We start from the raw sequence: 251,431 nt of genomic DNA, 5'->3' as shown, positions 1-251,431 counted from the left end.
TATATTAGATTCGATAAACCACAGATCCTCGCAAAAGAACACCGATTCCAACCAAGGATGATCCGTGAGGCTATTGAAATTAAAAAACATCCAAATTTCAATAGAGAAGATGGCTGGCAATTACCACCTGCTTGGGACCCCATTATTAATATAATTAAATCAAAAACCAAGCATAATTCACCACAGATTAAAGACTCAATTAGCACATTCTGCGTAGATAGGACTATATAAGATATTGATGTATGTCGGGTAGTTTCGAATAACTTTGTAACGTTGGGACGTCTGACACCTCAGTCCTCCCGTGACCATGGTTGCTGTAAAGTATCCGAAACGTCGGGAATCAAAAGTTAACAATAAACCGCGATAAAATCCGAAAAAAGTGTTTTATTAAATAAGAAAATAATCTTACTTAAATCGTTTTTGCTAGAACACTTTTAATAAAACCAAAGTGTAAATTAGATTTGTAAGAAAATATTCTAAATAAAAAAGAAATCATATCGGTCTCGAGATACCATGTTTGATGAACTTTTTGTCTATATTTTATATATTCAAATTCAACTTGTTTTCAATAAGTCTTGTTTTTGTTAAATTTAGGCCATTGGGTATTTTTAACATAAAAACGTTATGATTGTTATCATTTTCTAAAAAACATTTTCTGTACAATTTTCTGTCCATGAGAAAAAAAAACTGGGTGTCCTAAGAGGTGACTAGGGTTAACACAGTTCCACTAATATTTTGGAACTTAAAAAGCCGACCGATGGCGGGATAACAATCCAACTGCTGGCTTTGAAATACACAGGCCAAAAACAGGCAGCAGCGTCTTCGGTGTGACAAAGCCAGCCCTGCGGTCAACAACCCGCCTGCCCAGCGTGGTGACTATGGGCAAAGCATATGAGTTCACGCGATTTTTGGCGTGAACTTGTGGAGGCCTATATGTCCAGTAGTGGACTGCGAAAGGCTGCTGTGATGATGAAGATAATGATGATGATGTGATAAGAACAAAAACAGGCGTGGTAGATTAATTAGGTTTCGTTCCAATATTTTTGCAGGAGTAGAGGTATTGCTTAGCATAATACTTTCTAAAATCATGCTCTCACTTAAACTTAAAACAGTTCTAATTAACAAAACGCAAAGGACTTCAATGCTATTCCAATAGTTCTTCTTCTAAATTAGTTACCGATTAGCGTCACGTACGAGTTCATGTCACGTTCAGTTTCGCGACGCCAAAAACAGATGGCTCGTTACCGAAACTGGTCTGCGGAAGGTCAAATGCTTGCCCCGCTATTATTGTATTCGTGTTTTGAATTCTCGTCTCCCTTTCAAAGTTTACAAAAAAAATTACCTTAATATAATAACATAAATAATATTCCTTATTGCACACCATTAAAATATACAAACAAAAGTAGTATAAATAGAGGAAGATGTACAAATGCGGTCTTATAGCTAAAAGAGCGATTTCTTCCAGATAACCTTTGGGTATAGGACAGGGCATAGAAAAGCAGTTAGGAAGTGTACGAATAATTGTTATATACATTAAAATAAATTACAATAAAATATAAAATTATACATATACACATACATATATGTACACACATACACATATACACATACACACAAACATATATGTATATGTAAATGAAGCTGTTGCACTCAACATATTATAAAACAACATATTACATATATACATACATACACTCACATATACACATATACATATATATAAATCATAAACAAACAATCATATACCACTTTGGGTTGTTTGAATTTGACGTTTTCAGCTTCACTTGCTTTTCTGGAAGGTTCTTTTATATCTACAATAATGTAATATGGCTGACTAACATCATAGTCGAACTCAGGAATTCTTCAAAGTACTGATCGAGTCGAAAAAGAGTTCTATAGCCCATCTATCAAAAAAGGTTATGGACTATATAACATCACGCTATGTCCAATAAAAGCAGGCCTTCAATGACAAAATTCCCCATTACAGACATAAAGCCACGTGTGGGAAATTAAATTATATGCTAATTTATTAAACGAAGTGTTCTTTATGTTTTTCCTTTTTTCCTCGTAGGATGTACCATCTCGTCATTATTTCTTGTAACATCTGATACATTGACTGCACATTTTTATTAAAATAATATTGAATAAAATACATTTGGTCAATTATAGATCTAAAATATTTCGATAATATTTCCATTACGTAATATAAAAATTCCATAATTTCTTAAGACATATATTTATTTTATTTGTCAATATTTTTTAACGTATTATAAATATTATGTTTCCCCCGTGGTATTATCGCTATGAATATAAAAGACAAACCGGTATAGTGGAATTTGTGAACGAGTTATGCGACGTGTTCAATCATATGAATCATATGTTTTTGTAAGGAAGTATTAAGTAAAAAGAGAGATGTTTATAAAGCGTACTCTGCTTTCGCTTGATAATGACTTGGAATGATGTGCAACAAATCTAGGTTAGCTGACGTGAGATTATCTTTAATGTCAATATTATTGTCGCAAAGTGCTCCAAATGGCCTTAATTAATCTTCATACTTCATATACATTTTTAGGATTTAAGATTCTAAAACTTAATTTAATTTAAACAGGAAGTGAAACATTTTCAAATTGTTAATGTCAACAGGTTGAAGCACTGTTCATAAAAGCTGACTGGTCCGCTAGCGGTCCAGGTTTGTGCAGATGAATGTTTATATAGGCCATATCCATGTTTGTCGAAGTTTGTATTGTGATATCCACGTTTGTCGAATTTTGTATTGTGTCTGTTTTCAGACCCCCGATATAAGTTCTAAGACTGGAGATCGTCTTGAACACCGATTATTGTGAAGCATTTCTTAGATAAATAAAATAATTAAACATTATTTACGTAATAATATATTTTAGCTGTGTAAAGAAACAGTCCGCATCGAAATTATATTAAATACATACCAATGATAAGATCTTTAAACATGTTATTGTGAATTTATTTGTTTCCCAAAAGTCGACCTTCGTTCTACTTCTGTACAATGTTTAAATTATTCAATTTTATATCGTGATAACCTTCACAGTTTGGTAATAATATAAATTGTATCCTACTCGATGTGACCGAAATGGTCGTTTCGCTACAGTTAATAATATATTAATATATGAATTTATTCAATTAGAGTCGAGACCGGTCGTTGGCTCACAAGAACAGTGAGAAAGTATAGATGGATACGGTGGGAGCATTCCCACGGACCTCGGCGAACCGCCGCGACCCGACGATCAGTTTTTGCCTCACGATGATGAAATTAAATGTACCAATACAGATCTAGTTGTAAGTGATTACGTCGTCGTGTTACGCACTTGTTCATTTTGTAATTAAACTCCGTATATAGGAGGGTAGATTAAAATTTCAGTCGACAAGTTTTTGGTCTCAAATTTTGTGCTCTATATTATCTTTGAATTAAATTAGCCATTATACTTAATTGATTTTGCTTTACTGATTTACTGATGAATATTAAATTTGGTTTAGAGACAAATATAATGAATACCATACAAGGAAAAAATTTTTAATACATGTAATGAAAATTATCAAGGAGCATTCGTTAAAGTTTAATTTATCACGAACTATACAAAGAAGTCGCTGCTTTGAAAAGAATCACTGGTTTCGTTTCGGCCTGTAATTGGAGTAAGATTTTCCAGTCAGTTTGTTCCGCACAATGGCACGGGAACTATTTAACATTTAAGACAATCGACACTCACGCAAGCGGAGCACGTGAGAATTCCTCTAGTTAGCGCGTATATTGTCGGTGTGAAATTGTGTCGTAGATTTAGTTAAAATAATTCAAATTGTACGTATCGTCCTTGCGCCATTACCATATTTATCACAACGTAAATAATGTTCAGCTCGTACAAAAACTCGTTCGAGCGATAATAGAACCGGTCCTACTAGGATAGAGCCGTGTACACCGACTAGCTCGGGCGGAGCTACTCGGACCAGCTGTTATTTAACGGCATCCGCGAAGTATGTTGGCGAAATTATACACGAGATACGAAAGCGCGCGAGGTGAGTCTTCGTATTCGTATTCATACAGTTCTAATTATGCAACCCGCGTCGCGGACGAGCAGCGCGTCGCCAGTCGACACGTTCGAGAATCAAATCTAAATGTCAAGGTGAAGGCGGCGCGAAAGGAAACGCTCGTGACGTAAGCGGCCGCCATCTTGGACAACGACAGTTCGCGCGGCCGCGTGTCGTGGCGCACAGATCTCTAGTTTTATTTAGGACGGTAGACAATCAATGCGAATCTTCATTCATTGTTCGAGCGCTAAATATAAATGTTACGTTGCGTTCAGTTTCTCGACGTTCTTGCGGATCTGTGCAAGATGCTACTAGTTGCTTAAAGTAATCCGACTGAAATCAGAGATTTAGATAAACTAGTTCAATTGCTCGTCTTTATTGTACTAGTTGCACTCTTGTGTTATCTACCCTCTAACTAAAATCCTGAACAACTTACACGTCTTATTTATTGTGCTTGCTGTGTTTTATTGAACATTCCGAACACAATGGCACGATCAATACACCTTTCACTTCGATAACAACAGAGTTCGACCTTGGACTTGAATGACCTATACAATCGTTACAAGAAACAAGGAAAATAGTCAACGTGATTTAAAGCCACGATGACTACCCAAATGACTAGCATACCTAGGTTCAATGATGCAAAAAAAATATCACGCTATTGTTAAGAATATTTTGAGGTTTAGCTTTATAAGTGCAGAGTCATTGTTTATATTCAAAGATTCAATTCAAGAGATATTTATTTTCTTAAAATTGTTTTAAATTGCGTTAATAAAACAATAAAGTTAATAAATCTTACGTTATTAAAACAATTAAGATAAGTAAATAAATGTGAAGCAAATTAGTAGTAAATAAAAGTACCTAACCTATTTTAGTTGATTATAAAATATTTCAATAGTAATAAAATATTAGCCAACTCCGAATTGAGACCATTTTTAATTCTATAATAGTCCTAAACGTAGAACATCTCAAGAACGATTTTGAAATATTTTTTATATGTTTCGAAAAAATAGCTCAATAATTTAAATACTCCTCCAAGAAGACACTCAGCACGTATTCACTGAGAGATAGCTGCGAGCGTTTTTAACTCTAACCTCTCTCGGTCACGTTCTTCTTGTCACGTTTAAGATTATGAAGTCATCGTCGTTGTGTAAGTGTTTTCATCACCATTATCATTTATTTACGCTCCTTCGTTACTTGTTTATTTTGTTAATAAGCTTTTATTTCTTATCGTTTGCGTTTTATACGTTTCTAGAGAAAAAATATCTACGTTTGTATTTATTTTTATTATCTTTAGTTTTAGTTCATTTTCATTTAGTTTTGCATTAAAAATTTTATATCTTAATACAATAATAAATGCGACATTAGCATAAATGTTTTTTTCTTAAGCTAGAGCAGCTAAACACATCTGGATTTAATTTGGCGCTGAGATAAATTGTACTCTGGAATGAAAAAAGTACATAGATACTTATTATACATAAAAATAATAGAGTTCTCGGAGGATTTGTTTGCTTTTTTTTCGAACTAAGATAGAATAGAACAGGAAAATGAAGTAGGTATGCTGCTTTTTGTCCCAAAAAAAGCACTGCACCCACAGCAGTGTATAATATATACGGAGAAAGACGCGGAAAACAACTTTGTTCGATTGGATGAAAATTCTTTCATAATATTTTAAGGAAGTTATCAATATCGAATCGTTTCGAAATCAGCGATGGACCTAAATATTCTTCCACGACTGTGGATGATAACGAATATTTGTACCAAATAAAGGTCTCTGACATCGACAAGATCAGATAGCGGCTGATAACATCGCATTGTATGGAGGGATTGACGCAAATGGGGATTATCTTATCGAAATCAATATTTTAGGTGATGGCATTGACTCGTATGTGGATCACGAGTTATTTCTTAACTCCGATATCGATAGTGACAATGACATGGGAAACCTAAATTTCAATAAGATAGAAGCTAGTATTGTACCCGGATTACACGTAAAATGTATTCATTTGTATAAACTAGATGGTGCCAAAATCAACAATCTGTAGACTTGATGGCAAATGATGGATAAACAAACGTAACTCGCTGATTGCTTACAAACAACATTTATTTTGTAACTCATTACCAAACAGTGGATAATGTATTTAAATTAGCATTCAGTACTTAATAAGTGTCTGTAAAATAATTAGATTCAAAAGAAGAAAAATTTAATATGATTTCTATTAAAGAATTTCACTTAATTGTGTGTGTCGATAAGTAAAGTGATAATGGATTGTTTTTCACTCTTACACTCGCTATCGCATCTAAAATGTCGGTGACTATAAATATAATTACACATAATTTAATGATACTTGTAATCGAAGACACGTAAGCGGTACACGTAATCAACGACCTTATAGCGCGACAGTGGCGTCAACAACATCTAATAATTGACTTGATATACATAAAATGATATGCTATTTACTAACTAGAACCGCATTAAAACCAATCGTTGATATCTGTTGCTACCTCGCTGCTTGTTTGGCAACTATGATTCAAGTGTCCTGGATTATGGAGATTTCTGTTTATTACAGTCTTATTAAAATTGGTTTTGTAGTTTTAAATATTTTTGATTAAACATAAATGAATCTTTTTCCTTTGTATAATTCTTATATTTAGAGGACATTGACGGCTTTAAAAAAGAGGTATGAAAACAGGTGGATCACATGATAAAAATTCTAATGATAAAAGTTTACTAATACTTGTTTGAAATTGTAACGTCTTCTCTAGTAGTTACAAAAAAAAAGTTTTCAGAAAATACAACAGGACAAATAAGTACAAAATAATAAACATATTTATATAGTCAAGTCTTTATTTATAGAGGATTGGGTACAGTCACATGTGGAGTGTGAGTGTGTGTGAATGCGTTTGACAGATGTCACTTCTATCTGAGCTGTTATCGCGACCCGTTATCAATTGTTTGTCTAAGGAACACCTATGTGTGTTATGTACATTAGTACATCTACATAATAATGTTGTGACTTTGAAACATTTACAACTAGCAACGCCTTGCATTTTTGCTCGTGCATCTTTTGTCCTCGGGATAAAAAGTAACGTCGCCGCAATTAATTCAGTTGCTTTAATGTAAAGGTGTAATGAAGTTTGATAGGTATTTCATACATTGGCACATTCATGACCCATACACATAGCCTCAAATCTCTCTTTCTCTTTTGCAATAAGTATAAGTTGGGCTACTATATTGTTCTTTGGCAATACGTCGACTTGACATATATAAGACCTCTTTTTCTGTTTGAGATAAGAATAAACATGGATTTTATTACTGTCTAACCTATAATTTAATTTATATGAATAATTTATTTCGACATTTGTTATAATGGTTTCTGCTCTTGAATAGACGTATACCCATTTAGCCTAAATGTAGCCCTCTTAAAAAAAACGCAAAACTATTTCCTGCAAATCAGACCACACCTGAAAAGCATTATAACAAATAAACGCTTCACCTTTACAGTACCAAGAACACATCGTAAACTAGAATACCAAAGCGAAACGAAAAATAAATAAATGCGTAAAGCGTATTTTAAGAATATTTACAATCGAATCTTCGACCGATACATAGTAAGATCACTGTTGTTTATAACATCACATGTTTATATTTAATTCATACGCTGTATCTATAAGTGCTGCATCGTCACGGCACGGCCGGTCTGCGTGCCTGATAACGTATCACTGGTAACTTTCCACAGGCGTATCGATCCGACATAGTAACTTAACTGTGTATTTGCATGATCGGCGTTTCGTGTAACCGGATGTTTATAACGCGATAATTTGATAAAGTGTGATGATATTTTGAATGTTGAGTGTGGGAGTGTACAATGATCCTCGTTAAATCATTTCGGAGCTTAAGTATGTGTGTGTATTACTTGTTTCTTTTTTTTGCAGTACTATTAAATGTACTTGTAAACAGAATCTTATAATTTATAAATGATTCATTTCCCCTTTTCCCACTAAGATTCGTATCGAACTCTAAGTATAATAATTTTTAGATAGATTATCTTTGGTCATTTTGAAAATAATCTGATCTACTCTTCTCACTGTTTTCTAGGTTACTAAATGGTTTTTTATGGCATTTCTATTTTTTCTATTCACTTCTTATATTTTTTTTCTCTAGTTTTGGCAGGTAACTCGATTGCTCCTCAGATACTACTGAGGAGCAATCGAACGAAAAAGAAAATGATGAATTTGATATCTTGCATATCACTAGCTGTTCGTGAATTAGATCACTCATAGGTAAAGTTTTACTTCTACGTCAGCAAGAAGGGGCCGCATTTTGATTCAGTGGGCTGCAAGTGCCCCTTGTCGTTGACGGACACCTTCTCCTTCTTTGAGATTAATGGCTTTCAATAGTTCCAAACGAGCACTGGTGATTTCGTCAATGTCATCTAGAACGGACACCTTGTCTTCGGTTTGTAATTTACAGACCGCTGACTATGGAATGCAAAAACGTTGTCATAAACAAGCATAAATCTCATTCAAACTAAAGAATTCGAGGAAACAAATTATAAAAAATAATTCTAAACCTCTATTAAAGATAACTCAGTCAGTTTAACCTATTGCAGTCCACTGCTGGACATAGGCCACCCCAAGTTCGCACCAGATATCCTGGCTTACCGCAATCCTCATCCAGGCAATCTTTTGTAGATCGTCGTCCATCGGGTAAGATAAATCTAACCGATATTCAGAACCTTAGACTACAACTCGCCATAATGCATCTTGTATGAGTATTATTAACTTATCAATGAGGGGTTGCTTAACAAAAGAACTCACAACCATTTTAAGGGCTCCGTACCCAAAAGAGGCCAATGAAACCAAATTACTCAGAAATCGATACCTATCTGCGTATCTAATAAGTATTTAACCGCTTTTTATACACTATAATTACTAGAATTGAAAGTGATTTTAGAGCTTACGAAGAATGCAAGTTCCCTGTTGATACATTACTTTTTATGAATCTTGAGATATAATTCAGTCACCAAGTCGTAACAATTTTCACACTTAATAAGTCTTCACAGTTATTTAGAGCCTACTGCTTTATTATAGGTCACAGTCATTGACCTGCTCATAAGCGGCGTGCCGTCATTTGTGACCTGCAATGTTCACTAGTATATAACCTACCTAATAGTTTTTTTAAAGACTGATAGATGGATGGATGGACGGAATAGTTTTTTTAACCGATTTCAAAAAAAGAAGGCGGCTCTCAATACAACTGATAGTTAACTTTTTATGGGGTGCACAGATTCTGATGGTTCTCTATTAATTCAAAAGCTTGTTCTTATCATGTGACCCTATTTAAATTTAAAGCGAGATCTGACACTTATTGAGTTTCCCCTGATAATGCGTACTTAATTGACTATTTTTTGCTCATGCGTACTTAATAGATATTTTTGTTTGATAATTTTTAAAGAAGCTTTATAATATAATTAGAAACTCAGACTAATTGGCAAAATTACAAAGTCCAAGTAAAAGATAATTTGCATATGTAAATAATCATTATAAAAGGTGACTATTTGTGCATATAATCATCATTACCTGACTCACGTGGTTCTATATTTACTCACCTCAAGGGCGTCAGAGTGAAGGGCACGGAGGGACACGCCTCACACGCCAAATAACTCGCATTAGATAATATCGTGACATAATGTTTACGCTCCCGTACTTGTCATATTGTTGCGACGAAAATATTTCTAACATTTTAAAACGCTACTTTCTCTACAATTGCGATTAATTATCTAATATATGAAATTCTCGTGTCGTGGTGTTTGTAGTTAAACTCCTCCGAAACGACTTGACCGATTCTCATGAAATTTTGAGTGCAAATTGGGTAGGTCTGAGAATCGAACATCTATTTTTCATCCCCCTAAATGTTAGGGGTGTTAAAGGGTTTTTTTTTAAATTTTTAGATAAATTATTTATTTTTTATTTTATTATGATTTGGCGTTGAAAAATACATACAACCCTAACTTTTCACACTTCTACCACCAACCCTATTTTTAAATAGCGTTTAGCGGCAAGACAACGTTTTCCGAGTCAGCTAGTATTAATATACGTATATTATTTCAGAAGTTTAAGTATATCAGTGTCTCTAAAACATGTTCATTTTGTACAAAGTAAATTTTTTAATGTCTCAGGCAAATAAATAAGCGAATCCTGCATATCGGTTCATACATTCAGAGTTAAAATTCTTGTGTCAATGAAAAACTTTAGATAAATATATATTGAAAATGCTAAAGGTTTCTCAATAAACATAATATCTACCTAACGATAAAATGATTTTTCAAATCGAACCAAATATACCTTAGATTAACAAGTTCATTCAGTTATATAAACGTATGTATATTAAAAAAGATAGACATTAATTAATTAAGTCCGCAGCTGCGTGTAGCGAAAGGTGAATCGTACGGTTCTGAGTTCATCGTCTATTTTCCTTGAGGAAAGCCATTACGTCGTCATTTGCCAAGTTTCCACAACGTTGCTGACCTAATATCACGGCTGACTTCTAATATTAGAAGGCGTTTATTACATTTGAAACTTGTAAAATCATGACCTTTATTAAATTTTTAAGTTATATTAAATTCAGTCGCTTGGTAAATTAACTCGAAAGGAAGTTTGGAAGAATTTTATAATTATGTATGTACATTAGGTTTATTTTAAAATGAAGTTTGGTTAAATTTCAGTTAGTTATTGATGCCAGATCGATTAACAGGTTGACTATGATATCGGGTTGAAATAACCCGAAAATTGACACTCTTCGGGTGCGGCTGTTATCTTCATGTTTTATGAAAAAATCTGAAACGTATCTATATATCTAATGCATAACACATTATGCTTCATTGATTAAACTCCTATCTCTTTCCTTTATGGGCGACAAGGAACTACCCAGAATAAAATACAAACAGAAATGGCTACTGCAGTACAGAAAACCGAGAGAGCTAGTAAAATTACAATCATAAATAAAATGGCGCAAGTAGGCTCTTACCTTAGACCTCGTATCAAAAGTGAAATAGCGCAAGTAGATTATTGAAAGGACTGTATTAATTCTCATACGATTCAGCCTATAACATGCCATTGCTGGGCATAGGCCTCTTCCTCCATGTAGGATCTCCGTCACGCTGCTCTATTGGGGTTGGGGGATTATACCATAATACGAGTAACGATCGCTATCAGCTGTCTATGATAACAACCAGGACCGACAGCTGTTCGTGCTCTCCGAGGCACGATGGGGAGCACAGGGACAGACACCTAGACCGGAAATAAAATTTTATAGAAATACAAATATTCACTCCGAGCGGGAATGGAACCCGCGACCTCCGGTGTGTGGGCGCTAATACGGCCGCGCACTGCTAGACCAGAGCTCTTAATTCTCTCACCTAACCTCAATCTTAACATCCAACTGCCGATCCTTCTGCCTCACCAGAGCAGCTGTGTTAACACCGACTGTAAACAACCGCTATCAGACCATTTGCTGAAGGCACAAAGGATGTGTCTGTTTGCCGGCGGACGAATCCTTATCATTACAGTTAAGTTTTATAAACTGAGAACTTAGAAAATAATGTTAATAATTTGGAAGTTGTGCGGAAGAATAACTTCAATAAAAACTAATTTACTTTAATTAGGTAAACAATAATTTAGTGTCTCTTTTTGTGTACATATTTGAAACCACAGACGCCATACACACGCCATTTTTGGCTCGAACTTGTGGAGGCCTAGGTCCAGTAGTGGACTGCGATAGGCTGATGTGTCTGATAGTCTTAAAATATGGTTCATTCAGTACAAGCCTTTTTACTTTTAACTGTACATCTTGAAAAAAACATAGTAATTATATATATATTTATTATATATATTCAAATATATTTATTTATGTAACGACGCGTTAGCGCAACGGTCACAGCACTGGCCATACAGATGTTTGCGAAAACGATGTAGTCTGGGTGTTTGTGCAGTCCTTGTCGGTCTCCCCACCGTGCCTTGGAGAGCACGTTAAGGCGTCAGTCCCGGTTTTTATCATGTACACCTGATAGCGATCGTTACTCATAGTAGGGAATATATCCGCCAACCTGCACCGGAGCAGCGCGGTGGATTAAACTCTGATCCTTCTCCTACATGGGGAAAGAGGCCTATGCCCAGCCGTGGGATATTACAAGTAATGTATATACCGATGTCTACTAAATTTGAACTGAATCAGTTACATATATTCTAAGTAAATAGTCTTTGACAGACGATAATACCTATTACTTGTATATGCGTTTTTAATTTACTATATAAAGGTTCCTTAAAAAGTAGCCCAAAAATGAACCTTACTTCACAGTCTGATTTATTATACTACATTAATCACATCTTATATTATTTCTAGTTTATCTTGATTCGTGATTTATGATCGTTCCTAACTTGCAGAACGTAGTACGCAAAAGTACGAGGCCCCATTCTGTCTGAGGTGCCTTAAAACTGCGGTCCTCAAACTCGATGTACTATCGTAAGCAAATGAATGGTATATTTATCAGCGATAAAATTTAGTTAAGGAATTGAGGGTGCTATTATTATTATCCAAGTTGAAAATTATGCCAAAAACTTTCCCTATTTCGACGTATTCTATAGTATTTATTTCACATCTAGTGCCATGCAACGTAATAATTAATAAATGCCATCCTTCGATGGACCCCAGTATCATGAGATTTTTTTCGGGTTTCCGAACAACTCAACTCAATCACAAACGGCCAGACTACAGGCCATGAAAAACAAAAACCAGTTGTTGTAGATGTTCTTACCGACCTAAAATGTGTAAACGCACAAAAAAAAATCATGAAAAATCAAGTAACTGTACAAGGAATAAGTATACCCTAATCACAGGATGACTACTGGTATTATATTTATTTATTTAACAATTGATTATAACTACAGTAAAAAATATTAGTCACTGAGACTCACGTATAGCTAAATAAAAAAACGCTTCACACTACATTGACCCTCCGTAGGGTATTTTCCTATGTCGGGGGTCCGGAAACACACACATTACACAAGCACAAACGCCCTGACCACAACAGACATCGCCAATACAAATGTCAGTCATGAGCAGGGATAGAACCCACTCAGTGCTGTGACCGCTGCGCTAACGTGTCGTCAAAGTAAGCAAGCTAATGGGTGTGCTTATCCCTAGAAGAGATTTCTTCCAGCACATCCAAAATTATTTAAAGGCTTTAAAAAACCATCTGCCGTCGACTCACAGATTGAGAACCACTGCCTAAAATATTGTCAAGTTTGTTAAGTTTTGTCTAGTTTGTTCAGTCGCGTTCCTTTAACGGCAATATGAATACCGAGAACATTGTAGCGATGTTTGTTAAGAAGCTTCGGTCTGATAACTGTGTTTGCGCATAACTTCCTCTACTTGTATATTGATAGTGATTCTTTAGAATTTATTAAACATATACATATAAGTAGTTATTTTAATATAGCAATGTGATAAAAAGAACATACCACATTTAACTAGTGTGGGGTACGGCAGGAAATATCCTGCTTAAAATCTGGAGCAACCCGACTGGGGCACTACCTCGTACCTACCTACCTTACAGAACAGCTAAATAAAACTGCTTTCAAGCAGTGTTGTGTTCCTGTGGAGAGTAAAGTGACCAGAGCTCCTGAGGGGATTGGGGTTCGGTAACGCGCTTGAGATGCTTCTGGTGTTGCAGACGTCTATAAGCTACGGTACGGTACGCTTGTTTGCCGACCTAGTTATATATAAAATAATATAAACATTTTTTTAATATCATATCAAAAATCGACCGTTCCAGCGGGCATCGAACCTGCATCTCCGTTGTTTAGAATCATCGTCAATTGTTTAGAATTTCCTAATGTGTACAAAAAATAAATCGTAAGAAATAAAATAATATGTTAGTTCCTAAGACAAGTCAGTTATAATTTTATCACATGTGGGTAGATTAGCACAAGGCCCCATTCAGTCTGGGAGTTACAGTCGCCATACGTTCAGATAACATTCGATTCAAACAATCGACTCGTTCAACGCTTATCGTATTACCAGGAACCCTGTACAGTATTGCAACGAGTTTTTGGAATTCGTGTAGCACGACATGTTTCAAATAAATGTCTTAATTACAATATGGCAGCTAGTAAGTTATCAGTTTGTTAAAAAATTTATGTTGGTACCTTATATGGGTCTTAATTAATTAATTTTGATTTGATTGATTAATTATATGAATAAATAAAGTTTTCTATTCGGCCGACAATAACAAACGCATAAAAATAAAAAGAAGAATTATCCAATTCGAAAGTCATGCGCGTTCATTCAGTTCTGTAAATCATTTTTAAATGTAGAATAGTGTAATTTTGTACCGCCAAGTTTTTTATAATTAAATATATCTAATCCTTATGCGAACCTCACTCATTATAATGAAACAACAGGAGGACAGTCCTCCCGTGACAATTGTTCCTGTAAAGTATCCGAAACGTCGGGCATCGAAAAAACTTAATAAACCGCGATAAAATCCGAAAAAGTTGTTTCATTATAATTAAAAATATCTTTGAAAACATCTTCTTCAACTACATCGACAAGTAATACAACGTAGGTAGACGAAAAAATAGTTAAGTAAATACGCATTATCAAAGAATACTCCAAAAGTTGTAATCAGATCTCGATGCTATTTGTGACCACATGATAAACATCGGCTTTCGATTACATTAAAAATCGGTACACCCAGTAAAAAGTTATGCGGATTTTCGTGAGTTACTTCGATTTTTCTTGGATCCCATCATCAGATCCTGGTTTCCTTATAATGGTACCACATTTAGGATATCTCCTTTCCAACAAAAAAAGAATTATCAAAATCGGTTCATAAACGACGAAGTCATACCCGAACATACATTTAAAAAAATATATATATATATACGGTCGAATTGAGTAACCTTCTCCATTTTTGAAGTCGGTTAAAAATTCCTTTTCTTCAAACATTGTTTTAATAATACTGAAAACAAAGACAAATGTCTAATTTTTAAGCAGTCGTTCAAAAGATATACGTTTAGGAAATTCATTTTTATAGGCGACCGAGACCCCTGGCCTAAAGTTGTTGCGGCTGGCGTTAGCGGGTTCGATCCCCGCACTCGGCATACATCTATTATCATTGATTGTATTGATCATGCAGATGTTTGTCGTGGTCTGGGCGTTTGTGCTTGTGTATTGTGTTTCCGAATCCCCTACACGTGAGTAAATCTTAGAGGGGGCCGTTGAATATGAGGCACTTATTAAAATATTAATTATTTTGTTATATCTTCTTAATATATATATATATATATATATATTACGCGTCACATTATTTGTATGCGATGGACTCCTAAACTACTTAACCGATTTTAATCAAATTCGCACACCTTGTGCAGTTTGATCCAACTTGAAAGATATGCTATATTTTATTTCGATATATATGAATATTAAATAAGAAAAAAAAAATAAGTTGGTGTAAAGTTCGCCGGGTTGCTAGTACATATATAGATTTAGAATGAAATCGAACCACAACACAATCACAAACATTCAGACCGAGACAAAGTGTGTATGTTCGACCTATACACAGTATAAACAAACTGCGACCGCTGCATCAATCACTCATCGTAGAAATAATTTTTCATCATCATCATCATCATTTCAGCCTAATACAGCCCACTACTTGACATAGGCCTCCATAAGTTCGCGCCAAAAATGGCGTGAACTTATGTGTTTTGGCTTTTTAAGTTCCAAGGTGGTAATGGAACTGTGTTATCCCTTAGTCGCCTCTTACGACACCCACGGGAAGAGAGGGGGTGGCTATATTCTTACTGCCGTAACCACACAGCTGATGAAATTATTTTTGCAATATGTAAATTTGCAAATTTCGACATAATTGTGTCTATGAAGCAACGATTATAGCCAAAAGGCAATTATCGAGTATATTTGCAAAGGAACAATAATGTGATTTTGTTGTTCGCATCGATATCACACGTTGGTGATAACGAACTAAAATTATATTTACAATCTTGACACAGAAAGATACAAGATATTACGCAAAAATATATCTGACCAAATCGATATGTCTATCTCTGATAACTTATTCTTCTTTGCCTGGCTCTTTCCCATTTTATTATATGATGCCTCCAGACAACACGGTCCTGGGTCGTCTCTTTGTTGACTTGGGTTTCTTTGAGATTCTTATTTACTACAGACATCCATGTGATTCGGGGTCTTCCTCGTCCTCGGGGTTCCATATATCCAGCACTTTTTTGGTCATATGGTCGGATGGTCGCCTCATAATGTGTTCGTACTACCGCAGGCGGCTCTCCTATAGTTTTTCTGGGATAGGTCTTACTTTGAAGGTTCCTCTTATGTGTGTGTTTCTGTCATGGTCCAGCCTAGTCACACCACCTGCCCATCTTCATCTCTGCGCAGTGCAATTGGTTTTCATACTGCTTTTTGAGAGGCCAGCATTCGCCTCCGTATGTCATGGCCATCATGGGTATCTCTGATAATTGTTTTAACTTACTTAAATCTCTAAATAACAACATCTTTAAAATAACAAAGTCAGATTAACTTAGTTTTAGTATTTATTAGTAGTAAACGCCGCTCACTTTGTAACTCTTAGGGCCAATTTCACCGGCTTTGAAGTAAGTTTATCCTTTTCCTAAGTTACGAATAGACTTTAACAGCAGGAAGTAGAATAGGTCGTTGGAACCTGTTTATCCTCAATTAATAAACTACAAGTTTTAGATTCATATTTGCTAATAGAAATATCTCATAATTAGAATGGAATTCGATGGTTAAAAAGAATAATACATCAAAAACCGTTATTTGTTGGATATTATCATCCGTCGAATAGCGTTTTCCACAAATGGTGAAACAGGCCCTTGTTCTTTTACTTAAGGTTCGACCTGAATAGTTTTTCGGGGGCCAGAAGCATACATAACACACAAGCACAAACGCCCAGAGCACGACAAACTTGCTTGGTATAGCCATTACTTATAGGTTTCACGTATGAATATCGAATCCACAACCGCGAGCGTATTAGCTTGTTACTACGCTTTTAACGTGTCATCAATTTGTTTTAACTGGAAATACTGGACGGTACCAAGAAGTACTAAAAAAGACTGGACGGTACCAAGAAGTTTTAGATACTTCAAACAGTTGTGAAATTATTAACCTCTCACAATAAACAATTTTTGGTCTTTAAGAATTTTCATCCTAAAACTACACTTCTTTATCATTTATTTCTTAAGGTTCAGAATTACAGAATATTGTGCGAGATGGATACTACGAAAAGTTATAGAATATATTTATTTCTTTTCACACGACTAAAGTAAAACTTACGATGCCTAACTCTCTCTCTTTCTATCTTCACTAACTTACATCTCCCTCTCAACTTCCGTTTGCCTCGCCTGGTCACATTCACTAACTTACTCCCCAAGTCAAGCATGCGTAAAGAAGTTTTATTTCAAAAATTTAGTATCAAAAAGTCATTATTTTGTCGTCTATCTATATTGTATTACTTGTCGATGTCAATTAAAGTCAGATCTGTTTCGTTTGCGAGCATTTCGTTTGCGACAATTATTACCTGATTTGAAATAAAAACAAAAATATTCTAAGCGTAGGTATCTCACTGTCACCTACAAGTCGGTAGTACTAGGAACCGGGCCAAGGATCCGCTGACCCGGTCGCCCGGCTATTGATCCTGCCTCCCGGGTACAGATGACAGCTCGCGACCTCTCGCCTTGCGGTTAAGATGAGCGTACGTTAACATGTACATAACATGCCTGACTCACACTAAGATTTTAATTGTCTGTACACACGGTTTGACATATGTCTGTGTCTGTGCGTGTGTTAAAAAATTAACTTCGGTTTGAATAGCACTCATAGATATGTTAATACATTTACATTTTTGTATTGTTAAAATTATTTCGTAAGAAAGGGAACGATAGATTTCCTTGATCAAGCAAATGCAATTTAATCAAAATCTATATTATGCTAACTTAATTAATGCTAATTTCTTCAATTGTTAGGGAGAGAGGACACAGCGGAACAGCACAGTTGTTTTATCAAAATCAAGTCATTAGTTTTTAGTGAAATTACTAAAAAATTTGAATTCAAATTTTGCAACACGTAAACACAAACTTTAGTCGATTATACGATTATTTATTTCAAAATTAAATAAAATAGTGAATGAAACTTAAGCATATAATAACGAATGAGTCAAAACTATTTAACATTTACAACGATTGTTATTCTTGGTGAAAATTAATGATTTTTCCCTGGTGTCAAGATAGCACATGATGATGTCACATGGAAAGAAGACACGAAGATTGATCGACTTTTACAACTATATCATTACTCAGTCAGATTCTGTCAGTCATTGTCAGGCAAGTGATGACGCAGATAGGTCGGTGAACTAATAAAGACAAAACTATATTAACTGATGTTAACGTATGTAGCGTTATGTTTTATAGCCTAAGTTGTGACCAGCGATGTAAACAATAATTGTGGTAAGCTTTATCAAAATCGATTCAGTACTTGATAATCAAGCAATATAAAAAATGGTGAAATAGAAAAAAAGTACCAAATAGAGTTTAAAATCAATGAATTGTCTAACAAAAATCTTTAAAATACCAACTCATACTTTATTGAATCAATTATATGAGGGTATATAGTTATTTATTCATTTCTTAAATTAGGTACTTACACGAGCACGCCAGTCGCATAACATAGGTATATAGTTAAATTGCAGGTTATATAATAACTTATTTATAATTTTTAAAAAACATTTCTGGAAGTTAATCTCTTAAATTTTAATATAAATTGTGACTAATTTTACACATACAAGCGTATTACGCGACGATGACGCTATACCTATTTCATGCAAGATTATTAATTTTGTAAACTAAACCGACTTACTAATTTTGTTACTAAAACTAAAACTTACTAATTTTGTAAAAAGATAACTAAAACACAGTTTATATATTATTTTTCAAAAGAGCAACTACGTAGTTTCTTGCCGATTCTTCTCTGCAGAATCTACATTCCGAATCGGTGGTAGCTTCACTTTTAAAAGTAATAATAAATTTTAATTTTAATTCAAATATTTAAACACAAGATTAAATGTAACAAATTAATATAAAGCTAATGAATAGTATTTATGTTAACTCGTCAAGCTTTCAGTTCAATGTAAGAAGATCGAGTTCGTTGAAAGAAGCCTCTCAATGTAGGCCAAGGGTGACCTCACCTGAACTCAGTACGAGAGTACTTACCTCTTCCGCACGTGAGACTTTCTTTTCAAAGGAGCTCCTTGAATCTTTCATTTAAAATTCTCGTGTCACGATGTTAGTTATCATACTCTTCCGAAACGGCTGGACCGATTTTTATGAAATTTTGTGTGCACATCGGGTAGATCTGAGAATCGGCCAACATATATTTTTCATACCCCTAACTTATAGGGGGGGGGGGGTGTTAAGGGGGTTAATAATATATATGGCAAAACAACGTTTGCTGGGTCAGCTAGTAATTTATAAATTTACAAAGGTTTATGTACTAAAGAATTCAAATACCTTAGAAATTATGATATTTCATTTTGGAATAAATTATTTTTTGTTACTAAAGTAAGTTACCTAAACACTATAAATGACAAAGCATCAAATTTTAATATTATCGTTCGTAAAATACAGACAATACATTATAATGAGTGGGAAATAATTTCCTATGAAAAAAAAAGTTAATTTCGGTGTCTTTGATTATTTATGGGACATTTTTTTAGATTGTTACCTTTTTCTAGGAATACTAAGCCTAATCCCGTGTCAAAAACTCCGCTCTTCCATAATAATAAAAGTATTACGAACGTAATAAAACGTATTGAGAATCAAAACCAAAGAAAAAACAAAAACTAGAAAGAAAAAGAAAGTATTAAATTATTGAAGAAGATTAATATAATCGACGAATAAGACTTCTCATAATGATATTCAAGAATACAATCGGAAAAACAAAATCTCAAAAAGCAATCATCCCAAAGTTATAACAATATAATCGCTTGTCTATACAAAGAAATAAAATTGGAGTTTCTGTTTGTAATATTAAAATAACCGCTTTTTACTAAATGGGTGTATATATATGGTACATATACCAAAATAACATTTGTTACAATTTTTGTCTGTCTGTCTGTCTGTCTGTTTTTTCCGGCTAATCTCTGAAACGGCTGGACCGATTTTGACAGGACTTTCACTGGCAGATACCTGATGTAATAAGGAGTATCTTAGGCTACTTTTTATTTTTATAACTGCGAACTAAACTATTCTGTTAAATTCCACGCGGACGAAGTCGCGGGCAGAGCTAGTTAAATAATAAGTAGCAACAATAGATGCACATACCAAAGTGCATATAAAAAATTTATAGTTCAGATCGTTACATAACCTCTACGTGTACCGGGAGACGGGCGTCGGGTATAAGGACCGGGTCACATTGGGAATCGGGCCAAGGATTCTGCAGCAGATGATATTGATCCGTTAAAGGGAACCGGTGACATCGCCTAAACGATTTTAAATCTTATCCTCAGCCACACAAGAGCCACCCTGATTTCCTGTTTTAAACTGCGTACGCCTTACAGCATCGCAGCGGAGATCATTTTTTTACGTACTCTCATTGTTAATACATTGGCCCTATGTATCATCGGATCTGATATTGTTAATCTTATATCTTAAGCTATAAGAGTTAAAATTGATCGTAAGGAAATTAGAAAGTTCCTGTTTGTATTATAAAGTAACAATAATATGAGCTTGAGTATTTATGAATTTCCAAAATATATTGTGTTCAATCTCAGCACCTTGCATCGATTTGAAAAAAAGCGAAGTATGATAACGTGACTGTTTTTATCATTAGAGAAATAACTTCTTTTGATTCTTCTTCTTTCGTTGACGAATATTATTTATTAATTTTTTAATTTCCTATAATTTCCAATGTCATACGATGATGCTTTAGTTAAAATAAAGTACCGAAAAAGGTTTTTCCACTTGCCAATATTAACATTTGGTTAGTAATTTTTCCTCTATTACATCTATCCTGAACTGAATCACGTATGGCTTTTCATTGTTTACAAACGTTGCAAGTAAATAGTGTAGTAAAACTAAAAATAATACTCAAGTTAGTCAGTAATTCATTATGTTAAATTTGTTATTATAAACAATGATTACCTTTACAACGCAGAAGGTATTTAGTACTATAAACATCTAGAGCGTGTACACCAAGTTTAAATATTATCGAAAAAGAGTGTAGCCGAATCTCGGCAAAAATATAAAATCAAATATTTATTTGCGCAAGTAGACTTTAAAATCTTTTTTGAATAATCAATAGTTACCCTTTTACAACCGTCAACCATAAAGTCAGTAATATATCCTGCGTTAAATACTGCGCCATTAAACCTAAACATATTTTTTTAAGAATATAATCTTCTACTGAAAAATATACTTTGGCTATTATATATTTTTACTTGATTAACATAGTTAAATGAAACATCTTATTATCAACAACGTAAATCAATTTAGTTCCTCGTTTTCTTTATTAAAACTATCAAACGTCTCATCATCAACTAATCTCTTATCAAGTGTGCTCGTGATATCATCGACCGCAGCAGCTCTGCTCTCCGAATCGATGTTCCCCACGCATGCTCAGTCCGACACCATCTCCGCTCGATACCGGGGAGTCACGTCACCCCCTATTGCATCGTCTGAGGTAACTCACAAACATTACGATAGGTCTAGAGCGGAACATATACCGCAAAAATTTGTTCTTCATACTTCTAAATCTATAAGGTCAATGTCATATTATTATGCCTCTCGATGCATATCATAGAATTGTTACTGACTAATGTACATGGGAGATATTTTGGAAAAACGATTTTTACGGAATTTCGTTAGACTAGTGGTGCCAAAATTTTTTAGCAATTCGCAAAATTTATTGCACGAAATAGGACACAATCACAGACATGATCTGAAAATCTAACTTAAAATTTGGTCTAGGTTTCATTTTTATTCTACCTCTAGAAGTGAAGTTGTATAAATAATTGTTAATTATTCTTGTCTGTTATTAACTTTAAAACAAATTCAACTATTATACAACATTGTAGTACAAATGTTGATACTGTTATCGTAGATTCCACGTCACCTGATCTATTTAGCGTGTTTAGAAAACTGGAACATTCGCTTAGTACATCGAAATATATGTTATCGTTATCGTATTTTTCATGTCCTAATGAAAGTCGCTTCTCGGCAAAATCAATAATTAGATAACGGAACGTGTTTTCATTTAGCTAATTACAATTGATAAACTCAGATACATAGCTAATTCTTGCCTTTTTACGGTTTTCGATAATTTATTAACCGGCTATAGATCAAATAACTAAAGTTGTCTGTCCATTAGTGGATTATTGTTATAAAGATTCCAAATTATTATTTCCGAAACTAGGTACTCCCCAATGGAACCTTTTCACTAAGATTTTTTTGTCCATGCGTATTTCCGTTCATTTGTCTATTTAGGGGACTTATTCCTTGATACAGGTAGTCATTTGAAATGCTTACAGTATATGTAGTATAGGAGTACTAGTACAACAAATTTTGAAAACAAAATCAAATTGAAGAGGAGTTTTATCGGTACTAAAGTCGGAAAACTAGTGTCATCGTGACGTTCGAGTTCTGTGTAAACGACAACTCGTAAAAAAACGACGATAAAAGAAATTTAAAAAATAAATTAAAATACTTTTAGAAGTAGATACTTTACGTATACTTTCAGAAGTAGATAGTACTGAAAAAGGTCACACTAAACCTTTCCCATTATGATGAAGTTTTGTCCAGCCAAATACTGCAAAACAAATATTATACAAATGCAAGTGACGTAGCGTAGTAAGCAGCGGCAGGGGCGGTTCGCCCCGGGTGGCATTTTTTAGGGGGCGGCAAAATTTAACAATTCTTAAATAATAAAAATATTTTGTAAATATTTGAACCATGTTATATTATTTTTATCGCAACTACAAATTCAGACCGATTGAAAGTAGCACGGAATTTTTAATTACTTATTTTGTGGCGAAGTCGGGGAATCCCTTTCCTTTGAATGATATTTTGTACAAATAGTCTAGTCAACAAGTTCTAAAACGTGTTAAATAGAAATAAAGCTCCTTAAAATATGTGATAGCTCTTTAGATTCGGAATGACGTCTAGAAAAATGTTTTTTAAGGGTTTACTGGCACATAAAAAATTGCAATGTTATTAAGAGTTTAGCCTATTGCAGTCCACTGCTGGACATAGGTCCTCCCAAGTTCGCGCCCGACATTCCGGTTTTCCGCAATCCTCATAGTATGGCCTAGGTAAATATAATCCTGAACAACTTCGAGAAGGGTACCATCGACCGATACTCATCTAGGTATGACTCGGTTGTTAAACATAACTTTCGTTTTGTCCAAGTTCATACAGAGACCGACACGTCGGGAAGACTCGGTTAAGCCGACCAGCATTTGGTCTAACTCATCCAACGTCTCCGCAAAGATGACGATATCGTCGGCGAAACAAAGGTGAGAGATGCATTCGCCGTTGACGTTGATGCCTCGTTTCCCGCAATCCAAGGTCTTAAAATCAAACTTCAGCGCAGTGGAAAACAGTTTCGGTGATATTACATCTCCCTGTCTGACCCCGCGCTGGAGGGAAATAGGGTCTTGTTCTCTGATCCTGGATATGAACGGTCACCGTCGCCGCATCGTACATACATCTCAGTACCTCAATATATCGCTAGTCGATATGACATCTCCGCAGAGTCCAGGACAGCCTCAGAACAGGTCTCGACAGAGTCGAAGGCTTTCTCGTGGTCCACAAATGCCATACACAGCGTCAGATTATATTTTTCTGTCTTTTGAATAATCTGGTAAAATAAATTAAAATAATAAAATAAAAGCTATTTAGTTTTTCGTTAATAATTTCAAAAATAATGATATTTAAGGAATTTTGAAAAAAGATCTTGAAAGAGGAGGAAATTTCGAATAAAAAAATTTCGCCTACCTGAACTCTATCACTATTGTTTATCTTTTTTTTACTCTGAAAATAGTGTTCCGCGAGGTCGTTACGGCATAGGCGCGCCGTGTAAAAAGCCGGTATATCACCTAATATATTTTTTGACATGACAACGTCTAATAAATCGATGAACGCTGGTGGCATGCACGAAAAAGAATGACTTATTTTAACGTTACGCTCATTGTACGCTTGCGCCGCTTCTATCTCTCTTCCACTCGATTGGCCCATGCGTTCGAGAAGAATTCTTTTTACATAAAACCAGCTGTGCCCGCGATTACATCCGCGTGGAATTCAACAAAAAAGGTTTTATTTAGTTCAGTTATAAAATTAAATGTCTAAAATAAAAGTAGCCTAAGTTACTCCTTATCACATCAGCTATCTGCCAGTGAAAGTCCGTCAAAATCGGTCTAGCCGTTTCAGAGATTAGCGGGAACAAACAGACAGACAGACAGAGAGACAGACACACAAAAATTGGAAAAAATGATATTTTGGTATATGTACCATGTATTGTATCAATCCATATGCATTTAGTAAAAATTGGTTATTTGAATATTACAAACAGACAGTCCAATTTTATTTATTTTTTATTTATATAGATATAACCTGTACAATGCAAAATAATGATGACTGTTCTTACCGAAACTTCTCCATAATAATGTATGTAATGTATAGTATACATTAAATTGAAATACCTAAATAAAAGGGCGGCAAAACTTTCTTCCGCCCCGGGCAGCCGACAACCACGCTACGCCACTGACAAACGCCCAAACTCCAACCAATATCATTTTGTCCTAATTTGGGATTACCACCAAGAGTCAGTTACTGTGACCAGTGTGCCAATCCGTCGTAAATATATAAAAAGTCAAGTAGTTTTAAATTTTGAATCTTTTGTTGCGAAAAAGTGCTTAGACTCGCTCTACTCAAAGCATTAAAACAGCCGACTGAGCACTCTATGTGAGCTTTTTGTTCCTGAGGAAGTGCCTTCTGCGTGTGTGCGTTTTAAGAATAGTTAACCGATAATCTCCGATCTGTGCGAACGAACCCTACATATGCGGCCTTTTTTGTTAGCCTCAAACCAATAGGTTGGACCGTTTCGGCAATTCCCGGGAATATGACGTCACAAATCAATACTTGGGTTGGTTTGGGGTCTCGAGTAATGAGTACATTTCAAGGGTGACTTAGTATGTAATTGTAAATAAATTAAATTTTTATGTTTTTTATTAAAAGTATTATAGATCACAAAAAATAGCATAGGTATCATTTTTTGTATCTAGTTCTGAAGTAATAAACTGTGTAACCTACAGTACATATAGAAAGACGTCACAAAAATCCATTTTTTTTTTCGCTAAAAAGTCTGTTAATTGATTAAGGTTGTAGGCTTTAAATTTTACACAAAGACTCGAAGAAGGAATGTAGAACATCGTTTACCTAAGCTTATGGTTAGTGTACCTACGTCACAATATTATAACCACATAAATGCCAAACCTAGAACAGTTATTACATAACAAATACCTAAAAATCTAAAGTTCACTCGTAACTTGTTCGTCGCAATAGGCAAGGTAAATAAACATTGACACGTGCTAGGGAGTGGACTCACGCATGCGCCCTGCGGCACTTCCATCGATCCGTTGAGCTAGTATCTGTCCTATAGCTAGGGTAGCTAGACCGCGCTAGCTACGAAAGAACAAAAGAAATTCTCTTCGAGACCTAATCGAGACGAAACCGTAGCTTGTTAAAATATACAACTATTTCAATATTACATCAATGATAGATATGATGAAATGCTTTGTCTATTGTTTTTTTTTTTTTTTAATTGATATTTTTTAGGTTTTATATTTTTAACTGTGATACAGAACAATACGATAAAGAAACACTAAATACGAACATCGTTTTTATTTTTTAATTAATTTATTTATTGTACACGGATTAAACGCAGTTGTTTACGTTATCGATAAAAAGTTTCTTAACTCATAGGTCAGTCAATTTAGATAAAAAATGGTATAAATAAAAATTAAAAACAAATAAAAAATAAACAATTATAATTCGTTATAATCGGAACTGTAGGTATACGTTCGTCGTATAAAAATTATTACATAACACTAAATAATTTCAGTTACAGCATCGTTATGTAACTTCATTACTGAACACACAGATCGTCGGCTCGCGAAAATCAATATCAGAAATGGAAGGGCGTACCGGCTGTAACGATTACCTCTTCCAACTAACTTTATTCTCTTTTTAATTTTATTGACAAGAAAAAAATTAAATAACGTATTACAATTAATCATCATTATTGCTAGAAGTTCCACGTGGCTTCACTCGAAATTACCTACCTTACGCCTCGGCATGATTAAATCTAGTAATTATTTCTTCAAAATAATATGACTATTTATTAGTAAAAGAAAATCTTAGAAGTTGCAGAAAATTAAGGTAATTTTATCAAAAACAATACCATATACCTTATAAGGTAATTTTATCAAAAACACACATTTTTTTTATCTGTAAATAAATTTTTAGAAAACGAAAAAGGTATAAACGTCAAAATGTCCGCTGTACTTAGGGTTGCCAACCATACTTTATAATAAAGTATTCTACTTTATTTTTGGTAAATATACTTTATACTTTTGCATACAAATAAAGTATATGAAAATACTTTATTTTCAATCTTTACTGTGATGCGTGAAACAAAATACTCATTATGGTTACTTAACTATTTAACGGTAGGTACACATAAGGTAAAACGGATGATGGAAAGGATTTAAAATTACTGAACGAAATGTTAGATGTCAGATGTGGTGTTTTGAATGTGACAGGACAGGTGACAATCTGACATTTGTCACAGATGTCAGTACTCACTATCAACGATATTGTAGAAAAATTGACCGTTGACTTTGTTTATATGTAGTTAAGGAATCAATGGTTGGAAAAATGGTTTGACTTTAGCGAAGATGAACTGGCTGGATAGAACTGGCTTTCAATACTTCCTAACGTGTTCTTAAAAAATGCGGTTAAAATTGAACATTTTGAAATGATAATTATAAAAACTAAATTACAAGACGGATTAAATATTATGATGCAGGATATATATTCCGAATGTATAAGACAAAAAAATCACTAATGATGATAAAGCATTTTCAGTGAAAAGTACAGTTGAAAAATGGCAATATATACTTAAAAATGCACCTGATAGCTTACCAAATATAAAAAAAAAATTCTTACTCTCTGTTCCCACTACTTAAGCTTTCACTGAAAGGGTTTTTTTAGTAATGGATCTAAAGTAGCGAGAAGAGAGAAATATAGCGTCAATAAATTTAATTAGAAATGAATTTTTATTTATATAAATTTAAATAGTGATTGTTAAACAAGTTTGAAACATTTAAACATAACAAAAATTTGTTAGCATGTGCTAAAGGCACACAAAAATACGTTTTTAAAGCAATAAAAATATAAAATTTGAAAAATACTTTTTTTTTTCTTCCAAATACTTTATTTTTTCCTATCCAAACCATTTTATACGTTTTTTTTTTGTCAAAAAAAGTTGGCAACCCTAGCTGTACTAAATCGATGGCATATCAGATCATTGTTAAAAATCAATAAATAGCTTCAATCAACAGATATATATGGCCGTGTGATAAATATGTATAATAAGCGGTTTACTAATCTGCTTGTGTCTATGGCCTCAGAATAGATGTAAATAAACATAGCTGGCACGTGCTGGTTTTTAGAACGACAGACGAGCTCCGCGCATGCGTGCTGCCACTGGTTCATTGCACCGATAAATATGATGATTTAGGTTTAACACTCTTTAAAAATATTCTAATAAGATCTTCACAAAATCGTAGTAATACTTTTTGATGCATTGCCTCTATAATTTCAAATCAATAAATAGGTACAAATAAAATCTATCAAAACCGTGCATCGGATACTGCAGCATTGGCAGTTTGCGGGGTTGTATTTTAAGATAGTCTGTCCCCTACTGCTAACATTGTAGGATGCAGAGACCTATGTCCAGTAGTAGACGGACGCCATTTTCGAAATATCAATGGAACTACTATTGAATTATCTATCTTCTTAAATATCTGTAAAACTACAGCCTGAAACGTCACTTCCCTTAACAAGATAGCTATTAAAAATATGAAATGGGATTTCATTATCTACTGTTCCTCATACCTTTTCTATGACCATGCTATTATTCCATAAATTATGAGTATTATTTAATTACTTTTACTATTCAATAAGCATATCTGGGTTACGAATTGTCTGTTGTGCAAAAAAGGTAACTGATAAGTGACGCACTTCGAGTTTACCTTTCAAACACATTTTTAACCGACTTCCAAAAAAGGAGGAGGTTCTCAATTCGACTGTATTTTTTTTTTTTTTTTTTTTTTTTTTTTTTTTTTTTTTTTTTTTTATGTATGTTACATCAGAACTTTTGACTGGGTAGACCGATTTCGACAAATTTTATTTTAATCGAAAGGTGGTGTGTGCCAATTGGTCCCATTTAAATTTATTTGAGATCTAACAACTACTTTTCGAGTTATATCTAATAATGCGTTTTTACTTGACGCTTTTTTCGTCGACCTACGTTGTATTATACCGCATAACTTTCTACTGGATGTACCGATTTTGATAATTCTTTTTTTGTTGGAAAGGGGATATCCCTAGTTTGGTACCGTGATAAAGAAACCAGGATCTGATGATGGTATCTTAGAGAAATCGAGGGAAACTCTCGAAAATCCGTAATAACTTTTTACTGAGTGTACCGATTTTGATAATTTTTAATTTAATCTAAAGCTGATGTTTATCATGTGGTCACATATAAATTTTATCGAGATCTGATTACTACTTTTTGAGTAATCTTTGATAACGCGCTTGCTTGACTATTTTTTCGTCGATCTACGTTGTATTACTTGTCGATGTAATTGAAGTCGGTTTTTTTTTTCGTTTGCGAGCAAACACAATTATTATGAAAAACAATTAACGATTAGATACGGCGCGTCTATTTTAGCGATAAACATTCAACTTGTACTTCGAATTCCCTTACATTTTGATAATTTTATAACATATTTTGTTTGATATTAAAAGATTTTAATATAGGTAATAATGCACAATTAAAATTAACTAATATAACTAATATTAAGGTGACTCCTTATTTACCCTAGCTCTAAAGTCTTTTTACTATAAACGAAGTCGCAATCAAGTAATCAGATTCAACTGAAAGCTTTATTTGATTACGAACGGGAACGTAACCAAATTTGTCTAAAAGTGTGTCTAGGAACTGGAATTCTAGGTTTTAGATTTACTTACAACGTAGCCAACGTAGGTAAATAAACTTTACTTTTTTTTTTAACTTACCAAAGGAAGTAAGTCACATTAACAATTATATTAATAAATAATAGTGTCCATTTTATTATCAGTATGTATGGATCTATAATAATTGTGTTTGCTCGCAAGCGAAAAAAAAACCGACTTCAATTACATCGACGAGTAATACAACGTAGATCGACGAAAAAATAGTCAAGTAACAACGCATTATCAAAGATTACTCAAAAAGTTGTTATCAGATCTCGATGAAATTGAAAACATGATAAACTTCGGCTTTAGATTAAATTAAAAATCATTAAAATCGGTAAACCTAATAAAAAGTTATTGCGGATTTTCAAGAAGTTCCCTCGATTTCTCTGGGATCCCATCATCAGATCCTGGTTTCCCTATCATGGTACTAAACTAGGGATATCTTCTTTCCAACAAAAAAAGAATTATCAAAATCGGTACAACTAGTAAAAAGTTATTGCGGATTTTCAAGAGTTTCCCTCGATTTCTCTAGGATCCCATCATCAGATCCTGGTTTCCTTATCATGGTACTAAATTTGGGATATCTCCTTTCCAACAAAAAAAGAATTATCAAAATCCGTACATCCAGTAGAAAGTTATGCGGTATAATACAACGTAGGTCGACGAAAAAAGCATCAAGTAAAAACGCATTATTAGATATAGCTCGAAAAGTAGTTGTTAGATCTCAAATAAATTTAAATGGGACCAATTGGCACACACCACCTTTCGATTAAAAGCAAATTTGTCGAAATCGCTCCACCGAGTCAAAAGTTCTGATGTAACATACATAAAAAAAAAAAAAAAAAATACAGTCGAATTGAGAACCTCCTCCTTTTTTGGAAGTCGGTTAAAAAACCCAATGTAAGTTAAGTAGCTTTGTTATCCTTTCAAATAATTTAGTCTATTTTTTCTAGTTAAAACAACAAACAATAATTTGTATTCGTATACATAAAAATTCAAATATCGTTTTTATAAACTAACTTGTATTCTCAAAGAGTAATAATAATAATAATAATAATAATAATAAATAAATATTTACACAATACACACACGGTCGTCTGTTCCTAAAGTAAGCAACTTAATGCTTGTGTTATAGGTAACAGCCGACTGGTATACTATAGCTACATATTTTTTTTTTTTTTTTTTTTTTTTCGAGAAACATACTTATAAATAATACATATATAAATATATAAATAAATATTTATATTACACCCAGACTCGGGGTGGGAATCGAACCCACAACCCTCGGAGCAGAAAGCAGGGTCACTACAAACTGCGCCAACGGGCTAGTCAAAGTACACACCGTAGTAAAAAAAAAAAGGTTTTCTTAGAAATAATTGCTACTATAATCCCGTGAAAGAAATGTATTGTTTGAATATTCGTCAAGATGGACCGTAGTTCGAACATTTTTTGTTCCATAATCGTATAGTATCCAAAGACACCGTGGTAGTCACTGCTTGACCGCATAACTGTTTTCCCCGATCTTACGCATACAAAAAACGATGCCTTTATTATTATTAAAACATAACATAAATGAGCGGCAACGCGGTTGTTATGCGACGTTGCCGCTCGGCACGCTCGGCTGAATCGTCACGTGACGTCACGTCTCAAGATGGCCGCCACGCCGCGCCGGTCGCGTTACCCCGCTCCTGTCTTCCAGCCGGATCCATTCGTACTGCTTGACTTCGATAATAATAATAATTTAAAACTCAGCCTCCTTGAAGGAAACCGAGTGAGAATGATTGAAATTTACTGCATCGGACACGACGGCTACGCGTTAGCACTAATTGTTATTCTACGTCGGCAGCTGTTTACTTTCGTTGAATAATATCGGTTAACTTATCTATGGATTAGCGAATGAATTATCGTCTGAAATAGGCTATAATGAATATTTTTGCGTAGTCTTATTTAACTTACACATTTTAGATTTACATAAACATAGACTAGTCTTTATGATTCGTTATTTTCTAACCGTTACCTCGTTTTTGTTTCTATTTTTATAAAGTACCTAACTGTTAACTGTATGACTCACTCTTGTTTGTAAATCGATATAAGTAGGTAGCGCTGATTAACGTAACTTTATCACATTCATAATTGATTATATGTATTTGTCAGACTAAAGTTTTGGTAGTCAGATGAACCAACTACCTATCTATGTTGTATTAAAAATAAGAATGACGCCTTTAACTTTTACGTTCCTAATGAAAAAAGTAACCCAGTAATGTTCTTCTTTTGCGGGTTTGTTGTGCATGCATCGGGTTCGTTATCGCGCGATAGGTACTACAGGGCTGGAGGGCGCGAGGCGGGGCGGGACGCATCCGCGTCGGGCTAACGGCTCGTCCTCGGCGCGTCGCGGTGCGCGCGCTGACGTCACCGCTCGATAATGGCCGCCGCCCGACCCCCCTACCGCGCCTGTCGCGCGCCGCTCAGCTCAGTCTCTCTTCGACCCGCTAGAGAAGCTAGTGCCTCGTAGCCGATCGGCCCCGCGTTACATGTGATACCAGTGCCCGTGTACCATGGTGACAGTGTTTATCGTTACGAGAATTATAAATCAGTGACAATTTTCAAGGGAAGCGACGAAGGCCGAACTCTCGCACACCGTACTATACCCGGCGGCGAGATGTCGGTGATGCAGAAGCGCCAGCACTGCTACCTGTGCGACTTGCCCCGTATGCCGTGGGCGATGTTGCACGATTTTTCGGAGGCGGTTTGTCGTGGATGTGTTAACTACGAGGGAGCAGATAGGATAGAGGTGGTCCTGGAGACTGCGAGACAGTTGAAGCGCGCACACGGATTCCAAGAGGGCCGCGGGCCGACTCACGCCAAAGGAGCTCATCGGGCCCCTTTAGAAGCACACCAGAATGGAACAGAAACAACGGCCCGGGGCCAGCCGGCCCCACCGGCTCACCACGCACCTGCCACTGGATTTACGTTACATCACTCAAGACCCGCCGCTAATGCGGGCCTCTTAGCGGAATACGGCGGAAGGAGAGAGGAGCATGAGGGTAGGCGACTGGCTCATTTGCCATTGGCCCATCTTCCAACTCACGGAGGCGCCCGACTCGCTCCCGGGCTGACGCTCAAACGACCCCTGGACGACGATGACCATCAAACTCATCACGAGCCCACAAAGAGGCTCCTGGAAGAGCACTCTCGGCCGCCACTAACTCGCGGGGAATCCTTGCCCGCCGTATCTCTGGCTGCTCCTTTTGCGCCCGACAGGGTTTTCAAACAAGAGAAACATCCAATGCGAACGCCATCGTTCGACGCATCTTCTTTTAAAACTAACGGTAAGTTTTTAAGTGCTACAATTATTTCATTCATTTATATATAATATATGTTATGTTAAAAGCGTTTCAAAAGTCGTTACATAAAATAATTTCTTAGCTCCCCAGTAAATTAATATTTTGAATTTAGGCAATAAATAAAGGTTCTCTATTGTTTTTATGTTTGATATTTTACAAATGTAACAGTTCGTAGGGCGTAGACAATTTCGTAATAAGAACAAAGGTATTTATTTTCATAAGAATTTACACAATTCACATAAAGAAGAATACGTTGATAAAAAGATAAACATGTTTCCAAAATTACCTATTAATATAATAACTTTGTGTAGAAATACATTGTCAAGAAGTCAAAAAAATAATAATATATATAATTTCTTAATTTGTTTTAAATTATGAAATCGTTAACTCAAATAGTATTAGTTCAAAACGGCATTTTTTTATATCAGATTTCACTCTGATGTAACGTAGTAAAAATCCTGTTGTTTATCAATAAGAGAGCGGGTTAACAAAATGGAAAAGGCACGCTCGGCGCGATAAGAGCGGCGATATTTATGTGTACAGCGTTCGGTGTACGTGGAACGATGCTGGGCGTTTTGCGCAAGCGACGAACATTCGCCAAGGGATTCATATCTAGGTAGGTGCATTAACTCGGTCCATAAATACGAAACCGGTCGGACCGGTTGAGCGTTCTCGAAAGCGAGCCCGCGCTGCGATCGCGGCCTCTCGCACACAGCTACGTCCGCCCGCCCACGTAATGTGAGTGCATGTACGACAGCGCGGCGCGGCAACGCCGCGTGACGACATTTTCGCTCGTGTACGTATGTAGGTAGGCCGTCGAGCGAAAAAATATAGTGGCTGCCCGCCTGCCTACGCTTGGCAGAGTCGCTCGACCACATTCCGTTGGCGTGTGTGTAGGGAGCGGCGCGCCACGAGCCACCGGCCAAAAAGGTCACCGCGTGACGTCACCACCGCCATATGGACTGCGACCGCCGCTCGCGCCCTTTCGCACGTTACTCTAATAAATTATCTGTTTACGTTCCATTTCATTGTGACATTTGAGATGTTTTATCTGATGTGGCGTTTTGCAATAAACACATGCCAATTGTTGTTTGTTGATAAAACTTTCACGAGTCTACTCTATACGTACACGAAGTAGGTCGAATATTTAAACTTCAAATTTCAATGCCAAAGTTTGCAAACGGTACTTTTGCGATGTAATTTTGTGATACCAAATTGCAGTGTTTTTCTTAGAAATTTCAAAATAGACTTTTCTGTTGTTCAACGAGAGTTAGATTTTACGAGGCACAAAAAATATTGCTCTAGTGGCAAATGCACACGTAAGGAAACTGCCCTGGGAATGCGATGTTTGGCAACGCCGCACTTGCGATATGACCCGTTGCATATTCGAGTGCCATACTGGCGAGCAACTATCATTACTTACCTACCCGTCTACTAGCTCGGTTGGCCTAAAAGATCCAGCGCCACGCTGAGACCAAGCAATGACACATCGGCACGCTACGTAAGCGCGTAATAACACACAATGCTATTTATAAGACGTAAGTGCGTGTGTGAACGTGTGTTTACTATCCGCCGGTCCACCGCAAACGATGTGTCATCCAACATTGAATGTGAGGTTATTCGGACAAATCGAAATGATGTCGTTCGAGCGCGACAACGTATTGAAAGTGGCACTCGGTATACATTATCGACACCTGCTGCGTGCCAAAAATTATTCAAAACGTTGCCAAAATAAACTAACAGAATGACGTTTTAATAGAAAATGTTAAAAAAAAGAACTGATTTCATTAACGAAGATTATAGCTATAAGTAAGACAAAGAGCTTGTAGGCATGATGCAATAAATCGCATTGACTCGATAAATGATTTAATTGTTGCTACAAAATACATTTTATGTATTATTTTCCTTGACATATCACATTGTTAGCGCTGTAATCACATGTTTCAGCAACTGGTAACGACTTTTGAAATGAGTTAAACGGAAATTAATAAGCTTTGTCATACTTATTTCATTTCTTTGTCCAGTAACGTAGGTGGCAGCTTCCGTTGAGATTTGAATTCTTAGATTGCTCGTTTGCTCCATATTGCTGTATAAAAAAGAAATAGTGTTTTGATGACACGTTAGTGCAACGGACACAGAATTGGCGTATGGCTGTTGCGCTGGCGGTTGCGGGTTCGATCCCCGCACTCGGCATTCATTTGTATTGACCATTAAGATGTATTGTGTGTTTCCGGACCCCCCGATACAGCACTAAATCCGAGTGTGTTGAGTGTGAGACGTTTAAGATTTACCATTCAACCAACAAGATTTTTCATGTAGGAGACGGATCGAAGCTAAATCCGTGAGACGTTAATTTTTGTTATTTATTAGTTTTAATGTACGATTTTCCTCAGGATACGCTAACAGCGCTCCACTAACGAATGGTTCGGCGGGGTCGCCGCTGGGGCGCGCGGCGGGCTCGCCCCCGGTGTCGGGGGCGGGCGCAGGGCCGGGCGCGGGCCCGTCCCCCATGGCGGCGCTCATGTCCGTGACTGACACGCTGCCGCCCGGCTCGCCGCGCTCCGCCGGGGGCTCCCCGCCCCAGCCGCCCCAGCGCTCCGCCAGCCGGTCCAGCCAACATTCGCCCAACTCCTCAGGTACCGCCCTCACGCTCTACTTGAAGGGACTCTTGACTCGTCACTCTACCGTGCCACCGCCGGGTTCCGAATGTGGACGATGAGTGTCGGGGAGGGATTCAGTAGTCGTTCAATCTGTTTCATCTTCATTCAATTGAACCAAACACCTGAGTCGCGAGAGAGGCGATCTTTTCGGCCGTCCAATGTAGAGGTCCGTTTGGCGAGTTCCCGTCACACGAATGTTAAAAGAAAACGTGTCGATCAGTGTCGCTAGTCGTTACGGCTACCGTTTCGCCGCAAGGTCGGACTCGGGCGGGCGTCCGGCGGCCCGACGACCGCTCGCCGGAGCGACCCGATTGAACGCACCTCTACGTCGGCGCCGCTAGGCCAGCGGAGGCTAACGAGTCCGGTTGTCCGACAGGGTCGAACGGCGGTCGGCGGTCGTCGGGCTCGCGACACGTGTCGTCCACCACGTCGGTCTCGTCCAGCGAGGCGGGCGAGGGCGAGGCGGCCGCGCCGCTGCTTAAGTGCACTCTGTGCCAGGAGCGCCTCGAAGACACTCACTTCGTCCAGTGCCCAAGCCAACCCCACCACAAGTTCTGCTTCCCCTGCTCAAGGGACTCCATCAAGCGGCAACAGGGCTCCGAGGTGAGTGACGTGTGTTGACTCTAAGTTGAGCTTGCAGTTCAGTTAATATTTATTTAAGCAAGTTGTATAGAATACGTTACGTATTAAAATACTCGATATAATATTTGATAAATTGTTATAAAATTAATTGACATCATTCTAATGTCTTTTTGTATTTAGATTCGTATTAAGGCTCAACTTTCGTCAATCGAACCGTTATTTATTCGATGGGAACATTCTCCAACCTCAGTAAACTAACCTATAATTTTTATTTTCAGGTGTATTGCCCAAGCGGGGAGAAGTGCCCCCTTGCGAACTCGACAGTCCCCTGGGCGTTTATGCAGGGTGAGATAGCTACCATCCTCGGTGAGGAATTCAAGCCGAAGAAGGAGAGGGAGACCTAGGGCAGCGCTCTGCAGCCGCGACTGTTCCTCTTGTCCCTCCCGCCGTAGGGAGGGCCACTCGTCCTCCAGGAGGAGGCTTCGCCCTCGCGGGGCTGCCGCTGCGCCGCACACTGTACATATTAGCGGCGCTCGACCGGCGGCCGGCCCTGGCGTCCGGGGCGCGGTGCGATGCGATATCGATATTCTGTAGTACATATCCGTTTTCGAAGATTTTATGGTTACTGTCGACTGTGTTGTCGTGTTGGGATTTCTTCGGATGCCATTTTCTTAGTTACCTTTAGGTCCCAAACCATAGTTGACTTGGCATTTATTTATATGTGATTTCTATACGCTATACGAGTATTACGCTATGTACGATCATGACATATTTTATGTATTCGATGCCGACTGTAAAGATGTAGTTTCTCGGTTATCGGAAGCGCGACGCGCTCTGTACAGATTATATTAGCTCGGTGTATATTTGTATTTATCACGTTCGACGCATAAAAATAGTCTTATTTTATATTACGACGCGATTTATTCAGAGTGGCTCGAGTTCCGTTATCGTTTCGTTCGGTGAGATTCGGCCCGGAGGACTGTTTCTTTTGTCGTCGCTCGAGATCGGGAGTTCGAAGTCGTAGTAGCGCGTGCGTGGGCGACGGGCAGTATTAGCGGGGTCGCTTGTACCTAGTCATTTTGTGAAATGTCAAATTGTCAGATCCGCGGGAACGCGGCCGTTATAGGAACTCTTAAAACTCGCTGCTATATTTGTATAAAGTGAAGTAATTATCATTATATTATTATTATTATATATGTCATAATGTTATACGGTTAGTGTGTCAATTTCGAAGACTATCAGACGCGCTCGAGTCCGGCCCTCGCCCGGGGCGAGGGGCGGTCCGGGGTCGCCCCGGGGCGCTTCGTCTTTGAGCATCGCGTATTTCAGAGCATTCAATTAAATTGAGATGTCCATAATTTATTTTAGTGTTTCTTGTACATATACGTACGTTGTATATACTTTGTCTACTTGTAAATATTTTAGATATTGTTACGGTCCGGTCAGTATTATTAAGTACCGTGAACATGTAGTTGTTTATGTACATCACATTTGTTTGCTCCACGGTGAACTCACTCTGTATAGTTTTTGTGCGGCAGTCGTATCGCGTGTATTGTTTCGTGGGTCAAACGCACCTTTGCTATGTTTAAGGAGATACATATATTTACTCTTTCTTTTGTACTCTTTTAATATTTTGGTGTTCTTAATATTGCTTTAAAATTGTAATAACATTAATTAACATGCATACAACCATATTTTCTTTCGATAATAATTATATAATTGATTTTTGAAATGAAACTTCTTAGGCACATGAGGGTTAAAATTTTTTCGGATCAAACGCGTCACGGCGTCACGAGTTACAGATTTTTTAATGGCCATACCACGTTGAATGTGTACGGTCAGTACTTGGATGGGTGACCGCCTGGGAACGCCCCCGTGACGTTGGCTTTTTGCTTACTTCAATTCGTTTTTTTTTTAAATTATTACAAAAAAGTTATCTTGCCAAAGAAGTTTCACTTCTGAAAATGTACTTTGTACGCACGCAATTTTTTTTTCTCTTTCTGATAGATTTCGAAATTGATCGTAATCAAGAGATTTCGCCCGAAGTCGGGCTTGTCGTAATAAAGTTCGCCAATGAGTGGCCAATATTAAATGAATTGTAAGCACAAAGTGTGCATCTTATTTTTTATGCCTTTGAAATGTTAAATGTAAGATTTCTTGTCTACTTCAGTAGGTATGGTTTGGTCCGTTTGTGTTTTTGTAATGAAATGTACGAGTCACTATTATTTTGAACATTTTTTCATTCGTCTACATTTTTCAAACCGTCAAATTGTGAAAATGTGTGACTATCATCTTGTTATATTAAATTATTTAGAAGTTCAACAATAACCGAAACATTTAGGTTGTTGTTAACCAATTAGCTATGACCAAAAAGTTGACGATTTGCAACTGATATCAATAATTGTCGTGTAAAAATGTTCAAAATATAATATGTGACTCTTGTCAATGAAGGTACAATACTGAAGTTTTCTATTTCTACGACTTCCATCTAACATTTCAAAGAGTAATAATCCGCCTGTACGAATAGGCTTGTTTGTAGATGGCGATTGTCGCCACAATAATACGAAGACTTGTATCTTTCTTACTGTAAGCAGCAAATGAAATGCTTCGATTAAGACGTTACATACTTGTACATGTTGGTGAAATACAATTGATGTGATTTTATAACATCGACCTTTTATTTGTGATCCCCTCCTCACCGGTATCCCTTTTATTACCGATGTGCGATAAATCAATTTTATTAACCGACTTCAAAAAAAAGGAAGAGGTTACTCAATTCGACCGTGAATATATATATATATATATATATGTGTGTTCGGGGATAACACAATGGTTTATGAACCGATTTTGATAATTCTTTTTTTGTTAGAAAGGAGATATCCCTAGTTTGGTACCATGATAAGGAAACTAGGATCTGATGATGGAATCCCAGAGAAATCGAGGGAAATCCTCAAAAATCCGCATAACTTTTTACTGGGTGTACCGATTTTGATGATTTTGAATTTAATCGAAAGCCGATGTTTATCACGTGGTCACATTTAAATTTCATCGAGATCTGATTAACAACATTTGGAGTAATCTTTGATAATGCGTATTTACTTGACAATTTTTTTGTCTACCTATGTTGTATTACTTGTCGATCTAATTGAAGTCGGTTTTTCTTTGTTTGCCTGCAAACACAATTATGAATTATCTGAGCATTGGTAACAAGATATATTTTTGGATATACTGGATTAAGCTTTGACCCGTCTTCAAGAAGAAAGGGACATATGTTAAACACATACAAGGGATGTTTCAAACTGAATATATAAAAAAGCGATATTAACCATGGCTAAACAATTTACATTGCCAGTACGGCAATTTAAAAAATCGTGGTATTCAGGATACCTGTATGATAGCTTCAGATTCAAGATTTTGCGAACGCAGTACGGACAATTGACAGTTGCGGCTCATCTTTAACGTTTAAATTTCACTGTTGAAAAAAAAGTACATTTACGTTTTAGGAGCCATGAACCAAAATGGGCAGTCTAAAATAAGGAGTAATTAATAAGTAAACATGTAACATGATAGAACATGTGCTGGTCTGGTGCATGGTGCGTTTTGAAACAAACTTTATTATTATGGTTGCCCTCTGAAACTGGGTTCAGGCATGTTGACTGTTGTTTCTTGTAAATTTTTATACTTCATTGAATTTTTCTGGAAGAAATCGCTCTTTTAGCGATAAGACCGCCTTTGTACATCTTCCTCTATTATACTACTGTTGTTTGTATCTTTTAATGGTGTGCAATAAAGAATATTATTATTATTATTTATTTTAATTTTTCTAAGTACTCTTAAACTGTGAATTAAGTATACAAAGTAAATACATAATCAGGTTCTAGGCTTTTCTTAGTTTCATAATTAAATCAATATATAATATATGCCTTACAATGGTTTGTGGTTAAAAAAAAAATGTTTTCATTAGGAAGCATTTTCAGTTAGGAAGGTCAGTCAACTGACCGACGTTACTACTGCTTAGTAGCTATATTTTAGTAGTTCTGTAGTCACGTCTAACGTTTTTTTACTAGGGCTTTTGTTTCAAATTCTGACAGTTAATTTATTAAAAAAAAAAAAAAAAATCGAGGCATTTATGATCTTGGAGCTTGAGTTTCCCTTCGGGATGTTTTTTTTTTTTATAAGTTTACAGCTGCGTTACAATATCTTTGTAATATTATGTATATCCACAAAAATATCTTTTACATACGTTGATAAAATATGGTAAACACTTTTAGACTTCGCAAAGTTACCATCGCATCTTTAACACTAATCAGGTAATAATTGTGTGTGCTCGCAAACGAAACAGAACCGACTTTAATTGACATCGACAAGACAGTAATACAATGTAGATAGACGAAAAATAATCACTTTTTGTAAAACTTCTTTACGCACGCCTGACTTAGGGAATGCGTTATGTACGTTAGCGAGTAGTTACGAATGGTGTGACCAGGCGAGGTAAACGGAAGTTCAGAGGGAGATATAAGTTATTGAAGATAGACAGAGTTACGTTTCGTAAGTCTTACTTCAGTCGTGTGCTCTAAAGCACACTCGTTTTTTTATTCGGTTTTATATTTAAAAAAAAAAACGTACCTCCGCATTTCTAGAGACAATTCAAAGAGTATGCACTCATGAGATCTCGATTGAATTTAATGGGACCACATGACATTCACCAGCTTTCGATTAAAAAAATGAATCATCGAAGTCGGAATACTCAGTCACACTACAAAAGTTATGACGTAAACAACATACAAAAAAAAAACCAGTCGAATAAGGATCCTCATTTTTTGAAATCGATTAAAAATAAATGACGTAACTACTCACCGACTCGGCGGATTCGAATATTCAGAGTTCGGCCGAATATTGCATTCTCGTCTAAACAACTAAAAATTGCATAATATAAATATGCAGTATTACATCACGTATTATAACGTAATTAAAAATAAAAATGATAAAAAATTAACACTTAAATTTCTTGGTCAAAAACACCTAAGTATAGTTATCAAACGTTGTCTTTTTTAGTAAAAAGATACCTTCTTCTGAAAATATCTTCTCATAAAAGTCACACAACATACTCTAAAACACCAAAGTAGAATATAATATAATAATAATACTTATATAACGTACATATAAGCTACACTTCGTCCGATCGGTACTCGTCAAATCAGAAGCATCAAGCACTGTTCCTGGCCTCTTGCGTGTATGGTGGCGTTTTGCAAGTCATTTTCGTATCTAATTTTTTACCATTTAAAAGAAATATGAAGATCAAAACAACTCATAACTTTAATATCAAAATTATATAAAAATGGATTAGTTTACTATCATAAACTAATCCTCTTTTATGTTTCCATGACATAACAATAAACAAATCAGATATATTTGATTGTACAATGAAAATATTATAATTTAAATTAAATCCAAGGCTAAAATGTGACTTCCTTGTCAACAGAGCGCACGGGAGCAGAGAGAATGCCGGAGCCGCTGTGTCTGACCAACAGATGAGATCCGCAGAAACTCGTTACCCAGTCGATCGATATTTGGTAAGCATTAATAGATCACTAATTATGTTATTTTTTTTGAATACTGACATATTTAACATACAAACAGTCGTGGTAGTTTACTAAGTGCAATTATATGTTTTAAAAAAAATTAAGTGCAACTTTTTTGTTTTCAGGTTGAGAGCAGCAAAAAATTTGACATGGTTAACATTATAGATGACGATATTTGGAATTCGGAGCCGGCGTTAAGGCCAGAAGATGAAATTATACTAAGAAAACTACACGATATGTTACAATCGACCGCGGACGAACTAAAGCTACTCTCCGGAGAATTGTCGAAATATTACGAATCAAATATTCAAAAGAAAATTTTGCCAACGCCTTTAGATCATGAGTTTAATGAAAAAGTTTATATTGAAGAAGTAGTCAATGCTAGATTTCATGGGCACAAGACAATTGAAACGGAATCTACTCCACGTAAGATTCAAAAGGATTTGGTCGATGGAATTGTACAATCTATAGCCAGTAAGTGTAATAATAAACAGTTTGTGAGTCACGGTGTGCAAGTTAATCAGGTGCCAATTCTCAAAAAGTCTTCTACAAAAAAAAATTTAGGGGTATCACGTACAAATGTTATACAAATTTCAAAACCGACTGAAAATAGAGTTATTGATAATAATAACGAAATAACTAAAAAGAGTAATAAAAGTGTGACTTACAATGAGTTTTCTTACAAACACGCTGAAACAAAACCAACTTTTGTCAAAAAACCTTTACAAATACAAACAATGCCAAGTATCAATATAAGAAGCGAACTGAAAGAGCAAAAAGTCTTACAAATAGATATACACCCTAATAGCAAAGAAATACATGAAAGCGAAACTGCTAAAAGTAACGCTTTAGTTATAGAAATGAAACACGAAGATACACCTATACGCGCTGCCAATAAACCAAATACATTTGATCATATTTCGTATATTCCTCCAGTGTCATTTGAAAAACCAACAACTCGCAAGATATCTAAAATGTCCGCATACGAAAGTGAATCAACAAACAGCTCCGAATCACAAAATAGTTTGAGGAAAAACATAAAAAAATCATTTACATTTCGTTCGTTGCAAAGACCGAGTCACGCAGTTAGTCAAAAAGCTAAAAAGAACGTAATTAGCAAAAAAGAAGAAGGTAAAAGAAATTTAGATGAATGGCACAAAAAACTTAATGCGGTATATGGTGGAACGTCCAAGCGTAGGATTTCTGGAGTTAAAAAAACGAAAGTATCCCCTAAAAAATTGGATAAAGAAAAAATTAATACGAGTAAGGCAACTACGTCTCAGGTCTTAAATAATGCTGAATATATTCCATACTCGAAATTAACAATAGGTGGTGTTAATGTGAGTGATATTGAGAGAGAAATTTCTAATATACCTAATAAAGGTGAAATAGTATTGAGTCCTATTTTAGATAAAATTTTAAGTAGCCGGGAAAATTCTTTTCACAATGATAGCCCAAGAAAAACTAATAAAAACAAAATCCTTACTACGTCGGATGAAGATTTATTGCAAGAGGTTTTAGACATTGAAAAAGAAATATCAAAATCGACTTCAACGAAAAATGAAAATGACAGTAATAATTTAACTAAAGATCAAATTAATAAAGAAAGCCATTTTAAGGATAGTAACAGCTATGATGATGACTTTGAAGATGAAAAATCAAATGATTCTGGACAAGCTAACCAAAGTCAAATAAGTAAATCAGAATCGTCAGTTAGTATACCGCCTAATAATTGTAATAAAGACAACAATTATGAGCATAATCAAAGCCAGAAAAATGAAAAAGATGTTGAAAATATTCATAACAGAACGTACACAAAAATTTCAAATTTGTCCTTTAAAAACACAGTTGATATATTTGAATTTGTACACTCTGTTGACACTCAAGACATTGCTACCCAAAGTAATACATCTAATAAAGTAACGCATCAAGAACATCAAAACTCTTCTAGCGATGATAAATCTAACGTTCAACCCATTCACAATGACTTGTGGCCGTCAATAGATCCACGTGGAGAAGTTGAAAAAATGTTTAAACTTGAAAAAGAATTTATTAAAAAGCTTATAATTGACGAATACGGTGATCTACTTGAAAAACAATTCAATAAACCTTCAACTTCAAAACACGTAGATGATAGTAGTGAAAAAAACGTGTCATCTTCCCAAAAGAATACCCAAACATCTCCTGCCCATGTTAAAAGTGTGATGACGTCACCGACGAAAACAAAAACTAGAACAACTTCTCCTTTTGCCTTTTCTCAGTCTGTAAACCAGCAGACTAGTCCAATAGTCACTGTTTCAAAGGAGGAAGAACTTAAAATTGAGATAGAAAAGGATGAAAACCTTAGCATATCTGTTAACATGTCATCGCCTCGATTCAGTTTGCGTCTCCCTCAAACCACTCGTGAAGTACTTTCTAACATTAAATATGATAATTCTTATAACAGAGATAATTCTAAAACAAAAATATTACCAAGAAATCTTGTAAGTAGCTCAAGTTCTGGCGCAGAAGATTATTCTTCGTCCGATATAAGCAGCTTAGGACAAATTCACAAAATATTTAAAAGAAGACTTAGAAAGAGTAGAATTTCATCAATTTCAGAAATTAGTTCTTCTTCATCTTCATTGTCTAGATATAGCTCAAATCGATCCGGTGTTTTACCTTTAAAAAGTGAAGGCGAAGCTAGTATAGGGAAAATAAATAATAAAATATCCAGTAAACACAGTAGAAGTGAAGGAGAGGTGAGCCTTGGACAACTAAATTAGTTATTTTTGTTATACTTTTAACTCGAGGTTGTTATTGTTGGCAATATTAGGAATGTTGCATTTTCTTTGTGCCTTAAATAAGTTCAAATGTAATTGAGCGATTGAGTGTGGCCCGTCATTTTGTTTACTCACCTAAAGTACAAATCGATTATCGCATATTTATTTGTGATATTTTTATTTTATTAGGCATAAGAATACTTATACGGATAAATATATTTTAATACGCCATTTAGTTGTAATGTAATAAGATTTTTTTTTAAAATATGGTCAATAAAGCTTTTTTTACTACTTTTTGTATTTTTTCGTCACTCTTTTTTATCGTCAATCGATTTTTTAATTAAATTTTTTTCTAAATAAAAGTAGTTACAACAAACGATGTATGTGTAGTCAAGAAAAATAAAACCTAAAGCCACAAAATACGTAATGCAGAATTAAATAGACATCACTTGATAAATTCTTTCAGTACCGACCATGTACATAGTTTCACTGAATAAAATTTACCCCGATTAGTCTGGTAAATATATTTTTAAGGTTTTATACAAATAAAAAATATTTGTGTCAGTTATATGATGTTTTATTTACTAGATTAGAATTACGAATTTTAATCGAGTATTCGACGAATCCTCTTGGCAGTGTTCCATTATTCCACGCAAAATTTATTACACATGCAAGGCAAATTTGATTGACACAATGTAATAATTGGTTTTTAAGTTTTCAATTATAAACAAATACTATGATAATAAAGATTTAAGCAAGTCGAGTTTTTACAAATTTGGTAATCGAATAATTCTCAAATCGATAGCTGTAACTGTCAAGTAACGACTGCTCGATTGTAAAATGACGTTACTACTTTGATTTGTTATGACTTCTATAAATTGACCACAATAATGATAATCGCAGTATTTCTTTGTTGTGTTTGAATATCAGGCGCCTATTTTTGCATAAAACTAAAAGTATAGTTCTTTTCTTGCGAGAGTATTGATTGTAAAATCATATTAAACCTCATTTATGCAATAGTTCAAATGTATTAAAAAAATTTGTACAAATATTTTTTTTATAGTAATAGTATTAAAAAGCTGTGAAACTAAAAATAATGAAATCGTTTATATTTATTTTATTATTTAAGTTAGCGTTAGGAAAAATAGCAGAGCGCGTTGGCCCAGGATATGACTGCGAATTCTGCCAGCCAGAGCAAATACATATTTCCTTTGGATGTAAGTAATCATTTATCAGAGTTATTATACATTGGAATTTTTTTGTGCTAGCATTTTTTTATAATTTAATAATTCTTTATCATTTTAAAAAATCAGACTAAAGGTAATAGAAAGAATAACTATATGTATCAATCATAATAATATCTAGCTATACAAATAATTTGAAGTTTTTCAGATTTAATTGACTATTTTTTTCTTTGTTGTGACAAGAAACTTACAAAGGTCGCATATTTTCTTGTGGTTCCTATATTATAAAACTTGCGATTCATACTACACATGCAATGAAAAAAAAAAATACTATAGCACCAAAAGTATGTAATGTGTTATAATATTTTATTTTATTCATAATTTTGTGCAGAAATTTTATTTGGTATTCATATTGACCATTTTCTCTGTTTCACCAGTTGTGGTTAAATTTTATCCTGCAAATAAGTCACTGATAGGCTTTAACCACAGATGGTGAAATAGGCTATTTTGGCCTGTTTCACCATAATTGATAAACTACAAGTGCCGTGTATGTAATAGATTTACTATTGCAAATAGAAATATCCCATAAATATATTTGGAATTTAATGGAGAAAGAGAAAAATAGATTAAACACTTTTATTGCTTATAATTCATCACATCAGCCTTTCGCAGTCTACTACTGAACATAGGCCTCCACAAGTTCATGCCAAAAATGGTACAAACTCATGTGTTTTGCCCATAGTCACCACGCTGGGCAGGCGGCTTGGTGGCGGTTGGTGATAATTAGATAGCATTATATGTCAAATAGATTTAATAATAAGCAGTGGAACAAGCCCTTCACTTCAAATGTGAATCTGTGTTCATCCATGTCAACCTAGAGTGGATAAACATTTTGACTTAAGCGCCAATCGTCAATCTTTGTGGAGCTCACCTTCACGTGTGATATTTTACGTGCTTAAAATCATTTTGTAATAAAGGATTAATTATAATTATTCACGATATTGACCTTGCAGTATTTATTTTTTGCGTGATATTATTATAATTTGATAACATAAAAGGTAATTAATGACTTATTAAACATTTATTAACTGTGACATGATTTTGAATGGTTGATTAGATGTGGTCATAATACGTACCAATTTATTTAGTATGGTATTGTTGTGTCTGAAGGATTTATCTAAGGAGTATTTTATTATTTGCATAGATTTTTTGCTAAGGGCCAGTTTAACCTGCTGTGATTATACATATTGCAAATAAGTTAAAATTGACTTGAACAGTACATAAAATAGGCCATGAAGACCTGCTTCTCCTTAACTAATAAAAACCACAACATTGATTTATCAAATAGGCACTTTGTACAAGGTGATGATGTAATGAGTTTCATTAAAACTGGCATTTCATACAAAGCATCTATATTAGTTTTACTAATGTCTACAAGTGACAAATGCTATTGTTATAGTACATTCTGAGTACAGAATTGATTTCGCTACAATTTCACGTCAATTCCTCATAAATTAATAAGATAATATTGTTTTAAAATTTTATTTATAATATAAATGTCTAAACTCCTTTTTAGGGGCAAAATCTTATAGGGTAATAATCCTACTCTGTTTTGTTGTTTAGATATCATTTGATTGGCTGTTTTCTGCTGCTCTCACAAGACATAATTATGAAACAGGATGACTAAAAATTAAATTTACACTACTTAGATTACGCGTCACCTTGTTTGTCCGCGATAGACTCCTAAACTACTTAACCGATTTTAATCAAATTTGCACACTGTGTGGAGTTTCATCCAACTTAAAAGATAGGCTATATTTTATTTCGATATATATAATTATTATATCCAAGAAAAAAAAGCGATACTAGGTTCGCCAGGTCGGCTAGTTATATATATATAATTTTTACTGATTGAAATTTTTAATTAAGAGTGGATACCCAACCTGATAGTTCAATGATTTATGTATTTTGTGTTTTCTCCAAAATTACATTAAAATGACACAACTAAAAATCGTTAAATAAAAATGTATTAGATAAACGTTTTGTTCTATGATAAAAATTTAAATTCACAAAGTCTCGCAAGTCTGACTTATTTGATTTATAACCACCCGTCGCAATATAAATCGCCTGCTGTGTGGCTACGGCAGTACAGTAACCCTTCTCATCCTGTGGGTATCGAAAGAGGCGACTAAGGGATAACACAGTTCCACTAACACATTGGAACTTAAAAAGCCGACTAATGGCGGGATAACCAACTGCTGGCTTTAAAATACACAGGCCGAAGACGGGCAGCAGCGTCTTCGGTGCGACAAAGCCAGGCCTGCGGTCACCAACCCGTCGGCCCAGCGTGGTGACTATGGGCAAAACACATGAATTCTCGCCACTTTTGGCGCGAACTTGTGTTCCTATGTCCAGCTGTGGACTGCAATAGTCTGAAGTGATGATGATGATGCAATAACGGGGGGTGTTTTAAATTCGACGCCAATACCTATATGTGGCATCGTAATTCTCGAAGGGATGTACCGATTTCGATGTGATTTTTTTACGTGCAAGTGTTACGGGTTTTTCTTTCATTTTTATTTTAACAGATTTTGGGCTTTATAGTGGACAGAAGAGCGCAGATAATTTCGCCAACCTCTCGCAGGGTTGAGGCAATATTGATATCTCAACCTCCTTGATAGCACTTAATGTATGAAAAATAGGTGTCTTCATGTATGATTGAGTGAATGGTCGACATTATTTATTAATTTCGACTATATAAGAAATAGTAGTCGTTTAATTAGTATGTATTTTCCATGAAAAACGCAAAACATTGCAGTTACAAATTTGTATTTATCAAAGGGTGATGATGGCTTAATCTTTATGAATTCTAGGTTGTGATTTTAAAAAGGTTTTTAATCAGCCTGTAAAATTTAATTGAGTTGACTACCCAGTCAGGTAGATCACACAAATTTGTCTACGTGCATGAAATATAGTAAATATATTATTATATTATTGGTGCGATATAATTTTTTTAAACTTAACTTCTATATTTATGTACTGATGAATGCGAAGCACTCCGAAATCATCTGTGCTTGTTTGGTTCCATTAACACATTGAAATATAATTGTGTTTGCTCGCAAACGAAAAAAAAAACCGACTTCAATTACATCGACAAGTAATACAACGTAGATCGACGAAAAAATAGTCAAGCAACTACGCGTTATCAAAGATTATTCTTAAAGTAGTTATCAGATCTCGATAAAACTTATATGTGACCACATGATAAACATCAGCTTTCGATTAAATTAAAAATTATCAAAATCGGTACACCCAGTAAAAAGTTATTACGGATTTTCGAGAGTTTCCCTCGATTTCTCTGGGATCCCACCATCAGATCCTGGTTTCCTTATCACGGTATCAAACTAGGGATATCCCCTTTCCAACAAAAATTATCAAAATCGGTATATCCAGTAGAAATTTATGCGGTATAATACAACGTAGGTCGACGAAAAAAGCATCAAGTACCTAAAAAAGCATTATTAGATATAACTCGAAAAGTAGTTGTTAGATCTCAAATAAATTTAAATGGGACCAATTAGCACACACCACCTTTCGATTAAAACAAAATTTGTCGAAATCGGTCTACCCGGTCAAAAGTTCTGATGTAACATACATAAAAAAAAAATACAGTCGAATTGAGAACCGCCTCCTTTTTTGGAAGTCGGTTAAAAAGACTGACTGAGTTAATCTAAGTTATATATATATACTCTCCTCTATTGTATGGACATTTAATATCTATTTGTAATTGTAATGATGCTAATAATTACGTATGACCGGATTACTGAACGATAACCTCGGTATCAGCGACCACAACTTTTAAATAACAATTGATAACACTGTCATTTTAACTTGTTTACAACAATTATAAGTAGAAAATGATATGCACATCTATTATTTTACTTAAACATTTGACAATTTGTAATGTAACAAAAGTAACGATATTGAATTGAATACTGGTATCTATACATATAATAAAATGGTAGGAAATTCAAAACTGTACCTACATTGAATATTTTTTTTAAAAGAACACTTTGGGTGTGATCTACAATCGATACCGAAGCCAAAAATATAGTTTTTAAAATTTTTGTCTGTTTGTCTGTATGTATGTCCGGGATAAACTCAAAAAGTACTGCATGGATTTACTTCAAATTTGGCACGAATATTATTAACAAGTCGATTCAACATATAGGCTACATATTATCACGCTATCACCTACGGGGAATGAGCAGTGAACCTTTATTTCCTCAACGCATTCTGTAACAACGTGTAATCTAACGACGCATATTTGAATGTTGTTATGCTTTAAGCTAGCTTCACATTATAAATAAAGACAATCTGTAGTATATTTAGTATCAGCATTGCACCCGTGCGAAGCCGGGGCGGGTCGCTAGTACCATTATAAATTTCGAAGTATTATTGTTATCCAATTAGTCTAGAAATTTCATCTCCAGCTTATAAGAGAATATACAGATATGTTTTATTTTGTTTTTGTTACATCACATTTTAAAGGGAATAAAAAACGTTTATTTATTATTTATTTATTCATAAGTCAACACCAACAAGTAGTACAACAACAAATACAAAATTAATAAAGTAAACATAAGTATCTAGATAATTGCCTACTTTTTTACAGGTGTTCCTAAGTTACTAAGAATATCGTCAAAATCGAAATAAGTCAAATTAAAAATTGTCCATTTAGTATACAGTAATAAATATTCGAGATTAAATTCAATAGGTATAAATATACAAACGCTTGTAGAATATTCGTCTGAATATTTTAAAAATACCTAGGTATCAAATAAATTATAAGGTTTTTTTTACTAATTTTTATTTCTAAGACAGTAGATAATAAAAATATCCGAAAGCCGATATATCAAAATAAAAAAGTCCTAAGTAAAGATCTTATACCGTGGCAAAACATTAATGTAGATAATTTCGCAATATTGTTGTAGAACTATGAAGAGAAGTTTTTTAAAAATTTTGATCGCTCTATTTTTCAATTCTTTGTCTCAAAGAAATTACACGATTTAAAAACACTCATATTTCTTCCCAGCAAAAAGCAATGACATCATGGTAACATGGACGACACTCAACAACACTGGCGAGACCAGGGTTCAATATGGGGAGGGCATTATGGATAAGGAGGCAGTCGGCTCCCGAAAACTCTTCATAGACGGAGGGCCGCTTCGAAGGAAGATGTGGATACACAGAACTCTACTACCCGATCTGAAATATGACACGAAATATGGTAACTCTTGAGCATTTGTAAAGTATGTGAAAATTTGTGATGTCTTTTTACATTTGATAAGTATGCCTAAAGCCCTATTATAGGGAGAAGATCATGCAAATGACCCACTGTTTCATATAAATGATAGAGTAAAACAATGGTTAGTTTGTTTTCGTGGTTATTTTTTTATGATTTCTTTTAAAGGTTACTGAGATTTGCATGTAGGGGGTTTAAGAAATATAGGGATTTCACGGGGAGGTAAAAATAACTTCGTCGATATTAATGTTAGCAGTGCTAGAATTGCAGGGGCGGATTTAGGGGAGGGATACAGCCCCGGGACCTCCATAAAAGAGACCTCGGATTTTTTTTTTAAACCCCGATGACTTGTAACCATCTTTTCCTTTAACATTTTTTTCGCTGTTTTATCTTTATCTATAGTACTTTGTGCAAATATGATGAGATTGTTCTATAATATTAAAAAAAAACAACAGATTTATCTATCATTGAAAAACTCCAGTGAAAAAATACTTGGAAGGGGGCTCCGCTTCTTTGTTGCTCCATAGCCACTGGATCTCTAAATCCGGCCCTGTAGGACTGTATTAATTATTTTGTATTCACCGTCAGTAAATTTAGCATACCTTAAAGCGCCTTACAAAATATTATGGCAATTTTGTTTAATACTGAATATTATGATTGGTGCTAAACAAATTACTTAATTTAAAATTAATCATCAATTCAATTAATCATTCTAATTTGCTATATCATGAGTGTTTAAATTTTTTTTAAATCGATAGTATGATTTTGAAAAATAGAAAGAGACGATTTAGAGTATTTTAGAGGATGCTCAGAATGGAAATGTGCAAATAGAGTGCCATATCTAATGTCAAAATAAATGTAATGATTTAGTTTTAAGTTGATATAATATTGGTCTAAATATGGCAGTGTATCACGTGGGGTCGGTGTTCGGCTGGTCAGAGCAGTTCTCGTTCAAGACTCCTCCGAAGGGAGAGGACTGGGTTGTTCGAGCTGCTATTTACGGTGACATGGGAAATAAGAATGCTCATGTAAGACATACTTCATGATTTTTTTTATTTAACAATAAGCAATTTCTTCCATAGCCTTCTTGACTTTCTCTTAGGCCTATTTAAATTTTTGTATGTGCAATGTATGTACAAATTACAAAGAGATGTGTCACAAATGACGAACATACTTTTTTTCTATTGCAATGTTTTACATATTCCCTATGGAACTCTTTGAATGTTTTTTGCTCCGGGGGTTGTGGGTTCGACTCCCACCTGAATTTGGGTGTAACATATGTATTTATTTACATAATTATGTATTATTTGTTTTTATCAATAATAATTATATAGCTATGTCAGTCAGCTGTTACCTATAACATAAGCATTAAGTTGCTTACCTTAAAATCAGACGACCGTGTGTGAATGTTATAAGATATGTATTTATTCATATCATTGGTCCAGTCGCTTTCATACCTGCAAGACGAGGCACAACGTGGACATTTCGATGTGATTCTCCACGTGGGGGACTTCGCCTACGACATGGACACAAATAACGCCCTAGTGGGGGACGAGTTCATGAGGCAGATCCAGCCACTAGCCGCCCTATTGCCCTACATGACCTGCCCTGGGAACCACGAGTCCAAGTAGTATGTATTTGTCGAGCAATTTTTGGAAGAAATAGGTTGCGACACAATAATGTTAATGCTGATTCTTCAAATAAACTTTTAAACCGACTTTAAAACCTTCTCAAATTTTTAGATTTTCATAAAAGTCTTGGTCCCAAATTGTTCAGTAAAAATTTCGAGTATCTAAAGCATATTTTCTACTTTTAAATAAATTGGTACCATGTGTCATTATCATAGAATTAGAAAACAGATACACAAAAGCATTTCAAATCAACGATTGTCACGCTTAAACTCCCGATATTTCGGAGACATTGCAAACGCTATGGTCAATAGCAATCGTCAAATCACTATAGCAATATGTATCCGATGTGTGTATATGTGTCCGTATAAGTAGAAGAAACCGTAGAGCTCCCGGGTAGGGTCGGCAACGCGCTTGCGATGCTTTCAGTGTTGTAGGTGTCTATAGGCTTCGCTAACCACTTACCATCAGGTGGGCCGTACGCTTGTTAGCCGACCTTGCTGTATAAAAATAAAATTCGACTTTTACAAATAACATACATTTGTATGAATTGTAGATTATCTATAATTAAATATCCCGTTACACAATATTATTGTCATGATTCTAAACAAAAAAAACAAGGAAATAGAAAATCACCTCAACCTCGTACCTAAAAAGGTATAAGCTTGATGTAATTTTGATTAGGCTTTTTCCTTGCTTTATATACATTTATAAAACTGATTTTAGTAAAAATGAAAACAGTAACTATGATACTACCTATTTCACTAGTAACTTCAGCAACTACCGCAACCGGTTCTCCATGCCTGGTCCTTACGAGAGTATGTTCTATTCCTTCGACCTCGGCCCCGTACATTTCGTCTCCATCTCCACGGAGTTCTACTACTTCCTAGAGTACGGGACCAAGATGCTCGCCAACCAGTTTAACTGGCTGCGTGAGGATCTCAAGGAAGCGAACAGACCGGAGAACAGGTAAGGAATCTTATAAATATTCTATTGAGGTACGCAGTAGGTGAGGCACAAAAGGAAATATCGTCCTTGTTGTTTTAAATCTAATTACACACTCGTTTCAGACTCCTTACTAGTTATTTATTCGAATTTGAAAACATAATTGTTTATTTGAATGTTCGTTCGTAGTACTTTAGTCACAAAAATATCAGAACAATCAGATATCATGTTATCAATAGTAAAGACATAATTATTAAAGTTTAGTCAGTTATCCTACAGACTACTAATAAATCGATATCTCCTACACATAAACTCAGCACTTATTTTTTCAGTAACAGTATTTTTGTCATTAGAACTTCGTTACTTACGTTAGTTTTTTTAACTACGCGTAGTTAGTAGTCTGTAAACTGTTGGCTCAAAATTAAAGTAGCAAATAAAGTTTTAACTGAGGTAGGGCACAGCAGGAATTTCCTGCTCAAAATATGGAGCAGCCCGACTGGGGTAGTACCTCGACCTTACAGAAGATCACAGCTAAATAATACTGTTTTCAAGCAGTATTGTGTTCCTGTTGGTGAGTAAGGTGACCAGAGCTCCTGGGGGGATTGGGGATTGGGTCGGCAACGCGCTTGCGATGCTTCTGGTGTTGCAGGCGTCTATAAGCTACGGTAATCGCTTACCATCAGGTGAGCCGTACGCTTGTTTGCCGAACTAGTGATTTAAAAAAAAAAGTTCGCTTTTAAATTGATTACCCTCCATTTTAGGGCTAAACGACCTTGGATCATTCTGTACGGCCACCGGCCCATGTACTGTAGTAACTCAGACGACATCGACTGCAGTTTTGAATACACTAGGAAGGGATTGCCTTTCATCGGGCTGTATGGTGAGTATTTTATTATAATGACGATGTCTTTGTAACCAATAATTTGAAACAGATTTGACGAAGGCTTTTGATATAGTCAATCGTAATTTTTGGTTGTGAATAGTTTACATAACCTCCGAAGATCTTTACATGTAAAGTTGTTTTTATCTCTTATTATATGTATATTAGGTGCGTCACTGGAGCACACAACTGGAGCTAACTCCTTGAGAAAGGTTACCGTGATATTTAAAAATACGTTTATCTCATTCTCGCGTGCTGCGCGTTACTTTTTTGTGGTAAAACATCACTTCCAGAGCAGACCCCGTCACTCTTTACTGGCGTTATATCGTTTATTAAGGATTAAATTCCGAAAACTGGGCTATATCTTTGGTTCCCCACCCTCCCCCCAGGCCTGGAGCCTCTGCTACAGGAGTTCGCCGTGGACGTGGTGGTGTGGGCGCACGAGCACAGCTACGAGCGCACGTGGCCACTTTATGACTCCAAGGTCTACAACGGGTCACGTCTCGAGCCCTACCGGAACCCCGGGTAAGACACAACCCCCAATATTCCCTCAATATCGTCTGCACCTAAGATAAAAAACTTAATGTTTATGTTATAGGTTAGCTGATTTAACTATTTTTGTTCGATAAATACATACAAAATATTTCTTATAAATAATAAAAACATATATCAAGCATAGACTCGACGCGGGAGCAGAAACCGCGTTTCCGACTACAATACATTTTACTAACTTTTTTATGTATCTTCTATTCGGTGTGATGTTTACCTGCGCGAAGATTCGCGGAAGTCGGAATAAAAATCTTTGAGTTGCGTTCAAGTGATTTAAAATAACGTTTTTTCCAAATATTAACCTCACAAAGGTGTCCCACAGGGCCCAAGTTTAGATCCTGTATTATTTGTTCTTTGTGCTATTATGAAATGTTTATATTCTGCTTATAACATATATTCGGTGAGTCGACATTCTTATATATTGGCATATTTATTTCACATATCAATTTCACGCATGTAAACAAAACGCTAGATCAGTTTGAATCAAAAATTGCTTCAGTAGAATAAGTTATTTTATTTTATTTTTTGGAAAAAATTCGTGCTATGCATTTCAGATATTGATTGGAATCAATTAATGTAAACATATTTTCTATGTACATAATACAGTTATTTACTTTAAATAATCAACTTCAAGTCTTCATATTGTATAGAAGATAATAATAATAATATAAATGTGATAAAACCATCGAAATACCTTACCCAATACTGGTGGTATTTATAACACTAAAAACTGTTACTGACTCCTATATTTCAAATGTTATATCTGATACTGGAATCTTTTGGTAATAGTTCAGTAATAATAATTTTAATGTTATTGTAGAAACACAGTGCACTATTAAAATGTTCATTTTTATTGTGCCACTGCTTATCACAACAAATGTATTTTAAAATATCGCTGTGATCAAGAATTTAGTTAAAATGTAATATCCCAGAATTGCACGTGATCCATGAAATCACTAACGTAATATAATACTACGTATGTATTTAAGTATATATGTATTTTATATCACTAATTTTGAATGTATATATAGCAAAATGGCTTTTTTTTATTATTTTTAAATTTTTGTTCAGTTTTTTTTTCACTTTATCACAAATGCGCTTATGAGTCCCGCGATAACATCTCTCACCACCATGGGTAGACTGGTAGAGATCTCTTACAGAGATAAGCTCGCCCTTGCCAACATTTTTTGTAAAAATGACTTGTAATTATGATTTTTTTAAAGTGCAATAAAGAATATATATACATAATAGACTAAAGGGTTATCATTGGTACGTGGTGATGATAAGTGTCGTATTGGCCGCAGAGCGAATATAATAGACTAAAGGGTTAACATTGGTACAAATGTCGTATTGGCCGCAGAGCGCCAGTCCACCTCGTGACGGGCTCGGCCGGCTGCCAGGAACGCACGGACAAGTTCAGACGTGAGTCGTCTTTTTGTTATTGTTACTGCTGTTGGGAGGTAGTCTGTTGAGGTAGACTTTGCTACAGGAGAATTTCAATAAAAATATATTTAAGTAGTATAATAAATACATCATCATGCAGCGTCTTCGGTGCGACAAAGCCAGTACTGCGGTCACCAATCCGCCTGCCCAGCGTGGTGACTATGGGCAAAACACATGAGTTCACGTTATTTTTGGCGTAAACTTGTGGAAGCCTATGTCCAGCAGTGGACTGCTTGTAGGCTGTAATGATGATAATGATGATAATAAATACGCTCATATTTGACGACCTCGAGAATATGCTTGAAGGATGTAGTTATTACTGAAGGTCTCACAATCTATGGAACCTATTAGAATTAAAGTCCTTTGTAGAGTCTAGAATCATATCCAGTCCAAAAAATCGACCATAACCATGACACGACGCCACTATATTTATAAGCAACATAAATATTCTTTATAAAACAAAATTAATCGCATCGTGTTGCTAGGCTCGAACCTTGAAAACGACTGGACATATTTGGCAATTTTTTGGTTATAATGATTGTGCAGGTTTTATAGTATGGAAAACTAAGAAAATTGCGTAGTATAAAGAAAATTTTCAGAAAACGTTTCACAGTTCTTAAGATGACGAAGTCTGTCGAGTCAGCTGGTGTCTGACTAGCTGGGTCTAAATAAATAAAGTTATAGATATTGACGCTATACCGAACTTAACTGAGGTAGGTCACAGTAGGAAATATCCTGCTCGATTTTGGAGCAGCTTGACTGAGGTAGGCCTTCGACCCCTTACAGAAGGTCAAAACTAAATAATACTGCTTTCAAGCAGTGTTGTGTTCCTGTGATGAGGGAAGTGACCAGAGCTCCTGGGGGGAATTAGGGATAGAGTCGGCAACACGTTGCGATGCTTGTTGTATTGCAGGCGTCTATAAGCTACGGTAATCGCTTACCATAAGGTTTGCCGACTTAGTTGTATTACAATAAATAATTGTGTGCACAGCGCACAGCCCTGCCTGGTCCGCCTTCCGCTCCAGTGACTACGGCTACACGCGCTTGAAGGCTTACAACCACACGCACGTACATTTCGAACAGGTGGGTCATCTCTAACCATTATTATACAGCTGAAGACTTTGTTCTTTTCATTGTGAAACAATTTTTCCGAGTTTAATGAACCGCGATAAAATCCAAAAAAAATTGTTTCATTATAATGAGTGAAATTCACGTAAACATTAAAAAAACAATATTTCCTTACTTTGTCTGAACACTACTCTCAGAAACTACGGGTTCCAATTGAAAAATTCTTTTTCTGTTAGATAGTCCGGATGAAACCGCGGGTCACAACTAGTATATACATATATACTCGTAATATAATGAGGCCATGACGAGAGCTGGTGACCAGCGCTGGTCCTCTAATCGTAACAACCGAGTGAGTGGCGCAACGGTCACAGCCATGGATTGTATCTGTCGCGCTGGCGGTTGCGGGTTCGATCCCCGCACATGACAAACATTTGTATTGGCCATACAGGTGTTTGCCGTGGTCTGGGTGTTTGTGCAGTCCTTGTGGGTCTCCCCACCGTGCCTCGGAGAGCACGTTAAGCCGTCGGTCCCGGTTGTTATCATGTACACCTGATAGCGATCGATATTCATAGTAGGGAATATATCCGCCAACCAGCATTGGAGCAGCGTGGTGGATTAAGCTCTGATCCTTCTCCTACATGGGGAAAGAGGCCTATGCCCAGTAGTGGGATATTACAGGCTGAAGCGATTGCTATGCAATTATTTGCGATAATACTGTTAGCGATGATCAAGCGGTGAATCAAAATGTTTTAATTTATCGCTATTCATTTATCTCGCCACAAGAGCTTAACAAAAATTCACCTCCCTACAGATTTTGTAAATATAAAAATAACAACAATTTCAGGTGGATGTGGATCTCAAAGGCCAGGTCATAGACTCGATATGGATCATCAAGGACCATCACCGCCCTTACGACATCCCAGACCTTGAGAAATCACAACAATGACGTCACATAACACTATATTAACGACCAAACTTCAAAGATCTGACTCAAAGACTGTTCGGAAACAGTGTCAATTCATAAAAATTTATTTGTAATGACTTAAAATTAAATATGTGTTCTAAATTCATAGCATGTAATAAATATAAGTGTGTAATAGCTGTTTGTTTTATTTCTTTCTTCACATCCAACCGATGAGTTAAACCGTCGTACCTTACTACCTCATTTAACATTTCATAGAGTACACGTGTAAAGATTTCTTAGACAAAGCCAATGGTAAGAAGAGTTATCGGTAAGTAATGTACGAATAAGATATATAATATATATCTTACCCAAAAAGTCTGAGACTATCGTTACAGCGTCACTTGTTGGATCTATATAGTTCGCATCATGTAAAAAGAACGCTGAAAGAAACTGGAGGGGGTGCGTTTGCGCATGGGTATACTCGCGCACAAGTACTACTGTTTTATTTTTTAATTAGGCTTTCACTCGCGGCTTCGTATAATGGTTATTGGTAGGTACATTAAAAAATACTAGAAATACAAGTGCGAATAATTCGGACTAAATAAGTATAATAATTATCACTTTACAAAATCACAATTTTTTTTTAAACAAAAGCAATAACAAATTTTTTAGTTATTGAAATGTCGTATTCAAAAATAATAATTATCTGTACTCTCGATATTCGTATCTTAATAGTTTTTATGTGTTTAAAATGATAAATTGATAATTGTTTTTTAGTGAAATAAATAGTAAATGGAGAATTTTGTAATTTAAAACTTTTGTGCGCGATAATAATTTGAGTCGACGTCGAACTGTCAACCGCTGTCAACCAATAGCACACCGGCAAGCATGCGACAGTGATAAACACTCCCGTCCCCCTACCCCGTACCACCAAATAGACCGATAAATCGCTTCTGCGCAGCTTCAAGGCCAGCGTTCTTTTTACATGACGCGAACTATAGCACGGACGCGGAGCGAAGAATTTCGTACAATGACCTTTTTGCCTACTGCCAGTGGTTCTCAAAATTTTATATAAAGTACGAAGCTTTAAAAAATCGGTAGAGTTTAGAATTTGGTATGTCTTAGAACTCGTTGTTAGCACACTACACTAAATCTACGCTGTCTGTCCGTGGATCGGTCTAGTCATAGAATAAAATATTTTTTGTTTAATCATAGAAAATAAGTTATATATAAGCTATAAGTATATATACATATGTATAAATAAAACTTAGTGAATATATTACTATGTGTACAATTTGGTGGCTATACTTTGTATATGCAAAAAAATCTTAGATTTATTGCTGAGTGAAAAAAGACACCAATAAACACACATTCGCATTTAATATAAGTATTGTTAACTTTTGACTTAAATTAAAAATGAAAAACGTTGAATCTTGTGACTTAAATTTGGTAAAAAAAAAGTAAAAAGGTTGACAAACTGTGAATACGGCTATCACTACACCTGTGTGAGCGCAACGGCAATATGTTTATACGCGAGCGACAAAGGCCAAAGATGAAGGATCAATGTACGAAATTCTTCGTGCTCCGCGTCCGTGCTATAATTGAGAATCTAATATCGTATATACATGAAAAAAAAATCATGTTAAATCAAATGAATTTAAGATTACATAATAATCACATATAATAATATACATAATATTTAATTTTGTTTTTTATGACTACGTCGTAATAAGCGTAAGGTTCTCCTAATGGTGCCTACCATGTTACTGTAGCTTACAGACGGCTACAACACCAGAAGCTTTACAAGCCTGTCGCCGACCTATCCCGAGCCTCCCTCGTAGCTCTGGCCTTGCACCTCACTCACCACAGGGACACTGCACGGGAGGCACAGGAGGTTCCCCCCCCACTACCGCGGTAAGTCTGCTCAGCGCAGTAACTCAGTGAGCCGGCGTGTTGCCCGCAGGGCGCCCGTGCACGTCGTGACCGGCTCCGCTGGCTGCCAGGAAGGCCGCGACCACTTCCGACGTGAGTGACGGTTACCTATCGCTGTCTTTAACTCTTAAAGGCCTTCTACACGGTCGGGATCGACCGCCGACCATCGTGTCCTTGGTCGCGGGTTGATATAAAAATGGACAGTGTGGAAAACGGTTGACCCGACCAATATTTGTTTGATGTCAACGGCCTTGGTTGGTGATTTGCAATGTCTTTGGGACATTGGATCCGATTTATACAAAGAAAAGAACTTCACTTTATCATAAAAATGTTATTGCCAAACCCACCTTATGTCGCTTTAAAAGACATAGAGCTATCGCTTCAAATACCAGAAAAGAACTAACAAGTTGAGTCAACCACCGACCGTGTAGAATGAATACAAAAATTGCTTGACCCGACCAAGAACACGACGGTCGGCGGTCGATCCCGACCGTGTAGAAGGCCTTTTATGTCGCTTAATGAACGGAATAGTTAAATACTCTCATCGGGTACAATAACAATACTTCTTTTAACTTCATTACTTAATATTAAAGGGACAAAAATGAACGTCATTTGTTTAACTATTGTAATAATTATGATAAGTAAAAATAATTTTATTATTTGTGATTAAAAAATATCATTATATATTGTTCTTTACTCTATAGATATGTGTATATAGATAACCATGTAGAAAAAATATCATAAATGTTATAAGAATTAAGAACATGGACAAATGCAGTCCACACACAGACCGAGTTACGCGAGGCTATGCGATCTATAAGAATTAGGTCTGCATTTGTCTATGTTGTTATGAGGTTTATGAGATTTATTCATAGGGTAGTTTGTTTTTAAAAAAAAATATTAAATGAAAAAGCTTTATCGTATAATTTCAGGTAACGGTTTCAAGTGGTCAGCGTTCCGATCGCAAGACTTCGGTTACACGCGGTTCAAAGCTTATAACAAGACTCACATTAATATTGAACAAGTTAGTGCATGAATTTTAGTTTCTATAAGTTCAAATAAAGCTGTACTAATATGGTTAGACAGGCTAGTTCGCTGTCCATTCATGAGGAATGACCATATTTTCTAAGATGGTTTCTGGGTTTTTTTGTTTAGTTTTTGGACCCCCAAAAAATTATATCTGAAATTATATTGTAAAACTTTTTTCAACCATATTATATACGATTTTGTCGCCACTAGTTGGATTTTAAACTGACGCAAAATACTCAGAAGACGTAGTTACACATATCTACATACGCTTCAGCCTGAAATATCCCACTACTGGGCATAGGTCTCTTTCCCCATGTAGGAGAAGGATCAAATCTTAATCCACCACGCTGCTCCAATGCGGGTTGGCGGATATATTCCCTACTATGAGTAACGATCGCTATCAGGTGTACATGATAACAACCGGGTCCGACGGCTAAACGTGCTCTCCGAGGCAGGTGGGGAGACCCACTAGGACTGCACAAACACCCAGACCACGGCACATACCTGTATGGCCAATACAAATGTTTGTCAAGTGCGGGATCGAACCCGCAACCGCCAGCGCAATAGATACAATCTATGGCTGTGACCGTTGCGCCAACGCGGCATCATATCTACATACAAAACATTAATTCATAACTCTTGTTAGAATTTCGTTATGTGAATACAAAAATTTGTTCGTTTTCAAACTTTCTCTTAAAAGTTTTACTTTATTTTTTCAGATATCAGTGGATCTCGACGGGCAGGTCATAGACTCGTTTTGGCTCGTTAAGAATAGAACAAGTCATTTTTGACGTAAATTTAAAATAACGTAGAAATGTTTTAGTTTTTAATTTTTATCGAAATAAAGTTAAGTTCGTAGTAATATGATTATTAATTTATTCTAATCTTCACGCAAAAAAAAACTAAGTTTTCATCGTCTGCGCAAGTATTACGTCACATATCGGTATTTATTGTCATATATAGGTATTTGTATTTATTAATGTGTTTGATTTTGTTTAGACTGGTGATTGGACGTTGGTCTCTCAACGCCATGAAAAACACTTGAAAGCCATCAGTCCTGGTTGTAATTGTGAACATAATTATCGTTACTGTTAGGAATTTATTCAAAAACCGACGTAAAGGAACGTGACAGTGTTATGTTCAATTATTTCCTTTATGTAAATAGACCTTTGTCTATTAGTGGAATGTTTTTATCATTTCAAGTATTACTTTTGCTCGGCTGTCCAACTCATTGCCGATAAAATGTTTGTTGACCACTGAACATAAAAGGGTAGAAAGAAAAGAAAAACAATTTCAGAACTTTTTCATTCTTATTAAGGAATCATGTCCGTAGTTAACTAAATAAGGCAATATTACAATGCTTTTTCATGGCATCAGTCTAATTTTATAACACACATATAATTATTTCAGTTGAAATGTTAAAAAAATATTAAACAATATTACACTTTAAAAATATTGGTAGCAACGATAGCTAGAGATAAAATTAATAAACATATATGATAAGTTTTTAGTCTTTTTCACGTCAAAATTCCAATCAATCAAAGAGAAATATAGTACCTACGTTGCCTTTATAAAATTTAAACATAAATGATTTATATATAAAACTTTGATACTTAACAAATTGCAAAAAAATTCTACTTGTACAAAAACATGCCGTGATTTCAAAACTAAATTGAGAAAATAATAAAAAAAATACACAAAAGGTATAGATTAGGTCATATAGAACCAGCTCGGAAGCTCTACGTAGCAATCAATATCACTTATCCAGTGACTATTGAGCCAAAGCCGTGAACTTTGCACCCTGAAATTATAAAAACCAAGTAACAACGTTGAGGGCCTGTTTCACATGAAATAATAAATACAACTTTTTGGACCACAGGTTACGAATAGAAGTATCTGACATAAATTAATATATGCACTTTTATCTGTCATACGTCAGATACTTTCCAGCTTTAGCTTTTCTTCTGTTAGCAACTGGTCAATCTGGCAGATCTACAACTAACCCAAATCTTCTCATAAATAATTCCAAATTAAGCCTCATTTCAAAGACATATTCAAATATAGTTAACAACAAAAGTAACAAGTTTTTCGTCAAAGAACAATCATCAATCATTCTCTCCTCTCATTTTTAGCTTTGAAATATTTTTGTGCAATGAATTTGACATTTTGTTGTATGTTCAAATTTTGTTTGTATTTCTTTTTGACTCCGTTGACCACTGGTTTCTTAGGTTTCCTATTTCTCGGCTTATTTGAACCTATTTTTATTAATAATTGTCTTAGAAAACTTTTCTCATCCATACTATCAAATACCTCTGACGCTTTGCGCAAATGAGATATGATATCCTGAGCTAGTTTTGGATGTACGGAAACGGCACAGTTTCTGTTGTGCTCGAAGGGATCTTGAACACACATACATGTGTCCAATCTTATAGGTTTGCATTCACTATTACTACTACTAACATATTTCTTATAAAGTTGAAATTCCAATGGAACTGATTCAACGTTCGAAAACATATCCCTCTCAACTGGTTTTCCAACATATGGAGATATAATAAGCTTTTCAAAATTAAACGTACTGTAGTATTTAAAAAATCCTCCCAGTAACTGGTATAGTGTTTCATTAATTTGACTAAATTGATACTCCTTACAGAAAGCTGAGTTCCAACAATCTACAAAGTGTTCATCTACCTTTTCTTGCAAGTCCATCACCGACGGCAGAATATTCTTTTGTTGTAAATAAAATACAACAAATAGCGTTAGACAGTAGTTTGACATCATATTTACACCAGTTAAATTATGAATTTTCGCCCAGTACTTGACTAAAATAGCTAAATATAGTATCTTTTGGTCTGAGTTTAGGAAATAATTGATTAATGCACTGTTGCACACACCAGCCATACTAGTAAAGTTAACATCGCAAAATCTCCTTGTTGGTTTGTGGTAAAATTTAACTATGGGTATTTTTGCATTTGTAAGTGAAAATAATTCCTGGTAAATCTGTGGTCTCTGTCTCAAAATATTCCTAGCTTGAATAACAAACGGCCGATCCGGTGGATAGAACCAGCTCGGAAGCTCTACGTAGCAATCAATATCACTTGTCTTTATCCCTAATCCAGTGACTATCGAACCAAATCCATGAACTTTGCAACCTGAAATTATAAAAACCAAGTATGTAATAAAAGAGAATAAACATAAATATATATACGAAAAAATAATGGCTACAAGAAGTCTGCAAGGTTAGCTAGTTTATATTAAAAAAAAACTTAAATGTAATATTTTCTCTGTATTACACAGCAACAGTAATAACAATTACTTCTCAAAAATTATTTTTGCTGTCTCATACCAGACGACAACATTATTTAAAAGTTTGAAATTTTAACCCTTTCCAAGACAAAGTCTGTGTGGTCAGCTCTTCCCAATAAAATTCATTCATGTTACTCTTACCTGGCCACACAATACTGAGAGATTGGTGCAAATTATCAAATAACAACTGCAAAGTCTCCACCTCTTGCCTCGTGAGTCGAATATATTGCATTATTTCCTCCACTTGCTTTTGGAAATCACCGGCAAAAGTTAGTCTTGATATGTCACATATGTCACCTATAAGTTTTATAATAATAAAAATCAATCCTAGTTTATATAGAGAATGATTTAACTTTGTACATTTTTGTGGACAGTACCTAACTAATATTATGACATGAAATAAATTCTGAGGTTAAATTTAATTAGTTTTAATAATTCGGAGTTTTCTGTCAAGTACTGAGTGTATCTACATGATAATAATAATCGAAACATTACACAAACATCCGAAAATTTAAATAATTAATAACAAGTATGATAAAGTAAAGGGAAGATTTATTATTTTTTTCATAATAAAATTACACTATCAAGCTGTTACTAAGATTTAACTAAGAATTGAATATATTCTATTGATATAATGACCACTTTATAAATCAATTTAAAACTTGGTCTTGTTGCTTAATTCCTAAATAATCATACATTTTATTTGAAAATTATTACCGTTTGAATCCATCGCCTTGCTTTTAGGGTATGAGATATTATATCGAACTTAAAACATACGTAAGTGCTTTCAAACGTTTTAATTTAATTAAATATGTACACGGAAACACTTAAAATACTATAATTTTGTACTTCATATCTCAGACTGAGAGCAGTATGTTAATAATTTTATAATCATATTGTTATTAAGCTAATATTGTTTATATTAATTTTGACAATTGATTTTCGTGTTTCTTTTTTTTTAAGATTCACATTGTAGAAAATAAAATTAAACAATAAACGTAAAAGTTCAATATAAAACCACCAAAGAAAACCACAACATCACACAACACGAACACGGGAACGGGTCAACGGGAACATGACATGAGTTTGATTGACAATTTGACAGCAACACAATGCTGCCATCGTGAACAGTGTTGCCAACTTTATTTTTACCAAATGAAGCCGTGTAAACCACCAGAAACCACTTAAACTTATTGGCCTCCTAAACCACCAGAATTCCACTAAAAAAATCAAAGACAACGGCTACCTACCTAAATATAATTTGAAAATACAACAACAACAACGTAATTATTATCATGAAATAAAAAAAATAATTATTTAAGTTACGTACTACAGGAAACAATAATTAATGAAACTACAGAAAAAAAGGAAACAATTAGGTAAGTACATAACTACTAAAGAAGATCGTCTTCTGATGAATCAGCTTCATCTGCAATTTGTAATGTAATTACTTTCTGCTTTAGTAACAAAATGGTAACAAAAAAGTAATATAAACAGATAAAAAAGTAATTTTAATTACATGTTCCGATTCATGCTTATATAACTTTTGTTAAATTGAATCCAGAAATAAAATTGTTAGAAATAAATTATAGAGAATTTAATTATTAATAACATTGCTCTCTTTAACAATCTTGATAAAGTTAATAATTTTTAAGATAAATTATAAATAATGATTCAGGACACAGAGAGGCTGGTGCAGCAAATACTTGTGAGAGCGCGAAATTAACAATTAAAAAACAAGTATACACAATGAAATTTTTTAAAATCTCTATTAAAAATATCATGATTTATTGTATAAAGAATTTTTAAAAGTTTTTTTAGTTTTTTCTTTAATATATTTTTCATCACCAAATTCAACGCCACCCAAACCGTGCCCGAAAGCTAGTTAGTATTAAACATTCGAAAACAAAATTTTCGTTCGTTAATTAATATCCGCTCGCACAGGTCTTGCCTCTGACACACAGGTTCGTACAAGAATTCATGGCTATGATGTAGGTACATCACAGGTAGACTAATTTATGGGAGGTTAAATTTTTGTTATTTCTGACTCTACCTTAATTCTGGTGCTGCGGGAAGTGTATTTATGCTCCGTTCTGCGACTTTCACGCGTTATTTTCGAACAAATTTACGTAAAAATGATCTTTACTGCAAGATCAAAATACGATACGAACTGACTTTTAACGACTGACAAATAGACACTTTTAAACAAAATAACGCGTCAGACATAATATTCTAATAAAATTAGTAACATTGTGTGCTAGAATATAGGTATAGAAATTCGAAAAATAGCCAAAACCGAATAGGAGCACCCCGCTGTCCAAGTGGTCTTGGTCTGCCTTACCCCTAGAGTATTTTTTAAAGCCGGAGGTGCGGAGGGAGGGCAGCCCTTGGAAGGGCTGCACTTCCCGCAGCGCCGGAGCCAAGCGTTCTAACTTCAAAGGTGGTAGGTTAATTTTTTTCGATTTAAAAATTGAACCTCAAAATTTCAACCACGATATCTCTGTAACAACGGGGTTTACACCAAAATAGTTGTCCGGGGGGGTGAAAAACCTACACTCCCTCCCACCCCCCACTCCCAATTTCCCCCCCAACCACATCAATTTCTTGCCGGCGATGTACACCATAACCTGATTCCTTAATAACGTACCACACATCATGCAGTTAGCTACTGGACCACCAGTGCTTTCCACAACTTGCAACCAATCCTTTAATCCTGGGTCACGTAACCAACAGTCCCGAAACTTTTGGGTGTACTGTGGCTTGGGCATTATCAAATACTATTTAAAACTATTTCAAAAATAATTTTACAGCCCTAAACAGTTTAAAAACAAATTAAAGCAAGATTGAGAAGTAAGTATCATTTACAGATTAGAGAACGATAGCGAACCAATAGCGAACTGTACTGTTCACTGAACTGACTGACGAGTGAGTAAATAAATAACAACTTGTTCTTTCGAATCAAATCAAACTTAACCCAATAGTTGAACATATAAAGTTTATGTTCATTCAAGAAATTCATAAATTATTTTCGGGGAATTCCCAACAGCCGACAGGCTTGAATTCGTTTGGTGTTGCCTACACAACAGAAATAAACCATTCTTTCCTGTTGTGTGTGCCTGTAAAAAAAATCCTAGAAAAATACTAGATCATTCTTTAGTGGTAAGCTATGAAGCTTACCACTAACTGGAACAAACCTAAACCACTAAAAAATCCACTAGCCACTAAAACAAAATTTTTCCCGCCAAAAGGGGTGTCTAAACCACCAGATCTAGTGGAAAATCCACTAAGTTGGCAACACTGATCGTGAAAGAAGTTCCTTTTTACCCGACTGCCAAGGAAGGGTTATGTTTTTCGCGCGTATCTTTTATGTATGTATGTATGTAATATTCTTTACTACCTCATATTTCCAGAACCACTGAACGGATTTACATAATTGAGGTATCGTTAGGTTCGTCTTAGCTGCCCAAGTATTCTTAGATAGGTGACATTAAAAAAAAAATCAAACACAGCGGCTGCGCGAAGCCATTGTAGTTAATGAAAAAAAAAATTTTTTTTCGAATACTACAATATGGGTATCAAATTGAAGGGCACAATACAAGGATTTTAAAAAGGTATATCATGATTATTATTACCGTAATACTAATAAAGAAATACAATATTAAAGTTTAAAAAATGTGGACTTTGCTCTTTCCCACGCCTGTGCCATGCCAAACTCGCCTCCTAGGCGACGATTAACTTCGGGGTGTAGCCTTTCTAATAAAATACAATGGTTAAAAAAAAACATACAATTAAAATTACAAATAAAAATTAATAAATGTCACACCAATTTACAATTACATTAATAAAATCAATAACAAATACATAATACCAAATACAAACAAATAATTTTAATAATAATTTCATTATATTAAAACTAATAGGTAGTTGTTGACTTAAGCAGTCACCTATTTCTAAAGGTCAGGCTTACGTTGCTTTGAGCAGAGTGAGATCTTTCTCCGGACTTGCTATCAGTTCTCTTGACCCTAAAAAATTGTTTTAATGAATTGAATCGATTACGTAATTTGTCTGACTAAAAAGACATAAATAAAATAATAATTAAAAAAAAAACAAATAACCCGCCTGCGTGAAGAACAACTAATAGAAAATCAACTGAAAAAGCTGGAACAAGATAAAAATTCAATATGCACACAAAGTCAGCGAAATAAATAGAAACAATAATAAACATTTTGTGCTGTACATTTAAAATATATTAATACGGTAGTCCTTGTTCCAGCTTTTTCAGTTGATTTTCTATTAGCTGTTCTTCACGCAGGCGGGTTTTTTGTTTTTTTTTTAATTATAATTTTTTTTTATAATTAGATAGGCTTGCGTTTGACCACTATTTCACCTGATGTTAAGTGAGAATGTGGTCTAGGATGGAGCACGCTTACCTACGAGTAGCCTATTCACTCGCGACTTAAAGATCCCCAGATTGTAGCTATCCGGAAACAAAGACGCTGGTAGAGAGTTCCATTCTTTAGCCGTACGCATCAAGAATGTACTTGCGAATCGCTTACCGCTTAGTGCGTATGTCAACCATATAAGGGTGGCGTAACGCAGGGCGACTGGTTGTTCGAAGGAGGAAGGGGCAGGGAGGAATCAGGTCGTGGAGTTCCTACGCACACTCTCCGAAGTGAACCCGATAAAAAACCGACACCTAAGCTGATGATCCAAGCTTTACAGCTTTGCAGCGACCAGAGGTTCATCAACAATGAGCCTCTTGGCTCGCCTCTCGATTGACTCGAGAAACTCCAGCTGGTACTTGGCAGAATCATCCTAAAGATGAGAGTAGTACTCCATGCATGAGCGAACTTGAGCTGGTATAAATTTAAAAGCTGTTCCGGAGTGAAGTACTGTCTCACCTTCGAGAGGACGCCCATTAGTTTTTTGGCAGCTATTCGAGCCTTTGCTTCTATGTATGTACGAGCTAAAATTGAGGGTAGATAATACAGTATCGCCAAGAAGCTCCATGTGATCAGCTATGGGCACGGGCACACCACGGAAAGAGGGACTCAGGTGAAAAGGACTCCGCTTTGCCGAAAAGAGACACGTCTGGGTCTTAGAGGCATTGAACTTGACCTTACCTACTTACATAATTACATAATACAAAGTATTATTAATAAGATTTAAATAACGAGATATATTTAATAGATTGCTGATAATATATTGGAATACATTAAATATAGATATATACTTAATGTGTCTTATGTATTATACAATATTAAATAAAATTATTAATCCGCTAGACTATGAACCGAACCGACAGCTGTGTAGATTTTTTTTTCTGGTAACCTCTTGAAAATAAAAGGCTATAGACTTGATTCTCAGATAATTAACAAATAAGTTATCGATTTGTATTTAGCATAAATAAATAAACGAAAATCTAAATAAGACAGTGCTTAGAACGCATTGCATTAATAAGTTCTGTGCTATAATACGCATGTGAAGTGCGGCAGACAAGCAAACACTGTTTTCAATAGTCGAGTAACCTCATTGGGGGCATCCATTAATTATGTGAGCTATTTTTCGTTCAGTTTAGACTCCTCCCCCCCCCTAGGTCAGATTTAGTGAGATCTGCCTGGACCCCCTTACTTGAGATTGACGCTAAAAATATTTTAAAATAAATTTATTTTTATTATTCGGGAAAACAATAAACCTTTCAGGTACACTATAGGTAGTTTATTTAAATTAAATAAAATTCAAAGCAAAAACGATAAATCAAACACATTTTTAAATTTTTACTCAAACCATAGAGATTCGTGTGTTTTTTTGTGTAATATTTTATATTTTTTGACGACGCGTTGGCGCAACAGTTTGTGGCTGTAGCGCTGACGGTTGCGGGTTCGATCCCCGCACATGCGAAACATTTGTATTGGCCATACGTCTCAATTTTGTAGAAATAATTTTTATCTGATCCGAATGTGGAAACACCTTACATTTTATTTGATATAGTTGCCAGTTACTCACATAGATATGCTATATCATTTGAACTTCATTATTATAATATTAATTATTAAAAGAAAGCGAATGTTCTAAAATCGCATTCAAAAGACTAGTTCCTATGATTGACTAACTTGATGATGGACAAAAATGCTATATGAAAGGCTTTCTAATTTAAGATTAAAGGCTCCCGGATAAAATATACCGGTTAATATAGGAATATACCGGAAACAGGCTAAACTGTTAAAGGATACCGGCTCTTTCTCCATACAAACGTAGTCGACTGTTTTCTCCCTGGATAATAATGATAGATCAAATATTTTTTTAACAAAAACCTTTAACTGCCATGACCACGCCTCTATGCCTTGGTTTTTTCATTCTTATTATCACAGAGAGTAGAAGTCTCCAAAATCTAGTAATATAGTCTAATTTTTTATACATTTTCAGACACTCATTAAAGAAAAATTACGCATATTTTCAAAAAATCGAGAACATAGCTGAAGGTTTTTTTTAGTTACATAAAAATATTAAAAAAAAATTGGCAATTTTTGGGGAGAAAATAGTCGACTACGAAATACTGTTTTGGTCAATAATTATCTACCTAAAACGGTCTGAGCTGCAGTTGTCCCTTTGTTGCCTCGGGGCGCGGCAGCATACAGCAAGACAGGATCATTTTATTCAAATACCTATTTTTCAGGTCTCTCAGGTACCCTTTCCTCTTAATACGATCTAATTGTTAGAGGCCTTGGAAAATTGAGTGGCAACGATGACCCACTATTTTATTAATACGAAAACACTATAGAAAAATGCAATAAAGAAAAATAAAAGAAAACTCAAAGATAACGCTTCAAACTGATATATTTTATACAAAAATAACTACAAAGGTCAAATGATCATTTAGCTTATTAAAATAAAATTGATTGACAATAAAACATATACCAATTGTTATCTAATATGTACTCCCTTAATTTCTAACATTATGGCTAGGGGCCCATTGCATCATTCATTAATTTCATTAGATAAAGTTTGTCTAGCACATTAGTTCACACATAGCCGTGGCTTTGTCAGTCGGAAGTTTAATCGGCTACTAGGACCTGTGTAAGCTAAACTAATTAATTAAAAAATATAGATTTGTAAATATGTGAGTTTGGTGTAAAAGAAACATAAAATCACAAACTTCCTGATCAGAAAGCAGTTTATCAACAACCGGAACAATGGGCCCTAAGGCGTCTAACAATAGTTTCCTGTTAGTCTATAGTATTGCTTTCAGTTGCCTGAGCGTCGTCTTTAACATTAGCGTTACAGTCATCTGTTTCAGATACACTGGCACTGACGTCACGGTCGACCTTAGGTTCAGTTTCATTATTGACAGGAGAGATATAACTGACGTCGTGATCGACCTTAGGTTCAGTTTCATTATTGACAGGAGAGATGTAACTGACGTCATGATCGACCTTAGGTTCAGCTTCATTATTGACAGGAGAGATGTAACTGACGTCATGATCGACCTTAGGTTCAGCTTCATTATTGACAGGAGAGATGTAATTGACCTTAGGTTCAGTTTCATTATTGACAGGAGAGATGTAACTGACGTCATTATCGGCCTTAGGTTCAGCTTCATTATTGACAGGAGAGATGTAACTGACGTCATGATCGACCTTAGATTCAGCTTCATTATTGACAGGAGAGATGTAACTGACGTCATGATCGACCTTAGGTTCAGTTTCATTACTGACAGTAGAGATAGAAACTTCATCAGATCGCGAATAATCTTTCAATAAAACAAAATACCAGTTCAGTATGACTGATCCAAAGAATTTTCCGAATTCTCTGAAGACTACAGGGTCCCCCTCAATAAGCTTTATGACAATAGTCGTGTGCCTCGTTTCCGCTTTGAAAGTCAGCATCAATCGAAACTGTATGTCGTAAATCTGCTTCTCGACATTGAGTATCTCTTCCGTTATACGAGTTTGCTTGTCTAGGAAGTTGAGTTTCATCATATTGTAGAGCTTCGAAAACTGTTTCCTCTTCCATATTGCTTTTGTCAGAACGCACATATACTTATCTTTAAGTTTCTTCGAACCTTCGATTGGACTTTCATCAATTTTTTCCAACTTTATCTTGCATATCTGTTTGAAAATCTTTACCGTAACTTCACGGACCACTGACATCCAGTCTGGATTCTCTACTTTTCGCATGATGTGAGGGACGATGACCGACCTGAATTCCAGGTGAAGCTTCTCGCGTAGTATTTTAGGTTTCTCCAGTAAAATTGTCCGCAATAGTTTATTGCAACCGTTCAATTTCTCTCTGTCGTAAGCGGCCGCTGCAAATTTAAAGAACGCTATAATTTCTGTGTACATTCTACTCGTAATCATCGATGAGACGTTGTGGGAGTGCTCGAAGGGGTCCTGGACGCATATCGGCGTAGTAACCCTCAGCGGAGTCGACTCTTGGTCTCTAACGTTATCTGCGTAGCGGTTGAACTCGGAGGGTAGAAGGCTGAGGTCCTTGAACAGCTCCTTCTTGACCGGTACCCCCAAGAATGGACAGACGATATCTCCGGCGAAATTAAACGTCGAGTAGTACTGGAAGAATCCTCCGAGCAGTTCCGATATAGATGAAGTGTTCGTGGACTCGGGCAGTCGATCGTAGTCATCCGAGAAGCCAGCGTTCCATCCGTCTACTATGATCTCGGTCTCTGGGTCTCTCTGCAACAGCTCAACCGGAGGCAATATGGACACGGGCGCCTGTTGCAGGTAAAAGATCACGAGCATCGTCAACGCATAGTTGGTTAACTTCCCCGTTCCTGAGAACCCATTCACTCGCGCCCAGTACTTGATGACCACCGCCATGGGGGTCAGGCGAGGGTCTGACTGTAGTAGAAACGCGATCAACCTGCTGTTCTGCGTTCCGAGGGGGGTCTTGAAGGTTATATCGCAGTGGAAACCGGTGGGCACGTGTACGAACTTCACTATGGGCGTGTTGGCTCGTGGGATGGAAAAGACATCAGCGAAAGTCCTCGGCTGTTGCTGTAGTATTCTCTTTGCTCGGTTTACTAAACTACCGTGGTTTTGACGTTGCTCGGGAGGAATGTGAATGAAACAGTCTGCGTCGCTGCCCTTCACGCCCAGTCCTGTTGTTATCGATCCGAACGGGATCGCCATGCAACCTGGAATTAATTCACATGTAATGATACATTTTTTCAAATACGCTAAGTGTATAGGATATTATCGGAAGTCCTTAAATTATTTATTTATTTTGAAACACAAACAGAAAGGACTGTAAAATACTGTTATTTGTGTACACAGAGATTACAGCTTTGTACCTTACTTGCACGACTTGGAAAGTAAAAATGTACATAATATAAATACAGTGAATAGTGCACGGCTAAGAGCACACACGGACCCCCCCCCGGGTCACCTGGCCAGCGCCACCGCGCCCTGCGACAGCCGCACGGCCGCACGCACAAGCAGGGGGTCGCCCCCCCCACCCCCCCGGCAGTGGGTCACCTGGCCAGTGCGCCTGCAGCGCGGCGGCGAGGTCCTGGTACAGCGCGCCGAGCCGCGCCACCGCGCCCTGCGACAGCCGCACGGCCGCACGCACAAGCAGGCGGTCGCCCCCCCCCCCCCCGGCAGTGGGTCACCTGGCCAGTGCGCCTGCAGCGCGGCGGCGAGGTCCTGGTACAGCGCGCCGAGCCGCGCCACCGCGCCCTGCGACAGCCGCACGGCCGCACGCACAAGCAGGCGGTCGCCCCCCCCCCCCCCGGCAGTGGGTCACCTGGCCAGTGCGCCTGCAGCGCGGCGGCGAGGTCCTGGTACAGCGCGCCGAGCCGCGCCACCGCGCCCTGCGACAGCCGCACGGCCGCACGCACAAGCAGGCGGTCGCCCCCCCACCCCCCGGCAGTGGGTCACCTGGCCAGTGCGCCTGCAGCGCGGCGGCGAGGTCCTGGTACAGCGCGCCGAGCCGCGCCACCGCGCCCTGCGACAGCCGCACGGCCGCCAGCAGCGCCGCCAGCTGCGCGTGGAAGTCTCCCGACAGCTCCAGCTGGAACGGCTCCACCAAGGGGCCTGGAACATGTCGTTCGTTGTTGTCGAGTGAGTCTAGAACCTTTTAGATAACTAAATCTCGACGGTCACTTCTGATGACTTTTAAATGAGGACTGTAAACAAATGAAATTATTGCTTATTATGTTTGTCTTCTATAAAGTTATAATTGAGAACGAGCATAAGATCAACTTTAGATTATATAAAGTTAAAATTTCTTCGAAATTTAAATAAACTATAATAAAATTGAACTACCCTAAATTTGATATTTATTAAAACTTTTTGAATGGGTTGAAAACAGCTTACTTCGCTACTATAATGAGAATCCATCTTCAAACAATTAAAGAAAATCAATATTATGTGTTACAAAAGTATCACAAGCATCGTTAAGAAGTACCTTTATCCTTATTCGGAGCCAATTTCTTAGACTTGGCTGGTTCAACTTGACCACCGAGCGCTGTTACAGTCATAAATTCTCCATATACATTGACTTTTCCTGAGTTCCTTATCGCCTCGAGTGCTTCACTTTCGTGTGCAAACATGAGGATTGTATACTTATTGTTGAACTTCTCGATCGTAACGGGCCCGTACTTGGAGAACACTTTTGCTAACTCCATTTGTTGGATGTAATTTGGATATCCTGTGGAAAAATAACTTACATATACTATACATACAACTAAGACATGAACACAAAATCTGCCAAATATAAGCAGTAATATAAATTCTGTTGTGAACCTATCTTGAGCCTAATTAACTACATATTTTTGTGTGCCTTTTACCACAGCTTTTTTATGAATATATCAACTTTTTTTCTTTTTCAGAAAGGTTTTTGAAGTTTTATTCTGTGGAAATTCACTTTTATATATACAGATAGTTTAAATAATAGATCTGCTATTGAAATTAAAATGTATATAAATAAAAATGAATTTTGCTAAGCGCATATTCGAGAATGGCTCGACCAATTCAGCTAATTTATTTTTTTATATGTTCCTCATGGCCTTTGGAAGGTTTACTCCAAAAAAAAAATAGTATTAAATTTTGAAAGAAAGAAGTCTGTCCGGGCAGCTAGTCTTCTATCTTCTATATCTTCTATCTATAATAATATATATAAACGCGAAAGGTCACTCATCACGAAATCTCCAAAACTATAACACCTAAAACTTGAAATTTGGCAGGTAGGCTCCTTATAAGACGTAGGCATCCGCTAAGAACGGATTTTATGAGAAACGACCCCTAAGGGGGTAAAACGGGGGTTGGAAGTTTGTATGAAAGTCCTATGTTTTGGAACTAAGAGACTTGAAATTTCAAATGTAAGCTCTATAGATGGTGAAAAGGTGTCTAAATAATGTATCATTAGGAATCAACCCCTTTTTGGGGTTAAAACGGGGGATAGTAGGTTGGCTCACTGATCACGAAATCTCCGAAACTATAACAGTTACTAACTTGAAATTTGGCAGAAAGGCTCCTTATAGGGCGTAGACACCCGCTAAGAACGAATTTTACGAAATTCGACCCTTAAGGGGGTAAAACTGGGGTTGGAAGTTTGTGTGAAAGTCCCATGTTTTTGAAGTAAGAGACTTGAAATTTAAAATGTAAACCTTATAGATGATGAGAGGGTGTCCAAATAATGAATCTTTAGAAATCAACTCGCTTTTGGGGTTAAAACGGGGGATGGTAGGTTTACTCAGTCATCACGAAATCCCCGAAACTATAACACCTACAAACTTGAAATTTGGCAGATAGGCTCCTTAGAGGGCGTAGACATTCGTTAAGAACGGGTTTTACAAAACTCGACCCCTGAGGGGGTAAAACGGGGGTTGGAAGTTTGTATGAAAGTCCTATGTTTTTGAAGTAAGAGACTTGAAATTTAAAATTTATGCTCTATAGATGGTGAGAAGGTGTCCAAATAATGTATCTTTAGAAAGCAACTCCCTTTTGGGGTTAAAACGGGGGATGGTAGATCGACTCACTCATCACGAAATCTCCGAAACTATAACAGCTACAAACTTGAAATTTGGCAGAAAGGCTCCTTATAGGGCGTAGACATCCGCTAAGAACTAATTTTACGAAACTCAACCCCTAAACCCCTTGGAAGTTTGTATGAAAGTTCTATGTTTTTGAAGTAAGAGACTTGAAATTTAAAATGTATGCTCTATAAATGGTGAGGAGGTGTCCAAATAATGCATCATAATCTATATATATAAAAGAGAAAGGTCACTAACTCACTCATCACGAGAACTCAAAAACCGCTGGATGGTCTATCTATCCAGGTTGGACAAAGATAAAATTTGGCAGGGAGGTAGATTATAGTTAGCAGACGTCCGCTAAGAACGGATTTTACGATATTCCAGGGGTTTAATTGGTGTTGATAGTTTGTATGAAACATATGCAGCCTGAAAATAAAACTAAAAATGTTACAGAGGCCACTGAGAAACCTCTGTAAGGGCATAAAACGGGGGTTGGAAGTTTGTATGAAAAACCTATGTTATTAAGGTAAGAGACTTGAAATTTAAAATGTATGCTCTATAGATGGTGAGGAAGTGTCCAAATAATACATCGTAATCTATATATATAAAAGAGAAAGGTCACTGACTCACTCATCACGAGAACTCAAAAACCACTGGATGGTCCATCCATCCAAGATGGACAAAGATGAAATTTGGCAGGGGGGTAGATTATAGTTAGTAGACGTCTGCTAAGAACGGATTTTGCAAACAGCGGACAAACTGATTCCAACGCGGGCGAAGCCGCGGGCACAGCTAGTATTTTAATAAAAATAAGTAGCATTATTAGACAGACTTTATCCTGTCTCATGAACTGTCGAAGACGTGAAGTTTAATCAATTATTACGTTTTTAGATATTTACAAAATCCATAATTTTTCTTCTCATTTTTCTAATTTTTAACCGACTTCCAAAAAAGGAGGAGGTTCTCAATTCGACTGTATTTTTTTTTTTTATGTATGTTACATCAGAACTTTTGACTTGGTGGAGCGATTTCGACAAATTTTCTTTTAATCGAAAGGTGGTGTGTGCCGATTGGTCCCATTTAAATTTATTTGAGATCTAACAAATACTTTTCGAGCTATATCTAATAATGCGTTTTTACTTGACGCTTTTTTCGTCGACCTACGTTATATTATACCACATAACTTTCTACTGGATGTACCGATTTTGATAATTCTTTTTTTGTTGGAAAGGAGATATCCCAAGTTTAGTACCATGATAAGGAAACCAGGATCTGATGATGGGATCCCAGAGAAATCGAGGGAACTTCTTGAAAATCCGCAATAATTTTTTACTGGGTGTACCGATTTTAATAATTTTTAATTTAATAGAAAGCTGATGTTTGTCATGTGGTCACATATAAATTTTATTGAGATCTGATAACTACTTTTTGAGTAATCGTTGATAACGCGCAGTTACTTGACTATTTTTTCGTCGATCTACGTTGTACTACTCGTCGATGTAATTGAAGTAAGTTTTTTTTTCGTTTGCGAGCAAACACAATTATTTATTTAATATTCCCCTTCACAGAGTATTAGATAATTCCAACTATTAGTTATATCCAAATTGATCCACGCATTCGAGAGATTTGCACTCAGCCACACATTCAAGAATTCACTTTTATTTATATAGATAGACTAGCTGAGCCCGCGATTTCACTCGCGCTAATTTTAGGAAAAACGTATTCAAATTCAATAAGCCGTTCTCAGTAAATGGACTAGCCAACAAAACAGAATTTTTCAATTTGAACCAGCAGTTCCTGAGACTAGCTCAAACAAACAAACTAAGAAACTTTTCAGGTTAGTATAGATGTATAATGACTTACCCGTAACATGCACTTTTTTGGAGCGATCCATGACTTACAACAGTGAAGCACCTGTCAAGAACCAATATTACTTTGTTAAGTAACAGCAAACAACAAAATATTATATTTTAAAAATAATATTTACATTTTATGAATGTGTCTAAAACAATAAAGAATAAAAAATTCACAAATATTTGTGATTGTTCCCTACTTATATTACGTAAATATACATTTCATGGATACAGTTGAGAAAAATGTCATTTAGTACACATGTTATTTTCCACCAAATGTCATTTTGTACATACTGTATTATTTTCCAAAAATGACCCTTTGTACAAATGTCATTTTGTTTCTAATGCCATTGTCTTTACTATTTAGATTAATGTATATAGAGATAAAATACACAATTTAAGAAGGTTTTAGAAGCGAATAATGAAATTAGAGAATAAAAATTAACAAATACGTATACGTATACTCATCGTATACTATACAAAATACCAGTCTAAAGTTTAACTCTTTAACTGGAGTCGCTAGTTTTGGTACCATACTGGAGTCGGGGGTATAGGACTACCCCGTAAGGTTATAAATTATTACATTAAAACAATCATATATTAAAAAAAAAGTTTCATTTATTACTAAACAACAACAATTAAATAGTAATCAACTTTTTTAATTTTTTTTTATTCTAATTAATATGTTTTATTTTATTAAGTATTCATTTTAGGAACCCTGTTTTACTAAAATAAATTAAAAAAAAAAAAACATATTTCTTTAACTATCTCCTGATATAAACTACTAAGGGTAAAACTAAAACTACATTTATGTCAATAAATCTAACATTTGGTACATGTAATATTTTTGGATGTGTGGCCCTTACAAATAAAAAGTAAGCACTTGCTACTCATTTTTGGTACATTTTATATCCTTTTTACGATCCCATAAATAACACCTTTCTCTCTTTCGGTCAATGTTTGGGTGTCATTGGGAGCGAATTCTACATTCAAACCTGACTTCAGGTAAAAATAATAACTTATTTTTCTATTTTCTTTTGCACTACTAATAAAAAGGACCTTTTATATTTTTGCTCTAAATTACTTAAAAGAACTCTCTATACAATGGAGACCATAGAACAAACAGTGGCAAAATTATTCATTATCACTTTAACTATTACTAAAAATATTTAACAATAATGTCTTTTTAATTGTTTAAGACATTTGACTAGCATTAAATTGAAGTTATCGAAAATACTGAATAAATACATAAATAATAATAATAATGATATGAATATAACATACCTGTTCTTCTATCAATAACTTTCCAAAAATATTTAGGCTCTAAGAAACCTATGTTATTTCCTTTTGTTAATATAACTCCATTTTCTGATTCGAAAAACAAAATTCCATCGGCTAATGCCTTCGTCAAATCAATAAATATATATATTTCAACGTCTTGCCGTAGCCCACTTATAACGTTGCGATCATTTAAAGTGCCTTTAGCAAAGTGTATGTGCTTCCTTTTCATACGACTTAAGCCTTCAATCTTAATTTTTGACCAATATTTGTAATATGTGCCATGGACAACAGTTTCGTAATGAGGCTAAAATGAAAACAAAATTAACTATCATCATCATCATCATTTCAGCCTATCAAAGTCCACTGCTGGACATAGGCCTCCACAAGTTCACGCCAAAAATGGTGTGAACTTGTGTGTTTTGCCCATAGTCACCACGCTGGGCAGGCGGGTTGGTGACCGCAGGGCTGGCTTTGTCGCACCGAAGACGCTGCTGCCCGTCTACAGCATGTGTATTTCATTGTCAGTAGTTGGATGCTTACCTCACCATTGGGTGGCTATATAAGTTCCAAGGTGGTAGTGGAACTGTGTTATCCCTTAGTCACCTCTTACGACACCCACGGGGAGAGGGGATGGCTATATTTTTTATTGCCATAACAACACAGCAGAAACATAACATAAAGACAATTAATTTAATTCTTCCTTCTTCTTCTTGTATAATGGCTCCCTTGAGGATTTGCCAATGTCAAAGTGAGTCTACGGTTTTATGTTTAGAGTAAATGCTCTTTTAAGAATATTGGTGTCATGAGAGTACAAGTGTTAAATATTTATACGACATTAATAATGGCAGGCTTTCACTGTTGAATTACCCAAATCAAACACAAACACAAAATTGTTAATTTATTAGATGGATATCACATTACAATTAAATGTTGTGAGTTGATATATACAAACAAAAAATATTAATAAAAGGGATATGAAAACGGGGAATAGATGGGGGAAGTAGGTCACAGAGAGAACAATGATTCCTTGGGCAACAGAATAAGGTATGCTCTAGGGTACCTTCTTCGATCCCACATTCACAAAGAGAGTTGTCCCTGATCTTGATCTTTGCAAGAAATACAGGAGTACATGAGTGTCCAAAGTTTAAGGCGACATATTGTTGAACAGACAAGTTTGCAAGATCGACGGTATTGGAAAAACCAAGGTCTTGGAGGAATAAAATTTATATAAATAATTAAAATTTAGACCAAAATGGGTTTGACAGCTTCAAGAACACTTCTGGAGTCTGACAGTATAATGGACTTATCTAAATGATGTGATTCTATAAAAAAAAATTGCTATTGATTCTCCTACAAAAACTGAAGACATAGCAGGTAATTTAAAGTTAAAATCACATTTACTTTAGGGATCCAGACGGACACACCAACACAGCTATAAACAGAAAATGTTGATGCATCCGTAAAACTAAGTAGCCAGTCCTTAAACTGTTCATTTGTTATTTGATTAAATTGAATGTTAGTAATAGGTGAACCTTTTGCAATAGAGGATAATGTGAGGAGGGAATATAAGATATTCAAAAGGAGTCCCAAAAAGGGGATTAAGTCGGCATTGGAAGAGGACAAGAGAGACTAATCAGTTTTTGGTAGCTAATTAAGAGGCATGAGGGATCTTTGTGCAACCAATAATTAGAGGAAGAGTAGAGTTGGGAAAGAAAATGGAGTTTACTAATAAGTGGGTGACAGCGGGATTGAAAGACTTTAAAAAGGAATCTATGGGATAGGTATTGTCTTCGAAGATGAAGAGGAGGGTTAACACATGCAACTTGAAGAGCATTAACTGGGGAAGATTTCATGGCCCCTATAATGATTTTTAATGATTTGGCCTGGATCTTGTCTAATGACTTTAAAGATAATCTGTTACAGGGTTCTAAGATGGAAGATCCATAGTCTAAATGATTACGGACAAGGTAATTATAGAGTAGCTTCTGGGAGTGAGGATGGGAGTCCCACCATAATCCTGAAAGGGACCGCAGTATATTAATGTTCTTTTCACATTTCTGATTTATGTGATTAATGTACCAAGTGGCTTCTACGGTCCGCCAAGCATTGGAACGAAAAGAATACTGTTCTGCTGTATTCCTCGACGTGAAACAAGCTTTTGACCCTGTGTGGCATAAGGGTCTCGAATGAAAGGTAAAACTTTGCTTCCCCAACACTGCTTATATGCTCTTAAGATCCTACTTACAGGACCGCATGGTCCAAGTAAAAACAGAAGGTTCAATGTCACCTATTTGTGACATTAAAGTTGGGGTTCCCCAGGGATTTGTACTCGTTCCAGTATTGTACACAGTTTTTACTTCCGATTTACCCACTTCCAATAACGTCTTAACTGCTACCTACGCAAATGACACGGCAGTACTATCTTGCCATAGGCATCCCTGCAAAGCATCAGAAAACCTCCAAAGGCACCTAGAAAAGTTGGATCATGGTTGAGGAAATGGAGAATTAAAGCAAGTGTTGCAAAATCTACCCCCTTTACATTAAAAAGAGGTGACTGTCCACCAGTGACACTTGATGGAACTGTCCTACCTCAGAATACTACAGTCAAATCCCTAAGAATGCACCTTGACAGGAGGCTTACCTGGAAGGACCACATAAAGGCCAAAATAGATCAGACAAACCTTAAGCTACAAAACCTGTACTGGCTAACTGGAAGACAGTCCTCACTCAGTTTAGAAAATAAACTGTTGATATATAAATCTATACTAATATTATTAAGAGGTAAAGTTTATAACTTTGTTTGTATGTGGGGGGTAATCTTCGCAAATACTGATCCGATCATGAAAATTCTTTCACTAACAGAAAGCTACACTATTCAGCCGGCCTAGCATGCATACAACGAGATATCTCTTGACGAGAGAGAGAGATAATGTCTACATCGAGTATTTTCTCGATTACCCTAACATGCGCACTACGAGAGACAAAATTCTCCTCCGAAGACTTCGCCTTGTCGAGTAGAGAAACATTATCAACCATAATCACAACTGAATATCATTCTTATTTCTTATGTCGTAAAGTTGAATTTACAAGGTTATTGACCAATCGTGCCAAACCGGGATGAACCAACGTTTGTATAATTTCAAACGAGTGACACATGTTTTATTTAACAATGTTCTCGGCCTTTTGGCTAAGTTAAAAAGTGTATATCTAATTTAAAAATCTAATATGGAAAATAAAACGGCGTAAGTAAATGAATTTAATTATATATGTAAAACAATATGCTCGTGTTGTGCTTTATATCTTGTCGCACATTAGATAATTGTAATTCTATCACGCATTGTTTTTTGTTTTTTTTTTTTTTTAATTTTTAAAATTTTTTAAATTTTTGAATTTTTTTTTTGATTATTGATTTTACTTTTATTCTATTTAATTTTATTTTTACTTATTGATTTTTTTAATATAATTTTGTTTTGTTTTTTATTCTGAATGTTGTCTTGTCTTGTTGTACTAACCCAATATGGACTTATACTTTGGTCTGAAATAAAGTATTATTATTATTATTATTATTTAGAATAAGAAGCAACAGGGCGCAAATACGTTTTTTGTGTCATTATATGGCACACTTCACTCGACTTTTCGCATTTCCCGCTCTTCGTATACCGAAATTATATAATTATAATAGGGAAACGCCATGGTATACAAAAAATAGGCACCCGGTTTTATTTATTTTTTATTTATCGTCTTTCTCGTCGATAATATTGAAAACGAGAAGTTTCTCTTCCTAAAACGACAAAATTCGACAAAATTACGATGTCATGTTAGCTTCCGTAGAGATAAATATCACAGATCACTAAAATTTAATGATTATCTCTTCTATTGACGTAACGAGAAGAGTATCGCGTGCACGCATGTTAGCTACTGTAGACATAGAGAGATAATACGAGAAAAGGGGTAGACAAAATTTTGTCGTGACGCGCATGCTAGGCCTGCAGGAGTGCTATAGGCTATATTTTATTGCAATTGAACAAAAAATTCAATAAATAAGAAAAGGATTAAAATATAATATCAAAATAGTAAATAAACTAGCGCCATCTATCGCTATTAGAAAACAATTTATTAGTCTTTCGACATTATTAATTTAATCTTATTTTAGTCTATCGACGACGTTTTCTCGATTTTTGATAGATGGTGTTTGAGCAACATATTATTTATTTAAGTGCTATAAAATTTGTTCTTTAAAGTATGTTATTTGGTTCTGTAAATTAAAATAATAAATACACGATATTATTACGATTTTATTCATCGCTGTAGGCGCCCGCTACCGTAACTCGTAAGACGCGTTTGCGCGGGGCGACAATTGAACACTGCGCATCATGTACCGCGCAAGGCATGACCGTTTTATTGTTTTTTCATCTATACGATAGGATGCCGCGCGGCTCACTCGCGCGGTCGGCTCCCTACGTAGCAGACGTCGACAAAATTGAAACACAACATAATTACATCACAAAGATAATAATTAACGCCCAACGAAGTGGGCACGGGTCGGCTAGTGTATTATAAAACCAGTATGGATGTATGGAATTGAACTATGGGGATCGGCCAGCAACTCCAATATTGAGATTCTTCAATAGTTTCAAAAAAAAGCCTTAAAAACTCTAAGTAATGCTCCCAGCAGGCCTAGCATGCGTACAACGAGATATCTCTTGACGAGAGAGAGAGAGATAATGTCTACATCGAGTATTTTCTCGATTACCCTAACATGCGCACTACGAGAGACAAAATTCTCTTCTGAAGACTTCGCCTTGTCGAGTAGAGAAAATTGTGCTGCCCTTACAAAAAAATATACCATTTTTTTATAATGAAAAATATAAACACTAACTAAATATTACTAACTAACAACACTAAATAACTATTAAACTAATTTAAAAAACAAGAAATACAAGAATTTTAAAATTTCGCCTATCACTTCCAAAATTCAAAACACTTTGTAATTCGTTCGATTATGAAATTTTAATAAAGAAGGAATTTCAAAAATTAAACATTATCAACCATAATCACAACTGAATATCATTCTTATTTCTTATGTCGTAAAGTTGAATTTACAAGGTTATTGACCAATCGTGCCAAACCGGGATGAACCAACGTTTGGATACACAGTATAATTTCAAACGAGTGACACATGTTTTATTTAACAATGTTCTCGGCCTTTTGGCTAAGATAAATATAAAAGTGTATATCAAATTTAAAAAATCTAATATGGAAAATAAAACGGCGTAAGTAAATGAATTTAATTATATATGTAAAACAATATGCTCGTGTTGTGCTTTATATCTTGCCGCACATTAGATAATTGTAATTCTATCACGCAATGTTTTAGAATAAGAAGCAACAGGGCGCAAATACGTTTTTTGTGCCATTATATGGCACACTTCACTCGACTTTTCGCGCTTCCCGCTCTTCGTATACCGAAATTACATAATTATAATAGGGAAACGCCATGGTATACAAAAAATAGGCACCCGGTTTTATTTATTTTTTATTTATCGTCTTTCTCGTCGATAATATTGAAGACGAGAAGTTTCTCTTCCTAAAACGACAAAATTCGACAAAATTACGATGTTATGTTAGCTTCTGTAGAGATAAATATCACAGATCACTAAAATTTAATGATTATCTCTTCCATTGTCGTAACGAGAAGAGTATCACGTGCACGCATGTTAGCTACTGTAGACATAGAGAGATAATACGAGAAAAGGGGGTAGACAAAATTTTGTCGTGGCGCGCATGCTAGGCCTGCTGGTTTACCCAAAATATAGAAATACACCGATACTTGGAAATACCCACACTCAAGGACGAGATTGATATTTCCTGTTAAGCGTACAAATATAAATTAGACCGGCACGAAAACCAACTGGCTAGAGCACTAATAGATACTGATAATAGTATATTTCGACTTAAAAGATCAAGACTAGCTTCCATTTGAAGTTAAATTAGTGATGGATGTCACATCGTTGGATGTGCTGATTCCGAAAAGTCCTAGAAAAGTTCAACAGATTTAATTAAAGCTAAGAGGCTGATTGTAAATAGAAGAATTTAAAAAAATGCGATTAATGTTATGTATACCCGTTATCTTTGAGTCCAGATAAACACCCAAAAATCTTACACTATCTTTAACCGGGAAAACTTGATGGTTACTAGTTATAATAATATCAGAAACAAGTCTGGAACGAGAGAAAACCACCAGTACTTTTGTCAATATATATAGACAACCCATGATTATCTAACGAATCATTCAAATTGGCAATGGCAGAGTTAAGTCGAATAGTGCATTCATTTATGTCTTTGGAGGCAATATATAGTGATGAATGAATTAACTGAGAGAGAATAAGGAATGCCATCCTCACCAGACAATTAATTTATCAATTAAAACAATAGAAATGTGTCATAAACATATTTATATCTACCTCCAATATCTGTATTAAGTCATCATCACTTATTTGTATGGAGTGCCCTTGATTGGCTTTTATTTCTAATATATTCGTACTATTGTTGAACCTTAGTTTGAATCTCTGTTTACTGTTTGTTGCGACCACTCTTTCTATGTCCTCTTTATTGTATCTACCTCTGAGTGATCTGTGCTGTAATATTTCTCGTACAGATATATAGCCGTCAGAACTAGAAAATACATATTTATCGTATATATTAATACGCCAAGGTTAAGATGTTTACCTCCCTTTTTAGAAAAGAAACCTCACAATAATTCCCCATAAATTATATATCATTTTATAGATAATTGCTTGCTCTACCGGCATCAACAACAAAATAATTTATTATATGTCATATATTAATTAATTATTAAAATTATATAATATATGACAGTTTTAATTTTGAAACAACGTCAAGATGATTGACGGTCGGTACATTTTTTGTTCAATTTCAAATCAACTCACATATTGTAACTTTTTTGTAATTTTGTAAATAGAAAAAAAGATAATTAATATACTTATTTAGTGCAAATTATTGGCAAGGGTATAGCTAGTTTATTATCAATAACAATGTAATAAAGGTATAATTATATTTCCTTAAGACACCTAGCACTATTATATAAATTAATGACATTCAGAGATTTTTGACAATTACTTTGTGTTTTGAGTTTGCCAAAAAGATTTTGATAACAATAGATTTCGTTTAGGAAATGCCATTTATTTATGTTATTTTATAAAAGATCATGGTATTTAAGTTGAAGATGTTATTACTTTTTAACAGTAAGGTACATAAAACTACCACGAAGTTTAACGAACTTTTTGATTTTTCTTATAGTTTTGAGTCACTCATCATCACTTCAGCCTATTGCAATCCACTGCTCGACATAGTCCTCCACATCATAATCATCGTTTCAGCCTATTGCAGTCCACTGCTAGACATAGGCCTCCACAAGTTCGCGCCAAAAATGGCGTGAACTCATATGTTTTGCCCATAGTCATCACGCTGGGCAGGCGAGTTGGTGAACGCAGGGCTGGGTTTGTCGCACCGAAAACGCTGCTGCCCGTCTTCAGGCTGTGTATTTCTAAACCAGCAGTTGGATGGTTATCCTGCCATCTGTCGGCTTTTTAAGTTCCAAGGTGGTAGTGGAACTGTATTATCCCTTAGTCGCCTCTTACGACACCCACGGGAAGAGAGGGGGTGGCTATATTCTTACTGCCGTAACCACACAGCTAGTAGTAGTATAGTTTTAAATAATGTTTGTGAATTTGTTTTATAACAACTTCCAATTTATTTTACCGCCAATAGTCCCGGACAAAGTTTAAAAAAACTGTTTAATGATCCAAATTTTGAATTATGTACCTTATATTAAGGCACTCCTTGGTAGCGCCGTGTCGGAGAAGCCAGGACAGGGTCTTGCTCAGGTGTGTATCTTTGTTACTCCTGTAATTTTCGTCAATGTACAGAAAAAATTTATCCAACGTGTAAAATAATAAGATAAAATATTATAAAATAGAACGGTACTTTTCACCATGAAACATACATTAAAACAAGGGGGCTTTCCTCATTGTGTTGCGATTAAAATGTTATAAATAAAAAAATATTGCACGTCCGTCAAAAATGTCATAAAATCAGTGTTGCCAACTTTATTTTTTAGAAGATCGTATCATCGTACCATATATGTACTAGAAAAGATCTTATTTTTTCAACATTTCAAGGAAAAAATAGTACGTATAGAAATTTCAATAAAACAACGTTAATAATTTTAAAACGGAATGTCATTATATTTTTGAATAAATATTTATCATTTAAGGAACGCATCATATGTATGATAAAACTACAAAAAAAATCACAGATGTCAATTTATTTAAGAAGAGTCGCTGTTCCATAGAGAATATGAAAAGGACAACCGATTAACTTTTGAACTTATGAAAAATAAGTTTGAAAATTTTGATGGTTTTTACTTGTTTTACGAATTACCATTTAACGAAGAATTCTATTGGAATAGGCGAAGCATTACAAGTAATTTAAAAATCAATCATAAAACGTAATTATCATCGTTAAAATAAAATGAGAAATCATAACTACTACTTTTCTTTTTATTTTTTAAGAAATCGTTGATGAACCAAATATACAATTTATTTCTACAAAGAATTTTAATCTATTAGTTTTTTCTTACTTTATTTTAGCAGATTAATAGAATAGACAAACACCGTTTGGTAAGATTCGATGCTTAATTAACCTCTACCATATCTTTGCGGCCGTGCTTATCTCTATGAAAAAAATTATCTTTAAAATTTGCCCATTTATTTTATAGACATAGAACAGATATAGGAGGCTGAATACCAGGCCGTTGTTTTATTGTTAGAATACCGAGAAGTAAGTACATTAAAGGGGAACTAACAAATAATATAAAAATGAATTAAAAAATACATTTTGCAATATTAGTGTTTATAGCTGTGGTTTATAGGTACTTGATGACTAGCGCGTTGGCGCAGTTTATAGTGGTCCTGCTTTCTGTTGCGCGGGTTGCGGGTTCGATTCCCGCCTAAGTCTAGGTGTGATATGTATATTTATATATTTATATGTGTATTATTTCTGTGTATATTTATAAAAAAAAACATCAGTCGTCTGCTGACATAACACAATCATTAACTTGCTTACCATGGTAACAGACGACTGTGTGTATGTATGTGTGTGTTATATTTATTTATTTATTATTTATAATTTCTTTATAATTTATATTTTACTAAATTTCATTCCGAAGTGTTTCTTAAAAAAATTATCAAACGAGACGATTATTTAATATCAATATTAATGCATTTGATGTAATGAAAAATACGAACGTGGGAATGTAATAATTTCATGTTTGTATTTCTTTTTAGACGACTAAGGGCCTGTTTCACAAGTTGTAGATAAAGTTTTTTCTGCCATCAAGTTACGATTAGACTTCCAGCAGGAGGTAGAATAGACCATTAGGACCTGTTTCGACTCAATTAATAACTTCTACTAACTGCAAGTTTTAGGTTATTATTGGGTTTGGGTTAATAATAGGCATTTATATTCTAGATTCTCTATTCTTTATTCTGTACACGCGGACTAAACAATGAAAAAATACAGCACAGCAATTATGAGACATCTTACGTCGCCATCACAGATACGAGAGTAATACCAGAAAAATTAGAGTGGATGGGCACAGATAAACAAATGTTTTTATTGTACTATATCCAATAGCTTACATTTGCGAATATAAATATAAATAAATCATAAACGCAGTGGAATTCGAAGGTGAAAAAGAATAATATATCAAAAACCTTTATGAGTTATTTGTCGTCATCCATCAAATAACGTTATCTACAACTTCTACTAACTACAACTATCTATTACTCTAACTATCTACAACTGAAACAGGTCCTGACTTTTTATGTAATATTATTATTCACCATCGAATTCCACTTTATGCATAGAATATTTTTATATGCAATTGAGAATCTAAAAGTTAGTTTTTTAATTGAACCGATACAAATCCTAATTTCCTGTTCTACCTCATGCTCCTCGTGCAGTCTTTTCGTAACTTATTTGCATAGTAAATTCTACCTACAACCATGGAAAGAAGGCCTTGGTTAAACTGGTCTTTGAACTTATATTTAAGGAATGTATTGTTGTAAGTGTAACTTGTAGAATTATAACTTAAAATTTACTATAATATATCTTAGAGTTTAATTTTTAGTACCTTTTTAGTAAGTAAATGCATTAGACGTAAAAATAGTATATTTATTTAATATATGTATTTTTTTGTATATACTACTACTACTACTACTAACTACCATTAATGTTTTTATCAAACGTGAAAAATCAATGAAATGCAGGTCATAGACGGTAGACAAGAGTCATAGACTCAGGTCAGCTGACACAACTTTTATCATCAGTCTTGTGATAAGTTGTATTACTCCGCCATTCTTCGATCGTCATTTCCATCTTTCTTGTCCCGTGAGTTGATTTTTACAATTTTACATAAATTTCTTAATATATTTTAGTTTTTCTTTATTGTGCTTGTGTTAATATATGTGGAGGTTTATTATTTAAGATTTTTTTTTTCGGTGAGCTTTTGCCTTTTTCTGCCATTTTCAGTTTTTCCATTTAGATCGTTTAATGTCACGTAATTATTATATTTAATAATATATATATCTATTTCTGGCTTAGCAACTTCTTTATAGCATATTTTATTCAAATGTTCATAAATTTATGTGTAATATCTCATACAGTTTGTAAATTAGTACACTTTGTTCCACCCATATATCATGTGACTTACTGGAGTCTTAATTAAAGCTGTAATTACAAAAAGTACGTACTATTTAGCTAATAAACTCTATTTTAACTAAAACATAGTACATATATCTTGTATATAATTTATCTCAAGTCAACCCAGTAGTCACAAAACATTAATTTCATTGTATAAATAAAATTGATTTCCTATTTGATTCTTATTTGAATTTAAAATAACAACTTTTTAAAAGATGATTATTGAAATAGTGTATGAATTTAGGAAGGATTGGCCCAGTAAAATATCCATGCAATAAAGTCATGATATCCTTTTTATATGGTTCTTAAAGTCTTTAATAAACTAACAAAAAAGTTTTTTTGAATATTTTCAACTGCATTAAATTTGTACAAGTAGTATATTTAATAACTTCATACAATGTTGATCAAATAAAATAAAATTGTAGTCAAATATTCGATAAATATATTCTAAAAAACCTTCTTCAATTTCCTTCTAAATGTATTTAGAAATTTGCTCATTCTGTGTTATATGTAGGTATCTATTGTATTTGTAATGTTTCTAGTTTTATATATTAACTATATGTCTATGTATAGATTTTGAAAAATGAGAATTAGACTTGGAAAATGAGCTGAAAAAACTACAACTCAACAAATAAGGATTTTTCCACTAAGGCTTGAATAGTTGAAATATTTTCGAATGCTTTTCAATGTTAAAATAATTAAATGCTTAAAATTAAAACGAACATGTAAGTTTAAAATATACACAAAATTTCTATCAATATCAATATATGTGTAATTACTGATATGTAATCTGTATACTTATACAATAAAAAAATTGTTGTCTAATTAAATTAAATTTTAAAAATTTTATCTGAAATATGTCACATATTTGAGTAAAAAAATTAGAAAATAGAATTTAAAGTAAATTATCCTAGAATACATATATAAAAATATTTGTAATATAACAAAAAAAAAAAAAAAAAAAAAAAATTGCGCAGAAAACTAAAGCCAGTGGATGTACTTTTATTTAATAAAGTACTAAAATTGATTCAGCTACTAAACTAAACATTTTATAAACTGTGATAAGGTTTTGGCAAAAATATTAACATTGTATATCTTTCCTACTTCTAAAATTATACATTTTAAAATGGATAAAATTCTGTAATTTTACCATACTGTAACGTAAAATGAGATGGCGCAAATATTTTTTTTTTCATTGGAAATGTTCAGAATATAAATTGACATTGATTGATGATGTTTATCACTAGGAGATAGATAGTGACTTAGATCAGCTGATCTGTCAGTTAGTCTGTTCCCTAATACCCAGTGTAGTGTACTTTTTATATATAATCGGCAAAGTATGATTTTTTAAAAACATTTTGTTTTGTTAATTTTTAAGTAAAATTTATTTAATACTCTTTTTTATTTTTATTTGTTAATGAATTAAAAAAAGTAGTTATGTTATTGTTAAAGATATTCTTCATAGACAAGAATAAGTTTGTGTTTAATTAATTATAATTATTATGTTATTATAATACATTTTTCTGTATATGTTTTTGATACTTATTAGCAGGAGAGGCTTTTATTAAATGTTGCGTTATGTATATAATTTTGCTATCATTGTTCACAGGCTTAGATAGAAACCTCCAAAATGTCAAAAAGCGGTCTGAAGACGATCGCCAATGAGGAGAATGAGGAAAGATTCGGATATGTGTTCGCCGTATCCGGACCTGGTTAGTATTTCTTTTTTATACCACTAGTGTAGCAAACAAGCGTGTGGTGTACGTGATGGTAAGCAGTTGCCATAACCTATAGATGCAATATATGCCCATTACTAACAACCCCCCTACTGTTAATAGTGAGTATCCCAACAGGATTTCCTGCTGAGAGGCTACTAAATCTTTAGTGATATTTTAAGGAACTTAAAATACATTTTAATGCTCTGGTCTGGAACCACCATATACCATATCATAGGAATTCTTGTTGCATTAAAAAGACTTTGTCAAGGAAAGTAAGAGAACATACCCACAGTATGTAGCTCGTTCAGAGGGGGGAGGGGTCTTTAAAAATACCATGTTCAGTCACAAGAACAGGGCGGGGTGGTCTTAGGTTTTCGTTACGTAATAAAAAATCTCACGCCTTTTCGAGCTATATTCAAATATGGCGCTTTTTAAACTCACAACTGGCAACATTGACGCATTGTTGCCAGTTGCAGCTGATTAAAAACTGACAGTATACCGAGCAGTGTAGTATGGTTTAAAGAATTATTTAACCCATACTTCTGAATTAATATGTTGGTAAATATTATGGCAATATCCAGCCGTGTATTCCTATCAAGCCATGGTTTTTTAAATACTCCGACCTAGGTAAAATACCTGTATTCTTGGCTAAATTGCACATTCATGGCAGTTCCTAATGTGAATGTGGCTTGGAGGTAGGATCTCTTAATCATTTGTTTTTTCGTAGCATGGGTACGTTCCCTAAGCCATGAAGTATCGTGTGATATGTCATGAGAGTCCGAAAGCAAAGGATTAGACTGCTTGGTTATATGGTTCTTAAGCTATTTAGAAATTTAAATGACAAGTTTTACGTGTTAAATAATTATTAAATGTACAAAAAATAAAAAATGTTATCTAATTACATACATATTAATAGAAGAATTATAAAATAGTTGTAAAGCTTAGTTATTATGTGTCTGAATAATTTAATTAAAATAAATATATTATATTATGCAAATTAACTAAAACAATAATAAAAAAGCAAAAAGAGTCCTAAGCTCAGCAATGGGACGTTACAAATTAAATTGATACTTAATAAAAAAAAGCTTTGTTCTATATTGACAAATGTATGTTATTGATCAGTCGTCACGGCGGAGAAGATGTCTGGATCCGCTATGTACGAGTTGGTGCGTGTCGGGTACAATGAGCTGGTAGGAGAAATCATCCGTCTTGAGGGTGAAATGGCTACCATCCAGGTGAGTAGTGACTTTTGTGCATTTAGTGTCATCAATATATTGGAATTATCTTCCAAATTTATAAAGTTTGTCTCAAATGCCCCAATCAAGCCCTTTTCTGTATTCTTCGTCATTTGTGTGTGTGTAGCAGTAGTGTCTGGAGTTTTGTATCTATTGTAAAAATAGGAGTGTTGGATTTGTTCTGTACATAATACTATTAAAATTTTATATATAAATTGATTTGTGTCATTACTCACTAAGCTATTTTTTAACTAGGTATACGAAGAAACATCTGGTGTGACAGTCGGTGACCCAGTACTCCGTACCGGAAAACCCTTGTCCGTGGAGCTCGGACCCGGTATCTTGGGCTCTATCTTTGACGGTATCCAGAGACCTCTGAAGGACATTAACGAACTCACACAGTCCATTTACATCCCAAAGGGTGTCAACGTACCATGCCTGGCCAGAGAGACAGACTGGGAATTCAATCCCCTCAATGTTAAGGTTAATTGTCTACATATTTACAATTATTCGTAATTTTGTCTTAATTATATTCATTTATGAAATATTCTCTAAATTTCATTTGTAATAACTTTTTTATTGTTGCTTCGTATTTTTACTTTACTACATGATACTAGATTATAGAGTATTCAAATGAATGTAAAAAGTTCACAAAAACAAAAAAAAAACTTAATCTTAGAAGCAAAACAATAGTGAGCCAAGTTACAAAGAATGAGCCAAGTTACAAAAAATGAACCAAAATATTTTAATATCGTCAGGTTGGCTCACACATCACCGGTGGAGACTTGTACGGTATCGTGCATGAGAATACTCTCGTTAAACACAAGATGCTGGTGCCTCCTCGGGCTAAGGGAACAGTCACCTATATCGCCCCCGCCGGCAACTACAAAGTTACCGTGAGTATAAAATAAATAAAAATCTGACATTCACACACGGTCGCCTGTGTTTTAGGTAACAGTCGAATGCAGTTGCATTTTTTTTTCTCGATAATTAGACGTAATAAATACATATATAAATAATATAAATATAACACCCAGACTCGGAGTGGGAATGTAACCCGCAACCCTCAAAGCAGAAAACAGGAACAAATGGGCTAGTCAAGAAATTAAAGAAATTGATGATTATGTAAGATTTATAAAATGTAACCGAGGTAGGGTACAGCAGGAAATTTCCTGCTCAACCTCGACTTTACAGAAGATCACAGCTAAATAATACAGTTTTCAAGCAGTTTGTATTCCTGTTGGTGAGTAAGGTGACCAGAGCTCCTGGGAGGAATTAGGGATAGGATCGGCAACGCGCTTGCGATGCTTCCGGTGTTGCAAATGTCAATAAGAAACGGTAATCGCTTACCATCAGGTGGGCTGTATGCTTGTTTGCCAACTTATTTATATATTTAAAAAAAATGTGATCAATAAGATAAATGTAATTCAATATCAATCGATATTGATATATCAATTATATCTAAATATAATATCTCTAATAGTTAGGTTTATTTATTTTATAATATTAGTTATTTTTTTTATCATTAACTTATACATAAATCCCAATGTTATATAACAGGGTAGGGTTTTATTCATATTTGTGATAATTTTTTTTTATTTGTATAATGAAAGTAGTAAGGTTAATTGAAATTGTTACAAAACACTTATTGTATGGGAAACTGCTAATAAAATGTATTTGTCAGAATTATCATTCCACCCATATTAAAAATGAGCTGACTTGCACTTTAATAGCTTGTATAAATATGTATAATAAAAGTTCTGCTGAGGCAAGGCATTGTCAACAAGTATATGTAATGGTTAAGATAGTTTAAAAGAGGCTTTTGGCTAGCCGTGGGACATACGGCAGCAACATTGCTGCTACAGAGGTTAAATAGTTCTTATGGTTTATTGTATGTGTGTGTTATAGGATATTGTGCTAGAGACGGAATTCGATGGTGAAAAGGCGCAATACAGTATGTTGCAAGTGTGGCCGGTGCGTCAACCCCGTCCCGTCACTGAGAAGTTGCCCGCTAACCATCCGCTGCTTACCGGACAACGTGTGCTAGATTCACTCTTCCCGTGAGTACACTACCACTACCTCCACTACATAGACGACTACCACTATGATCACATGTGTTACGATCACTACCACCACAGCCACTACCATGCTACTTAAAAAAACGAATAAACAGCGATTCCTACCATCTTCTGATTATTACTATGCCAACGCCACCCTAATTGTCATCACTTTGCATTACATTACACCACAACTGCCTCTGGCGTAGTAATAATTTATTTCTAGAACTACTTCTATTACTAAAACTGGCGACTTCTTCACACACTTTTATCAAAGTTATTAAATGCTAAGACTAGTCGATAACGTTTTCATTTCACTTAAGATTTTTTTGGTACTTGTGTGGTTCTATTCAATGACATTTTTTTTTACTACGACTTGTTATGTACTGAAACACTAGCGTCACACACAGAAAGCAAATTACTCCCAAAGTACACCATAGTTGCCATTTGTACTAATTATACATATTATGTTAACAATGTCTACCCTTCGCAGTTGCGTCCAGGGTGGTACCACTGCCATCCCCGGTGCCTTCGGTTGTGGCAAGACCGTAATTTCCCAAGCTCTTTCAAAGTACTCCAACTCTGATGTCATCATCTACGTCGGATGCGGTGAACGTGGTTCGTATATTTAATAATACATTAACGACTACTGTATACAGTCATCATCATATATGATGATTTTGTTTACATAATAAATTTAAATTTTTTCAACATTTTCTAGGGCTTTCTGATAGGGCTTGTCTGAACTAGAACTTTTTTTAAAGTTTAAATATTGTTATTTTCCTATATGTAATTAAATTAGCAATAATAATAAAGTAAATACTTATCTGAAAGCATTTTGTTTAAAAGAGTGTCAATATCTATACGAATTTGATTCACTGGACACGTTCAAATCAAGAATTCTTATAGTGTTGGATAGGCTGGTTACCGAGAAAGGCTATTCCTTATACAAATCTAATATCAATTTAATATTAATATGCTTTGTCCCCAAGGTAACGAGATGTCAGAAGTATTGCGTGACTTCCCCGAGCTGACGGTGGAAATCGATGGTGTGACCGAGTCCATCATGAAGCGTACTGCTCTAGTGGCGAACACATCCAACATGCCCGTAGCCGCCCGTGAGGCTTCTATCTATACCGGTAAGCTATTTTTGTAAATCTAACTAAAATTTATCAAACACAAATATACATATGGATATCGTTAATCAATAATTTATTGTGTATTATAACAACTGCTCTTGTATAGAGGTGCGTGTTTTTCCCTCAAATACCAAGGGTATGCAGGTTCGATTCTCGCTCGGGATGGATATTTGTATTCATATAAATATTTCTTTCTGGTTTCGGTGTCTGTTCTTGTCGGTCTCGTCGGTCACCGTGTCTCAGAAATCACTTTAATCCATCGATTCCGATTGTTATCATAAATATTTTTGCATTTTTGATTATATGTTTAAATGAGACATATAAAATTCTTTGTTAGTTTGATCTTCATCGGTATGTAATTCTGTAAAAATGTTATTGTGCATAATAAATAACTAGCTCATTAGTTTATTTTCAGTGACCGTATGAAATAGTACCAGTGAAAATAGCGATATAAGTTAAATGTTAGAAGGACGACCGTGTTTGTTAAAGACGTTTATTTATTATTTTTTTCCCAGGTATCACTCTGTCTGAGTACTTCCGTGACATGGGTTACAACGTGTCCATGATGGCTGACTCCACATCCCGTTGGGCCGAGGCCCTTCGTGAAATTTCGGGTCGTTTGGCTGAGATGCCTGCAGACTCCGGCTACCCAGCCTACCTTGGAGCCCGACTTGCCTCTTTCTATGAACGTGCTGGAAGAGTCAAGTGTCTCGGCAACCCTGACAGAGAAGGTAAGCCAGGGTTTTGACTAAAAATATAATAAGTATTATATTATACAGTAGATAAGGTATTAATGTTATACTGCTTTATAATTTTCTCTTGAAAATGTTCTTTGAAGAAATTTATAAATATAAAAAATATGACGTTACGACCAAAGAGTTGGCAAAATAAATGTTTACCCATCCTGTAAATATTGTAAAAGTTAAAGTATGTGCAAATGGATTTTTATGAAACTATTAATGACATACTAAGTAATACGCGATTAATCGTGGTATTTAGTAAAACTTAATATACAATAAAACAACATGAAAACATAATTTTGTAACCCTTTCGTAAAAAAATATAAAGTGGAGTAATGATGGTATGGAAAAGTATTTTTTTTATAATTACTCTTCACGCCTTTAATATCTGCAATGAATGTACCTATCGAAAAGCAAATATAGCAAGTATATTGTATAAATAAACGAGTGTGCCACGACCAGACGACTGAAGTAAAACTTATGAAACGTAACTCTCTTTCTATCTTCACTAATTTATATCTCCCTCTCGACTTCCATTCGCCTCTCCCAATCACACTTTTCGTAAAGCTCTCGTCACGCAATCACCAGCTTGCTTCCGCACGCTTGGTGCGGGAATAAAACACTAGTTTTGATGCATTTATTTTCTTCCCAAAGGTTCCGTATCCATCGTCGGTGCCGTATCACCACCCGGAGGTGACTTCTCAGACCCTGTGACTGCCGCTACCCTGGGTATTGTCCAGGTGTTCTGGGGTCTCGACAAGAAACTCGCGCAAAGAAAGCACTTCCCCTCCATCAACTGGCTCATCTCATACAGGTTTGTTCATTATGGCATCCCTTTATCCCTGATTTATAAGTGTGTTTAATATTAGCTACAGGTATTCTGGCTCACATTGATTGGCTCATTATGATATTTAGTGATCCCTGATTTATTAATGCGTTTAATATTAGCTACAGATATTCTGGCTCACATTATGTAGAATGGCTCATTATGATATTTCGTGATCCCTGATTTATTAGTGCGTTTAATATAAGCTATAGGTATTCTGGCTCACATTATGTAGATTGGCTCATTATGATATTTCGTGATCCGTGATTTATTAGTGTGTTTAATATTACCTACAGGTATTCTGGCTCACATTATGTAGATTGGCTCATTATGTTATTTCAGAATCCCTGATTTATTAGTGCATTTAATATTAGCTACAGGTATTCTGGCTCACATTATGTAGATTGGCTCATTATGATATTTCGTGATCCCTGATTTATTAGTGCGTTTAATATTAGCTACAGGTATTCTGGCTCACATTGTGTAGATTGGCTTATTATATTTCGTGATCCCTGCTTTATTAGTGCGTTTAATATTAGTTACAGGTATTCTGGCTCACATTATGTAGATTGGCTCATTATGATATTTCGTGATCCCTGATTTATTAGTGCGTTTAATATTAGCTACAGGTATTCTGGCTCACATTGTGTAGATTGGCTCATTATATTTCGTGATCCCTGATTTATTAGTGCGTTTAATATTAGCTACAGGTATTCTGGCTCACATTGTGTAGATTGGCTCATTATATTTCGTGATCCCTGCTTTATTAGTGCGTTTAATATTAGTTACAGGTATTCTGGCTCACATTATGTAGATTGGCTCATTATGATATTTCGTGATCCCTGATTTATTAGTGCGTTTAATATTAGCTACAGGTATTCTGGCTCACATTGTGTAGATTGGCTCATTATATTTCGTGATCCCTGATTTATTAGTGCGTTTAATATTAGCTACAGGTAACCTGGCTCACATTATGTAGATTGGCTCATTATGATATTTCGTGATCCCTGATTTATTAGTGCGTTTCATATTAGCTACAGGTATTCTGGCTCACATTATGTAGGTTTGCTCATACGTTACATTTGTGACTCATACTGCTTACAGACAGACAGAATTAATCTAATATAATATGACATTAACAAAAAGTTTAATCAAGAAAAGATAATTAAACAAATAACAAAATACAGCATATCATTATCAATATTGTTTTAGTAATAGTCTGATGATATGTCTTGCAAGTGATATTTTTTCATACTTAGTTTATTAGTATTTAACATGAGCTTAATGTAGCCCAGATTATCTGGCTCATGTTATGTAATTTGGCTCATATTATGTAATTTGGCTCACTTTTAACTTTTGGTTAGTGGCTCTTCTCGATTTTAGTGGTCCATATTATACACTTGGCGCATTATGATTATTATTTATGAGTAATAGTGTGTTATTCTTGATTATTTCAGGGTATTGATAACTTAGAATATTGCATATATTTTTATATTTAAAACATATATTTTCAAATGTTTTACTTTGTTGTCTACAGCAAGTACATGCGTGCTTTGGATGACTTCTATGAAAAGAACTACCCCGAATTCGTGCCCCTTAGGACTAAGGTAATTTCTATGAACCATTAATGGTGAATGTATTAAATAGCAACAATTTATGTTTTAGAATTATTATTAATATTAGAAATATAGTTTTCTTTTTTATACAATACAATACATTACAATACAAATACTCTTTATTGTACACTATCAGAGAATTTTTTTTTTTTAATGTAATTATAATATAAATTAATATTTCTAATTTTTCTGTTAGTCTTTTTTGATGTATTAACGTGCGATTAAATTTACTAATCGTATGTCTTGTAACAAAGAAACACCAACTTTGGTTTATCGAAACTAAGTATTACACAGAAGTATGGAATTTAATGTAAATTGCTTCTGAACAATAATAATAAGAACTTCTTATAATTTTAATTCCAAGTTTTACAAGTGATATTGTGCGCAGGTCAAGGAGATCCTCCAAGAAGAAGAAGACTTGTCAGAAATTGTACAGCTGGTCGGTAAGGCGTCTCTGGCTGAGACCGACAAGATCACTCTCGAAGTCGCCAAGCTGCTCAAGGATGACTTCCTACAGCAGAACAGGTAAGTCTATAGCCGCTGTGGTTCGAAGGGTTTGATATCTGTCTGATAGTCATAGATAGATAGACTTAGTTTGATAAAGAAATTATTTAAATATAATAGTTAAAATTAATTCATAGCTGCGACTCCGTTTGTTAGACACCATTTCAGTAAATTATTTTAAAAGTGTGAATAATTTGGAAATAAGGAATAGAATAGAATTAATTTACTTACTGCTTACAAATGTATCAAATTAAAAAGTTAATGTGTATCAGAAAGTTATATCCATTGTTTCAAAAGTTATTTAAATTGACTATTGACTATATTGAATTTAATTGGAAACTGCTGTAATTGTTTTTTCAAAAATGGCTTACCGTTCGAGAGTGAAATATTTAGTGTAGTCTGATATATCATCCAGTTTTGTAATAGACCTTAACCGGCACTCATTCACCCTCTGCCCCCAGCTACTCGGCCTACGACCGCTTCTGCCCGTTCTACAAGACGGTGGGCATGCTGAAGAACATCATCTCGTTCTACGACATGTCGCGCCACGCCGTGGAGTCCACCGCGCAGTCCGACAACAAGGTCACCTGGAACGTCATCCGCGACGCCATGGCCAACGTGCTCTACCAGCTCTCCTCCATGAAGTTCAAGGTACCACCCACCCGTCTACACTGCCCACCCACCTACACTACCCACCCACCTACACTACCCATCCGCCTACACTACCCACCCACCTACACTAACCACCCACCCACCTACATTACCTACCCACCTACACTACCCACCCACCTACACTACCCGCTCAGCTGTACTACCTAGCCACTAGTCATTACCACTAGAAGATCAATACCTAAATTACCACTAGTATAGGTAGTACTGGGTGGTCGAGAGTAACCGACCATATTATAAATAAATATTTTATAATATAGTATTATTAACTTACATTCTTGATTAACTGACCTACATTAACTCTTCTGACCTACCATCATTCTATCTTAAAGTTAATTTGTGGTAGTTTCAAGTGATGACAAGTTTATCAACTCAACAAAGCCTCCGTTTGATCTACAGGGTGTTCGACTCCTAACTCCTTCGAATGGGGGGTTCTGTAGGTTCAACAGATTACGTTTCCCATATAAAAAATATTAAAACATTTACCATTTTTAAATTTGACTTTGTCTAAATAGACAAGCTATTTCGATAACTCAGTCTGCATAATGCCTTTCGTGAGCAACAAAAGTACAACTAAAGAACTGCGTATTGGAAAAAATGCTTTTCCTTGTAAAATGTTATTTATTCTAAATTTTAGTCCTGCTTATGCGCTCATTGGACAGTTATGCAGAAGTACCTTGCCAGAGTAGCTCGTATATTAAGACAAAATAAAATTTACAAAAAAGGACTAGATTTTTTTTTCACTCAGAGCGTGGTCTATTATAACCATAGAATCCCCAATTTGAAGGAGAACATAGTTAGGAGTTGAATGTTCTGTATATTTATAATAACTAAAGCACTTGTTTAGTCAATGTTATAATATTATAATAATATTCTTATTTTAGGACCCCGTCAAAGACGGCGAAGCCAAGATCAAGGCAGATTTCGACCAGCTCCTCGAGGACATGTCCGCCGCCTTCCGCAACCTCGAAGATTAAGTCCCCCCCCACCCCCACCAGTTACTACCAGTAGCTACCGGCTACCACCAGTTACGACCACCAGTACCATCAAGCTACGGCCACGACCACAAGTACCGTCGCGTCGAGAGCCGATACCCAGCGGTCGTAGTTTTAAGGAAATTATAAATTCTATAGATTAATTATTATTATTGATCGTATTTAAAAATGTTTTAAGTGTTACAGTTCGAGACGCTGTATATAGTGATGCTGTTATTGTGATGTAGCGAATATATTTATGAACCATGTTATATTATAACCCGTCACGTGACCCCCTGGTGCATTCCACGTTACTTTAGATTTGAAATAACTTTTTTTTTGTTTTTTTTTTTAATTTGTATTCTTGGCATTTTCCATATATTTTTCGATGTTCAGTATTAACTGCTTCTAGCGGGTAGCTAGCGACTACGTCGTACAATAGAGATGAAATATAATATAATATAATATAACTTGCTGTTTGAATTGATACGTGTTGATAGACGAACGTTATTATAAATAAAATATTAATTTAAATATTATTGTATTATTTTTATCCCTTTAAATTTTCTTTAAAACTTCTTAAGCACGCTTGACTTAAAGAGTAAGCTTTTGAATGCGTGAAGAGAGCATTACGAAACTTTAACTGAGGTAGGGCACAGCAGGAATTTCCTGCTCAAAATATGGAGCAGCCCGACTGGGGTAGTACCTCGACCTTAGAAGATCACAGCAAAATAATACTGTTTTCAAGCAGTATTGTGTTCCTGTTGGTGAGTAAGGTGACCAGAGCTCCTGGGGGGGATTGGGGATTGGGTCGGCAACGCGTTTGCGATGCTTCTGGTGTTGCAGGCGTCTATAAGCTACGGTAATTGCTTACCATCAGGTGAGCCGTATGCTTGTTTGCCGACCTGGTGATATAAAAAAAAAAATTACGAAAGGTGTGATCGGGCGAGGAGGGTCGAAGGTGAGAGGGAGATATAAGTTAGTGAAGATAGAAAGAGAGAGAGTTACGTTTCGTATGTTTTACTTCAGTTGTGTGGTCTAAAGCACACACTTTTTTTTTGTATTGATTATGTATTTAATTCTGCAAAAAATATACATGAAAAATTATTTTTGCAGAAATTAAATGTTTTTGGTGAGAAATAATGATAGTGCACGCCATCATAGGATAAATCGAGGAAAAAAAATTGAAAATTGTAATGTCACGTGTAGGCATGGGACCGGGGAAGACTTCACAGAGCAGGGGGTGACTGAATAATTTCATCAACATGATATTATCACATACTACAAATAATTATGATTTACTATGACAACCTCCTTCTGAGTTATGGGTATTCGCATGTATAATAAAATCCCACAAACAATTTTGGAATTGTCTCAACATACATTTAAAGTTTTCATTAAAAAAAATTAATAGATAAAACTTAAGTTGATAAAGATGCGTGGACTTAGGGACGCTGTATTTCATGCAAGAGATTACTAATTTTGCACTAAAGCGTAGTTTATATATTATTTTTCAAAAGAGTAACTGCAGAGTTTCTTGCCGATTCTTTGCAGAATCTACATTCCTATCGGTGGTAGCTTTAGTTCTACAAATATAATAATTTATTTTTAAAGTTTTAATTTGTAAAATGACGATTCGAAAGTGCTCATGGAGCCTATTTGAATAAAGCTGTTTTTTATTTTAATTTTTGATTTTGAACGAAAAAACGTTTAAAACACTAGAAACGTCTTTACTTTCATTATTATTATTAGGTATTATTAAATAAAGTTCGTTAAACTTCTAATAAAAATATAAAATATCAAACTGGCAGTTATAATTCTCATCATCATCAAACCTTAACTTTATGCTTTACTTTGTGACAGAAATTAAAAAGCATTATTATTACTCTGTGGTTAAGAGTACAGAATTTAATAATACAGCGCTGCAAGTTCCATAAGGAAGGATTAATTTAAAATAAATATACAAATAAAATTAAAGCCACAATGCCAGTAGGCTACGATGAACCTAACATGAGCGACGCAACACTGCTTGTCAGCGTTGAGGACCTCATCCACAGAGCACTCGGCTCTCCTGATGTAAGATATTAGTTGCGTTTTTGAAGTTAAACTTCTTTAAGCATATGAGGGTAAAATCTACGGGTGATACGGCAACGTTTTGTATACTTTGTACGCTTAATTTTTTTAGATTTAATGTCACAGGTTCACAGAACTGTTGTTAATAAGGTACTATTGTCTGAAAAGTTCATTTGATTTGAGCACGCAAGGAAATGGGAATAAAATTTTGTTATAAATTGGGCTATGTTAATCTTGCTCATCCTAAGCTGACCTAAATTGTAGTTTTAATAATCATTGTTTTCAAACCACCACCAGTTTTACAAATTGAAAGAGATTTTCACATTTAAGAAATTAGGTGAAAAGTTATAGGCATAAGAACGAATTAGATATAACAAAATTTTTAAAAGTATTTAAAAAATTTGACTAGCCCGTTGTCGCAGTTTTTAGTAGCCCTGCTTTCTGTGCCGCGGGTTCGATTCCCGCCTGAGTCTGGGTGTAATATTTGTATTTATATATGTATTATTTCTATGTATATTTATAAAAAAATATAAAGTATAACAGTCGGCTGTTACACAAGCATTAAGTTGCTTACCATAGTAACAGACGACAGTGTGTGTATGTTATAAGATATTTATTTATTTATTTATATTAAAAAAAATATATTCAAAAAGAGTATTTCCAGGTGAATACGGTAAATTTCAAATTGGTTCAAATGATCCTTCACATCTTAGCGAGACAGCAACGTATGCTAGAACAAAAAGTAGAGATAAGAGGCGCAGATATAAAAGCACCTCAAACAAAAGCTAAAAAGGACCGCCGTCAAGATTCACCGGACAGTTCATCCTCTAAAAGTCCTCGGTCTCCTGTCAAAGGTCGCATGCCTGGAATTAAGGAAGAACGAAACGTTAAGAAAGATAAAAAAGGTATAGAAGATAAAGGAAAAAAACTGCAAAAAGATGAAAAAGGTCAACAAAAAGAAAAAGATAAAATGCAAAAGGAATTAGCAAAAGCTGAAAAGGAAAATGAGAAGTTAGATAAAGCGACAAAGAAGGATAAAGAACGAGACGAAAAACAAAAGAAGCAAGCAGAGATGGACGAAGGGAAGAAAATGCGGGAAAAAGTTGAGTAAATTTTTTGTGACAAGTTCTCATGTCTTTGTTTTTGTCTTGTGTCTCAGTGTTCTTCAAGTATATCATTGTAATTCTGAAACCAGATTGTCTACACTTTTGCCTATGAAAAAATATGTCTTTCTCCAACTATGGGTAGTTATTCACTTTTACTATAATATTTTATGCTTTAATAATAATATATATTATAATAGATTAAGCTGTAGGTACCTCTTAAGCGTTTGTTGTTTATGAAATATACATCCATATATTATTCGGTACACTATCTGCTTTTATTGAAAAAAAAGAAAAAAAATATAGATTTTGGTTAAATGTACTTTTAATATTTTGTTCGCTATTAAACTGGGGTCACTAGCGACTTACCGATCTCCGTTGCAACACGTGAGCTGGCTCGGTCCGGGCAGATCAGCGACTCGGCAGTTCACTAATAGTTCCAATTCATATGGCGAACACCACCATAGGGACACACCAGTTCGGATCTCCAGCGAAAGATATATGTTTTTGTCCTCGATCGAGTTAAACGGTAGGTAACAGTATCGTATGCGCTTGCGGCAACGGTTCTCTCGGGACTGTTCATGCGCCCTTACTAGAGGGCGCGCAACACGGTGCGTTCGGATACAGTAATATATCGCTAAGCAACCCATTAACAATTAAAGAAAAAATAATAATATGAAATTGAAATTGTCCAATTTATGTTATCCTGTAAATGTACGTAAATACGAAGATCTTGTTCCGGTACGGAACATGCCGCTCACCTTAAAAGCACGTAGTGTCTTTTAAAGAAAAGAGTAAAGAGTTGAAGAAAATTCTATGTAATTTTAAAACTAAACTTAACTATGAAATATGCAAATTAAAACTAAACCTAACTATTAAATATTGTTTGTAATAATTTTGACTATTGTAATGGTAGAGGACAAATCTTGACAACAGGACGTTTGAAAAGCGTATTGCCCATTCTTAGTGTTACGACTCGTACGACCTGATCAGAGCCGGGATGAAGCGCGTGAATACGTGCGAGCTTCCATTGGAGAGGTGGAAGATTCTCGTCACATACCACAACAACAGTGCCCTCACGGAGAGTGGAGCCGCGGTCTTGGAACCATTTATTAGTCTGTTGGAGTTCGTGAAGATACTCCTTACTCCAACGTTTCCAAAAATGTTGAACCGACTGTTGAATCCAGCGCCAACGAGTTAGGCGATTAGGATTTTCGTCCACCAAGGAGACATCAGGGACCGCCGTCAAAGGTTCTCCTACTAGGAAGTGAGCTGGGGTCAATGGGAGAGGATCCGAAGCATCCGAGCTCAGTACGCAAAGAGGTCGTGAATTTAAAACAGCTTCTATCTGACACGTTAGTGTGTGCATTTCATCGTACGTTTGAATTCGTGTCCCTACCACGCGGTGAAGATGATGTTTAAAGCTCTTTACGGAGGCTTCAAACAAGCCGCCGAAATGACTAGCGTAAGGAGGTTGAAAATGCCACGTAAGGCCCTGCTTCAAAGTTTGTTTATTTAAAACATTTAGAACTGGATCGCTACGTAAAAACGCGTATAAATCCTTTAAATAATTATTACAACCGACAAAATTCCTTCCACAATCTGAATAAATGTCTGTACAATAGCCACGCCGAGACGTAAAGCGTCGTAGAGCGGCCAGAAAGGCTTCTGTAGACAACTCGGATACGAGCTCGAGATGTACGGCCTTTACCGCCATACATACAAACACTGCAACGTAACACTTTATTACCTTAGCATTCCGAACTTTATTAGCGCGAACGTAAAAAGGACCCGCAAAATCTACAGACGTCTTTTTAAAGGCACGAGTTGGACGTAGTCTAGATTCAGGGAGCTGTCCCATACGCGGTTGCATACGGACGGGGCGCGCGCGGAAGCACCGTACGCAGCGATGTATGCGCTGGCGCACGATATCGCGACTCGACAAAATCCAATATCGCTGTAAAAGTGAGTTACGTACTAATTGAGATCCTGCGTGTAAATTGACCAGGTGAGCGTCATCGATTATAAGATCCGTTAAGGGATGTCGTTTAGGTAAAATCAATTGATGTTTAGAATTAAATGGTAAAAGAGATTTGTCAATGCGTCCTCCCACGCGTAAATATCCGTCACTATCCAGAAATGGCGTAAGACGTCGTAAGCTCATCGAAACTAATTTATTGTTAGAAATATTTTTTATATCCTCACTAAAAACAGACTGCTGAGTCAAAAGTATAAGGCGATTAAGTGAAAAGTTATATTCAGGGACGGTAATGTAATTTGGAAGCGATTGTTTAATATGTTTATTTTTACATTTGTTATAAAAACGAAATATGAAAGCAGTTACACACACAAGTTTATTTAACGACGAATATCGTGAAATAAAACTATCCGTATCGCTAAAAGTATACGTCATAGCTGTGTACGAATGCTTATCAAGATGTTCTTTATTGTTGCGCTTTTCTTCGCTTGTATTTACGATTGTTTTTTGTATAGGCCAAGAGTCGGAACTTTGTTGGAGCCATGCGGGACCATGGTACCACAAGTCACTCTTAACTAATGCTGCCGGCAATAGACCGCGAGAGGCCGCGTCTGCGGGATTGTCAGCAGACGGGACGTGACGCCAGCAGCTTGCGGGTACGCGGGTCAAGATCTCACTGACGCGGTTAGAAACAAGTCTTCCATTCATGCGGAGAAGAACGAAGCCATGCCAATACGACCGAAGAGTCGGACCAAGCTACAATTTGGCCGGAACGGATCCTGTCTCCGTATACGTGGTTTACCTTTTCAATTAATTTTGATAGCAAAAGCGCAGCCATCAGTTCAAGGCGAGGGATAGTAAGACATACACGTAACGGTGCGACACGAGTTTTTGCCATTATTAAATGTGTCTCACAATCACCGCTCTTGCCTACATGGCGTATATAAACACATGCGGCGTAACCGACTTGAGACGCGTCAGCAAAACCATGTATTTGAATAGAGTCTAAGTCGTCAGTATTAAAAATATAACGGGGAAAAGAAATCGATGCTAAAAGCGGTAGCTCTTTAGTAAAATAAGTCCATGAATTTAATATATCAATAGGCGGGGGCTCGTCCCAACCAATGTTCGCTAACCACATCAACTGAATTAAATGCTTAGCAAACAATGTTACCGGCGACAATAACCCGAGAGGGTCGTATATTTTTGCTATTTCAGATAATATAGCACGCTTAGTGTAATCGCGCGAAGTAACATGAACCTTGAAGCTAAATGAGTCTGCTCGGGGGTTCCACTGCAATCCGAGGACATTCACACCTTTGTCACCCTCCATCTCTGAAAAAAGAACACTCTCACACCGCTCACCATGAAACTCTGAGGGCTGGACTGCGGCGAGAACCGCTTGCGAGTTGCTATGCCATTTGCGTAGCTCGAACCCAGCCGTTGCGCAAATAGTAATTAACTCCTGCTGAAGCAGAAGAGCCTGGGCTTCGCTGTCGGCGCCCGTAATGACGTCATCAACAAAGACATTATTTAATAAAACAGCTGCAGCCAATTTCAAACGCTCGCCTTCATCGCAAGCTAGTTGTCGGATGGTACGAAGTGCGAGATAGGGAGAACAATTGACGCCGAAGGTGACTGTACGAAGTCTATAGTCACGTAAAGGTTCCTCTGGTGATCGACGCCAGAGAATACGCTGAAAATCTCTATCACTTTCACGTAACAATATATTACGAAACATCTGTTTTATATCTGAACAGAAAGCAACACGATAAACACGAAATTTTAAAAGAACGTCTACGATATCTAGGTGAAGTTTAGGTCCCGAGAACAGCACATCATTTAATGAGTACCCACTGGTCGTACGACAGCCGGCATCAAAAACAACTCGGGTGCGTGTTGTCTGGCTTGAGGGCTTAATCACACAATGGTGTGGGATATAGTAACTCGCACCAACTGAAGACTTATCATCAACGAGCTCCATATGATTGAGGTCAATGTACTCCTGAAGGCAAGCGTGATAGTCAATCTTCAGCTGGGGATTACGTTCTAACCTATATTCCAATTTATGAAAACGTGCTACTGCGATTTGTCTAGATTCGCCGAGGGGCGGGGCGTTGACCTTGAAGGGCAGAGCGACCACGTATCGCCCTGTGAGGTCTCGATTATGCGTTCTTCGAAAAAAGGATTCGCATAATTCCTCATCGGGAGTGTAACTCCGCTTTTCTGGTACTGACTCCAGCTCCCAAAATCTTTGTAAGCTGTCGTTGTCAAACGAGCTATAACAAACTTGGAGTGGAGTCGAAATGTTTGTATTGAAAGTAAGTTTCCCTAACAGTAAATAACCGAACACACTATTCATAGCGATAGGTGTACCCGGTGGACCCGTGATAGTTTTTTATTTTATTATTATTATTATTACAGCCTATACAGTCCACTGCTGGACACAGGCCTCCACAAATTCGTGCCAAAAATGGCGTAAACTCATGTGTTTTGCCCATTGTCACCACGCTGGGCAGGCGGGTTGGTGACCGCAGTACTGGCTTTGTCGCACCGAAGACGCTGCTGCCCGTCTTCGGCCTGTGTATTTCAAAGCCAGCAGTTGGATGGTTATCCCGCCATCGGTCGGTTTCTTAAGTTCCAAGGTGGTTGTGGAACCTTGTTATCCCTTAGTCGCCTCTTACGACACCCACGGGAAGAGAGGGGGTGGCTAAATTCTTTAGTGCCGTAGCCACACAGCACGTGATAGTGTTATTTAATAAAATGTGGGATAGTATATCCGCTCCTAATAACATTTCAACCGGTTGGGGTGTATGAAAATGAGGATCAGCCAAGGTAAGTCCCTTTAAGTGAGGCCACTTAGTATAAGGCAAAGACAAATTAGGCATTTTTGACATTAACTTAGGCAAGATTAATGCGTCAACCGGAATAACGGGATGATGTTTATTTTTAGGCGTAATCGCGCACGTAACCATACCCCTGGACATCAATGGTTCCGTATCTCCTATGCCTAATACTGGTATGTGAACATTAGTGCGCGGCAAACCAAGACGCTGTACGCATGCTTCACTTATAAACGAAGCCTGACTTCCACTGTCAACTATACACCGAACGGATGAAATCTTATTATTTCCTAAATATAAATCAATTAAAGCCGTAGATAATAATACCGTAACCATGGAATGCGACGAATGCATTTTTGTTGCGTAATTATTATGTATGCGATCGTCCTGTTTATCCTCCGTAAGAGGGAGCGAAACGGCGCTAGCAGTGGCAGTTTTGTTTACAATTGCTAAAGACTGCAGTGAAATTAAATGAATAAGGCTATGATGTTTCTTTTGACACGTACGACACACAAATTTCGATTTACAATTTTTAACATCGTGTCCGACGTTTAAACAATTGTAACAAATATTTTTGTTTTTAATAAAATTGTACCTATCCTGCGGAGAAAGATTTAAAAACTCTGTACATTTAGATATTAAATGCTGACCGGAGCACTTCAAACAAGATCGATCCCTATTACTATTGACATAAGGTCCAGTTTGTTCTGTGATTGAAGCGACACCTGCATTGAATGAGTTTCGATGTATCGCGTTTGACTTCCCACCAATCTTCGTACGGTGATTATTTATATGTTGTGGGTAGTTTTTAGTGGACTGCGTATAAGAAGCTATAGCGATTTCGTCAGCTGATATTTCGCGTTCTAGAAATTCAATTAAAGTATTAACATCTGGTATGTCGGACGGTCTTGACAATGAACGTTCGTAATTTTTTCTTAAACTTATAGGTATTTTACGCAGTAATATGTTAAGTAATATAAAACTCCATTGGTCTATAGGAAAATCCATGACTTCAAGCGCCCTGATGTTTTCTTGGTAGACATTTAATAAATTACGTACACTATGATATGATCGCTCGGAACATGTTTCAAGGTCAAGTATACGATCTAAATGTTTCGATGCAATAATTCGCCTATTTTCATATCTATATTTTAAAATTTTTAACGCAATAATATAATTATCTCCTGTTATAGGGAGTGATTTAATCAAATTATATGGTTCATTTTTAACCGAAAGTAGTAGGTATCGTAATTTTTCCGTCTCCGTGTAGGCTCTGTTGTCGTGTACTAATGAACAAAATAAATCAAAAAACGATTGCCAATCGGTAGGATCACCGTTAAATTCGGGTAAAGGCAAGACGGGTAAATTTCTTTTATGACAAATATCGTCCTGATGAAGTGACCGACGCCGATTGAGATCGTCATTTTTGAAACTATTTACGTACGAAGTAATGGCATAATATACATCGTTAAAGTCATTACGTATTTTAATATGCTCGTCTTTATCAAATAGCTTGTGCTTAATGAGCGTTTTCTCAATTTTAGTTTGAATTTTGTTAAACTTTCTTTGATGTGAATTTAAATCACTAGCTCGCGAACGAAATTGTTGATCATTTATGGTTGCAAGCTGTAAAATGCGTTTAAGCTCGTCGAGAATCAAATCCCTTTCGAAAATATCCTGTTCACATAATATTTCTGACTTTATTTCGTCCGGCATTTTGCGTAACAAAGATGGCGGCGAAAGAAAATACGAAAAGAAATACGTTGGTTGAAAAATGAGTTCGTAGAACTGCAATTGAACAGGATAACATAAGCTGGACAATAATCCGGCTCGAAGGACCAAAAATTTATGTTCGCTATTAAACTGGGGTCACTAGCGACTTACCGATCTCCGTTGCAACACGTGAGCTGGCTCGGTCCGGGCAGATCAGCGACTCGGCAGTTCACTAATAGTTCCAATTCATATGGCGAACACCACCATAGGGACACACCAGTTCGGATCTCCAGCGAAAGATATATGTTTTTGTCCTCGATCGAGTTAAACGGTAGGTAACAGTATCGTATGCGCTTGCGGCAACGGTTCTCTCGGGACTGTTCATGCGCCCTTACTAGAGGGCGCGCAACACGGTGCGTTCGGATACAGTAATATATCGCTAAGCAACCCATTAACAATTAAAGAAAAAATAATAATATGAAATTGAAATTGTCCAATTTATGTTATCCTGTAAATGTACGTAAATACGAAGATCTTGTTCCGGTACGGAACATATTTTTATCTTTCAAAGTTGTCATTTAAATGTAATCTTCATTTCAGAAAGAAGGTAAAAAGGCGAGAGTAACGTCAGCTACTAGTATTGCGATTTCAGGTTCTTTTTATTTTATTTTTACTTGTTATTATTTTATATCGAATTTATTAAGTTTTTTAATATAATTGTTTTTCAGAAGCTCAAAGGGACGATGAAAAGGTTCTCGTAGGTAATTCTTATTTGATACTATTCATCATTCATCATTCATCATGATGATTTTCATACTATTCAGTCAGTCTAAGAGAGGGGGTGACTATATATTCTTTACTGCCGTAGCCATACAACAGGTCACAACCCCTCTCTTCCCGTGGGTGTCGTAAGAGGCGACTAAGGGATAACACAGTTCCACTACCATCTTGGAACTTAAACAGCCGACCGATAGCGGGATAACCATCCAACTGCTGGTTTTGAAATACACAGGCCGAAGACGGCAGCAGCGTCTTCGGTGCGACAAAGCCAGCCCTGCAGTCACCAACCCACCTGTCCAGCGTGGTGACTATGGGAAAAACACATGAGTTCACGCCATTTTTGGTGCGAACTTGTGGAGGGCTATGTCCAGCAGTGGACTGTGACAGGCTGAAATGATGATGATGATGATGAGTCAGTCTAAATTATAATTATTTTATTAAAATCATTAGTAAAATTACTTTTTATATTACAGTGGAAAAAGGACCAACTACACGAGGCGGTAAGTAGTGAAATATGTTCGAATACGAGAAAGTTTTCATTGCTAACCGGGATTTTATATAAAAATAAACATTTAATGTAATTTTACGGCTTATTATTAGTAGTTTTACAATTTATTGATTACCAACTAAAATTTTTTTTTTTATTTATTTTGAAAACATCAATTTACCGTATTTCATTTTCTGTTAGACGGACGTCGCCCAAGTATAGACATTGTGACTCAATCACAGTTTGCCCTGCTGGAGGTGACAGTGAAAGATTTAAAGAAAGTAGCTCTTCCTAAACCGTTGGTGCTCCCTGATAATGAGAAGTTAAAAAGTGATCTAGCGAAAGGATATGCAACGCTACCAGACACTATGCAGGCTATGCAGGTTATATCAAATTAATAATGCATCAGATTTTCTGCACGTAAATCCTTAAAAAATCATTTTTGTGCTAAAATTTGCAAAACATGTTATGTATCGTATGTGTATGAATGTATGGTTTATGGTATTTTTATGCCATGTACAATAAAGTAGAAGTAGTTCGGTGGTTGTCTGAGTTGCTTTTATGTTAACAGTCGAACATCTTTTGCATTTGTTTTTTAAATTTCACTCAAGATTCTCTTCTATATGTGTTCCTATCATCTAAAGCATTTAGTTCAATAATAGTGTAAACATTGCGTATATAATTATGATAATTTATGCAAGAGTTTATTAAAATCACGCTTTTCAAGAGATTACAACTTTGTTCATTTCTGAAGTCTTCAGACAGTTACACATATTCCACAGGTCACAGCTCGTCTAAAAGCAGCAGAAGATGCCATTAATCGTATGGCAGGACTATTGACCCAGCTCGCTGCAGCTGGTGAGCTACCAGGAGATATCGCTGAAAAGGTTGAGGAAGTGAAAATTGAACCACTCAAAGAACCGGAACCTATGGAAGCAGCAAAACCAGTGACGGTTAGAGATTAGATAATCCAGAATTACGTAATAAAATATTTGGAAATATTTCTGAATTTGATGTTAGTAATTTTTATCGTATAGATATTTGTCTGTTTTGTTCAGGAAAATTGTTACCTAATTTTAATTTAGGTTGCTAGTAAGTTCCTATCTTTTTTTTTGGATATATTTCAGCTGTAGAAAATTCTTATGAAAAATTAATAATTATTTTTCATTGTGGTTTTCATTTAACACTTTTACTTTTACTGGAATTACCGCAATTGTCATTTTGAAACTACTGATGATTCTACAACGTTGCAGACGCCGTGCTCACAAGCGACTTATTATCCTATACCAATTTTTATTTATTCTACACCTGTATCAATACCTACCCTTAAAAGGATATTATAGTACCTCTAGGTACTTCCTCACTATTCATCAACAAGGTAGATACTTCGATACGTAAGTGATGATTAAAAAACAGAATATTCACTGTTATTTTTATAATTACCTTGCAGTCAGCGAAGTCAGTAGTTTCAAGAAAGTCAGTTGCTATTGACCCGAAAGCGTCTCAGGCAGACGCGAGGCCAAGATCACACTCTGCTCCAGGAACACCTCGGGCATCACACGCGACCAGCAAACAGTCTATACTTTCAAAATATTCTACTTTGTCCATGTCTGGAGTCACGCACGATGAGCTAAAGTTAGAAAATCTTTATTAGTCAACGATTATGTTTAATGGCGAACTTGATTATTTATATTTGCAAATGACTTCTTTTTTTAGCTTTAGATGAAAATTTATTATATCAAGTTGGTTTAGATTTTAAATATATGTGCTTCGAATAGCATGAAAATTTATCGTTACATGTCATTTAGCATTTAGTAGTGTGTGGTTTTGAAACACGGTTAAAATATTAGTAACCTTTTTGATGGACAATAGAAAAATAATCGGAGCACAGGGTGCTTGGAAAAGAAATAAATTACTAAATAAACGCCTCATGATGGCCTTTCAGTAAGATGAGAATTTTGTATTAAGATTTCGGAAACAACGAACTACAACGAACTTCTTTATTGTCTTCTGCTTGGCTACATTAACCCTAGGTTTTATTGACATGATCTGACTTCTAACTTACGCTTCTTCACTTTGCACGATCTATTGCATCGTTCTGGGTTAGACCATTGTCTTTCATGTCCTGCTTCACGACGACTATTTTTTTATAGCTTTGAATAATATTGTAATCTTGAAAAATACTGACGAATTTCCAATATTAACCAGTAATTAATTTCAAGCGCTGCTTTGAGCGAGCTAAGAGAGGAACTGTTGAAAAACTTAAACAACATGACGACCAGAGCGACAACGGCAGCTGATAATGCTCTACATACAGCTATGACTTTAGGTAACGATTCAATATCAAAGCTTAAGATATTTCGATCGGATTTCGTCGAAGGACATTATAACAACAACGTGGGTAATTATTCCCACTCATAATGATTGCACGGTTGTTTCTTCCTTTACTTTTTCAATTGAATTACAAAAAAATATACAGACTACTATTGAATATAAAAACTTAGGATATAAATAATAGTCTTTTTGGACATAGTATAGGGTAAAACCGGGATAGATGCCTCACTTTTTGAAATAGCCACCTAATTTTAAAAATTTGATTTTTATACGAATAATTTTTATTAATGTAGCTAGCTCAGTCCTTCATGTTGAATTATGACTATTTTTTCAACCTAGCCAATGCAGATTAAGCAGAAATTAGCTTTTCGTGAACCCTTTTTTTTGAGGATAGATGCCTACCTATATGGATAGTTGCCTCACCATGAAAATAGTGAGTAGGATAGATGCCCTTTAAACCGTGTTAACGAAAAACCAAAAACCAAATGTTAGGTTAGGCTACTCCTAAAACATCGATTGTCTCCAAGAAACATGGGCCATAGTAATGAAAATTTTTTTGTGTTTTTTTATATCTTTTAATTGTTATAATTAGAATATAATTTTTATATCACACTATATATATATATATATATATATATATATATATATATATATATATATATATATATATATTTTTTTTTTAAATTAAATTTTACAAGCATTTATTCAACAAAAGTATAAATTCTTAATTGTTGGTCTAAAATATTCATATCATGTGTCAACATGCACATTGCACAATCATACTTTCTCATCGAAAGCTGACTGTAGGTTTTCTATAGTCCAAGAACATACTCGAGCTCGCATTTTTTCCTTTCTTTTATATTTTCGTGGCATAGTTCTGCTAGAATCAGCAAAACATCCAAACATAAATATACCTAAATACATAAAAAATATAACAGACACAAAAAAAATTATACATATAAACTTACTCTGTATATGGTGATGAAGGGATAGATAGTAACGTTCGCTACCAGATGTATATGAAAACAGCCGGGACAGACAGCTTAACGTAATCTACGAGGCACAGTGGGGAGACCCTAAAGAATAGACTTACAAACTGGAAAGAAATATTTGTACAAATGCAAGCACCCCTTCCGAGCGGGAATCGAACTAGCAAACTCTCGATGTTTAGGAGCATACATGGCAGCATGAGCCACTGAGAGGTTGTAATAGAATATACAAACCCCCCCCCCAAAAAAAAACGAATTTAGGAACATAAAATAAAAAATACTCGTACAAATATATAATGAATTTTTTTGTTTATGAAAAGTTAATTTCAGAGCCCTTTCTGTACCTTTCATCACTCTGCGTCAAGTCTAAGGGCACCTATACCTCAAAAAATCAGGGCAACTATCCTTTGTGATTGGGATAGATGCCCACATATTTTTTAAATAAATTATAAACAAAATAGCATCTATTTACAACTATATGCAGACTCAATGACCCAATATACAGGGTTACTTGTAAAACACCAGCAACCTCGCAGGACAAGATAGCTTATATTATGTACAACAACATTTGTTCTACGACTTTTGACATAACTCAATACATTAATTTAAAATGATTTTTTAAGTTTTTATTGTACTGTCCTGAAATTTGTAAGTCTATGTTTCATTGATTCATTCATTGTCGAAAGGACGACGCGACGCTCGCGCGCGCTTGCACTGCTAATAATAATAATAAATAACACTTACTCTGCCCGATAATTCTAGTTAATAAAATAATTCTAGTTAATAATATAAATTGCTTGGTGGGTTTGGAGGCAGTATCACAGTATGTATGTCGCAGTGACTTAGGTAAATGTGTATGTACAAAGAGCAACACGGATGTGTATGTAGATTAGCTATCTGAATTCTGAAAATCCAAAATATGTGAAAATTATTAACGTAGCTAATTATTATTCTTTAACGTTTACTAAGTTTAATTAAACCAATTTAATATTCAATATTGGTAGCTAGGTATAATTCACTTTTCATTGTGTAATGCAGGCGTATTTAAAAAGTGGAATTAGCGTGTTTACAATAATTAAAATATAAAAAATAATTGACAATAAAATAATATTTACAAACTAAATTCCTATTACCTCTACATCGCGTAGATAGCGTTCAAAATAGTCACCATCACAACCAACACACAGACCACACCTAAAAATCAGTTGTTCACTAACACGTGCTAACACTTCCGAATTTGTTTTAATTTGATTGAACGCACAAATTATTTTGTTAATGAGCATGTCACCGCTCGTAATTTCGCGACCACACCATTGTTTTAATGTGTCCCCATAAATAAAAGTCCATTGGTGTAATATCCAATCCATCGACCGGTAACATTGTCTCACGGCTCGGTGTAGGTAAGTTCAGATACCTAGCTACATATTGCCGACAGGCTTCCGATACATTGTCATCACACCTAGCCAGCATCCTCACCATTTCCGTGTATTCGACATTAGAATAGCGGTACGCCATGGTTATAAAATTACTTTAGTACAGATAAATACATCGATCGATACGAGTAAAATAAATTCGAGTGGCACACAAAATCATATGACGCGGGCGCATCAAAGTCGCCGCGCCGACTGCTTCGGCTAGCGAAATAGTTCAAGTTCAAGGGCGCTAGCGCCGCTCCGGCCCTTCCCCCCCACCCTCACATTGACACCCGCAAGTAGTAACTGTTTACCTAATATTTGGGATGCGCGTAGAGTTTATAACATTCAAACGGAAAATTAAATTAATATTTTTTTTTTGTATGAAAATAAAATCTAATAAATTATCAAAAGTCGTAGAACAAATGTTGTTACTTATGATGTTAGCTATCTTGTCCTGCAAGGATGCTGGTGTTTTACAAGTAACCCTGTATAAACGTGATAAAAAATATAACGGAATTTATTACTATTTATAAAATTATACAACCTTAAATACTAACCTTTAAAACTTTGACGTGTTTTTAAATTTCGCCACGGAGAAAATTACACACACGATCCAAACAGGTCCTTGCCACACGAATATCTGTGGATATCCGAGGTACGGGGTGTCTTTGACTCCTACTTATGCGATTAATTTTTATTTGTGAGTTCGGGATGTTAGGTTTTTAGAACATGAGGCATCTATCCCACTGCGGCATCTCTCCCGGTTTTACCATATATAGTTTTCGGTTAGTTTTATTTCCGTATGATTTTATGAAGATAAAACTTAAATAAAACTTTTGTAACCTGCTTAAATGAGTTATAAAATGAAACAGAAGGTTAACTCTTTTCGACCCATTTGTATTTTTGGGATGACGAGGGAAGAACGTAGGTAGAAGCATTTGTAGTTCATCATGTTCTATATCTTCTTTATTCTATGTCTACTGTCATTGTAGTTGTGTTACACAAGCGTCTTAAATGATTGTTTTAGTCTGTATGACTTTCTTCACATCCTTCTTCGATCGAAAAGCAACATTTTAGTTAACGTCTCCACTAAAATTAGTTTGTCATTAAAAGAACCAATAATTATATGTTTACTAGCGGAAAAGTTAGAAATTGCGGTGAAATTGGACACTCGCATATCAGTACTCTACTCCGTGGTAGCAGATTACTCGGAACAGTTGAGCGGGTTTGATTCAGGATTGAGTACTCAGGTAAGGCGTAAGGATCTGATAATTTTATTAGTTCTAACTTTTTAGTACCAATTTGAAAGTAAGTTTAGTTTGTGTCTAAGTTTTTTGCCAAACAACATTTTTTTTTTGTGTAAGAATGGACCGTATAATTTAAGTCTCACTAAACAGGGCACTTTATATATATTGAATCATTTGCTTATATACTTACATGCCTGATTAATGGGGTTGAAAGAATTTGTGGTAAATAACATTCAAATCATTGTTTACGATACGATTTTTGTTACTGTAAATTAGAAAAAAAACCTCAGAAATGATCAAAAAACATCGTTTTATTTATATTTTGTCTCAATATTCCATTTTTTTTAATGAAGATGCAAAGTTTCCAAGACCAAATGAACCAGATACGAGCGGATCTCAAGAGTGGTCTGACGCAATTAGAAAATGTTAATAATAATGCTGAAACTGCGGGTAAGTGGATCTAAAAGACATTAGTTCTTTTTATCATACATACAAAATCCTGTTACGGGTCCGAGGTCTCCCGACAATAAACATCATAACAAACCTCAGTCACGAGACTCGTTTGCAAAAAAATTGGATTTTTAAAGTTTATAGGTATCATAGATATCAGTAGATGTAAAAGTGATTAATAGGTATATATACTATTATATTTTATTATATGTATATATATAAGTATATATACATATAATAAAATGGTAGGAAAGTCAAAACTGTACATTAAATATATTTTTTTAAAGAATACTTGGGGTGTGATCTACAATCGATACCGAAGCCAAGAATATAGTTTTTAGAATTTTTGTCTGTTTGTTTGTTTGTCTGTATGTATATCCGGGATAAACTCAAAAAGTACCGCATGGATTTACTTCAAATTTGGCACGAATATTATTAAGAAGTCGGGTCACCTACGGGGAACGAGCAGTGAAACTTTATTTCTTCAACGCATTCTGTAACAACGTGTAATCTAACGAAGCATGTTTGAATGTTGTTGTTATTATGTTAATAACATTGTCATAAGCTAGCTTCACACTATAAATAAAGACATTCTGTAGTGTATTTAGTATCAGCATTGCACCCGTGCGAAGCCGGGGCGGGTCGCTAGTATAATAATACATGTACATATATGAACAACTTGTTTAATATGTCCGTGATATGTCAGCTGTGATGGAGCTAACGGAGCGCTATCAAGACCTAGTGACGGATCTGGAAGCGACACTTCACGCGCACAAGACTCTCAGCACACAGAACACAAGTTTAGGAGGAGATATGCATGTGAGTTGAAGAGGAAAATATTTTTTTTTTTTAAATATATAGACTAGCGCTTGAGTGCGATCTCACCTGATGGCAAGTGAAGATGCAGCCTAAGGTGGTGCGCGCTTGCCTAGAAGATGCCTATTCACTCTTGATTTAAAGATACCCAAATTATAGTTCGTTGGAAAAACGGAAGCCGGAAGGGCATTCCAAATTTTTGTGGTGCGTATTAGGAACGAGGAAGCAAATCGTTTAGTGCGAGATCGTGGGATTTCAACCACATAGCGGTGTAGATTCATGCGATGCCTTGCGGTTCGGTGGTAGAAGGGTGATGGTGGAACCAAATTGTATAGTTCTAGAGCACACTCTCCGAAATACAACCTGTAAAATACCGACAAACAGGCAACCTTGCACCGATGTTCGAGACTTTGAAGTCTAGCGCAAACCAGCGATTTGTCACCGATGAGTCTTCTGGCGCGTCGATCCACAGAATCCAAAGCAGCGAGCTGGTACTTGGCAGAGCCATCCCATAAGTGGCTGCAGTACTCCATACACGATCGAACTTGGGCTTGGTAGAGAGTAAGAAGCTGTTCCGGTGTGAAGTACTGCCTGACTTTATTGAGGATACCAAGTTTCTTACCAGCAAGTTTTGCCTTGGATTCTATGCATTGTCCGAAGTTCATATTAGACGAAATATTTATGCCTAGAAGATCAATACTATCGGTGATCGGTACAGATACACCCCGGAAAGTCGGAGCCAATAGGAATGGACTCCGTTTAGCGGTGAAAAGATACGCTTGCGTTTTGGAAGCATTAAATTTGACTAGGTTGGCGTCACCCCAATCGGATACCTCTTTTAAAGCCAAATTCATGCGTTCGACCAGAGCCTCTCTATGCTCATGAGTTTCAGCCCCACCAGCTCGGGCTCTCTTTTTTCGTCAACTATTGCGATAAATTGACTAGCCAAATGGTGCAGTTTGTAGTGGCCCTGCTCTCGGCTCCGCGGGTTGCGTGTTCGATTCCCGCGTGAGTCTGAGTGTAATATTTATATTTATATATCTACTAGTTGTGCCCGCGGCTACGCCCGCGTTGAAACCAGTGTGTCACAAAGTTTTCCCAGCAAACTTCCAGTGAAACTCTCATCAAAATCGGCTTAACCGTTCCGTAAACCTTCCTCTTGAAACCTTCTCTCCATTGGTGAAACCGCACGAAAATCCGTTCCGTAGATTTTGAAGGAATGGATCACATACATTTTTGGAGACTTTGTTTTATAATACACTAACTGTTGCCCGCGACTACGTCCGCGTGAAGCGCGCGTCGTGTCGAACAAAATGGTTCGTTGAATTCATCAGAATTATGGTATGAAATAATGTAGTAATAATATAGTATTGTAATGTAAATATGTTTAAAATATACTGCATGCAATTTAGTTTTTAATATGGTTCTACGTAAACATATGCCACGGAATAGCGTAACGCACGCTCCTCCGTGACTCCGTGACGACAGGGGTAAATAAAATATCCTAGCAATAAATTATCCTAGTAACGTAAAGGTTAGATGTTGTATAAAATATATTTTTTTGTACTACTTATAAGTGATCAATATAAATGTTTCTTGGGTTGCAAACCATGCGGCCATTTTCTTTTAAACTGACCCTGCTGTATATGTTTCAAACTATTAACCCCAATTAAACCCCCTTAGCGGTAAAATATCGCAAAATCCGTTCTTAGCGGACATCTACTAACTATAATCTACTTCCCTGCCAAATTTCATCTTTGTCCATCCTGGATGGATGGACCATCCAGCGGTTTTTGAGTTCTCGTGATGAGTGACTTAGTGACATTTCCCTTTTATATTTCTAGATTATGATGCATTATTTGGACACTTCCTCACTATCTATAGATCATACTTTTTAAATTTCAAGTCTCTTACTTCAAAAACATAGGACTTTCATATAAACTTCCAACCCCCGTTTTATCCCCTGAGGGGTCGAGTTTCGTAAAATACGTTCTTAGCAGATGTCTACGCCCTATAAAGAACCTACCTGCCAAATTTCAAGTTTGTAGCTGTTATAGTTTAGAAGAATTCGTGATGAAAGAGTCAACCTACCTAACCCCGTTTTAAGACCAAAAGGGAGTTGATTTATAAAGATACATTATTTTGACACCTTCTAACCATCTATAGAGCATACATTTTAAATTTCAAGTCTCTTACTTCAAAAACATAGGACTTTCATACAAACTTCCAACCCCTGTTTCACCCCCTTAGGGGTCAAGTTTCGTAAAATTCGTTATTATCGGATGTCTACGCTTTATGAGGAACTTACCTGCCAAATTTCAAGTTTGTAGCTATTACAGTTTCGGAGATTTCGTGATGAGTGTGTCAACCTACCGTGCCCCGTTTTAACCCCAAAAGGGAGTTGATTTCTAAAGATACATTATTTGGATACCATCTCACTATCTATAGAGCATACATTTTAAATTTCAAGTCTCTTACTTCAAAAACATAGGACTTTCATACAAGCTTCCAACCTCCGTTTTACCCCCTTAGGAGTCGAGTTTCGTAAAATCCATTCTTAGCGGTAGTTTAAGCCCTATAAGGAGCCTACCTGCTAAATTTCAAGTTTCTAGGTGTAATAGTTTCGGAGATTTCGTGATTAGTGGATCAACCTACGATCCCCATTTTAACCCACAAAAGGAGTTGATTTCTAAAGATACATTATTTGGACACCTTTTCACCATCTATAGAGCTTACATTTTCAAGTCTCTTACTTCAAAAACATAGGACTTTCATACAAACTTCCAACCCCCGTTTTACCCCCTTAGGGGTCGAGTTTCGTGAAATCCGTTTTTAGCGGATGTCTACATCCTATAAGGAGCCTACTTGCCAAATTTCAAGTTTGTAGGTGTTATAGTTTCGGAGATTTCGTGATGAGTGACCTTTCGCTTTTATATATGTACTAGCTGTGCCCGCGGCTTCGCCCGCGTTGAAATTAGTGTGTCACAAAGTTTTCCCGGCAAACTTCCAGTGAAACTCTCATCAAAATCGGCTTAGCCGTTCCGTAAACCTTCTTCTTGCTAATGGTGGAGCCCTCTCTCTAATGCTGAAACCGCATGAAAATCCGTTCAGTAGATTTTGAGCGAATCGATCACATACACTTTTGGGGACTTTGTTTTATAATACACTAACTGTTGCCCGCGACCACGTCCGCGTGGTTATGAAGATATGCGTTACTATTAAGATGTTTAACGCAAATTATTTTTTTATTTCAGCCACTTGAAATGCTTATCAAACTGAGTAACTTTTTGAAAGGCACAATTTAGTATAATTTAATAGTTATTTTTATAAAACCTCTCTATATACCACATTTTTAGTTTTATTTTCAGGCTGTATATGTCTCATACAAACTATCAACCCCCTTAGCGGTGGAATATCGTAAAACCCGTTCTTAGTGGACGTCTGTTAACTATAATCTCCCTGCCAAATTTTATCTTTGTTCAACCTGGATGGATAGACCATCCAGCGGTTTTTGAGTTCTCGTGATGAGTGAGTTAGTTCCTTTCCTTACCTTTCTCTTTTATATACATAGATTACGATGCATTATTTGGACACCTCCTCACCATTTATAGAGCATATATTTTAAATTTCAAGTCTCTTACTTCAAAAACATAAGACTTTCATACAAACTTCCGACCCCCGTTTTATCCCCTTAGGGGTCGATTTTTAACCGACTTCCAAAAAAGGAGGAGGTTCTCAATTCGACTGTATTTTTTAACCGACTTCCAAAAAAGGAGGAGGTTCTCAATTCGACTGTATTTTTTTTTTTTTTTTTTTTTTTTTTTTATGTATGTTACATCAGAACTTTTGACCGGGTAGACCGATTTCGACAAATTTTGTTTTAATCGAAAGGTGGTGTGTGCCAATTGGTCCCATTTAAATTTATTTGAGATCTAACGACTACTTTTCGAGTTATATCTAATAATGCGTTTTTACTTGACGCTTTTTTCGTCGACCTACGTTGTATTATACCGCATAACTTTCTACTGGATGTACCGATTTTGATAATTCTTTTTTTGTTGGAAAGGAGATATCCCGAGTTTAGTACCATGATAAGGAAACCAGGATCTGATGATGGGATCCCAGAGAAATCGAGGGAAACTCTCGAAAATCCGTAATAACTTTTTACTGGGTGTACCGATTTTGATAATTTTTAATTTAATCGAAAGCTGATGTTTATCATGTGGTCAGATTTAAATTTTATCGAGATCTTATAACTACTTTTTGAGTAATCTTTGATAACGCGTAGTTGCTTGACTATTTTTTCGTCGATCTACGTTGTATTACTTGCCGATGTAATTGAAGTCGGTTTTTTTTTTCGTTTGCGAGCAAACACAATTATTTTTTATTTTTTTTTTATGCTGTTACATCAGAACTTTTGACTGGGTGTAGCGATTTCGACAAATTTTCTTTTAATCGAAAGGTGGTGTGTGCCAATTGGTCCCATTTAAATTTATTTGAGATTTAACAACTACTTTTCGAGCTATATCTAATAATGCGTTTTTACTCGACGCTTTTTTCGTCGACCTACGTTGTATTATACCACATAACTTTCTACTGGATGTACCGATTTTGATAATTCTTTCTTTGTTGGAAAAAAGATATCCCAAGTTTAGTACCATGATAAGGAAACCAGGATCTGACGATGGGATCCCAGAGAAATCGAGAGAAACTCTTGAAAATCTGCAATAACTTTTTACTGGGTGTACCGATTTTGATAATTCTTTTTTTTATTGGAAAGAAGATATCCCTAATTTAGTACCATGATAAGAAAATCAGGATTTGATGATGGGATCTCAGAGAAATCGAGGAAAACTCATGAAAATCCGCAATAATTTTTTACTGGGTGTACCGATTTTAATAATTTTTAATTTAATCGAAAACTGACGTTTGTCATGTGGTCACATATAAATTTTATTGAGATCTGATAACTACTTCTTGAGTAATCCTTGATAACGCGCAGTTACTTGACTATTTTTTCGTCGATCTACGTTGTACTACTCGTCGATGTAATTGAAGTCGGTTTTTTTTTCGTTTGCAAGCAAACACAATTATCGTAAAATCAGTTCTTAGCGGATGTCTACGCCCTATAAGGAACCTACCGGCCAAATTTCAAGTTTATAGCTGTTATAGTTTCGGAGATTTTGTGATGAGGGAGTCAACCTACCATCCCCCGTTTTAACCCCAAAAAGGAGTTAATTTCTAAAGATACATTATTTGGACACCTTCTCACCATTTAAGAGCGTACATTTTAAATTTCAAGTATCTTACTTCAAAAATATAGAACTTTCATACAAACTTCCAAGCCCCGTTTTACCCCTTTAGGGGTCGAATTTCGTAAAACCCGCTCTTAGCAAATGTCTACGACCCATAAAGAACCTATATGCCAAATTTCAAGTTTGTAGCTGTTATAGTTCCGGCGATTTCGTGATGAGTGAATCAATCTACCATCCCCCGTTTTAACCCCAAAAGGGAGTTGACTTCTAAAGATACACTATTTGGACACCTTCTCACTATCTTTAAAGTATACATTTTAAATTTCAAGTCTCTTACTTCAAAAATATAGGACTTTCATACAAACTTCCAACCCCCGTTTTAGCCCCTTAGGGGTCGAATTTCGTAAAATTCGTTCTTAGCGGATGTTTACGACCTATAAGAAACCTACCTGCCAAATTTCAAGTTTCTAGGTGTTATAGTTTCGGAGATTTCGTGATGAGTGAGTCAACCTACAATCCCCCGTTTTAACCCAAAAAGGGAGTTGATTTCTAAATATACATTATTTGAACACCTTCTCATTATTTATAGAGCATACATTTTAAATATCAAGCATCTTACTTCAAAAACATAGAACTTTCATACAAACTTCCAACCCCCGTTTTACCCCCCCCCCCCCCTTAGGGGTTGAGTTTCGTAAAATCCGTTCTTAGCGGATCTCTACGCTCTATAAGGAACCTATCTGCCAAATTTCAAGGTTTTAGGTGTTATAGTTTCGGAGATTTCGTGATGAATGACCTTTCGCTTTTATATATATTATAGATAGATAGATTATAGATTATAGATAGATAGATATAGATATATAAGTATTATTTCTCTGTATATTTATCAAAAACAAAAATATTAAGCTATAAAAGTTCGTTGTTACATATAACAAGCATTAAGTTATTTACCTTAGATACAGACGACCGTGTGTTTGTTATATCATAAGATAGTACCCGGGTGACCGAGCTAAGCTCGGTATTTTTAGTAAATCGTGTTTTTTGGAAATCATAAAGTATAAATACGAATTACATATTGATAAAATATGAATAATATTTTTCGATTTTACCGACATAATAATAAAAAATAAGAAGTCTATTTAAATAAAAAAGAACGAGTGCAATTAGAAAAAGAAAAAGAAAAAATAATTGATCAGGGACATGTGGATTTGAACCATGATCTTCTCGATTGATCCCGAGCGGACGATTTCCCACCGAGCTATTTCAACTACATTGACTTACGCGAAATTTACCTTCGTATTCTAACGATATTTTTTTCAATTCCTAAAAACAGGGATAAAACGACATTTCCTGAAAATGAATCCTAGCTATATAGATTTATCTCCCCCGAAACCCCCTAAATACTAAATTTTATGAAAATCGTTGGAGCCGTTTCCGAGATCCAGATTATATATATATATACAAGAATTGCTCGTTTAATAGTATAAGATATATTAAAAAACGTTTGATATTATTATAATCTATACGCTCAACTCTAACTTGTCCAATTCTGTACACTGATATTTATCCCAGATACTAAATCAAAAACTAAGTTTTTCATGTCTGTCGATATTTTGGCATTTTATACGCCGAAATTGAATGGATTTCAATGAAACTTATGATTTGAGTTCATAAGATGGTATAAAAGCTATAACTTAAAACAGGTAGTTGCGGGTACATCTTGTTGATAATATGTTAACCGTTCTATAATGAGTAGATTAAATTGCAGGATTATTAAATAATTGTGATTGGTCGGAAACGAAAAAAAATACTGATACAATAATTGTGTTTGCTCGCAAACGAAAAAAAAACCGACTTCAATTACATCGCAGAGTAATACAACGTAGATCGACGAAAAAATAGTAATACTTTGTTCGTATTCCATATAACGCGACATTATAAAATTGTAGAATTATATAATGTTCTACTGTTATTTCTAACATTTTGTTAGCGATTGAAGGCAAAAATTTCATAAAAGGCCCGTCGTCGATTCGCGCGAAGCGCTGACATCGCTTATTACGGCGGGTTTTTTAGTTGAAGCGGATTTATATTGAATTACGGTTTATGTCTTTTTTATTAAAAATATGTAATGTTCATGTTTTCACACAGCTCCGATGCACGACTGGAGTTTACCCCTTCAGATCAACTGTCTAAATACTAAATAGGCACAAAAAGGCTTACTAGTCTAAGAAATATATTATTACTATATCAAATTGTAAATAAATGAATCAATAACGCCATCTATCGGAACCTAATTGCGTTATTAGAAAACGTCTGAACGCCATCTCTAACAAGGTCATTCGTTCAGTAGATTTTACTGTTCAATTTTTTCATTCCGGGGCCTTAAATGAAAATCGATTCTTAAGAAGAAAACTCCAAAAACAGTCAAGTAAATAGGCCATATCAGATATAGCTCAAAAAGTTCGAGTCAAATCTCAATTATATTTAAATGGAACCACATGAGAAGCACCACCTATCGATTAAAAAAAGAATCATCGATATCGGTCCACCCAGTAAAATAGTAATGAGATTAATATAACGTTGGTCGACGTAAAATAGCCAAGTAAATACCCAGTATTAGCGAAAACTCAAAAATTAAAAGCTCAAATATATTTATAACGAATAAACTGCTACTCTCTACTCTAGTGGAATATTGTAATTTGATCGATAGTGAACGAAGTAATTTCATTAAATTTTGATAGATGGCGTTGTGGCAAAGTATTGAACATGACCACAGTCGTCTTAACATCGTCATGTAAATACGTGTTATCAAAGATTACTCAAAAATTGCTCATTATATCTCAATCATATTTAAAACGGACGACATGACAAGTATTAGCTTTTGATTTATACAAAAAAGATCAAAATCAGTGTACCCAGTAAAAAGATATAACGTATAATACAACGTAGGGTGACGAAAAAACCGTCAAGTAAATACGCAATATTAGATATAACTCACAAACTACTAATCAAATCTCAATTAAATTTGAATGGGACCACGTGACGAATAGTAGCTTTTAATTTATATAAGAAACGTCAAAATCGGTGCACCCAGTAAAAAGTTATGAGGTATAATACAACGCAAGGTGACGAAAATAATGTCAAGTAAATACGCGTTATCAAAGATTAATCAAAAAGTAGTTATCAGATCTCGATAAAATTTATATGTGACCACATGATAAACATCAGCTTTCGATTAAAGTAAAAATTATCAAAATCGATGCACCCAGTAAAAAGTTATTGCGGATTTTCAAGAGTTTCCCTCGATTTCTCTGGGATCCCATCATCAGATCCTGGTTTCCTTATCATGGTACCAAACTAGGGATATCCCCTTACCCAACAATAAAAGAATTATCAAAATCGGTAAACCCAGTAGAAAGTTATGCGGTATAATACAACGTAGGTCGACGAAAAAAGCGTCAAGTAAAAACGCATTATTAGATATAATTCGAAAAGTAGATGTTAGATTTCAAATAAATTTAAATGGGACCAATCGGCACACACGACCTTTCGATTAAAACCAAATTTGTCGAAATCGGTCTACCTGGTCAAAAGTTCTGATGTAACATACATAAAAAAAAAAAAAAATACAGTCGAATTGAGAACCTCCTCCTTTTTTGGAAGTCGGTTAAAAAATCGCAAGATATCGATCAAATTTAAATGAACCACATGATAAGCATAAGATTTCTAGTAAAAAAGCATCATCAAAATCAGTGCACCCAATAATAACACAGTTTTTTGAAGTTGGTTAAAATAAACATAAATATTTATTTTTAGATACAGAAATTACTAATTAGTTACGGAACCACGATCCCACGAATATGCTGACGTACCAAACAGATGGAATGTTCCCAGGCGATCGCCTCATGAGTTTCCTATATTGGCCGTGTTTTCCGTATTAGCATTTCAATGCCCCATTGTTCTAATTTTTAACTTTAATTATTGTATAATTATTTCGATCACTCTTTATTCCCACTTCGAGTAAAGTAGTCGTTAGTTTTAAGAATAATTGTATTAATTTAGTATTAATAAATAATTATAAATTATTCGGTTTTTTTTTCGACCTCGTGACTGCTGCAAACGTAATTAATTACTTAAAATAACTTTTATGTGTTTATAGAGTTTAGTGGAATGCGTGGAGATGTTACGGGAACAGAAGTCTGATCGAGATGAGGTTTTGGACGGACTCAGGGATAAGGTAAGATGTTTAGGTGTAACAATAGCCAACTAGGCTATTTAGGTATCTTCAAGCTAAAATAATACATAATTTTACATTGACTATTAAAATATAATAATATTATCTTATTGTATTTTGCTAGATGCCACTCTAACTGTTTCATATACAATAGATACAGTACCAGGGTGACCGATCTTAGCTCGGTATTTTTAGTAAATCGTGTTTTTTGGAAATCATATTTAAATACGAATTACATATTGATTAAATTTGAATAATATTTTTCGATTTTATCGACATAATAATAAAAAATATGAACGGGCTATTTAAATAAAAAATAACGAGTGCAATTAGAAAAAAAAGGAAAAAAATAATCAATCTGGATATATATATATATATATATATATATATATATATATATATATATAAAATAATACAACACATATACTTACATACATAAATATAAGTGGGTGGAGGACTACGTCCTGGCAGGAACATCAAACGGCCCGGGGTTAGGGCTGTAGGCTGAGAAACCGGCGGAAAATTCTAGCCGAGTCAAGTAGCACCGTCCGCGTTCTGTATCCTGGCCGCTAGGGAACCGTCCTGGATCCCCAGTTGCCTCAGATGGTGGGCGAGGCTAACTGGGGTCAGACCGTTCGCGGATATTACGATAGGGATTGTTTCAGCGGACCTCACATTTTATTATATTTATTACTAGCGACCAGCCCCGGCTCCGCACGGATGCAAAAACTATCAGTGTTCCTCTATTATATTATGCATATATTATACATATAAACCTTTCTCTTCAATCACTCTATCTATTAAAAAAAATCGCAACAAAATCCGTTGCGTAGTTTTAAAGATTTAAGCATACATAGGAACAGAGAAAGTGACTTTGTTTTATACTATGTAGTGATTATTATATACTATTTATTTTTGTGTGTAGAAACTATCTACGACTTGTGTCCCCGCAAAAAAAGTGTTTCTTTATTTCATTTAAAAGTACTGCTTTTAATTAAATAACATATATTTCTGTTTTAATTTATGAGTATACATGAATACATAAGTATGGTTACTTTTAGTTTACGTGAAAATCATATTTTGAATTTTTATTAGACTGTCTTTTGGTTTCAACATAATATTTCCTTTGTTCACTGTTATCATAGTATATTTTAACGGATATCCAGTTCACTGTTTCGACATAATTTCATTGATTAGAAGGTTACACATTATGTATTGAATAATTTATATATTATAAGATTAAATAACTTTTAGTTTTAACTTTTAGTTTTTATGCTGTGTGGTTACGGCACCAAAGAATATAATACAAGGTGTATTATATTCTTTGGTGGATCTTCTCGTGGATGTCGTAAGAGGCGACTAAGGGATAACACAGTTCCACTACTACCTTGTAATTTAAAAAGCCGACCGATGGTGGGATATAACTATCCCACTGCTAGCTTTGAAATACACAGGCCGAAGACGGGCAGCAGCGTCTTCGGTGCGACAAAGCCAGCCCTGCGGTCATCAACCCGCCTGCCCAACGTGGTGACTATGGGTAACATACATGAGTTGAACTTGTGGATGCTTATAACCTTCTGGTTATAGTGGACTGCAATAGGCTAAAATGATGATGATGATGAGATTTTCGAATTTATGTAATAGATTAGATTATATGTTAAAAATGTTTCAATACATTATCGCATTAGGAAAAACACTGAAATTGTTGTTGTTGACACTGAAATTGTTTGTTTGTTAATAAATACATAAATAATTCTCTTTTTAATAATAATAATTTTTTATGCAACTAGACCGGTAAACAAGCATCCAGCCCTCATGATGGTAAGCGGTTACCGTATCCTACAGACGTCTGCAACACCAGATGCATCGCAAGTGCGTTGCCGACCCTACACCTGCCCCTCCCCCGGAGCTCTAGCTTACTACCCACAGGAACACAACTCTACTTAAAGCAGTTTTATTTAGCTGTGATCTTCTGTAAGGTTGAAATACTTCCCCAGACGGGCTGCTCCAGATTTTGATCAGGATTTTGATCCTGTTGTACCCTACCTCAGTTAATTATCCGTTAGCGTTTGAGATTGCGTTCAAGTAAATATTAGATCAGTAGTTTTGCTTCAGCCTGTAATATCCTAGTGCTGGGCATAGGCCTCTTTCCCCATGTAGGAGAAGGATCAGAGTTTAATCCACCACGCTGCTCCAATGCGGGTTGGCGGATCAACAGTTATAAAGCTGATATTATATCGAAGATTTCCTCAGGCGGACACCACCCGGCTAGCGGGCTTACTCACCGAAGTAGAGTTCGCGGAGGCTCGCGCGGACTTCGAGCGACGCATCGCTCTCTGTCATGATAAGTTCAACAGACAGGAGGCTGTGTGGATGGTAACTATACTAATGTGATTTTTTAAAATTTGTTATTTTTTTAACGCTTGGGAAAATAAACAATATAGTTTTTTAAACTAAATGAACAAAACTTTGAATTGAATCAAAAAGCTTTTCACTTATTACGAAACTTATGCCGTGCGTCTGCAGGTAGAAAGCTTTACAAAATACAGGAGAGGGGTGGTTTAAGATTCTAAGGTTTCATTGTGAAGACATGTTGGCCCAGTAGTGGGACATGTACAGGCGTTTCAGCCCAACAATATCAAAATTGAGACGTCTATCAACAGTTGCGTAAGAATATACAAAAAATAAGATAATACGAATCGTTGATGTAGTCTAATAAATTTTCCTCAGGCGGCGATAAAAGATCTCACAAAGATAACAGATAACAAAGCGGAGTTAGTTGATCTACTGTCCGCTCGCGACGAGGCTGAGAAGTATCTCCAACTTCTGGACGAGAAGATACAAGTGCTGGCTGCAGTGCTAGGAGAGCCTAAGGTTTGATTCATCCAAAACTACTGTATTTAAACAAAATCAAAATCAAAAACAGCCTTATGAATAAGGCTCCAAGAGCACTTTCGAATCATCATTTTATAAATTAAAACTTTAAAAATAAATTATTATATTTGTAGAAGTAAAGCTACCACCGATACGGAATGTAGATTCTGCAGAGAAGAATCGGCAAGAAACTCCGCAGTTACTCTTTTGAAAAATAACATATAAACTGTGTTTTAGTACAAAATAATTAACATGTTGCATAAAATGTAGCGTCACTGAGTCCACGCAATAGAATAGATCGAAGATTACTTCTGTGTATGAAATAACTACATAAAAAGCTATGTATCTGTCTATACCTACGCATACAACTTCCAAACAATTGCACTAAATTCGCTAACGGTTGTTTTTTATTGTGATCGTTATTGTCAGGACAAAGTTTTCATACAAGAAAATTGAAAATCGATATGAAAATAAAATATCCATATTCATTTAGCTCGGGTAGGATTGTATTAGATGTAGTAGGATTGTATAGAATGATAAAGATGAGTGGATTTAGTGACGCTGTATTCCATGCAAGATATCCCCAATTTTTTATTATTAGAGTTTTGGAGTTTACTCCTTTCATATAAGGCCCCCGGTAAGAAAATGTGAGGAGTAAAACTAAACGAATGACTTGGTTACGTTTATTTGATTCGTTTGTTTACCATTTGATATGGTATTAATCTTTTTCTTAAACTAGTAAGCCTTTTTGTGTGTTGTATGGCTACAGCACCAAAGAATATAGCCACACCATCTCTTCCCGTGGGTGTCGTAAGAGGCGACTAAGGGATAACAAGGTTCCGCTACCACCTTGGAACTTAAAAAGCCGACCAGTGGCGGGACAACCATCTAACCGGTTTTGAAACACACAGGCCGAAGACGGGCAGCAGCGTCTTCGGTGCGACAAAGCCAGCCCTGCGGTCACCAACCCGCCTGCCCAGCGTGGTGACTATGGGCAACACACATGAGTTCACACCATTTTTGGCGCGAACTTGTGGAGGCCTATGTCCAGCAGTGGACTGCGATAGGCTGGAATGATGATGTTGATGATGATGATGATGATGGAGTAAGCCTTTTTTGTGCTTATTTAGACAGTCAATCTGAAGGAGTAAACTCCTGTCGCGCGTCGGAGCTGACACACACTTTTTTTTCTAAAAAGAGTAACTGTGGAGTGTCTCGCCGATTCTTCCCTGCAAAATCTACATTCTGAACTACTCGCTAGGTAGCTTCACTGAAAAGTGAAAACCATAACTAATGTTGAATTGTCGATTGTAATTAGGATATAATGTGACTGACGTTTTCAGCCTTGCTGTTAAACGTCATTTAATTGAAATAGAAAAAAAAAACATACTTAAAATGAAATAAAATTTTGGATTTTTCTCGCGGTTTATTGTGTTTTTAGATGCCCGACGTTTCGGATACTTTAAGGGAACCTTGATCACGGGAGGACTAAAAAAATATATCCAAAATCCGAGAAAGTTGTTTCATTATAATGAATGAAATTCACGAAAACATTAGAAAACTATGGCATAATTAAAATTTTGATTTGTAAAATGACGATTTAAAGGTGCTTTGGAAACTTAACACGCTTCAACTTGTAATATCCTACTACTGGGCATAGGCCTCTTTCCTCATGTAGGAGAAAGATCAAAGCTTAATCCACCACGCTGCTACAATGCGGGTTGGCGGATATATTCACTACTATGAGTTAACGATCGCTATCAGGTGTCCATGATAACAACCGGGACCGACGGCTTAACGTGCTCTCCGAGGCACGGTGGGGAGACCCACAAGGACTGCACAAACACCCAGACCACGGCAAACACCTGTATGGCCAATACAAATGTTTGTCATGTGCGGGGATCGAACCCGCAACCGCCAGCGCAACGGGTCCATCCATGGCTGTGACCGTTGCGCCAACGCGGCGTTGATATTGGTGTTGGTGCATCTTCAGTGCGACAAAAGCAGACCTGCGGTCAACTGCCTAGCGTGGAGACTACGGGTAACACACATGAGTTCACGCATTTTTAGCGCGAACTTGTGGAGGCCCATGTCCAGCAGTGGACTGCAATAGGCTGGAATGATGATATTGGCCTAGCCAGGCGGCGTTGCTAAGGCGGCAGTTGGCGGTGGGCGCCGTCTGTGCAGCGTGCGGGGCGGCCGCCAGCATGGAGGCGCGCGAGGCCGCGGCCGGCGCGCCGCCGCCGCTGCCCGCCCTGCGCCCGCCCGCAGACCAGCCCTCACTGCCTTGCATCGCGGACTGGGTAGCACCACAGCCGGAGGAGAAGAGGTGGGCTACGACTACTACCACTACTACGTCTTTTTCACGTTTGGGGATTGGGTCGGCAACGCGCTTGCGATGCTTCTGGTGTTGCATGTGTATATAAGCTACGGTAATCGCTTACCATCAGGTGAGCCGTACGCTTGTTTGCCGACCTAGTGACATTAAAAAAAAAACATAGGGTCCACCGAATTGGCGCAAAATATCCCGGTCTCCTACGTTTGCCAACACACAGTCTCCACTCTCACACGTCGGTTCCAGCGACCATCCATCCCGCAACACAGGTGATCAGCCCACTGCCACTTCAAATTGTTAATTCTGTAGATTATATCGGTTACTTTCGTCCTCTCACTGATAATCTCATTTCTGATCATATCTTTGAGCCCAAGCATAGCCCGTTTCGTGGCACGTTGAGTGACCTTATGCTTTTGGACTAGTCCCTTTGGCAGAGTCAACGTCTCAGCACTTTATGTGTTTATATGTATGAAAACAGATGTATTCGATAGCTTTTTAATACTGGGGTTTTGGTCTTCTAAAGACCATGGACCAAAGAGATAATGTTGATTAAGGTTTTTTTTTTGTTTTTTGAGCTTTGAACGTTTTATTAAAAATTTCCTTTTTATGTTTAGAAAACGGAAAAATATTAAAAGCTAATGACTGCTAAAGGTACAACTGTAAAAACTCGAGTCGAATCTTCTCAGTACAATTTTATGAGCTTGCAATTTTTCGCCTACCAATCCAAAAAGTTATTCCGGCATTCGAGGCCTAATAGATCATACTTACCTAGAAGTTGACCTAAAATTTTTAATTTTTTTTATATAACTAGGTCAGCAAAAAAGCTTACGGCTCGTCTGATGTTAAGGGATTACCGTCGCTTATAGATAGATGCCTGCACCACCAGAAGCATCGCAAATATTGCAGACCCTATCCCCAATTCCCCCCAGGAGCTCTGGCCACCTTACTCAGCACCGGGACGCAACACTGCTTGAAAACAGTATTATTGAGCTGTGATCATCTTAAGGTCGTGGTACTACCCCAGTCAAGCTGCTCCAGAGAAAAATACGTTCGATGTCTTGTTCTTGTTATAGTTAAATCGTAGTCATTTAGTCCATTCCTTACCTTATTCATATAGCCAGTGATGTTTGTATTGCAATCTCGACTCGTCAGAATTCGCAGTTACATAAAATTGATTGTAATCATGTTTACAGGCACATTTGTCATCGCTGGTGTGGCGGCTCTCACACTCGTATAACTGAGGCTACGACTAAGGAACGCGCCCCTCCTGCTGCGTTGGAAACTGTCGCCACAAGGAAATATACGGGCTACGGTGACGATGGACGGGTAAAGTTTTTGAAATTGAAAAAAGCATTGAATGAAACCACTTACACTAGATACGATTCTACTGAAATCGGTCAAAAGCAGTTATTTTAAGTTCACTAAATTCCTCTCCAATGCCTAAACTATTTGACAGGTTTTTTTATATAGCTTTTAAATGGTGAATAGTATAATAAGTTAAATTTAAGGCATCTTTCTGGTATCCAACCAAAAAAAATTTGTATTGCTATATTTGAAGTTATAATGGTGTGTGTTTTATCAGTTGTACATGATGGAAGAGAAATTAGAACCGTGTCTTGAGTGTAATCAATTGAGCTCAGACATGCAGCCGGCTCAAGAGCTCGGCGCAGACTGCGGCGCCGGGGACTCCCCGTCTCCCCACTCTAATACACCGATGCAGTAGTTTTGATAATTTACATGACTCTTGAGATTTTTTATAATTATGTAATGTTCTTTGTTATTTGAAATAATGATTTTTCTATCAAATAAAAATAAACTGTTTAAATTTTAAAAATTTATTGGTAAAATAAATAAATAATTTACATCATCATTACGAAAGCGTATTTACATCTTACGGAAGCGGACTAAAATAATTTAAATAAATATATTATGAACGACTTAAAATTACTTTAAATAGTTTAAACATTAAAATTATTTACTAAAAAAATACATTGAACGAAATAAGAAACGCAAACTTTGGATAATAATTAAAATAAATCTAGTTTTCGTAAGCCATTTCATAGTAAAAGTTTTGAATAGGATGTAAGGAGTTTTTACAACTGGTAACACGACGGCGGTTATTTTTAAATTCTAGGAACGACATTCAATATGGCTGACAATGTTTTTGTATAATTTTTTCTTTCTCTTATCGACTATTTGAGTAATATTAGGAAACGTTATTCCCAGATAGAATTCTGGTGTACTATTGTTCTCTCTTACAAACTCTCAACGATCACAAATGTATTTAATAATTTAAATCTTAAAATATTTGCTAAGCCATTTCAATTGATATTCACCTAAGACTTTGATACTTTATTTTCCACTGACTCAAAGACTTAGTATCTGTGTTTTGTCTACATATTGCATTAAAACGGCCTCGCTATTCACACTAAAGTTCAGTATATACTACAAATACTTAAGATTTGTCTTCCTAATGTTATGTTAACAGGTCAACCAATACACTATCCATTTTTAAAACGTATACATCACACTGAGCACTCTTGATACTTATATTTATTAAAAGTGTAATTAATTAATTATTAGTAATTATATTTTATAACTACTATTAATGTTAAAGTTTATTACTATTATATAGGTAATTATCATTTCTGATCCCTAAAACAATTTAATATTTGTAAAAGTAAGATTTGAAATTAACATTTTTAAGCAACGCTATCCATAATTTTTACAAAACTGTTTACGTAAACTGTTTACATTGTTCCACGAATGAGCATAACAACAAAACCTCTATGGTCATGTAGCTCATCTATGTTTAATTTTAAAAGTAAAGTGACTAAAGGTTCCAGTGCTCAGTGTGTCTAAAATGATTTATAGTGGTGGGGTTTGTTTCTATCGCCGTGAGTCGCAGTGGAACCTGTTACAGTCGTGGTCCCTGCTGGCCGCCATCACGTCACCCAGTTGGTGGGCGACGGCGGCTGCGTTGGCGCTGTTACCGCGGGAAATCCTGGAAATATAACATTATAGTTTTATCACTTATTGTGAGGAGAATTATTATTGCGTTTTAGAGGATGGTCGAAGTTTTTGTAAAATGTACTCTATAATGTCTAGATTGTGTGAAATGTTACAAACACACACATTTCAGCCTATCGCAGTCAACTGCTGGACATAGGCCTTCACAAGTTCGCGCCAAAAAAGGCGTGAACTCATGTGTTTTGGCCATAGTCACCACCCTGGGCGGGTTGGTGACCGCAGAGTTGGCTTTGTCGCACCGAAGACGCTGCTGGCCGTCTTCGGTCTGTGTATTTTAAAACCAGCAGTCGGGTGGTTACCCCGTCATCGCCATCGGTCGGCTTTTTAAGTTCCAAGGTGGTAGTTTAACTGTGTTATCCTTTAGTCGCCTCTCACGACACCCACGGGAAGAGAGGGGGTTGCTATATTCTTTACTGTCGTAGTCAGTCAGTGTGAAATGTTAAATGTATATTTTTTAAATGTTCTTTTTACGTCGTTTGAACGAGACAGACAATTCACAAGACAGGACAACTGTGTGATTAGATAGTACATAATAGTTCTTTTTTACTAGTACTCTGCACCCGTGCGAAGCCGAGTGGACGGCTAATTTAAAATAAAATAAGAGTAGGTAATGAGTTTTATCCTCATTCGATCGTTCGCTGGTAGAAACGTAGCGAAACATTTCCAAGGAATGATGAAAGTAAGGAAGATCGTTTCCCGTTGAGAGTTCACGTTTCTACGAATCAGTTGCATAGTTTAATTGCGCATTTATACTTGTTTTAAACATTTTTATGACTCTTACTCGATCTACTTACAGTTTTATAACTTTATTAGTTCCTAATAATGTTATTTATTGTGAGATTTACACTCGAACAAGTAATAAATTGTTAAAAACAAAATAATTACGTCCAAAGTAAATTTTATGTGTCCGCTTGAGTGTAATTAGTGTTAAAAATAGATGTATTTTAAGTTTATGTCTTTATGTAATGTATGTAAATATAATTTTGTGTTTTTGAAGTAATAATGTTTTTTAACAATCTCTCTAATTTTTTTCGATGCTTTTTTATAGGTTGCAAATAATAAAAGTAATATATGAACACAATAACGAATGAAGAAATAAAAAATTATAACAGTCACATTAGTTAATATAGTTTAAAGTTTTAATGTTATTCTTTTCGCAACTATTGTTTTATAATTTTAATTTTTTTGTTGATTTTTTAATTTGGGCGAGGGATCGTAATGATGAATGTCCAAAATTATAAGAAAGTTCTTATGAACATGCGTTAGGCCGAAAAAATTAGGATCATGTACACATAACGAAGATAAATGATGTGTTCAAAATAGTTATAGCAGTTAATTTAGTTCACATGTTATGTTCATCACCGCTCACGCACAAAGAATTATAAGATATAATAATTCAGTAATCTTCCTACTATAAATACTATAAATGTGAAAGTTTTTCTGGATGTTTGTTATTTAATCAAGACTGAACGACTGAACGGATCTGGAATTTGACATATAGGCATTGTATATTTTTAAAAATGTACGATTCCTATTTGATAGATTTATTTGTGTTTATACAAAGAAAGGGATGGACACGATTAACTGTATATTTGCAGTTTATGGTTCAGAGTGATAAGCTTTTTATTGTCTGGCCGCAGAAGCCTTGACTGACACAACGCAGTTAGCTCTCCGCTCCACGGCTGTGAGTTCAATTCCCTTTGATTCTAGCTCTTTGAAACATAGATATCAAGATACTGAGCTTGAAATAAACGACCGTGTATGTATTTTAAAAGTATTGAATTTAGGTATATTAAAATTTCTACTCGTTCAAAGTCGCGGGCAGCATGTAATATATGATAAATAGTTTGTTTCCTCTGGCTCCGGCAGAATGTGGTCGGATCACTTTCACTCGTGTCCGTTATGTAACACTGTGACGAGCACTCGGCGATTTGGCGGCAACCAGTCTACTGACCACATCATAGACAATTGTAAGTTTTTTTAACGAAAATTTTGACACGTGGTTTTCGAATATATTTTCAGAACGATCATACTACGATTTTTTTAGATGTTTCTCGTAAGTTTGGAAAAAATTGAAATTTGGAAAAAAAAGTATCATCACTCTATAGATAAGTAGTTATTCGTATATGAACGTGACATTTAAGTATAAAAAAGTTTTTTACGTGAAAATTAAAAAAAATGATTATTTTTTTTATTGATTTTACGTTTTTTTTAAATCCTGTACGCGAATTAGTAATTTATGTTTATATATATTATATCTTTTTTTGAGATTGCCGGTAAAGGCAGGATGCGAACTTATTGAGGCATATGTCCAGTAGGACTGCAATAGACTGAACTGAATGATTGACGACTTAATTTTTATTTTTATTTTTAATACAGTATCAATTTCTAATTAAAAAAGTAACCTTTAATTTATATGATGAAATATTAAAGTAATTTCCATGATACAACATGAAAATAAACTGTTTCCCAATCTTACAAGAAGTACGAAAATACTAATTCTTATTTATTTTATGCCTAATACACCCTCTTTTTGCTATAACTATTCACTTCAGGTAATTTTCTTAGAGGCAAGGAAGATTACTCTTTCAAGGATAAGATCGTCTTTTGTAAATTTCGTTTCGTTTCGTTTTCGTTTTGTTTCTTTAAGAATATGATTAAAATATTTGTATTATAAAACAATTTTTGTTTGAAAAATGCGAACACAAGTTGTTCGTAATACTTCTAAGCTTCGTCACATTAATATTGACAACTGTACGAGTACCTGCCAGTGGCGTCAACGTGGACGGTAAAAACAGTAATTAAAAAGTTAATTAAAGATATAATTTCATTACATATAATTATATATCAATTACACATAACTTAATTATACTCATAGTCAAATTACACAATATTTTAAACCTGATGTATATTATTTAACTGTCGGTTTTATAACGAGCTTTCACCTACACAGCGATAAGTATACAGTAAAAAATGTATATATTATATAATAATGTAGTAATATTATACCTACATATATACCTCATATGTACCTATGTATATAACATATAGCTACAAAATAAAATGAACACTGCTATTTAAGTGCCAACATATCATTATCTTTGGGCCTAAGATCGTCTGGACTCTGGAAGAGATTGCTATTAGCGAGTTGTATTGCCATTCAGTGATCATTTTTTTTAAAGCAAATAAGTGAAACTTTAAATACATTTTTAAAGTGTTTACTTGCTATTTTATAATGTAAAATTATAGTTAATGGGGAGCGACTGCTTTGAAATGTACAATTATAAGCTTTACAGACACTTTTTAAAAATTGTAAATAGCGTCCATAATAAGAAAAAAATAGTAAGTAGTTTATGAATACAGAATGATTTTTTAATATCCGAAAAAAACTATAGATCCACAATAGGTATAAATAAATAAAAAAGTGTGTTTACTTGTGTGCGCACGTAAGAAGTTATACTTCATTGGCTAGCTAACTTCACGTTGCTAACTCCTTCTTCGTTGACTTTTTCGTAACAGTGTGCGCGCGCATCGTAAAAATTGACTCTCCCCTACTCACCTACTCTAATTTTTCTCTAACACGCCAAAAGAAGTATAACTTCAAAAATCTCTTACACGCAAAGGGTCGTATATTTCAAACGATCACAAAGTCTATTTTAGTCAACAGCTGACCAAGGACTAATATAAATATTCAAATTTTTAAGTAAATGTAATCCAAAGGTTGTGGGTTTGTTTTCTGGCCGAATTCTGGGTGTAACAATTGTATCTATTTATATTTAAAAAAAAATTGACTGTTTGTAAAGGTGGTTCACGGACGATAGTTTAACGTGACAACGTCATAACAAAACATCTCCACGGACGCATAGGCCAGAGTGGAAGAGAGATGCGGCGCAAGCGTACAATGAGCGTAAAGGAACAATGAATCATCCTTCAGCCGATATAGTGATATATGACACGAGAATTTTTCATATAAGATATGTATAATGCTGTTATATAATATGTGCTGTGTGGCTACGGCACTAAAGAATTTAGCCACCCCCTCTCTTCCCGTGGGTGTCGTAAGAGGCGACTAAGGGATAACAAGGTTCCACAACCACCTTGGAACTTAAGAAGCCGACCGATGGCGGGATAACCATCCAACTGCTGGCTTTGAAATACACAGATCGAAGACGGGCAGCAGCGTCTTCGGTGCGACAAAGCCAGCCCTGCGGTCACCAACCCGCCTGCCCAGCGTGGTGACTATGGGCAAAACACATGAGTTCACGTTATTTTTGGCGTAAACTTGTGGAGGCCTATATCCAGCAGTGGACTGTATAGGCTGTAATGATGATGTATAATTCGTATGCAAAATATATTTAGTGTAATTATGGCCTGTGTGAATTTTTGATAGCCTTATGACATTTGCGGTTATTAGCAAATTTTCAAAATTTAACATTTATCTCTTCTTTAAAAAAATATTGTTGAGAAAGTTAACAGATTCTTATTTATTTTGAACTAGCTGACCCGTAAGACATTGTCTTGTCTCAACTATGAATATTGAAGTCGAATTGGTATAATTAATTTAAAAAATTTTTAAACAAAAAAGTATTTTTACATTCTCTTTGACAATATTTGCAGCACGCATTCTGTCAATTCTACGTCAAATGTCATAAGGTTATATTAAAAAAGTTTATATTGTCCAAAGCGCTAAGATAGATTAGAAATAATTTTTATATGATGGTAAATTTTCTTATTTTTTTCTTTCGTTTAATTTTCGTGACGGTGTGCGCGCGCATCGTAAAAGTTTACTCTCATCAGTTTTTACTAACGCGCCAAAAGAAATATAACTTCAAAAAATACCTTCAAAGATTGTCTATTCCTTTTAGTCGAATGACTTATCACTTTTTTTAGATTATAGTCTTCATACGTCATAATATAGATTGCTAATGTATAAAATCTCGATTTATTTGATATTGATATAATAACTATTATACATTTTCACGTTTCTTAATTTCGAAAGTTATTATAATGTTGAGAGATTTTGTCGTATCATGTTCGTTAGGAAAGTGTTATGTGATGCGTTGCATAACACTCTTCTACAAGTGTATTGTTCACCTGGTGGTCAGTGTCAACTGACCTATAGAAAGCTGGGTGAATGCACCCGGAAACACTCGAATATAGCCTTGGCTTAATGTTCACATCCATCAAGGGATACTTCGATGGTATCAGTTTAAAAGCAACCGTGAATCAATGTAAAATGTCAAGCATTTATTTATTGTTATTAATATTCTGTATTGTTAACTATTTCTGTACTATGACAGACACTATGCGTCTTGTGTTATTTTTAAAAACATTACAAATATAATGCTCCCTAATAAAGATAGAATCGCTAAAATCAGTTTAATAGTTTTATAATCTATGGGTGGTCATATCAATTTATACTTACATTTTAAGAAGAGATTCCATTTTCTTCTCCATCGCAAACAAGGAATCCGAAGACTGAGAAGTTAAGACTTTACAGAACGTGAATTTGGCGCATTGGGAGTCTCTCCAATCCGTCTGTTTCACGAGGTCCAATGCTGCTGACGTCAGGCTCGAGCTAGTCGGGTTTCTGTCCAAATGTTGCAAGTCATCTGGCATTTCATATCCCAAAGCTTTTTTGACGCTACGCCTTTGTCTCACGAAAATATTTTTGTAAGGTTGATAGAAGCTCACTGCGTCTCTTTTCGCTCGGCCACTTTCAACACTGTCTGGCGACATCACAACGTAGACGTTCTCACTTGGCATTTTGTAATTATCATCGTAATACTTCTGGCTGCTTAATATTTTCCTATCGATGTCATAGGGAGCGTTACTTAAAGCTCTTTTATGTTCTTTTTCAATTTCGTCAATAGTGTCATCGTCATTGGCACTACGCATTATATTTACATCTAGCAGACGTCCAACGGCCACGGCTCCTAATCCAAGAGCAGCTCCTCCAGCCATAAGACCTAGAGCTGGTAACATTGCAGGTGCTCCTGATGCTGCTGCCGCTACACCGATCTTGTCTTGAGCATATCTCTGACTTTCTAAGGAGTTGGACGGGTAAAAGCCTAAGTTATGTGATATTTTATGAGTAGCTTCAACAAGAGGATCGAGGACTGGTTGCGTTACTTTTGCGATTGGATCTATAAGAGGCCTTGTGAACTGGTGCACAGTTTCACTGGCGGTGTTTATCGTATCTTTCATTGTATCCGTAAATCTTTGCCATAATGACGGTTCAGGAACTCGTTTCACGAAGCCATAACCGTACGGGTATCTGTTGTGGGAATGGTCATAATATGAAAACTTGTTATATTCATCTTCATAGTATCTGTTAGCATTTGGACCATTGTTCTGACTGCGTTGCTGGTTGTAACCATTTATTGGTTCCATTGGGTAAGGGTGAGCGCTCTTTGGCACATTTGTGTAATATTTGACTTTGCGATCCTTGTCGTGATTTTCAACAGTATCGCGTGTAGCCTTCGCAGGTTGAACTCCTAGTTCTGGATGAGCGTACTGGAGTACTGGATTTCTGACACTTTCATCGAAACCTGGTTTGGCATTTTTCGGCGTGTACATAACAGAATTCGGGAAATTTACTTCTCCTGGATGTTGCAACATACGTCTTTGAATGTGACTTTCGGCATACTCTAAGTCGCCCATGTGTGCTCGAGAGCTGCGTCCACTAAAGTAATCCCGTTTCAATTCTTGTTCGTTAATCTGCTTAATATATTCAATAAGTTTGGAATTTGCGACTTTAGAGTTGTCTGCTTTCGTGAACGGTCCGTAACCATTTTTAAAGTATTGATTTTCTTTTTTAGGTTTGTAGGTGTATGTAGAAGGTATGAAGTCGTCATTTTCAAATTTTATGTTATCGAATTTTGTGAAGGGTCCATCTTTCTGTTCAAAATTATCGTCTTTGGTAAATGGTCCCAGATTTTGTGATGGTTCAATAGCAGATATGTCTGGGTAAACGTCGGCTTCGGGTATAGCCTTCGGTGGAGTGTAACCTTCAGGATAGGGCACCAATTCTCCGTTCACAACTCTAGCATTTCTCCAAGTTTTTTTATCAGATTCATCATCGGGCACTCTAATACCTTGTATTTCCGGTATTCCATCCTCACCAAGAGTCAATATAGATCTGCCACGTTTGTTAAGATACTTTTCAAAAGCTTTTTTGAAATACATAGAGTCAGAACTCACCATTACTGGGTCAGGTACATTTAATACTTTTTCGTTATCATCAGAAACTTTTGTACTTACTACTTCTATGTACACTGGGTTTCTATCATTCTTAATAACAGGATTGTGTGGGTCGAATCTGTAGCTTTTGATAGGGCTGTTATAATCCTTGAAGCTAGCTGATGTTATATAAACTCTCTTGTTCTCCGTCTTTTTGTCGTTATCATACGTGGGATAATAATGTGACGTTTCCGGATCCGCTTCCGGCTTTTTCCCATCTTCCTGGATATGAGATTCTGGATAAACAGAAACGGGTGACCAATTACCATATTCTGCTTTTACATCAGCGAAATCTTCGTGTTTATTTCTGTTTATATAGTAATCGAATCCAGCTAGGTCGCTACTAACTGAATTAAAATGTAGTTTCCTTTGGTCCCTTATTTCTGTCTTATTTTTATTTTCGTCTGTGTTATTGACTCTGGCTGTCGTTAGTGTTGATTTTATAGGTATCGTAGTCGGGGCCGGGGTAGTGCTACTACCGTATGTAGTTGACTTTGAGTCTTTTTTCTTAACTATTAATTGAGTTAAGTGGCCCGACTTGGTTCTCACGTTAAGAGTCTGAGTTTCGTGAGGGTTCAGACTTCTTGAGACCTTTAATTCGGTCCGTGTTGTCCGTGATGGTAGGATGGTTGTTCGGATCGTCTTGATGGTTGTGGTATTCTCACTGGGTTCTGCTCCTGTACTGACTGCGCAGAACAGCCACAGGATGGCACATATCCGTATTGGGCCTACGGGAGCCATCTGAAACAAAGATAACCAAAATCATTTATAACACTCATTTTTTAAATTTTAAAAACATAAAATCTCATAAATAGGTCTTGGTAATATATAAAATCTTTGTTACGTCACACTATTGATACTTCCTATTATTAGAACACTAAATATTTGGTTTCGAAATCTTTGAATTAAATTTAAATTAAATTAAAATTAAAAACTCATCTGTGAAATAACTTATTATTACGACAAGTAACAAACAACATCTGAAAAAATATGTGAATAACACGAGTACAAAAATGGATTGTGAAAATTAAATAATTCACTTAAGTCCATAATCGGAATATGCACCACAGTACCTTACAAGACCTTCCGCAAAGTTCCTTCAAAGTCCCTAAATAGAGTAAGTATATAGTTAGTAGTAAGGGTTTGCACCCTCATGTCAATAATTATGTTTGATTACAAATGACAATAATCGACTGCAATTACATCGATAAGTAAAACAACGTAGGTAAACAAAAAAAAAAATTCAAGTAAATAAAGCGCACTATTAAAGAAAACAGAAAACTTTTTGGATCTCGATTAAAATAAAATGGCCATTCGATGAGAAAAAGAATCATCGGTCCACCCAGTGAAAAGATATGAGGTAACACATAAAATATACCGTCGAATTGAGAACATACTCCTTTTTTGTAGTCGGTTAAAAATGAGCAAAATCAGAAATAATTAAAATCTGCTGTTAGTGGGTCGATCGCTGATGTCACAAGCCTGTCATTATGCAAGGTGAAATAGTCGGTGGCCATGATTTATGCGACGTATTATCAAACCGGCTTTGACATAATCTTGATTATCCTAATATCATATTTATGCACAAACTTTCTTCCAATCTAAATGACAGAAAGGGTCATTCTCACGGCATTAGCATTTAGCTGACGCTCGAAAATTATTTATACTGATTTGTAAAGGCATTAATCAATTTAATTAAGTTATTACTTAATTTGTTTTGATTTGATTAATAATTTTTTCGGTTAATTTTATTCGGTTTTTATGACTATAATAATTTTACGAAAATTATGTAACTTTATAATGGGATTAGTAATGATTTCATTTATGTTTAATCACTATAGCATTGTGTGATGATTTTGTCATTTCAATTATTACTTACAGTTTAGTAAATGTGTTTTTGTAAAATATTTAAGAATATATTATAACATTTCTCTTAAAATATAATCATTCAGATAGGATCGTAAATAGTCAGCTCAACGTGTAATGGAAAGGGTACGCTTGGGGTATCTCTCAAACATAGGATCAGAAATGAGACTATCCGCGAAAGAACGAAAGTAACCGACATAGCCCACAGAATTAGCAAGTTGAAGTGGTAGTGGGCTGGTCAACTGTGTCGCAGGACCGATAGCCACTGGAGCAGACGTGTCTTGGAGTGGAGACCGCGTTTTGGCAAATGCAGTGTGGGATGGTACAGGACCGGGATGTTTGGCGCGAACTTGGGCAGGCCTATGTGATATGTCTAGCAGTGGACTACAATAGGATAAAATAGGTGTATTGCAGGTATTGCAGTTATAGTTCACACTAGCTATGACGCGAGGCTTTACCCGTATAACTTCGTATTTCAAGAAAATATAGTAAAAAGTTGTAATCTATATATCACTCTAAAACTTTAGCTATCTACGTATCAAGTTTTATTGCTAACATCTCAGTAGTCTTATGTGAATAACAAAAATCGATTGAAATTTTCGCATTTATAATATCAGTAAAATCATTATTATTTCCTATGTATGTAATATAACATAAACCAAAGGAGATTGTTAATGGATACTGGAATAAGTTAGTTTACTTTAAAAAATTAAAATTTAATGAAATCTCAACGTGTTATTATAATTACTTAATAATACACAACTATATTAAATAATATATGTATACGATTACAAGTCATTGCATCGTCATAAGCGCGATTAATTTCAATTTATTGAAAGTTTTATTTTTAGAAAACACATCTTATATTATTTTAATATTATTTTATTCTATTAAAATTATGTAGCAAAAATGCTAAATAATGTTTTATAATAATATAACTTAAAATGTTTAATTGTAAACCTATAGTTTTTACGTGAAAATTGTAATGTAGCAACTACTGTTTGTCCAAATGAACTAAATAAATAATGACATGTAAGAGAAAACGAAGGTTTTAAACAAATTTCAAAAATGAGTAGTGAAAATAGCGTATAATTTGATATTAGAAGTAAATCGATTTCAGGTGAAAGTGATTCAAATAGCTTGAGAATTTTAACCGTTCTTGTGTTTTAAACGTAACGAAATGATTAACTCTGGTTTTATTATTTGTCATTAACGTTTATGAGAGAATACATAATGTTTTTGTGCATTATATAAGTATGAAGCTACGGTAAGCGAGCACGTGCTGTGTACTCAAATGGTAAACAATTTGAGTGTTGAAAAACTCAAAAACGAGTGTGCTTTAGACCACAAGACTGAAGTAAAATTTTCTATCTTCACTAATTTATATCTCCCTCTTAACTTCCGTTCACCTCACCCGATCACACTTTTCGTAACGCTCTCGTCATGCATTCACCAGCTTACTTCCCAAGTCAAACGTGGGTAGAGAAGTTTTACAAAGATCATGTTTAAATCCTAGGTATATGAAATGCTGCCGAAGAGGCTGATTGATGTTATAAGAAATAGAGGAAGACGTAGGTACTTATTACTAAAGTAATAAATTAAAAATAACATGTTTTGATTTTTATTTTGTATAGCTAAGTGTGTATATAATAGCTATCTCTTTCTAATCTTTGTTTGTATGCATTGAGTAGCATGGTAAAGTCAGTGTTCTAAAGTTTTGTAACACCAAGATTTACACCTTTCAATAACTAACAATAAGATGTGGTAGCAAAATCAACACAACATTTAAAATTTATTACGTTATAACATTAGGTACACTTAGGATATCTATAAAATCAAAAGCGTGAAATGTAGTGTTCGACGAGTGAATGCTAAACGAAACTGTCACTATCAGCGACTGTCGCTTACGAAGTTACGACAGTCATCGCGATACGAATGTTGATTTTAGGCATTCCAATGGAAAAAGTGAAGTTTCTTTTAGAAACATTGAACAACTGACAGTTTATTTATTTATTTATTTAGTCATGTATATTGTTTTCGCAAGCGGTCGCAGATTTTTTGAATAAAAATTTTTTTTTATTATTTTTTATTTTTTTAATTTTTTTTTATTTTTTTTTTAATTTTTTATTTTTTTTTTATTTTTTTTTAATTTTTTTTTAATTTTTCTTTTTTTTTGAATTTAAACTTCTTTACGCACGCTTGACTTAGCGAGTAAGCTGGTGGCGTGATGAGAACGTTACGAAAAGTGTGACCGAGTGAGGTGAATGGAACAAGAGAGAGGTGCGAGCACACATATACTTTCTTTCTTTCTCTCATAGCCAGTTACGTTTCATATATCTAAGACAGTGCAGGCCTATTGTGCAGAAGTTTTACTTCAGTCGTGTGGTCTAAAGCACACTCGTTTTTTTTAGTAAATTTAACAAGTTAAATAAGATTATTCTTGGTCCGCTAAGGAGAAAGATTCCTTATGTTAAATATTCACTGTGTTATTAAATTTTGACAAGGCGGTTTGACGGTTTCGTCCGCATTGAGTGTAATCCAGATATCCTGTTTCTGATTGCTACTTTACTTCTATGAATGTTTTGAACCTTTGGACCTTTCTTAAGGAACTTTATTACTATATGAATAAACAACTGTCAAACTACAGTATTACACAAAAGCATTATTTATGAGCATAAGCATGTTCAAACAGACATATAGGTACTAACCGTTTTAGATAAATATTGCTGTTTTATTTTTAAATAATATTTTTGACAATAAATAAATATTAATAATAAATAAAATAAATTCTTACTGCTTTCTTTTACCAGTAACTTTAAATGGAGTATTGTAAGCTGTACTGTCAAAGCGAACACTTTTACATTGTGTTCAATAATAGGTAATCAATTCTGATGATAATAGACACGTAATGATAATAACGTCAATAAATCAATTAAAATATTCTCTAATTGTTTACGATTTAAAATTTTAATATGTAAGCTAGTCACGATATAGCTTAAGTTTACTTATAGGTTACCTGATTCTTAATTCAGTCATTGACACTGTTAAAATGTTCGTTACCTATGAAAATTTAAATACGTCTGGTATTTTTAAAATACACAAATTACAGAATTTGTATGTTATAATTAACAATTGTATGTTATCGGCAGTTTTAAGTTTATGTAAGACATGTGCCCTGCGGTTTCACATCCGTAATTTAAAAAAAAATAGCTCATCTAACACTGCAAGAATTTTTCGAACCGGACCAGTAGTTCCTGAGATTAGCGCGTTCATGCAAAACAAACAAACAAAATCTTCAGCTTTATAATAGATTAATCACGAAAATTTTGTTATTACAGTACACAATAGTAATATTAATCCCAGGGCGCCAAACATATGGCCTGCTTATATAGCGATCTGCACGTTTGCATCACCAAGAGCATTTCGAGCGTATTGCTTTGCCTGAACCCACTATCAACACATCGAATCCTCAGAAGCTTTGGCTACCTTACAGGAACACAACACTGCTTGAAAGCAGTATTATTTAGCTGCGATCTTCTGTAAGATCGAGGTCCTACCCCAGTCGGGCTGTTCTAAGTTTTATTTTCTCCTGTGTTATATATACCTCTTGTTCTTGAACTACTTGTGCTATTTATTCATCTGATCGTTACGCTGTGTATTAATTTAAGCCTATGTTACATTTTCACAAACGGCTAATAAAGGCAATTTGTTTAAGTGTTCGGCACGCTGTTACTAGAGCGCGGAAAATCGTAGACATTGAGATCTTATTTAGATTAGCTTTACGGCTTTACGAACACAATTTAACACCAATGTCGATGTTTTAATTGTTTAAAACATGTTAATTTTCAATTTTATGTAATACTAGCTTTCTGTCTAAGGAATCGCCGCGCGAATTACGTCATACTATTTCTAATTAATATTCTCAGCCTACGTCATTAAGTTACAGCGTAGCATTCTGCTGGCAAAAATAATTTTTAGTAGTTTTTCAATTTATTCCGCGGAAACATAAAAAATTTAATCTCTTAAGTAGTAATCTTATATTATATAAAATTCTCGTGTCACAATGTTAGTTAACATACTCCTCCGAAATGGCTGGACCGATTTTTATGAAATTTTATGTACATATCGGGTAGGTCTGAGAATCGGCCATCATCTATTTTTCATACCCCCAAGTTATAAGGAGGGGGGGATTAAGGGGGTTAATGACATATATGGTAAAACAACGTTTGCGGGGTCAGCTAGTATTAGTATAGAAGTAAAGATTTATAATTTGATTTTAAAAAAATTAGGAAAATCTTGAAAGCTTTTTTTACGTATATAATCGTTTAGCTGAAGTTTTCAATAAAAAACCATTAATATAATAATTATTATTTTCTATTTTTCTCTTTGTAGTTTGTAATATGTATGAGTTTGTTATTAAGAGTTTTTTTAATTTTTTTTTTGATAAAGCAATTATTCCTTAAATGAAACTGTCCTTTGCCAAACAACACTCAGCATATAATTGTAACCATTTTTGTAAAATCTATAATAGTGTACGTAGTTATGCAATTATGCATGCACCCCAGCCCTCCGTGCCTCCGTCTTAGATTAACTAACTGTTCCGCTGACTTAGCATTGCCTTTTGTCTCAAGAAAAAGTTTGACTACGTTTTGTAAGTTGTCCCACTAAATAAATAAATAATAAAACGCACACGCAGACACAGCATAAAGTAAGTAAATATATAATCGCGTTTGTCTATTACCTTGCTTAATTTACTCAACAGTTCATTTATATGTTAATTACGTTTTACTATTAATTATATACATAATTAAGTCTATATACATACATTATAATATGCCTATGTATTTAAATAATATAATATTCGACTACTACTTTGGTGTGGTTTGAAACGATTCTGCTTTCCACTCCTGTACTTCGATTCCCACTCCGAGTAGGTATATGTTGTGCGAAAAATGCGCGGATGGAGGAGTATGAAATTTCGCAGACTTATAATTTATACTCGTATAGAGGATGAGTGGAGAATGCTAATATTTTTTCTAATTATGCATAAAAATACATTAAATAAAAAAAAAAAACATTACACACTACCATTTATTTGACTTACACACGCATATATGTATTATACTCTTTTGTATGTCTTTACCAATAACACCAGCCATTGTTACTAAGGCATGAAGTTACATTAGTAGCAGAGTGTGTGTATGTTACATACATTTAATATGTAATAGTATGTGTAATGTAGGTCGTTACATCTTTTATTTTCTCTTTTCATCGTTTCCTCGTGTCTGCGTGCGCGCGGTGGAAAACGTTTTCACGCATAACGGTTAGAAATTGTGACCTAATTGTTTTATTGTCACTCGGCTTTACGTGTTAATACATGTTTAGATATATTGCTAATAATTGTTAGCCGTTTTACTTTTCCTATTTTTTTTTTATTTCTGCTTGATTGCTATAGACAATAAATAGCATACAAATATTTATGTTATAAGATTGATTTTTTTTAAATTACATTACATTACATTAGGTAGGTTAATTACAGGTTTTCAATATGAATTTCAGAATAAGTTAATAATATTTTCGTAATAAACAATACCTCAAAAATATTTAATGAGTCGAAAATTTTAACAATCCTAGTAATACCTATATTGTAAATGTCCGTTTATTGTAAAATATTATTTAACATTATATATTATTTTATTTTTACATAAAATTACCATTTCAATGTAATTATAATTAATTCAAATATAATTTCATCATTGCGTAAATGCCTAGAGGTAACAGGAAACTATTTAATCATAAATAAATAATTATAAATAATATCACAACTAATTAATTATAAATGAAATTTAAATTTAATTATACAGTATTACTTAACACAACTTATGTTTTTTTTTTTATAAAATTTAATAAAAAAAATACTTGCAAATAATTGTAATTCTGTAACTTATATGTCGTTGTATGTAATTAGATTTCCCCGAGTGCGAGGTCAACGGCCTGGCCACCATGAAAGTAAAATCGATGCACAAACGCGGTGTCCAAGAGATTTATTCAATGGAACTGGATATGGCCAACTGGAAACGCAGCCACATACGGCGTGCGTGGAAAATACGTGTGACGTACAGAGTTACTGGTTTTCTAGTTCTCTATGTGGTTAATTTTTTTTTATACTGCTCCTAATGATATTTGAATAAACGATTTTTTTTATATATTAATTGTTGTTTTTCTAAACAGATTAAAAATATTGCGATTAATTTAAACGCAAGTTTGGATGGATTTAAGTTAGTCAATCATTCTAGAACAGACGTAAGGATCAGAATAAACTTTTTCTAAGTAAGGTCAGGAATAGGACAAGGCTCTATTCATCCCATGAAAATGTACATTTCCCTTGGGTTAGATTGATTGATTCAACCTTGTAATGTCCCATACTGCTGTGCAATTTGGCCTCTTTCTACATGTAGGAGACATAGAATGACATAGGCTCATTTAAAACCTTAAAAATGCACGGTTTATGGGATGTCATGGGATGCCGGGGATACCATGGGTTTAAGTAAAATTTCTATAAGTGCATGATAAATATTTCGACGCGAACGAAATCGCCGTCAACAGCTATGTATAGCATTTTCCTTATCAACATTCACGAAGTACCAGGGTAACATGTTTAATTAGGCTGTCGCACGACGCGTCCAAAGCGATTTGCTTACATTCAATTTTAGACTTTATTCCGATCATAATATGGTTTAATTTAAATCGAATCGACACGTTATTCGTGACAGATGTACGTATTCTGCATTTAAAATGTTATTTGTGCAATAATGCAGTTGCAACATCTACTTGAAAATGCTTTGAGTTACTCGTGACATTTACAGAATACGGTCTCAGGGCTGGTCGGAATTGTAATTACGAGTTTTCGTTATATGCAAACTATATACATGCAAAAAGTTTTATAGATAGTATTATAAAATGTATTTATTAAGTTGTGAAATAAAAAAAATGGCAAGATTGTATGGCTTCATTAAAGAGTTTGGAATACCTGAGTAATAAGAATATTGACGTTTTTAGGAGTACTTGTTTAGTCTTTCCCGATTTTTCTCAGCATAATCGATATTAGAATCTAAGTGCATTCCGAATTTGTTGGATTATCGTATTGACCGAATAAATAAAAATCAATAGTTTATTAAACATTATACATACTAAAAAAATAATAATCAATAAATAAAAATAAACAAACAAAGTATATTATTATAAGTCTATTCTATGCAAAACGAAGATGCTGTATGAAAGCCCACTCGAATAAAAAAATTTAACAATATTTTTTTGATTTCTGTGACTAATAATTTTTTTTAAAAAACAAAAAAAAAAAAACAAAATTATAAGTGCATTTCTTTTTACTGTATAGGTATTAGTTATTGACGAAAAATAGTTATGTTTATAAAAAAAACACATGATGTCGAGACCTATACACACAGGATACAAAGACGGTTAAATTGTAGTACTGCAGTATAATGATCTTGTTTATAATAAAGATAGGAGTGGTAAGGGCGTAGCTATAAGCCGGGTAAATGTCAAAGTAGATTATTTTATCTCGTTCACGATATCTCGAACAGATTTAGTGCGAGTTGGAAATTGATCAACAATAAATCTATTAAAAGTAAAAGATGAAATTATAATATGTTACTTAAATATTTATTAGAAATATTCGAGATCATATTGTATATAAAAGTCAGTAAAATACTATAGGCACAGTATTCGTAAATAATATTTGCAGATTTCTCTATAATACAAAATTTAAATTTTACTGTTTTTTTGCGACCATCTGCATTAGTAACAGTGTGTTATTTTATAGTCTATATTTCACAGTAACGAAATTTATTATAAATCAAAATTGATTACAATTAAACATATAAATAAAATAAATAAATATCTTATATCACATGGTCGTTTGTTCCTACGGCCAGCGACTTAATGCTTGTGTTACAGGTAACAGCCGGCTGATATACCTTTTAAAAAAAATATATAAAAATAATACAAATAAACACAAATATTAACACCCTGTCTCAGGTGGGAATCAAATACACAACACGCGCAGATGAAGGTATAGGCTTTCATATTACTTTGACAATAATCTTTTCAAACAAATATTAACTCTTTATCACCGAAAACAAACTTTCCTACACATACACACATACTACAATACAGCACATCTACATATACTACACATTCCATAGCAAATATAATCTTAGAAACAAGCCATTGTGTTATGGGGCCAAGGTTCCGTCGTGTTATGCCCATATGTAAGCAGACACAGCGTCTCGACGCCGCGTCGTCCAAGAACGGACCTTACATAACCAAAACGAATTTATGAAAGGCATTACGATAGTAATTACCGTATTATATAAAGAGTCACATCTAATAGATGAATTACACGCACGCAATTGTACAAAACAATTAAGAAAACGATATTAAATTAAAGATAGTGTGGTTGTGTTTAGGCACTATTTTATAATTTCATGTTTTGGCATCTTAGAAAGTCTTTTTAATTTTGTCGTGTTGTACGACTGTCAAATTTTATATGCTATAATTTTTATTTGTTTAAGTATTGTAAAATAAAAACCGATCGATAAATTAGTGTTGAAGCATTAGTAATATTAAATATTTCTTTTTATAAATTATTTTAATTATTATTTTTAAGGTGGGCGTAGTTTTTTTACTCATTATTTAAATTAGTGGGAAAGCCCTTTTTCTTTATGAATAAAATTTTCTTAAAAAGTATCTATATTTTGTTATAGCATTAGATTTTATTTATTTGTATTTTTAAACAATATTTCAGAAAATTAAATAATTTTTTAAAACAAATTAAACATCCATGATTTTATAAAGATATGAATTCATAAAGGTATTTAACATTGAAATCAAGCAATGCGTTACGGCAGTCGGGTCGTAGCTCGAGAGAAAGTGTTGCGTCATGTTACGAGCGACGAAAGGGAATGCTCGGATGATATTATATATTAGCACTTTTTTGTTGAGTATGTTTATAAAGGTATTTTCTAACATACTAACTGGTAACTTTGACTTCGTCTACATTTCTTATATGTGTATAATATTTTTGAATTCCACTACAATTGCTTATTGAGTAACAAACACCACTTCTAACTACAATCAACGTGGCCATTTTCTTTTTCGGTTGAAACTGGGATATCAGATTCTATTTATAACTAAGAGGTTTTATTTATTTATCAATCGCCTTCAAAAAAAAAAGGATTCTCAATTTGCCTGTCATTTTGATGTGTGTTACTTTATAACTTTTTACTTGGTGTTTTGATGATTTTTTTTTATTCAAAAGCTGCTCTTTTATCATACCTTGCTGTTATCAAACTCCAAATTTCACCACTTAAATAAATAAAAATTGTGGCCCGTTTCGATTAACGGGACAATTTTGCGTCTTCGGGGACACCGGAACACAACCGAAAAACATCATACACACATGGTCACATTAAGTTAACTACTACAGATACTAATTTTTTTTGTCATTTCTTCCAAACAGAACATAAAACCGTAGATTATAGCTTTCAAGTACTTGTACCTTGAAACTCAAAAAGCCGATCGGTGGCGGGATAACCATCCAACTGCTGGCTTTGAAATACACAGGCCGAAGACGGGCAGCAGCGTCTTCGGTGCGACAAAGCCAGGCCTGCGGTCACCAACCCGCCTGCCCAGCGTGGTGACTATGGGCAAAACACATGAGTTCACGCCATTTTTGGCGCGATCTTTTAACGGCCTATGTGCAGCAGTGGACTGTATTAGGCTGAAGTAATTATGATGATGATGAATTATATAAAAAAATAATAACCTAATTATATTTGAAGTAAGGCTAGCGCTCATTTTGAATATAATTATATTAGAAGTATAATACTTAACGTTTATAAATACAGTAACTGCGGAGTTTCTTGCCGATTCTTCTCTGCAGAATCTACATTTCGAATCGGTGGTAGCTTTACTTTTACAAAAATAATAATTTATTTTTAAAGTTTTAATTTGTAAAATGACAATTCGAAAGTGTCTTGGAGCCTATTTGAATAAAGCTGTCTTTAATTTTGATTTTAATTCCTGTGACCAATATAAAAGTCAGCTTACCAAATCTACAAGCTTAAAATTAAAGACCCAGTCTACCATAAGATTCGTATAGGAAAGTAGATCATTCGCTGTACAACAGATGTTTATTGAACCATTTTAGTAAAATCAATTTATTTTGCGCAATGGAAATGCTAGAATGTTCTGGTTTAATGGTGCGAGAAGTTGTCTTAACGTTGTCGATTTCGATTCCCGATTGAAGATATTGGTATTTGTATAAATATTTATTTATTATATCCTGGTAGGTTTCCCCACCGTACTGTAGATGTTACTTGGCTACCTCTTGTTCTTATGCTTTTAGATATTGGTTCTCCTGGTAAATACAATATCTGCCAACTCCCAATATAGTATGAGTACAATAGTTTTCGTATGATGGCTTGAGGGCTTTTTCAAGCAGTCAGTCAAATTTATAAGGTACGTCAGGAAGGATTTGTATTCTTAATTTTTTATATTAATGAATAAACTTAAAACTACTGGATCGATTTAAAAAATAAATTATCACAAGAATTCTTTACTACCGATTGACATATGCTATATTTTAAGGGCAGAAACGGAAAACCGTGTAACATAGAAAGCTAGTTACAAATAAAGTCAATGATAAAATAAAAATAAAAACAAATTTTAAAGTTTTTTTTTAAATTTTATATCGACTATCGTAAATTCACTCGAATCGAAATTATTATTCACGCTTCGTTTATTATGAAAAATTAATATTTAATAACCGTTTCGAAGTCTTACACAATCCCCAGAACAAATAGACATGTAGTTTATCGCCTTCCACTATATATTATCATCGCGTGTTACGATCTAATAAAGTCCATGTCGTGTCTCACTTATCTTGACGTCTCGCGAACTCGTAAAATTGATACTTTAAAAAATTTCCGATGTTTTTTAAATAATTTATAGAATTTATTTACAATATTTTTGGTGTTGCGTGATTAGGTTTTTGTAATATACGGACTCTTTTCGCGCAGATCTATAAATGTATACTTATAATAAAACGCTTGACTTGGGGAGTTAGTTAGTTAATGCGTGACGAGAGCGTTAGGAAAAGTGTGATTGGCGCGGCAAACTGAAGTTGAGAGGGAGATAAGTTAGAAAGAGAGAGAGTTACGTTTCATAAGTTTTATTGCAGTCGTGTGGAGTAAACACAGAGTAGTTTTTAGAGTTCCCACTCTGAAATTGACTTTGAAGTCAAAAGTATAATATTTTTGTTTACCTATATCTTGGCACGCTTAAATTAGGTGTCGAATAAAAAAAGAAATTACTCATAACGCTTCAGCTTGTAATATCGCACTACTGGGCATAGGCCTCTATCCCCATGTAGGAGAAGGATCAGAGCTTAATCCACCACGCTGCTCTAATGCGGGTTAGCGGATATATTCTCTACTATGAGTAACGATCGCTATCAGGTGTATCTACATGATAACAACCGGGACCGACACGGCTTAACGTGTTAGTCATAAATCATGTTAGAATTTTTGGTCACATCACCAAACTTCACTATATCCGTCAAATATTTCTATTTATAACTTGAAATCTGAAGCTTCAGTTTATTTGTTGTGAAACATAGTATTACCCCTTACTAATAAAGCCTATTAGAAACTTAACCACGAGATAAACTATATTAGAAACCAGTGAAACAGATTCTTAAAATTGTTCTCTTTTAACTAACTTATTAACATCCTAAACTCAATTTAAAATCTTAATTTTTTTTAATAGGATTAGCATATACCTATTTGTTCTCGTGAGAATCATGCTAACACTACAGAATATGCATTAAAATCTCACGTCACAATACTTTTTGCTGTGATTGAGACTTTTACTTAATCTTAGAACATAGTAAACATTAAAAGAATTCCCATCAATTTGTAAAGCTGTGTTTGGTAATTAGTCATTGTGATGTGAAGGGATCTGACATGGCATTGTATATTGAATACGGATACGGAATAATATGATCAGACGATGGTGGTAGCTGCTATACTAGCCGTACTACCCTCCTAATGACAGTTTTCTAGGTCACATGGATTAAGCTCTGATTTATCCTATCTTCTACGCGACGAAAGGGGCCCAAGCCCAGCTGTGGGATGTTACAAGCTGATTCCTAAAATTTGGCGTGATCTGGGCGATCTTGGTTCATAAGTTTGTGTACAGATTCCTGATAGATAACATTCTACTGAATGACTTGTAGAATGTTTACAAATTACAGCTTATAATGAAAAGATTGTAAGCTAATGTACACAATATTACGATAAGATTTACAATGTAACATCGTTGTAACATTTCTTTTACCCTAAGACACTGCAGCAGCAGGAGGCCTGGAGCAGTTTCTTCTTTCTCCCTTAGCTTTTAGCCATAAAGCTATATATTTCATTCATGACGAGAGCGTTACGAAAATTGTGATCGGACGAGGCGAACGGAACAAAACAGGTGCGAGCACACATTTTCTTTCTCTCTTTCTCTCATAGCCAGTTACGTTTCGTTCATCTAAGACACAGTTAAGGCCTATTGTGCAGGCCTATTGCTAAAGAGGTCTTACTTCAGTCGTGTGGTCTAAAGCACACTCAGTTTTAATTAGCAACTCTATTCTATTCTGAATTTATTTATTAAACTATGTATACATCAATCAACAGTATTACACGCCAATGAAAAGCGAACTAAATGGGTAGCAATTATTATCAAAGATATTATTATCAAAGATATTATTAACAATGCATTAAGATGTCTGCAACCATTGGTGAAGTGTGTCTACAATTAAACGAAAGTTTTTGAACGATTGTTAATGTGTGTCAGCTTTAATATCTACTTTTTACCATTTCGAAACATCTATAGCTTCATATGTACCTGATTTTTGCTTTAATTATATCTTTTGTTATATAATAAAGTACAGTACATCCGGATATGAGAGAGATGATTGATTGATAAAATAATTGGTTGTTATGAGAAGAGTTTTCTGCTGATTCACGGTTAGATTATATTGTTATCTATAGTAGTATCAGCCGATACGTTTTGATACTATTATGATGGCAAAAAAGTACCCTACCCTTGCTGTTGATACACTGCATTCACAGGAGAACCTAATCATCACACGTATCTCAGGAACATGGTCTTTTTAATGTAGAGGTACCTACTTTATCAGTCTACCGGCTTTAAATATATAAAAAGATATTTCTTGCTCTCAAACATAGATCTGCTAAGGTTTGTTTAATAATAATAAATGGTTTCCAGTAGGATGTCATTCGTTTTCAGTAAATAATATACCTAAAATATAAACGCCTAGACCGCTAAAGTCATATTTTTGATAAAATATATGGCTGTATTAAATTACTGGTATTATAATTTCCTGCCTGAATAACACATCCATAACTTTTAGAATATTCTGTGTTAACATATTCATTCACTAAATTAATGGTTTTCAATAGTTAAATTAGAACAGATGATATTCTACATATATGATAACTAGCAAATAAGTGTAAATATAGACATAGATTAGAAAGTTAATAAAATGTTCAGAAATTATGAATGAATGAATGGTGAGTGGACAAAGAGTACTTGTAAGGGAAAAAAAAACTCAGCGTCGGACCACGTCCTAGTTTTACTAGGTAGTCACAGGATTGTCGATCTGTAGTTTATATGACAAATCGCCTGTGGCAATAATATAATTATAATGCATGTATAACAAATGGCTTGGGCATTTTGAGCCCGTGGATGTATATTTTTAAATTAAAAAAAAAACATGACATTGCCACTATCACATTGAATCTACGAAAGAATCAAGAGAATGGTTTTATTCCATGTACCTACATATTTACTTCATAAATATACAATTTTTTCAATAGAATGGAGAGAACTGTACAGTTCTAAAAAAGTTGTGAAGACTGATTTTGAACCTAAAAGACTATGTTGCGAGACCTGAAATTTGTAAAACAAAAAACAGAGTATTTCAAATGTCAACTAATGAAAAATGTATTAAAATAATCGCAGGTGAAAGAGCGAGGTACTTCCAGTGACATTTAAAAAGGGCTTTCAAAACATTTTTATTATCAAAACAAACCCACATTTCGCTGTCACACACAATATTTTACGAAACTCGTTATAAATCGCTGTCACTAAATTTTATACACAGTTCACGATGCTCTTCTGATTTTTATCTGACCCAGGGCTCTGAACAGAACCAGTCTCTTGACACGTGATCCGTTATAGAAATTTTTTGTAATGTTTCACACCTCGTTCTTATATGTAAATTTCTCTTGTTTTGTATTTTTAATCATAAGCCACGTAGAAATGAACTCGTACCAGGACAGTAATGTTTTATGTCATTGACAGAAGATATAACTGAATTGCTGTGTGGCTTCGGCATTAAAGTATAGAGCCACCCCCTCTCTTCCCGTGGGTGTTGTAAGAGGCGACTAAGGGATAACACAGTTTCACTAAAATCTTGGAACTTATAAAGCCGACCGATGGCGGGATAACCATCCAACTGCTGTCTCTGAAATACACAGGCCGAAGACGGGCAGCAGCGTCTTCGTTGCGACAAAGCCAGTACTGCGGTCACCAACCCGCCTGCCCAGCGTGGTGACTATGGGCAAAACACATGAGTTCACGTTATTTTTGGCGTAAACTTGTGGAGGCCTATGTCCAGCAGTGGACTGTTTAGGCTGTAATGATTATTTGGTAATTATTTTGACATTTCCTAAAAGTAACTGTTGACAGTTCCTTAATATTTTTAGGTTGAATTTACATTTCAAATTGTTGGTAGTTTTACAATAACTATAATTAATAAAAAAATAAAATTAATCTATTTAATGTCTGTTCAAAAGGGATATTGTAGCATACTGGATTAAAAAAAAATGATTTTATATTTATAAAATTAAGTAAAAGAGACAGAAATTTCTGTTTCTTATGTTGACATTAAGACAACTAAAAATATAATGATTGCAAATTCAGTATGCATCCGTATTTGAGTAACCTACATATATTGTAAACTATCTATCATTCGACGATTCACAAATTAATTACTAGTATACCAATCTTCCTAACGGAATGAAATACCCGTGTCGGGTCTAAAGTCACACACAAATTAAACACTAAGTAATATTTCCTCAAATGACTTCAATCTTTTTTAATATCTTGAGATTTGATATTAAATTTTCTAAGATGTGCGAACGCAGTACAAAAATCCATTAAGTGCTATTATGACAAACTATGGGACAATAATAAAAGTGGCTCCCATAATAACATGAAGAAAGTTATTTCTCATGTTTTGTAACTGATCTAGTTCACAGCCTAATCTTACACAACGCACGAGTAGGATCAATGGGTATACACAATACATCATTACCCATGTAAGGGGCGTCCATAAATTACGTGAGGTGTTTTTTTAAATTTTCTGTCCCTCCCTCCCCCCTGGTGAGATGTCGTGAGATTTTATTCAACCCCCTCCCCATCCCCCAATCTCACGTGAGATTTTTCAAAATGTGGGCTTCTTACGTAAACGCGTTGGATTGTTATTGAAATTATATTCTTTCGAACGAATTAGTGAATGATCTTAATCGTATTACGATTACGCTTAAGATTAAATCTTAAGCATGTACAATCTGGATTAAATAGACCAAAATAGTATTTTTTTTTTTTGTTGCAATCAGAAAAAAATTGCGTGATATTTGCCGAGGATTGCCAATTCTCTCCAACGTAAGATTAGATGAGATTTGACTTGTCCCCCTCCTCTCCTTTAAACATCTCACGTATTTTATGAACGTTTGCGGGGTCAGCTAGTATTTATATAAAATTACTAGCTGACCCCGCAAACGTTGTTTTGCCATATATGTTATTAACGCCCTTAATTCCCCCTCCCCATATTACTTAGGGGTATGAAAAATAGATGTTGGCCGATTCTCAGACCTACCCGATATGCCCACAAAATTTTATTAAAATCGGTCGAGCCGTTTCGGAGGAGTATGGCAACGAAAACTGTGACACGAGAATTTTATATATTAGATGTAAATTTTAGAAAATTTAGCTAAGGTAAGGTACAACAGATCTTAAAGAATGATTGTGTTCATAATGTTTATTTACTAAGCAACCAAAAATTTTAACTGAGATAGAGCACAGCAGGAAATTTTCTGCTTAAAATATGGAGCGGCCCGACAGAAAAAGTACCTCGACAGAAGATCACAGCTAAATAATACTGCTTTCAAGCTGTACAATCCATGATTGTAATCGTTGCGCCAACGCGGCGTCGGCGTTGTGGGTCTCCCCACCGTGCCTCGGAGAGCACGTTAAGCCGTCGGTCCCGGTTGTTATCATGTACACCTGATAGCGATCGTTACTCATAGTAGGGAATATATCCGCCAACCCGCATTGGCGCAGCGTGGTGGATTAAGCTCTGATCCTTCTCCTACATGGGGAAAGAGGCTTATGCCCAGTAGTGGGATATTACAAGCTGAAGCGTAAATTATAATACATTAATTACGTGATCGTTTGACAACATTTTAATCCCCCCCTTTGGTGATATGTTAGGTTTTAGACCACTTAATAATTACGCGATATTTTGGGTAAAGTTTATTTTGAAATGTTCAGCTTCAGAATTTTTAGATTTTTAAATACAAGTAAAAACTGATTAAATTTGGGAAGATTAAGCATTATAATACAAAATTTTCCACAGACATTTACAATACAATACAATTCAAATACTCTTTATTGTACACTATCAGAGAAAAATTTACGTTGTAGGATGTTTTGGGCAAAACTATCTAGTGTGATATCGCATGATATGTAATACGGTATAATTGTGTTTGCTCGCAAACGAAAAAAAAAAACCGACTTCAATTACATCGACGAGTAATACAACGTAGATCGACGAAAACATAGTCAAGTAACGCGTTATCAAAGATTACTCAAAAAGTAGTTATCAGACCTCGATAAAATTTATATGTGACCACATGACAAACATCAGCTTTCGATTAAATTAAAAATTATGAAAATCGGTACACTCAGTAAAAAGTTATTGCGGATTTTCATGAGTTTTCCTCGATTTCTCTGGGATCCCATCCTCCTCCTTTTTTAGAAGTCGGTTAAAAAGATTTTACTGGGCTTTTATGTATTATGTGTGTCAGTCATTGTTTCTATTATAAATTATAATTCTTAATGCACTTTATGGTGGAAATATTTGGTTGAAAAAAATCTAAAAAAGTCTTCATAGCTCTGCATAAGACTGTTAAAAAGAAAAAGATTTTTGATGCGTGGTGACTATGGGCAACACATGAGTTCAGGCCATTTTTGGAGCGAACTTGTGGAGGCCTATGTCCAGCAGTGGACTGCGATAGGCTGAATGAGAGCTAAAAAGCGATCAACGTACGATCTACAATCTGTAATATTATAACGACCCTAACGACTTCACGGTCGTAGAGACTTGGATTAATTAGTAAATATGAACTTGACTTTATGTTATTATGTATTTCGGAAATATAAATTTGGAATAAATTTTATTTTGTAATTTGAACAATAATAAAAAATTCCGAGGTCGTGATTTTATCTAGTTCAGCGTAAATGGGGTTAATGTGGTAGATTCAGTGAAGTGCAATGGTACTTACAGTCAATTTAATTATTAATATATTGAGAAATGATTTTGTTTGTTCGCTTAGCAACTAGCTCCTAAATTTCTGAACATATAACATAGTTAATAACAGGTTAAATTCTATAAATTTCTGTAATACTAGATCACATTAATATTTTTAATTGAAATCTAACAACGATTTTAAGCAACGAGAGATAGATGATATGATGATACCTGCGTTTGATTATTAATTTCTTTAACAGCAGACAATGTAAAAAGCGACTTTCAACACATCTGATTCATAGAAGGAAATACCTTTCCCAGTAGCAGAATATTAAGATTTATTTGATCAAGAGCGGTTAAACTGCTTGTAAAATAAATTTCTTTGTCTACCTATTTGTTCTTATTGTACTAAAACTATAAAAACAAAGCCTTGTGAGGGTGGGTTGATGTTTATAACACTCGCTTCAGCCTGAAATATCCCACTATTGGGCATAGGCCTCTTTCCCCATGGAGGAGAAGGATTAGAGCTTAATCCACCACTCTGCTCCAATGCGGGTTGGCGGATATATTCCCTACTATGAGTAACGATCGCTATCGGGTGTACATGATAACAACCGGGACCGATGGCTTAACGTGCTCTCCGAGGACCAAATGGGAGACCTACAAGGACTGTACAAATACCCAGACCACGGCAAACACCTGTATGGTCAATACAACTGTTTGTCACGTGCGGGGATCGAACCCGCAACCGCCAGCGCAACAGGTACAATCCATGGCTGTGACCGTTACGCCAACGCGGCGTCAATAACAATAATGTTTTATTCATAAAAATATTTCCATACAATAATGAGTTCCCTGGTTCTTATGATAGACATCGTATAATTTAATCAATACTAACTACTTCTGAGGATGAACTCCTATGGAAAAAAAAATCTCATAAAACCTCATAAAACATGGACAAATGCAGACCAAATTCTCATAGATTTCATAACTCGGTATAAGAATTTGGTGAGGTTTTTGAATTTTTTTTCCATAGGGTGTTCTAAAACATTTTCACGTATATATCGATTCAATTTTTTTTAAATTATCAATCTTTAGTTCAGCCTGTACATACATCTGCTAGTGTTGCTCCTACAGCTAGGTTTTCCTATTCGCGTAGAGAGGGAACAAAAGCCAGTGTCACACCAGTAACAACAATGTTTTCCGGTCAACGCTCCCGATAATGCGTGCACACTGCACTATTAACATCGGTTTCCTTGATGGTATTAAATTCACGTATGCTATTAATTATGTTTGTAGTTTAATACAGCTTATGACTTTTAGTGCGTTTTTTTTTTACATTTTATCGACGATTGTCGGTTGTAAGAAATTTAATGAAAAAAGTTTTTATTAAACTAATCACTTTTTTTAATACTATTTCAGTAATGTAGAATAATTTTCAATTTAATTTTTCATTTATAACGTACTATGTACGTAACGAACATCGGTTGACTGGAAGAGATCTCTTCTAAGGATAAGTTCAATCCACCTTTGCCATCAACCACTGATGTAAATTTTTTTAATATTCGTTTTAAGTGCAATAAAGTATTTATAAATAAAACATAGATAAAGACTATTGATTTAAAAGTTTAACTATACACATGATAAAATTCACACATCGTAGGTATTACACAACACTCACCGCTCTGTGTCCCGTCAAAAAGAAAGTGAAAATGTCAGCGGCTCAGGCGCATGCCGCGGTCTCACTTTCCGTCACACACTCTCACTGGCCTTCAAATATTAAAAAAGTTCCAATTTTCTTTTATAAAAATTAAAAAAAAGTTCTAATTTTTTTTTTAAATATTAAAAAAATATTGTGATGTCAAATTCGCGTCACTATCTGTGCACTTGTGTTGTGCGTGCTTCGCGCGGTGTCAGGTGCAACTGGTGTCGGTGAGAGCGCGCTTCGTCGTCGGCTGGAGGTGGAGATCGGAAATTGGTGGATATCTCTGGGGTTCGAGTTCGTATGAAAGAAGGAAAAAGTTCATTTGGGACTGTGGAGACGACTAATAAATTATATTAGACTTATGTTGTGGTACGTATATCTCTTGCAGAATTTAGTTGAAGCTTTCGACAGTGTATAGAAGCGTTGCAATTAATGTAAAAGTAATGCATTGAAGCTAAATCAATTATTCTAATATTTCATATTTCTTTGTGTGTTATCTCATAACTTTTTACTGGGTGTGTTTTCATGTATTTTTCTGAAGGTATTCAAAGTACTTGTCATGTGGTCGCATTTAAATTTGATTAAGATCTGATGATTACTTTTTGAGTACAGTGTAATGCGTATTTTATTGATTATTTTTTTCAATTATCTACGTTGTATTGTCGATGTACATTGAAATCGTTTTTTTACGAACAAATACAGCTATTGTGTGTTTAGTATAATTAAATTTAATATTAAACATATCGTCTATAACGTTAAGTTAATAATATCTTTAAAAGAAGACTTTTACAGTAACACAAACAAACATATTATACAAATTTGTATTTTAAATAAATAATGTTCTTAATTAACACTTTCCTAAATTAAATAACGATCATTGTGTTTGCTGGCCAACGAAATAAAAATCATCAAAATCGGTACAACCAGTAAAAAGTTATGCGGATTTTTGATGGTTTCCCTTAATTTCTCTGGGATCCCATTATCAGATCCTGGTTTCCTTATCATGGTACCATACCTAAGACATCCTTTCCAATAAAAAAGAACTATCAAAATCGGTTCATAAATGACGAAGTTATTCCGAACATACATAAAAAATATATGTATATATATACGGTCCAATTGGGTAACCTCCTCCTTTTTTGAAGTCGGTTAAAAAAGTAACATACAGTAAGACTTTTTTCGTAGAAACTTTTTATTTGCGTTCGAATGACGCAACACGGCGGTGGTCGAGAGAGTCTCGGTCAGTGCTTGTCGATAATTGACTTAGAGACATTATATAAACACGTACATTCCGACAAGTTCATACTTAAACAAACGGAACCGGGCTATAAAATAATGTATACGTAGTTTTAGTTCTTAAGGTAGGGAACATGGCCCAGGGTATATGTAATCGTAGATTGGACAATAGGTAGAGAGATTATCTCGAGTTTTCATTAGTTGTAAAAAGAAGTTTTTATAATTAATTCGGATATTGGCAGTCAGTTTTTAAATTTGGAACGTTTTAAATCAGAAAAAAATAATATAAATTGAAAATCCTTTCAAGCGTCATGTAAATGGCGACGTCTAAAGATTTACGTGTCTCTGATTTGTTTCTTAATTATTTTATCTAGAAATGAGACGACACAAGCTAGTATAACGTTAGTATACAATGAAATAACATTTCCAACTGATATCTCTTACGATTTTCACATATTTTTATAAAATTATAAAAGATATATGATTAAGTTCGTGATATTGTGAACTTATGCTGCTGTGTCTAATACAAAAAGAATATTTAATACACTATAATTCACATTACAATCAATACTTCGTAGATTATAAAAAAAAAGTTCACTTCAAAGACTTTTCGAAACACAATTTTAATTATAATAAAAAAAAAAACTATATCGAACTGTTTCAATGCTTGTTTGAGCACTAGTTTATTTGTATATTACCTTGAAATATGACTTTAATTGTGTTATCAAATCAGTACAATGGTTCATTTCTAAGGGCATATCATTTAACGATCAAGGTTCAATAGGGACCATGAGAGCTGATGAGGTTTAAATTGCAGTCATTGTTATATAAGGTATAATGTACGTGTCAATACTCAATCAAAATCAAAAGTTTCTTTGTTCAAGTTGGCTTTTTTTTGTTGTTGGAAAGGAGATATCCCAAGTGTAGTACCATGATAAGGACACCAGGATCTGATGATGGAATCCCAGAGAAATCGAGGGAATCCCTCGAAAATTATAGTGACGACTAGTGCGTTTGTTAATTTTTTTTTCGTCTAATTACGTTGTATTACTTGTCGATGTAATTGAAGTCGGTTTTTTTCGTTTGCGAGCAAACACAATAATGTAACATAATTTTACAAAGGATTATGTTATTTTGTAATTAATTTTGGTTAATTTGAAACTAACAGCTATTCGTAATGTTGATGCTGTTGAGAGGAATCGGTAAGAAAATCAACAGGAAAATGAAAATTAAACTTTTATTTGTTAGACACTGTTTTATTAAGGAAATGAATAGCATGAACTATCTTGCTTAAGTATTAGAGTAGCTTGAATTGTATCTCAATCTTATCTGCTTTTAAAAGTCATCATTCTGCCATAAAGTCAATAATCTTCACATCCCATGTAATATATTCTTAGTAAAAGCCAAGCGTCTCTAAATCTCGTAATTGAAATTATGATTAAGATTAGTTATATTTTTGAGTCAAAAAAATATTTATATAAAATTATATACATTTTATAAAAAAACTGAGGTAGGGTTGTTACCCTACCTCACCGTTACAGGAAATTTCTTACTCAAAATATGGAGCAGCCCGACTGGGGTAGTACCTCGACCTTACAGAAGATCACAGCTAAATAATACTGTTTTCAAGCAGTATTGTGTTCCTGTTGGTGAGTAAGGTGACCGAGCTCCTGGGGGGGATTGGGGATTAGGTCAGCAACGCGCTTGCGATGCTTCTGGTGTTGCAGACGTCTATAAGCTACGGTAATCGCTTACCATCAGGTGAGCCGTACGCTTGTTGGCCGACCTAGTTGTATAAAAAATGTATACCTATAGGTATAAAAAAAAAGAAAAAGGTGAGTATGTTTTTTTTTCTTTTTTTGTGTTACTCTGCATGCCGTATGCATTTTATCATATTTGTGTATTAAAAATGCACATAATATTGAAAATTAAAAAAAAAATCGATGAATGTTTCGAGAAACGAAATTTCGAAATAAAATTAATATTCTGTTTTAAGACAAATAAATATCATCCTTTTTAGAAATTCTATCATTTCGTAATCAAGAGATTTTCTACATGATAATGAGTAGGAATACATTAGTTTTGTTACAAATTTAATATGAAAAATTGATATAACATAGTTTCTTGTATAATTTACAATTGATAGCTCATTTTGAATGTATACAATTTTCATAAAATAGATTGATTTCGTAAGAATTTTATCCTTGTAAAGTTGATTTACCAATAATTACGTACATTGAAGGTATCGTGTGCGTACTGTTTTTTGAAGCCGTAGTGACCACATCATCTATACTAACATACACTACGTAAAGCTAAGAATGCGTTCAATTTTACGCACTTTTTAACTGTTTGTATTTTGGCCACGCGTCTCGCAGCAACTATTTGATGATTTTGAACGACATTTATTGTTAGAGTGATGTCTATTCGAACTAGGAAATTAAATACTCTTTATCCTCAAATTCTACATAAGGAGACAATATAATCAATGTGTGTAATTGAAAACGAAGACTAGGGTATATATATTTCGTACTTCAACAAAAATATTGCAAGAATAACAATATTCAACAACGTTTTTTGTAAAGCCGGTTACAACTAACGTTTTTAAAAACTTGTTAAATAATCACTGTAATTAAGTAAATTACATTTAAAAATGAATAATGTTCAAACAACTCGAGAAGAAAGTGAAAAGTAAGCAAAGCATGTAACATTGTAAGTAACAAAGAACTTTCGTACCGCAGAACAATTATCTCCAGCTCTTGACGCGGCGTAGGGTTGAATCATTCTCAATTATTGAGATGAATATCATAATTACTCGGAGGTGGACGCTTCTCTAATGGCCGTCAGACGACCTCGTTAGTGTGTGACTGATTTATTGAAAACTTTTCATTGCCGTGTTATTAATGTGCTTTTATTTCTATTAAAAGTACCTATAATAAGTATCTTCATTTGAAATCTAAAAGTTTTATTTAAAAATATTCGACAATAGTTTTTACACGAAAATTGTATTAAACTTAATATATAGTATTCGATCATCATTATCATCATCATCATTAGTTCAGCCTAACGCAGTCCACTGCTGGACATAGGGCTCCACAAGTTCGCGCCAAATATGGCGTGAACTCATGTGTTTTGCCCATAGTCACCACGCTGGGCAGGTGGGTTGCTGACCGCAGGGCTGGCTTTGTATTTGTATTGATATTGTATATTATATAGTATTCGATACCATATATTTATTACTAATATATAGCTAAAGCTATATAGAAAATTTTGAAGAAGAATTAGAAGAAGAAGAATTTAGACGAAGTTTTTTCTTGAAGTTAGTTTAAAGTTTTGATGTAAAGAATTCGTCGCACGATGTTTTTTGACCATTTTATTATTAAGCTCAGATATGGGAAATCAGAAAAATACTTTCGTGTTTCTAGCTATACTTAACAGGATATTGAGCTATGGAACGTAATTTTTTACAAAGTAAATTTTATTGATTTTTCATTTAAAGATATTATTACGGAGAAACTTGTACAGAGACGTGTGGGATAGTAAGAAGGGAGAAAGACACACAACGATGTATCATTTGAGCCAAATCTGGAAAGTGGAATTGTGCTTTAATCGCAGCCTTCCAGAGCATTAATTTGACTTTCTCTCGAACAGGCATCGATCACGGCAGACATGACACGCTTTTAATTGATTTTTTCTAGCTTTTATTTATTTACCTTGTAATCGTTCTACAGGTATGTATAGTTTCCCGACTGATTTGTTAAAATTTCTTTTAATAAGCTATCTGTACATACTTACATCTGCGATTAACTTACTAAATTTTAATTTCTGTTTGATTCGTTTACAAACAATAAAGTTATTAAAACTTAAACAATGAATTGTATTTCAATGTTATGAGATAAAAAGATCAAAATCGCAAACAATACATGTTTGTATTATTACGGCATTCATAGGTCATAAGCAGAACTGATAATTGTTATGGGTAACTGCGGGTTAGGGTAATTTTTATGGCTGTTATTTTATTTGAAAGTTATTATCAATGATCTAAATCTGGGTGTGAGTGCTGAGTGGGAGTGATCCAATCGGAGCAAATGCTGTTACAAGGTATACATATTTTTCAGAACTATTTTTGGAAACCGAATTTGTGACTGGTCATACATCTACTGGACATCTCCTTTCGAAGCCTGCATTTGTCCAGCGATTAATGTAACAGGTTGTTTTACTTTTTATTAAAAAAAACCGTACACACACTACCATGTATTTGACATATACGCTTATTAACAATTAGAAACAGACAAAGAAAACAACATATTTGTAACACATAGTTAATTTATTTCACGTAATATAACCTCTTCTGTCGTGGAGAGCGTGTTGTCGCTGGTTGCGGAGTAACAACCAGCGCAGAAGTTTACTGAGAGCCTGTGGATCGCTGCAGTGGATCTTGTAGCAGAGGTTCGCTCGGTGTGGTCGGGAATCACTGTTAATTTAAATTAGTAATCACTTTATTGTGTCGCTTCGCTTTAGCCAAGTTCGCACCTACTTCGCGGTTCTTCGCAGTCCTCATCCAGCTTCCACCAACGATCTTACGTAGATCGTCAGTAGGAGCTAGCGCTTTATTGCATACGCTAATCAAATACGAAAAAATAAGTTGCAAATCTAGTAGTTGTTGCTCTGTTAACGAAAATAAATCAAAATATCAGACTACCCTACAATAAAGATGGGAACCTAACAAGCCATCAAAGTTTAATATGATGTAAAATAACTATACAATTGATCTATATTGTTAGATTTTATGACTAGATTGGCTTTGAGAAACGTTTTGTAAAATTTTAGAACCCAAGGAAGAATTAGGTGCGTGTAATATAGACTTGACGCCACGTTGGCGCAACGGTTACAGCCATGGATTGTGCCTGTTGCGCTGGCGGTTGCGGGTTCGATCCCCGCACATGACAAACAGCCTCCTACTTCGGAGAGCATGTTAAACCGTCCGTCCCGGTTGTTATCATGTACACCTAATAGCGATTGTTACTCATAGTAGGGAATATATCCGCCAACCCGCATTGGAGCAGCGTGGTGGATTAAGCTCTGACCCTTCTCCTACATGGGGAAAGAGGCCTATGTCCAGTAGTGGGATATTACAGGCTGAAGCGACAATATATACTTACCGCACGAAGTTCGCGTCCGAGTGTAATTCACAGAGCAGTCTCCGCTTGCACTGTTCGCTGATGGGCGGAAGTTCGTTGACACTCTCGTCCGATCTCCGGGAAACGCGAGAGGGAAAACTGCGAGCGTTATTAGCTTTTAATAACATGTAGAAAAACCTTATTTGCATCCATGCTTATTCAAATAAAACGTAAAAGAAACTTCACTGTCTGTCATGACTTTATTGAACAAATACACGTACTCTATCTGTATTTCTATACAAATAGATAAAATTCGAGTGTCTGTTTGTAATATTAAAATACACGGTACATATACCAAAATAACATGTCTTACAATTTTTGTCTGTCTGTCTGTCCGTCTGTTTGTTTGTTTTGACTAATCTCTGAAACGGCTGGACCGACTTTCATTGGCAGATAGCTGATGTAGTAAGGAGTAACTTAGGCTACTTTTATTTTAGAAATTTATTTATTTTATACAGAACTGAACAATAATGGTCACCAAGCCTACCCAGCGCGGTGACTATGGGCAAAACACATGAGTTTGCGCTATTTTTGGCGCAAACTTGTGGAGGCCTATTTCCAGCAGTGAACTGCGATAGGCTAAAATGATGTATGAAGAACAATAACTTTTTATTAAATTCCACGCGAAAGAACTCGCGAGCACAACTAGTATTTAAATATACAATTTATTACGGAGTGCTTTGTACATTCAAAAAGAATATAAAGCAACTATAATGAATATTTACTGTAGGCTACCAGGAAAGATAAGATAAGTAAATATATTTGAACTTGTCACAACGGGCAATTAATAAAACTGAGAACTTATTGATGTAGGCCACAGCAGAAATTTCCTGCTCAAAATATGGAGCAGCCCGACTGGGGTAGTACCTCGACCTTACAGAAGATCACAGCTAAATAATGCTGTTTTCAAGCAGTGTTGTGTTCCTGTTGGTGAGTTAGGTGACAAGAACTCCTGGGGGGAACTGGGGATGTGGTCGGCAACGCGCTTGCGATGCTTCTGGTGTTGCAGACGTCTATAAGCTACGGTAATCGCTTACTATCAGGTTAGCCGTGCGCTATTTTGCCGATCTATATACATAAAAGAAAATAAGAAGTACAAAAAACCAAAAAAAAAACATGTGTTTTGTGAGAAAATTGTAATATATTGAATGTTCGATATATAAAGTGACTTAACTCCTCTTTACTATAAGACACATTCATATTTTAAACCAATAACAAAGATATCATCTTTAAAAGTTTTATTAATCGACTTAACTATAAATTGACGTATCTCCATTGACACCACAGATATATCCTGCTGAGAACATTAAGCGAGAAACTCAATTGCTACTCTTTTAAAACTTGTACATCATAAAACATACACGCCAGATGAAAAGATTATAAAAGGGCGTTTAACAGTTAAACAATAGTCGCAAGAATGCCGCCGTCCTCAAACCCGGGACCGGTGCCACTGGAAACTCGGTGCGTTCGTAAAATATTTAATTCCGCTTTCACACTTGTATAACATACGGATGTGAGTCCTTCCTAGCCGCGTTTCTGCATAACGTTGGTGTGGTAATTGTTACGAATTTATTTAAGCGTATTTTACCTTAAATCTAAATAGTAATAATTGTGTTTGGTTGCAAACGAAAAAAAAACCGACTTCCATTACATCGACCAGTAATACAACGTAGGTAAACGATAAAATAGTCAAGTCACGCGTCGTTAGAGATAGCTTAAAAATTATCTACTTATTAGATCCAATTTAAATATGACTATGTAACAAGCACTAGATTTCTAGAATCACCGAAATCGGTACACCCAGTAAAATTTTATGAGGTATATACAACATAGATCGACGAAAAAATAAGTAAATACGCATTATTTGCGATAAGTCAAAAAGTACTTGACATATCTTACTTCAATTTAAATGGTAACACATGATAAGCACCTTTCGTTAAAACAATCATCGAAATCGAGTAAAGAGAATCGAGTTAAATTGAGAACCTCTTTTTTTGAAGTCGGTTAAATAGTGTTTAGATAACTTGTACTTCTGTATGAGTTATGGAGGACAAGTATTTTTGGTAATTTTAAGAATATGAAGATGTCTTTCTTCCTATAATGAAAATTAATTGAATTTAATTGGAAATATTTATTACGCCACAAGGTCATTATAAGCACTTAACGAATGTCAAAATATATCTACATTTAAAAAAAAAGTAATAAAAATAAAAGGTCAAGGTATCAAAATAATCAGCCAGTTTAAAAAAATCAAATTCTATACGTAAGGTACATTACAGACTTAGTTAATATACCCAGTGTTATCCAGTAACCTTAACTTATCACAATATTTAAAGAACACTAAATCTTAGTGTCTTGATAGTCAACACCTTCAATAATTAATGTCTTGTAACCTTATATAGGCTTGAATTTTTATCTTAACTATACATCGCCTATATGGCGCTATTCATAGTGAGGGAAATGGAAGTATTTGATTGATAGATCGTCGTCGCAGTTGGATTTTGTCTTAAATCAAAATCAAAATCAAAAACAACTTTATTCAAATAGGCTTCAAAAGCGCTTTCGAATCGTCATTTTACAAATTAAAATTTTAAAGTGATTATTATATTTAAATATAAGCTACCACTGATTCATAATGTCGATTCTGCATCTTCGCAGTTACATCTTTGAAAATAATATATAAACTGTGTTTTCCTCCAACCCGCAGTGGGACAACAGGAAAAAGAGGCCTATGCCCAACAGTGGAATGTTACAGTCATCATTACAGCCTATACAGTCCACTGCTGGACATAGGCCTTCACAAGTTTACGCCAAAAATAACGTGAACTCATGTGTTTTGCCCATAGTCACCACGCTCGGCAGGCGGGTTGTTGACCGCAGGTTGGCTTTGTCGCACCGAAGACGCTGCTGCCCGTCTTCGGCCTGTGTATTTCAAAGCCAGCAGTTGGATGGTTATCCCGCCACCGGTCGGCTTTTTAAGTTCCAGCGTGGTAGCGGGGACTGTTTGTGTGTGGGATCCCTTAGTTGCCTCTTACGACACACACGGGAAGAGAAGAGGGGGCTATATTCTTTAGTACCGTAGCCACACAGTACAGTGGAATGTTACAGGCTGAATGCGAATGTGATGTAATACTCGTATAAACTGTGTTTTAGTACAAAATTAGTAATATCTTGTACATGAAATACAACGTCACAAGTCCACACATCTTTATCAACTACCTTACAATCGAGGATCGTGGGTTTTATTCTCGCTTAGAGTCTTGGTGCCTACTTCAATACTAGCCAGTTGAATTGTCAAATTTAGAAATAAATTGATACTAAATATTATAAGGTTTGTTTTTTTTTAGAAAGATTGTCTGTATGTATCTTGGCCGCGCATCGCACACACCACAAAACGAACAGTTTCATAGAGAGATCTAATTTACAAAACGGAAGTTACGAACGATAGTAATTTCCGATTAACACTCTCGTTATGTTGATAACTACTTGAATGTAACTGAAATTGACATCGATGGCGATTCGATTCTATTATTTTTTTATCATATCGAAATATTATTATAATAACAGTCTTTATATTTCTAAAATTATACGTATACTTACTTTTCGAGGATTTCCCTCGATTCCTCTGGGATCCCATCATCAGATCCTGGTTTCCTTATCACGGTACCCTGGGATATTTTCTCTCCAACAAGAAAAGAATTATCAAAATCGGTTCATAAATGACGAAGTTATCCCCGAACATACATTAAAAAAAAAAAATATATATATATATATAATCGGAATTGAGTAACCTGTATACTATTGTGGCCTGTGCATGTAACTTATGAACGATAGTTTTGTAACCGTACGACAGAATAAAGATTCGTGGTGCACTTGCTGGTCCAACATTTATGTGGACTATAACTCTCGTTTGATTGTCTAGTAAAGAATAGAGTACGATGGGGTACATCATGTACTTTTGTATAAAGTGTCTGTATATATATATATACAATATAAAACAACAACAGACAAGCTACAAATAATTAAAATAAGAATAAAAAGCTCATTACAAACACTGATACAAACAAAATAATAAAAAATGATAATTAAAAAAAAAAAAACAAAAAACCCGCCTGCGTGAAGAACAACGAATAGAAAATCAACTGAAACAGCTGAAACAAGATAATTCAATATGCACACAAAATCAGCGAAATAAATAGAAACAATATCAAACATTTTGTGCTGTACATTTAAAATATATTAATACGGTAGTCCTTCGGAACTTTATGCAACGTCGTAGATAATATGCAGTCGGAGGCATGAAATTGAAGGATAAGTCAAATCATTCTCTCTTTGTGCATGTCTGTTATTTATGTCTTTTTAGTCAGACAAATTGCGTAATCGGTTCAATTTATTAAAACAGTTTACATCATGTGGTTGATTAAGTAATTTTTTAGGGTCAAGAGAACTGATAGCAAGCCCGGAGAAAGATCTCACTCTGCTCAAAGCAACGTAAGCCTGACCTTTAGCAAATAGGTGACTACTTAAGTCAAAAACTATTAGGTTTAATATAATGAAATTATTATTAAAATTATTTGTTTGTATTTGGTATTATGTATTTGTTATTGATTTTATTAATGTATTTAATTAATTTTTATTTGTAATTTTAATTGTATGTTTTTTTTTAACCATTGTATTTTATTAGAAAGGCTTCACCCCGAAGTTGATCGTCGCTAGGAGGCGAGTTTGTCATGGCATAGGCGTGGGAAAGAGCAAAGTCCACATTTTTTAAACTTTAATATTGTATTTCTTTATTAGTATTACGGTAATAATAATCATGATATACCTTTTTAAAATCCTTGTATTGTGCCCTTCAATTTGATACCCATATTGTAGTATTCGAGAAAAAAAAAATTTTTTTCATTAACTACAATGGCTTCGCGCAGACGCCATGTTTGATTTTTTTTAATGTTACCTATCTAAGAACACTTGGGCAGCTAAGACGAACCTAACGATACCTCAATTATGTAAATCCGTTCAGTGGTTCTGGAAATATGAGGTAGTAAATAATATTACATACAAATATACATACATACAAGATACGCGCGAAAAACATAACCCTTCCTTGGCAGTCGGGTAATAAAAAACGAGTGTCTACCAGACTGAAGTAAAAATTCTTTAGTTGCCCCTACAGTAATATACGAAACGTAACTCTCTCTCTGTCTATTGTCACTAACTTTTATCTCCCTCTTAACTTCCGTCCGCCTCAGCCTCATCACGTATTCACCAGCTTAAAGAAGTTTTAGCGTAAAAAAGTTTTACTTCAAAACTATCTAAAAATACGGATATAGATTGATAATATTTATAAAAACCGGATATATTAGTTTCCTGAAACATCCACTGTCTTCTGATAAATCGTGAAATGGATTAATTTTACAGATGTAACAACGCGGATGCGTCCGAGCACGCAACGCGCGTCGAGTGACGCAACAGACGGCCACGAAAGCATTTTGTATATGCAATTAATTTGAATGGTTTACGACTATAAATATATGTCGCTGTATCGTGTGGCATAACATCCTTTCAGTCAGGATGTATTTATGTCGATAGTAATTGATTGATTTTCTATACATCGTGTTAATAAACTGGCGTCCGGTGGTTTGTGTATTATATACTTCGTGGACTAATATCAAGATCAATCAACATCAAATTAATTTTATAGAAGTAAGTTTCAAAAGCTATTTTAAATGCGCCATTTTAAACTAGATTTCGAATTTTGATATTGACGGTGTTTTATATTAGAGTATATTCTTTGACTGAGGCGACTAAGGGATAACACAGTTCCACTACCACCTTGGAACTTATAAAACCGACCGATGGCTGGATAACCATGCAACTGCTGGGTTTGAAATTTATACGAGTATTACATCGCATTCGCATTCAGCCCGTAACATTCCACTGTACTGTGTGGCTACGGTACTAAAGAATATAGCCACCTCTTCTCTTCCCGTGGGTGTCGTAAGAGGCAACTAAGGGATCCCACACACAAACAGTCCCCAACACAGTTCCGCTACCACCATGGAACTTAAAAAGCCGACCGGTGGCGGAATAACCATCCAACTGCTGGCTTTGAAATACACAGCTCGAAGACGGGCAGCAGCGTCTTTGGTGCGATAAAGCCAGCCCTGCGGTCACCAACCCGCGTGGTGACTATGGGCAAAACACATGAGTTCTCGTTATTTTTGGCGTAAACTTGTGGAGGCCTATGACCAGTAGTGCTATTCTGTAAGAACATTTTCGTGTCTCGACAGCGGAATCCGCGGTGAGATATCAAATTCGTATTCATTGAAACTCGACAGTCCCGTAGCGCCATACTTGTGAGTGCGGCGACGAGTCGAACCCTGTTGCGTGAGAACGTTGACATTTAATAGTATGAATTCGGTATTCTGTAAGGGGATTTACCGCTTCATACATCACAATTCGAGACTTGATTCGACACTTGACTTCATGCACATATTCTAAAATAAAGTCATAAGAAAAGAATATCGATAAAATAAACACAGCTCTAAATTGCCGCTCTTCGATTCGACACTCACTTCACATCGCTTGTGCGTACGGAATGTTTACAGAATTCCAAACCAAGGTCAAGTGGGTTCGCTTTCGAAGTGAGCGCTGTCACTCAGGTGAAGCTCGATATCGAAATGGTTATTTACAGAATAGCCCTGCAGCAGTGGACTGTGATAGGCTGAAATGATGATGATGATGAATGATGATGAGTGGAAAACGATTGATGAAAAAAGTGTATAAGGCAACTGTGAATGGAAGGGTTGGAAGAGGTAGACCTAGGCGGACGTTTCGAGACGAAATCAGGGACATCTTGAAAAAAGGCCAGGTCAAGAGTACCCTAAACCGAAGAGCATGTATGAAGGGAATAATGAAAGTGGACGAAGCGAAAGAAGTATGTAAGGATCGTAGCAAGTGGAAAGAAGTGTTCTCTGCCTACCCCCACGGGAAAGAGGCGTGATTATACTCAGCTCAGTCAGTCAGTCAGCTCAGCCTATCGCAGTCCACTGCTGGACATAGGCCTCCCCAAGTTCGCGCCAGACATCCCGGTTTTCCGCAATCCTCATCCAGCCTACACCGGCAATCTTACGTAGATCGCCGGTCCAACGGGCCGGAGGACATCCCACACTGCGTTTGCCAAGACGCGGTCTCCACTCCAAGACCCGTCTACTCGAACGACCATCGGTCCTGCGGCACAGATGGCCAGCAAACTGCCACTTCAACTTGCTAATTCTGTGGATTATGTCGGTTACTTTCGTTCTGTCGCGGATAGTCTCATTTCTAATTCTATCTTTGAGAGACCCCAAGCATAGCCCGTTCCATTGCAAGTTGAGCGACTTTAAACTTGTGGACCAGTCCCTTCGTCAGTCTCCAGGTCTCGGCTCCGTATGTTAACATAGGCAGGACGCATTGCTCGAAGACTTTTGTCTTCAAGCATTGCGGAATCTTCGAAGTGAAGACTTGACGAAGTCTGCCAAACGCTGCCCGCTGTTATATGTATAATGTGATTATATGTATGTGTGTATTCTTTGATGAAGAATTAGCAAGAAATTCAAGTCATTCCTTTAAAGATTTTACGATGAAGAAGACTATATATACATACATATATTTAAGACTATATATATATATATACATCTCGGGTCATGATGTTACTGGATCGATTTGATGCAAATTTGCACAGAATATATGTAACTTTGTCTAACTTAAAATATAGACATGTTATGTAAAAAAAAAAAAAAAAATATCACCATACCAGTTCAAATAGCAGCTTTTTTGTGTATTAATTATTTGATTTAAAGAGTAATATTATAATATCATTTGAAAAATAAAGAAATTAAAAGATTTCGAGCATTTTATAAATTATACGGTAAAAGTCACGATTCGTATATAGGTTTTAATTGGACATGTCAAAATAGAAAGATAGCTATGATTTAATTGGTGTAATTATCATAAGTAAAATGTAAATATTAATTTTTTCACGATCAACGGAAGCTTTTTATTTTATAAAAGTAATAGATTGTCTAGATTCAAGAGTAGATAATCTTCATTTATTAGTTTTTTGAATGTTTTGAAATTGTCGTTTCCTCTGAAATAGAAATAGCGTTTTTTTTTATTTTATTATTTATGCTTTTGATAGCTTATGATTGACTTGTATTTTGTTATGAAATATATCCTTTTTAATGTATTTTAGCGTCTTCGGTGCAACAAAGCCAGCCCTGCGGTCACCAATCCGCTTGCCCAGCGTGGTGACTATGGGCAAAACATATGAGTTCACGCCATTTATTGGCACGAACTTGTGGAGGCCTATGTCCAGCAGTGGACTATAATAGGCTGAAACGATGCATGTATTTTAGGAATATAATTATAGTGTTTTGAAAAAAAATGTTTTAATTAGACGTTTCACTTGATTTTTATAATTATTTTAATTATAACGTTTTTAGTAAATTAAAAATATTTATTATTTTAATTTTATATTAAATGAATTGTTTTTCTGAATTATTAAAACTATCATAATCATTTTTATATAAATAAATAGAAAGTTAAAGTTATACGTTAACATAGTGTAAAGTTCCATCAAGTTCTATTTTTTTCTTGATGTTCTTATAAACATACACAAAGAGACTGATATTGTAAAAAAAAAACAAATTTGCACATTAATATAAATAAAAGTGAGTCGGTGAAATTTTAATTACACATAAGTATTATGTGCTTAAATCGACTTGTACAAAAATAATGAACAAACAGCACGTAACACTTATTATTGTTTCGTAAAAACCATACAATGTACGAAATTAGCCACGCTTTTGTTATACACATATTATGGTATAAAAACTTGATTTAATGCTATGTTCGGTGACTGTTATAACGTTAAAACTTTTTTTGATCTTTTGTCAAATCGCCACACTCTCTACTTTGATTAATTACGAAATTGTCGCGGTTTTGGTTACACCGTCGGATTGTACTGAATTATGCGTCTGTTGTTTTTTTAACACTTTGAATTTACTGAGGAATATAATTTTGGTTTTATATAATAGTTGTTGTTTGGGATTTCTAAGTCAAACAATGTAAAGATATGTCTGATTTTAGAGGTTGAGCGATTACTCTGTTGACTTTCTTGTTGTTTCTATTTTGATTTCGTATCGGCCGTAGTTATAGTATGTTACCATTAATTAATTTATTAAAGATGTGCTTTGGGAACATACTTGAGGTAATACATTATTTAAATTTGAGTTTTAGTTTTGAGTGCCGATGCTATATCCTGTGAGGAATAATAATTGCAATGGGGCTTTGTCGTTAAAATTGTATTCAAATATTTGAAAATTCCACCCATATGTTTTCGTTTCCGTTCCGTTTGTGTTGTTTGGTTTGAGGCGGTTACGGGTTCGATCTCCGCACATGACAAACATTTGTATTGGCCATACAGGTGTTTGCCGTAGTCTGGGTGTTTTTGCAGTCCTAGTGGGTCTCTCCACTGTGCCTCGGAGAGCACGTTAAGCCGTCGGTCCCGGTTGTTATCATGTATCTACACCTGATAGCGATCGTTACTCATAGTAGAGAATATATCCGCCAACCCGCATTGGAGCAGCGTGGTAGATTAAGCTCTGATCCTTTTCCTACATGGGGAAAGAGGCCTATGCCCAGTAGTGGGATATTACAGGCTGAAGCGTATGTTTCCATGTCCGATAATATGACTAAAAATAAAAAAAAGTCTACACTAAGCTACATATGCATAAAAAAAACTTATAAGTATAATTAACGTTTTAAATATGATTTATAACGAATACGTAGTTTTAACCATTTCACGATGTTATGGAGTTATTTGTAAAAGAGTTCAACTCACTCTACCGTATGTTTATATTCTTGTTTTGTTTACAGATACATTTACAGTAAAGCCAACATCAAAATATTTGCAATTAATGTTATACTAACTGCGGGTAGTTGCCGGTGTCTTCCAAAGTGACGATGTTGGGCGTGAGCGCTGATATGATGATGCCGACAGGAATCAGTGCAGTTACGAGGTTCAGTATCTTCTTCCATGGGTTGTGGCTGAAAATGAAAAAAAAAAATCTTTAATATTTCTTTGTTTATGAAAAAACTGGAACATTTCAGTACATATTTATAAATAAAAGTGAATTGACAAAGTACGTGAATTAAGTTCGAAAAGCTGCGGTAAATTGTCAGGATAAGGTTACAACATACGAAATAAAATTTAATAATAATTGTGTTTGCTCGCAAACGAAAAAAACCGACTTCAATTACATCGACAAGTAATGCAACGTAAGTAGACGAAAAAAAAAAAAAAATGCACTAGTCGTCACTACGATTTTCGAGGGTTTCCCTCGATTGGGATTCCATCATCAGCTACTGGTTTCCTTATTACGGTACTACATATCTCCTTACCAAAAAAAAAAAAGAATTATCAAAATCGGTTCATAAACGCCGAAGGTATCTCCGAACATACAGAATATATATACGGTCGGATTGGGTAACCTCCTCCTTTTTTGAAGTCGGTTAAAAGGTCGGATGACTTGAAGGTTTTTTAAAATTGTAACAACTCTATAATTATATAATTATAAACTTGTTACTATAAGGAACTTATTTCACAGACTATTGGAACGTTGATTAATTGTAGATTAATTTCAAATAATGACAAAACAATCCATATGTAATAAATAATAAATAATGAATTGCTGTGTCTCTCAAGATTTGCGGTCGCACACAAGTATAAACAGTTAACTCACACTTGCCCACGTCGCTCGTGTGCAAGTTACTATAATGCCTAATTCTTTCGGCTAATGGTTCTGTAAACAAGCTTTCTCTTTCTGTCGGACATGAGCCCAGCGCCCGGAGCGTGCTGCGGAACTATCGCACTTGTGACGGGTAATTGTTAGGTTCGCCGTATGTTGTGTTTTCTGTAATATTTTTTTACTATTTTTATGTTACTACTAGCTGTGCCCACGACTTTGTCCGCGTGGAATTTAACAAAAAAAAAAATATTGTTCATATCGCAGTTATAAAATAAATACATTTCTAAAATAAAAGTAGCCTAAATTACTCCTTATTACATCAGCTATCTGCCAGTGAAAGTCCCGTTAAAATCGGTTCAGCCGTTTCGTAGGTAAAGTGCGAGTCGAACTCCTGCACCGAGGGTACCGTACCAACAAAACTATTAAAATATTTTTAATATATGATGTAACTAAAAATTTATGCTTTTCACATTTTTTCGTCGTTGCTTCTTACCAAATTTCAAGATTCTGAGTTCACGGAAAGTACCTGTAGGTTTTGATTCCCTTGCGAGTGTCGAAAATTTGTAGCATAAACGGCTGTACCTACCTTTTGATTGCGTTGGTTTAGAAGTTTGATTTTTGCACAAGATTTTTTTGTGAAGTCGCTTAAAAAAACTGCTCAGCGCTAGGCTGCGATATACCTTTGCGTACGCTCAGCCTTATCGTGTTCTCGTATGGCGATAGGCGTGACACAACCCACGTGTTCGCGTTCCGTTGGAATGTCGATCGATGAAATTCTTTGATTAATTTTTTTTTAATCGTAATTAAATTTTGTAGTTCATTGATTGTAGCTTGTAATGTGTGTGATGATTATGTATGAAATTATCAATTGGTCATCGTGTGGAAATTATCTGTACGTCATTTATCAAACGTTAAATACGGTAGTTATTAGTTTTGAATGATAGTTTGTATGAACTTGTAGATACTTTTTACTGCTGAAGTTGTTAATCTACTGTATTTTCTTTTACTGTCTGGCATATTAATCCTGGTTATTACGTGGGGTTTCCTTAAATCAAGTCTCTAGAGTTTAAATTCAATTTTTGAGGTAAAACTTCTTTACTTACGTTTGAATTGGGGAGTAAGTTGGTGGAGGTGTGACGAGAGCGTTACGAAAAGTGTGGTTGGACGAGGAGAACGGAAGTCGAGAGTGAGATATAAATAAGTGAAGAGAGAGAGTTACGTTTCACAAGTTTTACTTCAGTCATAATGTCTAAAGCACACTCGTTTTTTTGTATTCCAATTTTAATATTTTTTTGTATATCCAACGAAACAATTTTTTTCCTGTCATGCTTCATGACATCTTGACATCGCTTCCTTGGACTCCCGGAAGTTTTACAAGCCTATGTACTTCAAATCCATAACGATAATATGAGTTTAGAATTTTTTTTTGTTTAAAGTTTGTCTTCTTTCAAAAACAAAATAAAATATAAAGTGCCAAAAGTATGTAAAAACAGGCGTACTAAAAAAATTAAATATCGAAAACGATCTCTCTTAACAAGAAATACTTACATTATACTGTCCTAATCTTAATTAGTTTCCATAACGGAGTTGTTGAAAGTACTGTAAGTATAAAAACGAAAATTTAATATAGATGTTTCTTTTGTGATGTATAAACATACTAGTAGGAGATTTGCAATAATTTTATTTTTGAAAAGAGGGTAAAGATGTATACTTATGGCTGGATATTTAATACAAAAAACGTGAGTGCCTTAGACCACACGACTGAAGTAAACGTTCTGCACAATAGGCCTGCACTGTCTTAGATATACGGAACGTAACTGGCTATGAGAGAAAGAGAGAAAGAAAATGTGTGCTCGGACTTCTTTCTCCGTTCACCCCGCGAGATCACACTTTTTGTAACGCTCTCGTCACGCATTTACCAGCTTACTCCTAAGTCAAGCGTGGGTAAAGAACTTATACTTCAAAAACTATACACCTGTTGAAGCGTAGCTGAATTCATTCCTAAGATTAAAACCGCGTGTATCTATGGTCTTATTATATACACATAAAATTGTTACAAGCTGTCGGTTTAGCGACATAATCAATTTGGTATTTAGTAATTTCTATGTATATTTCATAATAATTGAACGCCGTTGACTGACACTTTCACCGCGAATGAACTTTTGTAATTTTTACGTGTTAACGTGACAGGAAAGTTAAGAGAACTGTTTAAGCGGATAATGTATTAAACAGTGCTTGTCAATCTTTATTCGTTCCCGTACCCATCCCTTAAAGTTTCTACTTTAAACTAACAATTACATCCTGATAACTCTATACTACATAAGTACTTCTAAAAATGTCTCCTTTTTATTACGATTTTTTTTTCATTTTATTTTTATAATAATGGGGGACAAACGAACGCGTTATTATTTGATGTTTAATGGCGGTAGTCCATGGACTATTACAACATTAGACAAATTGCAGGTGAGTTGCCGGCCTTTAGCGGAGAGATGTCTGTACACTCGACGCTTGAAAACCCTCAAATTATAGTGCTCAGTGAAAACCTTAAATTTTATCATCTATTGTTAATCTTAACTTTAAAGTATACCTACAATTTGCGATCTATACAAACAAATGAACGATATCATAAAATGTTTATTTTAAGCTGTGTATTGTTGACATAACACATTATAGTAATGTTTTAAATAAGTCAAGAGTTTTAAATTTTCAGTATCTTCGCTATAAGTAATATCATTTTCCCGTACCCCCTATGGGACGTAGAGTACCCACAGGGGCACTCATACACAGGTTAGAAATCGCTGTATGAGAGTGTATGATTATTGGTATAATAGAGAGAGGTTATAATTTGCGTGAGCGCATGTAGCACTCATCGATTCATGTACTTGTCTGTAATTATCTGTACACTTTCATGTTTGTATCAAAATAAAATAATCATTACTTTGCCTATACAATTTATTTCGTTTGAAATCAATCAACAATAATTCCTATATTTAAATTTTCAAGTATTTTGATGTATAAATATACTGCTGGGTGTTTGTGCAGTCTTTGTGGGTCCCCCTACCGTGCCTTGGAGAGCACGTTAAGCCGTCAGTCCCGGTTGTTATCATGTACACCTGATAGCGATCGTTACTCATAATATATCCGCCAACCGCATTTGAGCAGCCGCTAAGCTCTGATCCTTCTCCTAGATGGGGAAAGAGGCCTATGCCCAGTTGTGGGATATAACAAGACATTTTATATTATATTAGCCTGTAGGCTGAAGCAACAACAACAAATATACTGCGTCTAAAGTTTCACTTACCGTTTCTTAACAGATGTGTCTTTCGAATCCTTAAAGTCGAGTCCAAAATCATCATCATTACCGTTTTTACCCGGTTTCTCTTTAAACGCATCCGGATATTTGTACAGTCCACCAGCCGGTATCACAGGTTGTTCGGTAGGTTTTGCTTCTGAACTAGTTTCGAATTTCCAGTCTTTTATTCTCGGAGCAAAATTTTCGAATTCGTATGGAGGATTGATTGTACCGTGATAGGAGTTTAGGGGTTGTTGGTATTGTAGCTGGACGAAGTCTTTTGGAGAACTGTATATAATATAATTTGTTATAAATAAATGTGTTAAAATATGTTTAAATAGTTGCTATTCATATTTTTTTCGTTGTATATGTATTTTTGTAGATTTTAGCAGAATTGTTTTTCAAGAAACTGTTTCAGAACTAACTGAGGTAGGGCACAGCAGGAAATTTCCTGCTCAAAATATGGAGCACCCTGACGGGTAGTATCTTGACCTTACAGAAGATCATAGCTAAATTATACTGTTTTCAATGCGTATTGTGTATCTGTTGGTAACTAAGGTGACCAGAACTTCTGGGGGGAATTGGTGACGGGGTTACAACGCGCTTGCAATGCTTCTGGTGTTGCAGACGTCTATAAGCTACGGTAATCGCTTTCATCAGTTTTATAAAAAAAAACTAAGAAAGAAGAGAGAGAAGAAAAGAAAAGAAAGAAAGAAGAGAAGAAAGTTGTAAGTATTATTAAAATTAAATTGTATTATTAAAAATATACATAGTAGAATTCGAAATATAAAACTTCCCAGAAATATTATCAACAATGCAAATAAAAATAAAGTTTCTTATAACTAACCACTTAAAATACCTTGACATATTTATAACATAACAATGTTACCTGGCAATTTCTGGTGAAGGTCTTGATACAACTGGTGAAAAAGACCCAATAGTGGCTTTTGTGGGTACCACGAAACTATCCTCATCATAAAAACTTCCTAAATGAGGACTAGGTTTGAATTCTTTCCCTCTACTCTTGTCATGTTCTGTTAAATTACTATCAGATGTATCGCCATCGTCGTTAAGTTGCAATTTTGATTTACTATACGTAGCATTAACTTTCCAAGTTGTCGTATCAGCGAATAGTTTCGTTTCATTCCTTTTATTTTCTTTTTCCTGTTTTAAATTTTTTTCTTTATTTTTGTTTTCTGCATCTTTTAGTTCACTAGAATGATGCGGACTTTGTTCATCACCATAGTCTTTAATATTGTTATCACTAGGATCAACCTTAGAATAATTTTTACTATTTTGTTTTTCATTGTCATTGTTGACTCTACCTTTTTGAAAATCTGCATTTCCTTTATGGTATGTAACGTTGTCGACCGGGTATAACGTAGTTACGTTTGAATTTGTTGAAAAATTTTCATTTTGATGAATTTTTAGACAGGACGTAATGCTCACGAAGTATAATATGTAAATGAGTATCTGTAAAATAAAAATATATTTTAGGTTTTGCTTCAAATAAGAGTTCAGGGCTGCCCTACTCTTGATCTTCTTGTTTGATAACATGGTAAATAATGATGAAAGCGTATTTAATTGGTCTAATTTCTTGTGTAATAAAGAAAAAAAAATGGGGTGAATTGAAAACAGATCTTTTTAGATAGCTTGTTTTAAAGGACACTTACCAAACATAAACTAAATTCTCTTTTTTAAAATAGTTAAAAATATTGGTGTTAGTTATACAATTCACAAACTCAATGACCAGGTTTGCCACCTACAAACTGGACAGTAACTAAATCTGTCATGTAATGTTTTTGTTTCTCATGCAAATGACTGTATGGCTTTAAGTGAGAAAAAAAAATTCTTTATTAACCTTAACAACTTCATTGAACCATTAAATTTTATTGGCTTAATTTTGAAATAGGATATATCATTTTATTTCCTAGATTATAATCACTAAACAGATCACGAGGAGGAGGTTGCAATTTGAAGGGCTTAGGAACAAAATAAGTAGTAACACTGAAATGTTTCGAGAGAGTGATGAGCTATGTTGCTTGATGGGCTAGTTCAAAGGTCAGGACGCTGGCCTCTGTTATCTCTAGAGATGAACAGGAATAAGCGGCAGAGAACTGTATATTATTGAACCGAACAGTAAGTTAAAGTCGACCGTTTATCTTTTTGTTATATCTTGACATGGGAAAAAGTATTTTATGTGTGACGAAACGACAAAAGGTCACTAGTTGGGTTTTTATGTTGTGAATGATGGTAAAGTTATAATACCGAAAATCTTAATATATAAGACAAGCGAAATCATCATCAGTCCTAATCGATTTTTAAAATAAAACACGATTTTTTTTTGTTTCCTCATTTTGGTATAATTTTTTATTTCTATAAAGAACTGAAAATAAAAGTAGAGATAATAATCTGAAATATAATTTTAAAATTTTTTTTTACGTATATAAAACTATTAATGATAATTAAAAACTAGCGTAATTATGTTTACATATTTAACAAATAAAGCTGACATAATAGAAATTAAGGAGATTTTGAATTTTTTTTTGTACGAAATTTAACTAAACGTGATGTAACAACAAGAGAAAATAATGAGGTGACGAATTAAAAAAAAATTCAAGATGTCTGCGCTCACAATCCGCATACCAAGAGTTGTAGGCCGACTATTATCTAATTGTAGATAATGTGATTTTGATGGCGCGAACGTGGTCAACTCATAATTGGACAGACTATAAATATTTAAGGCTTCTAAAGTTCAAGTTTAGAATGTATTTTTTTTAAATCCATATACATATAGGTATACGACCTTTTTACAATAAGTTTATACTTATGTTTTAGAATTATTCAATTTTTAATACATAATGTACGCACACTACCCTTCCGCCTCTTAAGTTTATATTTATTTATTTACGTATTTTTGTATTGGGCAAAAAACATCACAAAGAATACAATTAGTTCATGAGACATAAAAAAAATTATCAAGCCAACAAAGTTTCCACTTAAATCTTAATTATGTTGGTAAAATTTTCCTTTTGATTGTTTGAAGTAATTAAAAAAAAATACTGTATACATATTATGATCATAGTTTTATTTCCATATCATTTTAATAAACTTGAAATAGAACAACAGAGTAAATAGTTCAGTTTCACTGATCGTGTAAGTCTGTCCAGTGGTCATACTGCGAGTGTAGTCTGCGCCAGCGGTCAGTGACATACTGATTTGGGTGAAAGTGAGTAAGTTATGCAACGCCGGGCAGCGTGCGGTAACTTGTGTTTATCATTTCTCGTTATTTGGGTCAATAGGATTTTAAATATAAACGAAAGTGTTTAAAAATCCTATTTTAATTTATAATTACACGGTTATAAAATGTGTTTACTTTTTTGATTGTGAAATTTAAGCACAATATTTACGTTTTAGTGATGTAATTTATAAGTTAACGACATCTTAAGTTCAATATCTGATTTGATGTTTATTTCTTCTTTTTATAAAAATAAATACATATTTATAAGGTTCTCCGACTTTGGTATATATCAAGTATAAGAAAAAATAATGTAATTTAGATAGGAAAATATCCTATTTTCCGACTAGGATTTTTTTATATAGCTAAGTCGGCAGATAAGCCTACGGCTCACCTGATGGTAAGCGATTACCGTAGTTTACAGACGTCTGCAACACCAGAAGCATCGCAAGCGCGTTGCCGACCCTACCCCCAATTCGTCCCAGGAACTCTGGTCACCTTACTCGCCACAGGAACACAACACTGCTCGAAAGCAGTATTATTTAGCTGTGATCTTCTGTAAGGTCGAGGTACTACCCCAGTCTGGCTGCTCCATTTTTTGAGCAGGAAACTTCCTGCTGTGCCCTACCTCAGTACCCTCCTTCCTTCTCATAGTAGATTACTATTTGTTCCATTATTAAGACTTTATAATTAATGTAGTTACAAACAACAAAGGGATCATATTTTTAAAATATTTAAATAGGTTGGAGGTAGGGCACAGCAAGTAAATATCTTGCGCAAAATCTAAAGAAGATAACAGCTAAGTAAATGCTAGTTTTAAGTAGTTTTGTGTTCCTGTTCCCGGTAGCCAGAGAGTGGATAGGGTCGGGCTTGGTTTCACTGTACTCTTCTTTCAATTAAAATAACCGTAAATCAAGGAAGTTTTTTTGTTTTTCAAAGCACTGCGAACAAATTTCCATATTTCAATTTAATTAACTTAGAAGTATTCTCGCTTCTTTTTATTCGAACGTAATTTCTTAAAAAATATTTACAAAGAATGTACTATATCTTATCTAATCGTAAGCATATTTTCAAGAATGTGCCTAGAATAAGAAATTTGCATTCAGCGTTGGCTTTCTACACAGTAAAAAACCAGCGAAGTGTGAGTCGGACTTGCGTACCGAGTATTACATACAAACAAAATCATTAAAAATATTTTTATTATATGACGAAACTAAAATTTTACGCTTTTCGCAATTTTTCCTTTATCTGTGCTGTAAGACGTTGCTTCGTACCAAATTTCAGTCTCGAAAGTCTCAGAGTGTCGAAAATTTGCAGCATAAACGGCTGTATCTTTTGATTTCGTTGGCTTAGATATTTGATTTTGTCACAGCTTTAAGGAGCAGTGCTGTGTGGCTACGGCACTAAAGAATTTAGCCACCCCCTCTCTTTCCGTGGGTGTCGTAAGAGGCGACTAAGGGATAACAAGGTTCCACAACCACCTTGGAACTTAAGAAGCCGACCGATGGCGGGATAACCATCCAACTGCTGGCTTTGAAATACACAGGCCGAAGACGGGCAGCAGCGTCTTCGGTGCGACAAAGCCAGTACTGCGGTCACCAACCCGCCTGCCCAGCGTGGTGACTATGGGCAAAACACATGAGTTCACGTTATTTTTGGCGTAAACTTGTGGAGGCCTATGTCCAGCAGTGGACTGTATAGGCTGTAATGATGATGATAATGATGATGAAGGAGCAGTGACGCTACGTTGTTGCAACGGTTACAGCCATGGATTGTACCTGTTGCGCTGGCGGTTGTTTGCCGTGGTCTGGGTGTTTGTGCAATCCTTGTGGGTCTCCCCACCGTGCCTCGGAGAGCACGTTAAGCCGTCGGTCCCGGTTGTTATCATGTACACCTGATAGCGATCGTTACTCATAGTAGGGAATATATCTGCCCACCCGCATTGGAGTAGCGTGGTGGATTAAGCTCTGATCCTTCTCCTACATGGGGAAAGAGGCCTATGCCCAGTAGTGGGATATTATAGGCTGAAGCAGCAGCAGCAGGCCTGAGTAATTGATGTAAATTTCAGCTTGATACCTCCACGAGTTTTTGAGAAAAAGGGTTTTGACAGAGAGACGGACAGTAACGTAGTCCTATAAGGGTTTCGTTTTTTTCCTTTTGAGGTACGGTACCCTAAAAAAGTGAGAAAAATAAACTCAATTCGATGATTTTGAAATTATTTTAATTTTTATTCAAATAATATAAAACCTCCACGTACCTACAGTGTCCGTGACTTTTTAAATTCGATAAATAATAATATTTAATAATCCACTTAATTCAGTTTTATTTTATCTCAGTTCTCATTATTTAGCTTATCTTAACTTTATTATTTACTTTACTTTTATTTACTTTAGATATTAAAAATACTTTTCCTTTTATTATTAATTTTAATTAATAGTGTGTGATAAATAATCTTCTAGAGTAAAAGACGATGTACACTATTTGATCTGCGTGACTGTCCGATCTGTGCACTTTTTTTTAATTTATTGTGTAGCATTATTTTTATATATTGAATTTATAGTTCATAACGACTTTAGCTAGTTATATGTCTCAAATGAATAAATTGTTTTATTGACTTTACATAACGTTAAGAATAAATTTAACTGAAAAACGTTCGTCACAAGGCTCTGTTTTTGCTGTTATTAGGACAATATTTATAAATGTGAAACCGTCTATGGTGGTACAGAAACCGACATAATTATGTAACAATACAGTTTAACGATTCTCAAAATCCAGTATATATATATATATATATATATGATATGTATGTGTGTATGTATTTATACTTGTAAGTATGTAATATATTAGAGTTATTTAGCTATTACGTTGTTATTTCTTGCAGTGTCCCCTGTTATATGACACTCTCTCATGACCGTTGGTTGACTAGAAGAGTTCTCTTCTAGGGATAAGTCTACCTTTGCCATCAACCATAGGTGTAATTTTCTGTATATTCTTTTTTTAAAATCAATAAAGTATATAATCCATATCGTCCATCCAATTTGTTATCTTAAAATATCTGAAACAGGCCTTTTGAGTTATCTTTAAAATTCTATCATTGATAGTTTAATACACGATTCCATCTAACGATTAAATCATGTTCTAATGAATATTTACTTAAAATTAACTTGGTTTTTAATTAGAATGAATTTTTGCATGATGTATTTACTGTATTTAGAACGGAACCAAAACTACACGATTTTTACTATTATTTTGTCTATTAATGTAAGTATGCGAATATATAATGACTATATATATTCAATATAATCAACATAATATTTATTTAAATATATATTTAGTTGTATATGTATATTTCTATTTTTTATTAATAGTTCTAAAACAGTAAAAATCACTAAAACTAGTATAAAAAATACTATAATTAGCCATATCTAATCCGGGTTATAAACAAAGCTTATGTTATGGTTTTAGTAATTTTCTCCATCACATAGAAAGAGAAAGTGTCAAAAACTTTGCATAAGATTTAAATACATATTTCATTGTTCGCAAACAATGGATCTTTAAACATATTATTTACATAAGTGTAGTGTAATAGTAATGAAAAGTATGTTTTGTGTTTGCTCATAACATTTTTATTATATACATTCTAAGTTCTGCGGTTTTTAAAAACGACTTCGTCATGATTTCATTACAATATAATTATAAATTCGATTTTATTAATTATATTAATTATAAAGATGTGTGCATTTAACGTATAAGTGATGTTCTGTTTCACTCAAGATAAGTTTGAATTTAGAATAAAATTGTCGTTTAAAAGAGTAACTGCGGAGTTTTTATATTCCGAATAGGCGACAGCTTCATTTCAAAAATAATTAATTAATTAAAACAAATTTGTAAACTGACGGTTCAAAAGTGCTTTTGTAGACTTCTCGAACAAAGTAATATTAATTTTTATTGTTTAAAAATCAGTAAATCCATTTCTAAATTAGTAACTGCATTTCTAGACGGGATATCAAGAAAATCTGCCCTAGAAATACCCCAGATTTTTAGTTAGACCACCAAGTAAACATCTGTGGAAATCGCGTGCAATTTTGTAATGCAGATTTTATGTAACGCCGAATCAAACGTATGAAAGAGACACATATACAGACAGACAAAATATATAATCATTGTTTTAGAGACCTTTGCTCTCAGAAGGGAAATATTGACATTAAATTGTTAATATTTCCCATGTACAGACATCGTTTAGTTATTATTTTAATATATTATAATATATAGATACAAGTTTGCATTTGAGCATTAAATTTGAATTAGAAATTTCTTTTCACAAGTATTAATGAATAGAAGTTAATAATAAAATTTTAAGAAAGGCTTTTTATTGATAAAGACATGTGTTTTAAAAGTTTAGCGAAAGTCTTAACACTGCTAGGATCTGGTGCGAATGTGGTAAATCAATCTTGTTCAAACGATCGAAGTCATATTAATAACAAGCTTTAGAGCTAGTTAGCGATTATAATACTAACTTATAATCCCTCAACTTACTCTTAATTAAACTGTTTTGAATTTTGGGACGAAAGTACCCAGTGCTCTAAATGTTAACATAAAGTCGAATCTTGGTCAGTTTCGTTTCGTTTTTTTAATTATAAAGTGTAGGATTATGTACAATATATAAAATAGGAACTGTTACATTTTTTATAAGTTTATATTACAGGTCGTATTTACAAATTTTCTAAAATATTTATTTCTTAGAGAGTAAAGTAAGGTAACTTCATAATTAAACCTAATGTCATTCACAAATACATTCATCAATCAGTCAATAATTTATTTATTTATTTATTTATTTATTTATTTATTTACTTATAAGGGATGGTACACAGCACAGAAAAAATTATAAAACAAACTAGAATGAAATATAATCAAAAAGGCCAATTACGACCATCCATCCGTTTAAAATTTAAATTAACAAACGTGAAAAAATAAAATAAAAGGAAAAAAACAAACTTGTTTTCAATTAATAATGTTAATTTAAGTCATTATTTTAAATATTTTCTTAATTACGAGTAAAATTAATAATACAGTTATTTATTTATGGAACAATGTAAGATGTGGAATGATTCATTAAACGAATTTCATCGTCATGATTCATGAGTAACGATAAAGGATTCATTCATTATAACAACGTGACATACTTTAAGTTGAGCATCATTTCATATTATTGTTACGTTCAAATAACCATCTAAACACCTGATATTCATCATTTGTAGGAAACATTTATGACGACCGCTCTGGTATAATGCGCGTGCCGCGTCGGCGGTGCCTAAACATCCGTTCCTCGGAGAGTACGTTAAGCCGTCGGTCCCTGTTGTTATCATGTACACCTGATAGCGATAGTTACTCATAGTAGGGAATATATCCGCCAACTCGCATTCGAGCAGCGTGGTGGATTAAACTCTGATCCTTCTCCTACATGGGAAAAGAGGCCTGTGCCAATCAGTGGGAAGTACTAAGTAGTATAAATTGCTTGTTTTGGGAGTATTTCAACTATAAACCCACTCTTGTATTACCACTACATAGATGGTCTATAAAAATATTTGTTAAATAATGATAATTGTCTCTACTTTGTGAATAATATAGATTGAAATCGACCATTTCCGATTGAGCGTTGTATACAGCTCTTTGCTGTTACCATTATACCTTACTATCGTCAAACAGGCAATTATTTCTTTCGACTAATACACTAGTTTTTATTTTTATTTCGCTCACCATCATATCTTAGTAGTTTAGCTGTTGACAGCAATATACTGAGCAATTGTAATATACCCTTTTCTTTACCTATGAGTGTCAAATATCTAATCATGATTTCTGTTTATTGAAGTTACACTTCTTTTAATGATCAGAGTAAGTTTTTACGATGCGCGCGCACACCATCACAAAAAACCGATACTCTGAAGTTAGTTAGTCAACGAAGAAGAAGTTACCAACGTGCTAACTTAGCTAGCCAATGTAACTATAACTTCTTACAGTCGTACATAAGTATATACATACTTTTTTATTTATTTCTGTCTGTCCATACGATTACTTGCAAAATTTTATGCCAATGTCATCCGTAAAAGTAAAAATGTAAAATAATATGAAACCTGTCTAGATGAAAGGTAACATACGATAATTTTATTCTGATGACTTATAAAAGAATAATTTTTAGATGACTCCGCCGTTAGGAAGTCAATATATCAATTGATGATATTTCATAACTCTGCACAGGTGGAGAAAGCGCGTTGGGGCGGGGGGCCAGCTCACTTAAGCACTGTTACGTAATCGCGGTACTATTCTTGTAATGAATACAACATAGATGCAATGTTAATGCGATATTAAATACATATGTATATAGTAATATATGTAAAGTAATGTTTATTATTAAAGTTTTATTTTAAATGTCTGAAAATTTAGGTAAGTTGGTACCTACATGCCACGCGTAGAAAGTTACTTGTAATAGAAATATTATTGTATTAGTTCACGGTGTGGAGTCGGTTTTGAACATTGGAATATTTTTTATTAATTTTGGCATTAGTCAATTTAAAAATTACTTAGGTGATTGGAAGTTTTATAGATAATTTTAAGAACCTTCGCTGCGCTGAGCTCCCTACGGCGCCTCAAGTCTTTTTTACCAATTCCTACCAAAATTATGTTGGCGAATTCTCTCCATCTATCGATTCTCAACTATGCAGATGTAAGCTATATTAATCTAACAGAGGACCAACTTAATAGGCTTGAGCGTCTTCAAAACTTTGCTATACGGTTTATATTCTGCCTTCGCAAATATGACCATGTTTCCGAATTTCGTTCCAAGCTCAAGTGGCTTCCAATACGTTCTCGCCGAAACCTGCATACTTTATCTCTTCTGTACTGTGCGTTGTTTGACCCTAAGGCTCCGTCTTATTTAAAAGATAAGTTCGAATTTCTCGGGGACCCTTCTTCCCTAAGATCTTCGAGGAGACTAATGTTAAAATTGCCTGTTCATAAAACAACATTTTTCAGTCAGTCTTTTACCATTCGGGCAATTAAACTGTGGAATGATTTACCATTATGTATCAAAGAAGCCAAATCACTCCCAACATTCAAAAGATTAGTTAAAATACATTACCTTAATACTGAGGGCGATTCCAATTAAATTAATTTATTTATTGTATTTATTAATTTTTATTATTTTTATTTATTTATGGCGATATTGGTTGTAAGTGCTATGAGATACTGTTGTTATATTTATTAGTTTATTATATTATATTATTCAAATGTATATATATATATATATATATATATATATATACTAGCTGTGCCCGCGGCTTCGCCCGCGTTGAAATCAGTGTGTCACAAAGTTTTCCCGGCAAACTTCCAGTGAAACTCTCATCAAAATCGGCTTAGCCGTTTCGTAAGCCTTCCTCTTGAAGTCCTTTCTCCATTGGTGAAACCGCATGAAAATCCGTTCAGTAGATTTTGAGGGAATCGATCACATACACTTTTGGGGATTTTGTTTTATAATATAATTATATAAAGATATGCAATACTATTATGTGTTTAATGGTGTTTAATGCAAATTATTTTCTTACTTCAGTCACTTGAATTAATTATCACACTGAGTAACTTTCTAAAAGGGACAATTTAGTATAATTTAATAGTTGTTTTTATAATACCTCTCTATACACCACATTTTTAGTTTTATTTTCAGGCTGCAATATAAATAACTTATCAGGCGAACTTACAGCTGCTGTATATGTTTCATAGAAACTATCGACCCCAATTAAACCCCTTAGCGGTGGAATATCGTAAAATCCGTTCTTAGTGGACGTCTACTAACTATAATCTACCTCCCTGCCAAATTTCATCTTTGTCCATCCTGGATTGAAGAACCATCCAGCGGTTTTTGATTTCTCGTGATGAGTGAGTCAGTGACCTTTCTCTTTTATATATATAGATTACGATGCATTATTTGGATATCTTCTCACTATCTATAAAGCATACATTTTCAATTTAAAGTCCCTTCAAAAACATAGGACTTTCTTACAAACTTCTAACCCCCGTTTTATCCCCTTAGGGGTCGAGTTTCGTAAAGTCCGTTCTTAGTGAAGGTCTACGCCTTATAAGGAACCTATCTGCCAAATTTCAAGTTTATAGCTGTTATAGTATCGGATATTTCGTGATCTTCTCATCATCTATAGAGCATACATTTTAAATTTCAAGTCTCTTACTTCAAAATCATAGGACGTTCATACAAACTTGCAACCCCCATTTCACCCCCTTAGGGGTCGAGTTTCGTAAAATCCGTTCTTAGCGGATGCCTACGTCTTATAAGGAGCCTACCTGCCAAATTTCAAGTTTGTAGGTGTTATAGTTTCGGAGATTTCGTGATGAATGACCTTTCGCGTTTATATATATTATATATATATATATATATATATATATGTATTGCTTGTAAGTATTAATGTGTAGATATTTGTATGTAAGTTTATTACAATGTAACTGCACCACCTACCCGATCTTCAAATAAATAGTATTCAATCCTAGTTCGGGTTGTCTGGAAGAAATGGCTATCTAGCCATAAGACCGCCTCTTGTACTACACATTCTAAGTTGTTTGTATTATTATTATTTTATATTTGCATATTGTGGTGTACAATAAAGAGTAAATAAATAAAATAAATAATTTTATCTTTCAATATTTTCTCCATCAATTATTCTGCTTTAATCTCATAACTTATTTTTAGTGAAAATTGGATTTTTCTGGAATATCGATATTTACATTTTCATTACTTGTAAGAAGTGATTTGAGATCTCCTTGACTACAGTCTTGACTACATCCTTCCATAGATTCTTCCACATTCTACCACAGATTGTTACCTTCACTGACTGTTATACTAACTGCCTCAATTTCAACCTCTATAAATTACTAATATGGTTACATACAACTTTTAAACGGTGCTCTGAAAGTTTTGTGTATGTTTCCAGATTTCCGAAACAGTATTTCATTCTATTGGGCGCCATTATTTTTGTAGCCGTATTTATTTCTTATTACTTTTTCTTATGTAGGTACTATGTCTGTCCAGCTATCTACCTAATTCAAAAATGTGTTTTAATTGTATGAAAAACTACTCAAAAATACACAAATCAGCTTCTATATACATGTAACTAAAGCTATTTTTAGCAAATGCCAAACATTTAACCTAATAATAGTGAAATTGAAGGCTCAACATAAAAACGTATTTAAACGTCTGTTATTTCGTAACACTTTGGTCACGATTTTTCGAGGTACAGAATAAGTATGTAGGTTGATGGGTGTTCCACTTGATAGTGATTACGACTGACGTGATAACTTGTGAACGTTATACCGCCCAGTGAGTGAATTTATTTATGACTAAGCTACTATATACAAACGATACCTCATGGTTTAACACGTGTTAATTTTTTGTACGAAAATTTTTATTACTATACAGTTTCGCTAAATTTATTTGTAGATCCATTGATCTGATCCATTGATCATAACATTTTATGGTTTCGAGAAGACGCCCAGATAAAACCTACAATTCAAAGCTAGATCTCCAGAATCACAGTTACAAATACGCAGACAGACAAAATTTCATAAAAATTGATATTTTGACGTCTATACTTGTCTAAAGATTTATCGATTTTCATTAACATCTCTCGCAAGGCAGACTTCGTTCTGTTAAACTGAATAGATTTTTATTTATAAAGAATTTTTTTTTTAAGTTTTAAAAACCTCCCGCGGGCTTTAAGGAATATATAAAAAAAATAATTAGCCGAATTGGTCGAGCCATTCTCGAGTTATGCGCTTAGCAATATTCATTTTTATTTATATATGTTAAAGAAAAGTTACATGTAACTTTTCTTGACTTTCTGCGTTTTCCCGTGATTATGGCTATTGAAAGATTGCCGAAATATAGAGACCTCAACAGAACAAGAAAAATGGTAAGCACCCGAACAAATATAAATTTAAATATGAAAAGTGATCGCGTTAGCTTAAAACAATACATATGTGTTAGATTAATAACATTGTAATATGCAAAAAATTGATAATAATAGTAATATGATATTTTTATTTATTTATAATATTTCTATTTTGTTAAATGTATAAAAAAATTAAGTTAGTGATTGTAACATGTCAACCTCTGTTATGTCATTGGTACTACAACTACTACGTGGTAATACTAGCTGTTACACGTGACTTCGGTTGCGTTAAATGTTTTATTTTTTAATTCTTTTCAATAAAATGTAATCTACGTCCTTCTAAATCGTACCATTACACAAAAAACGCCTATCAGTTGCTCTCTTGAAAACGGAAACACAAATGTTATAAAAATCATTGTACTACTACTCCAAGCTTATCTTTGTGCTGATTTCTATCAATATCTCTTCAGCCATTCTGGCGTTTTTGAATAACAAATATCCATATATCTTTCACATTTATAATAAAAAGTAATCTAGTGGCACTCACCATGGTATGTAGATGTCACCATAATGACTAAAATGTGCAGTTATGGTGATACATTTATAACATCTGCAGCGTCTAATCTTTAAGATGCTTCCATTGTATTCATTTGTATATAAAAAATAGTGATGTACTTCACTTATCGATATTTGTCTGACGAGATTTTAACAAGTTAATTAAATATAAGGAAGGGTGGTGAGTTTCTCCTGCTTCCTGTAATTCATTTTATTATAAAGTTTATTTACTAGTTAAATAAATCTTTATTATTAAATCAATCAATGATTAAGATTTATAAAATATATGTTATTAAGATGTAGTCAAACTTATGGTTAGTTTATCAGATATTGGATATTTATCGGATTTTTTACAGATTATAAAGAATTGTGTAATAAAAAATTTAACTGAAGTAGGTTACACCAGGAAATATCCTGCTCAAAATCTGGAGTAGTTTGGCTGGAGAAGTACTTCGACTTTACAGAAAATAACAACTAAATATTACTGCTATCAAGTTCCTGTGGTGAGTAAGGTGACCACAGCTCATGGAAGAGATTAGGAGTAGGAGAGTAGGAGTTAGGGTAGGGAATACGCTTGCGATGCTTCTGGTGTTGCAGGCATAAGTCACGGTAATCGCTTACCATCAGGCAACCCGTTTGCCGACCTAGTTGTATTTAAAAAAATATGGGACTAATATCGTAATACCACAGTGTCACAGAAAACTTACTTGGATTAACTACTGTACTTAACAATATAAGTTAAGCTACATATTATTTCTTAAGAGGTACGTTTGCATAATTACAAAAAAGTCAAGTGAAACTTTATATCAACTAGGACAAGGAGCTTACTACTTTCATTACTTACAAATAAGCAAGTGTTTGGCAAAACCATCAACTTAAGATTAGGCGCTAGATATGAACTAAGAGGTTGCTTACCTCTAAAAATTACTCTTTTCAAGCTAACCATAGAGATAAGAGAGAGACCAACATAGACGATTAGACAGCGGAAGCATTAACTGTATTTTCTAATAAAGTTGTTCCACAGTTGAGCATAGGCCTCTTTCCCGCACATAAGAGAAGTGTTGTAGCTTAATCAACACACTGCGCCGTCATAGATAAGTAGATAAATATATTTTAGGATTTGTAAATCCTATTTAGTATGTAACTATACTATAATACAATAATACAATAATTAGAAACTTGAGTCGACTTTTGTAAAAGGAACCCAATATATTTATTTATTTATAAAGAGGCAACCCATGGTTTTTCGATATAATTATGACGATTAATTATCTAAATTTATCGATACAGCCTAATTATAGTAACATCACTATAAAACGCAATTTGTCTGCAATCATAAGCGTGCGCTACGTATTGTTGACTTGTGTGTAATTATTTCCACCTACGCGTAACTTCGCTGTTATTATTTACTTTTTTTCTTAAGCAACGCGAACTAGGAAACGTGCGCTAATTATTATTTATAGAAATGGTATTTTATATAAAATGTTAATTTGACTTTATTTGAATTTTTAACTTTCTAGTTGCAATTTTATGTAAGGCATCGTATTCGGATACAATTTTTTTTTCGTGTATTACAAAAAGATTTTGTAAGAATAATTTAGTAAGGCTTAGGGTTACTGATAAATGATATGTTGCGATATAATTTAACTCAAACATAAGTTAGTTCTAGGATTTGTTGGCAGAATGTAGATAATACAAATTTATGTAGATTAAAAAAAAGGAATCTCCGTCCAAAATGTCTGTATGGCCGAACTCTCTCACAACTGCACCTGGTGTTTGTTGCAAAATTTTAATTCTTATTCAGTATTCTTTATTGTAAGAATATAATTCGTATAAATTAAATTAAAATAAAATCGTGCGCCCGATCAGATATTATCGAATAAATAAATACAATACAATACAAATATACATACAACCAGAAACAATAAAAAAAAAAATAAACAAAAAAAAAAAGAAATGTCAGACAAGCTTTAGAAAAAAAAGAAAAAAAAGAATTTTATCACTGAGTATTCGATATTCGAGAAACACTCATTTTAAAAATATAATCATTTATTATCTAAAATGATAAAATATCATTTATATAGACATATCACTAGAGCAGTAGGTAATCCTGATAACGATCTGATTACATTCTTAAATTATAGCATCATACAAGTACTTTACATTATTCAATTTCTTGCACAGTTTTAAGCAATAACAAATACGTTATAATATTTTTTAAAAAAACTAATTTACTTATTTACGGCTTTCGTTGATTTGCAATCGGTTTAGTCTAGAGATGCCACGAATATTCGGCAATTATTCGGTATTCGGCTATTCGGCCTCTTTTTTTCGCTATTCGGTATTCGGCCGAATATGGTTAACCATTTGGCCGAATACCGAATAGTAATTTTTTTATTTCCTACGAATTGTTTTTCCGCGACTTCGCGTAAATTATAGCCTTAATCCTTTCTAAGGCTCTAGAGTATCTGTGTACAAATTTTATTAAAAACGGTTCAGCAGTTTGGGCGTGAAATCGTGATAAACAGATTTACTTCCTTATTTATGATAAAATACAGTAAGGATTACCAAATAAATTATGAAACAACTCAAAATATTACTCACAAAGATATTTGTTTAACCAAAAAAGAACTAACAAATTAATATTTAAAATCTACCAGTGGTAAGAAACAAACACAACAAACAAACTGCCAGTTTATTGTCTTCATTATAAATTTCATAAAAGTTCCAAATAGGCGATTTCTTATAATTGGATTCATTTAACTTTACTCGAATCAACGCTGATTTTTCTTATGGTAATCAATAACATGAAATGTTATATTTTAGTAGGTATACAGTAAGTACGATGCACCAACGACCAACAAATAAAGCAGGTTGTAACACGACCGTGAAGTACGTATTACTTCAGCGATGCAAGTTTAAACTCGTACGGTGACGAGTTGTGTCTTGTCGCCCGCGAAAAGTACTAAGTGTGGCCGATTATTCGGCTGCCGAATGTTCGGCGCTTCGGCCAAGAGCCTCGCCGAACATTCGGTATTCGGTATTCGGCCAAATTACTATTCGTGGCATCTCTAGTTTAGTCAATTGGTAAGTCGGTAAGTGATGTTCAAAAGCGGTGAAACTATTGTGATACAGTACCTAAGAAGATAAATGTTAACACCTTTAATGCTGACTTATCATCATCATCATCATCATTATTATTCCAGTCTATTGCAGTCCACTGCTGGACATCAGCCTCCACAAGTTCGCGCCAAAAATGCGTGAAGTCATGTGTGTTGCCCATAGTCACTACGCTGGGCAGGTGTGTTGGTGACCGCAGGGCTGGCTTTGTCGCACCGAAGACGCTGCTGCCCGTCTTCGGAAGCTGACTGATAAATTGATAATGCGAATATTTTATCGTGCGTTACCTTTTTTTTGCGTATTTTTGGGTGTGGCAGATAATATTTTAATTAAAATCTAAAAATCCGGTTTGGAAAAATACGAGTATTTCAACCTTTATCAGAGCCAACATTACTGCTCTTTGATTAAGGTAGCCAGAATTCGTGGGAATGCACTGTGTTGCTTGGCCATACGCTTGTGGTACTGTTCTTGCAAGCATCCATTTGCTACCGTGACTAATTACCATCAAGTCGGTCAAATGCTTGTTTTTGTGTCTAGTGGTATAAAGTCGTCTAGACAGGGATCACACACTCAGAGGATTATAAGGATAGAAAAGAAAGTTGGCTTTTTTTCAAATATTTTATTAAAGCAATAGATGGAACAATATTTTGTATTAATACGAAATTGTTAATATTTGCTTAAATTACCCGTACGGATCTTTTATGTCCAAGCCAGTATTCTTTTACATGTATTTCACTTCATTTGATATTGAGTTTAAAAATGATAATCACTACTATATCTATAATATTATCGAAACGACTTATTGGGCAACTTACCAATAAACAAAATCGGCTATATTTTGTTTTAGTCCAAATTAATACCTATACTATACAACTTATTATCTAAGTGACTTATTCGGTAACTTAGCATCTTACCAATAAAGAAATTAGACTTCGTACTCATTATGATTAAATTCAAATAAATAACTTATGAAACGGCAAATACTTTCGCACAATCTAATACTCTCTATATCTTTAAAAGAAAGAGCATCTTAGCGTTTGTTTGTTCTTCGTGCAATCTACTCTCTCTCTCTCTAACTCTTTCCATAGAATTTCGTATCCTGCTTTTTTCATTAGAAGCATTAAATTGGGAACTTATTTCCGAAATCTCTTCTCATCAATCCCTGAGCGGACTCCGTGTGGTCGTCGTACAGCATGTGTTCTCGTCGACTGTTGATCACAGATGCGAAATAGTATTGAATTACTGAAAAAAATATTTCAAGTTTTATTTAAAAATCACAACCATTTATTGGCCCCTAATTGAAAATAAATTTACCGCGGAAGTCAAGAAAAAAAAAATACAACACAAACGCCTAGACCACAAGAGTACCTATAGATGGCTTATACATATTGACATGAATGGGTATCTAATTTGCAGTAGTTAGCTGAACAGTCTGTTGCTGTGCCTGTCTGACAGTCTGTACTGCTCCAACTTATTGTCTGTCAATCAGTTTTCACGTGTCACTGTAAATTTAACTTTTCGTATCGTAATTTACTTACTGGCAAAGAGAAAATAAGCAGAGGACATGGTGCTGACTTCGCTCAAAACCTCCCAATCTTTATGGTACTGCAGCACTATGAGGATCATGCCGAAGAATGAGAGGGCGAAGAGTGTACAGCACAACACCCAGCTTGTTATCAGCCACGGCAGAACGAGACGCGGATTTTTCTGAAACAATGGCACAAAATGTTATTCAAGCTTACATATAAGAATAAGAATTATAAGAATTAATAAACGCTTCTCACTCAACGGATCCCCCAGTAGGATTGTCTCCTGGGCTGGGGGTCCGGAAACATGCAATACACAAACACAACGCCCAAACCACGACGAATCGAACTCGCGACCGTCAGCGCAACAGCCAGTGCTATATACATATACTTAGGCCAGTTTTGGCCCACATAGCACCCGGGTGCAAATAAGGTGGTGTGCAATTAGGTGTTAAAGAAAAAAAAAATAGGTCAACCGAAACATGCCGCTTAAATTTGTGAATCAAAATTCAGTTACACATGATATCTATCACCTTTTTTTTTAAATTTATATTATATACTTTACGCCCTTGAATTTCCTAATCCCCGAGTCCGGGCACACCGCACTAATGTGCTATAGATAAAGTCGTCCCTGCATATTAACACTCTACACATACTTATAACAATGGAAGTTTTTTAATATTTGGTAAATAAATATTTATGCTTGAACTGCAGTATGTTATTTAAACAGTTACGTTCATCTATTATTACATTATTTGTACTGGACTTATTATTATTCACTGCATTAAAGTTAAGTTTAGGGAACTTAGAACTGTTTGAAAAATAGGCTCCTCTACTCCTATCTTTATATCTATCTCTACGTCTCCATCTACTTTTTTTGCCAGACATTTACTGAATCTAATGGGTTTCAGGTGAGAAAATTTATTATTAAAAGAAAATAACCTACCATGAAAACTCCATAAATCAGTAAACTTCCTACGATGAGTTCGAACATAGCCACGTTTGCTACAATGGCGTACACAATTTTCCTCGACTCGTCGACGTAAGATGGCAACATGGCTGCCGCGCTGTACATCATCGCAATGACTACAGACAACATCTGAAATTACACCAAATATAATTACCAATAAGAATATACCAAAGTCACATTCACTATATTATGTTTAAAAGAGGTTGATAATCAAATTTTCGTAAATATTAAAAGTTTTACAAACAAAAACATTCTTGGAATACAACTAAATATTCAAATTTTTTGGTGATCACTCAATCTTTTCAGTCACTTTCGTAATTTTGTAACTTTTATTTTAAATTCTTCTTTCAAATTTTTCTATCATAATTATTGATGAGCTGGGTTTAATTAGGTTTTAATGAAGTACAATACTACATACTGTAATACAAGCTACTGAAATATAGGTGAAAACATAATTGATTGATTAGTATCAGCAGATGATTAAATGGCATTTTAAATGTATATAGTAAACTTAGTTATCAAAATATTTCTATATTTGGATCAGTAATCATTCGCAAAATTAGTCGCAAATTACAAATATAATGAAAATAGATTAGAGTGCAATTGTTATCGGCTTTGAGGAATTTAATTTTGTTTATATATTCTTTGGTAGCTTTGCGGCGCTATAAAATTCTGCTGATTTATTGATTTAATGAACAATTTGATGATATATTGAAGTACCACGCGGTTTTTCAAACGTAACTTCAAATTACTTAAAATCTGAGGAAATTTTCGAATTTCAAGAATTAAATTAAAATATCTATAAATATTTTTTTTTATATCACTAGGTCGGCAAACAAGCGTACGGCTCACCTGATGGTAAGCGATTACCGTAGCTTATAGACGCCTGCAACACCAGAAGCATCGCAAGCGCGTTGCCGACCCAATCCCCAATCCCCCCAGGAGCTCTGGTCACCTTACTCACCAACAGGAACACAATACTGCTTGAGAGCAGTATTATTTTGCTGTGATCTTCTGTAAGGTCGAGGTACTACCCCAGTCGGACTGCTCCATATTTTGAGCAGGAAATTCCTGCTGTGTCCTACCTCAGTTAAATATTGCACTTGGTCTCTAATTATCAGTTACTTTTTTCAAGTATGAAAAAGATATACCTTCCACATTTTTTTTTTATTCACAGTAAAAATTATACGAATTTTATGCTTACGATAAATTCGCTAAATTGCTATAAAATCTATCCATCTAAAGGTATGTTTATTGTACACCTTTACACATTTAAAACTAATTAACAATTATTTCAATCAACAATTATCTGTGGAGCACATGTAACATAACAAGATAAAATCTGGGATAGTAAGTACTATTGTAGTTTTAACCGGTAATTTGTCATACCTAAAGAGGTTTTTGAAAAAGACAATGCAAACATAGTATGTACATTAGTGTGACAAATTAAGTCAAATACTAAATCAAATTCCATTTTATAAGATTTTGCAGGAAAAGCTTTGGACAGCACGATTTTTTTTTGCAGTATGGCATATTTTTTTCTAATGTTTACGCGAATTTTACTCATTTAATGAAACAACTTTTTTCGGATTTAATCGCGGTTTATTATTAACTTTTGATTCCTGACGTTTCACGGGAGGACTGACAGGCCTCCAAAGTTGTTTCATTAAATCAGTATGGCATAGTTATATCTATTTCGCAACAACTGTTTGAGTTCTTTTAGTATACGATTGGGAAAGTCCCGTCTGATTCATAAGCTGTCTGTTATCGTTGTATAAAGTATTTTATTGTTCGAAATGCTTTATCATGTAAGATTTATTTTTAACGTATAACGTATACTTGTGTATATAGAAATATATATAGCCTATAACCTTCCCCGCTACATTGACTATGCAATAATTGTGTTTGCAGGCAAACGAAGAAAAACCGACTTCAATTACATCGACAAGTAATACAACGTAGACGAAAAAATAGTCAAGTAAATACGCATTATCAAAGATTACTCCAAAAGTTGTAATCAGATCTCGATGAAATTTAAATATAACCACATGATAAACGGCATCGGCTTTCGGTACACCAGTAATTCCTGAAATTAGTTCGTTTGGTCGAACAATCACACTTTTCAGTTTTATAATATTAATAGATTATTATGATATAATAATTTCTAGGAAACTATTTTAGTAAAAGATTTAGACGAAGATTAGATTTTATTTGTGATAATTAATTAGTTTAATAATTTACATTAATCTTAGTCACTTAGTAAAGTGCTATTGCAACGCAAAAATGTTTTTATGAAGATTGTCATTAGAATCTACAATTACTGTTTGGCTAGTCCTTAGATTAAGAACCATTGAATTAATTTTGTAACGAAATTATGCCGATAAACGGTCAAATTTTGAAGTTAAATAGGTTAGGGGTTTTTTTTTTATTCGACTGGTCTTAATCTAAAGACTTACCTACTGTTGTATTAATGAGCTTCAAGGCAGCTACAGAACCGTCGATTTGTAGTAGGTAATAGTAGTAGTCGAGTGTAATTGTAGTAGGTTAAGTAAAATCTTAAACAAGTCCCACGTAAGATATGCTTAATGAATCATGTTAAAAAAACAGGCAATTTAGTCTGTGAATTTTGATAATTTAAATGTAGAAAATTATAATCGTAATAGTTTTCAAATTGAGAAACGTCGCCTGGTGTGTCTACTGATACAATAGGAGATACAACAGTTAGGTACGTATGTTGAGACTATTTTACAACTATGAAAAAGACCTGTCCGTTAGCTAACATAATAATAAAGTAGGTTTATAGTCTCTGTTACTTTTAACAAAAAAATAGGAGGAGAGGAGATAATAATTGGAATAATACGAAAAGTAATTAATTTTACCTGAAATTAATTAACTAACACATATATTTAATTTTAATTTGTAATGACGTTTCAAAAGTGGTTTTGCAGCATCCATACAAATAAATAAAGTAGAGTATAATTTGAGTGTCTGTTTGTAATATTAAAATAATCACTTTTCACTAAATTGATATGGATGTTTACACGGTACATATATCAAAGAACATTTTTTGCAATTTTTGTCTGTCTGTCTGTCTGTTTGTTTCGGCTAATCTATGAAACAGCTAGATTTTGACGCGACTTTCACTGGCAGACAGCTGATATAATAAGGAGTAACATAGGTTACTTTTATTTTTGGAATTTATTTATTTTGTACCTCTGCGAACTGAACAATATATTTTTTTAATTTCACGTAGCCGAAGACGCGGGCACAGCTAGTATTTGAATAAAGTTATTTTCGATTTTGATTTTTAATAGAAAAAAAATAATACACAAATACTTTATTACGTCTAAATAATAAAAGCATGTCCATATAAAACTAATAAAAAAACTGTATATAGTTACGTCCAATATTTATCCTAATATCGTTAAAACATTATAATTAAAAATATAAAACTCTACCTACCAAATTAACAATAGATATAACTTTAGCGCCGACATCTAAACTAACACACAAACAACAACTTTCCAGAGGTAAGCACATCTTTGGAAACACAACAATTAATATTAAAAACGTAATTTTATTTTTTCTAAATGAAATTCACACTGTCCAAACGTAAAAGATTACGAGCGCTGTGCAATCACTCTGGTTGAGTGGTTTCATTTACTGTAATGGTGGTAAAAAACACTTAGCGACAGTTATTAGTAAATGATAATCCATATCTACTTGATAAAGTATTACATATTTCTGACAAGGAAAATCTATTGGTTAATTGAAATTCCAAGCATTAAATCAATAGCTGTAAATATTCTTATAATCTTATAATATGACGATTTATCACGACGATAAATTTGTTTTAATCGTGTGTAAGAATTTCAAGTCATTTCATTGATTAGTTTTAAGGTGTGTTATGAAATCAAAGTCAAAATCAAAAATGACCTAATTCAAACAAGCTTCAAAAGCAATTTCCGATCGTCATCATTTTAAAGTGATTATTATTTTTAAAAGTGAAGCTACCACCGATTCGGATTGTAGATTCTGCAGAGAAGAATCGGCAAGAAACTCCGCAGTTACTCTTTTGAAAATAATATATAAACTGTGTTTTAGTGCAAAATTACAGTAATATATTGCACGTATTAATAGACTTGGTACTTGACGGAACGGAGTTTATTCTCATACCATCAGGGTGACAAATAATTGTGTTTGCTCGCAAACGAAAAAAAAAACCGACTTCAATTACATCGACAAGTAATACAACGTAGATCGACGAAAAAATAGTCAAGCAACTACGCGTTATCAAAGATTACTCAAAAAGTAGTTATCAGATCTCGATAAAATTTATATGTGACCACATGATAAACATCAGCTTTTGATTAAATTAAAAATTATCAAAATCGGTACACCCAGTAAAAAGTTATTGCGGATTTTCGAGAGTTTCCCTCGATTTCTCTGGGATCCCATCATCAAATCCTGGTTTCCTTATCACGGTACCAAATTAGAGATATCCGCTTTCCAACAAAAAAAGAATTATCAAAATCGGTACATCTAGTAGAAAGTTATGCGGTATAATACAACGTAGGTCGACGAAAAAAGCGTCAAGTAAAAACGCATTATTGGATATAACTCGAAAAGTAGTTGTTAGATCTCAAATAAATTTAAATGGGATCAATTGGCACACACCACCTTTCGATTAAAATAAAATTTGTCGAAATCGGTCTAACCGGTCAAAAGTTCTGATGTAACATACATAAAAAAAAATACAGTCGAATTGAGAACCTCCTCCTTTTTTGGAAGTCGGTTAATGAGCGTAAGGTTCGCCTGTTTGTAAGCGGATACTATTCTCCTATGCCATGCTATATAGCCTATGGACACCTGGGACACGAGGAGTATTGTGAGCGCGTAGCCTTACCTTTAACACTCTCCAAGAGCTCTGGCCACTTTACTCACCACAGGAATAGATCAAATTATTATTTAAATATAATTGATTAGTACAAAAATATGTACACCAAACGCCGCACAATCAACGGCTCCGAGTATGATCAAAATCTTACGAATGTAGATTATAAATATTTATTTATATATGTATTATTTATAAGTATGTTTATCAAAAAAAAAAAAAAAAAATGTAGCTATACCAGTCAGCTGTTACCTATAACACAAGTATTAAGTTGCTTACTTTAGGAACAGACGACTGTGTGTGTATTGTGTAGATATTTATTTATTTATTTATAAACCCGACATACACATTATGTAAAACGGAATATTTGTCATGTTTGTTCTTGGCCATTTATTTCGGCACTTGTGCAAGGTCGGTAAAAAGGTAAAATAAATTACAATAATGTATGGGTCGGCCCATAGAAATTCATGAGAGGTATCAAACCCACAATGGCTAGCCAAAAAACAATGATCTCAGATCTATATACCGATCTTATTTTTTTTAAGCAACTACGTTGGCAACAACCGTACGTGTGTAGCTTATTGTAACTTATAGCCTACGACACCAGAAGCATCGCAAACGCGTTGCCGACCTTATCATCATATCATCGCCGTGGGAGCTCTGCTCTCACCACAGGAACAAAATGCTGCTTAAAAGCATATTTAACTGTAATTTTTTGTAAGGTCGAGGTACTCCCCCAGTCGGCCTGCTCCAGATTTTGAGCATGATATTTCCTGCTGTGCGGCGAGATCTCGCAAATTTTTTTCATTTTTTTGTATTTAATAAAAAATGTAAATTTGCGAAGAAAAAATATTAATGTTAGCAAATTTGTAACACAGGAAAAAAAACTCTTTTGTTTATTTAATGTTTCAGTCAAACAGTCCTAAATATTGTTTTTGCAGAACGAAACATGAATGTAGATGCAAAGGTCTCTCATACAGTAGCATACAAAAGATCCTCAATTACGTAGATGTACATTTTGAATGCCGTACCAAAGTCGCATTTAACTTTTAAATATTTATACTTGTAAAAAATTGGTTTATTCCTGGTATGTTTGTACCAGTTTAAAAGTAAGTCTCTTGAGCACTGTCATAAAAGTGGGTCTGTGCCAGGACTTGGGTTATATTTTGTGACAGTTCTAATGTGGACGGACGGAGACTTTTCTTTAGGTTTTTTAACCGACTTCCAAAAAGGAGGAGGTTCTCAATTCGATTGTATTTTTTTTTATGTATGTTACTTCAGAACTTTTGACTGTGTGGACGCATTCGAGAAAAAAATTTTTAAACGAAAGGTTGTGTGTGTCATTTTGTCCAATTTAAATTTATTAAAGATCTAACAACTATTTTTCGACGCCGCGTTGGCGCAACGGTTACAGCCATGGATTGTATCTGTTGCGCTGGCGGTTGCGGGTTCGATCCCCGCACATGACAAACATTTGTATTGGCCATACAGGTGTTTGCCGTGGTCTGGGTGTTTGTGCAGTCCTTGTGGGTCTCCCTACCGTGCCTCGGAGAGCACGTTAAGCCGTCGGTCCCGGTTGTTATCATGTACACCTGATAGCGATCGTTACTCATAGTAGGGAATATATCCGCCAACCCGCATTGGAGCAGCGTGGTGGATTAAGCTCTGATCCTTCTCCTACGTGGGGAAAGAGGCCTATGCCCAGTAGTGGGATATTACAGGCTGAGGCGTATAACAACTATTTTTCGAGTTATATATAAACTAGCTGTGCCCGCGGCTTCGCCCGCGTTGAAATTAGTGTGTCACAAGTTTTCCCAGGAACATTCCAGTGAAACTTTCATCAAAATCGGCTTAGCTGTTCCGTAAACCTTCCTCTTGAAGCCCTCTCTTCATTGATGAAACCGCATGAAAATCCGTTCAGTAGATTTTGAGCGAATCGATCACATACACTTTTGGGGACTTTGTTTTTTAATACACTAACCGTCGCCCGCGACTACGTCCGCCTGGTTATGAAGATATGCATTACTATAAATATTTTAAGGCAAATTATTTTTTATTTCAGTCACTTGAAATGCTTATCACACTGAGTAACTTTTTAAAAGGCACAATTTAGTATAATTTAATAGTTATTTTTATAAAACCTCTCACATTTTTAGTTTTATTTTCAAGCTGCAGTATCAATAGTAACCTATCAGGCGAACTTATAGCTGCTGTATATGTTTCATACAAACTATTAACCTCAATCAAATCCCCTTAGCGGTGGAATATCGCAAAATCCATTCTTAGCGGATGTCTACTAACTATAGGTAATCTACCTCCCTGCCAAATTTTATCTTTGTCTATGCTGGATAGTTGGACCACCCAGCGGTTTTTGAGTTCTCGTGATGAGTGAGTCAGTGACCTTCCTCTTTTATATATATAGATTACGATGCATTATTTGGACACCTCCTCACTATCTATAGAGCATACATTTTAAATTTCAAGTCTCTTACTTCAAAAACATAGGACTTTCATACAAACTTTCAACCCACATTTTACCCCTTAGGGGTCGAGTTTCGTAAAATACGCCTTATAAGGAACCTACCTGCCAAATTTCAAGTTTGCAGCTGTTATATTGTCAGAAATTTCGTGATGAGTGAATCAACCTACCATCCCCCGTTTTAACCCCAAAAGATAGTTGATTTCTAAAGATACATAATTTGAACACCTTCTCACCATCTATAGAGCATACATTTAAAATTTCAAGTCTCTTGCTTCAAAAACATAGGACTTTCATACAAATTTGCAACCCTCATTTAACCTCCTTAGGGGTCGAGTTTCATAAAATCCGTTCTTAGCGAATGTCTAGCTCTTTAAGAAACCTACCTGCCGAATTTCAAGTTTCTAGGTGTTATAGTTTCGGAGATTTCGTGATGAGTGAGTCAAACTACCATCCCCCTTTAAACCCCAAAAGGGAGTTGATTTCTAAAGATATATTATTTGAACACCTTCTCATTATTTATAGAGCATACATTTTAAATATCAAGCATCTTACTTCAAAAACATAGAACTTTCATACAAACTTCCAACCCCCGTTTTACCCCCTTAGGGGTTGAGTTTCGTAAAATCCGTTCTTAGCGAATGTCTATGCTCTATAAGAAACCTACCTGCCGAATTTCAAGTTTCTAGGTGTTATAGTTTCGGAGATTTCGTGATGAGTGAGTCAATCTACCATCCCCCATTTTAACCCAAAAAGGGAGTTGATTTCTAAATATACATTGTTTGCACACCTTTTCATCATTTATAGAGTATACATTTTAAATATCAAGCATCTTACTTCAAAAACATAGAACTTTCATACAAACTTCCAACCCCCGTTTTACCCCCTTAGGGGTCGAGTTTCGTAAAATCCGTTCTTAGCGGATGTTTACGCTCTATAAAGAACTTATCTGCCAAATTTCAAGTTTGTAGCTGTTATAGTTTCAGAGATTTCGTGATGAGTGGGTCAACCTACAATCCCCCGTTTTAACCCCAAAAGGGAGTTGATTTCTAAATATACATTATTTGGACACCTTCTCATCATCTATAAGGTATACATTTTAAATTTCAAGTCTCTTACTTCAAAAACATGGAACTTTCACACAAACTTCCAACCCCCGTTTTACCCCCTTAAGGATCGAATTTCGTAAAATTCGTTCTTAATGGATGTCTACGCCTTATAAGGAGCCTTTCTGCCAAGTTTCAAGTTTGTAACTGTTATAGTCTCGGAGATTTCGTGATCAGTGAGCCAACATACTATCCCCCGTTTTAACCCCAAAAAGGGGTTGATTTCTAAAGATACATTATTTGGACACCTTGTTACCATCTATAGAGCATACATTTTAAATTTCAAGTCTCTTACGTCAAAAACATGGGACTGTCATACAAACTTCCAACCCCCATTTTACCCCCTTAGAGGTTGAGTTTCGTAAAATCCGTTCTTAGCGGATGTCTACTTCCTATAAGGAGCCTACCTGCCAAATTTCAAGTTTGTAGGTGTTATAGTTTCGGAGATTTCGTGATGAATGACCTTTCGCGTTTATATATATTATAGATAATGCGTTTTTACTTGACTAATTTTTCGTTCACCTACGTTGTATTATACCGCATAACTTTTTACTGGGTGTACCGATTTTGATGATTTTTAATTTAACCGAAAACTGATATTTATCATGTGGTCACATTTAAATTTCATCGAGATCTTATCACAACTTTTTGAGTAATCTTGATAACGCGTATTCACTTGACTATTTTTTCGTCGATCTACGTTGTATTATTTGTCGATGCAATTGTAGTCGGTTTTTTCCGTTTGCGAGCAAACACAATTGTTATGTTTTATACTATTGTTTAAGCTGACCACAGCTCATAGTCTGTGTAAATAATACGCTTCAGCCTCTAATATCCCACTACTGGGCATAGGCCTCTTCCCCCATGTAGGAGAAGGATCAGAGCTTAATCCACCACGGTACAATCCATGGCTGTAACCGTTGCGCCAACGCGGCGTCTGGATAATTGAAAGCAATTTTTATATCAACCAAATTGATTATAAAATTGTGCTAGGCGCTTTAACGCTTCAACACTCATTTTAAATTGTTTTAATCAATTTGCGAAAGGGATTTAAGTGAAGCGATAAATAAAGAAAGTAGGTCATAAGGGCAATTGACAAATTATTTCAAAAAGTATATAAATTGATACTATGAAGTATATAAATTGATACTATAATTGATTGATATGTTAAGGAAAATATTATATTATTGTGTTTAATATTTATAACGGTAAACATGAAGTTAAGTCTTTATTTTCAAATATTTTAAAGTACACGTCTATGCCGGTTTATTCTTATTCATGTCCTTTTTCTAAAGGTTGTCTGGAAGAGATCGCTCTTTAGCGATAAGACCGCCTTTTGTACATTCCTTTTTTGTTATTATTATTATTATTATTATTTCTCGCTTGTTTCTTTTTCTTTTATGTTATTTGTATTGTTTTTGGTTGTACAATAAAGTATATTTGTATTGTATTGTATTGTATATTTTTTAATTGTTAATTAGATATGTCAAATTAAAAATATAAAGTGAGTGTATCTTTTAATTAGCGTGTTTATTTTCACATTACTAATATGTATAAATAAGGAAGATTCTTCACAGAATCATTTCACATCAAGGCCGTATATTGTTACGCATTCCTTATCAGAAGATTACTCAGATCAAATCGACCGTTTGATAATACAACAAAACGTTTACTTGGCGAGTCTCAACTCTCATTGTTATCAGTAAAATCATTGACATTAAATTACAATAATATCATTGATAGAACGATCTTCAGCGCGTTTAGACGTAGGTGCTTATTCTTGAGTGACAAATGATTGATTTTACGATATTATAGTCTTTAAATCGATGGTATAAGAGCCATGGGTGTGCCGATGGTGAAAAATTGCTGTTGCTGCGCCAGTTTGCACACGGGAACTTTGATCATAGGCTATTTATACACGGTATGTATTCTTGGAAGTCTTATGTTATAAAAATTTCTTATTAATCTTATAGAATTGTGGTTTTTGTTTTTGTGTTTATGTCGCTTTGTCGTTAATGTTTGTGTTTTATGAATACATTTTCTTAGTACAATTGTCTCGTAAATTGTATATCTAATGTAAAGAAAACTGTAGTGAGTTATTTTGTTATTTATAGTATTTTCTGTTTAAAATAGTACTTATGAGAGGTGCCAAGGTGACAGGCACAGTATAAGCATTTCTAATCTATTAATTATCATCTCGTTAAAATACGCGTAATATGAAAGAGTTTCAAATGTAAAGTGTGAGTTTTATGTCTTTAATGCATCAATGGCATTCATGAATGCTTTAACAATAAATGTCATTCACTCTAACACTTATGAATAACAGTCGCAAGAACTTAATATTTAAAAAATTTAAAAATATATTTAGAGCTACGTCTGTAAAATACTCATTTTTTTTACTTATTGAAGACGAAGACACTATCATACTACCTTACATTAACTTATTTTTAGCTGTAAAAGTAACATACCTATTTTGAAAACTTCTGTAAAAAAATCCGTGGAAGACATATTGATTGCTCTGACCATTAGTAATATTAAACATCGTTAAAAATTAAAAAAAGTATTTGATTATAGTGTTGTTAAGTTAAACACAAATTTAACTTGAAATATTATGAGGCATTACATCATAGATCTAGAAAAATCCTTGAAATGTCAAAGATTTAATACCTACATAAAAAAAAAAACAAACAAACTATGACATCCGTACAATAAAATTAGTGTTATTTTTAGCAGATTATGAGTTTACACTAACACAACCTGATATATTATTTATCAGTAACTAAATTCCTACGTCTTGTTTTCAAACTGTTCATAAAAATATAAAAAACTAGCCGAATTATTTTTGTGATGCAAATATATACCTAGTACCTAAAGTTTTCATTTCGCTCGCATTTCTCCGATTTGATGAATTTTTTGTTCAATAACAATAAAATATAGCCTATATCACTCCTGAATAGTGTAGTTTTCTGTTAGTGAAAGAATTTTCATGATCGGATCAGTATTTGCGAAGAATACCCCCTACATACAAACAAAGTTATAAACTGGTGAAGTTTATATATATATATATATATATATTATATATAGACTAGCTGTGCCCGCGACTTAATCCGTATGGAATTTAAAAAATATATTGTTAAGTTCGTAGAGTTACAAAAATCAATTAATTTGTAACATAAAAGTAGCCTAAGTTACTCCTTATTACATTAGCTATCCGCCAGTGAGCCGAAAATGTATTTATAAATAACAATCAATTTACGTTTTTATCGTAACCTTAGAATTTGACACTGAAAAAAAAAACACGACTGGAATGTACTCCTTCAGATCGACTGTTTAAATAAGCACAAAAAAGGTTTGCTCATTAATACCATATCAAATTAATGGTAAAACGAATCAAATAACGCCATCTATTGCAACCGTATTGGGTTCCGATAGATGGCGCACAAAAACGTAATGATGACATTCGTTCAGTAGATTTTACTCATATTTTTTTCATACCTGGGGTCTTATATGAAAATCGATTATTAACGAGTAAACTCTAGAAAATTCTGATAGACGTGTCTCATCAAGAAATAGTCCGATCTTATCGTTAACCGAACGTACCTTTATTATCCTACAAGCTTAGTGACTTATAATTAGTTCAAAGTCAAGTAGGTAAATTAAAAAATAAACACTATTATTATTTAATCATAATTTATAGAGAACTATTTTATATTCCAAATTTTGCAAGCCAAATGGCATCACTTAAATTTTTGTATAATTTATGACACAAGGTGTTCTTTACATGACATGTGCAAAATTCCTTTATTGCCTACTCGATCCTGTTTAGGCTGACGGCTCATTTCAATTGTGTCATGGTCTACTTTTTCTAGTTTTTTTTTTTAGGCCTATGTCCAGCAGTGGACTGCAATAGGCTGAGCTGACTGACTGACTGACTGACTAGTTTTAGAAATTTACTATAAGGTAGGCGATAACCGCGATTTTGTTTACATTTTTGAACTAAAACTTCTCTACGCAAGCTTGACTTGGGGAGTAAGTTGGTGAATGCGTGATGAGAGCGTTATGAAAAATATGATCGGGTGCGGCGAACGGAAGTTGAGAGGGAGATAATTATAAGATAATGAAGATAGAAAGAGAGAGACTTACGTTTCGTAAGTTTTACTTCAGTCGTGTGGTCTAAAGCACACTCGTTTATTTTTTTACTATAATTATATGACAAAACAACTACCTTATGATTTTACTAAAATTTGATTATGGAGTCATTACTGCACTTCTAAACGGTGTATTAAGATAAAGTTTATACAAGCCAGATTCTTTATCATTTCTCCAGAATTAAAACTTCATTGAAATACCAGGATATATCATAGAATCGTCATTTTACAAATTAAAATTGAAAATTCTTGAATAATTGTTATCTTCTTTTATAGTAAACGGTTTTTCAAGTAAAATGGCGAAGTTGTTTTGAATCGAAAAAGTTGTGGCATCGTTCCTCTTGAGGCACAAGGATAGGCTGCTGGTGAAAAGTTAGACTCAGCGGGCCGTCACCCAACACCAACTATCTCACACTTACACCCATGTTTCGCTGCAGCCTGTAATATCAAACTGCTGGGCATAGGCCTCTTTTCCCATGTATGAGAAGGATCAGAGCTTAATCCACCACGCTGCTCTAATGCGAGTTGGAGGATGCCACACACCCATGTTTGCAAATAACCAAATCGTCACTTCTGACCTTCAGTCATTTCTAACTACAGCGTCTATTGTTTACAGTAATTTTAGAACTATCTCATCTGCTACTGATCGCATAAAACAAAAATAAATAAATAAAATATTTTGAACGTTCAATATAAGTTGTTTCCAGGTGTGGTCACTGCTGGAGCTGACGGGGTACAGTCTGCTGGTGACCCTCGCACCCATTGGTCGCAATGGCACCGTCTCCCAACATAGGCTTGCGCTGTACATTGCAGCTGCTGTGGTCAGTGGGGTCACTCTCTTGTGCTCAATACTTCTTATTGTTGCTGCTTATAAGGTGAGAGATTTCTAAAACAGATTCTTATGTAGTCTAAAGAATGGGGATCTTAAAGTATGATTGTGTTCATAATGTTTATTTACTAAGCAACCAAAAATTTCAACTGAGATAGAGCACAGTAGGATATTTTCTGCTCAAAATATGGAGCGGCCCGACTGGGGTAGTACCTCAACCTTACAGAAGATCACAGCTAAATAATACTGTTTTCAAGCAGTGTTGTGTTCCTGTGGTGAGTAAGGCGACCAGAGCTCCTGGGAGGAATAGAGGATAAGGTTGGCGACGCGCTTGCGATGCTTCTGGTGTTGCAGGCGTGTATAAGCTACGGTAATCGCTTACCATCAGGTGAGCCGTACGCTTGTTTTTCGTCCTAGTTATATTAAAAGCAAAAGATACAAAACTCTTCAATTTTATGACAGAAAATATCTTATCTAAAAAAATACCTTTGATTATTCATTATTAATAATTCTGTTACTTTATGACATTTATAAGAATTTAATGCACTTGTCCTTAAAGAGAATAAATAGCTATTTCAAAACGCGTAATCCGAAATAGGTAATTTAATTCAATAATATTATATTCTGACAAGCCTAGTCCATATAATGTCCATGAATGTTAGGAATACCACGCATCGACGACTAAACATATTACGAAATATTCAACAATAGTCTTCCAATATGTGTTCTTATTAAATCAATTTATTAATAATTAAAAATATCTATTTTTTGTTTAAGTCGGAAAAATTCTGCCTAAAAAATCAAACTATTTATTTATTTATTCTTTCGCACAAAGCTTAAAAAGAGTCACAGATTGTTTAGTATAATGTGCGAACTTAAATTTTCTCATTAATATTTACAAGTTAATACAATTCCAAAACTATATTTTTAGAAATTGGCCTTCCTAACTCTACCGTGGACGATCGTGAACGGCATTATGACGGCAGCTTTCTTCCTCATGTGCCTCACGGGGATCAGTCTCATCCTGCAGGACACCGGCGAAATGCTGGAGGTGGAGATCATCTTCATTGTGATTCATCTCACCAGAGCATGTGAGTGTTACTTACTTTACAGATAAATCAAATAATGCTGGCGTATGATATTGTTGAACATGTTGAATATATGGGTATCAAAATAAAAACGGGTTCAACCGTGTAAGATTTTTGATATGACATCACAATGAATGAGTTAATTTAGGACTTTGATCTTCATTTAATGGTGCAAGGATAATTAGCAGCATTTGGAACCAATTGCACTAGTTTGGCGATTTCACCCTCGAAGTTATTTTACCCAACTGCAATGTTTGTACGAGGTAGATAAGAAACCAAAAAGTTATAATATGAAAATATATATATTAAAAGGATGAGTAATATCCGTCAGTCAAATGCAAGTGCGTCAATGGATTTTTATAAGTTATTATGAGAACTCCAGATACAAATACGCAAATGCGCAATATTATCATTGACCGATAAAACAAGCTGTAATCTATGAAACAAAGACAGATTTAGGTGATAATATCTAAACGAGATATAAAAATAATACATTTTTTTATTTGGGCCACATCAACAATAACAAGAAAATACAAGTAACACAGAACTATATACGGATATATACGGATCCTGGAGTGGAGACCGCGTCTTGGCAAACGCAGTGTGAGACGTCCTTCGGCCCGTTGGACCGACGATCTACGTAAGATTGCCGGTGTAAGCTGGATGAGGATTGCGGAAAACCAGGATGTTTGGCGCGAACTTGGGGAGGCCATGTCCAGCAGTGGACTCCAATAGGCTGAGCTGAGAACTATAATATTCAGTCAGTTTGAGCCCAGACTCCTCAAAGTGCCCTAAAATCATAATAAATTGCATGATGCATACGTCATTATGTTACAGAGCTGCATCTGTGTAGTTGTAAAAATAAAACACTTAAAATCGTACAGAATGTCATGTAATAATAAATAAAAACTTAATTTCGGTAATATTTATTGGATTTTTACAGAAAACATGTCTGGGCGGTAGTAACCACTTAACATCAGGTGGAACTGTCTCTTCGCTTACCCCTACCCACCCACCCTATTATTATTGTAAAATACAACAACAGCACAAATAATTTTAATCAATGTTATTTATTCCAGGTATATCAGTATATTGTATAATTGTGGTACACAGTCGACACAAGCAGATCATGTACGATGAGGATGAGCAGAGGTTCCAGCAGTCCGCGAAGATGTACCAACCCATCTGGATGAGGGACCAGCCTATATAATAACTTAATGATGAAATAACTTAAGATATAAAAAACTAGGGATGAATGTAGTCAATTTTAGTGTAGCTATTTAAAATGTAAATTGAAAACAAACATTACTTTATTAACCGACTTCCTAAAAAGAGAAAGTTCTCAATTCGATTGTATTTTTTTATGTATGTTACCTCCGAACTTTTGACTGGGTAGACCGATTTCTATGATTTTTTTTTAAATCTAGACAGATCTAACAAGTACTTTTCGAGCTATACTTACCCAAAAATGCGTATTTAGTTGACTACTTTTTCGTCGACCTACGTTGCATTGTACCGCATAACTTTTCACTGTGTATACGGATTGTAAGGATCCTTATTTTAATCGAAAGCTGATACTTGTCTTGTAGTCTTTAAATTTGATCGAGATCTTAAAAAGATTAATTTTTGAGTAATCTTTGATAACGCGTAGTTACTTGACTATTTTTTCATCTACTTACGTTGTATTACTCGTCGATGTAATTAAATTCGGTATTTTTTCGATTGCGAGCAAATACAATTATAAAGGTTAAAAAAATTAAAATTATATTTGTTTTAATTTATTATGTATAGTCAAAGTGAATCTATTACCGATTTGGATTTTAGATTCCGCAGACAAGAATCAGCAAGAAGCTTTGCAGTTACTCTTCATATGAAACGGTCTATCTTGCTCCTGCTTAGCCTAAACTTCCTGACGTAGTCAATAACCAACGTTTTTTTATATTTAAAAACTACCGGCAAGTTATAAGTAATTCAGTTCTTTGATTATTTTGTTATATTTTAACATATTTATTAACCACCATTTAAGAATTTTCCTGTTGCACTGGCCATTATAAGGGAGTACCGTTATCACCTACAGTTACGTTAAAAGAAGTGAATATTATCCTAAGCGTCGCCAACCCGCCTGCCCAGCGTGGCGACTATGGGCAAAACCGGCAAAACACATGAGTTCACGCCATTTTTGGTTCGAACTTGTGGAGGCCTATGTCCAGTAGTGGACTGCGAAGGCTGATGTTATGATGATGATGTGATGATTATCCTAACTTCCATAAAAACCTTCGAAGCCAAAGAAAATATAATAATTTAAAATAAATACTTTAATACACGAAATATTGTCATATATCGAATGCATAATTTCGAAAATCTTTAACTAATAACGAATTTAGTAAATTATTTTGTAACGAAACAAAATGATCCAGATGTAACATACACAAACTCTTCCTCCATGTAGGATATAAGTTGCATCCTAAAATATTGTGATAAATAAAGTTGAGGATTAATTTATATAGTAATTGATTCGAAATCTTTTTCGAAAATGGTCTTAGATAACTGTTTGTTTTCTGTTTTGAATGTAGATAGTAATATAAAACGCATATTCGACGCGTAATTAGCTATGAACATTGTTATATTAAAATTATAGTTATTTGAAAATGTTCGAATATTTAACACAATAGCTTGTTATTTTTTAATATTATAATTATGGTACACTGTTTTTTATTTTTATTTTTTAGAAAGAATACTTATTGATTAAAACAAATTATTCTATAGTGCCAGTGTTAGCTTTAAATTAAGTATAGGAAAATATTTATAAGAATTGATAACTATATGTTCAAAGAACTTTTACATTTCTCTTAGAAACAATTTTGTTTTTTGGACTTAACGTCATGTTCTGTATACACTCGTTAATATAAATTTAAAACAATTAAATACTATAATATAAAAAACGAATAAAAGTAAATTCTTGCATTTTTAATTAATGAATAAAATTTACTTCATTATTATTACTCCATTTAGTGTTGAATCAAAATATTGCTTGGCTATTATAAATACTGATCCATGATATAAATTCATTCTTCGTCTTATCATTACAGAGCAAACACATTTAATACATCAAATTTTATAATAATTCATCTAAAATAATAATTAATTGATATAGATAGATATAATTTAGAATTAATGGCTCTTGTCACGAAGGAGATTGTTCGGTTAATTATAGGTTACTACCACAATAGCCAAAAAAAAAAAGACAAAAAACTATTAATACCGAGTGTCATCTATTACAGGATAAAAAATGTATTTGAACTTATGTATATAGATAAATTGTATGTATATAGATGAATGTCTATTATTATTATTTTTATGTAAGTGATATGTCCACAGGCTTATAATACTCGTGCTTTTGTTATTCGATAACTAAAAAAAAAAAAATTTAAACATGCATCGGTACTTCACTGCAATGACTATTATTAACTTATTTATATATTCATTTATATATATTATGAATGTCTATTATTAACGATTAAAATTTTGAATAAGATTATGATGTAAGAAGAGTATGAACTATATATGTACCTATAATATAAACAATATAATAGTAGCAAACTAGGAAATGAAAAATAAATATGTCTGACAGTATGTTTTTTTATTTGCCTTGTGAAATAGAAGGTACATAACAATGGCGAATAAAACTATTAAGTTGTTATTTACGTAAAGTCGTTTATTAATGAAGCCATAATTCATTGTTAGTCAACGACGAATAAGTTCCGTTTAAATAAAATTTAAATATTATTTTTTCAGTGATTATTAGCATATTTTTTTTCGAATTTGCTTTTTAAATTTTAAAATATAAAAGTTGTTTGTTTTTAAAATATATGTTTTGTTTAAAATAAAGTTGTTTTTATTATATGTATTTACTAGCTCACCCCGCAAACTTTATTTTGCCATATATGTTATTAACCCCCTTGACCCCCCCCCCCCTTATAACTAAGGGATATGAAATAATTGTGTTTGCTCGCAAACGAAAAAAAAAACCGACTTCAATTACATCGACAAGTAATACAACGTAGATCGACGATAAAATAGTCAAGCAACTACGCGTTATCAAAGATTACTCAAAAAGTACTTATCAGATCTCGATAAAATTTATATGTGACCACATGATAAACACCAGCTTTCGATTAAATTAAAAATTATCAAAATCGGTATACGCAGTAAAAAGTTATTACGGATTTTCAAGAGTTTCCCTCGATTTCTCTAGGATCCCATCATCAGATCCTGGTTTCCTTATCACGGTACCAAACTAGGGATATTCCCTTTCCAACAAAAAAAGAATTATCAAAATCGGTACATGCAGTAGAAAGTTATGCGGTATAATACAACGTAGGTCGACGAAAAAAGCGTCAAGTAAAAACGCATTATTAGATATAACTCGAAAAGTAGTTGTTAGATCTCAAATAAATTTAAATGGGACCAATTGGCACACACCACCTTTCGATTAAAACAAATTTTGTCGAAATCGGTCCACACGGTCAAAAGTTCTGATGTAACATACATAAAAAAAAAAAAAAAAAATTACAGTCGAATTGAGAACCTCCTCCTTTTTTGGAAGTCGGTTAAAAATAGATGTTGTTCGCGTCTCAGACCTACACAATATGCTTAAAATTTGAACGTCTAAAACTAAATCTAGTTCGTTATAACAAAATTGGTGCCGCATTGCATTCTTATTCAAAAATTTTAAAAATCTGTTTTTATGTAGGTAGTTATTGTTAGACCAAAGCATGAGAACAACAGAAGTAAATGCTTGATTAGCGGAATAGAAGAATTCACGTTGTTTCATGCTTTGGGATCATACTTATGCCTCGGGAAAGATTTTAAATTAATCCAGAGCATGTAATTCTGTTTGGACGTGTCTATTGTAATTTTTATATAGTTTTTAATTTTGACTAGCCCGTTGGTGCAGTTTGAAGTGACCCTGCTTTCTGCTCCGAGGGTTGTGGGTTCGATTCCCACCCCGAGTCTGGGTGTAATATAAATATTTGTTTATATATTAAAATATGTATTATTTATTATGTTTATCGAAAAAAAAAAAATGTAGCTATAAGTATATCGACCAGTCGGCTGTTACCTGTAACACAAGCATTAAGTTGCTTACTTTAGGAACAGACGACCGTGTGTGTATTGTGTAGATATTTATTTATAAATTAAATAGTTTTAATTTGATTAATATAATCTAATATATAAAATTCTCGTGTCACAGTTTTCGTTGCCATACTCCTCCGAAACGGCTTGACCGATTTTGATGAAATTTTTTGTGCTTATCCAGTATCTATGAGAATCGGCCAACATCTATTTTTCATCCCCCTAAATGTTAGGGGTAGTCCACCCTTTAAATTTTTTTTTATTTTTTAGACAAAATTTTTAATTTCTATTTTTTTTATGATACAACATTAAAAAATACATATAACCCTAAATTTTCACCCTTCTACCACCAACCCCTATTTCTTAATAGCGTTTTAAGCGGCAAGACAACGTTTGCCGGGTCAGCTAGTATTTTATAAAAAGCCCTTTCGCGCTTCCGTAAACTTGTCTAAACTACTTTTTTTTTTTAATTTAAAAATAAAATGGTCCCACTATTCATATAACTTTGATTTAATTTTATAGCTCCAGAATTCATAAGCAGTCCGTCGCCATATTTTTTTCGGAGTAAACTCTTTCAAATTGTTTTTATTTTTTCAGCAACTTACAGGAGAGAAATCAATTTAGATACAAACAAACGGCATTACGTACTAATTATATAAAAAAAAATTGGGAATTTATGTTTTATTCCTGAAATTTCACTATATTTTGATTTCATAGGTACGAAAACATATAATCTAGAGTCACTTTAACCTATCGCAGTCTACTGCTGGCAATATAAGCACAGTGAATATAAGCCTCCACAAGTTCGCGCCAAAAAGGCGTGAACTCATGTGTTTTGCCCATAGTCACCACGTTGAGCAGGCGGATTGGTGACCGCAGGGCTAGCTTTGTCGCACTGAAGACGCTGCTGCCCCTCGTCGACCTGTGCATTTCAAAGCCAGCAGTTGGATGGTTATCCCGCCATCGGTTGCTTTTATCTGAAGTATGTAAAAAAAATACTGTAAAATCGGTCCAAAATTATAAATGGATATAGGCGAACAAAATAAAAAATAAAAACAGATCAACATAATACCAATTATTAGAAAAGTTTAAAATTAAGATTGTTTTTAATAAAATTATAAAAAGTATTTATTGTGTCACAATACTGTATTCAAGGCCAGCTATTTGAATATTATTGAAATATGGTTATTGAATATTACTTTTCTAATATTAAATTTATTCTAAATAACTAGTTCTTTATTTTTTTAAATAAAGCTTAAATGAACTACTTTTGTTCCTTTTTAAATTTACAAAAGAATAATGCAATAATTGTGTTTGCTAGCAAACGAAAAAAAACCGACTTCAATTACATTGACAAGTAATAAATACAACGTAAGTAACACACTAGTCGCCACTACGATTTTCGAAGGTTCCCCTCTATTTTTCTGGGATGCCATCGTCAGATCCTGTTTTCCTTATCATGGTATCACACTTTCCAACAAAAAAAGAATAATTAAAATCGGTTCATAAACAGCAAAGTTATCCGCGAACGCCATGCGAACGCATAAAAAATATATATCTACGGTCGAATTGAGAAACCTTTTCCTTTTTTGAAGTCGGTTAAAAATAATCCTTTAAATAATTAAATTAAATAGCCTCGACAAATTGTTCCTCTACGTATTACTATTTGAAACCTTATGGGAAAACTAAAACTAACGTTTCTCTGAAAGATTGATTCCACCAAAGACCAAAGCAAAAGACTGTGAAAACCCAAAAGCATCAACGTCACGACGCTTATTCAAGCATATTGATCAGAACTAGGGCTACCAGGTAAAAAAACCATCAGTCGCACAGTAGTTTAAAAATGTCGTATGCGAGAGAAAAGATAACAAAATTAATCATACATGCATAGATATCCATATGTATGCATTGAACTTACGCTAGTAATAATAACTTAATGTATGTATGTCCAATTACATGATTTTTATAAAGAAAAATTGACATTTCATCAATTTGTTAATTATTTTTGTTGATTTTTTTATCAATATTATTATTGTTTATACTCGTATATTACAGTTTTATTAAATTATATTTTAATTTATTATATCATTTAAACGCCATTCACCAATTAGCGTATGAGTGTGCTTCGCTGAGTTAATCTTGTTAGTCTAGTAGTCTTGTTTCCTTAAACGTTCGTGATTCGTTGAATTCCTCGTCAACTGACGTTTCCATTTGACTTTTAGTTCAATCCACTTGTTTTAAATAAGAATTCTGAAAAACTTAATCGTTAAGTAAACATCATTTCAAGTTGAAAGAAAAGCAAACTATTTCTAGTCTCAAAAACGTTGAGAACTTCAGTATAAAAGAATTTTTAACCCACGAGTTTGGTTATTGGTATTTCTATAGTATAAATTGTTACAATTATTGTTTGTTAAAAGTGTTTTAAATTATTAACAGTATAAAATGAATGGAAAGTTGTAAAGTCGCTTGTCTATAAATTGTGTAATTGGCAGCCCTGTGCTCCTGTCTGAATAGAATGACGTCACGTTGATATTGCCATCTTCTTTACTTGACGTAGAATAACATTTTCTATCCCTTTCTTCTGTAGATAATAGATATTGCTATTTTAATTCATTCGTTTGAAAAATCTGTTTTAGTATCAAGGTCTGTCAGCCGAAAACAAGTGAAGTTTAATGAAAACTCGTTGTTTTGGTTATTTACTAGATTTATATTGAGATTAAATAATATTACACATAATTTGTGATATTAAATAGCTCTCACAGTCTCATACATTGATCTAATCATTGAAATAATGCTGTGTTAATGTGTTTGTTGTCAGGCGTTTTTTAATAAATTCATGTAAGTAAATTGAAATACTATTTATTTTGTGTACATTTCATTATTAATAAGTTTTTTTTTAAAGAACAGCTACTTAAATCCTTCGTCTGTTTTTTTTTTTAATTTTACTGTTTCACAGTGCCAAAATTGTTTCTAGGCGTTTTGACTGCCTGTTTGGAATATTAATTAGTTGTTCGGTTTTTGGAATAAATTGTTCTAACTTGACCTCATATAACTTTATTTTTAGAAGTAGTCAACTAGTTTTATTAGTTACATGAGTACAGACTTGTATGTATTTTCATTGGTTTTTAAAACGATTTTATTTTTTCATATTAATATAACTGTTTTACTACTACTACTTAATATAATTATAACTGTTTTAGTAATTAAAGTAATGCTTAAAACTCAATATAATAAAAATTATTGTAACAATGAAACAAATCACTTTAATTTTTTATTTATTAACTAGAAAATTTTAGGGACAATATTTTACAAAATTAAAAATTATATGAAAACAGTAAACATTATCCGAAGTTCAGTTATAATATTTCACACTAATGTAAAATTGTTTGCACAGATGGTAGACAGTGACAAATAATTTTAATCTCTTGAAACATGCTCTAACTGAGGTAGGGCACAGCTGAAAATATCCTGCTCGAAACCTGGAGCAGCACGACTGGGGAGTTATATCGATCTTACAGAAATAATATAGCTCACAAGGAGTATTGTGTTCCTGTAGTGAGTAAGATTACTAGTTTCTAGGAGGATTTGGGGTAGGGTTGGCGACACTCTTGGGATGCTTGCAATGTTGCAGGTATCTATAAACGACAGTAATCTCTTACTGAGCCGTTACCTTGTTTGCCAATTTAGTTGCATAAAAGAACAAAAACATGTAAAAATTTTTTTACGAGCATTCCATGTACATATTTATACTAATGCTAAATTACGTTTTTAGTATGCATTAATAAAGTAGAGTATGTGCTCAATAACGACCACTGCAAAAAAAAAACACCCATAAAATTAGTAAATGTATGCTAATGTGGGCGTTGTAGACAAAAGTAGTTTCGACAAATACTCGTGGCCTTGATTAAGGAAACTAGATTTTTTTTTAAATTAAACCATATTATCATCTATTGTTAATCCATCAAACTGTAGTAAGCAGTGTGGTGAACAAAGCTTCAATCTTTGACCTACATGGAGAATGAGGCATATGCCCAGCTGTGGGATGTTACAAGATGAATCAATTATAACATGTATTGCTTACATTTAGAGAGCTATTTAAAAGTTAATCTAAAAATCATATTCTATCTATAAAAGACAACAGTGTTTGACAACAATTTATTCTATAATAGTACATCAGTATACACTTCCTTTTCGTCACATTTAAAGTTTATTAACAATTTTATTATTGCACCAATTCAGCTTAGAATTGATAAGTCATATAGTGACACTATACAACCTTTAACCTTTTTAAAAATAGGAACACAGAGCCATAAGAATATTTTTCATATTATCTTATTATCATATCTTATAGAGCAAGGTAGCCAGAGCTCCTGTGGAGAGTTAGTGATAGGGTCGGCAATGCACTGACAATACTCCTGGCATCTATAAACTATGGCATCTGCTTACCACCATTCGAACATCGTTGCAAACCATTCAATTGTTTGCTGCCTTTATAATAAAACAAAAGATATGTAATTTTCCTATGTTTTTTCAGCTGCTTAAATATTCATATAATAAGAGGCATCAATATGATGTAAAACTTGAGGCTTATCAGTTTTTGCAAATATTGTCAATGAAATGTATTGCAATGTGTGCAGATGTATATTCTAAGTATATTTGTATGCGATAAATGTATGATATAATATTCGTTATTAAAAACACTCTGTTGCTGTGGTTACAGCTACTGGTTCTAGTAGTAGAGGTCTCCGATTTGTTTCCAGACATGATAAATATTTTTATAGGCCATATATAGACGCTTGTTTGCTAGGATCCAGATGCAGGATTCAGATCTTCCTGAGACTAATTGAGAGTTAGGAGTTCATTTAATAGGTTGTTTGATTTAGTTGGTGCTGTTCATTTATCACTACATAGTATAAAACAAAGTCGCTTTCTCTGTCCCTATGTCTCTATGTATGCTTAAATCTTTAAAACTACGCAACGGATTTTGATGCGATTTTTTTTAATAGATAAAGTGATTAAAGAGGAAGGTTTGTATGTATAATACATGCGTAATATAATAGAGGAACATTGATAGTTTTTGCAACCGTGCGAAGCCGGGGCGGGTCGCTAGTTTTTATATATATTACATTTACATAAGTATATAGTTTAAATCAAACACTTAATTGTGTTTTTGTTTCTAAAATTTTTTGTGATATACAAAAGAAATGCCTGTAATTCAATTACTTATTTATTGAATGAATTACATACATGTTTAGGAATTGTTTACATAATGTATTAAGATAAGCTTATCTTTCAAGACACGTGTATGATTTAATTTTGCTGTCTTCTTGTATTCGGTAATTTTCCCTAATCTCTTCCTGTTAGTTTTTTTAAGCAAAACTTCATTGAGTAAAATGCCCTCGTTCATGCTTTTAGCTTCATGAACTGTTTGTTTCCCTTGAATGTTCAATATTAAATAAATAAACCAGTAATACAGTATATTTACACTGCAATGCAGAATAATTAAATATTGTAATAACAGGTATCATTTTTTCATTTTTTGCCATTTTCGGCGCGAAAATGTGGAGGCCTATGTCCAGAAGTGGACTGCGATAGGCGGAAGTGAAGAATCTCATGGAAAGTATAAAGTGGAACTCTAAAGTTATTGGAGTGTCCAAGGGAGTAGAAAGGCGCTCAATCATATGTACCTATTTTTTTTATAGCTGTTTATTCTTGTAAAAATTTCGTTTTTAATGTTCACTATAAAAACGGGATATTTATAATTTTTCGTTGATTTTTCTGAGTTTCTGATATTTCGGCACTGTTACAAGCGCCATGGTCATAGTCATAAACGACGCCGACGGCAGACCTTGTAAACATCCGATTATACTTACGTCTCTTTGTCAATAACAAAAATAACATAATTTCTTCAAAAATCTAGCTATTAGTCGCGTGTAAACAGTATCTACGCGCATAATTTTCGAACGACTGCACCAATCTATACTAATATTATAAAGCTGAAGAGTTTGTTTGTTTGTGTTTGTTTGTTTGTGTTTGTTTGTTTGTTTGTGTTTGTTTGTTTGTTTGTTTGTGTTTGTTTGTTTGTTTGAACGCGCTAATCTCAAAAACTACTGGTCCGATTTAAAAAATTCTTTTAGCGTTAGGTAGCCCATTTATCGAGGAAGGTTATAGGCTCTATATCATCAAGCTAAGGCCAGAAGGAGCGGAGCACCAATGAAGAATGTTTCAAAATCGGAGGTTCTTTTTTCCTTTTGGGAGCTTCCGCTGCGTGCGCTGTGAAAACAGTTAAAGTTTCGCAAAAATCATGTGTGACAGAATTGACCCTCTTTAAAAGTTCTAAAAAGTTCGCGACAGCATATATCTTCTTTTAAGGTTGACGCACTATAATCTTTTTTATGCTAACCAAGTTCGTTCTAAAATAATGCATTATTTGCGAAGATGACTTTATAAACATGATATTAATCCTTATCTAAATAAATACGTTATTCATCACAAGTATTTAATTTAAAACAAAAAGCCTTTTACATAATTCGAATTCTATAAGTATTGCGCGCGCCTCTGTTCCACGCGGACGAAGTCGCGCGCAGAAGCTAGTAAAATATAACAGGATATTTTTTTTATGCTTCAAGAACAAGTTTATAATAAAAAAAATCGATATAGTCGCAAAAAAGAAAAAAAAAAAAAAAAATCGGTACAAAGTTAGTTGGATCAACTAGTTTTTGCAATTAATGTTCTATTTTCTTTTGTTAGCGACAACGCGTCGCCATGGCCACACCCATCGTCTACGGTACGCTTGCTAAAGTTTTTTACGTTGATTTATAGTCATCGATCGTTTACTCGTTTCCCATAGGCATAGCATGTTGTTGTACAGCTCAGAAAACCTCATTAGACGGATCACGGAATATCGACCCCAAAAATATATATATCCAGGTTAATATAGATAAAAAAAAAAAATTATTAACTTCTGATGTCTATAAACACTAGATATTCAGGAACAATTATATATGTGACCTACATATTCATTTTAAAAAAAAAAAATGAGAATAATATAAGTCAAATTAATTGTTTTTTAGTATTTCCTTTGTTTGTTTTGATATGAGATAAATGTTATTATATATTAATTAACATTTCGTGAACGATCGTCACAACTATGATCCCGAGGTCAACTTAAAATTTGACATATTAGAGATTAGAATCTCACTGTAGTCATTAGTCAGTACTGACTGTAGTACGTAGTACAACTGAAGTGCGTAGTTACGAGGCATACCGGAACAAACATAAGACAGACAAATAGACAGAGATAATGCCGTAAATTTAGATATATGTCGTATTTTCTAAATATAAACATGTACAACACCTTGCAATAATTGACTTTAGGATTCTTAATGGTTTTTAACCGACTTTAAAAAAGGAGGAGGTTCTGACTTTGATTGTATTATTTTGTGTGTCACCTCATAACTTTTTACGGGTGTGCTGATTTTAATGATTCTCGTATCAATCGAAAGCTCGCATTTGTTATTTGGTCCAATTTAAATTAAAGATATGATGAGCACTTTTTGAGTTATCTAATAATTTAGTTTCAAGAGCAAACACAATTACTTACTCTAGAATCGACTGTATATACTCTTATCATAGTGTTATGCTTAAGACGCTGATAACGTACATTTTATCTTGTCATTGGCACAAATAAAGTCTGCACGAAGTTTTTAAATTGTTATTTGCGCATCCTCTTTTACTTCTTACTACTCTTCTTATTTGTTTATTGCGCATTACTCAGTGTATCGTTAGATTTAAGTAATATTAATATTATCTTTAGTAATATTATAAAGAGGAAAGACTTGTTTGTTTGCATTGAATAAGCACCGAAACAACTAAACCGATTTGAAAAATTCTTTCACTGTTGCGAAGCTACACTATCGGCGGGTGACATAGGCTATATAATATTTTCAAAAAAAAAAAATAGGGAAAAAATGTTTTGAAATGTTTGTTAAATACCCGCGCAGAGCCGGTGCGGTATGCTAGTTAATAATAATATTCCTTTTTAATAGGTATACATTGCTAAAGTGCTGAGTATGGGTGTAAATGTAAACCTTTTTAATTTGTCTCATACACCCTTGTTTTATTAATAATTTTCGATTTTAATCTGTGCTAGTTGTGGTTGGCTGTAAACCGTTGAGACCGTTTAAGTTATCGAAGAATTACACTTTTCCTAAAAACCGTATATTAAAAAAAAAACAGGTTTAAATTTTTGTCGCAAGCAAAGTCGGAGCAAAGCTTATAGTGGACATATTGAAAAAAAATTGTATAGTTTTTTAAACTTCGAACAAGGTTAAGTGATGGCGTAATCGGAGCAATGGAGGAGTTTATTGTCTCTAGTTTTAGCTGCTCGTTGTAAAATACCTAATCTGAAGTAACTCCTAATATTGGTCCAAACTCCAAAGAAACAAAAAGGCTTGTGCTTTTTTTTTATAAAAGATAACACAGCTTATAATGAAAAGTTACTCGCTGAAACAACTTTAACATTAGTTATTTAAAAAAAATTGAGATCTGGTTCTAGTTGTGCCTGTGTGCGTGTTAGTGTAAACACCTGTGAAACAAACCCTGTAATAAAAGCAACCCTGTAATAGAGCATTTTAGAATCCTTCTTTTTCATTTGTTTTATTATATTAATCTTAAAAATAAATCATCATCACTTCAGCCTATTGCAGTCCACTGCTGGACACATGCCTCCCCAAGATCGCGCCCAAATAGTGTTGTGTCACACAAGATCTGAAATGTTGAAGGTTTCATTGACGCAAAGAGTTTTGATTGATTTCAGTCTGTGACATCCTACACCTAGGCATAGGCATTTCATGGGGTAGGGCACAGTAGGAAATATAGTAAGTGTACGTCTCACGTAGTGTTGTGTTCCTGTGGTAAGGTGGCCAGAGCTCCTAGGGAGGTTCGGGGAAAGGGTCGGCAACGCGTTTTTGATGCATCTGTTGTTATAGGCGTATTATTATTATAATTAAGTCAATATAATTAACTGAATTGTACTTACATAACAATTATATACTAACAGGTTGTCAGTATGTACTTAATGTCTGTCTGTCTGTACGTAGAAATAATAACGTAGCGTGCAAGTGGATCTTAATTGATGAAGATGTGACCTTGACGAGTCCACTATCACCGGAGACGCTAAATTTACGCGGTGTAAGTCATAGACTGAGTGCCTAGTGCGAGTTTGTTTAATCCGTCTCGCAATAACAGGCGTAAATTTTAACTTCATTTTGTATGGGAAATTCGGCATTTCAACCTAGTTCTCGCGTTTGCCGCTAGATGGCTCTGTATCGATTGTATCGTATACTATTCTTTATCGTCTAGGCTGCACTGTTTAAATTTTCACACAAAATAATCTTCACGTATAAACGCGTTTCTGTCATGTTTCTGTGAATAAAACTCGCACTAGGCACTCTGTTCTACGAGACAATGGCGAAAACATTGTGCTTCTATTTGACTGATATTCTGTAAATAGTTTATACATGGTACGTAGCATAAGTCCCTTATCTATGTCCAATCTTATATAGTGTTCGTGAATAATTTAACCATAGCTCGTTGTAGATTCGTCTAAGAAAAACTGGCAAGAAGGTCAACAACATAAGACAGTCAATATATTTATTCGATTATTATAAAATCAGTAGTATGTGATGTCTTTAAATTTCGATATACTTCGTCGTTTATACAGAGTGTCCCAAAACTTGAATTGGGTATACAGACCTAAGAAGTTAGAGAGAGATAGATAGAGAGTTATTTACGTTAAACAGAGAAAGAAGATAGGAAAACCAGCAAAAAAAATTGTGCCTGTTATTTCTTGTTTAGAAATGACATTTGGGTCTAATTATAAAAATTGTGATATATTTTTTTTTCTTTTGTTTTCCCAAGTAGTTATGGGCAGGTCTATCCTCCGGTCTCGGCTTATCGTTGAATTTTGGGACACCTGTATAATTTTTAATGACCCAAATAATCTCAAACTAACGCAACAAATTATTGCAGATGATTTACAAATAAAAAATCGCTTAAAGTTTCTAACTTGTAACGTGACTATTAATATCGTATGGGCTTGTGCGAAAAAACTGGCCCAATTGTTTGTTGACTAGGTTAGTACTAAGTCACCGTTTATTATTGATCGAGGACAGGATGAGGGCTGACGTGCAGTAAGTCCTGTTCTAGAGCTTTTTATAGACAGCCTAGATCTAGCCTTCGCCTCTTGTGCATTTCTCTTGTTATTGTTACTTGTAATAGTTTTTGTGTGAAATAAAGTGTAGGTGTTGTTGTTATCAAGATCGTTGATTGTGGGACAAAGTTTTGTCTGAATTTCTGAAAAATTGTGTCGTTACTGTTTGAATCGTCATATAATTGTTAATTGGCTGACTGTTTTGTTGTTAGGAAATTATTAATTTTTACTAATTGTGTTTAGTCGTTATCATGATTAAAATATAAATTGTATTCGCCTATAATTAGTAAAAAGCACTTTAAACGTTATTAGGTTTTTTTTTTAGAAGTGTGATGTATTTCTAAATAAATGAAAATTTTAGTCGGTTAATGTTTTGGAATGGTATTATTAAAGAAATAAATTAATGTTTAAACTTTGTAATACCGTATATGTCTACAATCCTTTTATGTTTTCAGAGAACCAGAAAACGAAGGTGCGAAGATGGGTCTCCCGCACATCACGTCATTCTGCTGGTGCCTCGGTCTTGAGGCCGGGACCAAGCTCATCGGCTACGTACATTTGGTAAGCTTTATTTTATATAAATAATCATTCCAACTTTTATATCTTTACAAATCATACTGGGACAAATCAACTCAATTCGACTGTATTTCTTTTATGCATAAGTTCAGAACTTTTTACTAGGTTGACAAATTTCGATGATTCTTTTTTTAATTGAATGCTGATGCTTGTTTCGTAGTCCTTTTTAAATTTAATCGAGATCTGAAGACTTATTTTTGAGTAATCTTTGATAACGCCTATTTACTTGAATGTTTTTTCGTCTACCTACGTTGCATTACCTGTCGATGTTTTAGAAGTCAAATTTTTTTTCGTTTGTTAGCGAATACAATTATAAAAATCATGCGCTCTGAGACAAAATGTGCTTCATTATATACCCAATAAGATTAATATTTTATAAAAACTATGAAAAAACTTGAAAGGAACTCAAAATTAAATGTAAACGGTGATCTTATCGATAAATAAGCGAACTTTTTCAGACGACCTCGAACAAAGGACACGTAAAACAAAGCGACGTAGAGTATACGTGAATAATTCAGAAGGTATAATTTTCAAAATAAGTCCATTTTTCAACAATTCCATCGATGAACATATTAAAAACTAAACTAGTTTGTGACTGGCTACTTTTTTAAACAATAATATTTCAGGAATAAATTTCAAATAAGTTTTAAGAAATTTAAATCATTTTAGATCTCGTTTGAAACGAATTAGTTTGGCTCCAGATTTCAGTAGGAGTATCTGAAATTTTTTTATTTGAAGATAACCAATTTAGAAAATAATCTCCCGTGTTAGAAACATATCCATACAAATGAATAATAAAAATAAAGTATTATTGAAATATATGCAAATAGTTAACTTCATTATTTGTGCCATCGCGTTTAATCCTTTAAATGTTTTTATTGTTACGAAACGTTTGTAAATCTCTATGCTGTGTGGTTACGGCAGTAAAGAATATAGCCCCTCTCTTCCTGTGGGTGTCGTGAGAGGCGACTAAGGGATAACAGAATTCCACTACCACCTTGGAACTTGAAAAGCCGACCGATGGCGGGATAACCATTCAACTGCTGGCTTTGAAGTACATAGGCCGAAGACGGGCAGCAGCGTCTTTGGTGAGATAAAACCAGCCCTGCGGTCACTAACCCGTTTGCCCAGTATGGTGACTACGGGCAAAACACATGAGTTCACGCCATTTTTGGTGCGAACTTGTGGAGGCCTATGTCCAGCAGTGGACTGCGATATGCTGAAATGAGTGAAGTGTAAATTTAAGCCCGTTATTACGCCTATAAACTACGACAAAGCTAGTATAAATAAAAAGTTGACTTGAAATTCAAGTCATTGGGCGTTTGACGAGGAGTATGGGCGTAATTAGAGCATCAGTTTGTGCCTACCTTTATAAACGGATTAATAGTTTTCATTTTTTAGATTTTAATGGTGACTTTACAGATTTATCCTATTCTTATATGCTGTACTGTTTGTATTTTAGCGATTTCTTCTATTTTTAAATGTAGTGCTACCGGTTGAAAATATATTCATTAATTACTTATGAGTGGAAATTTCCATATTTCTACCTATATGAAAACAGGTGGATGGTCTTTCTGGTTTTCAATTAAATAGTTTTGATCTAAAGAAAATATCCCAAAGTAGCTGTCGTTCTACTCTCCTCCATTCTCTCCAACTCCTCTATAATTATGGGATTTTAATTGTAATAAATCCCCTGTAATAAGTCTCCTATTTCGTATTATATTTCACCAACTACCAAGCACTTCACAGAATTATAAGATAATACAATTGTGCATAAGTTAAAGAAGTGATTAAAATACTCGTAATTTTGCTGCTTAAAAATCCTCTTAATCAATCCGTAAGTCTGTTAAATACGTAGGCACAAGTTTCAGAGGTTCTTAAAAAAATATCAGTCTTCTGATGTCTTTTGTCACTATTGAGCACATGGAGATATGCTAAAAATAAATTTAGCGTTTGCAAACTCTACAGTTCTCTTCATCCTAGATTTGTCCCAAAAGCGTCGATACTAGTCGCTCAATGTTTCTATTACATTCATTTGGCCTCTCGCCTCGATTTAAGAATCAATTAATTTAATTGGGGAGTCTGGCAAATTTCATTTTATTATCTGCAAAGGTTTATTTATAATCTAGGTTTAATTTATAAATACGGGCACTATTTGAGAACTTCGTATTGAATTACTGATTATATATGAATTTCTACAAAAACGTAACATTTAACGTAAATTTTGTAAAGTATGTACAGCTCACAGTAAACTTGCCAATATGATAAAATCATGTACTGGAGGTCTTCAAACTCGCTTCCAATGAACTCTATAATAAATTAAAGCTGTTCATGATAGCCCTGAAAACGTAAGGATAATTTCAGTGAAATAAACATACCTAACTATGACAAACAAGATGAAAATCTGAACAGATTAATTTAACATTGACGCCTAAGCCATGTTGACCATCAATATATGTATAAGTCAACCTATACAAATATTTGTGATGAGTGGGCGTTTGATCAAAACATACGACCGCGAATAGTTAGAATACAAAACCGTAAATTACATTCAATTCATTTCAAAATACACGTAGTATTGAGCGTACCTGTTATAACTGCGGTAACCACGTTGGATTAAAAGTACGTCATACACGCATATGTATGTGTATTGAATTACTGTTGTTCATTTAAAAGTAGTGCCAATCAATGACACTGGTCTGGTGTAGAAACACTCACGGTATTCAAGGATACATATTTTTAGACTGGCTGTGCCCGCGACCTCGTCCGCGTGTAATTTACCAAAAAAGTTATCGTTCAGTTCGTAGAGTTATAAAATAAATAAATCTCTAAGTTACTTCTTACTACAACAGCTATCTGTTAGTGAAAGTCCCGTCAAAATCGGTCCAGCCGTTTCAGAGATTAGCCGGAACAAATAGACAGACAGACGAAAATTGTAAAAAATGTTATTTTTGTGTATGTATCGTGTATACATCCATATGCATTTAGTACAAAGCGGATATTTTAATATTACAAACAGACACTCCAATTTTATTTATTTTTATTGATTTAAAAAATTCCGAATCTTTCACCCTGATTGGGACTATAAATCTAAACAGGAAAAAGAAACGCAGACATCATCCATATCATGGACAATTTCCGAGATGAAAAATTAGTGGATATTGAAGGTCATCTCATTTTTCTATTTAAATCATGTTGTGTTTGGCAAGGAATGCTATAAGCTTATTGATTTGAAAAACGAAGTTTCTATTATAAATATATTTTTTTTTACTGGGAGTTATTTTGCTTTTTATACTAGATTAGCTAATGAGCTATTTAACGAAGCGAGTAATGATAAAATCTTCGATATCCCCACCGAGTTTCCATTAAAGAATAATAATATGAAAAACAACGTACACGCAGCAAAATATATATATTTTTTTATGTCACTAGGTGGGCAAACAAGCGTACGGCTCACCTGATGGTAAGCGATTACCGTAGCTTATAGACACCTGCAACACCAGAAGCATCGCAAGCGCGTTGCCGACCCAATCCCCAATCCCCCCCCCCAGGAGGTTTAATAGACTCCATCCTTCGAAGCGCGATGGGAAGACCTATAAAGACAAAACCTAGACTATTAGGTCAGACTCGGTCGTACTACATTAACAGATTTTAAAACGACAATCTTGTAGATAGTTTTTCAAATTTGACTCAATTTATTTTTTCGAACGCTTCCTTCTTTCTTCATCCACATAGGTTTTTTTTTATTATACGTATAGGTCGGCAAACAAACGTACGACCTACCCGATGGTAAGCGATTGCCGTGGCTTATAGACGTCTGTAATACCAGAACCATCGCAAGCGCGCTGTCAACCCATTTCTGACCCTCCCCAAGAGCTCTGGCCTTTTTACTCACCACAGGAACACATTACAACATGAGATCAGGATTATTTAGCTGTGATCCTCTGTGAGATTGCGTTACTATATTTCTTGCTGTGCCCTACCTCATTAAATAATACCTGTGCCTAGATGTGGGGTGTCACAGATTGAAAATCAATCAAAACTCTGCCTAACTGAAACCTTCAACACTTCAGATCTTATCCTTCGCGCTGATGGTAGTAAGCGCTTTGTACGCGGAGAGCCTACGAGCTCTCGCGGGTACAGTAGAGGATGCAGAGGACCACCTGTATAGTACGTGGTACAAGATCTCCATCGGCGTCGCTGTGTTCACGGTTGTACACGTGCTGCTGGCTGCCACTTTGCTGTACGCCGTGTTTGCGGTAAGTTCATACTCTAATTATGTGTTTATTGTTATATTTTGTAACGTAAATATGATAATATTTAATATTTTAAAAGTAATCTGCTGTGTGGTTACGGCAGTAAAGAATATAGTCGCTCCCTCTCTTCCCGTGGGTATCGTAAGAGGCGACTAAGGGATAACATAATTCCATTACCAACTTGGAACCTAAAAAGCCGACAGATGGCGTGATAATCCATTCAACTGCTGGCTTTGAAACACACAGGCCGAAAACGGGCAGCAGCGTCTTCGGTGCGACAAAGCCAGCCCTGCGGTCATCAACCCGCCTGCCCAGCGTGGTGACTATGGGCAAAACAAATGATTTCGCGCCATTTTTGATGCGAAATTGTGAAGGCCTATGTCCAGCAGTGGACTGCAATAGCCTGAAGTGAGTGTGAAATATGAACTAAAAAAAACTTTACATTTCATAAGATTTTATGACATAATATTTACATAGCGTGGAAGAAATTGTGACGCAAATTGACTAAGTTTATTGTGAACAATTTCTTGCAGACTGTAATATAAATATAACCTAAATGTTAGTGGTTACAGAAGTAATACGATTTGTAAGTGAAAGTGAACATAGAAAAGTGGGAGTCACAATTTTGTCCACTTGATGCTGATATTTTAAAAGTAAACTTAATTTACCTGTGCTGTGTGGCTACGGCACTAAAGAATTTAGCCACCCCCTCTCTTCCCGTGGGTGTCGTAAGAGGCGACTAAGGGATAACAAGGTTCCACAACCACCTTGGAACTTAAGAAGCCGACCGATGGCGGGATAACCATCCAACTGCTGGCTTTGAAATACACAGGCCGAAGACGGGCAGCAGCGTCTTCGGTGCGACAAAGCCAGTACTGCGGTCACCAACCCGCCTGCCCAGCGTGGTGACTATGGGCAAAACACATGAGTTCACGTTATTTTTGGCGTAAACTTGTGGAGGCCTATGTCCAGCAGTGGACTGTATAGGCTGTAATGATGATTAATTTACCTATTTCGAAATAAAGTGTAAAACGCGTCCCGCGCAGCCCACAGAAGCAGAAGCAGAAGATCACAGCTAAATTATACTGCTTTCAAGTAGTGTTGTGTTCATGTTGGTGAGTAATGCGACCAGAGCTCCTGGGGGGAATTAGGGATAGAGTCGGCAACGCGCTTGCGATGCTCTGGTGTGACAGGCGTCTATAAGCTACGGTAATCGCTTACCATCAGGTGAGCCGTACGCTTGTTTGCCGACCCAGTTGTATCATCATCATCATCATCATCATCATCATCATCACTTCAGCCTATCGCAGTCCACTGCTGGACATATGCCTCCCCAAGTTCGCGCCACACATCCCGGTCTTCCTCAATCCTCATCCAGCCTACACCGGCATCCTTACGTAGATCGTCGGTCCATCGGGCCGGAGGACGTCCCACACTGCGTTTGCCAAGATGCGGTCTCCACTCTAGGACCCGTCTACTCCAACGGCCATCGGTCCTGCGACACAGATGACCAGCCCACTGCCCAGTTGTATAAAAAAAATATATATTTTTGAATATGTGTTTTCCAGAGGAACACAGTCGCGCTACGCGGCTGGGTGTACGTGATGATAGTTCTGTACATCGTTTCACTCATCTACGTGATCGTGTCGATGACCTTCGGCTTTTCTGCGAGCGGGTCGCACATCTTCTTGTCTTTCCTAGAAGGGGTTGTCTTCTTTGGTGAGTGTTAATCTGAATAATAAGTGGGAGATCTGAACTGGAGACGGAAATTGTTTTATATTTACTATAGGGGTGCGTGTAATCGCCTAAAACACCGACCACCGGATGAATTTGTATTTGTACAAATATTTCTTTCCGGTTTGTATGTCTGTCCTTGTGGGTCTCCCCACCGTTACATAAATACATAAATACCTGATAGCGATCGTTACTCAAAGTAGGAAACATCCAACCCGCAGTGGATCAGCGTGGTGGATTAAGCTCCAATCCTTCTCCTGGACATGGAGAAAGAGGCCTATGCCCAACAGAGGGATGTTACAGGCTGAATGATACTTGATGTACAAAGGCGGTCTTATCGCTAAAAGAGGATTTCTTCCTAACAACCTTTTGGGAATGGCATACATTGTTTGTTTACCATCGTAACAGTATAAAATAAATAAATGTAAAATATTTTTTTCCAGGTATCCTGGCGTACTGTATCCTGTGCGTCAACAGTTATTATCTGATGCTGAAGAGCGCTGAGGATATGGAAGGTCCCAACAAAAATAGCCGTAGTGGCGTTTAATACGACAGACAAGAAAAGTACCAATTATACCTTACTTAATTTAAGTTTTTAATATTGATCTTTATATTTTAATTAGTTAATTGAATATATTTGTGTTACGAATAACGTCAAAGGAATTAAAATGGCGTAATATTTTATAGCGGATATAACAGATAATGTCGTAAAAGCAGAATTGTCATATAAATTCTCAAATATATGTCGAATTTTTCTGTGCCATTTTATAAAAGTGCCTAATTTTGACCAGAAGTAAACTAAACTGTTATATAAAGATACGGGTATGCTATAGTTTGATCTTAGGTTCAGTTTCCATGAAGAATTAAAAATAATTGTGTAAGATTCAAGAAAGGTATGTGAAATCGTACTTAACAAAAAAAAAGTGCAATTTTGTAACCGACATCAAAATGGAGGAGGTTCTCAATTCGACTGTATTTTTTATGTATGTTACCTTTACAGAACTTTTGACTGGGTAGACCGAATTCGATGATTTCTGTTTTAGTCGAAAGGTGGTTGAAGTGGTGGTGTCATGTGGTTCCATTTAAATTTAATTGAGATCTGACAAGAAGTTGTTGAGTTATGTCTAATAATATGTGTTAACTTGACTATTTTATCGTCGACACGTCGATGTAATTGAAGTCGGTTTTTTTATTATTTAAAAACAAACAATTATACCTCAGTACAAACAGACTTAATTTTTAAATGTTATATTTATGTATATATGTGTACTATGTGGCTCTTACTGTGCTTCGCTTCTAGTTGTAATATCATATATATGGTATCATATACATGATAATTTTTGAGTGGGAAGTGCTTTTATTATTAGTAACAGGGGCGTAGCTAGTAGCGTTAGTGATTTTGGTAAGGGCTCATGTATCTCTGTATAAAAAAATATTTGTGGGCCTCATCTTTATATCATGTTTAAAACCCTTTCATACACAAAACTGTGGTCTTATTATGTTTGAGTTATATCGTATTAGGCTTTGCTCCTGTGTTCGGAAGCACAATACGTAAGTATAGTTCGCGTCATATAAAAAGAACGCTGAAAGAAACTGGAGGGGGTGTGTTTGCGCATGGGTATACTACTCGCGGCTTCGTATAATGGTTATTGGTAGGTAAATTAAAAAATACTAGAAATACCAGTGCGAATAATTCGGACTAAATAAGTATAATAATTATCACTTTACAAAATTACAAATTTTTTTTTAAACAAAAGCAATAACTAATTTTTTAGTTATTAAAATGTCGTATTCAAAAATATTAATTATCTGTACTCTCCATATTCGTATTTTAATAGTTTTTATGTGTTTAAAATGATAAATTGATATTTGTTTTTTTAGTGAAATAAATAGTAAATGGAGTTTTACACGTGTCCGTAAGCTAATGTGTTGTGAAAGTGAGTGATAAATGCGGAAAAAACGTGAATTACGTTTAACAGTGGTTTGTTTACCAAATAAGACTGTTCCAAAAAAATGGACAGCACGAAAAAGTTTTTTCAAGAGTTGGCAACACTGTAATTCGCCTTTGCGCATTTTGACAGCCAGCGTTCTTTTTATATGACGCGAATAATTTTTTTCACTTCTCTATGTAAAACTATTTCGTAATTTAAAACTTTTGTGCGCGATGGTATTTTGAGTCGACGTCGAACTGTCCAACCAATAGCACACCGGCAAGTATGCTACACGTGATAAACACTCCCGACCCCTACCCCATACCACCAAATAGACCGATAAATCGCTTCTGCGCAGCTTCAAGGCTAGCGTTCTTTTTACATGACGCGAACTTTACCAATGTTATTATATTAGTTCCGGGTCCCTTAATGCTCGGGGGCCTGAATTACTTACCACAAATACATCCCTAGCTACGAACCTGAATTTATAATGTGTGAGCCCTGTTATTAATATACAAAAAACTTCTTACTCTACATAATATAATAAAAATTATGTTTTAGTACGTAAATGTATTTAATAATGACGCACACTGTACACTAATTCAGTGGTCTGTCTGTGTGCCTTTTTGCATATACTTATAATATCGGTCTGTTATATATGTATAATGAAATAACGAGTTATGATCAGTTTTGATCTCACAAGACACATAAATTGATATATATTAATGTATAATGATTTATATGAAATTAATACAAAAAATGAATTCCTTCAAAAAGTTTTTATTGCATTTAAAAACATTTTGTCCACAGTGAATATTTTGTTAATTAATTTTTTTTTTCGATCGCGTCTTATTTATAATAGGCTATTTGACTGGTTTTCAAAATCCATTTTATATTATTTAGTAGAGATTAAAAAACCCAGTAAATGCATTTTTTTTTAATTCTTGTACATATTTGCTGAAAAATATCAAACGAAAAGTACAACATTTAAATAGCTCGCCAGTACGCTATTTTGACAATATGGCGCTGCAACGGGGTCGGTGACGTCACTTGCCTGTAGTCTGATCTGTGGCACCTGTCATTTACATACATTTGTCGCAAACAAAAAACGAAAGTGTTATTATAACAGTGATTTATGTAATAAAATAAGTTACAAATGGTGTGCAGTTCTGAAATGTACGAATACGTCGATAAATACTCCATAAAAACTATTCGTAAGCGTTCCAAAGAATGTCAAAGTGCGCCGAAAGTGGTTGCAACTTTCTCGGAGGGATCATTACATAGCGAATAGTAAAAATATTTTCTCCTGTGAAGACCGTTTCGATGTAAGTAAACATCATCATTACAGCCTATACAGTCCACTGCTGGACATAGGCCTCCACAAGTTTACGCCAAAAATAACGTGAACTTATGTGTTTTGCCCGTAGTCACCACGCTGGGCAGGCGGTATGGTGACCGCAGTACTGGCTTTGTCGCACCGAAGACGCTGCTGCCCGTCTTCGGCCTGTGTATTTCAAAGCCAGCAGTTGGATGGTTATCCCGCCATCGGTCGGCTTCTTAAGTTCCAAGGTGGTTGTGGAACCTTGTTATCCCTTAGCCGCCTCTTACGACACCCACGGGAAGAGAGGGGGTGGCTAAATTCTTTAGTACCGTAGCCGCACAGCATATAAACACAACAAGCAGGTTTACAAGCAAGTGACGTCATCATAAACCCGACCAATCCAGAACGTTCTGTGTCACGTGACATACGCTTAAAAAGTGAATTTGTATTTATTGATTTTTAAATTAATTAATATTTTTTTTCCAACTTACAATAATGAATAACCATTTTTAAACTCATAATATATACTGATAACAGTAATTTACACTTTATTTTTCACATTGTCAAATAGCCCATTTCGTTTTTCTAATGTTGCCATATATTAATAAATTTCTCCATTTTCATGTAAGAATATAAAAAAAAAATTGTATGTCGTCTCATGTAAGAATAGAAAAAATCAAAATTGTCTCAAATTTATCGGTGTTCAATATAAAATTGTTGTTTGTGATACTTTTTTGATGCTTTTACATTTTCGAAACAGCTTCGATATATGACAATAAATTTTAAAACATTGAAATATACACATTAATTAAAAGACCATTTTTACTGTAAAATCGTGAATTATTTTGCTTATATAATATTATGGTTAAAATATTTACATCTTTATATATTATATTTATTGTTTATGGATTACTGTATATTTAGTGTATAAATAGGGTAATTAATTATTTTTTTGCAACAAAACAGCAGTACGTGTTAATTAAAGCTGGCACACATAACACATTAACAAATTACAGTGACAGCTACGTATGTTTTGTTTACTTTTTAAACCAACTTTATAAAAAAGAAGGAGTTTCAATGCAACTGTATTCACTATTTAATATGAGTTTGGTTGTAAATTGGCGAAAATATTTTAAACTTTTTTGCATTAAACAATGTAATAAAATTGCATTGATGTTAAATACTGTGAATGTGGCAGCTTTACAAAACCTATGCTAATATAAAATTTAAAAAAAAAAACAACTTTTAAACTCTTTTGGAGACTGAAATGTTCAAATTATACAAATTTCCTTGATGGGTTTTTAATTTTTTTTTCTATGAAAAAAAATGCCAAAAATATGTGCTTCTTATGAAACTTATTGTAATGTTAAGGATAATTACGTGTTTACTGTTTTATGCTTATTGTAGCGCATCAAATGCCTTTTGTAGTATGTAGTTGTTAGAAGGATTAATGTACTCTTAAGTTTTAATGTCAAAAGAGTTTAAAGGCTTTGAAAGGATGACTGGGGTGACTTAAATACATTTAGTAAAGAATTGGATTTGGTTGGTGTTGGTAAATGTGTGAGGCGAAATTGATTGATTTGTACAGGGCACCATTTTTAGAATCATGTCAATATGATATGGCTGTCGTTCTGAAGTGTTTTTGAAGGTAATGTTAATTTCATTTACACGTTTAAATATTGAAAGTATTGCTTTACGCTGTTTGATTAAATATCAATGATAAAGTGCAGCTGAAGATAGAACAAATATTCAAATTGAATAATTTTTAAGTATATTACAATTTTACATATTATTAGATTACAAATGTTTATAAATAAAGCCATTTTAAATTGCAATTTATAAAAAACTGTTTATTTAAAACGAAAACTCAGGTAATAGTTATGTATGTAAGTGCCTTAGCTAAGGCCTTAGCTTAAGCTTAATAAAAAAAAAAAAGATTCCTATCTTGACTTGTATACATACGTATGATCCTTAAATATGAAACTTAGTTAACTATATAAAAATAACGTTAGATGAAGTTATAACTAGAAATATTTACAATTATAATTCTTAAATTTGTGTCAAAATGGTGGCTGAAAAACGCGGGAAAAGTTTGACGTATGAGTTTTTTTATATAAATTTTGACAGCTGTAGTGTATAACCTTTGTGCTGTAGTAGATTAGTGTTAAGGATATAATTTGTGGATTACAATTATACATTGCATTTATGTGACGCATACGTTTATGAAATATGCTATATACATGTTTTCGTTAAAATTGTTTGTTTTATTTCTGCCTATCGCACATATTTTAAGCCTGTACAACAGAAGGGGTTCTATTCCCGTTTGGATTAGATATTTGTATTCCTTCAAATATTTGTTTCTGTTTGTCTTAGTAGGACGTGTGACTCCGGTTGTTGTTATAGATACTCGATCGTTATACTTGGGACAGACATGTACTATAATACATAACTCGCCCGATTGTGCAATGTGTAGTGACTCTTCCTTCTGTTCCGGCGGTTGTGGGTTCGATTATCACCCCGAGTCTGTGTAGGTATATTTGTTGAAAAAAAAATCGGCTTTTACTTATGACAGGCATTATGTTGACCTTAGAAAAAACGGCCGTGTGTATGTAAATAAAAATAATGTCGAAGTTCCACCTGATGGTAAGTGGATACAGTAGCTCACGGACGCCAGCAACAGGAGTATTGCGAGCAAATTGCCAACCCTAGAACCTTCCCAGGAACTCTGGCTATCTTAGTCACCACAGGCAAAAACAATTTGTGAGCAGCGTCAATAACCTGTTATCTGTATGGTCTAGGTACTTCTTCAGTCGGCCTGCCCTAGAAATTGAGCAGGATATTTCTTGCTCTGCTATACACTGAAAAATATCTGTCAAGACTTGATAAATACATAGCTACCTAAGTATTATATATCTGACAAAGCGTTGGCGCAACGGGCACAGCACTGGCTTGTGGCGGTTGCAGACTCGATCCCCGCACATGACAAACATTTTTATTGGCCATACAGATGTTTGCCGTAGTCTGGGTGTTTGTGCAGTCCTTGTGGGTCTCCCCACCGTGCTTTGGAGATCACGTTCGGCCGTATCGGTCCCGGTTGTTATCATGTACACCTGATAGCGTCGTTACTCATAGTAAGAATGCATCACTCAACCTGCAGTGAAGCAGCATTGTGAATTAAGCTCCAATCCTTCTCCTACATGAAAAAAAAAGCCTGAATCGTTAATCGTGATACATATTTTGCCAAGTAGGCGACCTATGCCTTATTTTAAAAAAAGTCGACCAATATAAGTACGTATTTTTCACAGGTTGGCTGGAAGAGATCTCTTCTAGAGATAAGTCCACCGTTGCTAAGCAAATTTGTATCTAAATAACTGCACAAAATTTTTAAGTGCAATAAAGAATATAATAAATAGCTATTACACCCAGACTTGGGGTTTGTATTCAAACGCGTCGTCAGATATACAAACCGGCAGAATTCCAAACTGGAAAGAAATATGTGTTTAAATACAAATATCCATCTCGAGCAGAAATCAAACCCGCGATGTGTACTTACGTGGCACCCACCATTACACCAGAAGGGTTGTATGTGTAAAATATATACTATTATTTATTGAAGTAAAACTTCTTTACGCATGTTTGACTTAGGGAGTAAGCTGACGAGAGCAGTTACAAAAAGTGTGATCGGGCGAGGTGAACGGAAGTTGAGAGGGAGATATAAGTTAGTGAAGATAGAAAGAGAGAGAGAGCTACGTTTCGTAAGTTTTACTTCAGTGGTGTGGTCTAAAGCACACTCGTTTTTTTGTATAGGAGGTGGAATGGGATTCTTTGTGAATATCATCATCATCATCATTATTTCAGCCTATCGCAGCCCACAGCATGACATAGGCCTCCACAACTTCGCGCCAAAAATGGCGTGAACTCTTATGTGTTGCCCACAGTCACCACGCTGGGCAGGCGGGTAATTGAGTAAAAAAAAACACATATAATTTTACACAGTTTGTTTATTCATCGAAATAATCTTAGGTATTACGATGTTTCACATTACTTAATATCATTCGTTTCAATTTAATAAATATATTACAATTCTATAGATACTGTTAAGTACAAGAGAATACGTTGGTCTTACGGGAGCTATGCGATATTGTATGGGTAATGTACAGCGTTCATTACTTCGAAATAATTAAAAAATATTCAATGATTTCACCGACAAGTATTATACGGATGTATGTACAAGATCTATATTAAAACCGAACATTTTTTACTACTTAAATGACTCAAATGTACATACAATTTGTTACACAAAATTTATTAAATTTGTTGGCAATAATGTTGTTAAGTGAATTGCCTTAAAATATTGACAGGAGCAAAATAACAAGTTTGAAAATTAAATTGGTATTTGACTATTATTCACTTATTCGTGCCTTTTATTTTTTAATATTTATATTTATTAAAAAACTTTAATAAAGACTGGTTAATAATTGAAACTACTAATCATAAGTAATGAATTCAGCCTACAACAAAATACTTGCAATTAAATACACTAAGGATTCGGTAGGTTATTTTAGTTATTGGTATGTAAAATTAATTAAAAAGAAATATTGCTGATCGTTAATAATTATATTATACATGTATGTTACATCACACTAAGGCAAGAAATGCGGCGAAAGTTAAAATTTCGTTGATTAAATTCGTTATTTTATATAATTCAATTTAATACGATTGAGAAACTACTCTATCATCTATATTTGACAAACGTATTTAACATTATTTATGTCCGAAATTTTTAATTTTACATTGAAAAGAACACAGATACAATAAAAACAAAAATGTAACAACATTGTTTTTCTTTAACTGTGACAGTGAATTTGTGTCTCATTCACGCTTATAGTCTGTTTCAAAGTGTGAGTGAGACACATAACTTATAGAAAGACAACTTAAAGACTTATGAATAAATACTTTCTCGATTTAGATCCAACAAAGCGGTTTCTTACTATATTTCGATTGAATTTAATATAAAAATAATTTTAAAACTATACAGTAAATAATGCATATATTTAATACCTGTACGAAGATAAGTACATTTTTTTCCTTAAAAGTAATAGGCAAAGACTTAAAGATTTGTTACAATATACATTACAGTAATTCGTATTTCGTCGATTTTTGAACATATATATAATAAGTGAATTTAGATTCGTTCTGAAACGATAAGACACGATAATTTTACAGTTAATTTACAATAAATTATTTAGTACCGATTCGTTAACTACTTCGATTAAAAAGTCTTCGCTTAATTCCTTAAAACTAACAACTAACAGGGTATCATTAAGATTCACAGCTAGTGCGGGCGAACTTTATACAACGCTAAACACAACGGCTAACCGGTTAAATACTTAACTAAGGGTATTGCACGAAAAACGGGGGATTTAGTTAAATAATTCTAGATCTACAATGTACATAAT

The 251,431-nt window shown here is 34.7% G+C and overlaps 11 protein-coding genes across 11 annotated transcripts; 6 read left to right on the top strand and 5 right to left on the bottom strand.

Annotated features, from left to right (window-relative positions):
• The first annotated feature begins 31,939 nt into the window (after positions 1-31,939).
• LOC123661140 (interferon regulatory factor 2-binding protein-like B) lies at positions 31,940-36,453 on the top strand. The gene is made up of 4 exons (XM_045596133.1): positions 31,940-32,804; positions 35,201-35,443; positions 35,844-36,070; positions 36,328-36,453. Exons 1-4 carry the CDS (start codon positions 32,123-32,125, stop codon positions 36,451-36,453), a joined length of 1,278 nt encoding a protein of 425 aa, XP_045452089.1. The 5' UTR covers positions 31,940-32,122.
• Positions 36,454-50,674: 14,221 nt separating this feature from the next.
• LOC123661151 (acid phosphatase type 7) lies at positions 50,675-62,122 on the top strand. The gene is made up of 9 exons (XM_045596142.1): positions 50,675-50,867; positions 51,789-51,910; positions 52,328-52,512; positions 53,279-53,479; positions 54,217-54,335; positions 54,725-54,860; positions 60,263-60,324; positions 61,164-61,255; positions 61,980-62,122. Exons 1-9 carry the CDS (start codon positions 50,690-50,692, stop codon positions 62,049-62,051), a joined length of 1,167 nt encoding a protein of 388 aa, XP_045452098.1. The 5' UTR covers positions 50,675-50,689; the 3' UTR covers positions 62,052-62,122.
• Positions 62,123-62,551: 429 nt separating this feature from the next.
• On the bottom strand, positions 62,552-67,331 carry LOC123661185 (terminal uridylyltransferase Tailor-like). Its single transcript, XM_045596170.1, has 3 exons — positions 67,211-67,331; positions 64,705-64,860; positions 62,552-64,409 (listed from the first exon to the last, which is right to left on the bottom strand). Exons 1-3 carry the CDS (start codon positions 67,329-67,331, stop codon positions 63,370-63,372), a joined length of 1,317 nt encoding a protein of 438 aa, XP_045452126.1. The 3' UTR covers positions 62,552-63,369.
• Positions 67,332-71,382: 4,051 nt separating this feature from the next.
• Positions 71,383-78,449, bottom strand: LOC123661184 (poly(A) RNA polymerase, mitochondrial-like). Its single transcript, XM_045596169.1, has 5 exons — positions 78,419-78,449; positions 74,986-75,228; positions 74,457-74,612; positions 72,084-73,714; positions 71,383-72,029 (listed from the first exon to the last, which is right to left on the bottom strand). Exons 1-5 carry the CDS (start codon positions 78,447-78,449, stop codon positions 71,790-71,792), a joined length of 2,301 nt encoding a protein of 766 aa, XP_045452125.1. The 3' UTR covers positions 71,383-71,789.
• LOC123661152 (tRNA 2'-phosphotransferase 1) lies at positions 78,095-87,758 on the bottom strand. The gene is made up of 5 exons (XM_045596143.1): positions 87,716-87,758; positions 87,535-87,615; positions 86,154-86,364; positions 79,693-79,993; positions 78,095-78,469 (listed from the first exon to the last, which is right to left on the bottom strand). Coding segments are annotated over exons 1-5 (612 nt in total). The 5' UTR covers positions 87,718-87,758; the 3' UTR covers positions 78,095-78,452.
• A 2,341-nt stretch (positions 87,759-90,099) lies between these two features.
• LOC123661277 (V-type proton ATPase catalytic subunit A) lies at positions 90,100-102,486 on the top strand. Its single transcript, XM_045596263.1, has 14 exons — positions 90,100-90,162; positions 92,084-92,186; positions 93,315-93,427; positions 93,683-93,910; positions 94,186-94,323; positions 95,336-95,487; positions 95,978-96,102; positions 96,477-96,623; positions 97,139-97,354; positions 98,018-98,177; positions 99,727-99,796; positions 100,194-100,330; positions 100,771-100,960; positions 101,863-102,486. The coding sequence occupies exons 2-14, from the start codon at positions 92,105-92,107 to the stop codon at positions 101,953-101,955; spliced, it is 1,851 nt and encodes a 616-aa protein (XP_045452219.1). The 5' UTR covers positions 90,100-90,162; positions 92,084-92,104; the 3' UTR covers positions 101,956-102,486.
• A 1,449-nt stretch (positions 102,487-103,935) lies between these two features.
• LOC123661183 (kinesin-like protein KIF15) lies at positions 103,936-136,705 on the top strand. Its single transcript, XM_045596168.1, has 18 exons — positions 103,936-104,028; positions 104,690-105,132; positions 109,204-109,259; positions 110,060-110,125; positions 112,391-112,423; positions 113,131-113,312; positions 113,712-113,882; positions 114,380-114,564; positions 115,152-115,258; positions 118,805-118,917; positions 119,268-119,364; positions 120,071-120,183; positions 129,595-129,672; positions 131,923-132,045; positions 132,400-132,543; positions 134,685-134,872; positions 136,072-136,204; positions 136,461-136,705. Exons 1-18 carry the CDS (start codon positions 103,936-103,938, stop codon positions 136,599-136,601), a joined length of 2,466 nt encoding a protein of 821 aa, XP_045452124.1. The 3' UTR covers positions 136,602-136,705.
• A 1,062-nt stretch (positions 136,706-137,767) lies between these two features.
• On the bottom strand, positions 137,768-166,404 carry LOC123661181. The gene is made up of 3 exons (XM_045596167.1): positions 166,384-166,404; positions 143,334-145,891; positions 137,768-137,882 (listed from the first exon to the last, which is right to left on the bottom strand). Exons 2-3 carry the CDS (start codon positions 145,889-145,891, stop codon positions 137,768-137,770), a joined length of 2,673 nt encoding a protein of 890 aa, XP_045452123.1. The 5' UTR covers positions 166,384-166,404.
• Positions 166,405-171,948: 5,544 nt separating this feature from the next.
• Positions 171,949-187,769, bottom strand: LOC123661180. Its single transcript, XM_045596166.1, has 5 exons — positions 187,762-187,769; positions 186,912-187,190; positions 182,793-182,909; positions 172,803-172,919; positions 171,949-172,114 (listed from the first exon to the last, which is right to left on the bottom strand). Exons 1-5 carry the CDS (start codon positions 187,767-187,769, stop codon positions 171,973-171,975), a joined length of 663 nt encoding a protein of 220 aa, XP_045452122.1. The 3' UTR covers positions 171,949-171,972.
• A 28,711-nt stretch (positions 187,770-216,480) lies between these two features.
• LOC123661137 lies at positions 216,481-222,135 on the top strand. Its single transcript, XM_045596131.1, has 4 exons — positions 216,481-216,661; positions 219,596-219,763; positions 220,649-220,808; positions 221,885-222,135. Exons 1-4 carry the CDS (start codon positions 216,581-216,583, stop codon positions 222,013-222,015), a joined length of 540 nt encoding a protein of 179 aa, XP_045452087.1. The 5' UTR covers positions 216,481-216,580; the 3' UTR covers positions 222,016-222,135.
• Positions 222,136-236,392: 14,257 nt separating this feature from the next.
• LOC123661102 lies at positions 236,393-243,404 on the top strand. Its single transcript, XM_045596102.1, has 4 exons — positions 236,393-236,715; positions 240,804-240,989; positions 242,555-242,705; positions 243,164-243,404. The coding sequence occupies exons 1-4, from the start codon at positions 236,635-236,637 to the stop codon at positions 243,265-243,267; spliced, it is 522 nt and encodes a 173-aa protein (XP_045452058.1). The 5' UTR covers positions 236,393-236,634; the 3' UTR covers positions 243,268-243,404.
• The last annotated feature ends 8,027 nt before the right edge of the window (positions 243,405-251,431 follow it).

The sequence above is a fragment of the Melitaea cinxia genome, chromosome 16, assembly GCF_905220565.1.
Source record: "Melitaea cinxia chromosome 16, ilMelCinx1.1, whole genome shotgun sequence".
Taxonomy (NCBI): Eukaryota; Metazoa; Arthropoda; class Insecta; order Lepidoptera; family Nymphalidae; genus Melitaea; species Melitaea cinxia.
Note: the sequence above shows the minus strand (reverse complement) of the source record. Positions and strands in the feature narration are given on the sequence as shown.

Excerpts from the sequence above, each read along its gene's own strand:
- LOC123661140 (XM_045596133.1), top strand. The coding sequence starts at position 32,123 with ATGTCGGTGATGCAGAAGCGCCAGCACTGCTACCTGTGCGACTTGCCC. Across the intron at positions 35,444-35,843 it reads ACATTCGCCCAACTCCTCAG|GGTCGAACGGCGGTCGGCGG; the intron begins GTACCGCCCTCA and ends GTTGTCCGACAG. Across the intron at positions 36,071-36,327 it reads AGCGGCAACAGGGCTCCGAG|GTGTATTGCCCAAGCGGGGA; the intron begins GTGAGTGACGTG and ends TTTTATTTTCAG.
- LOC123661151 (XM_045596142.1), top strand. The coding sequence starts at position 50,690 with ATGGTAACATGGACGACACTCAACAACACTGGCGAGACCAGGGTTCAA. Across the intron at positions 54,861-60,262 it reads GAGCCCTACCGGAACCCCGG|GGCGCCCGTGCACGTCGTGA; the intron begins GTAAGACACAAC and ends TGTTGCCCGCAG. Across the intron at positions 60,325-61,163 it reads AGGCCGCGACCACTTCCGAC|GTAACGGTTTCAAGTGGTCA; the intron begins GTGAGTGACGGT and ends GTATAATTTCAG.
- LOC123661185 (XM_045596170.1), bottom strand. The coding sequence starts at position 67,331 with ATGCCCAAGCCACAGTACACCCAAAAGTTTCGGGACTGTTGGTTACGT. Across the intron at positions 64,861-67,210 it reads AGCTAACTGCATGATGTGTG|GTGACATATGTGACATATCA; the intron begins GTACGTTATTAA and ends TAAAACTTATAG. Across the intron at positions 64,410-64,704 it reads TCTCAGTATTGTGTGGCCAG|GTTGCAAAGTTCATGGATTT; the intron begins GTAAGAGTAACA and ends TTATAATTTCAG.
- LOC123661184 (XM_045596169.1), bottom strand. The coding sequence starts at position 78,449 with ATGGATCGCTCCAAAAAAGTGCATGTTACGG. Across the intron at positions 75,229-78,418 it reads CAAAAAAGTGCATGTTACGG|GATATCCAAATTACATCCAA; the intron begins GTAAGTCATTAT and ends ATTTTTCCACAG. Across the intron at positions 72,030-72,083 it reads CTGAACCTAAGGTCAATTAC|ATCTCTCCTGTCAATAATGA; the intron begins ATCTCTCCTGTC and ends GACGTCAGTTAC.
- LOC123661152 (XM_045596143.1), bottom strand. Across the intron at positions 86,365-87,534 it reads AAGGAGTGCCTTAATATAAG|TTCTGACGGCTATATATCTG; the intron begins GTACATAATTCA and ends TGTATTTTCTAG. Across the intron at positions 79,994-86,153 it reads ACTTAATACAGATATTGGAG|CCTCATTACGAAACTGTTGT; the intron begins GTAGATATAAAT and ends TTTTCATTTTAG.
- LOC123661277 (XM_045596263.1), top strand. The coding sequence starts at position 92,105 with ATGTCAAAAAGCGGTCTGAAGACGATCGCCAATGAGGAGAATGAGGAA. Across the intron at positions 92,187-93,314 it reads GTTCGCCGTATCCGGACCTG|TCGTCACGGCGGAGAAGATG; the intron begins GTTAGTATTTCT and ends GTTATTGATCAG. Across the intron at positions 97,355-98,017 it reads CGGCAACCCTGACAGAGAAG|GTTCCGTATCCATCGTCGGT; the intron begins GTAAGCCAGGGT and ends TTCTTCCCAAAG.
- LOC123661183 (XM_045596168.1), top strand. The coding sequence starts at position 103,936 with ATGCCAGTAGGCTACGATGAACCTAACATGAGCGACGCAACACTGCTT. Across the intron at positions 105,133-109,203 it reads AAAATGCGGGAAAAAGTTGA|ATTCGCCGAGGGGCGGGGCG; the intron begins GTAAATTTTTTG and ends CGATTTGTCTAG. Across the intron at positions 110,126-112,390 it reads ATCTCCTATGCCTAATACTG|AAGCTCAAAGGGACGATGAA; the intron begins GTATGTGAACAT and ends ATTGTTTTTCAG.
- LOC123661181 (XM_045596167.1), bottom strand. The coding sequence starts at position 145,891 with ATGGCTCCCGTAGGCCCAATACGGATATGTGCCATCCTGTGGCTGTTC. Across the intron at positions 137,883-143,333 it reads ATGGAATCTCTTCTTAAAAT|GATTTCCCGCGGTAACAGCG; the intron begins GTAAGTATAAAT and ends TTATATTTCCAG.
- LOC123661180 (XM_045596166.1), bottom strand. Across the intron at positions 182,910-186,911 it reads GACACATCTGTTAAGAAACG|CCACAACCCATGGAAGAAGA; the intron begins GTAAGTGAAACT and ends TTTCATTTTCAG. Across the intron at positions 172,920-182,792 it reads GACACCGGCAACTACCCGCA|TTTTCCCTCTCGCGTTTCCC; the intron begins GTTAGTATAACA and ends TAACGCTCGCAG.
- LOC123661137 (XM_045596131.1), top strand. The coding sequence starts at position 216,581 with ATGGGTGTGCCGATGGTGAAAAATTGCTGTTGCTGCGCCAGTTTGCAC. Across the intron at positions 216,662-219,595 it reads TCATAGGCTATTTATACACG|GTGTGGTCACTGCTGGAGCT; the intron begins GTATGTATTCTT and ends AGTTGTTTCCAG. Across the intron at positions 220,809-221,884 it reads GATTCATCTCACCAGAGCAT|GTATATCAGTATATTGTATA; the intron begins GTGAGTGTTACT and ends TATTTATTCCAG.
- LOC123661102 (XM_045596102.1), top strand. The coding sequence starts at position 236,635 with ATGGGTCTCCCGCACATCACGTCATTCTGCTGGTGCCTCGGTCTTGAG. Across the intron at positions 240,990-242,554 it reads TGCTGTACGCCGTGTTTGCG|AGGAACACAGTCGCGCTACG; the intron begins GTAAGTTCATAC and ends TGTGTTTTCCAG. Across the intron at positions 242,706-243,163 it reads AGAAGGGGTTGTCTTCTTTG|GTATCCTGGCGTACTGTATC; the intron begins GTGAGTGTTAAT and ends ATTTTTTTCCAG.